The 288,358-nt window shown below is 48.6% G+C and overlaps 4 protein-coding genes and 1 pseudogene across 6 annotated transcripts; 1 reads left to right on the forward strand and 4 right to left on the reverse strand.

The window, feature by feature from the left end:
* Positions 1–8,243: 8,243 nt before the first annotated feature.
* On the reverse strand, positions 8,244–66,898 carry TAF4B (TATA-box binding protein associated factor 4b; the record flags this gene model as incomplete). Its single annotated transcript, XM_081097439.1, has 15 exons — positions 8,244–9,620; positions 20,729–20,839; positions 25,531–25,587; positions 27,624–27,749; positions 38,591–38,721; positions 43,596–43,765; positions 48,652–48,757; positions 49,647–49,755; positions 52,734–53,336; positions 54,230–54,319; positions 57,080–57,202; positions 57,291–57,452; positions 59,877–59,984; positions 61,460–61,605; positions 66,592–66,898. 15 exons carry the CDS (start codon positions 66,896–66,898, stop codon positions 9,453–9,455), a joined length of 2,517 nt encoding a protein of 838 aa, XP_080953565.1. The 3' UTR covers positions 8,244–9,452.
* Positions 66,899–75,772: 8,874 nt separating this feature from the next.
* PSMA8 (proteasome 20S subunit alpha 8) lies at positions 75,773–99,395 on the reverse strand. The gene is made up of 7 exons (XM_081097550.1): positions 99,077–99,395; positions 91,849–91,975; positions 88,669–88,793; positions 84,105–84,227; positions 79,137–79,256; positions 78,763–78,825; positions 75,773–76,292 (listed from the first exon to the last, which is right to left on the reverse strand). Exons 1-7 carry the CDS (start codon positions 99,176–99,178, stop codon positions 76,200–76,202), a joined length of 753 nt encoding a protein of 250 aa, XP_080953676.1. The 5' UTR covers positions 99,179–99,395; the 3' UTR covers positions 75,773–76,199.
* An 8,268-nt stretch (positions 99,396–107,663) lies between these two features.
* Positions 107,664–144,360, forward strand: SS18 (SS18 subunit of BAF chromatin remodeling complex). Of its 2 annotated transcripts, XM_081096763.1 has the most exons (11): positions 107,673–107,755; positions 110,713–110,789; positions 112,944–113,028; positions 125,510–125,663; positions 130,214–130,435; positions 132,747–132,914; positions 133,898–134,002; positions 136,878–136,970; positions 137,642–137,764; positions 140,216–140,349; positions 142,679–144,360. In XM_081096763.1, the coding sequence occupies exons 1-11, from the start codon at positions 107,687–107,689 to the stop codon at positions 142,703–142,705; spliced, it is 1,257 nt and encodes a 418-aa protein (XP_080952889.1). In that variant the 5' UTR covers positions 107,673–107,686; the 3' UTR covers positions 142,706–144,360. The 2 variants fall into 2 exon arrangements, with proteins under 2 accessions (XP_080952890.1, XP_080952889.1); XM_081096764.1 differs by lacking the exon at positions 136,878–136,970 and having other exon boundaries at positions 107,664–107,755.
* A 49,018-nt stretch (positions 144,361–193,378) lies between these two features.
* On the reverse strand, positions 193,379–194,497 carry LOC308523067 (transcription initiation factor IIA subunit 1-like; the record flags this gene model as incomplete). Its single annotated transcript, XM_081096728.1, has 1 exon — positions 193,379–194,497. The coding sequence occupies one exon, from the start codon at positions 194,495–194,497 to the stop codon at positions 193,379–193,381; it is 1,119 nt and encodes a 372-aa protein (XP_080952854.1).
* A 10,481-nt stretch (positions 194,498–204,978) lies between these two features.
* Positions 204,979–208,486, reverse strand: LOC308523634 (large ribosomal subunit protein uL14-like; annotated as a pseudogene). The gene is made up of 3 exons: positions 208,409–208,486; positions 206,487–206,543; positions 204,979–205,411 (listed from the first exon to the last, which is right to left on the reverse strand). The product of its transcript is annotated as a large ribosomal subunit protein uL14-like (transcript).
* Between the last annotated feature and the right edge of the window lie 79,872 nt (positions 208,487–288,358).

The raw sequence follows: 288,358 nt of genomic DNA on the forward strand, positions 1-288,358 counted from the left end.
TGGTCTAAACAAGCTTCCAAAGAACATGGCATCCACGAAAGACAAAAATAAAAGCACGCAAGGACAGTGGAAGTGCTGAGGAAGACATCACTAGAAGTTGTTTACAATAATAATAATGTGAAGTGATATGGAAAAATAGCAAAGTTTCAAAACATAATAGAGAACTGAAATGCGTAAATATGTCACAACATATATTTATATGCTGTATAGGAGGCCCCTAGAACCATAAGACATGCAAAAAGTTCACTGTTAATACTCATTCTCGAATCGCCCCCCTTAAAAGTCAAACTGCCCCCTGTGGGGCATGTGCCCACGTCAGGAGCCACTGGCCAAGAAAAGCAGATGCGAACATTCTGGGGGCCCCGTGTGACGTGCCTTTTGACGACCTCCCTGGTGCTTAGTAAGCAGGTTGGCTGCTGTGCTTTCCAAGGCCCGACTGGCTGTCGGATGGAGCCAGCGGGGATGGAGCAGTGCTTACGGGGAACTTAACCCAGTTAAGTCGCGTGCTTTCCTAGTGAGGGAGCGAGCCGCCCCGTCCTGGGGAGATAGGCCTCCAGCTGCAGAACCCTCCCACCTCCTCTCACAAAGCCGTCAGAGACACGAATGAACAAAGCTTCACAGAGAACCATCCTCACAGCAGCCTCTCCCGCCGCAGGAGCAGCTTAGACGGGTGCGCTGGGGTCCCCTGTGTCTTCATTTGTGAGAACCTTCGAAATGTCAGTGAATTTGAAGGTCTGAATCCCTAACCCCCACCTGTCACTCGATGCAGTGCTGTGCCTGTGCATGTGCCTGGATCCGTGTGCATGTGCCTGGATCCGTGTGCATGTGCCTGGATCCCTGTGCATGTGCCTGGATCCCTGTGCATGTGCCTGGATCCCTGTGCGTGTGCCTGGATCCCTGTGCGTGTGCCTGGATCCGTGTGCGTGTGCCTGGATCCCTGTGCGTGTGCCTGGATCCCTGAGACCAGGGAGCGCATCTGTTCCCACGGCCCCCTCCCGTGTCCCCCTCCCCCTCGCTCAGGTGAAACCCGTGTGCCATCGCCCCCCCAGCCCACCTCTCAGCTCACGCCTGTCAGAATGCGGAGCGGACGGCACGGATGTTAAGTCACGCTGCCCACTAGCAGGCCCGGGAGAGGCTCGCTGCGCAGCCATCCAGCTCGGGAACTGGACTCACAAGCCCGCTCTGGGGGCATTTCATGGTCATAAAGAGGCCGAGGGAACATACGCCTCGCCGCTTTTCTCTTTCGCACACAACTACAGAGCATTAGAATATGGAAACTAAAAATTGATGAAATTGTCAGGCGATACGGGCAGAGGACAATTATTGTCAGAGATTTCAACGCAGCTCTCTCAAGAATTAACCCAAAAAGTACACAGAGATCAGTAAGGGTACAGATGACTTGAACGACCCTAACGACATAAAAAAGAAACGAGCGAAGTCATACAAAGGCTGTTTTCTCACCACAAGGGTATGGCATGCGAAGTCAGTAACGAAAAGGTCTCTGCAAAATCCCCAAAGATTGCAAAACGAAATCATAGATTTTTTAAACAGCCCTGGGTCACAGGAGAAATCAAAAGGACAATCCGGAAGTACGCTGAGCTGATGGGGGATTCTGCTACAGGACACTCCACTTCTACACGAGAAAAGGTGGCAGCTCCCAACAGGAACCCCAGCTCCCACCTCAAGACACTAGAAAAGGAGCCAATGAAATCCCAAGTAAGCAGAATAAAAGCAGTGAAGATCAGAGCAGAAGCCAGCACAACAGAAACCAAAACACAAGAGAAAAGCACTGAAATCAAAGCCTGGTTCCCGGAGAAAGTCAGGGCAGTGATGACCCTGTGGGCAGCCCGATGGGGGAACGCAAGAGGACACAGTCGGATCTGGAACGCGCTGAACAGCGAATCACTGAAGGAGCCAGATTCTGAGCCCGGCCTGGCCAACGGCCACACCAGGCCCCATGGACTCATCGGGGTTCAGAGAGGCACCCAGACTGACAAACAGGTTGAGTGCTGCTCGTGTAAAGTTTTCCTAGATGCACAAACGTGTCTCTAACAAGTGTAATAACCTTCCAAATGACACATTTGCAACCCAAACACTGCCAGCAAGACGATATATATATATTTGTTACTCTCTAGGAATCTAGAGTCTAGATGAATTTGTAATGAATCTTTTAAATTACTTTTTTTATTTGACAAATTGTCTGACTTTAAACATTAAAATAATTTTTTTAGAAAAAGATTCTTAAATGCTGTACTTTGTAAAACAAAGAGTGTTTGCCAGAAAAACAAGAATAGTGATGGCTTATATTTCAAGGATGCTTCGTGCCTGGCCACACACCCGAGTCCTAGCGATGTTCGGGTTTGGGATGGGGCTGCCGGCATCGGGAAGGAACTACAGGGTTACTCAGAGCGGCCGATGGGGTGGAGGAAAGAAACTGAAACAGTCAGATCGCTCCCTCGGCCTCTCGGCCTCGCCTCTGAACGAGGCTGATGGATGAGTTCATCTTCCGTACAAAACAGCCTTTGTCTTTCTCTGCGCTCGCTGGCCGTCCGCTGCGGAGGAGAGGGAAGATGGGTGCCTCAACTTGCCCACTTACCGCTGGTTCACGATGCAGGTTCACGATGCAGGCAAAGTATTTCTTGAAATTTGCCTTTATTTCCATGTTAACCACTTTTGCCCAAACTTTCACGTGAATATAGTCAAGCCTCCAGAGAAGTTGAATTAATAGCACGAATCGCACCAGGTGCCCTTCGCTTGGATCCAGCGGCTACTAACATGTCCCCACATTTGCTCGCCTCCTGCTCTGTGTGTTTCTGCTGAACCATTTGAGAACACACTGCAGCCATCATGACAATCCACCCTGAGGACTTCGGCATGAAGTCGCCTAAGAAGATCATACTCTACGTAAGGTTCAAGAAATTAATCTGGCCCTGACCAGTTTGGCTCAGCGGATAGAGCGTCGGGCTGCGGACTGAAGGGTCCCAGGTTTGATTCCGGTCAAGGGCATGTACCTTAGTTGTGGGCACATCCCCAGTGGGGGGTGTGCAGGAGGCAGCTGATCAATGTTTCTCTCTCATCGATGCTTCCAGCTCTCTATCCCTCTCCCTTCCTCTCTGTAAAAAATCAATAAAATATATTTTAAAAAAATTAATCTGTTGTGACAATCTCTCTCTCACACACACACACACACGGTGTTGAGGTTCAGGCTTCCCTCCGTTCCAGTGATTGTTTTTAGAGCGTCTCGTTGGCTCACCTGGAGCCAGTCAGGGACCACACGCTGCGTTCAGCTGCCCTCCTGCTGAGCACTTTCTAACCCACACTAAGCACCTGTCTGACTTGCCACTCGCACTTAGTAGGGATCTCAGGTAAACAAGAGCTTGGTTGTGGAATTGATTCAGAAGCAATAACCCTTGACGTCAAGTCCCAGCACAGACGCACTTCCAAAGGCTGAAGGAGCCGTCTCATTAAATCATCCTTTTGCATAAAAGACATAACTTGCTGAGAAATGGCGCAGGGCAGTGCAGTCCGAGGAAATGCTGCCGGTCCTCACACACATCCCCCAGGAGCCATTGGTGGTGTGTGTGTGTGGGGGGGGGGGGGGTGGGCGGAGGGGGCCATTGGCACATCCGTCTGTCCAACCTCCCAGCATCTGCGCGAGTCAGAAACCCCGTTTTTGTGGCAGAATGGAGACGGAAGAGGAGCAGACAGGGGCCGAGAGAGAAAGCGGAGATTATGAGGAGGGAGAGGGGCAAACTCATGAGATATTCCCAGGTAGAAACAGCAGAGCTGGATGGCCATTAGCCGTGGGCGGTGAAGGAGGGAAAGGAGTCAAGGGGACGCCACAGCTTCTACCCCAGGCTCCTGGGCGGGTGTGTGTGTGTGTGTGTGGGGGGGGGGCGGGGGCGCTTAGAGAAAGGGAGTGGAGGCCAGAAGGAAGCAAAGGGCCCTCAACGGGGCTCGATTCCGGTCAAGGGCACATGCTCAGGATGCAGGCTCGATCCCCAGTGTGGGGCGTGCAGGAGGCAGCCGATCAGTGATTCTTTCTCATCATTGATGCTTCTATCTCTCTCTCCCTCTCCTTGCCTCTCTGAAATCAACAAAAATATATTAAAAAAAAAAATAAGAAGCCACTGCCCCTGTTCTCAGATGACTCAGCGTTGTTAGGGGAGACCCATGGGAACAGACACAGACCGCAGTATGGAGGGCAGGGGGTGAGGTCAGAGGTCAGGCCCAGTGCGAAGGTGGGGCTGAGAGGCCTTCCTGGAGAACAGGCTCGAGATCCCGAGAGGAGGGCGGCTGAGGTCAGGGACGGAGAAGAGTTTAAAAGTAAAACACCTGCATCAAAGGCACAGGACCCACATGTGCAGACCCGAGAAACTGCCCTCGCCCGTCCCCACCCAGACCCTGGGTCCCCAAGGCGCCCTCAGATCCCCGCGGAGACGGGCTCATCCCCTGAGGGTAAGTGCGACCGCGCTCCGCGCTCTGGCTCTGGCTCACAGCCCCCAGTGGAGGGGACCAGGACCGGGAGGGAAACAGGAGGCTCGGAGGTGTTGTAACCAGCGGCGATCGCAGACCTGCACCGAGACCAAGACCGGCTCCCAGGCAGCCCGGCCGCTCCCTGCCGCCCTCTCACCCATGTCTCCTGACTCCAGCGCAGGCCCCGGCTGGACGCAGGCGGCGCTGGGCCAGTGATGGATGGAGAGCAGCACAAGGCAGCTCTAATGGGAAACTAATGGAAACAGTTACTTCCCTGAGAAAAACGACCTGTTCTCGCCCACCGTCGTATTGATTTTGACCAGCCCTGGAATTGGCATTGAGTGATTTTATCCTACGGTGCAGACAGGCGGAGGCAAGGGGGGTCCGTGGTCAGGAGCAGGCTGTCGGCCACGCAGCAAAGCTTCCCCCGTGTAGGGCGAGCAGGAGGCAGTCAATCAATGATCCTCTCTCATCAGTGATGTTTCTCTCTCTCCCTCTTCCTTCCTCCCTGACCTCTGACCACTCCTCCCTGACCTCTGGCCACTCACTCCCTGACCTCTGGCCGCTCACTCCCTGACCTCTGGCCGCTCACTCCCTGACCTCTGGCTGCTCACTCTCTGACCTCTGGCCGCTCACTCCCTGACCTCTGGCCGCTCATTCCCTGACCTCTGGCCGCTCACTCCCTGACCTCTGGCTGCTCACTCTCTGACCTCTGGCTGCTCACTCCCTGACCTCTGGCCGCTCACTCCCTGACCTCTGGGCCCACTCTCTGACCTCTGGCTGCTCACTCCCTGACCTCTGGCCGCTCATTCCCTGACCTCTGGCCGCTCACTCCCTGACCTCTGGGCCCACTCCCTGACCTCTGGCTGCTAACTCTCTGACCTCTGACTGCTCACTCCCTGACCTCTGGCCGCTCATTCCCTGACCTCTGGCCACTCACTCCCTGACCTCTGGCTGCTCACTCTCTGACCTCTGGCTGCTCACTCCCTGACCTCTGGCCGCTCACTCCCTGACCTCTGGGCCCACTCTCTGACCTCTGGCTGCTCACTCCCTGACCTCTGGCCGCTCATTCCCTGACCTCTGGGCCCACTCCCTGACCTCTGGCTGCTCACTCTCTGACCTCTGGCTGCTCACTCCCTGACCTCTGGCCGCTCACTCCCTGACCTCTGGCCGCTCACTCTCTGACCTCTGGCCGCTCACTCCCTGACCTCTGGCCGCTCATTCCCTGACCTCTGGCCACTCACTCCCTGACCTCTGGCCGCTCACTCTCTGACCTCTGGCCGCTCACTCTCTGACCTCTGGCCGCTCACTCCCTGACCTCTGGCCGCTCACTCTCTGACCTCTGGCCGCTCACTCCCTGACCTCTGGCCGCTCACTCCCTGACCTCTGGCCGCTCACTCTCTGACCTCTGGCTGCTCACTCCCTGACCTCTGGCCGCTCACTCTCTGACCTCTGGCCGCTCACTCCCTGACCTCTGGCCGCTCACTCCCTGACCTCTGGCTGCTCACTCCCTGACCTCTGGCTGCTCACTCTCTGACCTCTGGCTGCTCACTTCCTGACCTCTGGCCGCTCATTCCCTGACCTCTGGGCCCACTCCCTGACCTCTGGCTGCTCACTCCCTGACCTCTGGCTGCTCACTCTCTGACCTCTGGCTGCTCACTCTCTGACCTCTGGCCGCTCACTCCCTGACCTCTGGCCGCTCATTCCCTGACCTCTGGCTGCTCACTCTCTGACCTCTGGCTGCTCACTCCCTGACCTCTGGCCACTCACTCTCTGACCTCTGGCTGCTCACTCCCTAAGTGGTCAAGAAAGGGAGGGAAGTCAGTTATGAGGAAAAACTCCTGCATGCATCAGGACTGCTGTCCCTCACATCGTTTCAATCCAGCCTCAGCCCAGGGCATGGATTTAAACAAAGCTGCCCTAGAAGCGTCTCCAAACCCAGCAGAGGAGACTGATCCCCACTGTCCCTGGGGCCCTGGCCACCTTGTGCTCGTCTCCCAGGGCTGCCAGCCGAGCAGGGCTGGTGGGAACAGCCTAGTCTAAGAGCTGGAGCGGCTCCGCCCCTTCATCGCTGGCTTAAAAACCTTGGGCTAATTAATACCTTGCATTCTTTTTTAATATATTTTTTTTTCTGTTGAAACTTTTTCTTTCCTTGTTTTTTTTTTGTTTTATTTTTAGAGCGAGAGAGCGAGAGCAAGAGAGAGAGAAACAACGATCAGTTGCCTCCCATATGTGCCTGATTGGGGATCGAACCCACGACCCGGGTATGTGTCCTGACCACGAACGAAGCCACCACCTTCCGGTGCACAGGACAACACTAGCCAATGAGCCACCCTCAGGCTAGAGACTTGCATTCCTCGGCCTCAGCTCCACATCTGAAAACCTAAGGGAAGTGCTGTCCCTTCGCCCACTTCCCAGGGGCTCGTAAAGGTCTCATGGAAAGGGACACAGGAGCCACACGGAGCCAGAGGCCACAGGGTGACCAGACATCAGCTGAGCTGGGTCCTCCCTGGGCAGGTCCGGCCTGGGCAGGGGCCATGCTCAGGACACACCATGGACCTGGGGCATGCGGTCCCCTGGGGGGATGGGCCAGGGCTGCAGTCAGGGGACAGCCCCTCCCTCTCTGATCGCAGGGCTCCCCCACGCAGCTCAGGACACACCATGGACCTGGGGCATGAGGTCCCCTGGGGGGGATGGGCCAGGGCTGCAGTCAGGGCACAGCCCCTCCCTCTCTGATCACAGGGCTCGCTCGCGCCTGCCCGTTGGCAGGGTCGGAGGAGTGACCTGCGGAGGCTCCACCCAGATGCGGGCTCCAGGGTGATTAAACAGATGGGTCTGCTCCCATGGGCTCTGGAGGCAGAACTGCCTCTGGCTCCCTGGGCCCAGGGCAAGGACGGGTGAAGCCCCTCCTCCTGCCACTCACTCCAGCCCCTGTGGGAGGTAGGGGTGATGTAGAGATGTAGAGAGCAGCTATAGGGTTAGGCCTCAGACTGACCTGTTGGCAAAGCCACAAACAAGTCCCAGCTTAGAGGGCACAGCCCTCTTAGGGTAATTAAGCTTGACCATCGGACAATCCCTAGATCCTTCCTGGGTAGCTAACGGGCTGTGGGAGATGCAGCAAGTGCTGCCAAAACAAGTAAAACTCACAAGAACATTGTAACTATGTTGACCACTACCTTGTTTTTCTCTAACTATAAAATAAAGCCTCAGCTTGCCAGCTCCATCTCTTTCTGTGTCCTCATCCAGCCACAGGAGTTCTACCAAGCCCCAGCTATATTCTGTCTGTCTTTTCTTTAATCCTTCACCACCTCTCCTCAGGCTCACCGAACCCTTGGCTGTGCTGGCATGGCACAGGGCGAGGGGTCCCAGGCTTAGCAAATGCACAACTATTTCAAAGAAAGGGATGCAGTCAAACTTGAGTCTGCAGGGAGGCTCTGGACCAAAGCTGGCACATGTTATCAGACAAGGACCATCACACACCCTGCCCCAGCTCCAGGGCTGACCACTTAAGATACTGGGGGTTTCTCTTTAGACATATTTTTATTGATTTCAAGGAAGGGAGAGGGAGAGATAGAAACATCAATGATTAGGATCATTGATCAGCCACCTCCTGCACACCCCCTACTGGGGATCAAGCCCATAACCCGGGCATGTGCCATGATAAGGAATCAAACTGTGACCTCCTGTTCATGGTGTGATGCTCAACCCATGAGACACACTGGCCAGGGTAATGATACTGATTTTCAAAGGTAGAGACTAAACAGAGTTACTCTTCTAATAAAATAATTATTTTAATGAAATATTTGAAATAATTTCAAACATCTGATCAATAAGATTATACACAAATATGAGAATATGCTGCACTTTACAAAAAATAAAGTTAAGCATTTAAATATACAAAAACAACTTTAGGTATAGATCTCTTCGTATAGTACTTTTAACATATACATAATTTATAACATTTACACAGTAACTTGTGGAACGAAAGAGATGGGGCCACTGTAAGCCGCACTGGAGCACAGTGTGGCCATGACAGCCCCACTGGGAGGAGGCCTACTTGAGGCACTTCCCATGGAATTCTTTGGTTCAGAAGCAGAGCTTTCCCACTTTTGTAAAACTTTCTTGGAGAATTTATTCTCTTTCTCTGACTGACTACAGCTACCATTTGTCACCAGCCACACAGGTGGCATTTAAAACAAAACAAAACAAAGCAGGGTTTGCTTTAGCAAACATCAGCCTACTCCTGGGTGAGTCTGTAGAACATGCTTCTCAGATACACGCAGAGCCGAGTGCAAGAGGTGCTAGCCCTGCCTTCTGAGTCCAGAACCCCCCCAGAGTCCCTATTAAAAATTTTAAATCACCAATTAGGATTTTTTTAATGCAACAAGACGCTTAAAACATAGGGCAACTAAAAGAGTTTACAAAACTGTCCTTGAGGTTAAAGCGATACACAGAACAAAGAAGAGCTTCGCTTTGGAGACTGCAGTCTGAAATGTTGCTAACATTCCTTTTGTCAGGCTGGTTGTTTTCCATCAACAAACCATGGCCCTTAGCTCTGGGCCTGGCCTGCCCTGCCGGGGGCACAAGTGCCACTTCCGGTTTATGCTCCGTCTTCCTTTTCCCTCCTCAGTGTGACGAGGGCGTCAGTCCTTCTGGTAGCCTCCGCCTTCACCATTTGCAATGAGGTATATGTATCAGCAGCTACACCTGTCAGATTTCCCCACAAGCTGGGACTCGCGTGGTGGCAGCCGCAGCACGTGGCGACGTGAACTGTGGTTCCTGCACAGGAGATGCCTGTGTCTGAGTGAACTACCTCCCGACCCGTTTCCAGGAGGAAAGCCGAGTCCGCCCCACGACGTGCCTGAGACACAACGGAAGCTCGTGACTGTAAACAAGGCCCCGAGCGGAGGCCCTGCAGGGCAGCTCCAGGCCGAGCCTTCGAGCCCTGGCTGGAGGGACAGCAGGCGGGAGGCGGGTCACTTCAGAAGCGCGAGGTAGAGTGCGCGCGAGTGCTTCATGTCCCGCTCCTGCTCCATGCAGAACACCAGGTCCCGCAGGCAGACCCGCGTGGCCCGCGGGCGAGGCAGCTGCCTGCTGCCTGCCAGGCTGCAGGTCCCGGGAGCCAGAAGGTTGTCTTTTAAGCCCTGAATGGAGGAAAGGGAGAAACACGTTAAAATAAGCACTGGTCAGTGCTGGAGACGACACAGCGATGCCGCTCGGCCCTGACTACAGGACGCACCCTCGTGGGGGCCAGCCGCTGCTCGCCCAGTTCAGAGCCCGCATTCTCGGCCTCCCCGGGCCACGCACAGCCTCCTACCGACTTCTCTATTCTGGCTCCACTTCGCGCCCTTCTTTGCTGCACAGACTGTCCTCTTTGAAGGGCTTGAACGCGACTTTTGGGAGTAACGGGGATGGTCAGCTGTTTTGAGTGCTGATTCCACAGGTGTGTGTGCATGTAGCCCTATCAGAGCATGCACTTCGAATGTGGGCAGTCTTCTGCATGTCATCCATATAATAAAAGCCTAAGCCACCATTACGGCAGAACGATCAGAATGACCGGTCACTATGGTGCGCACTGACCACCGGGGGCAGACACTCAACACAGGAGCTGCCCCCTGGTGGTCAGTGCACTCCCACAGGGGGAGCGCCATAGCCAGAAGCCGGGCTCCCGCTGGCGAGTGCCGCAGCAGGAGCCCCTCCCTCCTCCGCAGCCGTGCTAAGGAGCAGCGAGCAGGTGGGCAGTAAGAAGCGAGGGATCCCGGACTGCGAGGGCGCAGGCTGGGCTGAGGGGACCCCCACCCTCACCCCCAGTGCACAGCTCTCATGCACCGGGCCTCTAGTTACAGAAATAAAAGGGAAAGGCTTAAGCGGTTCAGATCCCACCACTCTGTTCCAAACACCTTCTGGTTCTGTCACTACCCTTTTAGAACCACAAATTCCAATCATCCCTCCACATTTTTGTTTTTCAGTTTGTTTTATTTTGATGGCGAGGAGGGAAGTCCCGCTTTACGGTCTCCAAAACACTGGGGTCAAAACAAGTCAGCTTCCATGGCACCCCTTGTCCTGAGAGCTACTTGAGCACCTGCTAAGCGCTCTCCACACAAAACCCACTTTCTTTTACATAAAACTACAGCATGTCACACGGGCAACGTTCCATTTATCAAATGAGGAAACTAAGCTTAGGTAGGTTAACGTCACACAGCAACATTCGCTGGGACTCGATTCCTCATGTGATCTAAAGGGAGGCTTGCCCTGGCTGGGTGGCTCAGGTGATTGGAGCACCGTCCCAGATCAAAAGGTGTCAGCTTCCATTCCCAGCCAGGCAACCGATTGATGTTTCTCTTTCTTGACCCCTCCCCCGCTTTTCCTCTCTTTCTAAAATCAATAAAAACACATCCTCAGGTAAGGATAAAAAATAACAAAAATAAGTAAATAAATGGCGTGTTCTCGGTCACTGCTATACTGCCCATCACATCAGGTACAAACCCATCCCTGGCTCCCCGCTCCCGACCTCATTTCCCATCGCTCCTTTACAAAGCACCTTAACTCCAGCCGAGGGCAGAGATCAGCCAAAGGCCACTCCAGGCCAATCTACTCATCTTCTAAGGGCCATTTCAAGTGGTCTATTCCCTCTCTTCCTGCAGGGAATTCTCACTGTGGCAAGCACCTTACACAGCACAGCGGGGCCTTGACTTACAAGTGTCTCGACTAACGAGTTTTTTGAGATACCAGCTGTCTCTCGGCAGGTTTTTTGCATTGAGTTGATAGAGTAATTTGAGTTAACGAGCTCCTTAACAAGCTCGGTCTCGGAACGAATGAAACTCGTAAGTCAAGGCCCCACTGTATGTCACAGCATTTGCTGCCATCACCACCCATGCCCACTGGACCACGAGTTCTCAGAGGACAGCGACTATCATCTCTATGACGTCTAGGACATAGTAGAGAACACAGACGAAGGTAGATGAATAGCAACACTTCCTGAACTGGATGCAGTGGTTTAAACAGAACCAATGTGAGTTCTAACTGTGCCTCAGTATGAGTGGATAAAGGAGGCGTGATACATATATACTATGGAGGACTGTGCAGCCTGAGAAAAGATGAAACACTGCCATTTGGGACAACATGGACCTTGGGAATATCATGCTTAGCAAAGTCAGTCAGACAGAAAAAGTGAAGAACTGTATGATTTCACTCACATGTGGGATATAAAGCTGAAAGCAACAAATGAACAGATAAGAAAAACAACCCAAAACTCATAGACACCGACCACAGCATGATGGTTACCAGAGGGGAGTGAGGAGTAGTGAAGGGTAAGGGGGTCAAATATAAGGTGACAGAAGAAGATCTGACTTTGGGTGGTGGGCACACAGTGCAAAATGCAGGTGATGTATCCTAGAAATGGACACTTGAGACCTATATAATTTCATTAACCAATGTCACCCCAATAAATTAAAAAAAAAATGAATGAAACCCAGTACACTTGTATTAAGACAGTTTTCAAAATATCAAAGTGTACATACCACTATTTTTTAAAAAATAAGATTGGAATAAAAAATACAGAATTCCTAGATAAAGGGTACTTTTATGAAAACGAAATCCTCGATCCTCTCATTCTTTTTTTGCTATACTTTGTAAATTCAAAAACATCTTGATCGGGTGGGAACCTCCTTTCTCCACCCAAGACTTTCACAAAAAAAGCTGCTTCCCTAACACAGGAAACAGACCTTCTGGTTCTGTGGCTATCCTTCTATAATCATCACATTATCATTATTCCCTCTACATTTTTTTTTTTAATGGAGGGGAGGAACGGCCTTCTTATGATCTCCAAAATCACTATGGTCAAAACAAGAGTCAATTTTTTTTAAAATTTTTACATCCTACCGGAGGACATTGTTTCCATTGATTCTTAGAGAGTGGAAGAAACACAGAGAGAGAAACAGCAACGTGCAAGGAACATATCGACTGGTTGCCTCCCACAGACCCCAACTCTGAGGTCCGTGCCCTTAACCGGAATCCACCCAGAGACCCTTCAGTCTGCGGGGTGAAGCTCCGTGAGCCAACCCGGTGAGGGCAAGTCAACATAATTTCAACTTAATTTACACATACTCACAGAATGACTGGGGGCATCTACCTAATGGTCACATAAAATCTCCTTCAAAGATACTATTCAGTTTGGGGGGATATGATGTCCCAACCACGCTTCTACGCTCAAGGTTAAACGTGGAACAGATGCTGGCTTGTCGCTCCTGCAGGCTCTTGGTCATGAGCAATCTGTACAGACACAGGTGCCTTCGGCCAGGTGTGGCGGCAGCACCAGCCGTCCCTCCTTCCTGCCGGCACTGCCACCGGGAGGTGGTGTCATCTGCACTACTACACGTGACCCCATCGAAATGTCTGCCTGACATCTTTGCAGAAGGGGCCCACGGCTTGGGATTAAAAAGTAAACATTAGGAAGAGAGTTAAGAAGGTGTGTCACGGGCAGTGAGTGGCAATGCTGTTGTATATTGGACTTATCTGTTTAGTTATACAGCGCACGTAAGGAGAGACACTTTTGAAATTGGCTACATTATGCTAAAGCTGAGTCTCTATACTTTTACAGATGTTTTCTACCAAGAGTTTGCCCAAAATCAGTTATACAGTGTTTTATACAAATTGTGAGATTAAACGGTCAGGTGGATGCGCTATGTCTGGGCAATTCTACCTCCATGTAAACACCCAGAAACATGTCCTCTGTTCACCCACAGACACACGCAGGGAAGTTTAGCACCGCATCTCCTGACAGCCCCAACTAGGAACAACCCGAAGCCCATTGAGAGGAGAAGAGATCGCGGGGGGCAGTCACACAAACGGAGCCGACAGCAGTAACCAGCTGGGCCCCCGGGGACACAGAAATGTTAGATGGAGGAGCAGACACAGGAATATACACCGTGTGCGTCCCTTTCTCTGTGGATGAAAACAGGCCTGGCTGCAGAGGTGAGGACGGTGACTGGGGGGGGGGGGGGGGGGGGTTGCTGGCGATGTTCTCATTGGCGCGTTGGTGCTCTGGAAAACCAGAGCCTGACCGGGTCCTTCTCTGGATCCATGTTACACACCTCAAATAAAAACACTTAAAAAACCTTGGTTAGGTAGGAAATAAAAAGGGGCGTAAAGAGGGAAAAAGAGAAAAGAAAACAAAGCAAAACTGTTACGCAGAAAACACGTACAAGGACCTAATGATCTGGGTGAGGAACAAAGGGGTCACAGGTCGTGTGTCACGTGACAAGCCCGAAGGGCCCGGGGCAGAGCCGCATGGCAGCTGCCGGCACAGGGTTGAAAAGCAGGTCAGCCGACAGGATGCGGCAGCGCCCGGGGCAAGGTTCCAAATGAAGCCACCCAAGGGGCAGGCGACCCAACAGAAGCGCCTTTCATGCTTCCCACGGGCCCAAGGTGACAGCAGCCTCGCCCCTGAAACAGTGACCGCCTAGAAAGCCAGCCCTCCTCGAACCCGGACACAAACGCATGCATTTTATTCCCGGGCTTGTGATCTGGGCGAGTCCAGTCAGACTTGTCATTTTCACAACGACTGGCAGGATCATCAGCCACCTCTCCACTGACCACAGAAGGGGGCCGGGGCGGGGCCATGCACAGTTAAGTGAAAGCCCTTTCATCATCGGTTCATTCTCTTCCACCCACGAGTCCTTTCCCGAAGCTCCTCAGCACTGACTTCTGGTCTCACCACACTGTCGATGCCAAAGAGCACTGATGTAGCTCAGAGACCAGACTTTGAAAGGAGGAAAAAAGAGCGTGTGCCCACAAGCTATTCATTTCTGAGAGCGGGTTTTCCCCATCGACGCTCTACACGAGGATATGCCTTAGCCGGACTCCTCCTCTGGATGAAGAGGGTCAAGGGAGGGCGGAGTCCAATGGAGAGGAGAAGCGATGCCTGAGCCGGGCACAGACGCTCCTGCAGCACAGCGAACGGGAAGCCCGCAGCTGCTACAGGCCGGTCACTGAGTGAGCCTTCACTGTGCAGCGACAGCACGCTGCGGATTTCTGTTTTATAACCGAACTTCTGAGGTGCTCTTCTGCTCTAGTAAGAAAATAACGGTCACGTGTTTCATCATGAAGGTGTCTGCTGGCTTCTTTCTCAAAGAGCTGATTCAATGCCCATCTTTGCAGGGACACGCATCATGGCCTCTCCCCTCACGCACTGCCCATCACGGGCCGGGCTGCGAAGAGTCAGCAGACGGGAGATTCACGAGAACTGCAGATGCCTCGGGATTGTCTCTGGTGTCATGTTTCTCATCGTCCATAACCTGACGCCATGTATGAGATACTGGCAGTCACAGGAAGCCACCACGATGCAGCTGGAATTAGCGAGGTGTCTCATTTACCAAGGGCCACACTGCTGCCTCACCAAAGGGGAGCCGACAGACACCACCTCGGGACGATCTTAAATCCAACCGGACCCTTGGGCTTCTGGGCCTTTTAAAGTCTCTTGAGCATTTTTAAATAGAAATAAATTCGAGCTTCACAAAGAAAAAAAAGCTGTCAGTCACCAATTTCAAAGAAAAAGCACCATTTTAAGAATGACACAGTAATTTCAAAAATGCACTTATCCAAACACTCATTCCCTTGGCCTCCTGGAGCAGGTTCCGTGGAAGAGCCCTTAGGAGCCTTTCTGCTGCTCCCCCGTCCTTACACGGCTGCCGCCCGACTGAAAGGCGCAGCCCGACTGAGAGGCAGAACCACCGGGACCGCCACAGCGCCCCTCTCCAGGGCAACTCAGCTCTGTGCGGCCCGTGTTCATCAGCTCAGAAGTTGCCTGGGCTGCTGGGCATGAGCTGGAGGCGCGGAGCAGTTTTGTGTTGGGAGTATAAGACAGGCAGGAGGCCCGAGAGTGGCGACCACTAGCTGTCCCCCGCAGGCACCCCACACAGCACTGAGCGTCTCAGTGCCTCCGTTTCTAACCTGCAAAGTGCAGGCAGTGTGGGTGACTGCGGGTGGCGCGTGGGGGGACCTGCTGGAGAGCTCCATGGGACCAGGGCCTGGCAGGGGCACACACTCAACAACAGGCGGCCCTCACTTAAGAAATTCATTCCTGCCCTAACCGGTTTGGTTCAGTGGATAGAGCGTTGGCCTGCGGACTCAAGGGTCCCAGGTTCGATTCCGATCAAGGGTATGTACCTTGGTTGCAGGCACATCCCCAGTGGGGAGTGTGCAGGAGGCAGCTGATCGATGTTTCTCTCTCATCGATGTTTCTAACTCTCTATACCTCTCCCTTCCTCTCTGTAAAAAATAAAATATATTAAAAATAAAAATAAAGAAATTCATTCCTCAGTCTGTTGGGAAGCAGGCGGCTCCCAGACAGAGATGCACATAACCCTCGATCCAGGCCTTTCCTTCCATCCCCTAGTTAACTGGACATTCCTGCCACCTTATTCTCTCAAATCCTGGCTACCTGAGAGCTCATCTGTCCTGCCACTCTCCCCTCGCCCGCCCCCCACACACCCTCGTCTGCCCGCCCCGCCTCGTCCGTCCCAGTGAAAGTCTTAAATGTAGTGGAGCTCTGAATGCCAGCAGTGGTTCTCAAGCTTCCTCACGCCGCGACCCTTTAATACAGCTCCTCATGTTGTGGTGACCCCCAACCATAACATTATTTTCGTTGCTACTTCATCACTGTAATGTTGCTACTGTTATGAATCGTCATGTAAATATCTGATATGCTATATGTGTTTCCCGATGGTCGCGACCCACAGGTGGAAAACCGCTGGCTAAAGCTAAACACTAGACTACGGGGCATTTCACACACATGGCAGCAAGCGAAGGGCCTGTCCTGGGACCGGGAGTTCCCATCAGCTCCTGCAATCACAGCGAGCAGCTCTCAGCTGGACAGAACCAACCACGCTCATCAACAGGGTCTCCGGATGCTCATGTCCACCTCTCCCATTCCACCCCCCGAATCGTAAGACCAAGGAAACAGACTGCGTTCCTGAACCCGAACAGTGAGCGAGGAACGAAAAGGCAATGCTCACTGGAGAGCGGGACAGCTACACCACATTCCTCAGGCCGCCCACCCGATGTTACTCTCAGCCCGTGCTACCTCGGCAGCTCTCAAGGGACAACTCAAGTCTCAGCCTTTCAGGGGAAAGAAAGCAAGAACTAGGCATGGGACCAGGGGGTGAAATGAAAGAAAAATGACACATCTTCTGAGTCTCGGAGGCAGGATCCCTAAAAAGCGCCTGGCTGCTTGGCTGTGTGACAAGAACTCGGACACCGACATCCCAAAGACCCGAGCTCCCAGGACTGAAGGACAGCGCGGAGGGAAAGGCCCGGCCGAGGCTGACTGCCCTCTGCTGGCCAACAAGCAGGACTTTTAAGCAACAGATTCGCATTTATTACCTTCATTTTATTCATTCTGAGTTATTTCAGAACACTGACAACCCTGCATGTTAACGCATAGAATCTTGTCACGTCTAAGTCTTCTATAAAAGTAACAGGTCCAACTAGACTGATGTGACATGCAGCCATGGGCTCTGAGTTCTAATGGCTGCGTAATTAGAGAGCAATAAGGATATACTGGTTGTCCTGTGTTAATGACCCCCATCTTTACCCAAAAGAACGCCTTCTGAAATTCCAGACCTCATTTTCAATTTCCTCGTGAGATCTCCAACGGAATGTCCCACACAGTCACCATGTTTCAAGTCCTATTCCTCCCTCCTTCTTTTCTTTCTTAAGGTCAGAACCTCCCTATGACCAGTATGAATATTACACTGCAATGAAAATATTTCTAAAATAACGAATAATCCGATAATACTGTTTTCCTGCTTAAAATACTCCAATGGCAAATATCTCCTTCATGACCAGGTCCAAGCATCCAAGTGTGACAACACGAGCGCCACGAGCAGACCAGAGCTCCCCCGCCGTCTCCTCTCTCTCACTCCTTTCTCCTCGCAGACTGTGACCATGCCCAGGACAGCTTCCTCTCTCCCCATAGCCATCCTCTCCCGGACTCCTCCTCCAGGCCTCCGTCCCATCCTTGGACCACATCACCTGAGTTCTTTAAGATCAACACAGGCAGCACTTCCCCAGTGCCACAGACACACTCACCAGGCGAGACGCGGTGCGGCTCCCGTGTGGGTAGCAGTGCGCTGTATCTGATCCACCACCACAGGCATCCAGTGAGGGCAAATACCTTGAACTTCCTCACTTGCCAGGAGGCAAGGATTTGTGCCTCTGAATATTTCAGTGTTTGGCACTTAGCTGGTATCCCATCAATGTTTCTGGTACAATCAGGTGTCTAGTGCCCAGTAACACCACTGAACAAACAGTGAAAATGAGCCACATTATGGGCTTTAGAGCATTTACATGAAGACCCTTCTGTCATCCTTAGCTTTAAGCCAAATACATTTGGGAGAAAAATATACCGTCTTTAGATGGCTTGTTCCCAAGCATTACTCAGCCCTCCAACAACTACCTCATCCACTCACTGCCATGAAGCTGCCACCACACGATATTGGAAATGAAAACATATGGGGACGGATACATTACAATATGCCAATGAAACGTGTAGAACATCTGAAGACATGGATCAGATGGACACATTATGTCATTATCTAAAAAAGCAGATTAACGGAAATATTACTGTACTATGAATTTTGTAAAAATATGATAGGATGTGGATAACTTTCTACAATAAACCTATTATTTTTGTGAAAATAAACATTTTAAATATAATAAAAGCCTAATATGCAAATCGACCAAATGGCAGAATGACCGGTTGCTATGATGTGCACTCACCACCAGGGGGCAGATGCTCAACGCAGTTGCTGCCCCCACCCCGCAGCCCCAGGCCAGTCAAGGTGGGTGCCAGCGGGAGGGCCCCCCCATCACCCCGCCAGTCGCCCCACAGAGGGAGGCGATGGGTGGTGGCGGAGGGGAGCGGCACCAGCGCCAGACTGGCCAAGGCCTGCCGGTGGCCCACAGATCGGCCCTGATTGCCAGCCAAGCCTAGGGACCCTACCCATGCACGAATTTCATGCATCGGGCCTCTAGTTTTAAATAGAAAATTTTCTATTACAGAACCAGGGGAGGAATGCTGACATAAATGCCTAAATAGAAACAGTTTGAGGAGCCAAATGGGTTATGTGCCAGGGAAGAGCTGACAGTGAAGGACCCGCTGGAAATACAGGAAGGAGACAGAAGGGACTCCAGACACGAGATGAGAAAGGCCAGGCTTCGGAATGCCTGTTAGGAGCCAGGCTTTGGAAGTGGGACAGTCCCCATTTCACATCACATGAGGCAAATGCTGCATCTAACCCTTTGAGTGCCAACCAATATCCTAGAAACTATGCTAAAACTGCCAAGGCATTTTTGCTGATTTTACAGCAGTTTAGGAAAAAAATTATGAATCTCAAGTAAATGAAGTTACATATTCAAAAACTTAAGGAAACCTTTACTACACTGACATATTTAGCAAAATCATCATCACTAATAAAAGCAGACTTAGAACTGGATGCCATTTTGAAGCTTTGATAGCGCTCCTGGCACTTTTGGCAAAAGACAGGAGGAGCGCAATTGCGTTCCCCGGCACTGTAGGGATTAACACCCAAACGTGTCCTTTCTCCGTGATGGCAGCAGACAGAAACGGCAAGCTGTCTCGTACCCTGGGAAGGTCAGCACAACATGCTCCAAACCACTGGACTCCTAGCAGGGCACGGAGACACCAGACCCTGCGCTTGTGGGGTGCTCCCCCCGGCATGCATGCATCTCACCAATGTCCAGACTGTTGTCTCTCGCTCACTAGTCCCAATAGCTTGGTATCAGCGTTTGCATTCGCATAATGCCCTGGAAGAAGAGGCTATCCAGGTCTTGAAGACTAGCTTATGACATCGGCCTGACTGGGAGATGGTTAGTGAAGGTATATTGCTGAGCCTGCCAGGCAAAAGCATCTAATTCTGAAGGTCTTTACTGGTAAGAAGAGAGGGAAAAGCACATGCCAGACCAATATGCACACCAAGAGCCAGGGGTTGCACTGACTTGCTCTAGCAGCAGCCACAGCTGAGCACTCACCGCAATGGAGGCCAAAGCCCGGGTAAGCTTATATGAGCTCTCACCATCCTCTGAGAGACACCTGTCGTCTTTCCTGCCCCACAGGCGAGCTGAAGGGCTGTGGTTGGAATCACCACTGCAGCACCTTTCCCACCCCCAATGCGGCTCTATAACCTCCTGGGGGAACAAGTTCTCATTTGGTGGCTAGGCCACATTCTAGTGGCTCTGCTGGGCTTTCTCTCACTCCCACTCAGGAGCCCACGGAGGGATGGCTCTAGTAGGCATCTATTTCAATCATGCATCCAGAAACATGGGAGCAAGCACCTCCGCCTACTGGGAGATGGGCCTCAGCCCAAACTCCATGGGCAGATGGCACACGGTGGTGCTTGGGTCCACGAGAACTCCTCAGGCCCAGTGTCCAGCAACCCCTAGTCTAGTAATTGTCCCTGCGATGCCCAGTCACTCCAGTAGCCGGCGTGCGTCTTGGGAAAGGCGAGGAGGAGATGCACGGCAGACATGTGGGTTGGACAGCCGGGTCTTTCCTCAAGAGGACCTGGCTTTCCCATCACTCAAGGTCTCTGGGTCCAGGAACTGGCTTAAGTCCATGGACGGGCTGAGGAGCTCTAACTCCGATATCTGCTGACCATTGCAGTAGCTATACCTAGTTAGGCTTTAGCAATTAAGAGCCACCTGTCTCTGCCACCAAGATTCTACCACTCCCACCGACTTTAGGATACTGGTTTGATGGCAACAATTTCTGTCATTAAAGAGAACAGCCACCAAAACCCCTAAGGACACGGAGGTGCCCCTCATGAAGGTGTCTCTCCAAGCTGTGGGAAAAACAGCTGAGGTTCGTGGGAAAATAAGCCGGCAGATTCGATCTTCGTAGACAAGTTGGACTCTGACACACAGGAGAGTGAGGGTTATGTGAGACTGCTACAAAGAACGCACAGAAATAAAAAGCTGAGAGCGAGCCTCAGTTTGACTAGAGATGGAATAGAGGGAGAAAGACAAAGTAAGTATTAAGTAGGAGTAAAGTTCAAGGAGATACATACCTTACAGCCGGACAGAAATTTAGGTTTTATAAAATAGGCAAAGGGCAATTTTCAGAAGCATTTGGCAGCAAATGCGTGCAAGGCAGGGTAAACTATCTGTGTGAATTGCTTCCCTTCGGCTGGCTCTGCTGACGTGAAAAATAAAGTAGCAGGCATTCCATCCCTACCTCATTCCCAGGCCCAGCCTCCAGGGGTCTCTTCCTCCGCGGCCCAATGGCAGCCAGGGCGGTGAGGTTCGCATCTCGCTGCTGGATCTGTGCAAGCTCCAACTGCTGCAGCTAGAAGATGGGAGGAAGAAAGACAACGTTTACACACAGTGCTCAGAGGGAGAGAAGCTGGTCGTGGCGCCTGCTTCTGTCTTCGTCACACATTTAAAAAGAGCAGATGGGAAATAGGAAAGAGTGCATGTGTCTGGTGAGACAGGCAGGCTCCGGGAGACACCAAGAGAGGTCACTTCAGATTAACGGAGAATAAACCACAGGGAACAGAGTCATAAGTAAAGCAGAAAACATTTAACTAAAGAAAACTAAGAACCATTTTCTATTTGTTCCACAAATGACAGGAGAGCAATCCTTCTTTTAAAATGTGTTTGCATACACACACACACACACGCGCGCGCGCACACACACACACACACACACACACACTGTAGAGGACCGGTGCATGAAATTCATGCACTGGGGGTGGGGGGGCGGTCCCCTCAGCCTGGCCTACCCCCTCTCATAGTCCAGGAGCCCTCAGGGGTGGGAGGTGACCCGGCATTCAGGGGAAGGTGACGCCCCATCACACCTCTGCTGCTGCCACAAGATGGCCGGCAGGGGAGGGCAGTTAGGAGCGACCAGGCCAGCAGAGGAGGGCAGTTGGGGGGGACCAGGCCTGCAGGAGAGGGCAGTTGGGGGCAATCAGGCCGACAGGGGAGCAGATAGGTGTCGATCAGGCTGGCAGGGGAGTGGTTAGGGGGTGATCAGGCTGGCAGGCAGAAGCGGTTAGGGGTAATCAGGCAGGCAGGCAGGCAGGCAAGCAAGCAAGCGTTTGGGAGACAGCAGTCCCAGATTGTGAGAGGGATGTCCGATGCCGGTTGAGGCCCAATCCCTGGGATCCCAGATTGGAGAGGGTGCAGGCTGGGCTGAGGGATACCACCCACCTCCCGTGCACGAATTTCATGCACCGAGCCTCTAGTCCTTTCTATAAACAAAAATCCAAAATTCTTCAAGGTACAGGTTTTCTAATCTCTTATGCGTTTTAATCATTCAATACTTATTCTTTTGCCCCATTTCTACAGGTTGCACTGTGACATGAACATGTCAGCAGGTATATGTCCTGCCTTCATTTTTCTTCCTTCTAGTCAATAACAAATGAAAATGGGAATGCTAGGACCTGTTAAAAAAGAAGTGAATTCTCTGCCTTACTCTGCACCGTTGCCCTGAAGTGACATTTCCCGATGGAGAAAGAAGACATTCCGGAGGAAAGAGGGCTGAAGTATAGATAAAAAATGCGCAAGAGGAGTCAGGACGTTTGGCTCCAAGGTCAGACGGCTGCCCTGACAACTCTGGACGGTGGGATGAGAAAGGGAAACATGAGGGCTGGATGGCCATCAAGGGCACCGCACACACTCGGACATGTCTGCAGCTGCATGTCACAAAGACGTGCCTGCTGTTTGAAACTGGAATTTGGCAATTAGGAATCTATTAGAAACCTTTCTCAAACAAGGAGGGAAATGGAAGAATGTCAGTGCTTGCATTTTAGGAAAGGTATCTAGGAAAAAGACTTTTAAGTCAAAATTTAAAAGTGTCAGTATTTAAAATATAATGTTACAACTGAGAGAATGCTTATATTTTTTCAGGCAGAAATGGAAAAAGGGAAGAAGCCCTAAAGTTGAAACAGGGATATCCAGCCGAGACCGGTTTGGCTCAGTGGATAGAGCGTTGGCCTGCGGACTGAAGGGTCCCAGGTTCGGTTCCGGTCGAGGGCATGTGCCTGGGTTGCGGGCGCATCCCAGTGGGGGATGTGCAGGAGGCAGCTGGTCGATGTTTCTCTCTCATCGATGTTTCTAACTCTCTCTCTCCCTTCCTCTCTGTAAAAAATAAATAAAATATATTTTAAAAAAAAAAGTTGAAACAGGGATATCCAGACATGTTAGCCCCACAACAATGAGGTTTCCAAGCAGACAGGTAACCCGCTGGGTCCCTGAGGACAGCAGGCAGGGAGCAGCGTCAGTGTACTGGGACAGCTGGAGGCAAACCCAGAGGCAGCGGTTTTCTTAAAGTGCCAGATGAGAATGCCCACACAGGGAGAAGTCACTAGGAGGATGAAAAACATTTGATAAGAATGTGCCAAATGTAAGTTTGCCCTGATGTCCAGAATGCAAAGAAGAAATGACAGCCTCTACAGCTGCATGAGAGGGAAGGGACCCACAGGGGAGAAGAGTCAGATCAAAACTCTCATTCTCACCAGGCGAAAGCACACATGGACCATGACATTATGCATGAGGGGATTCAAGCTGTGACTTAATATTTATGTGACAGACGTCATTGCTGACACACTTCCTGGCAACAATCAAGCTGCAACTTCTCTACACAGCTCTAGAGTTCTGTTTCAGAAAACGCATTATAAATCAAGGAACTCTAAGAAAGCCATGCTAATTTTCACAAATGAGCAAAGAAAATGTGTGCCCCCCCTCAAAAAAAATATCAGAAACTAAAGCTTTATGCTCCATACCACTGTGATAACCATGAGCACATCCCAAACGATAACCTGACAAATGGCCAATAAGAGAACAACTCAACCCCATTTTATTAAGGGAGGGTCAGTGATTTCTGCAACTAAACAAGTGTGGTATCCCTCTGTGCTGGACTCTGAATTAGGCCCCTCAGAACATTGAAGTCAGTAAGAGCTCTGGGGGTCAGAGGAAATGAAATAACAATATTTTACTTTATCAAACATTTGCAACTAACACAGAGTGGCTCTGTTCTTGGGATGGGGCCAGTGTATTTGATTTTTTTTTTTTCAATCAAATGGATCCAAGATAGAAAACTTTCAAAATATTTTGGAAAGAAATTATATTGAATCCATTTAATCTTGCTAGGAAAAGGAACTGAATGAAGGTGGCAAGGGAGAGGGGAAACACAGGCTTGGTACCACCTGCTCTCATTAAGAGACATCCTGTTTGTTCACATTTACTCTTACAAATTAAAAATAAATGCTGTCTACCAATTCATCTCTCAGGAAATAATTGTACACAATATAAAACCCAAACAAAGAAACAAACAAAACCATCCCACAGAAACCACAGGAAAAATTAATCTCAGATTCAGATGTTTATGAAGGAGGAACAGGCAGGTAAGATCTTTAAGGATAAAAGGGTGAGCTTTATGATACATTATTTTCCAAAACAGGGTTACAATGAAAAGAAAGTGCATAAGCATCTTATCAATTCTTAATTAAAACAAAGAGGGCTACCCATGGCTCAGAGCAGTAATAGCTGCCCATCCCCAGATAATCCATCACCCAGCCAGGCTTGCTGATAAAGGATTACAGGTATAGTTCTCATCATACTTTTTTCAGATACTATTTTTACATAAGTTTCCCACTGGAAAGACGTGAGCATGAGAAATGTTTTGCTGTTGAAATGAAATGTTTCTGGTTTCGATTCTCTTTACTGTTCTCCCTTCCAGGTCTCACCCCAATCCAGAAACCCTGCCACTCAGAGCTCATGTGTTTTCCTTCCCTACTTGAGTGTAAAAACCCACACTGACTGTAAGATTTTTACTAGATTTCCATTAGTTTTGCCTCAGCTCCGACATTAATCCCCACAATCAGGGCCTTTAAAACCTTCACGAATAGTCTGCTGCTGATGGCCCCTCGGAGCCGCGTGCAGTGATGTTAAGCAACAACAAATTTCATAGTTCAAGAGGCGCAGTTAAGGAAAAGGTGGCTCAGAAAGTCACTCTTATTTAGCACAAAGATCCTTAAAATTGCATGAAATCAGTCAAGTAACTATAGAAACCAATTTCTTCAGCTTCATATCACACGTCTCACACCTCAATTGTCTGTCTTATTGTCTGCTGTCAGATCCTTAATCAGAAATGTGAACGGGCTGGATGATTTATTCAGCAGGGAAAAGAATCTGTAGGTCAAGTGAAAAATTTCACACACACACACACACACACACACACACACACACGCCCCAGCTTCAACCTCAGGTACTTTCATTTCCTTCTGTTCTCTGCAGCTCTGGGGGCAACTCCAGTGAGATCCAATATTAAGGCTCAATTAAAATAAGCTCCAATTAGTGGAGCTTTTTTCTCTGGGGCTAGAAAAGTCAGGAAATGGATATTGGGAAATGTAAAAAGTCAGCTACTGAGAGGAGGCTGCAGACATAAATGAACTTATTTGTTGATTTCTACAGTTGCTATGCAGAGGCCTCTGGGAGTAAAAGCTTAACCAGTCTAAGCTATAAACTAAACCCCTGCAGCTAAACATGAACTGTGTGAAACAAGGGCTCCATTCCAGAACAGAAAACTGCTGGGCCCAGAAAATTAAAAGCCAGAGGCGTTTTCCATTTAAAACTAAATCCCAGTACCGCCTCCCAGCCAAAGAATTATAAGCAGTATCAGATTTACAAAACGAACAATTACCCTGGAAAAATGTAGCCTATTGTACAGTCCCAGATGCTAAATCTCAGAAGTTACTTTTCCCCCTTAATCCCACATTATTTCCCTCCGAGTGTGCTGCTGGAGTTCACAAAGAGCCCTTCTAGGCAGGCCTGTGCTGGAAGCAAATGTTAAAAGGAGAGCAAGCACATCCTCTCTGACCTCATTCGAAGCGCTGCCCTTGCCCCCGGCGGCTCCCGTCCTCCCAGGGCCTCTGCACATGGCATGCACGGCCAAGGCGGCCCTGACTCCATGCCAGGGGAGAGCTGCCAGCCGCCCCCAACACAAAGGCAAACGCGGGAACTCAGAAGTCCTACCTCCTTGGCTTTCTGCTTCAGTCTCAGCTGCTCTGGGTCTTCTTTATTGGCACGGCTCTATCAAAGGAAAAGAAAATTTAATAGAAATTACAAGCATCTAAACACCATAGCTGCCGTTAAATATTTAATAAATGACAATTTTCTCTTGTGATTGAAAACCTGAGCTCCAGGGGAAACGCCTCAGTCTAGCTCTGTGCACTCTCCCTCTCCCGCCCCTCCCACCCCCACATCGCCGGTGGCTGCTGCAGCTCCAGCCCGGAGCTCCGACCCAGCATGATGCTAACAATGCCAGGCAGGTCCCGAGGAGGCAGGATGCTGCTCCTGCCAGGACACTGGGAACTACAGCGCCATGGTATGGATGCAGGAAAAGAAAAGAAGGGTAACCGTTGGCTTAACGCAGCGGTTCTCAACCTGTGGGTCGCGGCCCCTTTGGGGTCGAATAACCCTTTCATAGGGGTCGCCTAAGACCATCGGAAAACACATATATAATGACATATTGTTTTTGTGATTAATCAGTATGCCTTAATTATGTTCAATTTGTTACAATGAAATTGGGGGTCACCACATGAGGAACTGTATTAAAGGGTCGCGGCATTAGGAAGGTTGAGAACCACTGGCTTAAAGGAATGAAAACCATCAACAATGGCGAATCTTTAGGTAAAACCATTTTGGGGGGGATGGGGGGCAAGGACTACTAAAATCAAGATTCTGACTAGCTTCGAACCAATTCTCTCTCTTAGAAAGTGTAATTAAAAAAAAAAATTTTAAGTAGAAGCCTGGCCAGGGTCGCCAGGTGGTTGAATATTGACCTATGAACCTGGAGGTCACGGTTTGATCCCAAGCAGGGCACACACCTGGGTTTCGGGCTTGACCCCCAGTAGGGCGTGTGCAGGAGGCAGCCAATCAATGATTCTCTGATTCTCTCTCATCACTTATGTTTCTATCTCTCTCCCTTCCTCTCTGAAATCAATAAAAAATATATATATTTTTAAAAGCGTAATGTGGAACATCATGTAGTAGAAGAGTAAGTGAGGGACATAGTACTGGCCTAGTGTTGTCTCATTGAACATAATTTACCACTGGCCAGCCTCCAAATTCTCACACAGAAAAAAAAAAGATCCAGAGACAGAGAAATACCGAACAGACCATCAAACCTCAGAGGGAAGCCGGGGTGGGGAGGCGGGGGTTAAGAGAGCAACCAAAAGACTTATACGCATGCATATTAGCATAACCATGGACATGGACACTGGGGCAGTGGGGGCTTGTCCTGGGGGTGGGAGTGGCTGGGGAGGGGTCGATGGGGCAAAAGGAGACTTATAATACTGCAAACAATAAAAATAAAAAGAATCTTAGTCAAGGAGATGAGCGTTCTTCACATAGTTCTGGCAACTTTTTGCCAAGCATGATATAATTTTTAAAAAATTGTTTCTGAAAAGCAATTCCAATGTAATTAGGAACAAATACTCTAAAAGGGGTGGCTGCCAAGAACACTAGAAACTAACACTAAGGTGTTTGAAACACAAAACAAAACCAGTGTCCACCTCGAAGGCTACACAAAGGCCCAGACCTGGAAAGAAAGGTGGGGCAACACGCGAACTGCAGGGGGATGAGCCTCCCTCCCCGGCACCTGCAGCCCGGGCGGATGGTACACAGGGAAGAGGAATACACAACAGCCTCCCTGCTCCCTCTTTACTCCCTCTCTAACCCATTTCTGGAATCCTACATTTTGTTCCATAAAATCCCAATTACTCTTAATTCTACCCATACCTTGCTGCCTGTCTACCTTCCCAATTTTCCTCTCTCAACTTCAACGTGCTTGGCACAGATCAATCATACAGCTGAAAACACCATGAAAGTTGTATGGAACATTTGTTGGGGTGACGCGAGGCACACAGAAATTGAGAAGGAGGCACCTCAATAAACTCAATTAAATGAAAGCCACGGTGCCCTCCCATCCTGGGTGTGAGAAACTTTATCAAAAGAAATCCTGGAGAGAAAGCGAAGCCCAGTAAAACCAGGACAGTCACCAACGAGGAAAGCAGTTCTGCCCTCCTTGCCAGGCGTGCTCTCTCAGGAGCCAGGCCGGGCCTCACCTTGGCTGCCTTCAGCAATATTTCTCTTTCTTCTAAGTCCTTTCTCTGCTTCTCCAGTTGATCCAGCTTTTCGAGAAATTTGAGCTGTGACCTGGTATCACTAGACAGGATGTAATTTTCACTTGTCTGGAAATAAAAAAAGTTTTATGATGGTCATAGGCAACACCTTCTACATTAGGTCTTGTTACAAACCAGCTAACAGCAGGAACAGCAATATAAACAGGGTCGCTAATTTTTCAGAAGTATTATTTTAATTTGTTAAACAAACATAACAAAAAAAGAACTTTAATCACCCTTAACATCTGAGAAATGATTAAGCATTTAAATTTCGAAGAGTTTTCCTAGTAAGCTTCATTGGGAAAGGGTGGGGGAATTCAGCCAAAGACCCTAACAAGAAATAGAAAGCATCAGAGTATAGCATTTAACTGTAATCTAAATCTTTTTAGTTAAATTACTGTCTGTCTGAGCAGACTTTAAAATGATTAATTAAATCTTAGGCTTGTGAAGGATAAAAACAAAACAACTGCTTCACTGAAAAATAGACCAAAGGTGGAAGTTATCACTCTTGTTTCCATTGTTGGATCGCTCTGACCTTCTCAAGTGAATACAATTTCCACCAGACTAACAGCATGAGATAAGATGGCGAACATTCAGATCGTAAACCGTTTTAAGGATTCCCTTAAGCCAAGCATGTCTAACTCGTGGCCCACTGGCCCCATGCACCCACTACAAATATTTTTGTGGCCCAGCCAATGTAATGGTACGTAAGAAACATTTTAATAAAAATTTAGTGACTTGATTTTTACAATATCCTGTTGTACATAATTATTAATAACGAACTACAATGCTCCCTAATGACTGATTACTACAATCCTGTTGCATTCATTTCACTTTCATGCCTGAGTCACAGGCGCACCATTTCTCTCCACTAATACTTGCAGCGAATGGCCACGTCATTAGTCTTGGACTGACTTGTTTGGTGTGCGCAACAGGAAATATTCCGCTTTCGGACAACAAGAAAAATTGGTTCCTATGCACTACGCTTATTAATATGTGCGGTTATCCAGTGTCTGGTAAGTAAATGTTCAAGAAAAAAATACTGGGGAGAAAACAAGATGGCGGCATAGGTAAACACCGGAGTTTGCTGCCTCGAATAACGACTTCAAAAATACAATTGAAAGACGGAACAGACATCATCCAGAACCACAGGAAGGCTGGCTGAGTGGAAATTCTATAACTAGAAGGAAAGAGAAAAGCATACCGAGACTCAGAGGAGGTGTGGTGCGGAAGTAAAATACTAAGGTACAGAGGCGCACACGGAGCAGGCTGGCGGCTGAGGGCACGGTTGTCATTTCCAATCGGGAGGGAGTCTCAGGCTCTGAGCTCCAGTTCCAGGGGACCCAGACTCATATGGGAGAAGCGGGACTGTATGGCATTGGTCGGAACTCGACAGCAGCTTTCTCTCGGAGGGGCTTGCAGCGATTGCCAGGACACTGAGAAGTGGAGCCTCTGAGAGCAGCCATAACTAATAGCCCCGCCCTGTTGATCCCGTGGGACCTGCCCCACCCAAGCCCTGCAGGGAGGCTCCTGCTGGGTAGCCTCAGGCAAAGGCTAGATTAGCACCTCCCTAGAGATCCAGGAGCCAATGTACCCAGAGGTCTGAGTGGGCCCATCCAGTTTGCAGCTCCGTGGAACCATAAAGGACACACTCAGCGGGCAGACTCAGTGAGCACCAAAGCCCCACTGAAGCAAGTCTTGGCCTGGAGGGGTGTCTCCAGCACAGAAGTTCTCCCACTGCAGACACAGCTGATTCTCACAGCCAATTGGCCTGGAGGTCAATTCCTCTCAGTGATACCTACAACAATCAAGACTTAACTACAACTAGACTGTGCACAAAGACCACAAAGGGGTGCACCAAGAGTGTCCACCTCAGGTAATTGGGGAGGCTGAGCCACTGTGCCTTAGTGGAAACTTAGCACAGAAAACCACTTTATCAACACAGGGAAGCATAAAAAATGCAGAGACAAAGAAACAGGACACAAATGACAGAAATGGAGGAAAGCAAACTACTGGATATAGAGTTCAAAACCACACTTTTAAGGTTTTTCAAGAATTTTCTAGAAACTGCAGATAAACTTAATGAGACCTACAAGAAATCTAATGAGACCCTCGAGGTTATGATAAAGGACCAATGAGAAATTAAGCATACACTGACTGAAATAAAGAATATTATACAGACTCCCAGCAGCAGACTACTGGATCGCAAGAATCAAGTCAATGATTTGAAATACGAAGAAGCAAAAAACACCCAACTGGAAAAGCAAAATGAAAAAAGAAGCCAAAAATACGAAGATAGTGTAATGAGCCTCTGGGACAGCTTCAAGCGTACCAACATCAGAATTATAGGGGTGCCAGAAGAAGAGAGAGAGCAAGATATTGAAAACCTATTTGAAGAAATAATGACAGAAAACTTCCCCTACCTGGTGAAAGAAATAGACTTACAAGTCCAAGAAGCGCAGAGAATCCCAAACAAAAGGAATCCAAAGGGGACCACACCAAGACACATCATCATTAAAATGCCAAGAGCAAAAGACAAAGAGAGATTCTTCAAAGCAGCAAGAGAAAGAAACTCAGTTACCTACAAGGGAATACCCATACGACTGTCAGCTGATTTCTCAACAGAAACTTTGCAGGCCAGAAGGGAGTGGCAAGAAATATTCAAAGTGATGAATAGCAACAACCTACAACCAAGATTACTTTATCCAGCAAAGCTATCATTCAGAATTGAAGGTCAGATAAAGAGCTTCACAGATAAGAAAAAGCTAAAGGAGTTCATCACCACCAAACCAGTATTAGATGAAATGCTGAAAGGTATCCTTTAAGAAGAGGAAGAAGAAAAAGGTAAAGATACAAATTATGAACAACAAATACACATCTATCAACAAGTGAATCTGAAAATCAAGTGAATAATCTGATGAACAGAATGAACTGGTGATTATAATAGAATCAGCGGCATAGAAAGAGAGTGGAATGACTATTCTTGGGGGGGGGGGGAGGGGGATGTGGGAAGAGACTGGACAAAAATCGTGCACCTATGGATGAAGACAGTGGGGAGTGAAGGCGGAGGGTGGGGTGGGAACTAGGTGGAGGGGAGTTATGGGGGAAAAAAAGAGGAACTAATGTAATAATCTGAACAATAAAGATTTAACTAATAAAAAAAAAACGGGGAAAAAAAAGAAAAAAATATTAATTTTTTACTAATATATTCTTTTATTTTGTTAACAATTACTCACTTATTTCATCCTTTTGTATTCAGCATGTCTCTATCGAAATAAACCTACGTTTCTATGGAAATTGAAGCTTTCGTGTGTTTTTTTTGCAGCCCACATAAACTTAAGCCTTGTTTATTTGACCCATTTTGCTTTTGAGTTTGACATGCTTGCCTTCAACTATGAACTTGGGCAGACCTACGTTAAAAGAAATTAAGTATCCTATATAATCCTAAATAATAAAAGCCTAATATGCAAATTGTTCAACTGGGAGTTCGACCGCTCGATATGATGCGTGCTGACCACCAGGGGGCGGCGTGGAACATGGCAGGCATTGGCGACGCAGTACTGGCAGTGGGCAGCAGTGGAGGTGCTGTCGGCCCCAATGGGCCCCAAGAGCGGGACCGTGGTTGGATGGTAGAGCAGGTGAGCGGCCGGTGCCAGTCCAAGGTGGTTGCAAGTGGGGACCCGATCGCCCTACCAATAGCCCCGCAGACAGCAACCATCAGGGGCAGGGGGCCCCCGACCAATTGCCCCGCAGGCAGGATGGTGGAGCAGGTGAGGGGGTGGCACCAGGCCACAGTGGGCTGCCAGGCAGGGCTGCAGGGCTGCAAGCTGGGGCTGGGAGCCTGGGGCCCGATCCCCACAGGCCACCCCGAGGGACCTCACCCTTGCACAAATTTGTGTACCATGCCTCTAGTACACTTTATAAATAAGATCCATAACAGAAGAATAATTATGTCTTAATTGATCCATAAAATGATAAAATTTACGATATTTTAGAGTATAAAACCGTGCTTTTCAATCTAAATACTTTGTTATTTTCTTCATCTGATCCGACGACCTACCCCTCCCCTCTAATGCATGGATGAGTGTGCATACTTGTGGTGGAGGGCAATTTCCCATCAATATGTGAGACACCTTGCCTCCATTCGCCTAATGATTCAGACATCAAGCTACAGGAGAGGGACCAAGGAGACTGTGCAACTGGAAAACATTCAGTCCAACAGCCAGTCTGGCTTGTAAACCATGGGTACAGCACCACTCCCAGCTTTTTTTACCCCATGCTTATGGCTGATCCAATAAACTGGCACTGAAAGATTTCCTATGTCCAAGATTCTTTTTTAAATATATTTTATTGATTTTTTACAGAGAGGAAGGTAGAGAGATAGTTAGAAACATCGATGAGAGAGAAACATCGATCAGCCGCCTCCTGCACATCTCCCACTGGGGATGTGCCCGCAACCCAGTTACATGCCCTTGACCGGAATCGAACCTGGGACCTTTCAATCCGCAGGCCGATGCTCTATCCACTGAGCGAAACCGGTTTCGGCCCAAGATTCTTTTTAAATTAAATTTTATTGTTGGTATTGCACTAGATCACAGAGTATTGCATAGTATAACGAACAAAGCTGTATTAGTGCTACTTATTTTACTTCACATATAATAACAAAAAGAATTCTCAATTGCTTTCTAAGTTAAATAATACAAGATAGAATATGGAATACATTATAGGCCAACCATAGAGATATAAACATAATAACCAGTGGTTTCTTAAATACTTCATCTTTACAATTTCTGTGTTCAGCTACACGAGATAGTTTACAAAGACAACAAACAGTAAATTAAAAAGGGACATAGACTTTCTAAACTTTAACCCAACCTCACTCCCACGCTGAGGTTCCTCTTCTCCCCCGACTTTATAAAGCCACCTCTGGCTTCATGAATGCACCCTTACTATTCTCTTCCACATACAAAACAAGTGAGTACGTTCTCCTCTCCTACTGAGTACCTGACCTTATTTCAGTGACAGTACCCCAATCTCATCCTGTTCCTTCCTGCCTACCCAGTGGCCTAACTGAAGATTTCATGCACCACAAGGTATGGTTTAACAATAAAAATACAAGGAACTAGACCAGTGGTTCCCAACGTGGGGCACATGCCCCACTGGGGGGCAATGTAATTTTTAAGGGGGGCAATCCAAGGATGAATTATTAACAGTGAATATTTTGTATTTCTTATGGTTCTAGGGGCCTCATATACAGTATATAAACATATCTATGCATTTCAGTTCTGTTTTGAAACTTTATTTGCTATTTTTCATATCAATTCATGTATTATTATTCTTTTAACCATTTCCTAGTGATGTCTTCCTCAGCACTTCAACTGTCCTTTTGTTCTTTTATTTTTCTCTTTCATGGATTCCATGTTCTTTGGAAAATTGTTTAGACCAAGTCAATGGCCTTTTAGGCTTCCTCCATGTGAATAGGAGCTCACTTTTTGAATAATAAGAATTTCATGTCACGGGGGGAGTGGGGGGGGGGGGCATCAGGGTTTTAGAGATGCTTAGGTGTGGCGTGGCCAAAAGAAGGTTGGGAACCACTGACCTAGACCAAATGCTAACATCGTCAGTGAATCCCAGGTAAGGGAAGACTACAGTTCCTTTCAACTGGAAGCACTGAAGCCCCCTTACAGCTGCGGACATGCGAGCTGTCATCTTTCTTCCTCAGGAAAACACCTGGCAGACAGATCAAAAGCTTTGTACTGGACGCCACTTTCTACTTCCTCACTGAAATCTCAGTCTATGGACTGTGATTGATTAGAGAATTATATCTCACCAGGTGAAAGGTTATCAAAAGCAGATGGATTTGAAATGGGGGGGGGGGAATTTTGCTTTTAATAAAAGTAGCTTGCCCTAACCGGTTTGGCTCAGTGGATAGAGCGGTGGCCTGCGGACTCAAGGGTCCCAGGTTCGATTCCGGTCAAGGGCATGTACCTTGGTTGTGGGCACATCTCCAGTGGGGAGTGTGCAGGAGGCAGCTGATCAGTGTTTCTCTCTCATCGATGTTTCTAAACTCTCTATCCCTCTCCCTTCCTCTCTGTAAAAAATCAATAAAACATTTTTTTTTTTTAAAAAAAGTAGCTAGCTTTTGTGAAATTCATGGAGTAAGGACATACAGAAGGTCAAGAGACATGAAAATATGCTCAAAGTCACTCATCATCCGAGAGGTGCAAATCAAAAGGACAATGAGGTACCTTCTCACACCTGTCAGAATGGCTGCAATCAACAAATAAACAAACGACAAGTGCTGGCAAGGATGCGGAGAAAAAGTAACACTCGTGCACTGCGGGTGGGAATGCAGATTGGTGCAGCCACTGTGGAGAACAGTATGGAGTTTTCTGAAATATTTCTTTTTAGATAAATAATGATTTGCATTAGAGTAAATGAGTCTCCACCATGTGCTATCAAATTCTATTTTATGCTCTTTTCAAATAAAGATATGAAAACTGCTGTGCTGAAAAAAAAATTCATGGAGTAAAATTTCCCACACTGTACAGATAAAAAAAATATATCCTTTCAGGGATGAACTGAAATATAAAGACAGGGCCAATGCTCTGACACAAAGATTATTACAATCAAAGTCTGAAAATAAGTATAAGTTTTGAAAATGTTTTTATTGATTTCAGAGAGGGAAAGAGATAGAAACATAGATGAGAGAGAAACATTGATTGATAGGCTGCCTCCTGCATGCCCCCTACTGGGGATCCAGCTCACAGCCCAGGCATGTGCCCTGACGAGAATCGAACTGTGACCTCCTAGGGCAGTGATGGAGAACCTTTTGAACTTGGCGCGTCAGCATTTTGAAAAACCCTAACTTAATTCTGGTGCCGTGTCACATATAGAAATTTTTTTTTATATTTGCAAACATAGTAAAACAAAGACTTATATTTTTTATATTTTATATACTTAAATGCCATTTAACAAAGAAAAATCAACCAAAACAATGAGTTCGCGTGTCAGCTCTGACATGCGTGTCATAGGTTCGCCATCACTGTCCTAGTGTGTGGGACGATGCTCAACCACTGAACCATCCCCGCCAGGCCAAAATAATCTTGCAGTAGACCCAAATATAACTAAATGATGATCATTTCTCGTTAAAGGATAATGTGGCTGCCTTTCCATGTGCACAAATTCAGACAGGGGCACTGACTGTATTAAGGAAGGAGCGAGTGTGGAGGAAGGTGGGGGGAAAATCACTCAGGACAGGCAGTAGACACAGAAGGCTAAGAAGGTATGAGCTTCACGCTAAGTTATTCAGGGAGTGTCCAGATGAGGCAGAAACTATCATTTTGTAAAGGGTAACCAAATCCGTGGAACACATGCTACTGACATACAACAGAAGAATTCCATCTGAAAGCTGTACACAATAGAGCTCTGCAGACAACTCAGAATAGTCAGCTCTACCTGGAAAATTCTATTCCACACTAAACTGTACATGTTACATTTTGTATAGAAACTGCCCATCGTAAGCAAAAGTGCACTATGTACCTCTCAACCAACAGGGTGATGGAGGCAGGAATAGGGGAGAATCCAAGTTTGAAAAGTTATGATTCTAAATATATGCAGCCCTGGCTCAGTGGTTAAGAGTGTCAGCCAGCCCCCTGGAGGGTCACTGGGTTCTATTCAGTCAAGGGTAGGGTTGCAACCTCAGCTGGGGCTCATGCAAGAGGCAACCAATGGATGTCTCTCTCACATGGATGTTTCTCTCTCCTCTTTCATACGCCCCCCTCCCTTCCACTCAAAAAAAAAAAATCAATGGGAAAAATATCCTCACTTCTTGAACGAGGATTTTTAAAAATATATCCACAGCCCTAACTGGTTTGGCTCAGTCCCAAGTTCGATTCCTGTCAAGGGCATGTACCCTGGTTGCAGGTACATACTCAGTAGGGGGTGTGCAGGAGGCAGCTGATCGATGTTTCTCTCTCATCAATGTTTCTAACTCTCTATCCCTCTCCCTTACTCTCTGTAAAAAAATAAAATAAAATAAAATAAAATAAAATATATTTATTAAAAAAATACACACACACACAAACACACACACACCCTCTAGTTGGTGTGGCTCAATGGTTTGGAACATTGTCCCATAAACTGAAAGGCTGTGGGTTCTATTCCTAGTCAGGTTTCAGTCAGCGCATGTGCAGGAGGCAGCTGGTCAATGTTTCTCTTTCTCATCAGTGTTCCTTTTCTCTCTCTCACTCTCTCTCCCTTCCTCTCACTCTAAAATCAAACATATCCTCAGGTGAGGATGAAAAAGAAAATTATAGTTATAAAATACACACACACACACACACACACACACACACACACAGGGAATGAGAAGTACACAAACAATAGATCAATTAAACACACAAAAAAGGCAGTAACAGAGGAAATGAGACAGAAAATAGTGAAATAGCAATTCTTCCTTATCAGTAATTACTTTAAATGTAAATGGATTAAACTAGCCAATCAAAAGGTAGAGACTGGCAGAATGGATAAAAAAACATAATCCAACTATATGCTGTCTATAAGAGATTCACTTTAGATGAAAGCACATAAAAGGTTGAAAGTGAAAGATGAAAAAAGATATTCCATGTGAAAAACAACCAAAAGAAAACAGGGGTGGTTATATTAATATCAGGCAAGATAGACTTTCAGTCAGAAATGGTTAAAAGAGATAAGCTACTACATATAATGACAAAAGAGTCCATTCATCAAGAAAACATACACACCAGGGCCTTTGCCCTGAAGGGTCATAGGTTCGATTCCGATCAAGGGCACATACCTGGATTGCAGGTTTGACCCCAGATCCCAGTCGGGGTGCATACAGGAGACAACCAATTGGGGTGGGTGTGTGTGTGTGTGTGTGTGTGTATGTGTCTTCTCTCTCCACCTCTTTTCCTTCCCTTCCACTATCTCAAAAAAAAAAGAAAATCAATGGAAAAAATATCTTCAGGTGAGGATTCAAAAAGAAGATATACAAATTAAAGTGGCCAAATATATGAAGCAAACATTGACAGAACTAAAAAGTGATATAGTTCAATAATAATACCTGAATTCTTCAATTGATCCCTTTGAATAATGGGTAGAATATCTAGACATAAGACAAATAAGGAAATGGAGAACATAGCACAATGAACTAGATCTAGCAGACACACACAAACACTCCACCCAGCAACAGCAGAATCTATATTTTTCTCAAGGGCACATGGAACGTTCTCCAAGAGAGACCATAAGCTAGGCCACAAAACAAATCTCAATAAATTTAAAATGATTAAATCAGACAAAGAATCTTCTCTGACCACAGAAAATGAAGCTGGAAATCAAGAATACGAAGGAAAATGGAAATTTCACAAAAATGTGGAAATTAAACAACAAACTCTAAAACACCTGTGAAAAATTGCCACTCTTAATCAACCAATGAATGAATCAAAGAAATCTCAAGGGAAATTAGAAAATAAAGAGGAATGAAAACAAAAACACAATGTATAAAAACTTATTTATGTAGTGAAAGCACTGCTCTGAGGGAAATTTAGAGCAGTAAATGCCTACATTTAAAAAGGAAAATCTTATATATCAGTAATTTGCTTTTACCGCTTAAAGAACTAAAATAAAAATTAAAGTAGGATCATTACTGATCTTTTCTTTTTAAAATATATTTTATTGATTTTTTATAGAGAAGAAGGGAGAGGGATAGAGAGTTAGAAACATCAATGAGAGAGAAACATCGATCAGCCGCCTCCTGCACACCCCCCACTGGGAATGTGCTTGCAACCAAGGTCCATGCCCTTGACCGGAATTGAACCTGGGTCCCTTCAGTCTGCAGGCCGACGCTCTATTCACTAAGCTAAACCAGTTAGGGCAGATCATTACTGATCTTACAGAAATAAAAAGGATGATAAGAGAATGCTATGAATAATTATATGCCCTAGAAGAAACAAAGTCTAGAAACATATCCAAGAAATACTGATATTGGGTTTTTTAAAGCTTTTTCTTCTTCTCATCACATATTTTTAAGTCAGTCCAACAAATTCTGACAAGGATTTATACAAGTGAGGACCTCAGCAACTACATAAATAGCCCTTCCAAGGTTCTAAATGAAGCAGAAAGGAGAGAAAATACGACGATTCCTCCAGGGATGTGCCAGGGGCCAATGCCGCCCTGGCGTCTTTGAACGTAAGGCGAGGACAGCATCACATGACCATTCTTGCAAACTCAAAACCACATGAGGCTACCCACACCCCATGTTGTATAAAACCGAGGTGTAAACATTCTGACATCAGGGGAAAGCGTGATCTTTATCCTTTTTCTTTTCACCCCTCACCTCTCCCCGAGTACCGTCATTCAAATCAATCAAGGGCTTTCATCTTGACGGTGGCCAGTGATGTGGTCCACACCATTAGGGCAGACAGGCTATCCTTGTCCTCAGCTGTTTTCGGTGTGAAAGCAGTCAAGACGAGAACGAGTGGCACCAGGATTAGCACCGAGGCAATGATGTGACTGACTGAGGGGGACGGGGTGTGAGCAGAGCACAGACCCCTGACGAGGGTGGAGCCACACAGTGCTCCATTCTAACCATCTCCTCCCCCTCACAAGCTGAGGAGGAGAAGCCTGGGCCAGAGCAGATGCGGATGCCAACTTACACGGGCACTGAAGCTCTGGACACCATTTTAAACTCCATTTTAAACTTTGTTTGTCACGTAAGCGAATTAAGGAAGGCAAATTAGGAATGTGATTTTAATTTTCTACCAACATAAAGTATGTCTCAATCATTTTCTTTACAAATATACTTAGAATACAAATCCATACCAAAAAAACGACTGTGAACATGACAAAGAGGCCAGAAGAGCCTCGGCTGCTCGAGCGATTTCCTTTACCTTGTAGGCTGTCATTCGATGCCGAGCAATGGTCGTCAGCTTTTCCAGGAGGCCGCGCAGTCGCTCCTGTGTTGCCTGGGAGATCAAACTCATGGCCTCGGAGCTCAGTTCCGTGATGTCGTGCTTTCTACCTGTGCAAGCAGAGGAACCCAGGATGTGTTTTGGTGGAGGCTGATAATGGAAATAATTAGCACAGCAGGTATTCTGTTCCCCCTGGAAGTCAGACCCATTATGAATAAAGGTTTGGAGATTATGATTTTCCTGGTAAAGTCACAACTTCAAAGATCTTAGACATTATATTAATAAAACCTAGCCTGAAGCCTCAGAAAATATAGACATTGTTTCGCTTAGCCTCTAGGATCACTCTCCTTGCAAGGTCATTTATAGGACAAAGTTAATAAGAACACAAATCAAGCCTAGCATTCAGGGAGAAAAATGGTAACTGCAGAAATCAGTGCTGTATTCTGTTAATTTTAGTAATGAAAAAAATAGAACATTACACTTAGTCCTATTTGACACTGCTAACAATTTCTGGCATTTCAATGAATTCAGATTGTGAATTTCTGTTAATGCCTTGTCTACAGACATACCTATACTCCTTTTGTCCATTACCAATCTGCTGACATTCAAAATGGGTTCAAAGTCTCCTCATTCCATCCATCCATTTGAATCACTTCTCTTTCACTGTCTCTCCTTCCTACTCTGAAACCAGACTTTCACTCTTCCTCTTACTAACTAGAAAGAAACTCTTAGGAAAACATACCCAAAGGCAGAAGTTCATTTACAAGTCAACCTTATCACTATTTAAATAGTAATTCTCCAGCTTGGTGAAACCACCTATCAACAGAGACCTAAATCTAAAGATATAAGTAATTAGGTAGTGGAATTTAAATGTGCTTTTAATAGTGTTGCTGTGTTTGTTTTTTAATCCTCACCCAAGGATATTTTTCCCTCATTGATTTTTAGAGAGAGTAGAAGGGAGGAGGAGGAGAGAGGGGAGAGAGAGAGAGAGAGAGAGAGAAAGAGAGAGAGAGAGAGAGAGACATCAATTGATTGCCTCCCGCACACACCCCAAACTAGGCTGGGGATGGAGCTTGCAACAGAGGTAGGACTCGAACCCACGGTCCTTCAGTCTAAGGGCAACACTCCAACCACTGAGCCAAACCAGCCAGGACTGTTGTGTTTGTTTTTAACATATGCCTATACACAGAAATTTTAAAATATTAATTTGATTTTGCACTCTATCTGAAATAGTGTGAATGAGTACAGTAAAAACAAACTTTAATTAAAAGCCAACAAATCTTAAATGCATTCTTTGACATTATTCCATAATCAGTGTTAAACTTTAATTCAAAATGTGGACTATAATAAACCAGATAGGAAGATTTAAAAAATTATCCAGCGGGAGCACCGAAGGCCACAAATTCCGTCTGGAGGCGCCTCTGAGCTCGCTTGGGCACCATGGGCAAAGCTCACCCTCCCGAGTTAAAGAAACTTATGGACGAGAAGTTACCATGGAAATTAAAGGGTCACAGACATGTCCAAGGAATATTGCGGGATTTGATGAATCTTGTGATGGATATGTGTGGAAAGGCAACTGGTGGGCAAAGAACAATACTGGAGTGGTGGTGATACGAGGAAATAGTGCCATCATGATAGAACCCTTGGAACGAGCATAAAGAATGGCTGTAAGGGAGCTATGGGAGGGGGGGAAAGAGAAACATCTGTAATAATCTGAACAATAAAGATTAAAAAAAAAAAAGAATGGCTGTAGTCACCAGAGAAATCAACTGCTTCCACATGTTCCCTCTTCACAGCACCTGCTTTACTACAACATAGAGTCCTGTCCATTTTCACATTCAACTTTTGTTAAATAAACTTTTGTACTGATCAAAAAAATTATTCAGCTTCTCCTACGCCAAACCTTCAAAATGTACGTTACTGCTTTCTAACACACTGAATTCATCACCAACTTTAGACTCAAGAGGGGAAACCACAGCACAAAGTCAAGTCCACCAACAGCATCAGCATTAACAGGCAGCGGGACATTCTGCAGAAGGGACGGGACTTCACACCCGTGACTGAGCTACAGCTCCACACGGAGGACAGGGAGTGACATGCCAGCTCAGGCTTAAACTAAGACGATGAACATTTTAAAATATTTAGTTTAGAAGGGGATCTTTGAAAATTTTACATGTATTTACAAAACAGTCAGTCATCCTATGGAAAGATACACTTTTCAAATATTAAAAATAAACAGGGCTGGATTTTTAAACAATATCAGGATTTCATGAACAATCAAATGTTTAAATATCTTCACTAAACCTATTTTAAAAATGACGAAGTTAATACTGTAAGAAAAATCCCCACTGTGAAATAAAACACTTTGTTAAAGTCCACATAACTGATTAGGAGATCTAGTTGGTGTCTGCAAGCTTGCTAGGTGATTTACAGAGGTCTGTGCGAGTTAGTTTACGTAGATACCAAGCAGAGAAAACACTGGCATGCTTACTCTAACATATTTAAGTAGAAAAATCTTCTTCCAAAATTTTAGGGGTAAATTTATATTTTCTGTTACTAAGGAATGATCTTAGAGTTTTTAACCTGTTCAGTAAAAAGGGAATTTTACTAGAAATGGAAAACATTCCCAAAAATAACATAACTCCATCCACTCTATGGTCAATTTTTTTCAAGCTTAGGAAAATTCAGAAGTAAGAAGTTAGCAATTTCTCATCGTGTTAAATGACAGTTTGTGTTTCATCAAGAACTGAAAATCCCAATAGTTGTCCCCAGAATTTTCCTTGAAAACAGAGGCTGCAAACTGAACGTGGTCTCTACTCAGTTAGTTTACACAATGTGACGGGAACACAACTGTGCCTATTGCTTATACACGGTGTGAGCTGCTTGTGCGGTAACAGCAGAGGGGAGCAGCTGGGACTCAGACCACATGGCTAACAAAGTGGCAAATATTTGTTATCTGGCCCTTGCAAAAAACAATCGCCCATCCCTGTCCAAAAAGATTAAAAAATGCTCTTCCAGTGCTAAAAATTTTCCTACCATATAATCAATGTTCAAATCAAGCTAGAAATAAAATATGTAAGAGGGGCAAGGAACTGACAAAATTACCTACTTACATGCTACCAAAGCTTGAGATAATTATACGGCTACAAATACCAGGAGTTCAAGTACCAGGAAATTTCCCAAGCTGTCACAGAAAAATATAGTGCTTGGGCTTGTTCCAAAATTAAAGAGCTGGCTCCTGTGCAATACAGAATGCATATGGACAGAAGGAAACTTGGAGAGAGAGAGGGAGAGAAGTCAAACAACACACAAGCAAACAGAAAACAAACAGTCAACGCTTCTGAACTTCTATCCTTCGGACTACTTGCAAATGCTAGCTTTGCATGATGAAAGAAAGATGATATGTACTCAACTTAAATCAGAGATAAAAAAGTAGTAATAGCATAGAGTAGGCGCTCAAACATGTCTTTATTGAGTATTTTGTAAAGTAAAATACGTGAGAGTGATGCACTTTGTAGTCCTTAAATATACCGGGGGGATATAAAAAAATCAGAAACCTTCCTATTTCTGTTCGACCTTCAATATAAAATGGGAAGATCCCTGCTCAAAGGCACTGGTACTGGCCCCAAATTCGACGCGGGTGAAGGAGACCTGCGCTCCAGCAAGCCCCAGGGTCAGCACACAAGGAACAGGTGCATCACTTGCACAATACCTCGCCAGTCTGTCTCTTTTCCCAGTTAATCTGAGGAGACTGCAGCCTTTCACATGAACGAACGCAAGTTTGTTATTAAACAACAGAAAAGCTTTTTCACTCCGGAAAAAAAAGCTACGTTCTCTTTAATTTCCTTTCAGGTAATGTAGCCACCTAACAACCTACTGGGCCTAGAAAGAACCCTAAGATTCTAAATTAGTTCTTTTAAAGCAAGGGAGGGTTTGCATTTCAGGGCTGAAGATAAGAAAAAGGGGAATCACTCTGAATAGCTATTTCTTTCATAAACACAAACTTGTAACCTAAGTGTACATGTGTACGCATATAGGCCTAAAGACCAATGAAGGAAGAAGGACAGAAAGAAAGTATATTATATGCACACTAGAGGCCCGGTGCACGGATTCGTGGCGGTGGGGTCCTTTGGCCTGGCCTGCACCCTCTCGCAACCCCGGGCCCTTCAGGGGATGTCGCAGAGACAGTTTTGGCACGATCCCTGTAGGGCACCGGGGGACTCCACCATGCACCGGGCCTCTAGCATGCATAGATCTTTGGTTAATCTCTTCCCGTCCTCCCCCATTCCCTCTGAGATTCATCAGTCTGTTTCATGTTTCCATGCCTGCGGTTTCCACTCCTGCGTTGAACGTCTGCCCCCTGGTGGTCAGCGTGTGTCACAGTTACCAGATGGTTGGCCAGTCGCTTAGGTTTCTATATCTATAAAAGCGTAATATGCAAATTGACTGAAGAGCCGAACAGTGGAATGGCTGTCTAGACAACCTTCCGGATGAAGCCAGGGCTGCGAGGGCCTACTCTTGCACAAATTTCATGCATCGGGCCTCTAGTATACAGATATTTATATAAAAATATTAAGAAATATGAATAAGCCGAAACCGGTTTGGCTCAGTGGATAGAGCGTCGGCCTGCGGACTGAAGGTCCCAGGTTCGATTCCGGTCAAGGGCGTGTATCTCAGTTGCGGGCACATCCCCAGTAGGAGATGTGCAGAAGGCAGCTGATCAATGTTTCTCTCTCATCGATGTTTCTAACTCTCTATCTCTCTCCCTTCCTCTCTGTAAAAAATCAATAAAATATATTTTAAAAAAAGAAGTATGAATAAAATATTAGCTTTCTATTTTTAAAATAAAATACTTCTTTCTATAGCACTTATGAAATCTATGTAAGCCTCAGAGTTCCAGGAAGACCAACCAAGGCCATTTCCTGGTATCACTGTCCCTGGAACAAGCAGTCCTATCAGGTCAACATCGTAAGCAGGCACTTACCAATGTCTAAAATTCTCCTCTGCAGAGCGCCAATGAAGAGAAATGGCTCATCTTCACACGACTGAATGAGCGTGCCAACCAGTTCAGAGTTTGTTGCTAAGATGCGGGCATTTTCCTCATTGAGGTTGACCCCGGCCATGAAAGTCACATCGTTGATGTCATCTTCATCCCTAATAAGAAAGAGGAAGATCCAGCTTTGAGGTAGAGGCAGTGGTGGTGTTTATATGTATGAATGATCTAAGAGACCTCAAAAGACACTTTCCTCAGTTCCCCAGAGCAAGAGAACTGAAGAATGGTGTCCTTCCCCGTAAGCCTTTCAAATTAATTGGTAACTCTACCCATTGTGTACATATACCATCAGGAAAATAAACCAGACACAACTTTGTCTTCTAGCGCCCATCTCCCCTGCTCTTGGTTTAGTAAAGGAGATGCATCAAGAGGAATTGGAATTTACACGACCTTATCCACAAACCCTCTACACAAGGAAAGACAGACTTGTTTTCACCCAAGATGATTAAAAGCCCACCACGTTCCCCAGTGCACTCCCCTGTCCACTGTGGGGCAGCAGAAATGACTCAGTCCTCAAAAGTCTGTACCTACATCAGACCCTGGAGAAGAGGCTTTCTTGACTAGCTATTCTGAAACCAAAAGGTTAAAACACACGACCAAACATACAACAGCAAAACAATGAATTCCATTTGAAGCAAGGTAGAACATATGGTTAGTCTACACTAGAGAATCTGATTCCTGCAGTATGAAAAAATGGACATTAAAGTTGGAGTAATACTATCTATGCAAATAACATGTAACCATCCTATATTATTTTCTCAAAGTGGCTTTTAAAGAAAAGTTTCAAAAATCACATTAAACTCCTAGCTGTTCAAAGACCTCCACTAACAGAAGTAATATATATGCATTATTCATCCACAAGCATTTTATTACTTTTCTCTAAAATATAAAGACTCTAAAAATACTTAACCATAAAGCATTATTACATTTTCCAAAAATCAACAATAATTCCTAATTATCATCCAATAGCCAGTCAGTTTAAACAGGCCTAACTGTACAAACATGCAGAGGACGTATAATGTTTGTCACTTCGAATGCTGAAGTAGTGAGTGAAACATGAATCTCTGGCACCCTCAGGTGTTTAAGAAGGATAGTGCTACCACTACTCATTCGGGTATACTGAGCAGAATAGAAAACAGGATTTTCTAAGTGGAAAAATCACAAACCAAAACATTGTCAGTTAAGCAAGTAGTTTTGAAAATGTAGGCAGATATCACTGTTATTACACCTCATCCAGTTAAGTCAAGACAAGAGTTAATGCCACAAGAATACTTCCTCCTTACTAACAAGAGTCAACATTTCAACAATAACTGAAGTGATATTGATGTTACATAGCCAAGGAAGCAAACTTAAATAAAAAGACATCACTCTAAGCCAGTGATGGCGACTTTTGAGCTCGGCGTGTCAGCATTTTGAAAAACCCTAACTTAACTCTGGTGCTGTGTCACATATAGAAATTTTTTGATATTTGCAACCATAGTAAAACAAAGACTTATATTTTTGATATTTATTTTATATATTTAAATGCCATTTAACAAAGAAAAATCAACCAAAAAAATGAGTTCGCGTGTCAGCTCCGACACACGTGTCATAGGTTCACCATCACTGCTCTAAGCTGTGTATACAACCACATGACTCAAATTACTGGAAAGCATTATATAATGGAAAACTGTAGCTGAGCGCAAAAAGCAAAGATATCAGCGTTAAAACTGTACTACGAAGGCCCAGGCCCATGAAGACGGGAGACAGAGTCCAGGACCTATCACATCTGACATGTGTGCGGGACACAACCAGTATGCTGAAGAACAGAGCGAATGCAAACTAGGATCCCCGGGCCATTACACACACAACGGTCTCCCTACCTCCCCCCTACCCGACTGAGAGACTATCTTCTGTCCTGCTTATGCCACTGCTTTTTAGTTTTTCTGTTATCTACAACCTCACTGGAGTCTAACATTTATAATTAGAATTCATAAAATAGTCAATTCTCCCCCAAATTAATGTAATCACATCATCTCAATACAAAATTTTCATAGAACTGTCATGTTTCTAAAATTCATGTGCAATAGAAAAATAACAAGGAAAATCAAGGTATCTTTGATTTAAGAAGGGATAAAGCGAAAAAACATGCTCTATCAGATATAAAAACAAATACTGAAGTGGTAATAATTGAAAATGCAAAAATATTAACATAGACATAAAACAAAAACATAGAACTAAAATGAAATTCTACAGTTTACATTTCAGAACATAAGCGGAAAAATGGCAAATGACTGAGTCAGTTACAAAGAATTTATAGCATGAGACATTTACAAAGATAAAAATCAAGAATTACTTAAGATAAAAGGGCATGTGTGCATATGTGAGGTGTGTGTGTGTGTGTGTACAGATATCTTGAAAAAGTTATAGGACCACATCACTATGAGCTGTGGATAGGGATGGATTTCTTAGAATAGATCAAATTCAAAAGCCATCGAGGAATCAAATACTGTGACAAAACCTTCATATAACAAAAGACACGAAAAACAGTGACAAGTTAAGCCAAAGAGTAAATATTTCCATGTACAACAAATAATTACACACTCACGGAAGTATATGAATCTAAAAAACAATAAGAACTCAGCAAAAGTAATAAGCTAGAAATTTCCCAATGAAAATACGAATGGTGACACTTTTGCCTCAGGCAGTAAGTGACTAGATTTACGAAGGAGAAATTACACATTACAACTAGACCAGCATAAGACATTTTCATTCCAGTGTTGCGTGTCAGTAAAAATAAGCAATGAGCACGCTATAAAGGCAGAACTGCCTCCGAGCGCATGCCTGCGGCAGCCCCAGCGCTGGGCCTGTCACAGTGGAGAAACTGGCTAAGTCAGGTTCCCTAGAAAAAGGCTCACGTGGTCCCAATCAACAGTCACCCCTGTTTGCTGCAAGAAACAGCCATCAGTCCTCCCTGCAGTAGAGCAAACTGGACTTGGGCCCTCAGGGTTCATCCAATTTACTAGCCAATAAGGTTTTAGATTCAACAATTCCATTTTTCACTTCTCAAGGTCTTATTTGGCTCTTTTTCAAATGTTTGTATTCATTTCTTAATAGGTAATTATTACTTGCTCATTTTTGTGATTCCACATTTTATTTTTAACCATTTCATAATAGTTTTTAATACTGAATACTTGATCATCCAATGTTTGAAGTCACTGGAGTTCCAAAGGTGTTGCTCTTTCCCTGTAGTTTAAAGCAGGGTAACGCCCTAGCCAGTTTAGCTCAATGGATAGAGCGTCGGCCTGCGGAATGAAAGGCCTCAGGTTTGATTCCGGCCAAGGGCACATGCCCGGGTTGCAGACTGGATTCTCCAGTAGGGGGCATGCAGGAGGCAGCCAATCAATGATTCCCTCTTATCACTGATGTTTCTCTCTCCCTGTCCCTTCCTCTCTGAAATCAATAAAGAAATACATATATTTTTTAAAAAAAGCAGGGTAACTTTTCTATACATGTTTTATCTGTGAAAGCGAACACATACATGGATAGCAGAAAACACCAGAAAGACATTTTTAAACTGCTGAAAAGAGAGAGAGAAAAGGCAACCCAAAATTCTAATCTTACTCCTGATCACATCATCTACACCAGTGGTTCTCAACCTTGGCTGCACATTAGGATCACCCAGGAATCTTTTTAAAATCCTGATCTCTGGGCCTCATCCTCTGGAAATTCTGTTTCTTTGTGATGGGGTGGGGCCACAACATTAGTAACAAAGAAACAGAATTTCCGGAGGATGAGGCCCAGAGATCAGTATTTCAAAAAGATTCCCAGGTGATCCTAATGTGCAGCCAAGGTTGAGAACCACTGCTCTACATAAATAACCTAAAATAATCTGACGTGGAGAGCGACTGGCCTCTCATTATTGCTGGTGGGAATATAAATGGGATGGTCCCTGTGGTAAACAGTTTGATAGTTTAAGTACAGGTGCTCCTGGACTTAAGCCCCAGGAATTTGAATATATTTTAAGTCGTAAATGCATTGAAAACAGCGAACCTATTGAACCTACAAGCTTGGCCTCAGCACCTTACTCGCTCGGAACACTTACAGTAGCCTGCAGCTGGGCGAAATCACCTCGCTGCTGCCACCCCGCTCCCTGCGAGAGGCGTAAAGCGCTAGCCCAGGAAACAGTAGCAATTCAAGATTCAAAGTACTGTTTCTAGTGAATGCATATCGTTTTCAAGCCACTAGAAAGTCAAAAAATCATGAAGATGAATTGTAGTAAATCCAGAAATCCAGGACCTTCTGTAGTTAAAGACACACATATGTAATGACCCAGCCATCATACTCCCACATATTTACTAGAGAGAAATGAGAAACTATGTTCATACAAAAATCTGTACGTAAATATTAATAGTGGCTTCATATATAATTGTTAAAAACTGAAAACAACCCAATGTTCATTAACAAGAAAAAGGATTTATTCATACAACAAATAGTTCTCCCCAATGCAAAGAACAATTTTCTAATATTCATAATGACATAGGATATGAACTTCAAAAACACACTGCATAAAAAAAATTCAGATGCAAAAGAGCAGATACTGTAATTTTTCATTTATGTGAAGTTTAAGAATAGACAAAAATGACCCATGGTGATAGATATAAAAATAGTGGCTGTAGGAGGCAGGGATTGGGATATTGATTTTAAAGGAGCATAAAAGCGATGGATATGTTCTGCATCTTGATCTGAATTATGATTACCCCAGTATATATGTTTGTCAAAATTCATTAAGATGTACACTTAAAATCTGTGCATTCCAGTGTCGCGTGCACAGACATTGTCGAAAAGGTATCAGCACTTTATTGTTTATAAATTATACTCAGTTCTGTTCCATTTTTTTAATGCATAAACATATTTATTATTAAAAGTATTATCTGTCATCTCTTTTCTTTTTTTTAAAAGTTACTTCCTTAATCCAAATCAAGTTTTAACTATTTATTTTCTTTACCTCAAGGACGTCGCTCCATTCTCCTTTATTTTATCTTTCCGAATAGAAGATACTTGAAGAGGCAGAATTTTATTTCCTGGCAGGGTAGTCTGCTTTAGGATGGAAGCTACAAAAACAAAGAAAGAAAGGATGCTTTTAAATAGGCAATCACGCTACATGATGAAAAATTCAGAACAGCTTTTAATAACAAAGAATAATCAAAGAAAACCTCAAACTGCCCTAAAATATGTTTAAATTCAAACATGGCAATGAATTTATTGCCTGCACGCGGAATCATTCACTAAAATCAAGACCTCCAGCCTTCAAATTATCTACAGAATTACCAGCACTATAAAAATAGTATGCAGAAAAAGTGACAGAAACATGTTAATGATATATCATTTCTATGGTAGATTTTAAAAAATAAAACCTCTAAATTTTATGCGCAAGACTAATTGACAAAGAAAGAAAGAAGCACATTTTAAAAAGAAAAGGCTACAGAAAATTTTCTAAGTCAAAAAAGTACTGCCCTAACCAGTTTGGCTCAGTGGATATAGCGTCGGCCTGCGGACTGAAGAGTCCCGGGTTCGATTCCGGTCAAGGGCATGTACCTTGGTTGCGGGCACATCCCCAAGAGGGGGTGTGCAAGAGGCAGCTGATCGATGTTTCTCTCTCATTGATGTTTCTAACTCTTTATCCCTCTCCTTTCCTCTCTGTAAAAAATCAATAAAATATATATATTTTAAAAAGAACTTATTTACTACTGGACTCATGTATCTGATTACAAATACTGTGAATAGCTGCTTCTTTTACTCTAAAACAACATATCCCCTTAGAAAGTGGCTCTGTAGGTACAGGGATGTACCACAGTTATCTTTCAGTCTTCTCTCTCCGGCCCCAGCATAAAAGACCACATCTCTCGTCTCTTAATGAACAGAACATTAAAAGAGAGTACAAAACCCCGTGCTGTTTCAAACCCAGTGTGATGGGTCAGAGTCTGGCTGGAGGTGGCTGACCGGAAGTTGCTGCAGTGCTCACTGGCATCTTCTTCTGAAGCGTCAGTGCTGAGGAAGGGGGGAGTGTACCCACTTGTCTGGAAATGCACCCTGAAGGCTGCTGGACTACCTGAAACAATGAGAACCGTCATTATAGTCATTCAAGCAAACCCGCTCCAGTTATAACAAGAGAACAGCCAACTGTGCTCACCCAGCGGTAAATACACCTGATCATAGCACAATAAGAATGCCTACTTAAACCTAAATCTGTATGTGGCAAAATTATCTTGTTCAAAACTGAAAAACATGACGATCTCACACATTATATTGCTTCTTAGAGTGGAGCTCAAATTTACATTACATATTGCCCAATTTAAACCTCCATATGTGCCATATTTTCATTTTTTAACTTTATCATGGAAAATTTCAAATATATACAAAGGCAGAAGAAATAAGATGAAACCACCTATGCCCGTGGTCAGCAAACTGCGGCTTGCGAGCCACATGCGGCTCTTTGATCCCTTGAGTGTGGCTCTTCCACAAAATACCACGTGCAGGCGCACGTACAGTGCGATTGAAACTTCGTGGCCCATGCGCAGAAGTTGGTTTTCGGCCTGGGCGAGTCTATTTTGAAGAAGTACTGTTGATATTTGGCTCTGTTGACTAATGAGTTTGCCAATCACTGACCTATGCCATTATTACCCAGCTTCAACGATGATTAATTCTTTACCAACACTGTTTCCTGTATATCTCCACCCACTTCGCTACCATCCCCAATGATTTTAAAGCACCCCTAGATATAATTGTTTATCTATCTACTAGAGGCCCAGTGCATGAATTCGTGCACCAGTGGGGGTTCCTCGGCCTGGCCTGCGGGATCGGGTTGAAACCGGCTCTCCGACATCCCCCGAGGTGTCCCGGATTAGGAGAGAGCAAAGGCCAGGCCGAGGGACCCCACCGGTGCATGATCGGGGCAGGGGAGAGATGCAGGGGAGGCTGGCTAGCTGCGGAGGGAACACGGAAGGGCTCCAGACTGTGTCTGGCCCATCTCGTTCAGTCCCAATTGGCTGGACCCTAGCAGCAACCTCACCTACCAGTCGGAGCGTCTGCTCCCCCTGGTGGTCAGTGCACATCATAGCAAGCAGTTGAGCAGCCTTGGCATATCATTAGCATATTACACTTTGATGCTTTAATTGATTGGACAGTCGACCAGTCGACCAGACACTTAGCATGTTAGGCTTTTATGGTATAGGACAGCCGTGGGCAAACTACGGCCCACAGGCCAGATCCGGCCCGTTTGAAATGAATAAAACTAAAAAAAAAAAAAATAGACTGTACCCTTTTATGTAATGATGTTTACTTTGAATTTATATTAGTTCACACAAACACTCCATCCATGCTTTTGTTCCGGCCCTCCGGTCCAGTTTAAGAACCCATTGTAGCCAAAACCGGTTTGGCTCAGTGGATGGAGCGTCGGCCTGCGGACTGAAAGGTCCCAGGTTCAATTCCGGTCAAGGGCATGTACCTGGGTTGCAGGCATATCCCCAGTGGGAGATGTGCAGGAGGCAGCTGATCGATGTTTCTCTCTCATCGATGTTTCTAACTCTCTATCTCTCTCCCTTCCTCTCTGTAAAAAATCAATAAAATATATTTAAAAAAAAAAACCATTGTGTCCCTTGAGTCAAAAAGTTTGCCCACCCCTGATATAGGATAAGTATTTCAAAAAACTAGTACATCTCCAAAAGATAGACTTTTAATGGGCCGGTTTAAAAAAAAATACCTGCAAAATGACAATACTAAAGGCATCCTCCAAAATAAACAGTTCAAGAAATCCAAAGGGTGAGTGTTGGGGACAAAGGAAGCAAAGTTAAGGTAATAATAGCAGGGCCTTATTTTTAGCTTCAAAGAAGGAAAAAAGTACAATAGAAGTTCCTTTTTTTTTCCCTACCTCAAAGAAGAAAAATAGTCAACATGTATTTGAGCCAGCTACTGACAATGAACTATTTTAAGTCCTTAAATTCATTTATGGCTAATATAAATGTGCCAGGAGACAGACTTCTGAACAGAATTTGGAAGTACAATTTATTCTGTATTTTAATTTTTATTGTAAATAAAATATAAAATCTAGTGTGTATCAATCACTAAATAAAAGTAACTCACAGGAAACTCCAAATAGGAACTAATGCCCCTAGAGAAAAAATACAAAATTGGAATAATTCAACTTCCATCATTCTGAGAATAGACTCCATGTCCCTTAGCCCATCCTGTGCTCTCTCGCAGTCTGGGACCCCTGGGGGGACCCGATGCTGATTGTAATACCTTGCACAGAACCAGCTTGGGAAGGTGAGCCTCAGTGGCAACCTGCATCTGGTGCTGTGCGTGGCCTGGCCCACAGACTAATCAGGGTCAAGTTCATGCCAATGGCAGGAGGCAAAGGTGTCAGTTCAAATACATGTGTGTGTGTGCACATGCACACACACACACACACACAGAATACATGATGATATGGGATATTTATATGTATCACCAAATTTGAGCTGGGACACACAATCTTGGGTCCCCATTATTGCTCATCATAACGACCATGACACTTGGGGCAGCATGTGCAGCATTCTCCTGCACATTTGTAAAAAAAGGAAAATAATGAGTGAAAATATGTAAGAGATTTATAGAGAGAGAGAGAGAGAGAGAGAGCGCAGGAGGAGCAGGAGGCAACCAATCAATGTGCCTCTCTCACATCGATGTCTCTCTCTTTCTCTCCCCGCCCCCACTCTCTCTAAAAATCAATGGAAAAAGTATCCTCAGGTGAGGATTAGAAAAAACAAAAAACAAAGAGACTTCTCCTTAAGGGATACACAGTGTAGAGGTGCAGTGTCATGATTCCCACCTCTCAAATGGTTCAGAAAAAAATGACGTGCACATGTGTGTGTGTTCTGTAGTTAGTGTGCCAGCAGAGCGAGGGAGCACAAAGCAAATGCGGTAAAACGTTAACAACTGGTCCAGCGTGGCCCAGGGATCACAGGGGCTCACTTTACTAGTCTTGCCAATTTTCTGAATGGTTGAAATTTACAAAGTAAGGAAGAGAGGAAGGAAGGAAATGGTACTCACCAGCTGCTTGACTCTCACTGCCTGTGGGAGAGCAGCAGGCTGGGAAAGGACGGGTCCCGGCTGTGCGAGTGTGATCTGGACCGGAGCGCCCATGACAGGGCTCTCAGAGGTGGTCCCAGCAGAAGTAACGACAGTTTTCACAGACGGAAGACAGATAGCTGGTGAAGGTTCTCCCAGAGTTACTGACGGGAGGGGCAGTGTCCCCCCTGCTCCGGAGACCACCGGCTTCTCGGGTGGAAGCGAGACTGCTGCCACTGTGCTCTGTACAGAGGTCACAAGCGGTCTTGGCGTCTGAAGCACGACAGCTCCAGCTGTTGCTCCTCCTGCTATAGCAGCTGGACCCACAGAATGAAGTGTCACCACTCCAGCGTTTGCTCCCCCAGGGCCAACAAAGGAACTCAGACTTTGCACGGACGCCGTTTGGGGTGTGGCTGCTCCAGAAACGACCAGGGCCCGTTCAGCCGGGACTGAGGAGTCGGCTGCTGTCACCACAGCGGTCACCGGAGTGGTAGCAACGACAGCCTCCCCGGAGGTCTGCTGAACACACTGCTGGATGAAGCTCTGCGTGCTGGGCAGGAGCTGGCGCAAGGCACTCACACTTTTCTAGAAGCAGGGAAGGGGAAAACACCAACCACTAAGGAGATCAGTGACTAGTAACATAAAAACACTTTGTATTTCATATCTTTACAACATAAAATAATCCAAAAGTACATCAACTTTTCAGTTGAGGAAATCTGAAATCACTTATTTATGTCTGTCAATATCCAAGATTTAATTTATTTCAAATGAAAAGTACTTTATTTTTCAAAATGAAATGATTATGTCAGTCTCAAACTTTTAAATACTGAACATCAATTTTTATTCTGCCAAACCAGGCTCTTATTGTCAAAGTTATTGTTCTCCATTAAAATTCTGTTTAATACATCTTAGAGAAGAATATGCTACTAACAAAATAAGTTAACTTTTTAAAATAGCCTTTCCAGCCCAGCCAGCATGGTTCAGTGGTTGAGCACTGACCTATGACCAAAGGGTCATTCATGGTACATGCCTGGGTTGCAGGCTCAAAAAGCAGTCGATCAATGGTTCTCTCTCATCACTGATGTTTCTCTCTCTCTCCCTCTCCCTTCCTCTCTGAAATTGAAAAAAAAAAAAAAAATTGGCATTCTGCTGTTAATTTCTAAGAGAATGTGAGTCATTAGGAAAGAGCAGAAGGCCCTACTTTTGTAAATGTCAAGAATTTTGCACATACAAGCATTAAATAACATAATCAAGTTATATTCATGACTCAGATGGTCCTTCAGTTTTCCCAGTGTGTTCCAAACCAAAGAATATGAACTAGCAACATGAGTTACAGGTTACAAACTGAGAGGCCTCTCCTACATTGCTAGTTACCTTCGCCTTAAGTTGGTAGCATGCTGAAATATTTGGGTTTTAAATTACATTAAAAGTAATCTAAAACCAAGGATTTTTTCAAAGTAATAAATAGGTAACTCTACCTTAAGAAAAGGGACTAGGTGAGGCTGGGGTGAAGACTTGAGCTCAACATACAGTTGTCTAGTAAATTCCTCTGCTTCGATTTTTGCATCCTGAGGACAAGGGAAAGAAAAACATGTTTAAGTCTACAAATATTTTAAAGCAGGAACAACATGTAATTCGTGATTGTAAACATAACAAGCTCTGAACAGTGGTAAGTCCATCATTCAATGGAGGCATTTTTTTCATGTCACTTGTGAAATGAGTAATCGTAAACAGTGGACATGTTTGTTCATGCAAGGATGGTCCCAGTAAGCAAAATCAGACTAGAGCAGTCTGAGTGGAGCTACTGCACCACAGGCTGTTCAGAGCCTGACGAAGTGGACAGGAGTCCTGCATTTCTTAGGGTGGAGAATAGGAAGTTATTTGGTTTGGGGGACTGGAGGTTTTTTGTTTTGGTTTTTCAATTTTGAAATTACCTTCATCAGGATACACTATTTTTAGAATACGGGGAGGCTGTAATAACAGATATACAATTGTTCCAAAGGACTTAGGAAGCCTTCCATACTGCCCTACATTCCAAGCATTTCAGGGGTCTATGAGGTCTAAATTATTTTCATATTAATACTAAAAAGGTTTTTTTTTTGGCCTGTTTCACTGTGCTGAGATTTGCACTGATGGTATAGAAGCATCAGTAGGTAAAATTGCTGGCAAGAAGACAATGGCAACAAATTGAAAGAGATGTCATCATATTCTATATCACCAGGCACTTGGGGTAAAAAAAAAAAATAGAGCCAGTTTCCTCTTTAAATGTCCTCAATGAAGCAGTAAAAATTCATTTGACTAAATATAAACCCTTCAGTAGACATCTTTTTAATATTGTGTGTTAAGTAATGTGAGCCACACAGAACATTTCTACTACAGACCAAATCAAGATGCTCAAGGAAGAACAGCCTGTGATGGAGATGCTGGTGAACCAGTATCAGGTAAGACCCTCTCAACATCACAGGGAACTCCCCAGGTACCTATCTGAGGGACATCTATTCCTGTTTACGGATATCAAAGACTCCTCGAGGGTGAGAAGCCACTGACACCAAAGAGAGACAGCTATCCCAAGACACCGACAAAGCTTTATCGTTATGGATTGATACTGGCCTCAGAACCCATTTTGTTTTACTGTTTTTACCTAAAATACTAATGATATGAGTCATAATAATTGTTATACTTGTTCTTTGGGTTTTTCTATATAGTCCAGCTATTTCTGACTATTGGACATGTATCACTGTTAATATTCTTCTCATGGTTTATGTAAATGTTATACTAGAAGCCATATACAGAAAAATAAAACAGAAGGTAAATAAAACCTCAAATCATGATAGTTCATAGGATAAAAATGATCTAAGACTATTTTCTCACAATGAAGGTCATAAGACCTGACTACCTTCCATTAACTTGCTCTTCCCTTTTTTGGGAAAAATACCCCCTCAACTCAGGCCCTATGGTTACAGCACTGCCCCACCCCAATGGTCAGCAGGCAACACTGATGCTGAGGCCTCCCAAAGCTGCGAGAGCACACTATCCGACTAAAATTTTGGTCTTCCAGGCATCCTTCCAATTGATTTATGATCAAAAAGGGCAAGTACGGACAAAAAGAAGGGGTGTTCTATGGGAAGGAACCTCACAGGGTGATCTGATCATAAAAGCCTAACTGGGCAGCTCATGGGCAGTCATGCCCAGGCCCGAGCTTTAGTGGAAAGTGTAAGCCAGCTCTGTCCAGTGCTCTGGGGCATGTATATAACAAACCTTCGAAACACCAGAGGTGGAACCCCGGAAGGGGTATTAACCCTCAAAAGAGCACACAATCTTGTCAACTCTCCTGTATCCAACTCCTGACTTGCTTTTCCCCACTCCCATGTCATCTTCCATGTCCCCTCCTTCATTTCAAACGCAGACACAGAGATGCAAAGCTGTTACTCTCAGAGCATTTGGGATCTTGCTTCTCAGTATACGTATGTCAGCAGTTTGGTTCAAATAAACTCTTATGAAAATAAAAATCCAAAATTATATTGTTATATTCTCCACATATTTCTTAAACAGTTAATAAGCTAATTTCCACATTCATCCACTTTGTAGCATATCTGAGCATTTTACCTGAAAGAGGATAGAAGAAACAATTTGGTGGCTAAAAGACACGGCATCTTGGCACTTAACATAAACCTCAAAGATCATCACATCTACTCTGCTCGTCTCAGAGAAGGAAGCTGAGGCATAAGGAAGTTAATTTATTCCCATAGGTCCCCAAGTTTGTTGTTTGGACATACAGAACTGAATTTTCCTCTTTATTTATTTATTTTTTTTAATATATTTTATTGATTTTTTTACAGAGAGGAAGGGAGAGAGATAGAGTTAGAAACATCGATGAGAGAGAAACATCGATCAGCTGCCTCCTGCACATCTCCTACTGGGGATATGCCCGCAACCCAGGTACATGCCCTTGACCAGAATCGAACCTGGGACCTTTCAGTCCGCAGGCCGACGCTCTATCCACTGAGCCAAACCGGTTTCGGCTGAATTTTCCTCTTTAATAGCCCGGCTTTTGGCATTTACAATTCTCACAACTTTTTATTTGACAAAGTCAACCTTCTCTCCAAGTCCCCTTCTGGCTAAGGGAAGAAGACTGACACAGATAAAGCAGTGTATACTACAATAGACTGGCCTGAGACTTACAATCACCACAAAGCTTTCAAGCAGCAAAAGCAAAGTTTATGTAAAAACCCATTTAAAAGAAACTTCATTTAAAAACAGTTATTTCCCATTTAAAAGACGTTCTATGGATCTTACAGAGCTTGCAAGGCTTCATTGCACTGACTTACCAAAAGTTGTCCCACCAGCTTCTTGACATTCTGCCCCATCTCTGGGGACTGTGATCCACTACATGCTAGTTTTATTAACATCGCCAGAAAGTTCTTACATTTCTTCACATTTTCTAGCATCGCCTAAACATGGAAATAGAAACAAGCACTCAGAAGAGAGTTCAAACTTTTCTGAAGAGCTGCACTGATGGAAGGTGCAGTGAGAGCTTACCGGAGTAAGGTTGACCAGAGCAGCTGCTGAGTTCCCTGCTTTGAGGGTGGGCTCACTAGAGGGTGCGTGTGATGCTCCCAAACTTGAAGGCTGCAGGGTAGTTACAGTATTCGACGGCTTCACAGGAGTGACTGTGACAACAGTGGCTGGCACAGCCACAGACTGAAATTAAAAGGAGCATATGTTTAGCTATGCATCACTATGATAGGCATCATAGTGGGTGCCACATTTCACTTACCAGACTATACAGATGGACTTGAAATCTTTGCTTTTATGCTATGTAACAGCTACAAAAGCTCTGGACTCTAGTAGATCTGGGATTCAGTCTCACCTACCTTCTTTTCATTGACACCTACTGAGCATTGACCTCAGGCAAGTTCTTTACTCCTGCTAACTCTCTGATTCTGTCTATAAAAAAAACAGGAATAGCAATGCTACCCACTACTTTAGGGTTCTTTTTGAAATACAGTGCCAAGCACAAAGTCCTCACAAAATATTAATACTTCTCTAAAAAGGATTGGAAATAGTAAGCCTTTATATAGAAATATACAATTTCCTGTTCTGTAATTCTCTGCTTTTTCATAAGCATAAAGCAGAGAGATTTACTGGCCATTTTATCCTATATAAAACCCTAATATGCAAATTGACCAAACAGCAGAATGACCAGCGGAATGACGGGTCACTATGACACGCACTGACCACCAGGGGGCAGACGTTCAGCACAGGAGTCTGCTCCCCCGAAAGGGAGGTGACCAGTGGCGTTGATGGGGGGGGGGGGGGCAGGGCCAGCTGGCCAGGGGCCCCACAGATGGTTCTGATGGCCAGCCAGGCCTAAGGACCCTACCCTATATATTGGGAACAGTCTCTTAGATTTAAAAATTAAAACCTGGCAAGGTTACTCTAACACTGAAAAAACAGGATGATACACTGATAACATTCATGGACTCTGGTTTGCACATGTTGTGGTCAGCCCTGATTCTGACACTTATAACTGTGTGACAAAGCCAATCACTTAACTTCTCTCTGCTTCAGTTTTTCCACCCATAAGATGGGGAAAATGATACTACTCCTCAGAAGGATCAGGTTATGTATTACTTTTTATAATCAGGGCAAAAAAATGTAGCTGCCCGTACAACAGCAAGATGCCTTTCACCTGTATGAAAAGTATGGTCACTGGTGCATGCAGCATCCCAGATTGCGAGAGAGACAGCTGACTGCCGGTTTAGGCCCGACACCCCCCAAGGGGTCCCAGATTGTGAGAGGATGCAGGCCAAGCTGAGGGGACGAATTTCGTGCACTGGGCCTCTAGTATTCAGGTAAGCTGCTTTTATGTAGACCATAAGAGTAAGAAGCATTACAAACATTATGAAAATGACATCTTATTTTCACACTGAAAAGAATTTCAGTTGCTTCTTCTACCCTCCACTGAAATGAGGTGTGATTATAGCACCATCTGCAGGATAAAAAGTTTCATACAAGAAATCAAAGTCAGGTTGTAATTTAGAAAACTATATTGAGATAAAGCAACAAACTTATTTTAAGGATAGTCACTAAAAGTTACAGAATATGAGTAAAGTTTGAGGGTAGAGAGAGAATAATATTTACAATTCACACATAAAACTGAACACTGAACCTTCATTCTAATTTAAATGCTTGTCTTCTATCTGCATACAGCACCCGCTTCTGGACACTTGGAGACACGGCAATTTGATGCATTTGTGTTAATTTAAAATATTCAAGTAAAGTTGATATTCTAAGAATCTACACCACTGATGGCGAACCTTTTGAGCTCGGCGTGTCAGCATTTTGAAAAACCCTAACTTAACTCTGGTGCCGTGTCACATATAGGAATTTTTTTATCTTTGCAACCATAGTAAAACAAAGACTTATATTTTTGATATTTATTTTATATATTTAAATGCCATTTAACAAAGAAAAATCAACCCAAAAAATGAGTTCGCGTGTCAGAGGTGTCATAGGTTCGCCATCACTGATCTACACCATGTTTATCTTGTGTTTCCCATACCTCCAACAGTTACCAGTTTGATACATGTCATCATACATCACTAAATTGCTCTCTTCAGTGTCACACAGTCAGCAACTTATACATCTGGCAGAAAATCCTATATAATAGCCCTGACCGGTTTGGCTCAGTGGATAGAGCATCAGCCTGCAGACTGAGGGATCCCAGGTTCGATTCCAGTCAAGGGCATGCACCTTGGTTGCGGGCACATACCCAGTAGGGAGTGTGCTGGAGGCAGCTGATCAATGTTTCTCTCTCATCAATGTTTCTCTCTATCCCTCTCCTTTCCTCTCTGTAAAAAATCAATAAAATATATATATATTTTAAAATCCTACATAATAAAAGGCTAATATGCAAATTGTCCCCTCAACCGGGAGTTCAACCAGGGGGCAGGGCCGGCTGGCCAACTGCCCATGGCCCCATCCCCCGGCCGGGCCGGCCCGGCCCTATGGGTCCTGACCCCACCCGTGCAGGAATTCATGCTCCGGGCCTCCAGCAGCTAAATAATAAAGAAATACGGAAGAATAACAGGGCACACATGGCCACCCGTCTGTCACACTTACTTGTACTAAGGAAGGCTTTGTAACAGTGGTTACCACAGTAGCTCCCATTTGTGCCAATGGTTTAACAGGTGCCACAGCCACTTTCTTGATTAACTGTGAATTAGAATTCTGGGGGTTGGAGAGATAATACAGAGTCATCAGCATTAGTAATTTAAAATTAATCAGGCCCTAGCTGGTTTGGCTCAATGGACAGAGCGTTAGTCTGCGGACTGAAGGGTCCCAGGTTCAATTCCAGTCAAGGGCACATGCCTGGGTTGCGGGCTTGATCCCCATTAGGGGACGTGCAAGAGGCAGCCAATCAATGATTCTCTCTCATCATTGATGTTTCTATCTCTCTTTCCCTCTCCCTTCTCTCTGAAATCAATAAAGATATCTTTTAAAAAAAAAATTTTAAAAAAAATCAATCAGTACTGGGGCAAATATAAAAACACTTTACCATAGCAGACTTCTTCGTTGCACTTAGCTTTCTAACTTTATAAATGCTATGCACATTCTCTACTATGAACTTAACTGGTCAATCAACCAGTTGATATTTCATATACCTAAGGAGGCAAGTGATTTAACAAATAAGTATCAAATTACTTCAGGATAAATTTCCAAACTCGACAGTATGGCGTATATAGAAAACGTGGATTCTTTTTTTTTTTTTTTTTTTTAATATATTTTATTGATTTTTTACAGAGAAGAAGGGAGAGGGACAGAAAGTCAGAAACATCGATGAGAGAGATCGATCAGCTGCCTCCTGCACGCCCCACAGTGGGGACGTGCCCGCAACCAAGGCACACGCCCCCGACCGGAATCGAACCCGGGACCCCTGAATCCGCAGGCCGACGCTCCGTCCACTGAGCCAAACCGGTTCGGCGTAAAACGTGGATTCTTATTTGCTATCATTGATAGAAAAAAATCTTGCTAATCTATCTTCTCAACCCACTGCAGTTAGATACAGCAAACTGGAAAGGGAAGGAGTAGCTATCACTGGCAGATACAGTTAACAGAGAAAAGGACTGGTTGAAAACCCAGAATCAAATTAGAAGAGTAAAAAAAATGGGGGTGGGGGAGATTTAAATTGGCAGAGAATAACATTACCACAGAAAACAGTGCAATCTTTCTTTAGCATGAACCTGACTCGTCAAGAAAATGCTCTACTATATTCAGCATTTTCTATTTAATCAAAGAAAGATGCCCATATGCATGTGTATATGTATATTTTAACTCAGGCACACAAAGTAAGCTGCAGGTACCCAGAAAGATCATCATGTATGTAAAATAAATCGGTTCTGTACAACGCCAAGGTGATAAAATACTGCATTAAATTTCTGAATTTCTTAAAGGTAATTTCTATAAGCTATGGATAAAAGTGAATACTAAACTGTAGTCTTAATATTTTGCTATAAATTAAAATTGAAGCAGAATGGCTTTCTTTCCTTTAAAGATACAAACAGCCCATTGAACAGTCCCTTAAGGACTACAAAATCTTTGAGTATGAAGACTGAATTTTTATTGTTTTAGCAATCAGCAAATGACAAAACCAAGATACCTGATAAAGAAAATGAAAAAAGAAAAAAAGAGTTAAGGTACGTTACCGGCATTGCACAGATTTTGACTGTTTGAGGATTCGTTGGTAGCGCCGGCCTTGAAATTATGGTACTTGTAGTCTCGGCTCTTGTTACAGGTTGCTGAGGAGATACCAACATCAACTGACCACTGTTACTTTTGATCAAAACTGTTCCTATATTGAAAAAGAAAAAAAAATTGATGTAGCTGATAAATGAAGCATAATCATCAGCTATTTCTTCTCCTATTTCTTTCAGTAATGTAAATGGTCTGAAAAAGTGATTAGTACATACTGAATTCCATATCTACTAGTCTCTATATATAAAAACCTAAGCTACCAGAATGCTGGAACAACAACCGGAACAACCAATCGCTATGACACGCACTGACCACCAGGGGGCAGATGCTCAACACAGGAGCTGCCCCCTGGTGGTCAGTGCACTCCCACAGCCAACCTCCTGCAGCTGGCCAACCTCCCCTGGTCCCTCCCCACAGCCAGTCAACCTCCTGTGGTCCCTCCCTCCTCCCCACCCTGCTGTCCGGCAGGACCAGGCCGGCGGCAGGAAGGCCCCAATTGGCCCTGGTCACTGGCCAGGCCTAGGGACCCAACCCGTGCACAAATTTTGTGCACCGGACCTCTAGTTATATAAAATATAAAAATGTTTTTACTCAAACCTACTTAAAAGTCTAAGTATATGGCTGAAACCTTTCTGGAGGAGGCAAATACTTTTTTCTTCATGACATGAAACTATAAAGCTACAGTGAGTAAGGTGCCATGAGTAAGAAGGCATGGTAAGACTATACAAACTGACTAATGGAACAAAACAGAGAAGCCCAGAATGGACTCATACAGTTATGTAATGTCGAATTTTCCTAAGAGGCCCTGCAGATCAGTGAGGAAAAGAGACTGACTATTCAATAAACAGGACCAGGTCCATGCGCTATCTACATGGAAAAGACGGAAAGCTTCACACCATCCACAAAAACCACTCAAGGGTAAAAAAGAAAAACTTTTTAAACTCTTAATGTAGAAAATTATCATTCTTAACTTGGACTAAGAATTTAATTATATAATGTTTGATACATCTGACTATATCAAAAGAGCTTTTGTTTAGCAAAAGGCCACCAGTAAAAAGACAAACCACAAGATGAGAGAAATTTTTAGTTCACATATATTAAAAGGACGAATGTCCAAAATAACAGGTGCCAATGACAGGGAAAGGTAAATTAAGACCACAGTGAGATATCAACTTATATTTACCAGATAGGCAAAAATTAAGAAGTCTAAAAGCATTTGCTCATTTCATGTCTCTGTCATATTTTGGTAATTCTCGTGATATTTCAAAAATTTTCATGATTGTATTTATTATGATGCTCTGTAATCAGGATTCTTTAATTTCCTGTAATTGTTTTGGGGTATCACAACAATGCCCATATAAGATAGCAAACTCAATAAATGCCGTATGCTCTAACTACTCCACTAACTGGCAAGCAATTTCCCCATCTCTATCCCTTTCCCCAAGACACAACAATATTGAAATTAATAGTTATTAATATTAACCCTACAATGGTCTCTCACTGTTCAAGTGAAAGGAAGAATCCCTCATCTCTCATTTTAAATCAAAAGCTAGAAATGATTAAGAGAAAGACAGGTCAAAGGCTGAGACGAGCTGAAAATTAGGCTTCGTGCACCAAACAGTTAATAATGCAAAGGAAAAACCCTTGAAGAAAATTAAAAATACTACTCCAGTGAACACATGAATCATAAGAAAGAAGAAAGTTTTAGTGGTCTGGGTATTAGGTCAAACCAGTCACACCATTCTCTTTAGCCGAAACCTAATCCAGAGTAAGGCCCTAACCCTTTTCAATTCTACAAAGGCCGACAGAAGTGAGGAAGCTGCAGACGAAAAGTCCGAAGCGAGCAGAGGTTGGTTCCTGAGGCTTAAAAAAAGGAGCGGTCTCCATAACAAACGGAGAAGAGATCTAGCTAAGACAATTAATGAAGGTGATTCAGGTGAAACAGGTGTGCAATGTCGACACAACGGCCTTACTTTGAAAGATGCCATGTAGGACTTTCACAGCTGGACAGAAGTTAATGCCTGGTTTCAACTCTTCAAAGGACAGCTTGTCTCCCTTCTTAGGGGCGAATGCAGCTAGTGACTTTATGATGAAGCCAATGCTACTCATTTACCATTCCAAACAACCTAGGGCCCTTAAGAATTACGCTAAATCTATTCTGCAGAACAAGAAGCCTGGATGACAGCACAAGTGTTTAAACACGCTTACTGAATACACTGAACCAACTCTTGAAACCTACTTCTCAGAAAAGACTCCTTTCAAAAGAATTACTGCTCATTGACAACACTCCTGGTCACCCAAGAGCCCTGGGGGAGATGCACAATGAGATTAATGTTGTTTTTGTGCCTGCTAACCCAACTTCCCTTCTGTAGCCCAGGGATCAAGGAGTAATTTCAACTTTCAAGTTTTATTATTTAGTAAAGAAATGTAGTTTGTAAGGCTATAGCTGCCATAGATAGTGATTCCTCCGACAGAGTAAATTGCAAATCTCCTGGAAAGGATTCCCCACCAACAACACTCTCCCCCACACCCTCACCAGAGCTGTCTGTCCATTCTCTCTGAGTCTGTCTCAATTTTGATTAAGTTCAATTAGATTCCACACGAGCAAAATCATATGGTATTTGTCGTTCTCCGACTAGCTGGTTTCACTTAGCATACTGTTCTCCATGTCCATCCATGCTTCCACAAAGGGTAAGATTGTCTTCCTTTTTATGGCGAGTAGGATCTACTCCATGTGTAAGTGGAGCACGGTTATGTTATCCACTCATGTACTGAGGGACTGTGGCTGCTTCAGTCCTGCTCTGGTAAATAACAGGCCCAGTGTGGCCCCCGCTGTCAGTCCTTGGTTACAAGGCTTCTCTCCAGCTGCTTATTCAGGATGGTTTTTCTAGACTTTAGTTGTAATTCAGGTTGGTCCTGGGAGGAGGTGAATGTAGCTTCCACCCAGTCTGCTGCCATCTTGGATCTTCCCATATTTACATATTATTTAAACCAGTTCTGATCATAGAGGAAATTCTAAAGAGAAATCAAATACTTAAAGTATACCATCAAATCTCATTTCTCCAACGTCGCCCTCTCCAACAATTCAGTTCTCAACCAAGTTGTTCACAGAAAAAATGTGTCAGTTGTCAACCAAAACTTCAGTTTTCGACCAGACAACCCTTTCATGCTTACACCTCAACATGATAAAAAGCATCTCTCAGGCAACAAAGGAGAAAATGCTTTTGTTGCTGGTGAAATCAGGATTAAAACATAAAGAGGCCATTACGAGTGCTAATGTTGCTTAGGCTGCGAAGATGCTCACCAAACAACCATCGCAGGGAACTGAACAGGTAGAAAACCTGTTGTTGACTGGCGTTGGATAAACTAAAAGCAATTCAGCCAATGCTGTCGGTGGTAGCATTTCAGAGGCAGTGAGATATGAAAATTTTGTTTAAGGCTAGTGGGGGTTAGTTTTTTACATTTAAGAAGTGTTTCTTTATAGATTAAACAGCACATTAGGCATGTGCATGTATATGAGAAAGGCTAAAACAGGGCAGTATTATGGGGGGGGAAATGATTCGGTCTTCAAACAAATCGCCTTCTGGAAGGAACGAATGAAGGTCGAAAACCCAGGTCCCACTATACTACCCCCTTAAAGTATAAGACTTCTATATAATTAAGGAAAGCATCCTTGAGTCATTAATTGCTAATGCTCAGTATGTAAAAGAAATGGTACAAGAATCATAACCTTGCAAAAACATTAGTGTCTCCATTTCACTCAGCTCTTGGTTACCTTCTTCTGCAGGGATGAGAACACAAGGTCAGCAAGAATCCCCACCAGCTGCCCCCAGAAGCCCCGCCCACCCGCTCTGGAGCTGACCACCACTAAAGGCAATTCATCTCCTCCCAGGAGCGCTTCTTCAGGCCACTGCATGCAGGTGTTGGGGCTACGTCCTTAGGCTGCGGCTCTGGCTTGCTGCTACCTAGCGCTGGCAAGTTCAGTGTATAAGAAGATTAGGCTCTAAAACTCTATAAATCACCTTTATCCCTGATACCAATGAGACATAACTGTACGCACACACCAAGTGGCAAGCACAGTGTTGTGGAGAGAGGACAGCAAAACAGATCTGGATTCAAAATCCCCCCCCCCCACCCCCCACACACACCTATGAGTTTTGCACGGGGCAAACTACCCTTAGGGAATGGTAACTTGCTACCTATTATGACCAACACACAAAAGAATATAAATAAATAATGCATAGAGAGTGCCTAGCCCTCCCTAGGTGACCAGTACACTCTCAATCAGTGATCAGTTCCCACTTAGCAAGTTTTCCCTCTTGAAAGTTCTCCCATTTCCATACTTTTTAAAATTGCTTCTAAACAAACTTCACTGACTACACGGCCGTTTAGCTTTGGGAGGCGATTTCATTCAAACACAGCCTGGCCTCTTCCTAAGAATGCATGCAGGATCATTGGAACTAGAAGGAGCTTAACGAGTGCACGTGGCCGCGCCCCGGACAAAACTGAAACAGAACCCGATCAGAAGTGAAGAGCATCATCTTTCCACAACGGTCACCACCAAGCAGAACCCTGGCGACAAAAGAGACCCCGTCGTTTCGCTGGGAGGTGCTGACACCCTTGAAATCAAATGCTTGGACTTCTTTGCCACCTTGGCCTGTCAGAGTCCCCATTCCGCTGAGCAAAATTCACAGAGGAGTTCACTGCAAAGAATGGGAAGTGAGCTGCCCCCACCCCGAAATTCCAAGAGCTTTTCCGCTGAGGAAAGCAGGTAAACGCTCAGGTACCCTTTGTCGGATTTATATGTAACTGATCAGAGCAAAACCTTTGCACAAACCATGGGAAGCAGCTCCACAGAGCAGCCTGGGGTGAAGGCACATCGCCTCTCCCGCAGCGCACGCTCCGCGGCCGGACCAGGCGCGGCTCTGAGGAAAAGCGGGGGAACCGCATGTCCCGGACCCGCACACCAGCGTCATCACCCCCGGCGCCCGGGAGCAGGACACTCAGTGCCCGGGAGCACGGCGCTCGGTGCCCGGGGCCCCGGAGTCCCCGCGGGACCCACCCACCCCGGGCCCCGACCTACCCGGGGGCAGCTGGAGGCTGGCGGGCAGCTGCAGGGTCGTGGTGGCCGGGGCTTTCACGGTGACCAGCTGAGCCGCGGGCAGCGCGCTGACAGGAGCCACCTTGGCCGCCAGGGTCCCCACGGAGTTCGGGGGCCGCGCGGGCTCCACGCGGACGTGGACGGGAACCTTCGTCACGGCGCCCGGGGCCACGGAAGTGCTCTCCGCCCGGACCGGCCGCGCCCCGGCCGGCGGCCCCGTCAAGGTCCCCGAGGAGTTCACGCCGGCGCGGGGCGCGGGGCCGGCCGGTTCCGAAAGGCCCGCGGGCATCGCGGGGGCTCAGCGGCCGCTGCGGCGCCGCCGGTCCGGGAGCGCGGGCGGGCGGAAGCGGGTCCCGCGGCGGCCGGCTCCGGGGAGGCTCCGGCGCCACAGCATCTCCCGGGAGCGGCGCGCGAGCCACTGACGGGCGCGGCTGGGACGCGGGGCACTCGCGCCGGGCGCTGCCTGCGGCCGCTCCCTCCTCGGCGTCCGCACGTGCGACGGCTCCGCCCGGCGCCTCCGCCTCGGTCCCGCCGCAGAGCCCGGCGGCGCGGCTCCCGAAGGGCGTCCGCGAGGCGCTCGCCGCCCGGCCTCACTCCCGCCACAAGTTTCAAACCCGCCTACGCGAGCGACCCCGGCCCCGCCGCACGCTCCGCGCAGCCCCCGCGCGCCCGCGCCGGCCCTGTTTATATAGCCACGCGGAGGCTCCGCGCACGCGCACTGTCCCCGCCCCGCCGCCCCGGGCTTTCCCGGAATCCGGACACATGATTGGCCGCGGACTGGAATCGCGCTCGTGACGTCACTAGGGGCGGCGCCAGGGGCGTTAGCATCTACCCCAGGATCCAGAGGGAGGCGGGGGGAGCGGGCGGAGGGCCAGCGCGTGGGCGGGGCCAGCGCGTGGGCGGGGCCTGCCGCGTTGGCAGCGGCGGCGCCTGCCTTCCCCTCGGCGCGGCCCCGCGGCGCGGTCCTTGGAGAGCCGGCGGGAGACCGCCCGCGCTGGTGCTTCCTCAGCCAGCGGGTGGAGGGCGGGCTGGAAAACGGGGGCTCAGCAGCGAAAACCGTCGCGCCTCCCCAGGGTTTTCCTGAGGGCTCGGCGCTGAGGCCGCAGCTGAAATTAACATTACAATCGGCGCTGAGAGCGTCTTAAACGTCCTTCCCTTTCTCATGTGTAAGAACGCCGTAGGCCCAGGACCCGCCCATTTTCAGGTAATTGTGCCGTCGGGCGGCCCCCCGGGAGGAGCGCTTCCCTCCGCGCGGCTCTGGAGGCCGCACCGCCTCCCGTCTCCAGGGAGCGGGGACGGTGTCGGGGGGCTGGGGCCTCAGTGCGACCCCAGGCCGGCCGGATGAGAGCGCTCGCCGCGGGCATCGATGGCACAGGCCGTGTGGACCTCCACGGAGCAGCGGGCTCGATTCCCGGCGCTCGGAGTAGTGCGCCGCGTTGACGGGAGCCGACCTGGACCGGACGGGTTTGCGCGGACAGGCCACCTGCGTCCGGCGTCCAGCTCTCCCGCCGGCACCGCCCGCCGGCCCAGGCGCACTCCGCCCGCGCGGGCCGCCTGTCCCCACGTCCGGTCCAAACCCGAACCGACCCCGCGAGCGGACCCACCGCACCCCTCCACCCGTGCAGCCTCCGACGAGCACGCACCTTCTGGGACACTCCTCGGTGGGGTGTTGGGGTGGGGGGAGGGGGGGAGGAAAACTAAATAAACCGAGCACCCGAGTGCTGGCCACTGAGTGATACATTCCTTGTTCCTCCCCCTCCCCCCCAGCCCCTCGCCTGACTGACGGGAAAACTGCGTTTAAAGAGTGGTTTATCCAACAAGTCGGATTCTAACCCGCCTGCACGTCCAAGGACACCTCTGGCCGCGGCTCCACAAACGTCTGCCTCATCACCGCGCAGACAGGTGTTCAATAACTGCGAGCTAATACGTGGATTGGTTAAACCGAGCCAGGCAGCATCTCAGCGAGTCGGATCGGAACCCCGGAATGCCCTTCGCTAGCTGGGCGAACCGGTTAGCGCTGGCAGCTCTCTCTCCGGGGAGCAGAGAGCGTTCCGTAAGCATTTGTGGGAAGAAGACCAAGTTTCCAGCTCCCGTTAGACCACCACCCCCCGCTCACCCATTTTACACAGGAGTGTAAACAACCTCAAGCAAGCTACGCGGCGCTTGTCAGAGAACGTACACTTTTTCTTTAAGGTGGCCTAGCATATTTTTCTTATACTAGCTGGTTGCTTTATAACTTTGATTCACTGATGGAATTTTAACTTTCCAGTTGCAAAGAATATGCTCCCTACTCGGCCCGGAAACGACTGTCCTGAATTTGGAGTTCAGTAATAATTATGTTTACCACATTTCCTTCCTATGGAAACATACTAATAAAGCAGGATGTGTAGGAAGGCAACATGCATTTTACCCCTCTATGTAAGAAAAGAAAAAATGGCCAAAACCGGTTTGGCTCAGTGGATAGAGCGTCGGCCTGCGGACTGAGGGGTCCCAGGTTTGATTCCGGGCAAGGGCATGTACCTGGGTTGCGGGCACATCCCCAGTAGGTGGTGTGCAGGAGGCGGCTGATCCATGTTTCTTGCCCATCGATGTTTCTAACTATCTCTCTCCCTTCCTCTCTGTAAAAAATCAATATATTTAAAAAAGAAAAAATGGAGATGATTACAACTTGATTTTACTGTTTATCTGTTAAAATATTGGTAAAATTAAAGATATTGGAAAAATACTTATCCATTTACCTTCTATCCTAGTCCACTGGAGCTGCTGTAACAAATACCATAGCCCGGGTGGCGTCTACACAGCAGAAACTAAAACTCACAGTTTTGGAGGCCGGGAGTCAGATCGGGGCGCGGCGTGGCCAGGTAAGGGTCTTGCAGGTGAGGACTTCTCCGGGGGAAGAGGGGGAGGGGTCTCTCTGGAGCCTTTTAAAAGGCACTGATTCTATTTACCAGAGCTCCTCCCTCGAGGTTTAAGCGCCTCCCAAAGGCCCCACCTACTAATACTATGGCCGTTGGGAATTGGGATTTGAATATTGAATGGGGGCGGGGAGACACAGGCATTCAGACAAAGCACCCTTAAAAGGAAGGAGTGCATCATTAATTGTCCAAGTATTCTGCTCTTCCATTCAGGTAATGAGGAAGCACTGTGAACAAGCACAAAAGTTACACTTCCAACATGTCACTATTTTACACACACACACACACACACACACACACACACACACACGAACACAATTTAACTTGGGCAAAACCAAAGGCTAAGAGTATCATTATGGGGTAGACAATGCAAATTATTTTTATTATCCTTACGATTTTTCAAGTGCCTACAGTCTCTTTGGAAAATAAATAAAAGCTTACTACTCTGCAGAATTGAAAGAGGAAGCCCTGTTTACCTGTGCAATGAGACTCGCTGAAGAATCTGCCTGAGAAGACATAACTATTTGGCTAAGATAGCCATGGCCTCCCCTTCAGAATAATCCAGAAGCAAATGCCTTCAAGGTTTGTGCCCGAATCTGTCCGCTGTCTGTGCTTTTGCATCAGAGCATCTAAGGTTTTCTGCAGCAGAACACACTCCCACGGCACCGCTCTGCCGTTTCTCTGCTCAGGGAATGCAGCTTAAACTTATAAAAAGTTTTGACTTTACTAATGAATTCCATTTTTAAATGTTAACATTTTTACCTTTTTTTAAAAAGAAATCTTCATCCAGGCATATGTCTTTTGATATTTAGAGAGAGGAAGGGACAGAGAGCGAGAGAAACATGGATCTGTTACCTCAGATACACGCCCCGCCCAGGGACCCAACCTGCAACCTATTTGTTTTTATTGTTGATAGTATTACAGAGACCCACCCCTGTCCCACCACCGCAGCCTTGGGGCCACAGTTCCTTTCAAGGTGCACAAATTTGTGCACTGGGCCCCTAGTTTTCAGAATAAAATATTATAAGTTTTTTCCTTAAAAATATGTATTCTTAAAAACATTTGCCGAAACCGGTTTGGCTCAGTGGATAGAGCATCGGCCTGCGGACTGAAGGGTCCCAGGTTCGGTTCCGGTCGGGGGCATGTGCCTGGGTTGCGGGCATATCCCCAGTGGGAGATGTGCAGGAGGCAGCTGATCGATGTTTCTCTCTCATCGATGTTTCTAACTCTCCATCTCTCTCCCTTCCTCTCTGTAAAAAATCAATAAAATATATTAAAAAAAAAAAATTTATGTAAGTACAGCTAGGTACTCCCTAATTCTTCCTCATAGCACCCCAGAAACCTCCCTGAACTTCATGAAGCTGGGCAAATACATTAGCCGGCTAAGCTAGGCCAAGAAGAAGCTTGCTACAAATGCTGCCTTAACCTAGGAAGATGGGTCATTTTCTAAATGTGCGGGCACGCACGTACAGCGCAATTGAAACTTCGTGGCCAATGCACAGAAGTCGGTATTTTGTGGAAGAGCCACACTCAAGGGGCCAAAGAGCCGCATGTGGCTCGCAAGCCACAGTTTGCCGACCATTGCACTAGGGGCCCAGTGCACAAATTCGTGCTCCTTGAAAGGAACTATAGTGCCCTAACCAGTTTGGTTCAGTGGATAGAACATCGGCCTGGGGACTGAAAGGTCCCAGGTTCGATCCCAGTCAAGGGCATGTACCTTGGTTGCAAGCACATCCCCAGTAGGAGGTGTGCAGGAGGCAGCTAATCGATGTTTCTCTCTCATTGATGTTTCTAACTCTCTATCCCTCTCACTTCCTCTCTGTAAAAAATCAATAAAATATATTTTTTTAAAAAAAGGAACTGTAGTAAGCTTCTTCTTGGACTAGCTTAGCTGGCTAATGTATTTGCCCCGTTAACGTATTTACCCATCCTCCGTGCCCCCGCCTGGCCCCTCCCACCGCTGCAGTTCCCATGCACTGAAGGCACCGACCCCGCTCACATCTGCTGACAGTGCAGAGCAATTGGGGCTGGGGCTGGCGCCAGCAGCGTGTGCAAGTGGGGCCGGCAGCATCAGTGGGTGCGAGCAGCGGCTGCTGCCCTGATCGCCCCTCAGGAGCAGGGGGAGGTGGAGAAGCTGTGAGGGGCGATCAGGGCCAGCAGCCGCCGCTCACACCAGCCGACGGTGCCAAGCAATCAGGGCTGTTGCCGGGCACCAGCAGCGGGTGTGAGTGGCAGCTCTGGCGCCAGCAGCAGGTGTGAGTGGGGCTGGCATTGGCAGCAGGTGCGAGTGCCGGGGGGACCGCGGTGCGCTGGAGCAAAGAATTTTTAGTAACCACCAGAGGCTCGCCCCGATGACCGTGACTGGTGCCCTGCCTTGGCCTGGCGCCCCTGCTCAACTGCTCCACCATCCCACCACGGCCAATGCCCACCATGTTCCATGTACTCCCCCTGGTCGTCAGCACACACAGCAACCGGTTATTCAGTTGTTAGGTTGTCCCGCCGTTCAGTATATTTGTACATTAGCCTTTTATTATATAGGATATGTACATATGCATATAGATGGTATTCACAGCATACAGATGGTATTTTTAATGCCTTTGGCCTCAATATGATCATGGAGAAAGGGAATTTAAATGGAGAAGAGGCCTGAGTCCTAATCTAACCCATATCCCTTACTGTTTCTAGATTGATCTTTCTAAAGTGCTATTTATGTAACTCTCCCACTTACAACTTTTTAACACCCTCCCATTATCCACCAGAAAAAAACTAAAATAGCTATTATGACATATAAAGTTCATTACAATTTGGTACCTGCTAATTTGCCCAAACAATCTTACTCAGGAGGCACCTTCCATTGGCATTATAGATAACTACAGGAATTTCACAAATATCCTATACTCTCAACTTCATCCTTTTCATACACTGTTTTACCTCCCTTCAAAGTCCTTTCCCATCTGAAACTCATGGTCTACCTGGTCAATTTCTTTTGGGCATTCAAAAGGCAATAACCTGCCCGACCAGCGTGGCTCAGTGGTTGAGCGTCAACCTATGAACCAGGAGGTCATGGTTCGATTCCCAGTCAGGGCACATGCCTGGGTTGTGGGCTCCATCCCCAGTAGGGGGTGTGCAGGAGGCAATCAATGATTCTCTCTCATCATTGATGTTTCTATCTCTTTCTCCCTTTCCCTTCCTCTCTAAAATCAATAAAAATATATATTAAAACAAAAAGCAACCCTAGCTGGCTTGGCTCAGTGGATAGAGCATGGCTCTCGGAGCATCCATTCCAGTCAAAGGCATGTACCTCAGTTGCAGGCTCCATCCTGGCCCTGGTCAGGGCCCATGCGGGAGGCAACCAATCGATGTGTTGCTCTCACTTTCACGTTCCTCCCTCTCTGTCTCTTCCACTCTCTCTAAAAATAAATGGGAAAATATCCTCGGGTGAGGATGAATAAAATGATGTTTTATGAAGACAGGGATTTTTTTGTTGTGGTTCAGTGCTATATCCCTACAGCCTGGAGCAGTGCCTGGCTCCTGGTGGGTGTTTAATAAATTGTTTGGACCGAATAAATGTGTAGAGCATGAGTTTTTGTAGTATTATTGTATTGATTAGATATAATTTCCATAAAAAATGTTGCATAAAAATGGTATGCTTCCTGGTCTTGTTCTTGTCTTTTAATATTTTTTTAAAAATATATTTTATTGATCTTTTACAGAGAGGAAGGGAGAGGGATAGAGAGTATGAAACATCGATGAGAGAGAAACATCGATCAGCTGCCTCCTGCACACTCCCCACTGGGGATGTGTCTGCAACCAAGGCACATGCCCTTGATGGGAATCGAACCTGGGACCCTTGAGTCTTCAGGCCGATGCTCTATCCACTGAGCCAAACCGGTCAGGGCGTCTTTTAATATTTTTAATTGATTTCAGAGAGGAAGGGGGAGAGAGAGAGAGAAACATTAATGATGAGAGAGGATCATTGGTCGGCTGCCTCCTGAACGGCCCACACTGGGGATCAAGCTGCAACCCGGGCCTGTGCCCTTGACCGGAATCGAACCCGGGACCCTTCAGTCCTCAGGCCGATGCTCTATCCACTGAGCCACACCAGCCAGGACTAGTCTTGCTCTTTATATATTTTAAACTTCATGTGGTTTAATTGCTCGATGCTTGCCTCTTTAAAACAAAAATATGAGGTTTCTTCTATACTTAAAACTTCCCATGGCTCCCCTCCCCCTCCCCCAATACCTCCAGAGTAAAACCCAAACGTGAAGTCATGACCCCTGTTTGGCATCACTTCTGGCTACTTCCCTCTTACCTCATCCATCGTGTCTTTCATGACTTCATTCGCTTTGTCATCTTCCTCAAGATGACCAGCAATGAGGGAAAGAGATTTTTAAAGGATTAAGTGCTAACCTTCGTAATGAAGCAAAGATGTCACTGGTGCTGTTAGATGAGGGAATATTACAGTGAATACCCATTCCCACCCACTCCTTAAGATGCATGTCTGTCATATGGGGTTGAAGCCCCCTCGCCTCCAACCATCTCGATTTTGCTCCCCCAGAAATGTTTTTTATAGATTTTTTAGAGAGGGAGGGCCGGTGAGGGATAGAGAGATAGAAACATGGATGGCCGAAACCGGTGTGGCTCAGTGGATAGAGCGTCGGCCTGCAGACTGAAGGGTCCCAGGTTCGATTCCGGTCAAGGGCATGTACCTTTGTTGCGGGCACATCCCCAGTAGGGAGTGTGCAGGAGACGGCTGATCGATGTTTCTCTCTCATCGATGTTTCTGACTCTCTATCCCTCTCCCTTCCTCTCTGTAAAAAATCAATAAAATATATATTTAAAAAAAAACACAAAACATGGATGGGCTGCGTCCTGCACGCACCCCACTGGGGATCGAGCCGCACTCTGTGCATGTGCGTGACTGGAAATCAAACCACGGCTTCTTCGTGAGTCAACGCTCAACCACTGAGCCACCACTCACTGAGCCACCCCGGCGGGCCTGCCTTTTCGTTTGACTACATGTGTGTGCCCCAGAGACAACACAGGCACTGCCCCTAGGCGTGCCCCCAGGTCTCACCCAGTGCTTCCTGAGGACAAGTGACAGCTCCGCGCAGGAACGTCTCGACAGGGTGGAAACTGATGGGAAGACAGGGTCCCAGCCCTGCTCCGGAGGAGCCAGTAACTGGGGGTGGGGGGAGGGGGGGGCAGCCAGAGCTCCCGAGTGTAGTGACAGTCACGTGACGAGCACGCTGACCCACCCCAATCCCATCCCTGGCAGCCAGCGCCACAGCACCCACACCCGCCAGCCAAGGTCAAGGTAACTGCAACACGGTGCGCTTGACGAGTGCCAGGAAGGCGCGGGCGATGCCAGGCCCGGGAGAGCACGCGCAGGCGTGTCGAGTGCTTCCGTGGGAGCTGATCTGCCTGCCAAGCGCTGGCATTTGGTTTCAGGAGCCAGGAGGTGACACCGAACAGGCGCTTGGCTTTAATTCTGTTTTAAAGAGGAGGGTACCGAGCGCGCCATGGCATTCAAGGCTCCGCGACACCAGGACACCAGAAAGGCAGGCGGGGCATGTCAGCGCGGGGTGGAATGCACACTCCCCTCCTCCCGTCTTTGTGGGACCCAGTGGAGGGCCAGGAGGAACCAGCGGGGGGCCCTGGAGGGTCTTCCATCCTGAAATTCTGCCTGCGCCCTTGCCCTGCCCAGCGCCCAGCGCTCAGGCTTAGCTGTCACAGCGGCGAACCCAGTCTCCTACCTTCTCCTTTGAGCTTTGCTCTCCTTTGCAAGAATTCAACCGCTCTCCTCCCTGTTTTCAAAAAGAACATTTAAAAAAAGAGGCAAAGCTCTGAAATAAGAAGGGAGATGGGCTTTGTTTTTATACCGTTTGCTATCCTTTGCTTTAAAAATGTAACTTCCCTGCAGGCATTAGGCACATTCTTTTCCTGGGCCCCGCGGATCAACCTCCCGCTGCGGGGAGGGGTCATTTTTCATTTCCTTGGTTCCTCTCCATAGCCGAGCACAAAGCACTTGAAACAAGCACCCATCTAACTGATGGAACATGTAACGAATCTATCACACTCGACATATTTAAGATAAAATACAAATCAAAACTAAGATTACATGTATTCATTTCTTCCTTATTTTCATAGAGTACCCTGTTCAGGTGATAGATATACTGCGACTTATAAAATGCAAAAGGTTAAATAAATATGAAATATTTAAAAATGAAGGAGGCTGACAAAATTTTGGCAATTCACCAACACAAGGGAGTTTTTATCATTCATTTAGAAATGCAACTCGATATTATATTCAGTCTATTTCCAAATAGGTATCTCTCTACCTGATGGTCAATACTCAAATGTCACCAAATTATTCATTTTTTTAAATTAAAATTTTTCTTAATTTTCATACATGAAGAAATATAACACACTGGACAAGTTCTAGAGTACAGTCTCAAGCTTATGTGGAATTATGACTGCTTTCAACAATTACTAAAATATTTTCAAAGAAAATCTACATATTCTTGTATGTCTGTCCCTGTAATAGACAAAGGAGAGTCACAAATCTGCAGTCTCAAACCAGCACATAACTACTAATGCAATGCCATAAACCAGCATATTTCCTTTAAAACTCACTAATTCTAAGCACATCAAAACATTAAAAGCTCTCAGGGTTCACAAAGTCTTCTTTGGTTTTTTCTTCTCTGCTTCTTCCTTTTCCTTTTCTATTGCAATGACTTGTAATTCAATTTCCTTGGCACTAAACATCTGAAAAGAAAATTTTTTTTTTTAATAAATTGCAATTATACCAAACATTTCTAAATATTGACAATATGAAAAACACCTATTATCTCTATATGTAAAAGCCCAACGACTGCAACGGCAGAACCACCAGAAGGACCTGTGGCTACGACATGCACTGCGGCAGCCAACCAGCCTGATCCGGCCCCAATCGGTGCCCCCCTCGCTGGCCCTGCCCCTGATCGGGGTGTTGGGGGCTGATGGGGGTGAGGCTGGCTGGCCAACCACCAGCAGCCCCTCCCCCTACCGGCCCTACCCCTGATTGGCCCCTCCACCCCAATCAGGAGCGGGGCCAGCCAGACCTCACCCATGCACAGATTTGTGCACTGGGCCTCTAGTATCTTATAAATTTCTATTATCTATTTATAACTTCAAATACATATGAAGTGTTTCAAAGAATCAAGAGCAACACACTTGTGACTATTATGAACAAAAACCAGAACTCTATGACATTTCCACTATCGTGCTAATAAAGAAAGTAGGGTAAAATATGTTATTCCATTACATATCCTACATCAAAATATAACTCTAAGACCATTTTAATGCAAGACTCTGTTCATGAGCAAATCACTCATTACTGAACTCCACCCCTCCTAACTGTGATTCTCTGAAAGGGATTCACTATTTTATCAGCTCATGGGCTGGCCATAAGCGATAAGGAAAAGATGATTCACACTGCTTATCTACAACTCCCTCACTGAATTCAAAGCAAAAATAATGTTTCTTTTATTTAAGTCATTTTTATTTTAAAGTCAAAAAATGGGAGCAAATTGCTCAAGGTCATACTGTTAAACAAACTGATTCGCTGGAACTTAGATCCAGGTCTGTCCAACTCCAAAGCATGTGTCCTAGTTGCCACGCAGCCTATCCTGAGAAACCATGTGGAAGGACACACACCAGCCTACCACTCAGAGGTAAAAACATATGTGTAAGTGTGTGTGTGTGCGCGCGCGCGCGTGCACATATGTGTGGGGCTGGAGAGGTGCCTCTGGTCTCTGGTTCTGTGTCCCTGCACTGTTGGCACATATGTCCTAGGCCAGTGATGGCGAACCTATGACACGCGTGTCAGAGGTGACACGTGAACTCATCTTTTTGGTTGATTTTTCTTTGTTGAATGGAATTTAAATATATAAAATAAATATCACAAATATAAGTCTTTGTTTTACTATGGTTGCAAAGATCAAAAAATGTCTCTATGTGACACGGCACCAGAGTTAAGTTAGGGTTTTTCAAACGCTGACACGCCGCGCTCACAAGGCTCTCCGTCACTGTCCTAGGCCCGTGGCAGCCGCGCTGATAACCCAGCCCCGTTCCCGTCTCCACACTCTGTGCTCAGCAGCTTGGTCACTAGGTGCGGCCATGGAGAGGAAGACCTGTCCCCATCCCTCTCTCTCTAATTAACTGAAACTCCGCTGCTGGCCTAGCCTCATATCCCCATCCATTGGTTAACTAATAAAATATGGGGATGTGGTAGCATTACAACAAGAATCCCCTCCACACACACACTCCAAAACAAAAACAAACCCCACTCTCCACACAGCGCTGATTTCAATACTATTTCCCCTTGAAATATCTTCCCCACAACAAAAGGAAAGGTGAACCTATAAGAAATTTTAGCATACTTTCCATGTTTCCCATGCTTTTGTATACTCTCAACTAAAGAGAGCAAACCACATTGTAAAGTTCTACCTAATGAACAACAGAGAACCATGTTTTGAATGCTCTTTGGCCAACGAATCCTCTACCATAAACTTCAGAACCATTCATCACATTGTTCTGAACAATTTATTTTGTGGTCCAGCAGTTATAACTCATAACGGCTAACAAAAGGTATACAGATAACAAGTTAGACTCATCACAAAGAAACAGGCAAAGGGCATCACACAAGTTATTAAAATTTAAGTCAACAGTGGCTCAAGGCACCTTTAAGTGGAAAGTGTAGAAAATAGATAAAAACCAGTAGGCAATCAAGAATAGGTGGAGGGTTTGTTAACATAATGAAGATCACATTATGTTCGAAGCCTGGAGGGCCAGCAATGATGTAATGGCAGCTGCATGACACTAGCTGGAAGCATAGCTTGCTGTCGGAAGATCTAAAAATCTAAGAAGAGTGGCTGCTCTCTACATGGTGGCAGGAAGGACTCTGCATGGGGAATGTGCTGTGCTGATCGCAGGACGTTCTGACTCAGCCGGGTCCCTCCCTCTAAGAACACACACACGCGGGGAGGTCTGTGCATGGGCATGGGCCTCAGCACCTCGTCTTCACAAAGGGCGAGGGAGAGGTGGCTGCTCGCAATAAGCACATCACATCAGCGAGCTTCGCCTCAGAAACAAGCAGAAGCTGTCATCATGTCCATGGTGCTCAGGGCATTCAGGCGTCACATCTTAAATTCTGTCCAGACACACTACCGACTCTTCCTGTTGGTTAGTGACTTACTTTCAAAGGCTGGTTTCTTCTCATGATAGCAAGGTCAATGTTTTTCCCACCGGACTGGACAACCTAATGCAGAACAAGCTGGTTTTAGAATGACTTCGGGAAATTCTGTGTTTTAATACGCAATTAAAGGACAAAACCTCTGCTTTCCTCATATCCTTCACTAGAGACCCAGTGCACAAAACTCGTGCACTGGCAGGGCTCCTAGCACTGCTGGCCAGGGCCTCCCTCTCCTTTCTTCCCCTGGCCACCTGCTGCTGCTGCCGCCTCCCTCCTTCCCCTGGCTGGCCCGCCCCCGGTCGAACTCCCAGATAAACTCCTGGTTGAGGGGACAATTTGCATACTACACTTTTATTATATAGGATTAGATCACTTACTTCTAGCAAAGCTCTTATTGCTAGTTTGATAGCTTCACTGTCATTAGCTATGGCGTCTTCTGTGTAATTCTTTTCTAGAAATTCTCGGACAGTTTTAGCACTTCGGCCTATTGCATTTGCCTTGAAAAATAGAAGATAACGCTTAGTAAAACTGCAATATGAAGGAATTTATGGTTACTAAGTGAAGTTTAAAGATTTACAGTTTACTCCAGTATTTCTTAGCGTAATTGCTAAATGAAAATTGTAGGTTTGAAAACGTAGCAAACATTTCAACAGCTCATTGGTCACTCCCATGAGTAATCTGTAGTGCCAGCAGGAGTAGTTTTCAGACACACCCATGCTTTCTACTGGCCAATGCGTCTGTCGCTCTAATATTGCCAAGTTCTTGACAGCAGGATAGATGGAGAGAGCTGAAACTCCATGAGGTGTGGGGAGGAGAGGAGGTGAGACTTTGGTGCAAAAGGGAGAAAAACGAGGGGAAAAAGAAAATCAACGTGAAGAAAGCTGTTTACACGAATGGGACTGCGCGTCATGTTCTGAGAATTTAGACTAACATACACTACTTATTACAGTCATTATCTCCTCTGACTTTATAAGCAAGAAGGGCTTCTTCTGTTCCAGTCCCCAGTTTTCTATTTCTTCAGAATTTTTCATCAAATGAAGGAAAAGGCAAGCACACTTCCCTCGCTGTTTGGCCACAGGTAGTTTACGCAGGTTCTTGTCATTCACTCTAAATTCCAGACTAGTGCTAGGACGGTGATGATGGAGATGACAGTAACTTACATGAGCAGAGCACGTATGTGCCAGGCACTACGTTGTTCATTTCACATGAATTAACTCATCCAGCCCAACCATCCCCCAAACAATTACATAGATAACGTTACTAACTCAGTTCACGCGTGGAGAAATGAAGGGCTGGGAAGGTTAACATGAGTTTTCTTCACCTCAACACCACTGACATGTGGGAACAGATAATTCTTTGCAAGGGAAGGGGGGGCTGTCCTGTGACTATAGGCTGTTGAGCAGCTCTGTCCGTTGATGCAGCAGTGACAACCAATGTCCCCGAAGGCCACAGACACCCCGATTTGTCACCTTTGGCTCACTAGTGAGCAATCATGCCTAATGTCGTCTCGGGGTAAAATGCAAACAGCCCCTACTGTTCTGGGCGCTTCCATGTGCAGTGACGGTCCAACTGTGGGAAGTGGTTTCCCGGAGGGAGCGGCGGTGGGAGGAGGGAGCGAGGTGGAGGCCACACAGGCAGCTCCGGCTGCGTGGAACCGGCTGGTGGCGCCTGAGTGTTGTGCCACCACCTTCCTCAGTCCCGCATTTCACTTAAAACATGAGCTGAAGCAAATATGGTAACATGTCAGCACCTGTTTCAACTTGGTGAATACACGCATGCACTGATATTATTTTTGTATTCTTAGGTATATGTTTGGAATGTTCCACTAAAAACAATCACTTCTTTCACTTAAAACTGTCCATGCTCCCACCTGCCCACTTTCACCCTGCGCTCCGTGCCAGTGTACCTAGTTAGAGCCTCTCCTTTTGTCTTCCTTTCCTCTACATCGTCAAAATCCCCCTTTCACTGTGTCATTTTCATAAACGCACATATTCCAAAACTTTTCAGCTACTCTTCCTTCTCGTTCACACCTTATACCCATTAAGCAAAGCCTCACACCATTCCTCATCTTGCAAAATAAAACCAACATCTAACCACTTTTCACCAAACTCAAATCACCTATTTTTTAAAATGTACTTTTTTATCGATTATTTTAGAGAGAGAAGAGGGGAAGGGAGAGAGAGAAACATCAATGACAGAGAATCCTTGATCAGCTGCCTTCTGCATGCCCCTACTGGGGATCGAGCCCGAAACCCAGGCATGTGCCTGGACTGGAATCGAACCCACGGCCTCTTGGTGCAGGGGCAATGCTCAGCCACTTATTCTTATTGTATCACCTGCATCCATCCTTGCTCTCTCCATACGGTTTTTACATAGATTGTTTTCATAGTAGCCAGAAGGATCCTTTTAAAAAGAGTCACTTTAATGGTTCTGTTTTGCTAAAACTCGCGTCGGTCCTGTTCAGAGTAAAATGCACAATTTTGCGAAGGAGTGTGAGGAGGGCCCTCTGCGATTCCCACCCCCTGCTGCGTAGACGCCTCTGCCATCTCATGTCCTGCCTCTGCCCCATCTCCTCCTCCCTCCCGCCCCCCCCCCCCCCCCCGCCCCACCACACACACCAGGAAGCCGCTCTTCAGAGCATCTGCACTGGCGCCTGTCCCGTCTGGGACCCCAACCCTGGCCACACCGTGCTCCCTCACCTCTCTCCGGCTCTGCTCACATCCTGCCTCCCAGGTCCCTCTTCAGATCGCACCCCCGCCCCCTCCTCAGCCCCCATCTGACTCTGCTTCTCCAGAGCAGGGCGGGACTTCTGAGGTCATCACGGGTAAGGATTCCATGGGGTCTTGGTAAGGCGGACAGCGCTCCGGACTAGAGGTCTGAGGGCTGCTGCCCTGCATATCCAGCTGCACCCGTGATGCCCATGCTGCGCTCTTGACCCCCACCCGGGGACCCCCACCTGGGGACCCACACCCGGGGAGGGGCCCCCACCCGGGGAGAGACCCCCATCCGGGGAGGGACCCACACCTGGAGACCCCCACCCGGGGACCCACACCCGGGGACCCCCACCCGGGGTGGCACGTGGCACCACCACAGGCCAACATGCTGCCCATCTGCTGGTCTCCCTGCCGCCGCTAGCATGCCCGTCCTCTGAGAGCAGACTGTCAGCTATGCTCAGTGTCCAGCACGTTCTGAGCTGAATGCTGTTGCTGACTAACCGGATCCTGTGTAGCGTCAAGTCTTGAAAAACACCTTCCTTGAACCCACATTCTCCGGTAGCTGCTGTTCCATCTCCCTGCTCCCCTTTACAGCTAAACTTCTTAAAGGAGCCATCGTCACTTCCTCCTTCTTACTATTCTCTTTCCTCAATTTTCTAACTTGGTCATTTCAAACCTGTGAAAAGCTGAGAGAACAATGAACTACTATGCACCTTTAACCTAGATTCATGTTATTAACATTTTGAGATATTTGTCTTATCTCTCCATTTACTTACACACACATTGCTGCTTTTTTAAGGTTGAAGATGTCATAACATTTTGCCCCTAAATACTTCTGTCAATTCCCTTAAAACAGGGATTTTTAAAATATAACACGGTAAGTCCACTCCCCAAAGCTACGGCTGACACACACCATTGCCGAGCACATTCAGTGTCGCTGGTTGTGACTGTCCCCATCGAGGGTCTAAGCAAACACCTTGGGCGTTGGTCCGTTTAGTCTCCTTTGAGCTGGGAGTCTCCTGGCTTTTTTTTTTTGTCTTTCAATGAACATTTTTTTCAGATCTTTTATTTTTTTGTTTTTATTGTCGATAGCATTACAGATATTTCCCATTCCCTCCCCCTGCCCCCTCCTCCCAACCCCTACCCCCACCTCCAGGTTTTCACTACCCTATTGCCCATGCCCATGGACTTTGAAATAAAAAATGCTTCTCTGTGTGACCTCAGGGAGTGACCACAAAATGGAAAACTACATAAACGTGGAAATTGTTATGAAACTGAAATGAAGAGTGATGACGTCACGATCAATGCAAACAGAAGACAGAGATTCAGGGTAACCATTCGTTTTGTGTAGGGCAGAGACCTGAAGGCACGTGAACAAGGTTTCTAAGCGGCAGGAACAAGCCTGGAACTTGCAGCAGGTACACTCACAGCCTCTGATAGCCATGAGACGTGCAGGCGGCTTAAAGGGTGTGCAGCTAACACCAGCACCCAGATCTCTGTGGTAAGAATACCAGCCACTGTTTTACTGGATTGGTTAACTGGTTTGTAAAGTAGTATGAGTATGGTCAGCTCAAACCAAATACGTTAGTTAATACAGGCTTACAAATCAAGGCAAGATTTCCCCATTAATTTATCTGGATGTTAATATAGTAACATAAACTCTTCATAACATTATTTTAAAACCTAAGTATTTAAACCTTTTAAGAATATATGTTTTATTGATTTCAGAGAGGAAAGGAGAGGAGAGACAGATAGAAACACCAATGATGAGAGAGAGTCATTGATCGGTTGCCTCCTGCATTCCCCACACTGGGGATGGAGCCCCGCAATCTGGGCGTGTGCCCTGACCGGGAATCGAACCATGAGCTCCTGGTTCGTAGGTCGACGCTCAACCCCTGAGCCACGCCGGCCGGGCAGTATTTAAACGTTTAATAGTCAAAATCACTTATCCTAGATTCTGGGGTATGGTCTTATTCTTCTGTATCAGAATGTACAAAATTCATCTCGGAACACCGCCACTGGTGTCTATGGCCTTCGATCTGGCCACCATGAGACTAAAGTGCGCCATTAAACAAAGCAGGTGGCTGGGTGCTGAAACACGAACAGCGACTCAAAAACCAGCCAGACAAATAAAAGCTGCATCCCAGGGATGGTGAGGCCGTCACTGCGATGTGCTGACACATGGGAATAAAGTCATGGTTTGGGGCTCCGGCTCCTAGAATAGAGGGTGCACTGAAGGGTTCAGTGTGGAGCTTATAGGCTCTCTCATCTTTATTAAAAGCAGAAAGACACGTGCCTCTCCTCGGAGCAGCAGCCATGTGACGTGGCAGTCAGTGGAAGGGTGGCGATGAGCAGGATCTGGGTATTTCTCACCTGCCCATTCGTATGCACTTAGGGTTGTCACATCTTTCCAAACGTAAAGGAAAAACCCGGTGATTAATAAGCCAAAGTGTTTCTCTATCCACCAGAAACCATCATAATTGCCAACTGGTTAAATGGTTACATAAAGTTCCTACCACCATCAATATTTTCATGTAACATAATTTTCATCATGCCCGGTAAAGTGATAAAGCATTTATGGTGAATACATCTTTTCAACTTCTTTTAATATATTAAAAATTCATGACTCACCTTCCAAGCGTGGTAAGTACCAGAGGGATCGGTCTGGTACAGTCTTGGGATACCATCATCATCGAAGCCTACAATTAGGGCAGAAATGCCAAAAGGTCTTCGTCCATTGCTCTGAGTGTATTTCTGAAAAATAAAATGTTTTGGTAATTACCTTATGTATAGGCCAGTGTTGGCGAACCTTTTGAGCTCGGCGTGTCAGCATTTTGAAAAACCCTAACCTGCCGAAACCGGTTTGGCTCAGTGGATAGAGCGTCGGCCTGGGGACTGAAGGGTCCCAGGTTCGATTCCGGTCAAGGGCGTGTGCCTGGGTTGCGGGCACATCCCCAGTGGGAGATGTGCAGGAGGCAGCTGATCGATGTTTCTCTCTCATCGATGTTTCTGACTTTCTATCTCTCTCCCTTTCTCTCTGTGAAAAATCAATAAAATATATTAAAAAAAAAAAAAAAAAGAAAAACCCTAACTTAACTCTGGTGCCGTGTCACATACAGAAATTTTTTGATCTTTGCAACCATAGTAAAACAAAGACTTATATTTTTGATATTTATTTTATATATTTAAATGCCATTTAACAAAGAAAAATCAACCAAAAAAATGAGTCCGCGTGTCACCTCTGACATGCGTCATAGGTTCGCCATCACTGGTATAGGCCATACAAAGGCCATTCTATTACTTATCAAGTAACACCTTCTTTATTCTGTATATCTTCCCGATTCTCTTCCCTCACTTTCTGAACTAACTTCAAATCCATAATGAAATTTTTAAAAATGTACAGTCTATAGAATGATATCCTGTTTACTTCTACATGGTCTTACTGCTGTTTTCCCATTGATTGATGCACATTTGGGTAAATAACAAGATTGAGCCTTTGTGACAGCAGAGAACGGTGTGCCTCACACCGCTGGGGCTCCCGGACGCTGGTTTTCATCAGCTGAGCTTTAGATCACTCCTCCGCTGCCTGTGAGAGACCTGACCATTGTTACTATCAGCGTTCTTACATGACGCTATTGTTATCAGATGTCTTTTCTTGGTACCATCATTGTCCAGTATATTCTGTCCACCGTACGCTGAGTTACTCTACATAAAACCCAACCGAGACATTCTGTCAGCTCCAAAACAAGGGACTCTCTGTTTCTCTAAAGAAAAAGCATGCTTTCCCCTCACAGTCCGCAGGGCACTGGGAACCAACTGTGTTTTTCACTCCAGTGCCAGGATCTGAGCTCCATCGGGAGTGGGGCCCACACTCACTCTGCGCCTGGAGCCCTAGAAGTGCAGACGGGTCCTGACCAGGAGCTGAGGCCGCCCGCAGGCAGCTCAGCCACGCGTGCACCTCGGCGGCTCGAACATCTTGACACCAGCTTCCTTCTGGACTCGTCTAGCACGGTATCTATTCTAAAATGTTTACATCCTATTAGGCATGTGTTTTAACAGCCAATTCAAATTATGGATGCAAATAACTGGCTACACAAACATAATGCACCTGTAAAGTAGGGTCTATATTTTAATTTCTCTGTATCTCCTAATGCTCCTAGATCTCACTAATGTAAGAAGATGTGTGGCAAACACACCTTAGAGGACAGACCCTTCTACTTTATGTGCTTAGTCAACGCTTTTTAAAACGGAAAAGTAATTTGTAAGTACCAGAGGTGTATCTAAAGCATCTCTCCTTTATCCCAGGACCCAGGACCCTTCTCAGTGGCAACTTACTCTTACAGACTTAAAATGTACCTATATATATAACACCCTAATATGAAATAGACCGAACGGTGGAACAACTGAACAACCGGTCACGATGTGTGCTGACCACCAGGGGGCGTGCACAGAACATGGCAGGCGTCGGCAGCAGGCGGCAGAGTGCTGAACGTGAACGGCATCGGCCACGGTGGGATGGTGGAGCAGGTGAGCGGGGGCGCCAGACCAAGGTGGGGCGCCGATCGCTGTCATTGGGGCGAGCCTCTGGTGGGTACTGAAAATTCTTTGCTCCCGCACACCACAATTCCACCGGTGCTCGCACCTGCTGCTGCTGCCGGCCTCACTAGTACCCGCTGCCAGCACCCAGCGCTGGCCCTGATCACCCCGAAGGTTTCTCCACCTCCCCCTGCTCCCGGGGGGTGACTGGGGCCGCTTGCACCTGCTGCTGGTGCCAGCCCTGCTCTCACCGCTGCTGGTGCTGGCCCCAATTGCTCCGCCCTGTCAGCGGCTGTGAGTGGGGCTGGCACTGTCAGCATGTGGCAGTGGTGGTGGCAGGAGCGGGGCTGCCAGCAGACAGGGGATGGGTGGGGCGTGGCGGGAGGATAGGCCGAGACCCGCTCCTGTGCCATCGCAGTCTCATGGCTCACAGTTTCTTCCAGGGTGCACGAATTCGTGCACTGAATCCCTAATGTTTCTATAATATTCTATACATAACCTTCATGTTTCTAGAAGAAGACCTAAAAATTACAATTGGGAATCTTGTATACACAATGTTCCACACCTTGTTTTTTGGGGGATGCCTTTATAAACTCTGGAAAAAGCAGAGCAAATAAAAAAAGCAAAAAAATACAAAATGTTGGACTTTCCTGCAACATATATTAAATCTTAAAAATAGGGCAATTTAAAATTAAGTATGTAATTTAAAACTTTAATATACAGAAAGTATGGTCTATAAAAATACCTCTATGTGGACAAATGGTAAAATCCATGCCAGAAAGTGTTCTAAATGTTTTAAAAGTATTAAATCATTTAATCCAACTCAACAGAGTAGGTATTACTGTAATGCTCATTATATAAATAAGAAAATTAAGGCAAAACAGGCTAAATAGTTGGCCCAGAGCACTATGTTATACTTCTTTGCAAAATAAAAGAAAAATGAAAAACCAGTGCTAATGATTCTTCAGGGGTACACTTATACATTGTTTATTGTATAATAAAAATTGGTTCAATTTTTTCAGAAAGTAATTTAGCTATATATAACAAAAGTCTTAAAACCAATTATAATTTTGCCCAGCCCAGGTGGCTCAGTGGTTGAGCACTGACCTATGAACCAGGAGGTCACAGTTTGATTCCCAGTCATGGCACATGCCTGGGTTGTAGGCTCCATCCCCAGTGTTGGGTGTGCAGGAGGCAGCTGATCAATGATTCTCTCTCATCATTGATGTTTCTATCTCTCTCTCCCTCTCCCTTCCTCTCTGAAATCAATAAAAATAAATTTTCAAAAAGACCAATTCTAATCTTAAAAAATAACCCAATATAATTTAAAAATAACAAAATCTGTTTCAAAGATAATGTTATTAAAGTAGCAATTTGAGAGCCAGCAAGTGAGAAAAGGAATGAGAAAATGAAATAAACTAGAAACATCCTAAGTAATTACGGATAGCAACTAAAATCAGTATTATAGGCAGACCTCTGAGCATCCAGACCACCATAAGAAAGAGAGTATCACAATAAAGCAAGTCTTAATTTTTTGTTGGTGAAGGGTCCTACTTTCAATTTATAATAAATGCAAATCTGTAAAGTGCAATAAAGTGAGGAACAATAAAAGGAGTTCTGCCTGGCCCTGCTGGCTTGGCTCTGTGGATAGAGCGTCAGCCTGTGGACTGAAGAGTCCCAGGTTCGATTCCAGCCAAGGGTACATGCCTGGGTTGCGGGCTCGATCCCCAGTAGGTGGCGTGCAGAAGGCAGCCGATCAATGATTCTCTCTCATCATTGATGTTTCTATCTCCCTCTGTCTCTCCTTCTCCCTTCCTGTCTGAAATCAATAAATAAATATATTAAATAAAAAAATAAAAAGAATCCAAGAAGGTGACCTAGGGTTTAAAAAAAAAAGAGTTCTGCCTGTATAGAGTTATATAAGGACTTTGTTGACATATATAAAAGCACATAAAATAATAAGTGAAAAGCATATTTGTCCACATCATGATTAGACTTAATATTAATGTACTTACTACGGATTCAGAAGTTATACCTGAACACTATCAGTTGTGTGTAGGTTTGTAGGTGAAAGAATCATGGGTATTACTTTGGTAAACTCTAAAAATTGGTTCTCTTTACTCTATCTTCAGAAGTGAAGAAAGATTAGATTGCTTGCTCTTTTTAATCCTATATAATAAAAGGCTAATATGCAAATTGACCAAACGGCAGAATGACTGGTCGCTATGATGCGCACTGACCACCAGGGGGCAGATGCTCAACACAGGAGCTGCCCCTGGTGGTCAGTGTGTTCCCACAGGGAAAGCACCGCTCAGCCAGAAGCTGGGCTCATGGGGAGTGGGCCTAAGCTGGCAGTTGGACATCCCTGAGGGCTCCTGGACTGCGAGAGGGCGCAGGCCGGGCTGAGGGACCGCCCCCTCCTGAGTGCGCGAATTTCGTGCACCAAGCCTCTAGTTTTAATATAATCTCCACAACTGACACTGACTGAGATTCCCAGTGATCAAATCAATCCGTTCCACCGCAGTGACAGTGTGAGTGTGACGTGTGAGGAAGAATAGAGAACTTAGATTTCACAGACTAAATGCCTGAAGTATTTGCATGGCCTGACCCATACCGGTAAAGGAGAAGCGTGAAGCAGCTGGTTGCTCTCTTGGCTTACCTGTTTTAAGGATGCTATGAAGCGAGTTATATACTCGACAGTGACTGGGTCCTCAACGGTAAGCTTATGGCTCTGGCACTCCACACGGGCTCTGGTTATCACCACTCGAGCATCCGCAGTCAGTCCTATAAAAGGAGTTGAACCATTACAAGAAAGGAGGACTTTTTCAATGTCAAAAGGGTTTTAGCTAACACAAAATCTTTCTTATAATGTCCTTTGTTTTTCTCAGTATATGTCCATTATAAAGACTTTGTAAAATTCTTTGCAAATCGCTTATCTGACATTCTGATTTATTTCCTTCAGGGCTTAACTTGATGCATTCTTACTTACCTTTTAAAGAAAATGATTTTAAAGAGTAATGGTTAAACACTAATGTTAAGTAAACTATTTCCAAAAGATTAAAATGGTTTCATTCATAGTAGATGGGCTGGTGGTTAGGGTTTATTAAAAATAGTTTTTTAAAATCTCTGTAGTCATATTTTTAAAAACTTTTTCAGGGGGAGATATCAATGGCAGCCTGTTCAAAGGTTGATGGTCTATCCTGATTCCAAAACTAATATACTTATTTCCTAACCATGAAGTAAGCTGGATTTCTTCTTATGAAAACAATGAACATTACATTTCATTATCAAACACATATCCACTGAATTCAAACTTCATTCAATATAACTTTGAAATATGTCTCAGTATTTTGTCTAAGATTAAGGATTGAAAAATAAAAAATGTGAAACCAGAAAAAGAAAACATGCCTTACCTTCATCCTACCAAACATCATGTAATTAATTCCTAACACTTCTATAAGGAAATAAAGTAAGTGCCCCAACAGATGCAATGCATGTAACCGCTTCTATTATATCAAAGACTTCTTTGGCATTCGACCTTTCCGTGGCCAGTTTGTTTCCTTCCCCCGCTCTCTTAAAGCCACATTGCCACAGCCACTCACAGTCTTTGAAACAGCCCTTGCTCATCTAACATCAGTGCTTTGTAGTCACAGACTCGGTTCCCCTTCCACATCATCTCCAGTCAGGTTTCCAGGAGCCAGAAGAATCGCTGTCCCTGAAGACAGTTAATACTCGTCAACAATAAGACGCTGTCAGAATACGCCACGGCTAGGGATCACACTCACACTCGTGGGCCGGGTGCGAATCACAAGCAGAGAGTGAAGGGAAGAGAAACTGATTCTCTTCTCCTGGCAGATGTTATCTGAGAGAAAGAGATGGAAAGAGCCCTGGGTGGTGTGGCTCAGGGGAGAGAGTGCTGGCCTGTGGACCGCAGGTCTCCAGTTTGATTCCTGGTCAAGGGCATGCACGTCAGTCGCAGGTTCCCTAGCTCTGGCCGGGGCACCTGCAGGAGGCAACCAATCCATGTGTCTTCTGCATGTGGAAGTTTCTGTCTCTCCCCACCCACTTTCTCTGGAAATCAATGGGAAAAATATCCTCAGGTGAGGATTAAAACAAAAAAAAGAAATGGAAAAAGACTGATTTAGCTTATCCTATGAATTAAAAGCTTCACTCATTTAGAAAATGTGATCAGAAAGGAGATTTCTAAGTATTTTCCATTTACAACATATATGATCCAAAAGTAGAGAAACATAAAAGTAGCATACTTAGAAAGTTGTACTAAACTGAGTCAGTGACAAATTTGCCAAACCACGAGTATCATAGTTGTGTGTGTGTGTGTGTATGTGTGTGTGTGTGTGTGTGTGTGTTTAACATAATAAGCAACAATTATACTAATAAATACTAAATGGATAGGAAAAAAGACAAATTCCATTTAAAGACAGTATTGAGCCCTAGCTGGTTTGGCTCAGTGGATAGAGCATCAGTCTGCGGACTTAAGGGTCCCAGGTTCGATTCTGATCAAGGGCACATGCCTGGGTTGCGGGCTTGATCCCCAGTAGTGGGTGTGCAAGAGGCAGCCGATCAATGATTCTCTCTCATCATTGATGTTTCTATCTCTCTTTCCCTCTCTCTTCCTCTCTGAAATCAATAAAAATATATTAAAAAAAGATAGTATTGCAATTTCACTGTTTATAAATAAGCAATTATAGAATAAATGAGCCCTTAGTCCAGTGCCACAAACTTACCTTGAAGCTACTATCATATCGTAAAATTTCTACTATTAAATGGAATTCCACATGGTACATGAAATCATTTTTTTCAAACACTTTGATTTATTTCCCTAAGGATTGTTTTTCAAACATTAAAAATATAGTAACATCAATAAAAGAATGTGATTTTTTTCAAAATGGAACCGTATTTCTTTTTGATATGTGCTTGGATATGTACCTCGTATTCCCCACCAGAGGGAATAAGAGCTACCATATAATTCTATAGTTTAGAAACAGAACTGTATCATACATATTCTTTTGTAACTTACTATTTTTAATATATGTGATGGGTATTTCTCATGTCAATACATACAGATCCTACCACCTCCTTTTTTAACTGCCACTAAATACTATTACTACTAATAATAATGTTGTAGTTTATGCTGAATGAAAACAAGCCTGTAGTAAAAGGTTTTATGCATATGATTCTATTCAGACAGCATTCTCAACAATGACAGAATTATAGAGATGGAGAAGAGAACAGCTTACTGACCCCAGAGGTCAGTGATACGGAGGAGGGATAGCATGGGTAGCCTTGTGTAAGGTAAGAGTTGTGTGTCGTGATTGTGGTGATGGCTACAGGAATCTATACGTGTGGGAAGCCTAATAACACTACACACACATGCAAATGAGTGCATGTAAACCTGGTGAAATCTGAAAAAAAATCTCTGGCTTGTAACCATGTCCACTTACTGGTCTGAAGATGTCACCCTTGGGGAAAACTGGGAAAGGAGACAGGGGACTACTCTGTTGTTGTTTTTTATCATTTCCTGATCTAAAGTTATTTCAAAATAAAAAAATTAAAAAGAAAACAGCTACCTACAATTACAATTAAGATAATACAATGTATACCTTCTGACATTTATGTTTTATCAAAACCAACTCTCAGAAATCCTGGTTACAGAGCTGTGATTGTCCCAGAAAAGACAGGGTGCACTGTTTGTGTCGAATGAGACATGGAGCGAGCTCCCTGTGTTGTATACGTACAGCACCACGGCAGCGGTGGTGGGCCCACCGGTGTGACCGACTGCACCACATGCTCGGTGTCACCCCTGGAGGCCCACAGGTACCTGCAAAAGCCATGCAGACGTGGTCATCCAGGGCACAGATCTTCCTCACAGTCCGCTCGTCCTGCAGCTTGGCGACTGACTTCTTTTCTACCCCAAGTACAACGATATTGGTACCACGAATTCCAACCTGTCAAACCGTTAAAAAGTATAGTTAGTTGTCAGTTTTACATTATATCAAGTTATTCTAACACATGCCTTAGAGGAAAATGCTCTTCCTTAAACAGTCAGTAAAACTGAGAAAACAGACTTCTAAGAAAACAGCTGCGTAGATCCTGGTTTAGATCCTCAGCCCTTTGCAGAGCTCCCTGTGGAAGGGCGGAGTGACAAGCAGCCCATCCATCCTAGGGATGCGGGGGGGGGGGTGGGGGGGGGGGATGGCCGGGAGGGAGGATAGCCGGGAGGGGATGCCGGGGGGGGGGGGGGGCGGGGGGTGGGGTGGGGAGGGAAGGAGGTGGTGGAAGGCGGTAGATCTGTGAGGCTCAGCAGGAGGCACAGAAGTGCAAGCTGAACATGCGTGTGGTGAAAGCCCTTGGGGCCCGACGCCCCCCGAAACAACCCCCCCCTCAGTCCCTGCCCCCAGTGCGCTGTCCCCAAGGGCTACCCCTCTCCCTCTTCATCCCCGACCCACTACTTACAGGGCTGACCCAAACCCAAAGCATTTTGTAAATACATTTTTTTCTTTCCAAAGAACAAAATAAAACAAACCTGCCAACACACACTATCTAGAAAATGTTTGCAATGGAAGTCCCAATATCAAAGGCTTTAGGATGTGGACAAAATTATGCTCAGAAGAAAATTCATAATCTCACTTTACAAAATCAAATTAAAAATTAATAAAAATTAATTCAAGAAGTTAAAAAAGGGATAAAAACATTTAAGCTAAGCTCAAGGGGAGAAATAAGGAAAAAGCAGAAATTAATGACTAGAGAGAAAACAACAAATTGGTCATACCAAAAGACAGTTTTTTAAAGAAATAATTTTTAAAATGTCTTAGTTAAAATAGCCAAAAGGCAGAAAGAGTAAAGGAAACATATCCAAGTGGGAAAAAGTAGGAATTTAAAAATTATGCACCCTAAAAATTTGAAAATCTGACTGAAAGGATAACAGTAGAAAAACAAAAAAACTGCCCATACTGACTCAAAAACAGAAAGACAGACAAGCTCATTACAACCAACGGATAATTTCATTGCCGGCGGGAACGTGCGATGGCGCAGCCACTGCGAGCAGCACTGTGGCAACTCCTCACAAAACCAACCGCGCGGTGCCCGTGCCGCCCGGTAACGGCACACTTACGATCTACACCAGAGAAACAAAAGCTCATGTCCACGCAAAAGCCCGCTACGCACGTTCACAGCATCTCTCTGCAGAACACGCCACGCTGCAAACCCACACGCCCTGCAACAGGGGCACCGCCGAACGGTGACGCATCCACACCATGGGCACTGCCCAGCCATCAAACACGGTGCGAGCGGCAACCAGGTGGGTCTCAGGGCAGCAGGCAAGTCCCCAAAGGTTCAGCCTGTAGTGTGGCCCCACGCCTATGACGTCTGAGATGGCAAAACATGAGAAACAGGAGACAGAGGAGGACAGCCAGAGAGCAGGCCAGGGCTCCGAGAGGCGGGTGAGGGGGCGTGGGTGCTCACAGAGGAGCAGCAGGAGGGACTCCCTTGGAGCTGGACGCTGTCCAGGTCCTGCCTGTGGACACACGAATATACACAGGCAATAAGACATGGCAGAACTCGATGTTCACACAACGGAGTACAAGTAGAATGGAGAAATCTGGATAAAACAGGTGGCTTTTATCAATATCAATATTCTGATTGAACCACAGTTTCGCAAAATGTTACCATTGGCAGAGAATGGGCAACACATACAAGTTTCTCACAGCTGCGTGTGACCTGCAGCGATCGCAGTAACATTCCAATTGGAAGTATTCCACTGGGGCCCTGGCCGGCGTGGCTCAGCTGGTTGGAGCATCGACCCGCCCACCAAAGGTGGCAGGATGGATCCCAGTCACTGCACACACCCGAGCTGTGGGGTTCTGGGTGCATGTGGAAGGCAACCGATTGATGTTTCTCTGTTTCTCTCTCTCTCTCTCTCTCTCTCTCTCTCTCTCTCTCTCTCTCTCTTTCTCTCTCTCTCCCTCTCTCCCTCCCTCCCTCCCTCCCTCCCGCTCAAATCAATTTAAAAAAAGTATTCCATCAGGAAGGAGGAAAAGTTGGGAAAGATAAAAAAAAAGAGCAGTAAAATGTTGACAACTATTGGAGCTGGTGTACAGAAGTTCATTATACTATACCCTTTATATCTCTTTTTGTTTAGAATATCTATATATATAAAGCCCTAATATGCAAATAAACGAATCGGCAGAACAACCAAACAGCCCAATAACCAGTTGCTATGACGCGCACTGACCACCAGGGGGCACACGCAGAACATGGCGGGTGTCGGCTGCGGCAGGGTGGTGGAGCAGGTGAGCGGGGACACCAGACCAAGGAGGGGGGCGTCTCAGGTGGTTATTGGAAATTCTTCACTCTCACGCACCGCAGTCCCGCCCGGTGCTCGCACCGCTGCCAGCGCTGGCCCCGCTTTCATCTGCTGCTGGCGCCGGCGCCAGGAGCAGGGCTGCCAGCAGGCAGGACCAGGCCCGCGGTGGGCCGAGACCCGCCCCTGTGCCCTCCACAGCCTCGCTGCCCACAGTTCCTTTCAAGGTGCACAGATTCATGCAGTGGGCCCCTAGTTATATAATAAAAAGTTAAAAATAAATCAAATTAACCTAAAAAAGAAATAAACCTCAACTTTATCTGCTGGTTTTCTCTCACCAACATTGAAACATACGCTAAAGTCTCTCTCATATTAAACAAAATCTTCAAGACCACATCCCTTCAGTCCTGCCTCTTTCACCCAATTCTTTAAAAGCCAAATATCCCCACCCCGCAGCGCACAGCACTGGGCTTTACTGACCTCCTCCCAGAGTTCAGCCAAAGCAGGCTCTACATGGGTCACTGAGCCCGCCAGGTTGTGTGCGCTCTCGCACAGAGTCTGTGCAGTCTACAGTCTATTTATTCCTTCTGGGGTGAAGAAGGGTATCCAAGAATACTCACGTACTTGACCGTCAACACAGGTTTTAAGAAGGGGTGTGGGGTTGGGGGGGGAAGGACACACTAGTGCAGCGGTTCTCAGCCTTCCTGATGCCGCGGCCCTTTAATACAGTCCCTCATGTGGTGGGGACCCCCAATGTCATTGTTACAAATTGAATATCATTAAAGCATAGTGATTATCACAAAAACAATATGTAATCATAGATGTGTTTTCCGATGGTCTTAGGCGACCCCTGTGAAAGGGTCGTTCGATCCCCAAAGGGGCCGCGACCCACAGGTTGAGAACCGCCGCACTAGATAGCAAGCTCCCCATGGACAGAAATGGAGTCTAACTTACTAGGAAACACGAGGGCCCAAAACCGCACTTGGCAGATGCAAGTATTCACCAAAAATGTCCTGAAATGAATGTGCTGGGAAAACCATAGACGACATTGAAGGAGAAAGAGAAAACAAAGGGATCATCAATGATAAGCGCTGCCATTTATTTGCTGTGAACCAGACACTGTGCAAGATCCTTAACACGTATTATTACTTCATTCAGCTGTCACGGAGCCCCATGGAGGAGGTGCTGTCTCGGTGCCTATTTTACTGTTAAAGGAACTGAAGCTTGAAGAAGTTAATTGCCGTCCATGATGCATGTCTGACTCCACATGCATGATGACAGCTAACTAACACATTTTTACTGTATAAACCACATGATGCAATGCAAAAAGCAGAGGCTTTGGAACGAGAAAAAGCTAAGTGTGAACACGGGCTACATCAGCGTTTACCTGGACACCTTCATCCAACGATGAAAGCTCTGAATTATAGATCCCACATCTATAAAAAGGGATTAAACACTCTCCTTAACATTAGATAATGTACAAAAAATACCTGATGCAAAATAAATGTCACTGAAATGTCCGTTACTTCCTGCCCAGCCTCTGCACTGCACACTGTGCAGCAGAAAAACGAAACACACCACCTACATTCTCCCGGACCGTCCTGCCCGCGGGTGTGAGGGGTCTGTTACAGACCTGACCCGAGAGAACGTGAGGCCAAGGAGCAATACTGCCCGGTGCTCTGTGTTACAGGTTATGAATTCCCAAGAAAACGACCCCCGATGCGGGGAGGGGGTCAGAGACGGCTTCAGGAGGGAGGAGTAAAGGGAGAGCGGCAGGAGGAAGTGTTTTCTCCCCTCCCCTCCCCTCCCCTCCCATGGGGGGGGGGGGCAGAGCGTGTGCCAGTGAGACCACGAAGCCGCCCGACAGTAAAGCGGTGGTAAGGGTGATGGAAGACTGATGGTCAGACGGGGAGCTGAGCTCTGATAAAGTCGGAAATACGGGACTGATAGCAGGTTTGGGGTCAAGGAGAGGACAGAATGAGGAGTGACAATAAGTCCTATCTTTTCCAGGAGAATATTAGGAAAGATTCATATTTTTCCCAAGAAGAAAGGTATTACCTCTCCAAAATGTTATTCAAAGATGGTTTTCATTTACAGAAAAGGGAAGGAAGCAGGCCTCTTGTCTCACTTCGGCTGTAAAATAATCGCCAAGAAGGCAAACCCACGCTTGTCACTGTGGCCCATGCAACTTGTCTAAGTGACGGCACCTTCACATAGCGGGCAGAACGGGTGACTTCGGCTCATTTATAGTCATCGCATCAAATGCCATTTGTAGACCCATTATTTTGTGACACATTTTAATCAACAAGTGTCAGTGCAGACTTCACCCCATGCAAAGGTCACGGCACCCACAGGGAAACACAGGAACTCCATACAAAGATGCAAACTGTAATTTGGGAATCCCGAAACAAAACCTCTTCTCCTTCCGGTGTATCCTTAAAAACGCCCACTCCAGGTACTTTTATATCCGCGCCCTTTACAGCTCATTGCACAGGAGCCGTCCATCACTTCTGCTGCCTTCTAACGCATTTCAAGGAGCCCAGGCAGTTTCTCCCATCTCTCCCTTCACTGCAGGCTCGGAGCTCGGGCATCACTTTCTCTCCATCTGCTTCATGCCATGCTGGGGGCTGTAGAACTTCTTGTTCTTATCAAGATGGCACCCTTTCGGTTTAAGCTGCATCCGGCTTTTCTCAAATTTACAATTCTAAAAAAAATTACTTACAAAAAAGAAGCAAACTAGTGGGCCCCATTGAATAGAAAAATACTTTAAAAAATGTAAGATTCTTTCCAGTGGGCTTTTTTTTTTTTTTTTTTTTTTTTACCACTTTACCTCTGATAGGTTTATAGTAAAACCGAAGGACTCCCTCCCATCACTAAGTCTGCATGGAAAGCGAGACAAGATACAGCCACGCTACACGTGGAAACGAGCTGTGCACCTCAGAGCCGGGTCTCCAAGCCCAAAACGCACACCCATCGGCCCCACGAAACCCGAGAGGCTAGAAAACGATCCCTCGGAACTGAAGGCGAGGACGTGGAAGGGCTGGGATGATCGGTCTTGGGTCGCCAGAGCATTTTTGTCCTTTTTGATTTTTATAAGCCGCAAAGCCATTAAACATAAACTAAAGCTTGGCAGGAGCACTACAACTACCCTGAGAATTTAGAAGTTTTCCAGAATGTGGATCGGTAAATTTAAGGGCATCACCTCTCAAAGGCTTTCAGAATTATTTAAAAATCTCACCGAAAAATAAATGGACACCCCCCCCCCCCACACACACACACACACCGGCCAACGACAGGAGGTGGTGGGGGCTGAGCACCGATATTGCGGTGCAAATGTCAGGACGATCCTTCTTAACGAGTGAGAGCCGAACCCCTGCCAACCAGCATCCTTTGCGTGACCGAGTCTGCATTCAGGGCTGCGATCCTCTTTAACCTGTTATTATAATCATCACAGGGAGACCCGCTCTGGGGGAGGGCTCCTTCCCAGGTCACTGCACCGCCAGGTCAGTGCGCCCCCAGGTCAGAGCACCCCCAGGTCACTGCACCTCGAGGTCAGTGCACCCCCAGGTCAGTGCATCCCCCGGGTCAGTGCACCCCCAGGTCAGTGCACCCCCAGGTCAGTGCGCCCCCAGGTCACTGCACCTCGAGGTCAGTGCGCCCCCAGGTCAGTGCACCCCCAGGTCAGTGCATCCCCCAGGTCAGTGCACCCCCAGGTCAGTGCACCCCCAGGTCACTGCACCTCGAGGTCAGTGCACCCCCAGGTCAGTTCACCCCCAGGTCAGTGCACCCCCAGGTCAGTGCGCCCCCAGGTCACTGCACCTCGAGGTCAGTGCACCCCCAGGTCAGTTCACCCCCAGGTCAGTGCGCCCCCAGGTCAGTGCGCCCCCAGGTCACTGCACCTCGAGGTCAGTGCATCCCCCAGGTCAGTGCGCCCCCAGGTCACTGCACCTCGAGGTCAGTGCATCCCCCAGGTCAGTGCAACCCCAGGTCAGTGCAGCCCCCAGGTCAGTGCGCCCCCAGGTCAGTGCACCCCCAGGTCAGTGCGCCCCCAAGTCACTGCACCTCGAGGTCAGTGCACCCCCAGGTCAGTGCACCCCCAGGTCAGTGCACCTCGAGGTCAGTGCATCCCCAGGTCAGTGCGCCCCAGGTCAGTGCAGCCCCCAGGTCAGTGCATCCCCCAGGTCACTGCACCTCAAGGTCAGTGCGCCCCCAGGTCAGTGCATCCGCAGGGGCGCGCCCCGGGCTCCTTCCAATGCTCAGCACAGCCTGAGTCCTTCTACAGCTCCGAGGTCCCGGAACGCACACGCACGTGCACACAAGCATGTACGCACGCATAGGCAGCACGCGCACACAATACGCAGCACACACATACGCAGCACGCACGGACCCTACGCAGCACACGCACACGCATAGGCAGCACGCAAACATACGCAGCAGCACGCATGCACGCACACTACGCAGCACGCACACTATGCAGCACGCACACTACGCAGCATGTACACATGCTCAAACGCTCACGCACGCGCACACACGCACACGCGCCCGTGGCCTCGGTAAGCCCAGGCCGGTGCACACAGCGGCCCTGAGACCCACCAGCGTGGGCGCCATCACTCGCAGCCGAGCCGTCCTCTCCCTCAAGGGCAGTCACGGCCCGCTCATGGGGCCCGTCCCCCAGCCGCGCGGCGCCGGGACAAGCTCACGGGGCACCCCCGTCTCCCGGCCCCGTGGCCCCGCGGGCGCTGCTCACCGCCGTGGAGCCCTTCTTCACCGCCTCCTGGGCGTACTCCACCTGGAACAGGTGCCCGTCCGGGGAGAAGACGGTGATGGCCCGGTCGTACCGCGACGCCATCGCGCAGGGCTCGGTGATCTCCTGGAGCTTCGGGAACCCACAGCGCCGGCCTCGAGCAACCGCTCCGCCACGTGAGAGCCCCAGCCGGAAGTGCGTGGGGGGCTGGGGCGGAAGTGCCTGCGCGGCTTCCCGTGGGGGAGGGGAGGGGGGGGAAGAGGGGTACGGTGGGGGAGGGGAGAGCCCTGGTGCCCACCCCCGGTGCCAGGCTGTGCCGCCGGCAGGATTCGGGCACCCTCAGTGGCTGGCCGCTGCCCCTGGGGCGGCGTCTGATCATCGGGTATAAACACAACAGCGAGATGGGGTGCAGCCCGCCTGTGGCCGGTGCGACCTAAGCACCCGGGCGTCCGGTTCTGTTCCCAGCGGGCACAGGCCCGGTTCCGGGCCCCCAGCGTGGGGCGTGCAGGAGGCAGCCCATCCGCGATTCTCCCTCATCATTGATGTGTCTTTATTTTTTTTTTTAAACATGTTCTTGCTGATTTCAAGGAGGAAGAGGGAAAGAGACTAGTAGGAACATCAGCGATGGGAGAGGCATGGATGGGCGGCCTCCTGCTCCGCCCAGTGGCGCGGGCAGCCTGTGCGGGTGCCCTGACCATGGAATCCCACCCTGGCCTCCGGGTGCACAGGCCCAGGCCTCACCCCGAGCCACAGGGCTGGGCTGGGCCCGGCTTCTGCACCCCCTCACCTGGGATGGGCACTGGGCTGTTTCCAGATCTTGGGGTGCCGACCGGCCGTGGCACACTCAGCCCCAGGCTGGTACCCCATGTGCCGCAGCAGCTCAGCCCGGTTCGGTGAGCCTGAGGGGGGGGTGAAGGATGGACAAGACAGATGAGAAGGAAGCTGGGTCCGGGTGGGACGCTGTCCTCTCTGATGGAGAGGCAGCCACAGCCTGAAAGCTGAGTATTTTATGGCAGATCCCACGAGGCAAAGCAAGGGCGTGGTCAGATGTTTACAACGTTCTTTTTTTAAAAATATATTTTATTGATTTTTTTACAGCGAGGAAAGGAGAGGGATAGAGAGTTAGAAACATCGATGAGAGAGAAACATCGATCAGCTGCCTCCTGCGCACCCCCTACTGGGCATGTGCCCGAAACTAAGGTACATGTCCTTGGCGGGAATTGAACCTGGGACCGTTTTGTCCGCAGGCCGATGCTCTATCCACTGAGCCAAACCAGCCAGGGCTACAACATTCTTGTGAGTTTCCAATCTACTCAATCACATGCACCTGAACTCTATCAAGCCCACATCACTCAGGCACGTGGGGCCACAGGTTCCGACCATGGGGTCAAGCTCACAGCCACAGCCTTTGGCTGTCATTGTGCTGGGAGGGCTCCGCCCTCCACGCTGGGACTTGCACGTGGCTATGCCGTGAGAGGACTGTGCCCTCTCATCAGTCCGAGGCTTGAACCTGTCCGAACGCTGTGGCCGCTCTCCACATCTTGGCTATTGTAAATAATGCTGCTAATGAACATTGGGTGCACATCTTCCTGATGGGTGTTTAAAAAAAAAAAATTATCGATTTTTTTAGAGAGGAAGGGAGAGGGAGAGCTAGAAACATCGATCAGCCGCCTCCTGCACACCCTCCACCGGGGATGTGCCCACAACCAAGGTACATGCCCTGACTGGAATCGAACCCGGGACCCTTCAGTCCACAGGCCGACACTCTATCCACTGAGCCAGACCGGCCAGGGCCCTGATGGGTGTTTTGGGATCCTTAGGATATGTACCCGGAAGTGGAATTGCTGGGTCAGGAGGCAGTTCCATTTTTAATTTTTTTGAGGAAACTACACTTTTGTCCAGCAGTGCAGGCAGGTTTCCTTTTCTCCACACCCTCACCAGCACTTGTTGTTTGTTGAGTTGTTGATCGTAGTCAACTTTATTGTGTATGTGAAGAAAAGGTCAAAGTTCATCTTAAAAAAATGTATATCTAGCTCTTCCAAAAAAATCCTTTCTCCATTGGATTATGTTGGCCTTTGTATTAGTTTTCTATGAATGGCTGTGGTAATCCATCACTACAAGCTTGGTGGCTTAAAAATAGTAGGCGTTTGTTTTCCCACAATTCTGGAGGTCGCAGTCTGAAATCATGGTTTCTACGGGACTGCGCTGTGCTATTATGCTCTTATTTTTCTTTTCAGAAAATACGTAACAAATGTGCTTGGTTCATTTAATATGTATTAGGACAGTAGTTTGTAGCATATTGAGCGACTTGACAGTGTTTTAGTGCACATCGCTAATTCAGCCGTACGTGTTAGATGGGCAAAAACGCTATTGCAGCTGCGACAAATTGTCACAAACTTCATGGCTTAGAACAGCGGTTCTCAACCTGTGGGTCGCGACCCCTTTGGGGGTCGAAAGACCTTTTCACAGGGGTCGCCTAAGGCCATCGGAAAACACATATATAATTACATATTGTTTTTGTGATTAATCACTGTGCTTTAATTATGTTCAATTTGTAACAATGAAAATACATCCTGCATATCAGATATTTACATTACGATTCATAACAGTAGCAAAATTACAGTTATGAAGTAGCAACGAAAATAATTTTATGATTGGGGGGTCACCACAACATGAGGAGCTGTATTAAAGGGTCGCGGCATTAGGAAGGTTCAGAACCATTGGCTTACAACAACACGAATTGATTATCTTTCCGTTTGGGAGGTCAGATGTCCAGAGTGGGCCTCCTTGGCTGTAATGAAGGATTTAGCAGGATGGTGTTCCTTGTGGGGGCCTTAGGGCAGAACCCACTCCCTGACTCTTCTCACTTCTAGGAGCTCCCCACATGCCTTGCCGCAGCACCCGCTTCTATCGTCACAGCCAGGCAAGTCTCCCTCCAGCTGCCACCTCTCTGATTAGGACCCTTCAGTCTCAGCTGTTCCTCATTTAAGGATGGTCTGCGACTGCTTTGTGCTCATTCGGACAACCCATGTCAATCTCCCTATGTCAAGGTCAACCCATGTACCTCCTTAATTCTGTCTGGCATCCGAATTCCAACTTTGCCATGTGACCTGTCATATTCACAGGTTCTGTGGGTTGGGAGGTGGTTATCTTTGTGAGAATGAAATTAATCTGCCTACCGTACCCATTCATAGAGAAATTAGCTCATTCATAACAATTCAAAGGGAAGTTACTATTATTACCATCCTCTCTATAAATTGTGAAGCAGTTCAAGACGAGTCATTAAATTCTCTTACTGGAGTGACTGCACATCGTGCACAAAGGTCAGAGAACGTTCTAAACTGGAAAAAGATCACTTGATCTCTAAATTTCAGCCGGAAACTTTCGCAAGGGTGGACTGCACTACCAAGTCCAAGTGGATATTTTTCTCCTTTCTAGATTACTAAGAACATATCTTATCCGTGTTTCGTAAGTTACAATGACCCATGTGTTTTTACATATTTTACCTGTTAGAAAATTGGGGTCAATCTTAAGAATCTAATGTGAGATAATCACTTAGTACATTGCTGTGCATAATAAATGCTAAATAAACACTATTTCTGGCAGCCTGTTCGACAGGGTGGGGGTTCTCAGTGAGGGAGTGAAGGGCGGAAATGCCCTGTCCCTTGTCAGGCCGTTGGTGGAAGAAGTGGCAGCTCCAAACCCGTGCGTTCATCACAGGGAGTCAAGGCTGCAGAGAGTTCACATAAAAACTAATTTTTAAAGCAGTATTTTCTTATATCCCCAACATACAATTGAGTCAGCTCCTGCTTAACTCAGTGAATGTTTGACACCATAAGAAGAGACGGAGAGGCCCTAAATAGGCTTGGTTATCGTCCACTTTGAATGACATCTTCTGGAATATTGGAAATAAAGTATTCTATGGAGGATTGGGAAAGGTGATTTGTTCTTCCCTAGAATAATGACTATATATATAGATGTACGCTGTTCTTATAGTCTTGACATCCGTGGAAGCCACAACTCAAAATGACTCAGCAAATGCCGTGGAGACAGCAGAAGTATTTTGAAAGGTATTGCCTGAGGGGTTTCGCTCTGAGACCAATTACACACAGACAGGCTTGGTCTGTGCCTTCCCGATGTATTCTAAGAATTTATGGCAGCACAGGGGCTTGAAATATCAGAAAATTTGATAGTATGTATATTCCATTATTATAAAGCAGTACGTGTTAAATGCTTGTCTCTGCACATGCATCTTTTTGTGTGTGGATTAAGACAATTTTAATGCCATCATTATCTAGTTTCACTAAATATTGAGCATACTCCTAGAGCACTGCAGCAGTTCAGTGAAATGCATCTAAAGAATACAAACAAATTCACGTAAGACAAATTAAAAATGGAAACGTTTGAATATCAAACCTGGAATTTCTGATTTCCTTTTTTTTTAGGTTAAGTGCGTCTAAATTCATTGGTGTCAATATCAGGATTTAATTGTTCACGCAGAGATTTTACTTAGTCTGAGCCATTGTATGCTCTTCTGCTAGGTCATTCTAAAACCCTTGCACCTCTTCTATGTGATCAAAATTCCTTCTTCAGATGCCTCAGTCCAGAACAGTCGAAATAATGGACTGACTTTTCTGATAGGGGAGATGGTTGCCTGGGCAGCTTTTCTTTCTTTTTTTAATATATTTTATTGATTTTTCACAGAGAGTAAGGGAGAGGGACAGAGAGCTAGAAACATCGATGAGAGAGAAACATCTATCAGCTGCCTCCTGCACACCTCCTACTGGGGATGTGCCCGCAACCAAGGTACATGCCCTTGACCGGAATCGAACCTGGGACCCTTCAGTCCACAGGCCGATGTTCTATCCACTGAGCCAAACCGGTTAGGGCTGGGGAGCTCATTTTTTTTTTCCAATCCTCACCAGAGGATATTTTCCCATTGCTTTTCAGAGAGGGCGGAAGAGAGGGAAGGAAGGGGGAGAGAGAGAAACATCAATGCTAGAGAGACACGTGGATGTGGTTGCTTCCTGCATGTGCCCTGACCTGGGGTGGGGAGGGAACCCACAACCCAGATGCGTGCCCACGTCCTGGAATCAGACCTGGGAGCCTCAGTGCCCGGGCTGATGCTCTAACTACTGAACACACTGGCCAGGGCTAGGTAACTCATTGTTAAGTTCTGAGTAATTTCTCAGGCCTGGGGCAACATTCCATTTTATTCTCCACTTCCTCTGTTACTGCATGCCAGGGCCTCTTTTTCCCTTTCCCTTTTCCTTTCCCTTCCAACTCCACTGCCACTCAGTCTTTGAAGAGATTTCTTTCTCTTCGAAACGAGTGGTGAAGCAAGTGAGGCCGGGTTTACCTGGTATCAGGTCCCGCGACTAGTTTCCTTCACGCAGGGCTCTTACAGGTGATGAAGGCTCCAAAATCCCAGGGAAGTTCCTGTAGGCTGCAGTCTGCCCTGTCTTTGGACTTTATGCTTTTCCAAGTTCAGCTGACTTGTTTACCAAGGAAGCTTGAGGGTAGGACAGGGTCCCTTTAAAGCACTGGTTCTCAACCTTCTGGCCCTTTAAATACAGTTCCGCATGTTGTGACCCAACCAGAAAATTACTTTTGTTGAGCCAAAACCGGTTTGGCTCAGTGGATGGAGCGTCGGTCTGCGGACTGAAAGGTCCCAGGTTCGATTCTGGTCAAGGGCATGTACCTGGGTTGCGGGCACATCCCCAGTAGGAGATGTGCAGGAGGCAGCTGATCGATGTTTCTCTCATTGATGTTTCTGACTATCTCTCTCCCTCCCTCTCTGTAGGAAAATCAATAAAATATATTAAAAAAAATTACTTTTGTTGCTACTTCATCACTGTAATGTTGCTACTGCTATGAATCGTCATGTAAATATCTGATATGCAGGATGGTCTTAGGCGACCCCTGTGAAAGGGTCATTCGACCGCCAAAGGGGTCGCGACCCGCAGGTTGAGAACCGCTGCTTTAGAGGGTCTTCTCTCAGGGAGATGACCTGTGTTTGCGGCTGGACCTTTACTCCAGCGCTGCCCGCCACACTGCCTGTGAGGGGCCCGTGGGAGATACTCCTGTAATTGTATGGCACGCGTGGGGTCACAGGCCTGGGGTCTGCCAGGGGCTGGCCTGGTGCTGCCTCTTTCAGTTTCTTTCCTCTCCTGTGGTTGGGGGGCAGTCATTTAAGCAGAGAAGGCACCTCCTGGGGAAACAAATCCCCTTGGCACTTTTTAAAAACTGGGAGACAGACATTCAGACTATTCCTACAGTTCATGTTGCTCTTTACCATTCCGTCGCTATCTGCTCAGCGTCATTTTCCCTACTGAAGTACTGTTCTACTTAGTACTTTTATGCACCTAGATGATAAATGATAAGAGGGTGAGCTATAATAGCGTAATATGTTAATTAGACCGGACATCCTTCCGGACGAAGCTGGGGCTTCGAGGGAAGTCCCAGTCCTGGGTGCCAGAGGGAAGCAGGTGCTGGCAGCCGGGGGAAAGAAAGCCTACGCTAAAAAAAAGAAAAGAAAAATAAGCCTACGCTTGCTCGAATTTTGTACATCGGGCCTCTAGTCTATGTATATAAAAGGCTAATATGATAAGTGTCTGACCATTCAACTGGTAGCTATGATGCACACTGACCGTAAGGGGGCAGACCCTCAGTGCACAGGCATGGAAACATGGAACAGACTGATGAACCTCAGTAGGAAGGGGGACAGGGCAGGGTGGGAAGAGATTAACCAAAGATCTTATATGCATACTAGAGGCCTCTCGCAATCTGGGACCCCTTGGGGAGCCCTGTCCCTGCAGGCCAGGCCAAGGGACCCCACAGGTGCATGAATCTGTGCACCAGGCTGGTTTCGGCCCGATCCCTGTGACATGCCCCAAAGGGTCCCAGATGGCAAGAGGGCATAGGCCAGGCCAAAGAACCCCACCAGTGCATGAATTCGTGCACTGGGCCTCTAGTAAGATAAAAAGCCAGGTGTTGGACACACCATGTTAGTGGTGGACAAGACTTAGTGTTGGTTCTGAGTTCAGTACAAGTTTTTCCAAGTTGATCTCATTACGTTAAATCGAGATCTATCAGACTTTTTGCCCAAGGCTTAGGACAGTGAAAGCCACTTAAATTCCTAAGAATAACTACTATTAGTGGGAGTATAAATTGCCTTCCCTTTCTCCATGAGGATGGCGTGTTTTCATCCTCTAGGTCTTGTTTAACTATAAGGAAGACCTCCTGTCCTGACTCATGGGCCCTTCCCTCTGACCTGAGGGTCCTGAGGATGTCAGCTCCGTGGGAGCAGGCGGTCCAGCCGGCTCCCTGCGCCCTCGGTGCTGCCACAGAGAACACACCCAGACGTGCTGAACAAATGAAACTCATGACTCTTTTGGGCGAAGATTTATTTTTAAAGATCATATTATTTTATTTTATTATTTTTTAAAATATAAAATATTTTTATTGATTTCAGAGAGGAAGGGAGAGTGAAAGAGAGCCAGAACCACCACTGATGAGAGAGAATCAGGGATCGGCTGCCTCCTGCACTCCCCCCATTGGGGATCAAGCTGCAACCCGGGCAGGTGCCCTTGACCGGAATCGAACCCGGGACCCTTCAGTCTCAGGCTGACGCCGTATCCAGAGCCGAACCAGCCAGGGCGCGAAGACTTACTTGAAACAGAAAACTTTAAAGTACATATTCCCGCCTCCTCACCCCCCCATTTATTTTACATATAAACGGAGACATTGATTTTGAGCCGCATTAATGTTGGGGGGCATTTTATGTAAACGTTTCGTGTTCTATAGAAATTAAAACTTTAGAATTAAAAACCAACACCCACCGACACGTTAATTTCACCGCGTTCCTTCCACACGCTGAGAACTGGGGTTTCCCGCGTTCTGGCCGGAGCCCGAGTTAGGGGGAGCGGTGGGGGCCGGGGCGCCTGGCTCCCTCCGCCCTCCAGGCCCAGCGGGCTGCGGACCGGTCCCCCGGGGTCCGCGGGGCGCCGGCCCAGGTGCGCGCTCGGGGCGGGCCGAGCCGTTTGAACCGGCGAATCCGCGCTCGCCCGGCCTCCCCCGCCTCCGGGCAGGTGCCCCGGTGGGCTCGGGTCCCGGTGCCACCTCCTCCCTCCCGCCCGGCGGCCGCCCCCCGGGGGACGAGGCTCAAGTTGGGGACCCGCGCGGAACCCCAGCCGGCGCCGCGGAGGGAGGCGCCCCGGGAGGAGGGGGGAGGGAGGAGGCGCCGGGCGGAGGGCGGGCCGGCCGCTCGCACTTCCTGCGCTGGGCGCACGGCTCCCCCCGCGGCGGCACCATTTCCTGGACGGGAGGGGGGGCGGGCCGCACCACGCGCGCCACGGGGCGGGGGGGGGGGCGCGGAGAGCCCGGGCCGAGGGGCGGGCGGCTGCCGGGCGGGGGGCCGGGCCGCGGGGTTCCGGGCGCCCGGGTCCCGCGCAGGAGGCCGTCGGCGGGCGGAGCCCCCGAGGCTGAGCCGGGCCGGCGCCCGTGGCCTCGCCGCCCGCGCCCGCCCCCCCCGCGCCCCGCGGTGGTTCGGCCCGGAGGCCGCGCCTCCCCGCCCGCCTGCCCCGAGCGCGGCCGGGCGGAGCGGCGGGCAGCATGTCGGTGGCGTTCGCGGCCCCGCGGCAGCGCGGCAAGGGCGAGATCACGCCCGCCGCCATCCAGAAGGTGACCGGGCCGGGCCGGCGGAGGGCACCGCGGGGAGCGGGCGGAGGGGCCGGGTCCGCCGAGACCTCGCGTCGGGCTCCTCGGGCGCCGGAGCCCATGACCGGCCCCTCGGGGCGCGGGGAGGCGGGACCGGAGGCCGAGTTACTTCGGGTCGCCCCGCCCATCGCGCCGCGGCCGCTCCGCGCAGACCCGATGGATGCGGAGGGAGGCCGAGGGGAGGCCGCGCTGCGCGCTCTGGCGGAGTTGGGGGGCTCCCAGGAGAACTTGGGGGATCCCTGGAGAACTTGAGGGAGCTCCCTGGAGAACTTGGGGGGCTCCCTGGAGAACTTGGGGGCACTGCAGGAGAACTTGGGGGGCACTGTGGAAGAATTTGGGGAGCTCTCTGGAGAACTTGGGGGACTCCCTGGAGAAGTAGGGGGGCCCTGCAGGAGAACTTGGGGGGCACTGCAGGAGAACTTGGGGAGCTCCCTGGAGAACTTGCGGGGCTCCCAGGAGAACTTGGGGGCACTGCAGGAGAACTTGGGGGACTCCATGGAGAACTTGGGGAGTACTGCAGGAGGACTTGGGGGGCTCCCAGGAGAACTTGGGGGCTCCATGGAGAACTTTGGGGGCACTGCAGAACTTGGGGGGCTCCCAAGAGGACGTGGGGCGCTGCAGGAGGACTTGGGGGCTCCCTGGAGAACTTGGGGGGCACTGCAGAACTTGGGGCGCTGGAGGAGAACTTGGGGCGCTGCAGGAGTCTTAGTAAAGTGAGGGGGCGGTGAGGGAGAGCCTCGGGGCTTTGGGGTTACCGAGTCCCCTTCTCCATCCGGAGCCACCCCTTACGCGGCACATCCGCAGCAGCCCTGCGTGGAGCGCCCCGCCCAGGCTCTGGGCACAGGGAGCCCGGGCCCTGCCTCGCAGAGCTGGCAGCGGGGGTCCCAGTCACCCCACAGGGAGCTACGGCCCCCGGGGAGGGAACGGGGGGGGGGCTGGGGGGGGCGCTGTGAGCAGGGCGGCTGGCATCTCCTGCCACCCTGCAGGAGCCCGCAGCCTCCGTTCGCCTGGAGGGTTTGGGTGTTGTCCTGTGCACTGGGGCGGGGATGAGCAGGAAAGAAAAGTCCGCTTTTAGTACTACTTGTCTTACGGCACCATCCTATGCTAAGGAGATTTAAATAGATTTACACATTTTTTTATTGAATTTCCTGGGTGACATTGGTTAATACAGTTATACAGATTTCAGGTGTACAATTGCAGAACTCACCGTCTGACATGGACTGTGTGTTCACCACCCAAAGTCAGGGCCCCTGTGCCCCTACCACACCCCATCCCGCTCCCTCTGCTCTTGTCCGCCTGAGTTTGTCTGTATTTTTTGCTTAATCCCTTCACCTTTTTCTCCAAGTCCCAGGACCTTCCTCTCCTGCTCGCAGCTTCTGTTGACTGTCAGTTCTCTGTCGTTGGCATCGGACGGCTCCCTGGCTGTTGCTGTATCTTGTGGCTCGGGGTGGCTGTAGGCAGTGTTTTCATACAGTGAGCGGGGCTGTTTGCAGCCTGGCCCACAGCTCTGAGTACGCGCACGCGGGCACACACTCACACACACACACACACACACACACAACATGTTTGGGGGCGGGGCGAGAATTTCTATGTTTGGACTGTATCGAAGTCCTGAGTGCGCCTCTCTTTTTCCTACAGTTATTCTTACATACATCTGAAGGTATTTCTCTTGGGTGATTAATTCGGGAGATGCTGGTCCATTACTTTTCATCCTCAGCTGAGAAGGAAGAAATGGGTTCCAGATTAAGTGCCCCAGTTCTGTAGGGTGAGAGATTGATTTTAAATATGAGACAGACATTCCAACGAAGTTTGTTAGTGGAGGAATCTGCTGAGAAGATAATGTTGTGAAATTGTTCGGTTGGACTAGTGCATTGTGAGGGTATATTTTTGCCATTCAATGGTTCTATGTAAGAAATAACTGCACTTTTCAGAGAGGAATGTCAAAATATATATATATATTTTTTCCAGCAAGTGAAGATTATGGTTCACATTCAGAAAGAAAAGTCACAGTTAGTGTTAAATGGATCTCGTTTTTCATGAAAAGAGTTGCACTAACTACATTACGGCATTTTCTCCTTGGAGCTTTCGTGGACGGGTGGGGCAGGTGCCGGAGAAGCAGTTACTCCTGCCCCGGATCTTACAGATAAATCTGAGATGCTGACAGCTGCAGTGGTTTGCACAGGATAGCAGAGGACACTTGACTGGTGGGGGACACACAGTACAGTGTCCACACGGCGAAGTGCGGAATTGTGCGCTGGAATTAACTGGCCTTTTGCTGCACCACGACCCTTTCCTCAGGACCAGTTTGCTGGGATGAATTATTTAACCCTTAAAGCCAGAATTGCCTTAATTGTTATAGGATGATAGAAAGATATAAATTGGTATGCTTTTGTTTTTAAACTTTTGGGACAACTTCATTGTAAGGTAAGCTCACAAAGTCAGATACATGTTACACATACACAGAAATTGTATTGGATTCCATCTTTGGAGAATCACAAAACCATGATGTGTGAAGCTTAGAAGCTAGCAGCTCCTCAGGCCTCTTGGGCTGAGGTTTCCTGTGTTTGCTTCATTCTGGATAAGGAAACTTTTATAACTACTGAAAAGCGTTGGAATGATACAGAGCCAACGTGGACTCAGCTTGTAGTCTGAACAGGCTAAAGCTGCCATGACATTTAGCAGAGGTAGTTAAGTATTCCCTTCTCAGCTGCAGGTAATAACTCAGGGAGAATAATTGGAATAGAGTTATTAAAAATTGTTGGTGAAGCATGACATTATGCCCGAGGTATGAAATAAGGTTTAAAAGACCCGAGTGGATTTGGCTCCTGTGTAGATAGACATTTCTAGAAATCTGAAGGATTTAAAAATTTTTTTACTTGATACACGAGATGTACAATAAACGTTTTCTGATTTTATTTCAGATGTTGGATGAAAATAACCATCTCATTCAGTGTATAATGGACTATCAGAATAAAGGAAAGACCTCAGAGTGTTCACAGTAAGATGGATCTGAAATTTAAAAAATTTGTATTTTTCTGCGTTGGTTTACTTTTCTTTTTAATAACACTTTATTGAGATCTAATTCACATACCATACAATTCACCCATTTTAAAGTGTGTAATTTAAGGTTCTTAGAATATTCATAGAGTTGTACTACTATCACTTTAATCAATTTCAGAACATTTTCATTATCCCCAACAGAACCCTTCTACACTGTAGCAGTCACTCCTGTTTCCAACCCCTAATTTCTTACCCCCTGACAACCACTAACCGTTCTGTCTGTGTAGATCTGCCTGGTGTGGCCATTTCATTTAAATGGATTCATATATTGTGGGGTATTTTTGACGGACTTACTTCACTTAGCACGTTTCCCAGATTCATCCTGTAGAACCATGAATCAGCACTTCCTTTCCATTGCTGACAGTCTTCCCTTGTCAAGAGCTAGGGATGGACGTTCGGGTTGTTTTCACTTCTTGGCTACTATGAGTAATGCTACGATGAGCATCATTGCACACAGTTTGTGTGACTCTCTGTGATTTTGCCATAAGGAAAATTTGTTCTCGGGAATGGACTGGGTGCTAATTTTTCTTACGCTTCTTATCCTGCATCATAACATAAGGACTTCACATTTGTGTGTGGTCTGATTTGTGGAAAAGTTAGGCCTTCACGGACATAGGACCCTTAGTTATAGCCATATATGTGATGGAGGAAGCAGAGGTCAGGTCTAATACATAGAGAACTGGTCATTACCAGTTCTAAGAACCCAGTTGGAAGTGTTATGTCGGAAGTAAACAGTATTCCTTAGGAGAGTGCTGGAGTGGAACAAGTTGAATATGTTATCAAACGTCTAGAACAGTGATGGCGAACCTTTCGAGCTCGGCGTGTCAGCATTTTGAAAATCCCTAACTTAACTCTGGTGCCGTGTCACATAAAGAAATTTTTTGATATTTGCAACCATAGTAAAACAAAGATTTATATTTTTGATATTTATTTTATATATTTAAATGCCATTTAACAAAGAAAAATCAACCCAAAAAATGAGTTCGCGTGTCACCTCTGACACGTGTCATAGGTTCGCCATCACTGGCCTGGAGCAACACCATCCGGTAGAAATGCATTGTGAGCCACATATGCACTTTTACATCTGCTAGTAGACACATTAAACAAGAAGGAACAGGAGAAATTAACTTAAATAATGTATTTTATTTAACTCCTTATTTCAAAAATGTAACTTCAATATATAATCAATATAAAAATATTAATGAGATAATGTTTTTTCTTAAAAAAAACATATTTTTATTGATTTCAGAGAGGAAGGGAAAAGACAGAGATAGAAATATCAATGATGAGAGAGAACCAATGACCAGCTGCCTCCTACATGCCCCCTACTGGGGATCAAACCCGCAACCCAGGCACATGCCCTTGACCGGAATCGAACCCAGGCTGCAAATGCTCCATCCGCTGAGCCAAACCGGCTAGGGCTAGTTCACATTCCTTCGCTTCATATTAAGTCTTTGAAGTCCGTTGTGCATTTATTCTAAAATAGCATCATTTTGGATGGTCACGTTTCAGTGTGTGCCTGGGAACGCCTAGCCGTGGCCTGGGGAGGCGGGCAGTAGCCGCAGCGGCGAACGCCCGGTCGCTGCCGCTGCGGGGGAAGGAAGAGCGGTCCCGCCTCCTCTGCACCTGCGCAGAGCGTGGGGGCTGCCCGTGGGGTTGCGGTTCTGACAACATGGAGCTGACGGGAGGGACTAGCACACAGTTCCCGTGACCTTCATTCCGGACCTCAGAAGAGCGTGTGCGCCGAGGGAGGCAGCACGGCCTCGCTGCTTCATGCCTCCCTGCGCCCCTGTTTCCTCTGTGAAAGGCCAGAAGAACTTTTACTTGGTACAGTTGGTTTGAGGAGTAAGTGAGATAGGGAACTATATAAAATTCACTGTAACAACATAGAGCACAAGGGAACCTCTGAATTTCTCATCATCTGTAAGGGTAGTTAGCGGGATTATTTTGCAGAGGAACTAGGAAAAAATGAAATGCTATTGATGTTCAGGTAATACGTCTCTTATTAGCCTTGAGAAATGCTTTCGATGCTCTTCGTATCCAGGCAGGTAGGGAGAATTAGTGTATACTGATACTTGTCTTGTTTTAATAGGTACCAGCAGATGCTGCATACGAACTTGGTCTACCTGGCCACGATCGCAGACTCGAACCAAAACATGCAGTCTCTGCTGCCCGCGGTGAGTCCCTCCGACAGGGCACAGGCGTCCGCACAGGCCCCGTGCGGCACAGTTTGTGCAGTGACTTCTGAGGTTTGTTTAAACCCGGCCCCGCCCCCCAGAAGAGGAAGCTGTGCACCTCGGTGACCTAAGGGTTGGATGTTTGCCTTCGGGTTGGATTTAATTCACCTGGAATTGATAAGTCTGTAGTATTTGAGAGCAAACCCAGGTGTCTCATAAGTTTACCTGTAAATCCTTCAGTCTGCCTCCTTATCAGATAAGGACTATTTCCCACCAACGAAAGTAACCAACGGTTCTTAACGTCCTGTAATGCCCGCACTGTCTATGATTTTCACCAGTTATTTGAAAAATCCACTGAAGTCGTCATGATTGTTCGCCACAGAATCCAAACAAAGTTCACATGTCGCATCGATGGATGTGTCTTAAGTCTCCCTCCTTCTGTATCAGGTGTCTTTTCTGTTCTCCATTTATTTGTTGAACAAACTGGGTCATACATTGTGTAGAATTGCTCACATTCTGGACTTGGCTGATTTGACCTTCATGGTCCTAGCACATGTTCTGTCCATGGCATCTTCTTTCCTATAAACTAATAATGAGAGCTTCGTGAGAGGTAGGTTAGTTCTGTAGTTCATTGGTGGTGCTGTGGTTTGTCTGCATCAGGAGGAACGTGGTTGGCTGTTCCATTTTTGGTAACGGGAAGTCTGAACTTACAGGGTTTTGTATTTTTAATGTGTTTAAATCCATTGCAGTCATTCTCTGATCCTCAGGGTCTGGCGTCTGTGGTGGTGGGAGCCCCTTCAGTGGCTCCCGTGTCCTGCGGTGGTTGCAGTATCTTGTGGCGACTCTGCTTTGAGGATTTGAGGGAGAGATTAGATTGATTATATGTTTGTCCCAGAACTGTTCTGTCTATGCTGTTTTCCGAGTCCTTTTTAAGTGGGAATTGATATTTAGAGACCACAATTTGTATGTTTGGGACATTCATTATTACTGCGTTTTCATTGTTTCTTAGGTGTTTTCAGTGGACAGAACTAGGAAACACATTTTTTTTTTTAGAAAAAGAAATAAAATACTGGATTAGTGATATTTCCCCTTCAGAGAAGGTTTTTTACTTAGCTTTGGTATTATGTGTTAGTATCTCTTTCGTCTTACTCTAAAAATCTTGGTACCTTATGACATTATTGTAGTTATTTATTAGCTATATACTACTATCAGTAAAAAATAACTTTAATATAACACTACCAAGTTTACCACTAATAGTAAGATGCTTCTCCTTAAGATGTATCCTACTAAGGTTATATAATTAGTAAATTTTGTTTTGAATCTGAAATAATTCTTTGTGTGATGATTGACATGAATTTGACCAGCTGAGTAGAATTTGTTTTTGTTAATAACTGTGTGAGGAATAGGTGCCACTTTGTTTCCACATGGATAGTTCTCTGACCCAGCATTATCTACTGGACAAACGAAAGTATCTTTCCTTCATTTGTCATGCCATCTGTATCGTGAATAGCTGGCGTCCACATACGTCTGTCTGATCTCTCTCTCCTGTTTCATTGGTCTGTTTTTATAAATTCCACAGTCTTAGCACACTTGGCAAGTCTAGCAAGTCTTCATGTATTAGAGAAGTTCTTTACTCATTCCTTATTTTTTTCAGAATAACTTGGCTATTACTGCTTTGTGCTTCCACGCACACTTACATTTCAGCGTGTCCAACATAATCCTCAAAGTGACCCAGACATTCCCTGGCCGCTAAGTCAGGTGGGGGAGAATGGATATTTTTACAATAGCGAGTCTTTCAAATCACGATCATTGTCTATATTTTCATTTATTTAGTCCTTTGATATCCACCAATGGAGTTTTATGATTTTCCTGCAGAGGATTTGCGCATCTCTCTCAGGTACTTCATGTTTTTTTTTTTTGAGGCAATTCTATAGTCTTTGCGTTTTAAGTTTTATTTTCTCTGATTGCTGTTTACATGGAAATGCAGTTGATTTGAATTTCACAGTCTTGTTCAACCCTTATTTCTAATAATTTTTCTGTAGATACTTTCAGTTTTCTGTATTCACGACCATATTATTTATGAATAATTGGTTTTGTTTCTTTCTTCCAATCCTTACACCTTTTATTTCTCTCTCTTGCCGTGCTCCTCTGGCTAGGACCGCCACACCTTCCGAGTAGCCGAGGTGAGGGAGGACTCCTTGTCCGTGGCTGACCACAGGGGAAGCTGCCCCTGGTTGACAGGAAGTGCGATGCGAGCTGTAGTGTTCTGTAGATAATGTTTCATCAGGCTAAGGAAGTTCCCTTTTGTTTCTGTTAAGAGTTAATATCTTGAATGAATGTTAAATTATGTTTAAATACTTTCTATTGCATCTAATGAGATAATAAGTTTTTCTTTAATCTGTTAATGAGGTGAACTACATTAATTTACTTTTTAATGGCCAATCTTGATTTCTTATAATTAACATACTTTTTCTCTGGTTTTGGTCTTAAAAATTTGCAGTATTCACTTAACAGTTTGATCAAAATTTTTATGTCTTTGTTCATTAGTGCAATTGACCCTTAATTTTTTTTTCTTAAAAAGCCTTTGGTCTTTTTTGTGAGGTTATGCTAGCTTCATAAACTGAGCTGGAGAATTTTCCTAATCTGGAATAATTTGCATAATAGAGCTGCGGTTTCTTAAATGATCGTGTAATTCTTTGAGAAGCCATCTGGCTTTTCTTTGTGACAAGGCTTTTACTTAATTTCCTTCATTGTTTTAGGATAATTTATATACTTCTGTGTTTTATAAGTTGCCTATTTTTATAAATTGTGCTTTTGAACATTTTATCTAACTTTTCAACTTTGTTGGCATAAAGTTTATGAAATAATGATATTTAATGTCCTCAGCATATATAGCGATATTTTCCTTTTTTGTTTCCACAGTTCATTTGTACCTTCTCTTTTAAAATATATTTTTTATCTCTGTTGCCTGGTGTTTATCACATTTTTTTTCAAGTCTTTTTAAAGGATCTTTTTGTTTTGATATTTCTCTATTGCAGCATTTCTCAGGACTTTTTGTTTTCAGAACCCCTTCACATTTAAAAATTATTGAGGATAACAGAGCTTTACGTAGACTATATATATATTGAGATATTTGTTGAAAAAATATTCACTTAAAATGGACAATAAAAAATGAACAATAATAAACCTATTGCGTGTTAATATAAAATTCTTTAAAGGAAAAGTGAACTATATCTTGAGAACAAATTTAGTGAAATGTGAATGACATTGTTTATAGTAATCTTGCAAATTTCCTTTAAATGTTTGGCTTAATAGAAAACAGCTGTATTGTTATGTCTACTTCTGGATTTAATCTAGCTTAATATGTTTAAGTTGAAGTAGAGTAAGATCTAGTCTTACACGGATGGAGTTAGGAAAGGGAAGAATGTTTTAATAGCCTTTCAGATTGTTGTGAATAATCTGATAGTATAGCAGATCCCAACAGATGTGTTTTTTAAGGTTAATTGAAGTATGAAATCTAAAATCATATCTTACTGATACATTCAAGTTCATTGGTCTGTCTTGCATTTTGGATGGGTCTTTTACTCATGCATGATTTTGTAACATCATGCTTTGGTCATTCAGAAAATATAAGGTCACTGAGTATGCACTTCTTCTAAACATGGACATATTTCATTATATGATACCCAAAACCACATTTGGTAAATCACCATGTTACCGCCGTCTCATCAGAAAAGTCTCTAATGTTAGGGAACTTGAGCGCAAGACAGTAGCTAATAAGTTTGCCAGATTCCCGGTTCTTGCTTGAAAAGTCAGCTGGTCCTTGGCTGCAGATGCTGGGAAGGTGCTGGTCCATGAAAACGACTTGGATTGGCAGGCCACGCTCATTGCGCTCTCACCTCACTCTGATGTGCAACACATGTGGCTGTTACTTCGTCACTTGTCACACAGAATGTTTAATTGACATGGAGCACTAAATAAATGAGTAATTTTTACTGCTTCCTCAAGTACATTCTTAAGTAAAAATGACCTTTTCTTCTTTTAACTGCTGTCTGTGGCAGTCAGTAATACAGTGATTTCCAGTCACTGAGTACGTCTGGAGGGTCAGTTTTGAAACTTGACTGATGTAATGCCATTCACTGAGGTTGAGTGTATAAACATGTCTCTTCATCGTGAAACAAGGCTGAAAGCTGATTGGATTTGCTTATCTGGCTTTCACGTAATTCATTATGAGTATAAGTTTTAAAAATCCCTAATTTAACCAGATATACGCACTTATTAAAATTTAAATTTATTAAAGATAGTTTTGTTCAGTAGATGTTCTGTACAACAAATTAAAGTCTGTGCTATTCATAAAATTGATGTAGAGTAAGCTGTATATTTTTATTTTCTAAATGCATTTTTGGCGACGCTGCCTACACTGGACGTTCTGAGCACTGGCCAGCACCTGGCCGCCTGGTGTTGCACAGGCTTCAGCGGGAGCGGGGCTAGTCAGTCCTCGGGCGGACCGTGCGGGGCGCGTCGGGGAGGTGCGTCAGTGGCTGAAGTTTGGTGCAGAGTTCGCTGCTCACAGGGGCGATCCCAGTGCGGGGAAGGAAGGCACCGCTTCCTGTGCCGCGCCTTGAAGAGGAGCACAATGTATTGCAGTCGTCATTTTTTTTCATTTATAAATTTTAACTTAACTTTTAGCATACTTAATATTTTGATTCAGTTAGAACTTCAAAATCTACAAAAAGGTCTTACAGATTTCTACTGTCATCTCTATCTTCTACCTGCTTTTTAAGCATATCAAAGCCAATATAGATACAGCAATGGGCAAAAGTAGGTTTGCAGTTGTGAAGACATGAAACACAGTGTATTCTATCATTACTTATTAGTTATTGTGTTATTTACCGTAGAAACACCTATATGCCTACTTCGGCCCCACCCTGTCGTATAAATTACCACATCAACTGTCTTATATTGAGATAAGGAAGGCTTTGTTGAGAAAAAGGAGAAAACTAAAGAAGATACTGATTTGATTCTTTCAAAAATGTAAAATAAAATCTGATATGCCTGTAAGGTTTATAAATGAGATTAAAGACAACACGGTGTAATACATGGTATTTTAGAATACTGTATATGTGAGTACATTTGAAACACAGACGAAGTGGTCAGGTCTGCGAATGGTGGGAACTTTTACAGGGCGGTAGACCTGTGTTTTGTAGAGAATTGATTTATGGGGCACACTTCTCTGATTCATATATTACAGGTAGTGTTTTGCCAGTATTGTAGCCTGTCTGATCTTGTCACAGTTCTATAAAAAGTCATGTTAACTATTTGCTGGGCAGTACATATGAAATCCAGAAGACTGTCTAGTTGAGTCCAGAGGTGTAAGGAGATCGGATACCTCTTCCTATGCGGAGTGTAACTGTTAGTGTGTATGTTTGCACGCGTGTGTCTGTGTGTGATTGTGAACTTGTGCTTGCAGACTGTATGAGATGAGTGAAAGCAGCCTCTGCCCAGGGAGCCTAAGGATCGCCTCTCGTTTCTGGAAATCACGCATCTGCTCCCCTCCAGCGCAGCAGCACTTCTTGCTGTGGAGCAGGAAAATGGACCTAATGTTGGAAGTGAAGGAATTCACTCTGATTTGCATAGGATGAGTACAGAAAAGTATTTGTACAGGCTGTTAATTTAAACATTGTTTATAGTAGGGAAAAACAGACCAGGACCAAGTTTTGAGGGTGGGTTAAAACTGTTACAGCTTATACCAGCTGTGGGCAAACTACGGCCCGTGGGCCGGATCCGGCCCGTTTGAAATGAATAAAACTAAAAAAAAAAAAAGACCGTACCCTTTTATGTAATGATGTTTACTTTGAATTTATATTAGTTCACACAAACACTCCATCCATGCTTTGTTCCGGCCTCCGGTCCAGTTTAAGAACCCATTGTGGCCCTCGAGTCAAAAAGTTTGCCCACCCCTGGCTTATACAGTTGAATTCTATATATTTTCCCCCACCCCCCTGAATTCTGTACTTTTGAATGAAGTTGAATTATGTACAGATGAAGAGTAATGCCTACAGTAGAATAAAGGAGATCACAGCGGAGTGTGACCATACTGTCAACAACTAAACACACACACACACACACACACACACACGCACACGCACACACGCGCACTCATGAGTTGTCAGGCCTTCCTGGAGGTGTGCATACGAAGCTTTTAGCAGTGGCTCCCATTTTCATTTTTTTCTGTTTTTTTTAATGGCTACACATTACTTTCGTAATTTAGCCAGATTGATGTAAATGTAAAAATAATATAAAAATACATTCAAGATTAACCATTACCTCTTCCTGTTTTTAACGGATGGTTGCAGCGCTATCTTTAGGGAGGCTTACTGTCTATCTCCCCTTGCTTCAGGAGTGGGTTTGTTGTTGGTTTTATTTTTTATGTTCCGGAAGCATAGTCCAGAGAATTCTCCTGGTCTGGGAAGAAGGCACTTACTTTTCTTTAAGATTATATGGATCTGGAGCGACTGTTTGGTGATTAGCATCATCATAGTATTTCAGAGCCAAGGAAGTGTTTTTGAATCCATCACCTGAGGATGTGTTTTTATTGATTTTCAGAGAGAGGAAGGGTGGGGGGGAGACAGACAGACATCTATCTGTGAGAGAGAAACACGGACCGGTGGCCTCGCATATGCTCCCCGCCTGGGGATCGGCGCTGCAGTCTAGTGATGTGCCTGCCTGGGATCGAACCTGCCACCTCTGTGGGTTTGCGGGACCATGCTCCAGCCGACTGAGCCACCCAGCCAGGGCCGGAGCTGGGTAGTTCAGTGCTGACTTGTTATCGTGGCAATGTTTGCTGTTCATAAAAGAAAGGTTGGATTTATGGGGAACCTGTCACTAAACCCTGGAAAGTGTTAGTAGGTGAATCATCTTGGACCCTAGTTTCTTAGGAAATCTGGAAAATCACGCTGTGAAAACAAGGGGGTGATGATCAGTTAGGGAAGTTCAGCTTGTCAGGCGTACAGCGGGCCTGGCTGCTGTCTCAGCGCTGTGGGGAGGAGGGGCAGGAAGACAGGGCGTGGATGAGATGGTGACCTGAGGAAGTGAGCTGGTTGAAAGCCTGAGTAGATGCAAGGCCACCCATGGCGCCCCTGACATTTCGGTGGGGATGCGGGAGCAGTCTGGGAGATGGTCCCCAGTGCGTCACCGACGCAGAGCGCTCATCTTTGGGAGGCTGGCCTTGGACCGGCAAGTGAGGCAGAGGGAACGCTGATGGGCTTTTGCAGCTGTTCTTGGTTGACTAATCCAGGCTTCCATTTGTGTAAAATACTTGGTAGTATTGTGTCTATACCTCTCCTATTTTGATGCTTTTTAAGTTTATGTGTCATTTTGGTGCCTCCTTGTGGGGAACTTCATTAATGACACCTGTATTAACGATAGCTATACAGATAATGATTATTAAACTAAAAGTTGTATTTTGCAGTGTGATATTTTATATTTTAAAGAAACATTTAAAATAATTTTATTGTGAGAATAATTTTTAGTTTCATGGTAAATCATTTAAATTGTGAGTTTTTCATTTATTTACTAAATATTAAGTTTCTGCTGTGACAGGCAGCAGTCGGTAGGTACTTTTTGAAACATCAGTGAACAAACCAGACGCTATTCCTGCTCCCTTTGGTTTTCTGTCCTAACAAGCAGGCAGGCATAACAGTAACCGCACCGCGTGCCTTGTCAGATGGTAGGAGCTACCGAGACGGGAAGCAGGGCAGGGAGGTGGGGGGGTGCTGCAGGTGGGATGGCGTTGCAGCGGGAAGTAGGGGTCAGGCGGGCCTCCCTGAGGAGGGGCATTCGGGCAGAGCCCGGAGGCGGAGTGTCTGGAGCAGGAACGGGGCTGGGAAGGTCCTGAGGCCCAGGGCCTGGGGTTCGAGAACATGGAGGTTCCTGTGACTGAACATGATGGTAAGGAAGTTGTGTGGACAGGCCCTATCTTTTTTTTTAATCCTCACCCGAGGGTATGGTTTACTGATTATAGGGAGAGGGAGGGAGAGAGAAAATCGATGAGAGAGAAACATCAGTTGTTGCCCCCTGCGTGTGCCCGGACCAGGAATCCAACCCATGACCCTTGGGTGCCCGGGATGATGCTCCAACCAGCTGGACCCGGGCCAGGCGACAGGTTCCACCTTGTAGGCTTTTCCTCCAATCTGGTGAGGGCTTTGGTTTTACTCTGAAGTTGGAAACTCTTGGAGGATTTTGAGCAGAAGAGCGAATGGTAGATGTTAATGCCTATCCTGGCTGCCGTGCGCAGCATTCGCTGGAGGGGCTAGGAGTCCAGTGGGGAGGCCATGGCAGCGGTCAGCGCGAGAGACGTGCCGGCGGTAGCTGTGCCGCGGGGTGGCCGAGGAGGCGGTGGCCGAGGAGGCGGTGGCCGACGTGGGCAAATTTCACACTTCGAGAAATACAGAAGACTTGTAACAGTTTAACTTCATTTTCTCTGTTTTCTGTGTTGGTCTTGCATGTGTTTTATATTTATATGAATGGTTAAGCCATACAGGTCATTGCTACGGTTGCTTTGAAAATCCATATTCACTTACACTCACCTCTACATTCCTTTTTTTTTTTTTTTTTTTTTTTTTTTTTTTTTTTAAATATATTTCATTGATTTTTTACAGAGAGGAAGGGAGAGAGATAGAGAGCTAGAAACATCGATGAGAGAGAAACATCGATCAGCCGCCTCCTGCACACCCCCTACTGGGGATGTGCCCGCAACCCAGGTACATGCCCTTGACCGGAATCGAACCTGGGACCTTTCAGTCCGCAGGCCGACGCTCTATCCACTGAGCCAAACCGGTTTCGGCTACATTCCTTTCTATCACTTCCTCTCGCCTGTGCTTCCGTCCGGGGTCCCCTTCCTTTAGCGGATGCGCTCCCTGCAGTTGCAGGGGGTTCGCAGCTTTTGTCTGAAGCTCGTATTTCATCTTCGGGTTTGGAGGCTTTCCTCGGTGGAACTCTAGGTGGGTGGGTGTGTTTTCTTTAAAGATGTCACGTTATTCTTTTGTGTCTGTTGTTCCTGATAAAAATGGATTGTTAGTTGCACTGCTGTCACCCTTAGATAATGTGTTGTATTTCCCGGCTGCTTTTACGGTTTCTCGTTGACTTTGGTTGTTTAGGGCTTTGCTCTGATGTTTTAGATTTTTTTATCACGCTGAAGCTTGTAGAGCTCCCCACGTTGGCCAGGGACTCATGTGTTGTTAGCTTTGGAAAATTCGTTACCATTCTTCACACATTATGGACGCTTCATTTTCTCTGCTTCTCTAACTCCAGTTGGATGTACGTTATTAGACCCTTTCACCATCTTTTACGTGTCCTTACACTTTTTTTGTGTTTTCTCTACTTTCTCTGGGCATGTCATGTGCTTCTGTACGTATGTTTTCAGTTCACCAATCCTCACTTTTGCTCAAACTAAACTGTGTTCTTAATCTCAGTGATACTTTTCGGGTCTGGAATTTCTGTTGGGTTCTGAAGAATCCTAGGACTTTGCTGAAATTCTCCATCGCTCGTGTTTGTTTTCTTGAACATACCAGTCACGGTTATTTTGAAGTCTCTCCGATAACTCCAACATGTAATAGCCAGTGTGTCTTTTTCTAGTTTTTATTTCTCATGGTTGTCCATTTACTCACTTTTTTAAAAACTCAAATTAAATTTGTCATTTTAACCCTGTAAAGTATATAATTCAGTGGATTTTGGTATATTTACAGTTCTGTGCAACGGTCATCCCTACCCCAAATTCCAAAATATTTCCATCACCCCAGACTGGAGTTGGCTGTCAGTGGCTGCTCGTGGCCCAGCATCGCATCTGCAGCCTGTGTTCTGTCTCTGGCTTTGCCCTGTCCTGGACATTTCATATCGATGGGGCTGTACAGCGTGTGGCCCTGTGAGCCCGACTCCTCCGCTGAGCAGAGTGTTTCCGAGGTTTGTGTTGTAATGTGTCAGCTCTTCATTCGGTTTGTGACTGAATACTGTCCCGTTGTATGGGCGTGTGCAGCACATTCTGTGGTCCGTCATCAGTGGGTGGACATTTATTTCCCCCCTACTTTTTGGCCATTATGGATAATGCTGCCATAGCGTTGTGTACAAGTTTTATGCGAATGTATTTCTTCAATTCTCTTGGATCTATACCTGGAGTAGAATTGCCAAATCACGTGGTAACTGTTTAACTTTGTGAGGAATTGCCAAATGGTTTCCCACCGCTCTGTCCCTGGGTACAATCCCAATAGCATTTATGAGAGTTTCGTTTTCTCTGCAGTTGCCCATACGTGTTACTTCCTGTAGTTTTTTAAATTGCTATAAGCATCCTAATCGGCGCTGGCCACTTAGTCTTGTTGTTAGTGTGCCTTGTAATTTTTAATTGAATGCCAGGCATTACGAATGAACAGTTGTAGGGATTCCGTTGGCTATTTTCCTCTGAGATTAGGTTTCTTTGGTAGGCGAAGCACTAGGGGATCCCCTGGAGCCTTTTGCGAGTTCCCTCTACGATGTTTAGGGTTGATCTACTTCCGTTTTGACCTTAATCTGTGGCGAAGGCTTTTTGGACGTCTCAGGAGAGAGCGTGGGTTGTTTATGGAGGCTCTTCTACCTTGTTGGGGCCTCAACCGCAATCTCTGCCCCCCTCGTCCTGGGCAGACCCTCGCGCTCACCAATTGCTGTTTTCTTGAACCCCCGCTCTGGTTCTTTAGTCTCCAGCTCTCTGGTCCCCAGACTGATGTTTTCCACTCAGTGCAGTGGGCCTGCCCCTTCCCATGGTGCTCCATACTTTCCCGCTACACAGCTGGGCCGGGAGAGCTGAGTGGGGAGAGCCGAGTGGGGAGAGCCAGGCCAGGAGAGCGGGCGGGGAGAGCTGAGTGGGGAGAGCCAGGCCAGGAGAGCGGGCGGGGAGAGCTGGGCCCGGGAGATCCTGCAGCTGAGCTGGCTCCCCGCTTTGCAGGCCCAGCCCCCCTGCCTCTGCGGGCCTTGTTGTCACGTGTGTCTGGATAACCTCTGTTAGCAGGAGGGCTAGAGAGAAGCTCTCTTACTATGATGGGAACTGCAATCCTTACGTTGTATGAGTTGAGTCACAGGAAAGTGAAAAACTGATACCTATTGAGAGTGAGAACATGAATTTTCAATAGGAAATTGGATATGACAATAGGAGGAAGGACGTTTATTTTCACGCGAGGGTCCAGGTCAGCCATATTTGAAGGATGATAAAGGATACTTCAAAATTAGGAATATGTGACACTGAGTTGATATTTGGTAATTTTTTTGAAAATGGAACAAGATCACTAAGTGTTTTTTAAGAATTAAGTTGAGAATTAAAGAGAAAATACTGAATGAAGCGCACTTCTACCTGGATTCGGTAGTGAAGAGGCTGAGATGGTGAGTGTTGAGTGAGTGCTGTTGGAGCAGCACCTGGCTGTGTTCGGCACGTTGGTGACGGTCACTGAAGGTGGAGGGCTCCCGTGTGAGGGCTGAACAAAAGCGTTCTGGGGGGGGGGGGGGCTGTGGGCAAGTGTCTGGTGTGCAGACCGTCACTCACTGGCTCTCGGAAACTGGAGCCGTGGGATGCCTGGTGATAGGAGTAGAGGCTGTGCCTCGAGCACAGAGGAGGGGAGGAAGGCCGCCATCGGTCTGAAAAGGCACTGCCCTGTCCTCCTGCTTACAAAGCGGGGTTTGGAGAGAAACTGACCATTTGCTTTCCCATCACACTGTCCCCAGAGGGGCGGCAGGTGGTCTCTGTGCTCCCTGCGCCCTTGGTGAACTCTCAAGGTCAGGCAGTGATTTCTTCACACTTTCATTAGGACGGTTGCCAGAGGCCTTCGGCGGCAGCTGCCTCTCCCCGCGGAGGCCATCAGTAATGCTCTGAGCTGGGAGCAGGGGCACAGCCTGCGGGCTGAATGCTGAACGCAGCCTGGCCGGTTGAAAGCATTTCCCCGCCAAAACCACTTCCCCTCCAAACACCGGAAAGTATATTACGTTTTGGGTCTTCTAGTTCTTTAATAATTTTTTGTTACTGGTTTTTTTTTCCCCCAGGTAAAATTCATCATTAATAGTAAACACATCTAAATATATTTATAATGAAAGGATACTTAATTTTTAAAACAATTTAAATAACAGCAATGGACACATTAGAGATCCTTACACATAACAAATGGAAATTCTTTTTGTATAGAATGTTAGAATGTTTATTTTCATCGTTGAGATTTTATAAACTAAAATATACTTGTATTGTGTTCTTGTGGTCTGAGGTGGACAGGTGATATATTCATGCTAATGATATTGTGAAATTTGGGGAGTATATTAAATATTTTACTAAGCCTATGACTAAAGTGCATTTAAACAAATTGAAATGCATTTGTTTTTGCTCCTATTAACAATATAGGCAACTGCTATCCCACATGCACCTTGACTGTGTCGAGTCTGACTTCCTCCTGTTTCCTACCCTGTCTTCTCGCAGCCACCCACCCAGAATCTGCCGCTGGGTCCCGGCGGGCTGAACCCGAGCGGCGCCCCGCCCCCTCCGCGCGCTCACAACATGCCTTCAGATGGGATGGTCGGCGGGGGGCCCCCTGCGCCCCACATGCAGAACCAGATGAACGGCCAGATGCCGGGTAAGGTTTTCTCCTCGAAGACATTAACACCAGGGTTGCTTAGCAACTGAAACGACATGGGGGCCCCCGGGATCCTAGATTGTTGATGACAAAACTGCTCCGAATGCCCCCGAGTCCGGGCTCTGAGAGTTTGTTAGCTGCCGAGCTACGTGACCTGTATTCAGTGTTTACCAGGCCGCCCTGGGGCTCGGCTGGCGCTGACACGCAGCTGCCTCTGATGAACAGAGCTGCTAAATTTAGTCCTGGAACCGGGCGGGAGGGCTGCTGGCGGAGCTTTCTGGAAGAACAAGGCATGGTGCCGTGGCTAAAGCACTGAGGTCTGTTTATGCAAAGGTGTCCTAGCATTTGCCTGAGTTTTGTATTAAAAATGTCTTGGTCTCAGAAACAGTGATCCTGGAGCCACATGGGGAAAGAAACAAAGCCGTCTACAGGCTAAGGCAGCTCTCCTCACTGCTGGGGAAGCTGTACAGATAGATGTGTGTGTTTATAACACGATACAGACACGGACAGTCATGTTACAGCCAAATTAAAGGCTGAGAAATATGTCAGCTTTCTTATGTCATGAGCTGTTTCCTTTACCATTTGCTCATTTTAAGTTCAGAGGCACTTAGGAGATATTTCCGGCCATTGGTGCTTATTTAATTCCCTTTTGCTGGTTTGAATTTTTCATCTGAACGGTATCTTTAAACTGTTTTGTTTTTTAACAGCCACAGCCCATGACCATAATTTTTGGTGGGGTGTTTTCTGCAGTTAATATGAGAATATTTTTACTTTCTAACGACAAAGGTTATTTTCATTAACAAAGGAAAGTATCATACAAATAGCAGTAATGAAAGTAAATGAAAATAACAGAACACTTTATTTTTAAAATTAATAATTAACATCCTTAGGAGCATGTCCTCTTAGTGGTTGTGTTGGTTGGCAGCTTTGGTGAGTGGGGTGAGGGGCAGACAATGAAGTAAAAGGGCAGCGAGCGGAAGAGGACGGTCCATAGAGGGTTGATGGGGATTGGGGGGTAGGTGGCCATGGCACCTTCTTCTATTTCCTGCCACAGCCAGTGCCCACACGCCCACACTGATCAGGAGGTAGGAATAAAGATGTGACTGCTTCTCAGGTTGTAGTCGGGAAGAATACTTTTGCTGAATTCACATTTAGTTCATCAGGACCCAGTATGTTTAAAACTGGGAGAGGTAGCAAGTTAGAAGTTTTGTGTTTATTTTATTTTTAATTTTGGATACCTTTAGGTAGGATTTTGACTTTTCCGTATAACATTCAGGCCTTAAATCCGAAGAAGCAGGTGAGCGGCCGTTTAGTTACTGTTAACATGACGTTTTGGTTTGTGTGTAAGGCCACCTGGAGGAGTGACTGTCTTTACAAGCCAGAGAGTCTCAGCTGGCTATGACCTGGGCCGGCAGAATACTGCGCATCTTCCAAAACAGCGTATTGATAGAGAGCTGGATTAGGTGTAGGAGGAGTTAGAAGTCCAATTACTCGTATTTTCTTTATTTAAGAAGTTCTTTAGTGCATTTAGCCAACTATTCTGTTCACACAGATTTCTATCTAGGCTTTTACTATTTTAGTTTTGTTTTTAATATTTTATCTAAGTTGCAGAACTATTTATATGCTGCTTGTTCTTGGTCAAATAAGCTCAGTCTCAGGTTTCTTTGGGAAAATTAACTGGTTTTTTAAAAAAGGATAGTCCAGGCCTATAGTACCCAGATCAGAAGGTATCAGAAGGCACAGTCTCTGCTTCAGCAGACACTGTGTGCTGGGTTACTGGTGTCTGGTTGTCCTTCACCAGGTGCCCTCTGTGTATAAAACCTCCTATTATTCCAGAAACAGTAGCATGCATTAGGTAGTTACATGTCATTTTTCCCCTCTTAATGGTGTATCTTAGAGATCATCCTATCTAATAATAGACAAACATGGTAATTAACCGTACCTCCGACATGCTTCCCATTGGCTAATCAGGGTGATATGCAAATTAACTGCCAACCAAGATGGCGGCCGGCAGCCAGGCAGCTGAAGTGAACAGGAGGCTTGCTTGCTCCAGTGATGAAGGAAGCCAAGGTTCCCTGCCTGCCGCTGCTGGCCTCTGAGCTGCACTCTAAGAAACAATGTTGCAATTATAGAAGCTAAACAAACCCCAGAAACCTGCTTTCAGCCAGCCGGGCCTCAGAGCTGGAGCTGCAACAGTGTTTCAATTATAGAAGCCAAACAAACTCCGATACCTTCTTTCAGCAGCCGAGGTCTCAAAGCTGGAGCCGAGCCTCAGAGCTAAAGTCGGCTCTCAGTTCCAGTGACAGCCATAGAAGGTAAATAAATCCCAGAATAAAAAAAAAAAAGAAAAAAAGGAGAGGTTGGGAGCTTCAGTCACCCGCCAGCCTGAAAACGGCCCTCAGCCCCTCACCCAGACTGGCCAGGCACCCAAGCGGGATTCCCACCCTGATCCAGGACAACCTTCAGGGCAAACCAGCCGGCCCCCATCCATGCACCAGGCCTCTATCCTATATAGTAAAAGGGTAATATGCAAACTGACCCTAACAGCAGAAGGACTGGGAATGACTGGTCACTATGACACACACTGACCACCAGGGGGCAGATGCTCAATGCAGGAGCTGCCCTCTGGTGGTCAGGGCGCTCTCACATGGGAGGAGCTCTGCTCAGCCACAAGTCAGGCTGATTGCCAGTACAGCAGTGGTGGTGGGAGCCTCTCCTGCCTCCTCAGCAGTGCTAAGGATGTCCGACTGCAGTTTAGGCCTGCTCCCCGCTGGCAAGTGGACATCCCTCGAGGGCAGCCGGGCTGCCAGAGGGATGTCTGATTGCCATGTTAGGCCCAATCCCCCGGGGAGCGGGCCTAAGCCAACAGGTGGTCATCCCCTGAGGGGTCCCAGACTGCGAGAGGGCACAGGCCGGGCTGAGGGACCCCCCCTCTCTCCCCACCAAGTGCACAAATTTTTGTGCACCAGGCCTCTAGTGAGAATATAAAGGTCTCTTTTAGAGACCACTCAGCATATAGGCTTGCCTCATTCTTCTTGGTGATGCATTGCACTCTTTTTTATGGATGCCTCTAAATTACGTGAGCAGATCCCTTCTGGTAGAAATATAGGTTATTCTTTATTATTAAAGTTACGCTGCTGCAAACATGTCTAAAATATAAGAAGACAAATAAGTAAACACACTATTTTGTGTGTGTACACACAGGCACACAAAACAGCTTGTATATTTGTAAGATAAATTCCTAGAACTGAAATTGCTGAGTTAAAGTTACATGCATTTTCATGTATACATTCCCTGAACAATGTATGAAGGAACTTCTTCATAATAGTTGGCTCAAAACTTTTATCTTTGCTAGTCTGCAAGTTGGAAAATGGGTCCCCTCGTTTTAACGTCCCTTTTTACAGTATAATCAAAGCAAACAGTCTGCTGTGTTTATGGCTCCTGTGGTTTTTGTGTGAGCTGGTCATTCATGTCCTTTGCCCTTTCATTTGCTGCTGGTGGTGTTTTACTAGTTTAGTCTGTGATAGGACTTACTAAAAATCTTCCCCAGTTTATATTTCTATTATTTAATTTTGGTTTTGGTTGTTTTGGTCTTGTTCAATTTTTTTATTTTCATGTAGTCTAATTTATCGATCTGTATGACTGGATTTCCTGGCAAACTTAAGAAGGCCTTTCTATTTCATTATTTTAAAAATTTTCCTCTCTAAAATTTTCTTTCATGGTTTCTTTTCTTTTCCTTTCTTCTTTCTTAACGTTGAATTTTTTTAGTCATCTGGAATTAGTCTTCATGGAAGTAATGTGGTAGGAATCAACTTGGTTTTTTCCAGGTGGCTGCTCAATTGTCACAACATCATTTATTGAATTACCTGCCTTTTGTCCACCGATACTTAGTGTCACCATTGTCATTATTTACTGAATTAGCATTTGGGCCTCTTTTTAGACTCTGCTCTGGGCTCATTGATCTTTTAGTTTATTTATGTGCTAATGCTACAATTTTTTTTCTTAATGAAATTTAACTTTCATTTTTTTTCTTTTTAAAAAAATATTTTTATTGGTTTCAGAGAGGAAGGGAGAGGGAGAGAGAGATAGAAACATCAGTGATGAGAATCATTGATCAGCTGCCTTCTGCACGCCTCTTACTGGGGATCGAGCCCACAACACGGGCCCTTGACTAGAATTGAACCTGGGACCCTTCAATGAGCCAAATCTACTAGGGCGAATGCTACACACTTTTAATTCCACCAATTTTATTTTTTGTTCTCTTATAAAATTAGTCCTCCCTTATTTCTCTTTTTTCAGGATGTTTTTGGCTTTTCAAAAGAATTAGTTTCTTAATCTGTAAATTGGGAATAATAACATTCACCTCACAGTATCTGCTATCATTCATGTAAAGTATTTTCTTAGTTTACTATTGATTAAATACTAAAGTTATTGCTTGGTATTATTACTATGGTAATGCAAAAAAAAAAAAACAAAAAAAATTTTAAGGTCCTTTTATGCAGACCCTCTGTCTAACTTTCGTATTTTGGTTTTGACCCCTTTCTTCAAAGGGCCCAACCATATGCCTCTGCAGGGGCCTGGGCCCAGCCAGCTCAACCTGACCAGCAGCTCCATGAGCATGCCCGCCAGCAGCCACGGCTCCATGGGCGGCTACAGCCACGCCGTGCCGTCCTCCCAGAGCGTGCCCGTGCAGAGCCAGATGACCATGAGCCAGGGCCAGCCCATGGGGAACTACGGCCCCCGACCAAACATGAACATGCAGCCCAACCAAGGTAACGAGCTGTGTGTCCCTCTCACCCGCGTGCGGCATCAGCCAAGTTGTTAGCTGATGTATAAAAATGTAAGTTGGATGTCAGTAGCAATTAAAAGGAATGTTGAGTTTGACATCAGCTTAAAATGATTTTATTTTTTACATTTAGAAGTTAAGTTGCTTAATTTAACTTTTTATGTAAGCTTATTTATTTTTATGTCTTTGATATTTATTTGAGATGCTGTATTTTTGGATTTTTTTTTAAAAAGTTAATCAATGAATAACTTGAACGCTAATCAATGAAAGCTTTAGAGCTAGAAAATTGAGAAAATAGAATTTTATTGTTGTAAGTACAACCCTGAACAATTTACCTACTCTTTGGTTCATTTTACCTGTGAAGGATATATTAATTTCTATGGATTTCCCTTGATTTACATGGATGTTTTCTGATGCCGAGTTTCAGTATGTAAAGGTAATTGTCACATAATTTGTTACTACAGCGTTTAGTGGAGGTGCTGCTCTCTTCTTGCATTAGACTGGTGTGAAGTCTGTTAGCGTTTATTACAGTCTCAGAGAATGGAATTGTTACCATGTTTCTCTTTTAAGTATTCCTGTGAATAATAGCTAGAAACCCGTAAGTGGCGCTCTGTTCTGCTACTTGCCTGTTAAACAGGTGGCATGTTGCCAGCCTAAAGCTTTCTCAATTACGAAATGCGGTGAGGTTACGAGTATAAGATAGATTTCATGTATTTGCAATAAAATTTTCTAGATTTTGATTATGATAAGTCACTAAAGTGAATTCAGATAAAGGAAGTCAGTGTTAATCTTTGGTAATTCTTTGTGATGAAATAATATATTCTAAATTTTAAATGTTAATACAAGATATTTTATGTAATTTTGATGCGGTACACTGAAAACAAAGGGAGACAAAGGTAAATTGTCAGCCAGTGAGAGCACTGGTGCTGGCTTCATCCCTCTCCCAAGTGCAGTGCCCGGACGGAGTGGCTCCTCTTGGGCCAGGCGGGCCAGGTGGAGCTCCGCGGTCTCTCCGTCCAGCTGCAGCCAGGAGACGCACACAGTTGATAGCGATTCTGACAGCAGCCACAGCCAGGTTGACACGCTTCTTGGAAACTAGCTGAGAAAAGTCAGAGTGTACTCACAGACGGAGGCTGCTGCAGTGTAGGTTGCTATGATAAAAGGTTTGAAGAAGAAGAAAACAATGCTTGCAGGAAGATGGGTGTAGGAGAATAGTTACTGTTTTCGGAGAAAGGAGTTGTATTCATAGGAATTATTCATTTCAAACTTAAGGACCGACTATTCTTTTTAAAAAATGTCATCTTTTGTGCTAATGTGTAGTTTTTTCTTTTACTATAATTGTTAACATTATTTTTTGCTTTGTTCCCATAATTTATGAATTTTGTAATAGAAAGAAGACTTCAGAAAATGACTATCTAGGGATCTGATTTAAGGAAATATAAGTTACTTTTCAAAAGGGAGATTAGGATGGAAATAAGTGAAGAAATTTTCAATGTATTAAAAAATCTCTTCAGGAAAAATAAAATACTTTCAGTTAAGATTTGATATTTTAGAATCAAAGAAAATTATAATTACAATAAAAAAATTATACTAGGTTTTAGCAATGTGTACTCTCAATCATGAAGAAATAAGTGTCAGTAACTAAAGTTCTTGATACTTATGTTTTAATACTTTTTAATACATTCGTGAGAATATTTCTAAAACTTTCATGTTATAAAAATTTCTCTTTTAATGAACTGCCCCTATTTTTACTCTGGAAAATCTATCGTGGGTATAAGTTTCATTGGTTGCTTTGAAATTCAGCTAAGTTGTACTAGTTGTAGTGACTTTACTAAGCTTTTAAGAGTTTTCTTAGTTACTTGGCTCTTGTTTTTTATTTTTGTTTTTGTATTTGTAAATGTCTTATTATAATTGTGTGTTTGGGGGGTTATCCTATATAATAAAAGCCCAATATGCTAAGTGTCCGACTGTTCGTTCGACCAGTCGCTATGACATGCACTGACCACCAGGGGGCAGGTGCTCCGACCAGTAGGTTAGCTTGCTGCTGGGGTCTGGCCAATCAGGACTGGGCGAGACAGGCTGGACACGCCCTGGAGCCAACCTCCCGTGGTCCTTCCTAGCTGGCTCATCTCCCGCAGTCTCTTCCCGGCCTCTAAAATATTACTTCTAATTAATTTCCTTTCAATGTGCATGAATCCGTTCACCGGGCCTCTAGTATGACAAAAAGATTTTTGTATTTCTCCTAAGATGTTAATATTATATGAACAAGATCATGTGCATGTTTTGTGTTTCTCCAGGTCCAATGATGCACCAGCAGCCTCCTTCCCAGCAGTACAACATGCCCCAGGGTGGTGGGCAGCACTACCAGGGCCAGCAGCCGCCCATGGGGATGATGGGCCAGGTCAGCCAAGGCAGTCACATGATGGGCCAGAGGCAGATGCCGCCCTACAGACCGCCCCAGCAGGGTAAGGGCCCCGCTGGGAATGGCCGCGTCATAGAAATAACAGTTGGGAGGCTTTCCATTTAGTGAACTTTTCATCCAGGCAAGGTTAGGGCTTGTATTTCTAGACCGGAGGCCCGGTGCACACATTTGTGCACGGGTGGGGTTCCTTGGCCTGGCCAGTGATCGGGGCTGTCTCGCCCAGTCCCACTCAGGGCCGATCGGGGCCGGCCAGCCTCGGGGAGGGACCATGGGAGGTTGGCTGTGGGAGCACACTGACCACCAGGGGGCAGCTCCTGCATTGAGCGTCTGCCTCCTGGTGGTCAGTGCACATCATAGCCACTGGTTGACCGGTTGTTCGGTCGACTGGTCATAATGGTCACTTAGGCTTTTTTTATATATATATATATAAAATATATATAATTTTTTATATATATATATATATATATATATATATATATAAATTAAAAAAAACACCACTGTATATTTTTTTCCTGAGAGGTAGTGGATACAGTAGGTACAAAGGGTTACAAATTGGGTAGGAACTTCCTGGTATTCAGCTTTCCTTTAATCTTTTCTGGGAAAAGATTACATCATAAAATTTTGTATCAAAAGCTCATTTACAGCAGAAAATACTATTTTATTGTTGAGAATGTACTAAATTATATGGTCAGAAACAAACCCTAATTTATTTTAAATGCTGTAATATCAAAATAAAAAGGAAATTAATTTTCTACTAGTTTGACACTTTTTAAGAAGTTAGTGTTGGTGTTTTTGAGTTGGTATTGCTTGATACTGCATGCATGGCCTGAGCATTAGTTGTTGTGCAGTGTGTGGTGTTGGCTGTGTGTCTGTGTGTGTGTGCATAGAATAGTTAGAAGTATACGAACGCCAAAGCTTGGGAGGGGACTCGACAGCGGAGGAGCGGACTCCCGTGACATGAGGTCAGGAAGAGGCCGTTGGTGCCCGAGAGCCGATGCTGACGTCTCGCCCTGTTGTGGTTTGCAGGCCCGCCCCAGCAGTACTCGGGCCAGGAGGACTATTACGCGGACCAGTACAGCCACGGCGGACAGGGTCCTCCGGAAGGCATGAGCCAGCAGTATTACCCTGATGGTAATCCCCCCGACGCGCACTCCCCATGTCTGTCCCTGCCCATGTCACTGTAGGAGGCCGTCCGACCTGGTGTGTGGCTGAAGAAACGAGCGGTGTGCCGCGTCCACACTCAGCGCCAGTAGACTCGGCAGCAGCGACGCGCTGGCCTCTCCTGTCTCAGAGCCTCTCGTGCGCATGTCCCGCAGCAGCGCCGTCGGGCCTGCTCTGTTAGTGCCGTCCTTTCGTGAAGGAGGATCCTTTTATGTTTGAGTTGTTCCTTTGAACCCAAACTGACGTTATCGATTTACCTTTTTAAGTAACAGCTTTATTGAGATAGTTCATAGACCAGAAAGTGCACCTATTGGTTTACTTTTGTGCATTGTATACTATAAGTGCATAGACTTCCTCAAGTTTTTTTCTGTTTCATCATTTTAGTTGATTTTGCGAGCTTCTTAAAGAACTATGGTTTGTATACAGTAGCATTTGCATTGAGGAACCATTTGGAGGCTAAATTATACGCAGAACATGGTTGTATATAGAGTTAGTGGAAAAGGAAAGGTAGAAAACAAGTTCGTTTTAGGTATTTAGTTTAATGGAGTACTTTTCAGTTGGAGGCGGCGTTGCGAGTGGCTGGTAGAGGTGGCCGCACTCGGTGGCCCGCCCGGGGCCTGTCGCTGTCCCGCGCCGCCTTCCCGGCTCGCAGGCGGCGAAGGGGAGGGAGCCCACACACAGGCGCCCACATCAGAGCCATGGGTCTTGTCAGCCAAGGGTTTGCGAAGTCCTCACTGACGTCTGCTCCGGGGTGGATGCGAGGAAAACGCTTCAGAAGAGAAGCTAGGGAAGCTGAGGGTTACAGCTGACGGGCTGGCTCCATGAACTGGAAGCCGATGCGAACGAGCAAGAAGATACAACCTGGTGTCTAAGAAATCATTTTGCCGCCAGGTTTTATCAGAGTGAACCCTGAAGGCACGTGGTGGCAGGACGTGGGCTCCCGGAGGCTGTGCGTGCGGCCAGGCCCCGCAGCGCCCACCTGCACAGCTGCACGCAGCGCCTGTGGGTGCGGATATGTGTGGTGATTCTGGTTAGAAAGTGACTTTTTTTTTCCCCCCTCAGGGTTTCTTGCCCCGAATTATTCAGAGTGTTGTGGTTTTTAGTTTTACACGTAGACATTGTATTAAGTAATTTCTTAGACGATCGATATTTTAAAAAGGTGAAATCTAGGTTCTTAAATTTTATTAGGAAGTTTGCTGAATATTGATTGGTTTGTTTAACTTTTAAAATATATTTTAAGTAATTGAGTTGAATTTGGTACTGTTAGTTTGGTTGGCCCTGAGTATGTCCTGAAATATGAAATTTGTATTGTTATAAATAGGATCTTCCTATACAAAATAGATGTTATTTTTGTAAATATCAGAACTTTAAAGTTCTGTAAATAACACATCTTATTTCATTGGGATTTAAAATGTTATCTGGTATCATTTTGCATAGGTGTGTATTAATGTTTGTCTGACATTTACATAGATTCTTTGTTCTATTTACAATGACTAATTCTCTTAGACATCATTAGATATTTTCTTACTCTGTTTATTTTTTATTTTTAAAAAATATTTTTATTGATTTCATAGAGGAAGGGAGAAGGAGAGATAGAAACATCAATGGTGAGAGAGAATCATTGATTGGCTGCCTCCTGCACACCCCCTACTGGGGATCAAGCCTGCAACCCAGGCATGTGCCCTGACGGGAATCGAACCGTGACCCCCTGGTTCATAGATAGATGTTTACCCACGGAGCCACCACGGCCGGCTCTGACTCTGTTTAGATATGTGTGCCGTAAACATGTCGATGGGAGCTGGCAGACGTTCTCTGTAAAGAGCCAGAGAGAAAGTCTTTTCGTCTTTGTTTGCCACATGCTATTGATCTCAGCCACTGGACTCTTGTCACAGCAGGAGAACAGCTATGACTATAAGCAGGCAGGTGGGGTTAGGCTGCAGGCCTGGCTTGCTGGCCCGCAGTTCAGATATTGATGAGATGGTGAAGGGACATTGGAGCCTAGAGCCCTGAGTCTCACACTTACTCATAGCTGTGCTCCTCCTCCCTTAGTTAGGGAGTCCACTGAATTGTAGCTCAGACCTTCGCCAGCTGAAAGGTTATTCCCTGCATTGCTTGGCAATTTGATTCAAAGGACTGGAGTATCGATCTTCGCTGAACTCCAGTCATCTTACAGGCGAAACTTATCGTGTCTTAAAAGGAAAGGTGTACTCCACTTGATACAGTATTAACTTCATCGAGGTGTATGTTTACGTTACCCTAGAAATATTTCCCGTGGGTTTCTAGAATGGCAGCATTAAGCATTATATTTTTGCATCTAGAAATATTTTGAGATACTGTATTTTATTTAAGTAAATAGAGTGTGAAAAATTTGTTTCAGTTTTTTTCAGGGGAAGAAATTTATGGAGCTCTTTTGTATTTTACATTATTTAGCATATGCTGTGGCATTGGCACCCAGAACTGGTGTTTGACAAAATATGATAATTGTTTCCTTTGTTTATTGGAATTTAATTCAAGTTATTTACATATGAAAAGCCTAAATGCTTTCATTCTCTTTAAAAAAATGGAAGATAAAGTTTTTCTCTCTTCAAATGAGGATTATCAGAGTTAAGACTAAGGGTAATGTTTTTAAAATTACTGTTTTTTGCTTTTAAGAAAACTTGCAAGTTATCTCGATCTGAAAACAATCACGTTGGTAAATATTTGGCTAATGCAATTGAAATTATTTTTTATGTATTTCCATTTCTTTCTCTCTTTTTTTCAGTTTTATCTGAAAGTTTAAATATATTTAGGGTTTTCACTCAGTGGCCATTAACGTTTCTCCCTGTCTCTTGTCGAATTGATGTAGGTCATAATGATCACGGTTATCAGCAACCGTCGTATCCTGAGCAAGGCTACGATAGGCCTTACGAGGATTCCTCACAACATTACTACGAAGGAGGTATCGCTATACCTTCACACGCGCACACACACGCCCTCCCACAGGACCCGCAGCCTTGCCCAGGCCTCCCGTGCACAGCTCCCGCAGAGCAGTAGCTGCTGCCTGTCCGGAGCGTTACAGGGCGCCCAGGCCCCCGAGCCACCTCCGTGCAGATCCTCACAATGTGTAACCGCGACCCACTGTTTCTAACGACAGTGAAAGGACTGAAACGGTTACAAGTAGTCGCTCCCCCAGTGGAAGTTTTCTCCCTGCACACAAAGCCAGCTCTCCAGTGTCGTGTGTGTCCCACATGTATGGTCTCCCCACCAGTGTAGTGCCGTAGGAAGCAGCTTGCTGACCTCGTGTAGCTAGCGTGTGCTCTCGTAGTGTCTTTAATTTTGTCTTTTTATTTTATTTAGCTTAGTCATGATCTATGACTGTGATGTTCCAGTCAGTGTCATGCTCGTATGGCAGAGGCGCTGGAATGCTGCAGTTGAACCTTGCAAATTGGCTTTAACTGCAGTGTGTTTGGCCGAAACCCTTCTGTTTGGTTTGAGTTTTTTCTTTGTTTTGTTAACTTTAAGAGATCAGTATGGCGTTTTATTTTGTTCTTGTGTTGTTGGCTCTGCATCTGGGAGGAAAGAGCTCGTCTAGCCCACTTCTCAGCCTCCCCTCTTCTCCCCTCCCTGCAGGAGGCTCGCAGTACGGCCAGCAGCAGGAGGCCTACCAGGGCCCGCCGCCCCCGCAGGGCTACGCGCCGCCGCAGCAGCAGTACCCGGGCCAGCAGGGCTACGCCGGCCAGCAGCAGGCCTACGGTGAGCTGCCTCCGCGCTCAGCTCCAGAGCATGGGTGCTTGCCATTTCTGAAAAGTCACCATTCTGCCTCAGCCTAGCGGTGTCCAGATAAAGTGCTCTCGGATAAACTGCTAATCTATTTAAAAAGAAACAAACTAGAGATGATTCAGTTCCCACAGGCATGCCCTGGAGCCATGCACAGGGCAAGACACAGGGACCCGGACCCACTGTGCTCACGGCCACCGCCAGCTCTGCACGGGCCTGGACACCCGATGGCGTGGTTGTTCACTGCCCTTGTCTGCATAGTCCAGTGAGCAAGTCTGTTTCTACAACTGGTGGCTGTTGTAACTGCTCTTAATTTTTGGAGGACCCGCCAGACTGCTTTCCAGAGCGCTGTACCGGTTCCCAGCAGCAGGGAGGGAGGGTCCCTCTCTCCACAGCCTCGCCACCGCGGGTATCGCTTGCCTTGTTGGTAACAGCCCTCCAGCAGGCAGGAGGTGGTATCTCATTGTAGTTTTGATTTGCATTTTCCTGGTGGCTAGTGGATCATGCATCATAGAAATGTACACTTGAAACCTATATGATCCTGTTAACTAATGTCACTCCAATAAGTGTAATGAAAAAAACTAGTGACCGTGACTGTGGAAGGTAATGCTGATTTTTAAAGTGCAGATGCGGTCTGCTCAGAATGCATACAGACGTGCTCTCTCATTCGCTCCCGGCGGCACCCACCTCCACAGGGCGCAGTGGCTGCCGCTGTGTGTCCTGCGAGGCAGCTGATGGCGGCCTGTGAGGAACTGGGCTCGATACGGAGTGGCAGTGACGAGGAGCCGAGACCTCAGCCTTCAGTCTCAGGCGACTGTAACAGTGTTGGAAATAGGAGACGACAGTTTCAGGGAAAGCAGTAGCTGTTGTTAATTTGACATCATCTAGCTAATGTGGCCTCTTTCTTACATCAGTGATGTCTTCTTTTCGTTGATGGATGTAAGCGCTGCTGTCACTGCCGCACCTCCACTGTGACAGCAGACCTAGGAGCCAGGGTCGCTGGCAGCCCTCTGGCTGCCTTCAGATGGCACTGAAGCTCAGGCAGGTGTCGGGAGGCAGGCGTTTCCCCAACATGCCAAGTTCTGGTCTCTCCGGTTCACACGTGACTTTAGAATGTCCCAGGGATTTCCTGGTTTTACAGAGAGACGTTCTTACTCTTCTCAAATGGAAACATTGAATGGCCATTGAGTATTTGTACTTTGAATAAATAGAGTGTTCTGGCTTTACTATATTTGCATGAAACAAATACGTAGCTAAATCAGATACATGTATTGATTTAAGAGCAATAATTGTTTTCAATGGGAAGAGAGGGTAAAGAAAGTTAAATGTTTTTGGTTCAAGTAGCTAACCACGGTTTTGTTAGATGTCAGGAACCCTAAAGAAGTTCCCATTTTGCTTATCCAGAGATTTCAGTTATCAGACTTTCTTCTAATAGAAAATTTAGAGTTTTAGTAAGTGAATGTATAGCGACATAAGTAAAATAATAGGCTGATGTCATTTATTTAAGCCTGAAAATGTATTGTTCTCTTTGGCACTTTCCTCTGCAATTGATGTTCTCATGGCAGGTGTTGAAAGGCTGTGGTAGAAACATGTGTAAGTACCAGACCTTTTTAGCTTCTGCTTTAGAAAGCATGCTTTGCAACAGATAATGGTAGAGTTTACGAAATAGACTTATTTGTTTGGTCAGCCTAATTAGTCCCTTGTCATCTTTGACATTTGAAATCATGCATTTTTGTGGGTTAGGTGTTAAAGGTGGTGGGCACACAGAGTATGATATTGGAGTCAGGCTTCCCACATGCAGCTTGTAGCCTCCTAGCCTTCTTTACTTGGCTGGGAACGCTGTGACAGTGAGCGCGTCAGAGCAGAGCAGAGCTCTCCTTTGGTGATTGCCAATATAAATCCAGATTCTGCATGTAAGATCATTCCTTTTGATTCTCCTGGTTATTGCACGTACACATTAGAGCTATACAGCTGTAAATATCACGATTCCCAAACTGTTCAGAAACTGTTCCAGTATTTTAGTTTGAATCTGCTTCTCGCCTTTTCTTTTATCTCTTGCTTATACTGGTTAACTTTCTCATAAAACAGGTGCTTTTATGAGCACTTCGAACACATCCAGGTGAACATTCTTAGCCTAGAATGAACTGCCTTCCGACTCCTGAATCTCTTACTCATCTTGACATGCACATTTTTAACGGCTGATGCAGAACACAATAGTTACCCTAAATCAAAGCCCCTGGTACGGAGTGGCATCCTTAAATGGCTTTCACTCTTATTATAACCTTTGGAATTTATTTCAAAAAGCATTTGAGAAAATCAAGATCCCAAACTACCCTTTTCAGCTTAGATATAAAGTACAGCCCCTTGTTCTAAACGCTTCTGGAGTTCTGTTCACCTGTGCTCTTGTTTATGCTGATTATTTTGCAGGTCCTTCCCAGGGCGGGCCAGGCCCTCAGTATCCGAACTACCCGCAGGGTCAAGGGCAGCAGTACGGGGGGTACAGGCCGACGCAGCCCGGACCACCTCAGCCCCCGCAGCAGAGGCCTTACGGATACGACCAGGTGGGTTGCTGGCCAGCGTGTGACCGCCTCATTGCTGCGCGTCCTTGATTAGTTAAACATTTTTACTTGAAGCTCATTTTTCCTTCTCCTGTTCATAACACATGAGTTGACCAACAAAACCCACTTTCTTTTAACTCTATTTCCTAGACTGCTGGACAGGGGACGGAATACCGCTGACATGGAACAGCCTTCTAGGCGCCAGCGTTCGTTCAGCTTCTCCTTCCCCTTCCCATTCTCACTGCTCTCCCACCACACTCTTAACACCCATGGTCTCCCTCCTGTTCACGTTCCTGCTTCCTGCCTGCCCCTGCCTCCGTCCCTGCACGTGTCCCTGGTCTCAGGGCACGATGAGCTGTCTTCCCTGTTGCCTCTCCTCCCGTCAGGTGGGTAGAGGCGTGGCTCTCACCGTCAGCCGCTCTCCTGGGCCGGCGTCCGTCCGTAGGTCCCTCCTCCCCGCAGGGAGCTGCTCGGCCGCCGTCTGTGCCGGGCTGACTTTGTGAACCGTCTCAGACAGACTCCGAATTACAATAGCGAGGGCTTGTGATGCCGGCCGCTTCTTGAGGTGGAGTTCAGGTTCGCTAGTGACTCTGGTCAGGACCATCGGGCTGTTCCCCACGTCCGCCCTGGAGCAGGCGCTGTTGGCGGGTCTGGGTTTCAGGGCTGCTGGGGGGTGAGGAACAGCTCGCACGGCGCCCGTCAGAAACGGAGGCGGGAGCCTTCCTCCCTCCCTCCTGCTCCGGCCCTTGGCTGACACTTCCCGCTGAAGTGATGGAGCAGAGGCCAGGAGGCTGCACTGAGGGCGAGGGCGGAGGCTGCACTGAGGGCGAGGGCGGAGGCTGGCACTGAGGGCGAGGGCGGAGGCTGCACTGAGGGCGAGGGCGGAGGCTGGCACTGAGGGCGAGGGCGGAGGCTGGCACTGAGGGCGAGGACGGAGGCTGCACTGAGGGTGAGGGCGGAGGCTGGCACTGAGGGCGAGGGCGGAGGCTGCACTGAGGGTGAGGGCGAAGGCTGGCACTGAGGGCGAGGGCGGAGGCTGCACTGAGGGTGAGGGCGGAGGCTGGCACTGAGGGCGAGGGTGGAGGCTGGCACTGAGGGCGAGGACGGAGGCTGCACTGAGGGTGAGGGCGGAGGCTGGCACTGAGGGCGAGGGTGGAGGCTGGCACTGAGGGCGAGGACGGAGGCTGCACTGAGGGCGAGGGCGGAGGCTGCACTGAGGAAGGACACTAGAGTCACCCTTCCCCTCACCTGTGTTCCAGGATGAGCGTTGGCTAAATGTTGCTGAACATTACGTAAAGTACATTGGTGTTCTAAGTACTTGAATTCTGTTCAGAGTACAATAATCCACTAGATAGCTAGTGGCGTGGGACAGCTGTTCAAGTAAGTCCGCGTCTGTGGAAATGTAAACTTTTGGGGTACGAGGTCCTATGGGGCTCAGGCATTTCAACTCTAGATACTTTGTTGGTTTAAGTAGTTACTGGGAGTTGGAGGGGAATTTAAGCAGGGGAAGCGAGCAGCTGATTATGTTCTTTCCAGTGAGTTCTGTTTTTGGAAAACAGGTGCTTTTATGAGCACTTTAAACAAATCTAAGAAGTTTTTGTTGAAATACTAGTACATACTTTCTGGTATGTTTCTCTTTTTTTTTTTTTTTTTTTTTTACCTTTTTTCTTCTGTTTTACTTTCTCTCTAAAATCTAAACTCGGCAGTTGTATCCTGGACTCACCTGCCGGCCTGGGGGACGTGGCCGCATCACCTGCTGGATGTCTGTACTCTTTCTCGCCGGTCAGCCACCTGGCTTCCAAGTCCACTTTGCTAAACGCAGCAAAACAAATCAAACTTCCCTGGATTTTATGCACCGGCTGCCTCTCTGAGGCTTGGCCTCGGGGAAAGGCCACGTCTTCAGAAGGCTTTTTCCTTGACTTCCAGATCCCTCTCACGCTTGCACTTGTCCCACGTATCTTCGCTGTTAATTCTTAATAGTAATGATAAGCTCAATAGTCACACGGTTGTCCCCCTGGCATCACATTTGTCTCTCAAATAGATGACACCAGAATTTAGATCCAGAACTTCTCCCTCGTCCAAATCTGTCCAGCAGAATTCACCACACATTGAAACTTCCACTGTGTGATAGGTACTGTTCTGTGGTCAGGGGCTCTGAAATTCATTTGCAAGTGAATGTAATATCAGAAGAAATTACAGAGGTGCTATGTACCGAAATACTAGCAATTTTTGTTATAAATGCAATAGCTTTTATCGTATGGCAATGTTAAGATTTATTGGTGATTTTCTTGCCCAACTATTATCTAATTGTATTTTAAAATTTATCTTTTAGGGACAGTATGGAAATTACCAGCAGTGAAAGTTCTCACATTCCCGTGGCCAGCGCCTGCCAGCAGCCACACCCACGCAGCCCCGTGGACCCTCCGGGAAGAGCCCCTTCCATTGCACCCCGTTTTTGGAGAAGCCTTGGGCTCAGGGGCTGTGTCACCAGTTGGCGGCCGTGTGGCTTAGTTGCGTAAAAGCCTTTAGTAGCTCAAAAATACTCTTTAATTCCCCATTTCTACTCTAGATGGCAACATTGGACAGAAAATAGGCCGCAACCAATTGCAGTGGTTCCGGGACTGTTTCAGATGGACTGTTACAGGCTGGGGGTGCGAGCAGCTTTGTATGTTTTGCAGGTTAAGGGAATTTAATACTTTTCCACAGACGCTTTTGTAAGGGGGAGGGAAATGTACACTTTCTACAGTTAGCAATATTTTGTATATTATGTTTATTTCATGTGGTGAACATGCCGGCGGTACACTACGCGTGGGGCAGAGTCCGCAGTCCTGCTCCTGAGGGCGGGGCGTGTGGGCGCTTCATCGTGTCGGTCTCAGTGCTGAGGCTGCAGGTCCCAGAGGGAAGGCCGGCCTGCCCGCCCGCCGTGCGTGTCCTCGAGGAAGTCGGACCCCTTACCTGCTAGCTAATCAAGGGATGCAGTTTTGAGTAAAAAGACGTTTTTTAAAGCTTTCCAGTTTTGTGGATTAAAACCTTTTTATAAAGATCACTTATAATACAGTTTTAAAATGTGAGGTAATAAGAATTCATGTGGGACCTGAAGAATCTTGGTAATAGTTTCAAGTAAATGGAATGGAATCCTCTCCTAAACCAGCAGTGAGTGGGAGTGGAGTGTTAGTTACCTTGTCAATCAGGGAAGTTAGTGAAAGCAAAGCATTTTATAAACGAGATCAGAGAAGGGTCAGTATTGATTCGGTCATTTTAACATCAGGTCAGTTGGTTTATATACTAGAATAGTTCAGGAGACTTACAAACCTTTATTTCAGCTTTTTTAAACTGGAAATAATACCATTTATAAAGGGACACTTGATTTTCCCCTTTCTTGTGTTGGTTAATATAACACAGAAAGGTGTGTAGGAAAGTGCTTGCTGGTGAGGCTGGTTAGGATCTGGATCGGAAGCATAGAGGGTGCGTCTAGCTCACGTTGCCCGCTCGCCTGGCATAGTTAGCAGATGGAGACGCCGGTGCCTGGTTGTTGAGCTCAGTGCAGGGATATCGCATTAGGCAGGAGTCACGCATCGAGAGGTTTATAACCAGTTATTTCAGCAAATCTGAACGCATCCAGCCCAAAGGTAAGTTGCTATTTCCATCACTGTTGCCCGTGCCCAGGGAACAAGATGTATTCTTTACCACGGAATTGGGTTTCCCACTTCCAACGGGAAGCGAAACGCAGGGAGTGCCGTTCATTTGACTGAAGCGGAACCTACTGTGCCGCACACTGTAGTCGGAGAAGGGACGCCAGTGTCTCCGAGTACGGGAGTGCGTGTGGGTTCAGGTCGGGCAGGTCTCATTCTCAGCGAGGTCAGTAGGAAGTGGACATCGAGTCCGAGCGAGACGGCGCGGACGGCCTGACGGGTTGGGATGCGCGCGGTTCTGTGCCGGGTTCCACCACTGTGTACTTGGTTGCTATTTAAAACTGTACCAGCTCTAACGGAGGAATAAATTATTTGTGATTTTAATTTTCTCATTTGTTTCTTTAAATTAGATCTCTCTGACTGTTGTTTTGTCTGGAGACTCTGCTGTGGGTATTTTATAGAAGTGCGTCCAGTAGAAGCGGACTAGATTTGTATTCTAGGACTTGATCAAAATTCTCTTGCCATGCCCAAGTTAATTAGAATTAACTGTTCAGTAATCAGCATGTTGTGTGGGCTGTTTGTTACAGAATGCTTTCTCTGAAAATGAAGTCCATGAGGCTATCATCAGGATGACTGAATGAGATAAATGAGTTGAGGAGGCAAAATTGTACTAACCCAACCTGGTGTAGATACGTTATCGCATCTGAAGGAAGCTCAACTGACATTAAGAAATAATTTGTCTTGCCAGCCCATCTTCTGTTGTCTTATTCTCCTTTTAATGGAAACTAAAATTGCAATTTTAATAAGCAGAATTTCCTCCAGGACTTTCTTCCTGGAGACTAGTGCATTTGCAAGCTTTAATTGTTTTATAACAGTCTTATTCCGTAGAAGTTTTTAATTGGCGGTGACAAAAATTACCTTACTCCTTGGGTGCCTGGGCGGAAGAGCTGTACCAGTAGCTTTCTACCACATTTGACATTCCCGTACAGACAATACATTTTAAAACTGAAATTTGTATTTTATCAAAATGTGCATTATTATAATGAAGAGATTATTAGAACAGCCCATAACATTCCAGAAGCAAAATATCACTAAGAAATGCAGGGTGATTATTGATCAACATTTAAAAATACTTCACTGTGTTAGTGTAGTTGTTTGAGAATACGTTAGTATTTTTTTGTAGAATTGTGGTGACACATTGTTTGTGGTTTTGTTTTTAATTTCTTAATGGGAGTTTCAAAGAAAAAGCTAAGTGGAGAGAATGGTATAATGAGCCCATGTGCCAGTAACCCGACTTACCCACTTAGCAACTCTTGGCCAGTCTTGTGCTGCCTCTTCACCGACCCACCGATTGAAGAACACACTGTGTCCTTTAGTTATTTCTGTAAGTATCTTTAAAAGACAAGGACTCTTATAAAACACCTTGGTACTTAAGGACTCTTCCTGTGTCTGAAATTTTGTATTTTCAGTGTTCACACTGAATTAGAAACCATCTCAAAAATTGTATGAATCACCGTCTTTTCTTTCAATTTAAAGTCTTCATAGTTAAGACATTAGCAAAAATAGATAATACAGAAAGCGAACATTCTCCGTCATTTCATATCTCAAAGGTAATTACATTTCTTTCAAATTCATTTTACACATAGGAGCCAACATATATTATTGCTTTGTCTTTTAAAATAAAAACAGCATTATACTATCCATACTACTTCGCAACTTCCTTTTTTTTTAAAGTTAGAAATATCTTGAATGTTCTTTATTCCTGTATTGTTGTTCCTAATTTTTTTACTGCTGCAAAAACAAAGCTTTCCTAAGCTACCCGGGTAGGGTTTATTTTTCTTTACTTACTTATTTCATTTGGTATGCTTGTTGCAGTATTTCTGTATGATACATTTCTGTTGTGTTAGGAGTAGCGCTATATACATTTTTAAGCGTTCCTCTAGAACAGTGGTTCTCAACCTTCCTAATGCCTCGACCCTTTAATACAGTTCCTCATGTTGTGGTGACCCCCAACCATAAAATTATTTTCGTTGCTAATTCATAACTATAATTTTGCTACTGTTATGAATCATAATGTAAATACCTGATATGCAGGATGTATTTTCATTGTTACAAATTGAACATAATTAAAGCATAGTGATTAATCACAAAAACAATATGTAATTATATATGCATTTTCCGATGGTCTTAGGCGACCCCTGTGAAAGGGTCATTCAACCCCCAAAGGGGTGGCGACCCACAGGTTGAGAACCGCTGCTCTGAAAGCTACATCCTTGCCAACACCGTCGGGTTAGTCCTGTTAGTTTTTCAGCTCTTGGAGGCTTTAAAAAACGCTATTTCGGAATTTCATTTGAATTACATTTGGTTTATTTGTAAGTTTGAGCATCTTTTCAAATGCTTAATGACACTTTATTATTTTTTGCCCTGAAATACATTCAGTTTTTCTATTGGAATGTTTATTGTCTAGGAGAGAGGGGAGACAATAGAAGCACAATACACAAATACACATATAGTTACATGGGGTTTTCTCTGTATATGCATCAATCCCTTACCTCTTCTGTGTATTGCACATCTCTTTAGTCTGTTCATTATTTTTTAACTTTGGCTGTAATGTTTATCACTGTGTTAAAGTTTTAAGATTTTATGGAGCCAATTTCTTGTTGCAACCTCCCTAGTTGCAAATTTATAAAAATATTTCCATATTTGCTTATACTTAAAAAAAAATTATTGTACATGGTATGATTTAGAGCACTAACTTTTTCCCTAAATGGATAGAGATGTTTCATAGCATTTATTGAATAAACCAGTGATTAGGGATGCCACCTTATTTATTTAAAACATCAACTACAGTTCAGGCATGTCTGATTGATACCATTTTAAAGACTAGCTGGGTTCATTTCAGTGTAACTTCATTTAATTGGCACAAAGGTGTGAGTCCCCCCCCCCCCAACAAGGTGTTTTTTATTAGATAAGAGTTAATTGCAAAAAGCATAAACAGTGACCAGCTTCTTAATAGAGAAGGATTGAAACGTAATTTTATGTAGAACGCCTAGAGCACCGTGGCACTTTTTGTTTGTTGAAGATGTCAAGCTCTTTAATTTTTTGTACCCTACTAATTATCTCCGCATCTGCCCCAATATCTCAATGTGGTTACTGTCAAATAGTTAAGAAATCAATACCAAATCAGTTGATTGTTTAACACTTGAAGTTTCAGAAATAAACAATGCAACAGTTTTTAGTAATTTAATAAAGACCTACAAATGGAGTGATCATGTAATTTACTGCTCAATCTGGGAAACTTGAGAATCAAAGGGGGATAGGACACACATGTTATATGTGTGCATGTGTGTGAGATACTTTTCTGTATATGTGGTTAAATGTGTATGCTTTTATTTTTTTCTTGATAGAAAGCTATAGTTTAAGAACTTGGATATTTGTGGGTGTATATGTGGCTAAATGTGTATGTACTCTTTTATTTCTTCCTGATAGGAAGCCATAGTTTAGGAACTTCGATATGTGAGTGATGCATTTATGTTTGCAGAGGCTGTAATCTTTTACTGGGATAACATACTGAGGGGTTTCTCACGAAACAGTGCGTTAAACATAATCATTTCAAGTTAAAATAGGTGGTAATACAATCCTGAATATTCTAAGAGGTTTTTGTTATTTTGACCTCTGATTATTCCCTGATATTATTCTCTTTTAAAAATAATCCCCAAGGCCCTGGCTGGTTTGCTCAGTGGATAGAGCTTCAGCCTGTGGACTGAAGGGTCCTGGTCAAGGGCACATGCCCAGGTTGTGAGCTCAGTCCCGGTCTGGGGCGTGCAGGAGGCAGCCAATCAATGATTCTCTCTCACTGATGTGTTTTTGTCTCTCTCCCTTCCTCTCTGAAAAAAACTCAAAAACAAACAATAAAAATATATTAACAAAAAATAAAAACAATCCCCCAGTTTTGGGCGGGCACATGGCTGACTGCCTAGTGACCGCATTTTATAGGCCTTTGCTGTGAAACGGTGGTCATGGGACTGGAAGGTCAGCCAGTGAGAGGCAGCGTGTGTGGGCTCCTCGGTGGGTGGCACCACGAGTGGCTCCCACGTTGGCTCCTTCCCCGGGGGCTGCTCCTTCCCCGGGGCTGCTCCTTCCCTGGGGGCTGCACCTTCCCTGGGGGCGGTTCCTTCCCCGGGGGCTGCACCTTGGGGGGGGGGCTGCTCCTTCCCTGGGGGCTGCTCCTTCCCTGGGGGCGGTTCCTTCCCCGGGGGCGCTCCTTCCCCAGGGCTGCTCCTTCGGGGGGGGGGGGGGTTTGCTCCTTCCCCGGGGCTGCACCAGGGCCCTGAGCTCGGCCTTCGACGGGAAAGGGCTCCGAGCAGTTGGTGCAGCAGGTGGAGCGGCCTCTCCTGCCGCACCTCCGCTTGGACACGGAACCAGCCGGGCTCGGCTGCCACAGCCGCACAGCCTGCGTTCAGGGCCCGCACGGCCCGGGGTGACATGTGCGCCAGGCCGCGCCCTCGCCCAGCGCTCACCCTGACCCAGTGGGACGAGCGTCCCGCAGGCGCCCGGCCCCTCTGCAGGGAGCGGCTGCTGTTGGTAAGAGGAGGGGATGGGGCTCGTTTAGGACCTGGGAGCTGCCTCCCCATCACCCTGTCGTCCACGTAGACATTGGAGCCTGGACATTGGAGCCGCGGTGACAGCCGTCGGGCAGGGCTCTGCCAGCCACAGGTCTGTAACCAGGCGCTGTCACTTGTCGGAGGAGTTTGTCACCACCGCTTTCTGCTGTTTCCTGTGACTTGCACTTGGTTCTATTTTCCCTGCCAACTTTTTTGGTTAAGAGAGAGAGAGAGAGGGAGACGGAGGGAGGGAGGGAGGGGGGACGGGGGGGGAGAGAGAGAGAGAGAGAGAGAGAGAGAGAGAGAAGAGAATGTGCCTTACAGCATGTGGTTCTGCTCCTGTGGCAGCTCGGCCCCGGCTGCGGGCCGTGGAGCGTGTGCCCGCTGGGAGGGTGCTGGCATCGTGACCGTTGTCCACACGTGTTTCACCCGCATCTCTCTCTAGCCCTGACCCCAGTGGCTCAGCACGATCACAGCGGCCGAGGGCTGAGGGCCGCAGCGCGACTCCAGGGGTAAACGCGGGGTAAACGCAGAGCGAGGTGCGGCTTCCCTCACCCACTGCCCGTCCGTGGGCCCAGCCTCTGTGACCTGCCGTCCCCTCTTCCCGGGACCTCGCGTGCGGCTTCCCTCACCCACTGCCCGTCCGTGGGCCCGGCCTCTGTCCGTGACCTGCCGTCCCCTCTTCCTGGGACCTCGCGTGCGGCTTCCCTCACCCACTGGCCATGGGCCCGGCCTCTGTCCGTGACCTGCCGTCCCCTCTTCCTGGGACCTCGCGTGCGGCTTCCCTCACCCACTGCCCGTCCGTGGGCCCGGCCTCTGTCCGTGACCTGCTGTCCCCTCTTCCTGGGACCTCGCGTGCGGCTTCCCTCACCCACTGCCCGTCTGTGGGCCCGGCCTCTGTGACCTGCTGTCCCCTCTTCCTGGGACCTCGCTTCTCAGCCCGCGGCGTCCTCCCAGCTCGACGTGGCGCACAGCCCTCGCTTGCACGTGGACACGGCCGTGGAGGAAACACGCACTGAGGTTCATCCCCCCCACCCCCCCAGCACCCGGAGCCTGGCCCCTGATGCGGCGGCCCAAGGGGGGACCCCCTAACTACACCAGCGAGGCTTCCCTCACTCAGGCTCCCAGCCTGTTCTGAACAACATGCATCCTCCACGCCCCTCAAAACGCATTTGGAAGTGGAGTAGTTACAACTGGGTTTTCATAAGAAGGAAATGGATTCCAAGCTGCAAATCAGTGCCACTTAGCTCTTGGTTCTTTGAAGTAAAATCTACCTGTGATTACATGGCTTTGCACCATAATTTGTCTGTTGGAAGATAACAGTCCACGTTTAATCATTGATATCACTAAAGGTGTATCTTTCTGACTTAAAATTTTCTTTGGAAATAGGAACTGGGCAAGGAGGTGGTCACTGAAGGCCAGAAAGAATGTATGTTTGTTTGTTTTTGGTTTGTTTTGGTGTGTGTGTGTGTGTGTGAACGTTCCATGTAGACCTCTGGTCAGAAGGCATCTCATGCTTTGATGTGCCCTCTCCACACACATGCTGCCGCTGTAGATGAAGCAGAAGAGGCCCGAGCCACAGGGACAGCCTCAGACACGGTGAGCATCCCAGTGGGCCAAATGGAGCAAACGTGAACTGGTGAGTGAGGCTGTCACCGAGGCCATCTGGGCCCTCAGTCCAGAGGCTGGTGGTGGTACTTGAGAGAGCGGCTTCTACGAAGCAGTCGAAACAAAAAGCATTCCACAGGGTGGGGTGCTGGAGGCAGGGGTATGCTTGGCATCCGAGGCTAGATGGACACCCCCCCCCCCCCGGTCCCCACTCGCGGAAGGCGGCTAAGCTTGCTCCTGCTGCCCACCCCCGGGATGTGAGGACGCTGCGGGTCACGGGGTGGAAGGTGCCTCGCCATCTGGAGGTGCCTGCAGCTTGGTGACAACGAGATCCAGGAGTTCCGAATGCCACGGAGGGGCTTGGTTCTGGGTGTGACGTAAGGGCCCAGGGGGCAAGAGGAAAGGGAAGGATGGGGAGGAGAAGACAAAGGAAAAGACCAGTAAAACCTGTAAGCCCATGAATTAAAATGTCAAAATATGTCAACAAAGTTATATGACAGAACATGTATTTCTACCACATAAAATTCTACAGGATAGTCTGACATTTAAAATTGTGAATGTTGCCGAAACCGGTCTGGCTCAGTGGATAGAGCGTCGGCCTGCGGACTGAAAGGTCCCAGGTTCGATTCTGGTCAAGGGCATGTACCTGGGTTGCGGGCACATCCCCAGTAGGAGATGTGCAGGAGGCAGCTGATCGATGTTTCTCTCTCATCGATGTTTCTAACTCTCTATCTCCCTTCCTCTCTGTAAAAAATCAATAAAATATATTAAAAAATAAAATTGTGAATGTTTAGATGCTCAAGGAAATAAGTTCATTAGTGTACATAGATCCTCAGATATCCAATAAAAACATGAAGTAAAACAAGTACAAAAGTGTTTGAGAAACCTTAACTAGTGAAAAGTAGAGTCACTTACTTGGCATAAACTAGGCCGGGCACAGGAAGAAATGTGTGAATGAGATGGTCGTCTGGAAAACTGTCTTATACTGAAGTACAAAGAAACAAAATGACTTTCAAAAATAGGAACATTTAAGAGAGAAGAAAAGCTCCAGAAGAAGGAAAAGGAGGGATTGGCAGAAAAGCAACGAGAGAGAGCGAGAAGAGAAGAGAAGCTGACAGTTTTCTACAGTTGAATCTATGAATACTCAGACTGTAAATTCACCCTAAATCCAGTCGATGCAAAGAAAAGTGAATCTACATCAGAGACATTGTGATGGTTCGAAAGAAGCAACCTAAAAACTACCTGGGAATAAGGCACATCACCTGTAAAATACAGCATAGACAGGCGGCTTTTCTGCAGCAAGGGGAAGATACAGGACGAAGTACTGAGGGAAAGTGAGTCCCTCTAAATGCTACACCAGCCGGGCTATTTCTGTAGTGAGGGCAAAAGAAAACATTTTCAGACAGAGGAAGACCAGCAGAGCTTCTCACCCATAGATGTATGTCAGAAAATAAAAATCCAAGCAGGAGGTGCAGGGTGCATAAAAGAGTAGAAATTACATCCCAGTTGGCCTGCCTTAGTGGTTGAGCATTGACCCATGAACCAGGAGGTCACGGTTCGGTTCCCGGTCAGGGCACATGCCCAGGTTGCAGGCTCCATCCCCAGTGTGGGGCGTGCAGGAGGCAGGCGAGCAATGATTCTCTCTCATCATTGATGTTTCTGTCTCTCCCCCTCTCTTCTCTGAAATCAATAAAAACATAAAAAAGAATACATAAGATCCTATATAATAAAAGCCTAATATGCTAAGTGTCATCTGGTCATCCGTTCAATCAAAGTGTAATTTGCTAGTGATATGTTAAGGCCACTCAACCACTCGCTATGCCGTGCGCTGACCACCCTGGAGCAGATGCTCTGACCAGGTTAGCTTGCTGCTGGCGTCCGGCTGATTGGGACTGAGCAAGACAGGCCGGACACACCCTGGAGCCCTCCTGCGGTCCCTCCCTGGCCCCGATCATGCACTGGTGGGGTCCCTTGGCCTGGCATGTGCCTTCTTGCAATCCAGGACTTCTTGGGGGATGTCGGAGAGTCGGTTTTGGCCCGATCCTGCAGCCCAGGCCGAGGGGCCCCCCAGGTGCACAAATTCGTGCACTGTGCCTCTAGTTAGCACATAAAATTCACAGGAAACCTCCCTTATTTGGTGCATTAACCAGCTCAGGTCGACGTGACAGCTGATTGCATCCATGACCTCACTTTACCCCTCTCTGAGCTCACTGAAGAGGCAGTTTTCCTGTCCTTGAATCTGACCTTGGCTGTGATTTGCATTGGCCAGTGGCACGTAGCTGATGTGATTCAGACAGAACCTCGTAAGACCGTAGGTGCCATTCCGCCTCCACTCAGCCTCTGCCTCTGCCACTGCCTCTGGTGGAGACCTGCCCGGCTGACCTGCTGAAGGAACGGGACACGCGGAGGCTGAGCCAAAGCAGTGCAATCGGCACCAGCCTTCCTCTGTGGGGTGAGAGGGACCAGCTACCTCCGTGGGGTGAAGAGAGGGACCAGCCACCTCTGTGGGGTGAAGAGAGGGACCAGCCACCTCTGTGGGCACATGCCCTGACCAGGAACCGAACCGTGACCTCCTGGTTCATGGGTCAATGCTCAACCACTAAGGCAGGCCGGCTGGGCTGTAATTTCTACTCTTTTATGCACCCTGCACCTCCTGCTTGGATTTTTATTTTCTGACATACATCTATGGGTGAGAAGCTCTGCTGGTCTTCCACTGACACAGTGGGGTGGTGGAGGCCTGGGGTGGAGGATGGCAATGGGGAGAAGAGAGGGGGACATGTGTAATACTCTCACCAATAAACAATAAAGATTAAAAAAAGAAAATAGATACATTATATTAATACCAAAGTAGAATGTAAAGTGAAAGTGATAATAGGAATATAGAAAAATCCTAAATAATAAATAAAAAACCATTTAAGATATAATAACTTTGGAACATAGGAACAAAAATTGAAAATTTACAAGCAGAAATGTTAAACTCTAAAACCATAGTTTCAAGCACCTTCTAGCAGAACGCGGCTCAGACGACGGTCAGAGTCTAGAACTGTTCTCTCTGATAGAAACATGCCCACCTCATATGCGATTTGAAATTTATTAGCAGGTACATTACAAACAGAAACGGGAACTATTTTAATAATATATTTTACTTAACCCACATAAAATGCTCTTTCAATATTTAGAAAATTCATGAGATAGTTTACATTTTTCTTCTAGTAAGTCTTAGAAATCTAGTTGTTATTTCACACTGTATATCCCTAGTCACATTTCAAGTGCTCAGTAGCCACATCTGGTCAGTGGCTACCACATTGGATAGCCTTGGTGCAAAAAATCGAATAGATAGAAATGAAATCCTGTACCTGGCAGGTTTTTTTGTTTGTTTGTTTGTTTGTTTTTATGTTCTCAGTGCTTCCAATAATGTTTCCACTGATGTTAAGTTTGCATACTTACTCTAATAGGTTTTGTATTTGATAGTTACGTCTTTACTTTGTACAAAGTTTTCTTAGTCAAATCACAGTCCAAGAGAAAATCCATCCAACTCTGTTTCCTCACATATAGGTAAAAATAAAAGCAAACTCAATTTTATTTTCCTCAAACCTCTACTTAACAGTAAATAAACTTTGCCCGTCCTTTCCCATCGTATCCTAGGGTCACGACAATGAGGAATGACGACTGAAATTCTTAAAATGTTTCCTTTTTGCATTCAGTTTTCAAAATTCCCTTTAAGTCCTGCAGGTCTGAAAGGTTAAGAATAACCACAGCTCCGGAGAGGACGTCTTGGCTGTGTTCTTCCTTGGGGTCTTCTCAGCGCTTCCGCCCACACCGGGTCCTCATCCTCGTCTAATTAAAAAACCTCCCGATCCCAAGCTCTACAGAAATCAATGCGCTCTCTCCCACCAGGTAATCCCGCAGCCGCGCACTGCAGTCTCCGGTCTGATGCTGCATGAGTTTGATTTTATATACTCTATTGTCATAATTTATTAACTTGATAAAATCTGCTGACTCCTCCTGGAAAATACCCTGTTTGTATGTTATTTTCCTGTAGCTTTCTCTTTACAGCCGCTGTTACTGAGCATTTACATGAGAATAGGCCTTTTGTTTTTTCTAGAAGTTCATCTGTGCCCGCTGTTTATTTTCTCCCCTGAAGCCACAGCTCGGTTTCTGATCTGCTTCGTGCTTTTCATATTGAAAGCCCTCCATGAACCCCGCGTAATTCTTCCTGGCCTCCTGCCTGCGAGTTATCTGGGTGAGCGGAGTTGCCCCCCTTTCCTGGCAGGGCAGCCCCGAGAGACCAGAAGGCGATCCCCGGGGATGTGGGAGTTCAAGCGGAAGCCCGTACTCCTGGAAGCGCTTGTCCTGGTTAGTTACCCTGCTGGGGATGATCGTGTCCACGACATCAGGCCTGTTTTTGTCTCAGCAGCATTTCCGAAGGAAGGCTGCGTCGCCGGGAAACGAGAGATGAACGCTGGGTGGTGAAACTTCACTAGTAAGTACGCGCTCCGTGTGTGTCTCCGCGGAATGGTTGCGGGGTCCTCTGTGGGCAGAGCGGGGCAGTGGCCGCAGGTACCAGGGTATTTGCGTGGGCGGAGGAGCAAGTCCTCCCTACGCAGGCCTCCTTACATGCTGTTTGTTTCTCAACCACAGCTTTGGGGTCAGTTGGCAAACAACAGAGAGAATCATAAATAGAAGTTCCAGGACGTTCTCATTGGCCACTCAACCAGCTTGATTTATTCAGGGTCTTTGGATTGTTATGCCCGAATGACCTGAAGAATTTGCTTACTGATTAGGGATCAGCAGCTGTGATGATTAAAACGTAAAATTTAGAACATCTGTGGAGCTGTTCTTAATGCTCCATTTGGTTTCTCGGAGAAGGGTGGTTCCCGCAGCTCCTACAGATGAGTGTTCAGGCCCGTGGCGTGGGGCGAGGGGTTCCGGGCTCCCTGCCCTCTGAGGTGCCCCACAGCGTCCAGTCCTCTTCCCTCCATCGACACAGTCCCGTGAAAACCCTCCCAGAACCTGCTCGCCTGCAGCCACCGCTACCCTCCACCAACCCTTTTCTTTGGATCCATGTGATATTTTGTTTGAAGCTCTCTTACCTAAGTTATCATCGCCTACTGTCTTTTCCTCTTGTTAGATTAGACACTTCTTGGGGCAAAGACTGTAATGAATTCATCTTCACCTTCTCTGAAGGCCTAGGATTCCAGTGGTATTCTTCTGTTCTTCCTGTTGGAATCGTGCTCCATGCAATGCTGAAGTCACTCATGAAAAGAAACACTTTAAAAAACACCCCCCGCCCCCCGGTTTGACTCGGTGAGAATCGATCTCATAGTGAGCCGCCTGAGGAAAAGCAGACATGAACACGCAGTGTCTTACCATCCCCTGGGGGAGGGCACCCGCCAAGTCCAGGGTCGCCGTTTTGGTGAATTGCAAAGTGTTCGTAGTTCATGTCCTAGAAACTCCAAAACGTGTTGGTATCAGTTTCCAAAAGAATCCGGCCCCTTAGCGAGACGTCGGGAGCAGGGAGGAAGCTCTGCGAGGCCAGGCTGAGAAGAACCGTGATGGAGGTGGCGGGCGTCTCAGGTGTGAGGAGTCAGCCCTGCTTCACCTTGGCCTCGGGCCCAGGCCGCCGGCTGTGGGGAGCAGCTGTGAACTCGCCGCCTCGCTCAAAAACAGACCGGGCTGCTTGGCGGGAAAGTTTCCATGGTTGTCCCCCCACGGGAACCGGGACAGAGGCCTCACCTCACCCAGCAGCCAGCTCAGACGTGTGGTCGTGACTGTGAACTCCTGCGTCTCTTCTCGCGCATCACTTTCACCTTCTTCCAGGAGCTCAGCTCACTTCCCCACACCTCGCCCCTCCTGGAAGGCAGTTTGCCCACCGCATCCGGGCCTTCTCAAGGCTGGGAAGTTAGAACAGTGCGTCCCACCCGAGGGCTAGCTCTGCTGCTCTTCCCGGGGAGGGGCCTCTGTCCCTGGCAGGACCGGCAGCAGGGGTGGCCCGGCAGGGGTGGGTGGCCCAATAGGGGTGGGTGGCCTGGCAGGGATGACCCAGCAGGGGTGGGTGGCCCGGCAGGGGTGGGTGGCCCAATAGGGGTGGGTGGCCCAGCAGGGATGACCCAGCAGGGGTGGCCCAGCAGGGGTGGCCCAGCAGGGGTGGGTGGCCCAGCAGAGATGGCCCAATAGGGGTGGGTGGCCCAGCAGGATGACCCAGCATGGGGGGTGGCCCGGAGAACCATGTGGCTGTAGGATTGTGTGGGAAGAGCTGCAGTGCTGTGGGGCATGGAGAGGGAGCCTGTTGAGGAAATAAAGGCACAGACTAGTCACAGGAGAAGCCGGACTTCCGGGAAAGTGGGGAGTTCAGGAAATGCATGTCCTCCCACCTAAAACTCTCTGTAGAGATGAAGACAGGTTAAAGGAATATTCAGTCCAGGCTCAGCCTCCGAGGCAAAGTCTATGGGAAAGTGAGTGTGGGAGGGCAGACTTCCCACAGAGAGTGTGGCGTGAGAGAGCTCACATGTGTGTTCATGGATTTGTATTCATTTGTTCACCAAACATCTGCTGAGTGTCTCTACTGGGTCAGAGCTGGCCTAGGAGCAGGGCCACAGGAGTGAGCAGAAACAACAGAACTCCTTTGCCTCGAGGCACCTGCATCCTAGTGGTGTTTGTGTGTGTGGTTTTGATTGTGTGTGGTGTATGGTGTGAGTGTGTTGTGAGTGTGTGGTGTGCATGTGTGTGGTGTGTGAGTGTGTGGTGTGTATGTGTGTAGTGTGTGTGGTGTGAGTGTGTAGTGTGAGTGTGTGGTGTGAGTGTGGTGTGAGTGTGTGGTGTGAGTGTGTGCTGTGAGTGTGGTGTGAGTGGTGTGAGTGTGTGGTGTGCATGTGTGTAGTGTGAGTGTGTGGTGTGAGTGTGCGGTGTGCATGTGTGTGGTGTGTGAGTGGTGAGTGTGTGGTGTGTGAGTGGTGAGTATGTGTGTGGAGAGAAGGAAAGCAGAGAAGGAGGATGAGGTTTGGGGTAGAGGGGTTGTAATTTAAAAAAATAATTATTTTTGAAAGTATTACAGATGTCCCCTTTTTCCCGCATTGACCCCCTCCAGCCCCGCCCCACCCCCGCCCCAGGCCTTCAGCACCCATTGTCTGTGTCCATGGGTTGTGCATATCTGCATACAAGCTCTTTGGTTGATTACCTCCCACCCACCTCCCCTCTGAGATTCCACACTCTGTTCCATGCTCCCATGTCTCTGGATCCACTCAGTTCATCAGTTTGTTCATTAGATTTCACATATGAGTGAGATCATGTGATACTTGTCTTTCTCTGACTGGAGTATTTCACTTAGCATGATACTCTTCAGGTCGCTCCATGCTGTCTCAAAGGGTAAGAGATGCTTCTTTTCTACTGCTGCGTAGTATCCCATGGTGTGAATGGATCACAGCTTTTTACCCACTCGTCTGCTGATGGGCACGTGGGCTGTTTCCAGATCTTAGCTATTGTCAGTTGTGCTGCTATGAACATAGGGGTGCATCCATTCTTTCTGATTGTTGCTTCGGGTTTCTTAGGATATATTCCTGGAAGTGGGATCACTGGGTCAAATGGCAGTTCCATATTTAATTTTTTGAGGAAACTCCATACTGTTTTCCAGGGTGGTTGTACCAGTCTGCATTCCCACCAGCAATTGAAGAGGGTTCCTTTTTCTCCGCATCCTCGCCAACACTTGTCATTTGTTGATTTGTTGAAGATAGCCATTCTGACAGGTGTGAGATGGTACCTCATTGTCGTTTTAATTTGCATCTCTCTGCTGATCAGTGACTTGGAGCATTTTTTCATATGTCTCTTGGTCTTCTGAATGTCCTCTTTGGAAAAGTGTCTATTTAGGTCCTTTGCCCATTTTTTAATTGGATTGTTTGTCTTCCTTTTGTTAAGTTATATGAGTTCCTTGCATATTTTGGTTATTAACCCTTTATCAGATGTATCATTGCCAAATATGTTCTCCCAGACAGTGGCTCTCTTGTTGTTTTGTTGATGGTTTCTTCTGCTGTGCAGAAGCTTTTTATTTTGATGTAGTCCCACCTATTTTCTCCTCAGTTTTCTTTGCCGTAGGAGATGTATTGGTAAAGATATTACTAGGAGAGATGTCTGAGATTTTGCTGCCTGTGGATTCTTCTAAGATTTTTATGGTTTCACAACTTACAGTAAGTCTTTTGTCCATTTTGAATTTATTCTTGTGTATGGTGTAAGTTGGTGGTCTAGTTTCATTTTTTTGCAAGTATCCAATTTTCCCAGCACCATTTATTGAAGAGACTGTCTTGATACCATTGTATGCTCTTGCCTCCTTTGTCAAATATTAATTGAGTGTAATGCCTTGGGTTGATTTCCGGGTTTTCTGTTCTGTTCCATTGATCTGTATGCCTGTTCTCGTGCCAGTACCAGGCTGTTTTGATTCCGTTGGCTTTGTAGTATAACTTAAAATCGGTATTGTGATTCCTCCAACTTTGTTCTTTCTCAAAATTGCTGCATCTATTCGGGGTCTTTTTTGATTCCATATAAATTTTTGGAGTATTTGTTCTAGATCTGTGACATATGCCATTGGTATTTTAATAGGGATTGCATTGAATCTGTAGATTGCTTTGGATAGTATGGACATCTTAATGATGTTGATTCTACCAATCCATGAACATGGTATATTCTTCCACTTGTTTATGTCTTCCTCTACCTCTTTTTTTCAATGTCCTGTAGTTTTCCGAGTACAGGTCTTTTGCCTCCTTTGTTAAGTTTATTATCTTAGTTTTTTTTGTTGCAATGGTAAATGGGATTGTTCGTTTAGTTTCTCTTTCTGAGAATTCATCACTGGTGTATCTGAAAGCCGTCCATTTTTGGTTGTTGGTTTTGTATCCTGCTCCATTGCGGAATTCATTTATTAAATCCAGTGGTTTTGAATAGGCAGCTGGGCAAGTCCTCTGAGAAGGTGACAGCTGAGTGACCTGGAAGAGGGGAGCAGGGGAGCCATCATGACTTCCGCTGGAGGAGGACTTTAAGGGCAGAGGAAACGTCACTATGTGAGTAGCTCACATTTGTAATTTCACATCAGCTGAGCCACTTCCTGTCCCTGGAGGCTCTGCAGAACCAGCGCTGGGTGGTGAGTCTGAAGCCTCTGAGAGAAATAGTTCTATCGGAGAAACTTGTCATTGGGGCCACTTAGTCACTGCTTCCTCCTGTCACGGACACGGGCCCGTGGGGTTCTGGGCATGACTGACCAGCAGATAGGGGCCTCGTCACCCTGAAAAGGTTAGGGTAGGAACTGGAGAGACTGGCAAAAGTTAAAATATCAACTTTCCCCTCAACTTTTATGTGTAAATTTACAATTATGCTTCACTAAGTATAAGTGAGTTCATTTTGCCTTTGCACAGAGCCAGTGTATGTGGGAAATGTTACAAATCATCTTTTCGTATTTGCTAAATCTGGCCCTAATTCCATTTTCAAGAAGTCGTGTTTGCAGAAATAAGGCGCATGGAAATGAACAAATAATGAAAAATAGAATGTAACACAGCCCTGCAGTCCTAGAGAATTAAAACTTTGTCAGGATTATTTATAAAATGTGCGCCAGGATCCAAAAGTATTTACAGTCTGCTCCATGGCTTATAAAATCTGGCGCAACCCAAACATACTTGGTAGTTTCAGGAGACCCAGAACATGTTTCTGAAATCCTGTGACCAACTCCACAAAGCAAAGATGCCCAGATGGCGGCTCATCATCTTGACATGCGAAATCCCAGCTACCGTTAGGGTTATTCTGTGGGAAGCCGCCTATTGTCTTCTCTAGCAGAGAGGTATGGACAAGGAGCCCGGAAGGCTAGTGACCCTTGAGCCCTGGCAAAGGTCAGGGCTGTGCACCCACTGTTTAGTCCAGACAATGGTAGCTGAAGCAGCTTCCCCACCTATAGTCATGTCAATCCTTACTGATAAGATAGTCTGACTGTTACTGGATCTTGCCTGCCTAAGGGCTATGGATGGATCCCAAACTGAATAAAAGAATGACAAGGCCTGAGCACAAGCAGAATCTATCCTCTTGGTATGGGCTCTCGCCTGGTCCCCCAATTTCCAAATTATCTCTTGTCTCGTCTCTTTCATTTGTGTGCGGCCCCTCTTCCAGATCCTGAACCCTGAACCACGCGGGATGTGGGGGAACATACATGTTATTCCGAAGAGAAGTTGGGTCCTGGATGGAACCGGGCTACGCTCTAGTTCAGGGTCTGAGTGTAGCTGACGATCCGATTTCTGATGACTCAGGGAAATCGGAACAAGGTGGGGAGTCAGGATCCAGAACTCGGGGCTGGGGGTGAGGGAGGCGGAAGAGGCTGGGCATGCCCCCTTCTTTGGGGAAGAAAAGTGAACGAAGGTCATAAGACCCTTTGAAATACAAGGCAGCTCAACAATGGACCGCCAAGTGGTGTATTAGGCTTGAGCGATGGAGAATCAGCTCCAGCTTCAGAGGTGGTCCAGTAGACGGTGCGGGAGGGATGCTGCAGAGGGATGCTGCAGAGGGATCTCCGTGTGCGTCCCCCATCCCGCACCCTCGCTCCCACAACCATTCAGAGGGTGGGCCACGACGCCATCCATCCGGGCCTCTGTGAGACAAGAATCTCACATGGCAGCATCCCTTTCCATGGGGCCACAGAGCCAACTCCTGCTGCTCGCCCAGGCCTCCCCAGGCCGCTCATCAAGCGCTGAGCGCTGCTGCTCCGCGGGATGAATACCAATTCGAGAGCCGGCCCCCGAGGGGGGAGAGGAGAGGCAGGGGCACTGGCTCTGCTGTTCTGGGGAGGGGCCGCCAGGAAAACATTCCCCGGGCACCCGCCGTACTCTCCTCGCCAGCCCTGGGGGGCGACCCCGCGAACCGCAGGCTCATTTGTCAAGTAGAAAGTGGGGGTGCATCAGAGGCTTCATGTAGCTAGTAATAGGGTTTGTTTTTCTAGGCAATGATGGCTGAGTCTTATTTGTTTTTCATTTTAGAATCAGGCTGCAGTTGTCTGAACTTTTTCTGTTTGCAGTTTTCTCTGACGGTATCTCCTAAAAGAGGTCGCCTGAAGCTCAGGGAAGCTTAGAAGGTTCTGGAAACAAAAAAACTTATCACCTACAAGAGAGAAAAATGTATCGGGGGAACATTCAGGAACATAGGATGATGAGTGCTTTCAAGTTAAAAACAATCTCAATAGGAAAATCACCCGAATTGGAGCAGGTAGCTCAAACCAGCAGGGCTTTCGTCAGCTGCAATATTTGTTCCCTCACGTACCTCTCTCTACTCAGCCAGTGATGTGCAAACCCAGCGTTCTGGGCAGGGGGGTGGCCTCGTGTGTGCCCCTTCTTTGCCCCTCTCCCTTGTCCTGTGCACGTCCCCGTCTGGTACCAGGCGTCTCTCAGCTGCGTCTTGGGGCCAGTGGTTCCTAATGTGATCCTAGGGCTTTATGACCGGCCACTCTATCGGAAGCAAACTTGTTGAGAACCAACTACATGCGTGGGAATAGGGGCGGGAAGCATATTTCCCCCAGCTTATCCCAGAGCCGCCTTCTGCGGTCCCCGAGAGCGAGCGCACGGCGCGGAGACGCTCAGAAAACCCGATTGGGTCCCGAGTGCTCAGCACACAGAGTTCCCGGAGGCTGGGAAGCTGTTGCGGCGGGAAGTAGTCTGAACGATGGGCCATGTGGGGGAGGACAAAAATTAAACTGAGATGACTGAGAAACATATTAACTAAAATTATATTTGATTTGCCATCAAGAGCTCCCTCTCCTAGATGCTGGGGAGAGGGCCTCTGTGGGAGCCGGGAAGTGTAGCTGCCTCTTCTGAATTGATGGGCTCCCAGGGCTGATGGGAAGAGCTTAGGAGGAGGGAGGGCCACGGGGACCTTGCGGTTGGCGGCCTCGTGATGGACGGGGAAGAAGGGCTGGAAGACATGAGACAGCAACCCTTCGGCTCTGAGAGCTGTCGCCTTGTTCTTTCGTCCTTGCAGCGGGCAGACACGGGGTAGGTACTGACTGAGGAAAGGAGAGCTTATTTTCACGGATGAAAATAGGAGGCAGCTGCAAAGCAAGGGGCGGGTCTGGCAGATGCCCCTCAGGTGACTAGGGGCGCTTCCCTCCGCGTGAGAGCCGTCCAAAGACGGCGTCGCGGAAACTGCCCCCGGACTGGAGCTTATTGGCTCCTTATTCGAGGGACTCATGGCCCCGAGACTGTGGACGCTGCCACGCAGAGTGAAAGCGGACCCTCTGCAGCGCGGTCTGGGATGGAGAGTGACCACAGGGGCAGCTGCCGAGCAAGTGTATCTCAGGGAGGAGGAGCGCTGCAGAGGCCGCGTTCGGTACAGAACAGACCGTGGCCTTTGGGTTGGAGTACTGGTTACCATAGTGATTGATGGGCCGTTGCCGTTAAATCTTTTTTTGTATCTGTATGAACTCGAGGCAATGGACCTCCAGCAGCCAGGCTGGTGTTTTGTTTTTTCTTAAAGATCATTAGACGGCACATGCCCTCATGTACTGATGTCCTTTGCGACCTTCAGCAGAATCCTGGGGGACGGGAAGCCCTGTTCCACGTTGTTGACGGGGCGGGGTGACGGGTGGGGGCCCGCAGGCCACGGGAGAAGGCCTTCGGGATCATTCCAGGGAGGACCATTTCTATAAGAGACAAATGTCAGTTGACGAAGAGTTTCCTTTGGCATAAAGCCGATCGGATCAAAAGCAATGGAACCCAGGCCGTGAGGAGGGAAGGCCGCGTGCTCCCTGGAGGAGGAGCTGGGGGAGGGGTGGGCACGTCACACGTGGGGAGGACGGGGCAGGCTGTGCGCTCAGGGAGGACGGGGCAGGCCTGGGGGGAGCACCGTCCGCAGGCCTCAGGCGCAGGAGGTCAGTGTGGGGGCTGCCCTGAGACGCACGGGGCCAGAGCCGGTCAGCTTCTGGGCGGAGCTCGGGGAGAGCGGCTCTCTGAAAACCGGAGGGGTGCGACCCGCCAGGCCAGGGCACTTGGGGAGGACTCTTGGAAGCTGTCAAAATGGAGGTGCCTTTGGGAGGTCAGCCACATCGTGACAGTCAAGAGGCTGACGGACAGGCGGGAACGTAGGGAAAGGGTGGCGCTGTCCTGTGACTGAGAAGCTTTGTGAGCTGAGGTGCCTGAGGAAAGGCAGGATGCAAAGGCTCTGGGTCAGAGCTGCTCAGACTTACTAGCGAACACAGGACGGAGTCGCCAGGCGGGTAGTTGGAACGTGGATTCCGATTCAGCAGGTCCCGCTGGGCTAAGGTTCTGCGTTTCCAGCCAGTTCCCAGACGGTGCTGAGCACACTTTCCAGAGATCAGACCTGGATAGCAAGGAGCTAGGTCCAAAGGCCAGCCTTTGAGTGGCCCATGGGCTGGACCATTAAGTCTCAGTTTGGTCACCATGAATTGTTGTTAAAGAAGAGTTTAACATGACCGGCCGGTGTGCTCAGCGGTTGAGTGTTGACCTATGAACCAGGAGGTCACAGTTGAATTCCCGGTCAGGGCACATGCCCGGGTTGTGGGCTCCATCCCCAGTTGGTGGCGTGCAGGAGGCAGCGATCAATGATTCTCTCTCATCATTGATGTTTCTCCCTCTCTCTCCCTCTCCTTTCCTCTCTGAAATCAATAAAAATATATGAAAAAAAAAAGTTTAGCATGGTGCCATGTTAATGAGTATATGTTTTAATTTTATTAGGTAATTAATTAACATTGTAATTGTTAATATTTTAAGTATATTGGATTATAGGTGGTTTAAACTGCCTTTGATGACAACTATTGTATCAATGTCCCACTCAGATTATGGATAATGTGGACTTCCAGTTGTCGGGGTTTGACCATCTCTCTCCGATGGCGTCATGCCAGGAGACTCGGGGACATGTCGTTACCTTTACTGTTCTAACTGCAGCAGCACGTGCTAGGACTCCGCTCTTTCTCTTGATTTTTATTTTTTTCACCACGACTGAGGCCATGGATCCCAGCCAACTCCCTGGAAAGAATCCAGACCTATACATTTCTCCTGCCCATTACCACTGAAGCAGGGGAAGCAAAGTAGAAAAGCTCTATTTACTACAACATCCCCCCCCTACAATTTAAGATCTCCACTGGTATGCCAAGTCAATATTAGAGACATGTTTAATACACTGAGGTATTTTGAGGGTGGGGAATAGAAATAACACCTTTTATTTCAGCATCAATTTGAAGGGAGCTGACTTTGTACTGAATAGAGATCTCAGCCCATAATCTTGGGTTCCCGAGCACACAGCACCAGTTTAGCTTCTAATTTACTCTCGGGTGACTGAATGGTATTGCTTAATTATAACAGTTGCAAATTCCAGCCCCTGAGATCTATCACAGGCAGCCACACGTCTGCGGGGCTTTGCAGCAGAGAGGGTGCCAAGACGAAATGCTCATTTTTTGTATTATTTTGCTTTTATTAGTTTTTAATACATATATGTAATAAACAAGATGAGCAAGACAACGCTTAAATATGCGCCGATGGTAGTCGAACGTAAGATATTAAGTTGCAGCCGTGCCCATTCGTGGAGCAGCCTATGCGCCCCGGGAGCGCGGGCGGCGCGGGGATGCTTCGAAGGAACTCGGGCTCAGTGAGCGGGGAGGGGGCTCTCACCCGGGAGCGGGAGCGGCGCTGGCGGGACCGCAGAAGGGACCGCACCAGCAGCACGGCTCAGTTCTCTGTGCAGAGGAGGCTCGGTGTTGCCTCCAGGACTCAGTCCCGGCTCCATCACAGGTCACAGACACGCAAGCTGGAGTCAGCAGACTCAGACAGTCAGGGTGAGAGGAGCTTCGGTTGTCTCAAGCTTGTCAGTGACACATCGCAATGAAGAAAATTTGCTTTTTCCCAACAAGAGAAAAGCTGTTCTCAAGATAAGCAGAGTGCGTAGCTATCATTTCCAGGAATTAACATTAGACCTTATTTGGGAAAGTAATGAATGATATCATTTTACACAGACAATAGTTTTGGAACCTATTTTAGAAGTGGTTTTTCTTGATGTTTTTGTACAAAGATACCCGCCATGTTACAAACTATGTGATGTTTCCGAATTGTCTAGGTTTAAAAGGGGAAGAGGATTCTTCCTATATCGCCTGAAAAATGTCCTAGCAAATACAACCTCAGATTTCACCAATGACTCATCTCCCTTGGGCCGTAGTGTTTGAGTAAATGTAAGAAGAGAAAAAGAGAGAAAAGTACAAAATATAAAAAAAAAAAATATAGCCAATTAAAAAAAATTGCCTCTGAGTCTGCCCAGCAGGGAGCCGGTAAAAATTAAGCTGGGCTGATGCAGCTCCGAGCCGCGCAGGGCCGCAGCGGGAGGAAGGCCGGGGTTGGCTGCCAAGAGGCAGGCTGCGTAAGGAGCCCGAGAAGGCGCCCTGAGAGCAGCTTCCAAACCCTCCTGGCCCAGCCTCGAGGATCCTCTCCCACCAGGAACACGGCCGCCGCCTCGGGGCCAGGTGCGCCTCGGGTGTCGCTGGGTGAGATGCTACCCGGAGGGTGCAGGGAGCCTGGGAAGCGGGTCTCATTAGCCAAGCCGAGCGCCAGGCTCTCGCCGTGCCTGCCCAGGTGGGTGCTGAGCAGCTCGATGGCTCATTAGAAGACTCCCCCATTCCCTTGGCTGAACCCAGCTTTGCACAGTTGTGTTTTTTTTCAAACCAGGCAGCTTCCAGCAAAACAGTTTTGGGGCCCTGCCTTTTCGGTGCCTCATGCCCACACCAGGCTCTGGCCAGCGGGTTTCCAGACCCCCCCAGAGTGGAAGTCCCCAGGCCTGGCCTTCTTGAATCTGGAGCCCCTGCTCAAGCCTCGTCGACACAGATCCAGGCCCGCGTCAGCCTCTAGGTCTTGTCTGCAGACTCGCGTGCTAATTTCAGATTGACCACTCAGAGCGTGGTCCTCGGGCCAAAGCGTGGTCCCTGGGTCAGCATCGCAGCCTGAGAGCTTGTCTGACCTGCACCGACACAGCCCCCCCAGAGCCACTGGGTCGGAGGCTGCTCTGTACGAAGAGCCCGGGACGAAGGCTCCTCGAAGGCCGCTTTCTGCAGCACCGTGGTGGAAATGACCGAATGAAGGCCCACGCAGGCGCTGGCATCAGAAAAGGGACTTCCCCAGGGCAAGTTTTGTGCTAAAAGAACAATAGTATGTGATAAACAGGAATCTACGTCAAAAGCCTTTGGGCTTTGGGTCTTAGGTGTTGCCACAGCCACTCCTCGCCAAGTCCCGCCTCCTAGAGGACCCTCTGCCCCATCGCAATGCAAGGCCGAGGCTTGGGGAAAGCCATGGCCAACTGTAATGATGGAATCCTATACAGTAAAAGCCCAATATGCTAAGTGTCTAATTGCCCGGTCAACTGTTCAACCAAAGAGTAATATGCTAATAATATGCTAAGGCCGCTCAACTGCTTGCTATGGTATGCACTCCATGGGTAGACACTCCAACTGATGGGTTAGCTTGCTGCTGGGATCTGGCCAATTGGGACTGAGTGAGATAAGCCAGACATGCCCTGGAGCCCTCCTGCGGTCCCTCCCTGACTGGCTAACCTCCTGCTTCCCTCCCTGGCCCCGATTGTGCACCAATGGGGGCCCCTCGTCCTGGCCTGCGCCCTCTCACAATCCAGGACCCCTTGGGAGATGTTGGAGAGCGGGTTTTAGCCCAATCCCGCAGGCCAGGCCGAGGGACCCCACTGGTGCATGAAGTAGGCACCAGGCCTCTAGTTGAATATATTTTCCTAGAAGCATGCATCTGTTTTTCCATGGAGCAGGAGATGAATGCAGTCATCCAGCAAATATTTATTAAACTTCAGGGCATAAGAGCTGCAAGCAATGTGACAGAGCCAGGAATAGCACCGTGTCGGGCCAGGGGACAGTCCATGCCATAGAGCTCTTGCCCCTTCTCCTCGCCCACCCCCTGCAGCCCTGAGGCCGGAGATCTTAGCTGGAGCTGAGCTGGGTGTGTGTGGGAGGAAGGGCTAGTGCTGGAGAGTAAATGAAGATGGCAATCCGCTTGTTTCTGCCACCGCTGACACCAGCCCGAACCAGGCCTCGCTGCCGAAGGGCAGGACACTTACCTTCAAGCAGTTGGAAACTGGACAAGGAGCAAGGGGTGAGCACCCCAGCAATGGACTGAGACAGTCTGGGGGACTAGACTCACCACAGGGACTTCTGTTACCTCAGTGTGTCCTGAACACCTGTGGGACCTGCACCAATCTTCATCCAAAGAAGCAGGATGAACGGGCTGCAGACAGCGCTGACTTAAAGGAGGGGGGGAAGATGAAGGAGAGTTGGGGGCAAGTACAGTTGCTCCATGACTAATGGTCATAGTTGTTCAAATGAACAGTTTTCCTTAAAACATCCATTTATTAATACATTAATAGATTCCTTTTTTATTAAGTTTAGAAAGGGTATTGTAAAATCAAGCAATAATTGTATTAAATTCTTAAACTTTGTGAGTTGAAGACTCCGGCTTTAGCAAACGCTTGCATATGTTACCACAGAACAGGTAGTCTCGTTTTAGGTTATAGATTCCATTTTCTCAGGTTAAAACTTTCCAACCACCTGGTGGGTGAGTCTTTTTAAAGCTCCGGCTGGGTCACGTTAGCCATATTTGAATCATGTGAGGGTGAAAACACACACTTTTTGTCTCTAAAAAAAGTGCTCTGACCTTCTTGGGCTTTTATAACTCAAAGAGTTGAAGCCATAAACTTTCAGCCGAATGTGAGCAGGGTTCTCCTTGAGCAAGGAAAATGAAGGCAGATCGGAAGGAAAGCGTTTCATGTTCCTTAGGTGGGAATACTAGAACTCGAGCCCGTGTCCAGGCATCCAGACAATTCATGGCGATTCCCAGGGCCGTGTAGAGACCCTCAGCGAGACTAACCCGGAGACCATGTGAGTTAACGTTTAACGTTGCTTTGTTCTCTGCTGAGGAGTTTTTGTTCTCATAAAATTAAATGCAAATATTTACGTTAATAAAATGTTTAGATTAGAAAATGAAGCACTTTGGGATTTTACTAAAATAGAAAAAATATATAGACTTGGTAATGTGGCCATATTATTCACATTTTATGATGAGTTCTTATTTTAGTCTGGAGAACTTTATCTAAGGGGGTGAGGAGACCAGCCCATTCTTCTAGACATTAATGTGACAACTGGGACAATTAAAGAAACCGTATGACCCAGCAACCCCTCTTCTGGGTATCTACCTGAAAAATTCGAAAACATTTATTTGCAAAGACATATTCATTCCTGTGTTCATTGTAACATTATTCATGGTGGCCAAGACATGGGAACAACCAAAGTGGCCTTCAGTAGAGGACTGGCTAGAGAGGATGTGGTCCAGACACACCATGGGGCACCACTCAGCCGTGAGAAGGGATGCAATACGGCCATTGTGACAACGAGCAGCACGGAGACTGTCTGCTAAGTGAAGTAAGTCAGTCAGAAAAAGTTAACTCCGATGTGGGATATAAAACTGAAAGTGACGAATGAGCCAACAAGAACAAACAAAAGCTCATAGACCAGGGGTGGGCAAACTTTTTGACTCGAGGGCCACAATGGGTTCTTAAACTGGACCGGAGGGCCGGAACAAAAGCATGGATGGAGTGTTTGTGTGAACTAATATAAATTCAAAGTAAACATCATTACATAAAAGGGTACGGTCTTCTTTTTTTTAGTTTTATTCATTTCAAACGGGCCGGATCCGGCCCGCGGGCCGTAGTTTGCCCACGGCTGTCATAGACACTAGTATGGCCGTTACCAGAAGGAGCAGGGGTAGTGAAGGGTGAAGGGGTCTAACATATGGTGACAGGAGACGATTTGGCTTTGGGTGGTGGGCACAGGGTGCCATATCCAGGTCACGTGTCATCGAATTGTACAGTTGAAACCTGTATAATCCTATTGTCCAATGTCATCCTAGTCCATTTAATAAGAAAATAAAGAAGTCATAACGTTTCTGACCAAATCACTAAGATTAAAGACATGAAACAGCCAAGGAGATGCATGCTCTTCTATGTTTTGCCACTGGATTTACAGAAAGTCTATGGCCATTACTTGACTTTTTGTCCCAAATATATTCATCCGCACGGTTATTTTTCTCTGTTCTGTGGTTTGGAGTTGAAAGAAAGGAGAGTGAACCTCATCTTTCAGGAGGGACCTACTGATGGCTACAAAGGAGGTTAAAGAACTCGTATGTGCGCCTGGAAACCCATTTGTGAAAGCCATTCCCCAATGAGCCCTCATCTAGGACCCGGTGGAAGCCTGTCTGTGCATGAGCTTCTATCAGTGATGGGCACTGCTGCTCCCATTCCCACCAATTCACTCTCCACAGACTTCCTCTCTGTTTAGCACAGGAGGGAGTGGGCAGACAGCTTGCTCTTTTCAGAGGTACTGATATTGGGGTGGGTGGGGTGGATAATTCTTTCCTTTGATAATAACTTTTTTCCCCTTTTCCGAAATAAGTAATCCTCGGCTTTTATAGTAACTTATTGCTAGCCCAGTGGAAACCTGTCCATATTCTAGAATCTCTTCCCACATATCAAGCTGTGAATGTAATGATCCGGCTTTTCTACAACTTCTCACTGTCAGATATTTCCTTCTTGAAAAATAGTGCTCCCTCATCCATATTTTTATAGTAAAACACCCTAGTGAGGCCTCGGCCCTTTTCTATGTTCCTGTAATTAAACAATGCTAAAGGCCATGTAGGAGTGTGTATAATAAAAGTTTAATTTTATATCTTTTTACTTAAAAATATTTTTAATTATTTTTTTATTTTGACATAGTTTCAGTAGTGTCAGATTTACGGAGACCTTGCAAGCATAGAACAAAGAATTCCCGTACGCCCTGCTGTTGCCTTCTCCAGATTTTTACACTGTACCATGTTTGCTTTATACTTCCCCTGCTCTGTGTGTACGTGTGCATGATGCATATAAGCATTATGTTAGTTTATCTGAACTGTATTTTGAAGAGTAAGCTACAGACATGATGCCCCTATACCAGTGATGGCGAACCTTTTGAGCTCGGCGTGTCAGCATTTTGAAAAACCCTAACTTAACTCTGGTGCCGTGTCACATATAGAAATTTTTTTGATATTTGCAACCATAGTAAAACAAAGACTTATATTTTTGATATTTATTTTATATATTTAAATGCCATTTAACAAAGAAAAATCAACCAAAAAAATGAGTTCGCGTGTCACCTCTGACACGCGTGTCATAGGTTCGCCATCACTGCCTTATACCCTTAAATACTTCAATGTATATTTCCTAAAGCAAGGACATTCTTTTACATAACCCTAATGTGATCACCAAACTCAGAAAATTAACATTGATATAATAATATTATCTACATTATTTAAGTTGCTGATTTTACGAATAATTTGTTTTATGGTAAAAGTTGATGCATTGAGTTCAATTGTCAAGTCTCCTTCAATCTGGAACACTCTCCAGTCTGTCTTTGTCACAACCTTGACATTCTGGAAGAGGATAAGCCCGTTGTTTGGTAGAATATCTCTCCATTTGGGTTTGCTTATATATCTTTAAAAGTACAAACTATTCATTCTGGAGGAGCTGGAAAATGCTTGTTGCTCTAGAAACCTGTAAGTTCAAGATTTGTTGGCTTATGTGAGCTTTGAATATGTGAAACGCTGAAGAGGTTGAATCTATGAATTTAAACAGACGGTTTCTGAGCCACGTGCGCATTCTTCAGATTCTCTACACTTTGTCCTTAAATAAAAATAGTAAATGACCCAAGTCACGAGTTGAAAACTGTGAGACTCATTTTTAAGAGACAAGCGCTAAGTCCTTAGTTTTAGTACGTGTTACTGTAGATTGTTTTCTCCTGTTGGGCTATTTGTCCCGCTTTGTCTTAAGTAGCAGACAGGAGTGAGAAGTCGCGCGGGAGAGGTTCGGGAGAGGTTCGTAGGTAGTTGAACCCGTTCACCAAAAAGGTCCAGCAGCTGTGCCGCCAACGGGAAGCCTCGGTGAGGACAGCTGGCCCATTGCTGTCGGGGACGCTTCGTCTCTTAACGCCAAGACTGCTCTTCCCCAGGGTGTCTGTTCTGGGGAGTCCGTACGTTCAGCTCTGTCAGATTACCTTTCCACACACAGCTGCGTAGGGTTTTAAAAATCAGCCACCACATTTTTGGAATCTCTTTTCCCCCTTTTATTTCATTAGGTTTGTTGGGCTGACATTGGTTAATGAAGTTATACCGTTTCAAGTGTCCATTTCTATGACGCATCATCTGTGTAGCATCGTGTGCTCAGCCCAGTCTAGTCTTCTCGGACCCCATTTACTTGATCCCCTTCACCCTCTTCTACGCCCCCTGGCCCCCCAGAAGCTCAGCGAGGTCTTGGGAATCAACTTTCTTTCTCCTCTGCTGCCGTGAAAACTGAAACAGAACTGTTGTTTCAGGAATCAGGTCTCTTCTTGAACAATAGGTTTTCATTGTAGAGCTGAGGAGGGAGCCGCGTGGACAATACAGATGCTGTTACTATTATACTAGAGGCCCAGTGCACCGAATTTGTACAAGGGGCTTGGCCCTCGCAGCCCCGGCTTCGTCCAGAAGTTTGTCTGGAAGGACATCCGGAAGGTTGTTCAGCTGTCCGGTCTAATTAGCACATTACACTTTTATTATTATAGATTATTAGGATAACATATCACATACAGCCCTTTCCCACTGAGATTAAAATTTACTTCCCAGGACACTAAATTTATTTATTTTTAAAGAAAAGCAAAAGGAAATGATGAGAAATAATTTTAAAAACAAATAGCCAGTGACATTCGAGCCCCGAGCAGCTGTTGACCCTGGAGAGCTGTCACCTGGACAGAAGGCGACTGTTGTGCGGGGCCGGCTGCGGTGGCGCCTCTGCAGCTGTCGGCCCCTCCCTCCAGGCGGGAGCAGCGGAGGAGCCACCGGGCAGCCGCCTGAGAACAGCCATCCTCTCCGCACTGTCACGTGGACTGGGCACTCAGCGGCCGCCCTTCTGGTGAAAGCAGCCACCGCAGCCTGCGGCACTCACCGTCCTGCTGGATTTATCGTCCTTGCAAGCGAAGCGATTAATAACAGAATTCTCTTAACTGAGCTCAAGCACTGCCGAGCTTCTCTTCCAGAAAAGTCGATGCAAAGCCCCCTTCTGTTCTCTGTTCATTGCTCCCACCTGCCGTCCGGGGGGCCTGGGTTAGTGCTATTTCGGGGTCTCACTACTTCCCCGGCTCCCAGCAGCAGCAGCCAGTGGCCACTCACCCCTCGCCACCTCCCGCACCCAGAACCTTCCCGAACCGGCATCCTTGTCAGCCCTCTCCCTGTCCCCGGCCTGGGACTCGGCTCTGATGCACCGACACGCACTTCAAAGGCAGCTCAGAATTCACACTTCAAAATTAAAACACGTCTTCTTCCCGGTGCCTGAGCCAGGAAACAGAATCGCCTGGGATGGGAAGTGGTGGAGGAGAACAGACAGCACGACACCGCGCCCGCCTCCCGGGATGGCCTCCTGCCACACGTGTCCCCGCTCGCGTGGCGCCCGTGCTGCGGGGGCTGCTGCTTGTTCTGCGCTGCCACTTCCCTGTCCCCCACATTCCTCCTCACGCCTCAGCCGCCGCGAAGACAGTGTGTGCTTTGGGGCGGGCTTGAGCTTCGAGCGCATTTTTGAAGGGAGCCCCCAGCCCGGAAATGTACTACTCGGGGTGGCAGCTGGGGGATGGGACCGGAGGGCTCCCACAGTCAGAAAAGAAGGGCACAGGCATCGCCCGGAGACGGGCCCAGGCCTTCTTCCAGCCGCGATCGCTCACCTAGAGTCCTGCCGGCCCTGGGCCTCGCCCATTGCCTGGCGTGGGGCGCGGGAGGCCCCGCACTTCAGAGCGCACAGCATGGGCCGCTGTGAGGGGCGCTGTCCTGGCTGTGCTGTGGGGGGATGGGGGGGCTGGTTGCAAGTGATTCCACATGTCCTGCCTCTGGGCTTCCCTCCCCGCCGCCTGCCTGCAGGTGATGGGTCCGCGCTCCACTGAAGGGGCCCACCCATGGCCTGGCCGTCGTGGGGTGGGGGCTGAGGAAGGGGGTGGTGGCAAGAGGAGGGTCGGCACAACTCTGGTGCCTACGAGGGTCCCTCCACCCAGAGAATGCCCAGGCGATCGATCGGCTGGCTGCTGTCGGGGGACCTTGGATATAGGGGTGAGAGGGGGGCGCAGGGGTGAGAGGGGGGCACAGGGTGAGAGGGGGGCGCAGGGTGAGAGGGGGCACAGGGTGAGAGGGGGGCGCAGGGTGAGAGGGGGCACAGGGTGAGAGGGGGGCGCAGGGTGAGAGAGCGGGCACGGGTGAGGGAGGGCTTGGGCTCTGGGGTTCTCTTCTGGAGAACAACACTCCTGGTGTGATCGCTTTCCTCTCTTTTCCCATTTGGAGCCGAGAGGACATGTCTGTCGAAGGAGGAAACCGCTTGGCCAGCGGCGTCTGCCCCTTTCTGCTCGGCCTGGGCTGCGGGCTGGCAGGTTCCCTTCTCCCCCCCCCCGTGGTGACGGGCCTGAGGCTTGACTTGTTCCCAGGTTCTGAGGCGTTAACAACGCGCTTGTGCTTGTGCTGAGGAGAAAGGGCTCCAGAAAGCAAACTCATTACAACCTGAGCAATAGCAGGTGTGTGTGTGTGTGTGTGTGTGTGTGTGTGTGTTAGTGTAATGCCTCGTATATTAATCTTTTAAAAGAGCTGGTCATTATAACCAGCCAGATCCTACAAAAAATGTAAAAATCGATGTTTCTTATCGGTCAGTTTCTAATTGGACAACATTGCCCACTGTCCTCCCGGTTCTATTATCGATAAAACCAGTGATGGAGGGCGCCCGTGAAGATGGGGCGGCCGACTGGTCAGGACCCTGCAATGGATGGTACAGGCTGGGGGTGGGGGTCGGGGGGATCGCACGCAGCTCCAAGCACAGCCTGAGCAGCGGGAATTCATAACCACCAGCAGGTGGGGGTGCTCAATGGATGGAAAGGGCTGAGGTGTGTGTGTGTGTGTGTGTGGGGGGGGGTATGTGTTCTGGCTAACCCGACCTGGTGGATTCTGACTGAAGACAGGACAGGGCCATCAGACGCCCCCGGTGTGTGTGTGTGTGTTTTGGGGGGGGGAGAGGGGGGCCGGGGGTGGAGGCTGAGGAGCCTAGTCAGATATCAGATGACAAGATCTGGGAGTCCAGCACGAGAAATAAATGCACGGAAACTAAAGTCTACACAAGGTAAAGGACAGCCTGAGCTGGGCGTGATGTGTTCCCGTGGCAGGAGGACACTTAGGGAAGTGTTTCCGGGGTGAGGAGGCCTGCCCTGGCTTTGAAGGAGGCATGGGTGCTGGCAGATGAACAGGAGCGGCCCATCCAGCTGGAAGGAGTGTGTGTGCAGGCCAAGCCCCGGCCAGCCTTCCGCCTGCATCGCCTGCCGGCTGCGCTGGTGGCTGAGCCCTGCTCTCTGAGCAGCCCTGGGGCCTGAGCGCTGTCGCTCTTCCCTAGGGAGCAGCCAGGTGGACCCGGGCAGACCAGCATGGGGCCAAGGCGGAGATATTGAGGGACAAATCAGCCTCTGCTCCGGGAAGTGGAGGACTTCTCGCCCTTGAACTTTTGGAGCGAGAAGGAGCGTCAGCAGCCGGGCTGTGGTCTGGCCTGTGGGGATGGGCTGGCCCCCGGAAGGGCGCCCGGTGCTGCAGTGGCTGTTGGTGGCGTTCAGGACAAGCCCACTGGGTAGGGACACTGTTTCCTTCCGAGAACCCTTTGGGATCCTGTGTGCCAGGACCTGGTGGACCGGCGTGCCTGACCTTGTCCAGTGGTCATCACGTGTTGACTGAGAATTCAGAGAACCCCTCCCGGTCCCGTTGCCAAGTTCCAGGCCGCACAGAAGGACATCTGTGCGAAAGGACAGCTTCGCTGGTGGGCAGCTGAGCTTAGCATGTCCAGTTTTCCAGGATAGTCTCTGGGGCAGGGTCTTCATTCCTTCTAGAAATAGGTTGCTGTTGTTAGCAGCCACGTTATATTAGATGGTCCTACGCCGACTATAATTTGATTATCTGCTTTGGTGTTTTATTACGTATTGATTTAAGGTACTTATAAATCTGCCCTTCAATATCTTCTCCTCTAATTGCTCAATGTCCCTCTCAAAGATCTACACAATGAGCTCTCCTCAAAAACTATAAAGAAATCTTGATAAACGGATCGCCTTCCTTTTACCAGTTAACGAGAACTGGTGTTTTACATGTTGCCTTGGCCAACAGGCAGCTCAGAGATAAATACGGTTAAGTCCTCACCGTAGTGGCTTGGTGGGTTGTTGGAAGTGTGGTGAGACTGAAGCCAGTTTGACCACCGGCCAATGGACACACGCAAGAGTTCAGTCCCCACAGCGTCTCATCAACTTAATGGACGATGTTGAAGGAAGCCCATTGTGGGAGGACCTGCTCTGGTCTCAGTTATTCTAGTTTTCCGTGCGTCTCATGCTCTCTTGTCCTTCACAGAGTCCTCCTGTTGCATAGACGTGTTTCATTACGAGCCATTTCAAATCCATTTTGAGAAACAGGAGGTGTAGGAAGTAAACGTGTGCGATGAAACCGTAGCATCTTACTAAATGGCGTCGCCGTGTTTTCTAATGACGTGACCTGTGTGAACTCTGTATGGAGCACAAGTTTGGGTTCCGAGCTGCCATTAGCTGGGGAGCGTTGCTGACGGGCAAGCACCCTCCCTCCTGGGCGCCTAGGCGGGCGTCCTCCGCTCACCGCCTGGAGGGACCCGCTCGTCTCCAGACAGGCCTGTCTCTCCCAGGGCCCCGGGGCTCTCCGTACGTGTCTGGGAGCCATAGCTGTCATCAGTGATGTATTCCGCGGGACATAGAGACTTGGAGCCAGAAGGACTGTAATCACCCGAATCCCATTTAGCTGAAGGGCTGGACGGGCGTTCCGCAGCCACGGAGAGATGCCAGCAGACGCCAGCGCGTTCCAGTTCCTGCCTGGGCTCCGGGGCCTCGCTTCCGAAGGTGTAGCCGGGCCCAGAGACCAGGGTGCTCGCATTGTCCTTCCCGAAGGGCAGACAGAGATGTGGCCCTGGGGCTTCCTTCTTGAGAACAAATTTCCATCTAGTTCTTTGTTTCTGGTCTCCATTGGCACATGGCTCTCTTCCTTCTGGCAGGAGCCGCCCTCCAGGGCAGGGCCTGTCTCAGCCATCTCTCTGCCTGTGGCACCAGCTCAGGTCCTGGCAGAAACAAACATAATCACTCCCTCCCAGAACACCCCCCGCCCCCCTCCAGCCTACATCCTACCTCCCATTGAGAAGCGGAGTCTAGAATCTGGGCTGGGCTGGTGTGACCCACTGAATAAGGCAGAAGAATGTTCATTTTCCTGAACATTTTCTCACACACACACACACACACACACACACACACACACACACTCGTTTGTTTGTCTTTAATGTAGACGGGATTCGGTCGCCCTGTAATTTGATTTATTCACGTGGTGTCTCCATTCCATCTGCTATAACAGGGTGACTGTTCAGCACAGTGCTTAGCAGTCAGCCCTGGAGAACTGTGGGCGCACCAGCACCCCGAGTGTGCGGGGCTCTCATCAGAAACAGCCCCGTATGACGTCCTGACCATGTAAACTCTCTCCAGTGGGGGATGCTTCAGCCTGGTTCCCCGAGGGAAGTGCCCGGAGCCCCACTCCTCTTATTTTATTTTATTTTTAATTGTTATTGATTTCAGAGAGGAAGGGAGAGGGAGAGAGAGATAGAAACATCCATGATGAGAGAGAATCACCGATAAGCTGCCTCCTGCCTGCCCCCTACTGGGGATCGAGCCCGCAACCCGGGCATGTGCCCTTGACCAGAATCGAACCAGGACCCTTCAGCCTGCAGGCCGATGCTCCATCCACGGAGCCAAACCTGCCAGAGCCCCACACCTCTCTGAGCATCAGAAAGGGAACAGTCCTGAAGTCACGTTAGGTTGTAAACACAGTGCCAGCGCAGAAGCTACAAGTCCAGAACCACGCGAGGAACAACTCCGAGCCTGGTCACAATCCACCCTCCCGCCTCTCCCCGGTCTGCTGGGACCTGTGGGCAGCCTCCTTCTGGGGAAGGGGCCGGGGGCAGGTCTGTCTCCACGTTCCTTCCCCACCTTCTCCTTCTCCCTCCGTGGTCCCTGCCGTCCAGGCCTGAGACAGGAGAGCCAGCTGCCGGAGGCGCAGGAAAGGCATTCCACGGGTGGTGGCTCCCGCTCTGACCCAGGCAGCCTCCAACAATGGGCTCTTTCTTACAAGGGTTTGCATGGGCTCCGGGAGGCTCTCCCTGGCCACGAGGGACCTCCCACCTGTATTTCTCTTGAAAAGAATGATGGGCGGGCTTCCAGCTGGCTGCCCTCCAGCGCGCATTCTCTAGAAACACATGGCTCCCTCCTGCTTCCCTCTGCGGAGTGAGGCCTGTCCCCCTCGCAGCTGCCCCCACTGGACAGGCCCTCAGGAGACACCAGGCTGGTTGATTCTCCCCGCGGCCCACACCTGGCCCTGGAATCACCCCCATCTTTTTGCTCCATAAGCTCTGGCAGCGCGGCCACCCCCACAGCCAGCTCGCCTCCAGTTCCTCCATCGGAGCCCGGCAGCCTGCCTTTCCCTTCCTGTTCTCACGTGGGACCAGACATGGCGGTCACTGCAGCCCTGGTCCCCTCAGCTGCAGGGATGTTCCTTCTTTCTCCGAGCAGTGTCTCTGGGGTTCCTTCTTCTAAGTTGAGGGATCAGGGAGCACCCCAAGCCTCTCCTCCGTGGCGATGCTCATCGGACAGCAGCAGCTTTCAGCCGGGAAGTGTCCCTCACCTGCTCCTAAGCCCTCGGAGTTGGTCTTCGTGTGTCTGAACAGGCGAGATGTGTCAGCACTCAGTAGCAGCCTGTTTCCTGCCTCCTGGTGCTCAGTGAAAGCCTCTAACTTGGGCTGATGACTGTGATTGTTGTTGCTGTTATTGACCAGTTAAAAACGATTTCACAGGGTTCCATAGTAGGACTGTTATCATTTATTTACATTTTCCTCTGATAGCCATTGAGGCAGCTTCCGATTTCTCTTTATTAAAGAATAATGCACGAAGATATGTTCAAGGATGTTTATCTTCATGCACGTCTGGAGTTTCTGTAGAGTAGGTTCTGAGAAGTAAGTAATATTTCTGCGTCCAAGGACAAATACAATTTAAAATGGGAGTTGCTGCTCAATTTTCACTTCCCTACCAGGGCTTTCTCACCTTCTTGAAAACATCAATATTTGCATTTTATGCATGTGATGGGTGAAGTCTTTTGCCTTACTGTTTCAACTTACACTTTCCTGATTAACAGAGACGCTCCTCATCTTTCCATATCGTTATTGGCCATTAGGATATCTTCTTCAATTACATACTTCTTTTTCTATTGGCTAATTTGTCATTTTTCTCATTGGTTTCCAGATGCTTTTAATATATTGTAGATATTAATCCAGTCCCGTGGTTTTCAAAGTGCCACCGATAGAGTCCCAAGTTTCTGAGGAACTGGGTGAGGTGTGTGGGGGTGCCCTGCCTTGCGAACCAGAGGCAGAACAGACAGGGCTCCGGCTCCCTCCTCCTGCGCTTCAGCCAGAGCAGCTCTCCTCTGCCGCACTTGGAGATGAGAGCCTTTACAAGGTTGCGTTTTGGAAAATTAAATAGAAGAATGTTGCTAAAGGTAAGTGTTTGAGCCAGATCATCTTTAGGTATCACTATGGCTCTGAAAGACTGTGATCTTGGATTCTATAAATTCTAAAGTAAAGCTGTAGTATGTCAGGAAGAGGTGATAGAAATAGGATTGCTAGGTGACCACATTCTCAGAGCTTGATGTGTTTATTCATTTATGAAGGATTCCTGCTTAGTGCTAGCGAGTTTACCAAAGGCTGGCATGGGTGTATAGAAGACAGCCGTGGCTGCTAACGCGCTAGTTCACAACCCCTGGTTGGTGGGGGAGACAGATAGTGAATAATTGGGGATTATACGTCACTTATGGCATGTGATCCTAACCCAGTGGGCGGTGATGGGAATCTGTAACCCAGAAGTGACTGAACTAGGTGGGTGGAGAGAGAGGGGCTCCAGGTTGGGCGTGGATGGGCAGGACACAAGGCAATAAACAATGCAAATGCATTTTAATTTTCTTTGATTATTGTCTTGTTTAATGGCAAGTCTTCAAATGAACAAATCTACAGAGATTTTTATTTTATAAATACATATACAATTTCTGTAGAATAGATTCTGAGAAGCGAGTAATATTTCTCCATCAAGGACAAATACAATTTAAAATTGGAGTTGCTGCTCAATTTTCACTTCCCTACCAGGGCTTTCTCACCTTCTTGAAAACATCAATATTTGCATTTTCCCCTTGTGATGGCTGAAGTTTTTTTCCTTGCTGTTTCAACTTACACTTTCCTGATTAATAGAGAAGCTCGTCATCTTTCCATACCTTGGTTGGCCATTAGAATATTTTCTTCAGTTAATTTTCTTGGACTGGGAATAAAGGGATGGAGAATAAACTGGGTGAGGTGACCGAGAGAGGAAGGAGAAAGACGGGAGGGAAGATAGAATAGTGAGGTGACATTCCTTTCTGTTTTCTTCCCATGTCCTCTCCCTTTCCCGCTCTCCACCTTTTTAAGGTGAAAGTAAACCTTGACTTGGGTAACTTACAAGTTAAAGTTGCATTTCTAAGGTGGAACACACCTAAGTAGACAGTCTTTTAAATAACAACACGATGCAAATGTGAATGAAAAATGAGATTTTTGACCCACTTCCAATAACACAAAGATCCGCTTGACTTGAATTCAACCAAAAGGAGGACCCAGCATTTACAAGTACTGAGGGACGTGACACGGAAGGTCACGAGCTGTCGGCTATTGCATGGGCGGTGCTGGGCGCTCTCCCAGCCAATGGACTCGGCCCCAGAGAATCAGCTCGTTTTCAGACGGTGCTGACCCGGGTAGAGGGCCCGATTCAGCGTTAGGATTTGGCTGTTGGAAATATGCTTTCTGCTGGGGCTGGAGCCTCCAGCACGGCTCGTCCTTCCCTCCCTGCACTGTCACCCTCGCCCAGTTCCCACCGCCCCTTTCCTCCCAGGCCCAGCAACGCCAGGCGTTGTTTCTGAGGCCTCTGCCCAGGGGAGTCTGCCCTGGTGGGGAGAGGCCCCAGGGGTCACCTCACGCCCACAGCCCGGTTCCTCGGTTCCTCGCAGCCCAGGCCCGCGCCTCCACCCGTGGAGATGCTCCGGCCCCCTGGCCGCTGCTCAGAGGCTGCCCGTTAGTTCTCTGATGGAGACGCGGCCCCGGGAGCAAGTGTAGTTTCAGCACCGGGACGCCTCTGCCCTCTGCGGAGCGTGCTCTTCCGCATCCTGAGTGGGGCCTTTGTGCAGAGGAAAAACCGTTTTTAATACTTGAGTGTTAAATGAATAATTTATAGGAATGTAAAAATATTAAATCTGTTTTATTAAGTTTTTAATTTTGACTTATAAATCTTGTGTTCTATGTGAAAAGCTATTAAAATAAGAGCGAATAATTACACTTTTTTTTTTTTAGAATAGTTCTTTAATTAACCCAACTTGGAAAAACCAGACGTCCTCAAACAAGCAGTCCTGTTTACACATCTAATTTAATTAAATTCCTTGAACATTTATAAATACACCCATGTATTTAATAGATTGCATGTTCTTTTATAGAACTTTGACTGCCTTGACAGGGCAAGTTGAGAACACAGCAAATCTTATAAACCTACTCCATCGAGTTTGCAAACGTAGTAAAGCAGGCGATTAAACATGAACAAGTTCTCTGAAAAATTCCAACAATATTTACAAGTTTTCAAAAAATTTCTCTAAAATTTTCTAAAATTAATCGGACATTCAGGTTGGAATTACAAAGCTTAATAACCCGTCACAATCCCTAATATGCTAAATTCTCTTAAAATTAAAATACTTTAGTACCTGATACAGACCAATTGTCCCAATGGTATAAAAGCTTTTTCCTAAATTTGACACAAAATTGTGAATGCTATGGGTCTTATTTATTTTACTATGCTTATAATTTAGTCTAGTCTTTTCAGGTCTGAAGACTCACTGCAGTGGGCAGGCTGAGGTTGGTTAGTGGGATGACAAGTCATGGCCAGGGTGAGGTCAGAGGAAGGAGGCGGGACATGGGCTTGAGGGCCGTATGCTCCTGTGACAATTCTGTGTCACCAACTGACAGCTAATCTTCCCAAGTTTCTAGGTCAAGGGGAGAACTCCAAATCCATGATTTGACCCAATACTGGTATCTGATGTGAGTCTTCACCTTTGTCCAAATTGTAATGAGCTTCATTCAATTAATTTCTCTACTGCTCTGTTTAAATCAGCATCCCTGTCATTCAGGTTGGAAAGTATGTGGGGCAATACTACCCAATAGAAATGTGATGTGAGCCCCAATGTGAGCCATGTGTTACATTTTTTCAGATAACAACATTAATGACATGAAAAGAAAGTGAAATTAGTTGTGTTTGTAGCACATTGTAGCACAGCCTTCCATCATATATTTCATTTAACTCAATATATCCACGATGTTATCATTTCAACATGTAATCCATATACAGAGCATTGTGTTCTAAATCACGTTCACTTTGCTACCGAAACCCAGAGCAATGACATTCGGATGAATGGAGGGGCTGGGTGGCGGTCAGCAGAGCAGGTGTCAGGATGCGTTTAACAGGAAGCCTTGACATTGCGGCCAGGGTCTGTGTGGCTGCACGTTTCCTCTCTCCTCCGGAGGAGAGAGCCTCCTGCAGGCAGACACCGTTTCCTCCTGCCTCCCACTCCTGCTGCATCAGCTGTTCCACTCCAAGGAAACACGCTCTGAGTGGATGAGTCTAGTCAGAGAACGGCTTCCGCCAGAGTGGCTCTCATTAGGCCTGACGGTAGGATGGCCAGTCCAGTACCTGCCACAGTGTGTGTGGGGCCCGGGCCACCCGTCTCCACCAGGGTGGGAGGTCCAGATTCTGAGTCTCCAGGGTTCTCCTGGTCAGGGGTCCTCCCTCAGCCCATCGGCATCTCCAAGCCCTCATTCCGATCCCTGAAGAGAAGTCTTGGAAGAGGTAGGAACCGCTCCCAGTGGCCAATCCACTCGGGGCTGGGGAATGCTAAGGTAGACTGTTTACCAGGACACGCGGTCATCGCTAGGTGTGAACTGAAGAATCGTCAGTGTGCTTGCCCTTCGACCTATGAAATTCACTTCTGGGAAAGTAGCTCAAGGGAATAGAGAAAAGGTGTGTATTAGTCAGCTTTTGTTGTCTGACAAACGCCCCCAAATCACAGTGGCTTGAACTAATAGCCACGTATTTAGCTCATGACTCTGTGGTCACCGGGTGTGTCTTCTTGTCTGGGCCAGCGCTGCCCATTTCAGCCAGGCTCCCTGAAGACCTTGCTCGGGGGTGAGGGCTGGTGCTGGGGGACCTGGGCTGTCTGGTGGTGGCCAGGCCTGCAGAAGGGATGGTAGTCACTGGCCGTGTGCCTCCTCACCCAGCAGGCTAGCCCCGCCTGTGGCTATGGAGACAGAGTTCCCCGGAGAGCACGGGCAAAGGGCCAATGTGCAGGCACCCGTGTGCGTCAGGGTTGCTAATGTCCTATTTGCCAAGCAAGTCACATGGCTGAGCTCCGCGTCAGCGTGGGAGGGCACTCAGTTACATGCCAAGAGGGCAGGAGGCAGGAGGCAGGAGGCAGGAGGGCAGGAGGCCGTGGCCACCCGAAGGAGAAGAACTGCTGGCATTTCTGCAAAATCCATCTACAAAGGGAGTCAGACCTCCGCGGGTGGAGGCTCATCGCAGTGGTGTTTGCAGCACAACCTTCCATCATGCAACTCAAATGCCCAACGAAGACAATAAAAATGCTGACACACAAGAATATATTTGGTAGCTGTCCTCTAGTAACAGAAAAGAAAATGCCTCTGTTATGCTGTTAAATGAAAAAGAGATACCCAATTTTATGTAACTATTTACTAAACTATAACTATTTAATAAACATTAATTCAAATAAAAATGGTAGAAAGGAATACACACAAATTTTAATAATCGTGTGTATTGAGGAATGATATCATGAGCCAGTCTTTTTGTCATTAATCAAAACGTCTGAACTATGACACCACACGTATATTTATGAAATTTTACTTGAAATTTTGTTCAAGACCCACTTTCAACTTTCCATGTTTTTTAGGAAGAAATAATTTTGTACATCTCCAAGTGATTAGTACGTTGTATTATAGACACTCAGAAAATGTGTTTCAGCAACATTTTCTTAGTATAAAGAAAAATTTTTACAATTTCTTCTTATGAAAGAATAATATAAGACTACAAGACCAAGAAGTAATTTAAGTATGTTCAGGGACCATTTTCATCTTCAGAATTAAGGATTATTTTAATTTCACATCATTGCGTTTTCTCTTTACTTTTCCTTTCAGTTTTAGCACTTAGGATTCCCTATTTTTAATTTTCATACACAGATTTCCTTAATCGATCATTATAATTAAGCATAAAGTCATAAGTTTCAAAGTCATACTTTGCCGGATCCTAGCGTTTTAAATTATTCATTCCACTTACTGTTTTTAGATTAGCTTTTCTTAAAAGTTCCAGTTTATTGTTGCTGTGTTTTATTTTGCGCAGATGAAAAGGCAGAAGAAAGGGAGGGCACTGCCCAGTGAATCCCCCAGTTTGCTGATCGTACAGTTCATGTTGTGTGATGCTCTTGTGTCCTGACCGGACATCAATTTCTCCCAGAAGCTCTTGATTTTATTTCCTATAAACCTTGATGCACCCAGCGGATCCCAGCCAACCCTCGCCGTTTCTTCTCGGACCTTCACTCCTTAACTAAAGCCATGTATTGACACACAACCTGTTTCCCAGGGAGCCGGCTGATCAGGAAAGTAAAGATCAGTGCCGCGTGCCGGCCTCGCTGGAGCGTTCCGGGCTCGTTTCCCCCGCGGTCGACGCGGAGGCCAGGTGGCAGCCTCCACACGAGTAATGGTTCTCTTCAGGCATTTCTAGAAGTTGCCCTTTCTACTCATTATCCAAGTCCAACTGTTTCAGGTGAGAAATTGGGCGTAGATCACATCGTCGTCTGTGCTAGCATCGCCAGGAAAGCAGTTGTGTTCAGTGCCTCTCATTGTCTAGACCCGCCAGGCTCCAACCCGGCTGCGGGGGACTCTTTAGGGAGGGAGCTGTTCATTACACAGAACCAGACCCTGCCACGGCCACACAGCCTGTATTTCCCTCCTCCCTCCCTCCCTCCCTCCCTCCTTCTTTTCCTCCATCCCTCTTTCATCCCTCCTTCCCTCCCTCCACTCCTTCCCTTCCTTCCTTCCTTCCTTCCTTCCTTCCTTCCTTCCTGGGCACACATTTCCATACGCTCTCTTCCAAGCCCTATCTATAAAACCACGTGGCTGGGATATTGAGTGCTACACTGGATTTCATCAGTCTTATCTCTTGGAACCTGTGCAGTCTGCAGTCTATTTACCCTAATATTGTTTTGTTCCCTCCATATATATATATACAAATCAATACAAATATATATATATATATTTGTATTGATTTCAGAGAGGAAGGGAGAGGGAGAGAGATGGAGACATCAATGTTGAGAGGGAATCATTGATCAGCTGCCTCCTGCACGCCCTCACTGGAGACTGAACCCCGCAACCCAGGCCTGTGCCCTTGACGAGGACCCTTCAGCCCACAGGCCGACACCCTATCCATTGAGCCACACCGGCCAGGGCGCCCCCCTTGCTCTTGCTCGCTTTCCCCGGCGTTCAGGCCTCAGAGGGCCGTTCAGGAGCCTGAGCTGTTGACTCTTTGGATCTTCCTGTTTGTGTCACCGTCATGGCCGAGAGCTCTCCCTCCTCTGCGTGTTCCACAGCTCAAAACGCCGGCAGGCTTCGTAGAACCATATTTGGAATTTCCCTCCCTCACGGCTTGAATGGCCTTTGCTTTTACATCAGAGCATTTAGATATCTGATCAGAAGCATTTTGTGTGGATGGAAAGGAACGGACCAGCCACAGAAAGCCAGGGTCTGGGAGACACGTCAGCACAGGGCTCCGTGATCAAACCGGACACGCCAACGGCCGGTTTGACATAGTGGGGACACGTTTTGCTGTAATCTGCGGTTCACGCGCTGGTTTAAAGATAATCGTCAGAACAAGTTCTGTCCAAAAAGCAGAAGGTCAGAGTGGTGGGAAACCTAGTGTTGGGGGTGGGGGAAATGCGCTCGGATAGTGGTAGGGATGTAAATTGGTATAATCTTTCTGAAAAGCAATTTTACAATATATGGAAAGCCTTAATAATGGCCTAATCCCAATGACTCAGCAACTCAATTTACAAGATTTTACCCTAAGGAAATAATTCTGGATTTAAGCGAGGATAAAAGGATGTTCAACACAATCTGGCTAATGGTAACAAAATATTAGCAACAACTTGAACACCCAACAACAGTAGGTGGTTGAGTAATATGCATTGTATAGCATAATCTGTATCTTTATGAAGTTATGCTTGGAAGAATATTTAATGATATAGAAAATGTATAATATAGTAAGTGATAAAAAGCTGTTTATAATCCTATGTAATAAAGGCTAATATGCAAATTGACCGAATGGCAGAATGACCAATCACTATGATGTGCACTGACCACCAGGGGGCAGATGCTCAATGCAGGAGCTGCCCTCTGGTGGTCAGTGTGCTCCCACGGGGGAGCGCCACTCAGCCAAAAGCTGGGCTCATGGCTGGTGAGTGCAGCAGTGGTGGCGGGAGCCTCTCCCACCTCCACTGCAGGTGGGTGGTAAGGAATGAGGGGTCCCAGACTGTGAGAGCTCTGGACTGCGAGAGGGATGTCTGCCTGCCGGCTTAGGCCCTCTAAGCCGGCAGGCGAACATCCCCTGAGGGATCCCGGACTGCAAGAGGGGGCAGGCCGGGCTGAGGAGACCCCCTCCTCCCCCCCAGTGCATAAATCTTGTGCACTGGGCCTCTAGTATATTATAAGACAGGTATCAAATTATAATGTTGTATACTCAAAAAGTAAGTATACATAGCATACTTCTATTTTGGAGGAAAAAGTGTATTTATGCATAGACAACCAAAAAAAGAATGTTTGTTTCTGGGTAGGGGCTTATGCATCATTTTTATATTCTTCATGCCTTCCTTTCCTTTCTAAATTTTCCACGATAAACAAGTATTCGTTTTGTGAGTAGGGAAAGTGTTATTTTAGAAAATGGTGGGAACTGGGAGGGCAAGGATCACTCAGAAACTGTTTATAAAGCATATATTTACACTCACTGCAAGCGTTCCCATTAACAGAGGGACATTAACACTTGCACAGGAGCTCTTGCAGGCTGTGTTGTGTGGATGTGTGTGCAGAACCCAGTGGTCTTTATGCAAAAGGCATACACAGAATTAATAATCCGTACAGGTTTCCCTTTCCATAGATTGATTGACTTCAACAGTCTTTAAAAGCAGGATTTGGGGATGGTGAAATAACGCAATGCAACGTTGTTTAGACCTCCCAGATTATGGTTTATTCCATCCATGTCCTTCACCCCCGGACTCTGGTGCAGAAGAGCTGTGGGGGTTTCTGGGTGTCCCTGTTCATCTGTGTTCTGTGGGGGACGGGGGTCCAGGCAGGAGAGATCTGAGCAGCCGACGCTCCCTGCAGTGTTTCGGGTTCAGCAGCACAGCCCGGGTCCTAGCAGTGGAGACGGGGCAGGAGACCTTGCCCAGCACTGACCCGCTTCCAGGCATCAACGTCACACAAGCAGCACAGCTGCCAGCTGTTCGGAAACATTTTCTTCTTTTCTGACTTAGTTCTGTAAGGAGGACGGTCAGCTCAGATGGGGCACGCCCCCCTTTCCCTCCTCTCTGCTCTGCTCCCTCCAGGACACCCTGGGTGACCTTCCTAACAGGTCACATGGGGTAAAACGTGCTCCCCTCTCCCCAGTGAGGCCTTCAGTTTGCTCGGGGGACCCATTGTCATTGCCCGTGGGCTGAGCACGCTCCTTGCCCGGCTGCTCTGTGAGCCGCGCTGGGCCGCCCCTGGCCCTAAACACCTGTTTCTGACTCTGGCTTATTCGCAGGAATCAGGGCTCACCTTCTAGAGGTCTGGGGGTGACGGGAGAGCCCCAGCCCCCTCTGAGAGTCTCCAGCGGCTCTTTCGCAGGATGACCCTGAGGGGTGCCCGTGGGGAGACGCCCCGCGGAAAGTGGTGGCAATGGGGATTTTCTGGGGGCCGGTGCTCTCCTCACCGCAGCTCACCTGGAAGCTTCACGGAGAGATCTGGTCTCTCTCAGGAAATATTGGGGCGGGGGGGGGTGTTTTGAGAAAGTCACTGGAAGTCATTGCATCACGTGCTAAGGGTGACAGTCTCCCCTCACGTGAGTGAAAGGCCAGCAGGAATCACACGCTTTGGCTGGTGGAGGGCAGCCTCCCCTCCATTGCTTTCTGGGTCTCCCCCCCTTCCTCCTCCTTCCTGGGATCCCATCAAACCCACGGCCGGGCAGGGCTGAGGGGCACCTCGGCGGGCGCCCAGGGATGGTCGGCAGCCTGTGCAGGGCGTGGCACCGAGACATGGGTGATCCGAGACCCCACCCTGGGCTGTGTCCAGGCCCCCCCAGGGGACGCCATGACACGCTGCACAGCTGGCTTCATTCCTACCCGCCGGGCCCTGCCTGGAGTTCTGTTTGTTTCCTGCGCCTTCTCCCCCAACCTGTGGGTGGGGTGCCGACGCTGCGGCTGGATTGAGGATCGCTTCTTAGAAGTCCTTCTTAGATCGTGCGTTCTCACTGTAGCAGTTGGTTTTTGTTTTTTTCTCTCTGTATCTTCCATTTTTCCTTTCTCTGGCTCCTTCCCTAAAATATAGACATGTTCCCAGATCTCCGCGGTCTTAAATGGCCCCCACTTGGCCATAATGCAGCCATTCCTCCCCATGGCCCATTAGAGAGCCCTTTCTTTCTTTCTTTCTATCTATCTTTCTTTCTTTCTTTCTTTCTTTCTTTCTTTCTTTCTTTCTTTCTTTCTTTCTTCTTTCTTTCTTTCTTTCTTTCTTCTTTCTCTCTCTTTTTAAAAAAATATTTTTATTGACTTCAGAGAGGAAGGGAGAGGGAGAGAGATAGAAACGTCAGTGAGAGAATCATGGATCGGCTGCCTCCTGCACGCTCCCTACTGGGGGTCGAGCCCACAACCCGGGCCTGTGCCCTGACCAGGAATTGAACCCTGACCTCCTGGTTCACAGGTCGACGCTCAGCCCCTGAGCCACGGTGGCCGGGTCAGAGCCCTATTTCTGGAAAGAGCACCTGCCTGGTCGCCATCCTGCCTCCCGTGCGCTCACTCTTCACAGTTCTCGATGCTCCGCCTTCTGCGCCCACACAACTGCCGCTGCTCACGTTTCCGCCCCTGTGACCTCTCCGTGGCCTCTCCGTGGCCTCTCCGTGGCCTCTCTGTGGCTGACGCGGCGTCACTGTGTCGTAGAGCTCTGCTCTGGGTGTGGGAGACACCATTCCCCGTCTTCCTCTGCCTGGTGGGCCACGGCTTCCATTTCTTCTCCAGTGGATGCCCTTTGACCTTATCCTCCTGTCACTGGTGGTGTGATTTCCTCTCTCGAGAGCCCCTGGCAAGTGGCGGCTGCACGCCCCGTCTGTGCACGGCTTCCACATGGGTGTCCGGGCAAAGCCACTGTCGGCAGCGTTTCTTTCTGCTCCAGGTCCATCGGCTGCTGAGCGGGTCCTGCTGCCCACGGGGAGCCAGATCCCGGGCGGCACTCAGGGCCCTGCCTGGGCCACCCACGCCGGGCCAGGACTCTCACCACAGCCTCCACCACGTCGCAGTCACTGCGGCCACGCTCCCGGCGGCCATGGACACCCCTGTGCGTCTCCCTCTGCCCCGCGCCCGGGGCGGTTCCAGCGCAGGCCCTGCCCAGCGGGTGCCCACGCAGTTCGTGGAGGGCGTGCTCCGCTGTGGAGACACGTTTTCTCCTGCCGCTCAGCAGGTCCGGTCCCGTCACCGCCAGTGTCCTGCCCGGTCTCTCCCGGAAGCCAGATGCCCTTCGAGCTCCCGCGGCCCTGGCTTTACTGTGTTAGCCCCGTGCCCGCCCTGTGCAGTGCCCATCACAGGACCTCCTACCACCACGTGCTTAGGAAACATGGAAGACTGAATGCGGGCTTTCTAAGACTGTGTACCCAAATGAACATGTTAAAAAACCCCACTTAAGAAATCATTTAATAATGAGCAAGCTGAAATAAGCATGGAGAGCTGTTTCTATTTTTCCACACTGGAGATGTGCTCCTAGAATCTACCAGCGCAGGTTAGGATCTGGATCTGACCCCAAAATTGTAAGGTATCGAAGTAAAACCAAATCAGGTTGAGAGATCGGGGTAGTCATCTGCATATTAACAGTTGGCAATTTTCCACTTAATCTGCCATTCCAACCCTGTTGGCTGTAACTGTATTTCTAACCGAACACCAGGTTGCTTTAAGGTATTAGGCCAATGGAGGCCTAACACAGTTAATGGTTTTATGGCCAGATTAACTTAAGTATTAAAAAATCATATCTGACTGCGGCGTAATGAGCATGGTTATGAAAAGGTGTTACGAATGTAGAATGATCTCCTCCCGCGTTCATCTGTGGTAACCGCGGCCTATGCTGCCTTCGTCACCTGTCACCTGAGCACGGCGGCGGTTGAGTGGAGATCTTTGCTGCGTAGCAAGGCGATGTGTTTCTGAAAGTCTCCGGGCTTCCTGTGTTTTCCGTGCACGTGTAATTGGTGTGCATGTCCGTGGAAACGTGGCATGAAGCCAAGGGAAGCTGTCATACATCACGCGCAAAGCGAGGCCCTCTGCCTGCGCCGCAGACGGAGATGAACACGGGGCGCGTGGGGCGTGCGCTGTGGAGGGCGGGGAAGATGGTTTTTAATCTGCACGTGAGCTAGATTCCCGATGGCAAGTCGCACAGGAAACCCTGCTAATGAGTAGGCTGCGTGCGCAATCTTTTCCTTCTTCCTCCTTAAAGTGAAATGTAAAATGTCAGGCAACTACCCGGGGCTGACTCCAGGGATGGGGAAGAGCTAATGATTAGTCTTGTGTTTACAATTAAAGTCTGATTTCTTTTCCTAATTTTGGTTGACTGGCCAGTGGTCCTCTGGACTCCTCAGAGGCCTTGTGGATCCTAAATAGATTCTGCTTCGACTCCCAATGACCACGCAATTAAAGGACCTCCGAATGCTACCCTTTAATCGTGTTTATGTTCATTTTCTCTAGGCCTTTGTTCTATAATCTACTTCTAGTACCGTCAGAAATTTATAATTTTGTGTTTGTTCTTTGGTGATATACCACCCCAATTTCCCAATATAGCCCTTCTTTATTACAGACATAACAACAACTAAGGAAATTACCAAGATGCCTGCATGAACTTGGGTGGAAACATGCGGTGGGAGAATGGACCTAACCAGGAGAGGATATGGGTTTGGTAACCAGCTCCGGCCCTGGCCTGATGGGATTAATGCCTTGATCCCTTTGCACTTAACCTCCTAGGTTTAGTTAAAGACAGACATTTTGTTTGTCTTCCAAAGTAAGGCTCTCTTTGTATTTTCTCTGGGAGTCTGTGCGTGAACTTGAATGGTCAGGTGGCTGGATAATGGAGAGCCAACCCTGTCCTTTCTGCCACGGAGGGTCCACTCTTGGGATGATTTCCCATCCCCCCATTCTCCCTTCAGGCCCGATTCCCTGAGCCTTCCTGGGTGATGGTTAGTTAAGCTGATGATGGAAGAGAGTTAAGGGGGAGGCCCCATGGCAGGCAGGCCACGAATGTACATTCTAACAGTGACCTCTAACAGGTTCCAAGCCCCCGAAGAATCACTCTGTTAGTGACTAATTAAGGCTTTTTCTGAGAGCAGCCAGGAAAGCAACTTCATTGTTGGGGATTTCAGGCGCACAGGCGCCCGGTGTCTGGCGGGGCCTCTCACAGCCCGCCTGGCCCTCCGGCTCCGGAGAGAAGTGGCCCTCGAGGGAGGGAAAAGGGGAAAAGGCACTGATAGGGGTCCCCCCAACCCCTAAGTAAAGGAAAGAATCTGTCATGCAAACCCAAACTCATTTGATTTCCTAACAGCCCTGCTTCCTAGTAAACCCCCCCTCAGAGGCGTGGGCCAGGACGTGGGGTGGGGTGGGAGGGGTTCGCCTGACTGTGCAGGGCGGCCTCTGGGGCAAACAGGAATCAGCACAGTGAGCCCCCCTCTTCCCCCCTCTCCCTCACAGGAGGCACCTAATGAATGTGAGCGCCCAGGGGCTGGAGGCGGGAGAGCTGAAGTGGAATAGCGGGAGAGGGGTGGTCGCTGTAAAAATGGGCGAAGGTGTAAAACACACTTGTAGGCGGGAGATAAGCAGAGAACAGGCTCATGATCAGAGCAGGTAGGAAAACAGCCCGCAGGGACGCATCTGCCAACCGCGGAGGCCTTTGGAGATTTCAGAACCAGGCAGTTCCAAGTCAGGCAATAGCAGCGCGTTTAACAATATCCACCAGCGTTCTCTCTCCCCTGACATTGCTCTCCCTCCCTCTGCTGCCCCACCGACCAGTGAGCCCTCACGGAGGGCGGGACAGGTGCCACAGAGGTTTTGGAGGCGTGGCCTCGGGGGAATGAGAAGATTTGGGGCACAGGTGGCGTTTGGTGGGAGGTTCGAGGAGAGAGGGCTTTCTCTTGCACGGGGAGAAGGTCCCTCGGCCAGGGGTGGCGGGAGGGACATGTGTGCAGACCTGGGGCGCAGAGGGTTCTGGTCCTGCTCCCTGTGTCCCAGGGACAGGTGGCCCAGTGCCATCCCCAGAGGCTTGCACAGCTTTGCAGAGACCCCTGCGCCACAGCGGCCCCACACAGAGCAGAGGGTTCCCGTGTCCCCCGAGGCCCGCGGCTGCTGCGGGGGGCCAGGGGGCCCAGGGCAGAAAGGGGTGCAGAGCCCACATTTGGAGCTTCCTGTGGCACCACCCGGGGGCAGAGGGCACATTCCAAAGGGGCTGGGCCGAGGCCGTCCTGGAGGAAGGCGCCATCGATGAGGACATTGAGTTAATATAAGAAACGTTTATGATGGGGCGTGGTTGGGGGTTATTGGGGGGGTGAGGACACATTTGTAATACCTTAACCAATAAAGAAATTAAAGATAAAAAAAGAGAAAAGTTTATGAGATAAAGTTGTGGACCGTTTTTTGTGCCGGCCGCGAGTGGAGCCAGGATTTCCAGGCCCGAGAGCGTGCACCGGAGGCAGTTATGGTCCCTCAGACGAGAGGAGAGCCACTGGAGGCGGAGGCCAGGGCCGGGCGGGGAGCTGGTGGGCAGAGAGGAAGCGGACACGTGGAAGTGAGTGGCGTTCGGAAAGCCGGGTGGGCTGTCCAGAAACCAGGTCTCAAAGGGCGTCACCGACTCCTCAACCCCCAGTGAGACCCAGAGAAAGTAGCAGAGGGAGGAAGGAGAGGAGAGGTTGTGGTGGGCGGACAGCGGAGGGAGGGTGCCTTATTGGGAGCCAAAGAAGAGATTAAATTCCGGAGAATTTTCTAGGAGAAAAGGAAGATGTAACCTTAAGGGCTCTAGCTCCGCTCCTGAGAGTTGGGGCTGGCAGGACATTCTCAGGCTCTTTGGGAAGACAGGCCGAACCCCCTTCCTCAGAGCTGGCCCCCCATGACACACAGGCCCAGACTGTGTGGAGGGGCTGGAGCCTGGTTTCTTGCCCTCTTGTAAAAAGCGCACACGCAGTTTTTACAGAATATAATCCCATACAATAGCGCTTTCATTTCAGTCTATCAAAAGGGAAGTTTCTTTCGTTCATTCTCACAAGTATTTTCTGATTGAACCCAAGGTGGCGGAAGGAATACAGACACAGCTTTACATGCTAATTACCAGTGGCAGGTCCCTGTATTTCAAATTGACAATTAGGGTTTTCCTACACAAAACCCAATGCCCCCTCCCCCAACAACCCTGGGTGCTACAGTTCCATGGCTGGCCAGTTAGAAGCCGTGTCACTGTTGTCAAGGTATCCTTGTTCCGGTAGCTTTGCTTCTACTGCACCTTTTCTGACACGCAGAAGTTAAGTTTTGGTTGGAGTATGTCCCAAGTTTCAAACTGTCACTTTAAATTTTTTTAAAGTTTCTTTCATTTTATTTATAAAAGAAAAGAACTAATTCTTCACCATTCTGCATCTCCAAAGGCTCTGGCAAATATATAATCTCTTCCATTAAGATTCATAATGCCATCCTTGAGTAGAAATCTCCATTTGTTTTTACTTCTGAGTACCTTCTCAAATTGGCATACAACCACATGTTCAGTATCCAGGACTTCCTGTCCTTCCTCATCACTCAGATCATCTTCACTATTGAGGGGCTCCTCTGCTACCTGCCCACCTTCAGCTCCATCTTTCTCTTTGTCTTCCTCCTCATCGTCATCATCGTCTCCTTCCTCATCTTCATCTTCTTCCGATGATGTATCCCCAGTTCCATCAACTTGCAATGCCAGTGGGGCCTGTTGTTGGGCAGGCTGGGCCTGTGGTCGCTGTTGGCCAGTTGCCGTTACCTGCACTGGTGCTGGTGTAGGTGCCGCCGCTGTTGTAGGTATGACTTGAGCCTTATTTCCTGTAAGTAAGATTTGCTGAGGCTGGATGCTGACACCCGTCGGTGGTGAAATCCCGCCAGGAAGAGGGGCCAAAACCTGTTTTATGACAAGAGCCTGTCCTCCACCAGGCTGCATTTGTAGTCTAACCTGTTGTTGTAGAACCACGGACTGCTGAGGCTGAACAATATACCGAGCGCCATTGGCGGCTCTGACCACTTGAAGAAGCTGGCCTGAATTTGTTAATATCTGTTGGACAGGAGTCACACCTGCAGGGCGTGCTAAGGGGGCCGCGGTAGCAGCAGCAGCACTCCTGTTTGATGCCTTCATACGCTGTGTCAGCTGAGAACCAGGAGCAATGACTTGTGGTGCTGCGGCCTGTGGCGCTGCAGGAAGAAGGGCCCGCGGAGTCTGCGCTCGCTGAGGCACCGTAGGCTGTGGCTGAGCTTGCTGCTGCTGTTGCTGGTGGTGATGGTGATGCTGCTGTTGAACTTGCAATAAAAGCTGCTGCTCTTCTGAAGGAAATCCATCGACTGCCCTAGACTGCATCAGTTTATTCTCCCATAGAGTTTTTAGTTCCATCAGAACTTGTTCATCGACTCCATCATCCAAAAAGATGTCTCTCACATCATTAATAACATCTTCGATCACAGATCTGTATAACTTAGGCACGGTGTTTGTATTTGCCGAGTTCGCCATTTCCACACACAACACAAACAAGAGGGGGCAACCCGAGAAAACAAGCTAAAAAACAAAGCCAAAGGGGGAAAAAAAGAAAACAAAATACCGGAAAGTGACCCAAGCAAGCCGGGGATGGGGGGGGGGGGGGATGGTAAAACAAAATCGGATCCTGAAGTAGAGGGGAGCAGTGAGAGGAGGGAGTGGGCAGTCCTCCCGTGTTGTGGTCCAGCCCCAGCAGGTCCAGGGGTTCCCAAAGGTGTGGACGGAGTCGGCGAAGAATGAATGACACGGAGACAGTGTTCAGTTGATCCGCAGAGCCAGCTTCTCTTGCCAGGTTCTCCAGCCAGGTTCTGTCTTTCTTGTCCTGTTACATCTGTATTTATACCAGTTGATTTTAATCCTATCCATTCTATTCCAAAGGTTAGGGCGTGTGTTAATCTAGTTCTGTTGGGTTTAATCCTATCCATTCTATTCCAAAGGTTAGGGCGTGTGTTAATCTAGTTCTGTTGAGTTTAATCCTGTCTAGGTTAATCTCTGTGTTCCATTATAAGGACTATTCCAAGGTCTACTGCTAAGCTACAAGGAAGTGACTGAAGGAGATTATCCTACCCAGTAAAGTTATGTCTTCCCAGCCCCACTGCTTGCCTTCCCTGGGACTGCCCTGTGTTGGTGAGTCTCCAAGGGTATAGGCTTTTGTGCTTTCCCAGGCGGGCAGACCCCTGGGGATGTGGGCCCAACAAGTCCCAAATTTATTGCCAACAGTCTTAGTCCAAGTTCTTCATAAGTAGTATATGGTATTTCTGTAACACTAGGGGGTTTCACTGATTTATTCTCTTCCTTAGTCCTGTTAATCCCTAACTCCAGGGAAAAATCCCTTCTTGGGGAAACAACCTTTCTCGGGGTGGTGGCCTTGGTTGGAACACATAGCGCTAAGGAGGGGAGCAAACATATTAAGAACAGTATGCGAGGTCCCTTGAAACATATGCTGTGCAGATGTTTCTTCCCTGCAGCGACTGTTGGACCGGCTTCCGGCAGAGCCCTTGAGCTGGGGACATGGGCCTTGTCCTCAGAACGCTGCCCAGCCTCAGAGGGGCAATGTGTGAAAGGTAGTTCCAAGAACTTGGGGAACTACAGATTCCCCTTTTTCCTTTTGTTGTAGAAAGCGTGAACTTTACATGGTAGACTACAGAGAGCCATCGCCGGTCAGGGCCCAAGGGAGGCGGGACTGAGGGGTCTCAGGGAAGGACTGGCATGTGCTGATCTTGACTCTTGGCTTCTTGACTCCTGAGACATGGGAATCAGGTGAGACTTGCTTGCACCAGGCGGCCACCCAGGAGAAGGGAGTGGACTGAGCTGGGGGACCCGCCACCCACAGGCCCGCCGACTTGGAGCTGAACACGGATGGAAACAGGCTCGCCCTGGCGTACAAGTGCTGCCTGTGGCCAGACTGCCCTGGGGACGGGGCTGTGAGCGAAGGAGAGAGGCTCCTGGACTAAGTGGCCCCAGACGAGGGAAGCAAGACATTTGCTCCAGGAAAGGGCTCACGGCTGAGTCTGGGGCGGCCGGCGCCCACTCTGCCCGGACCTGGTGTGGGAGAGACCCACGCGTGTGGAACACCAGCGCCGGGACAGGGACCCCGCGGCTGGGCCCTGAGGAGAGCGCATGGTTCCTTTGTAGGAAGGGACGACCGGCTAAGAGCGGTTCTCAACCTGTGGGTCGCGACCCCTTTGGCGGTCGAACGACCCTTTCACAGGGGTCGCCTAAGACCATCCTGCATATCAGATGTTTACATGACGATTCATCACAGTAGCAACATGACAGTGATGAAGTAGCCACGAACATAATTTTATGGTTGGGGGTCACCACATGAGGAAGTGTATTTAAAGGGCCAGAAGGTTGAGGACCACTGGGTAGAACCAAACATGCGGTGAGAAAGTGATCGGGGCCAGTGTGGTGTCTCCCACGGCCACGGCCGCTCTCTGCTGGAGACTCTGGTCTCCGGTGTGTGTTTCCCGCCTGCATCTGCGTCCCACCCGTCGGGAGCGAGTTCTCATTAGAGAGGCGACGCTCTGCTTCAGATGGGGAGGCTTTCCTCCTGGGGGGCCAGCCAGGAAGGCCCCTCCCCACCCCCTGGGCTGGTGAGGAAGGAAGAGGGGGTGGAAATAAGAGAGCACCTCGTTTTGGGGGAGGGTAGGCCTGGGAGGCCCAGTGGGGGCAGGAGGGCTGCCCTGGTGCTTCACAGTCTCGGGGTGTGTGGGGTGGTGCTGGCGACAGACAACTTGGAGCTCCGCTCTGCCGTCTCGTGGGGTGTGGGCTCCAGCTGCTGACCTGAAGGGCCCCCATGCCCTCGGCTGGGGACGCCAGCATCCCCTTAGGGCAGTGGTTCTCAACCTTCTGGCCCTTTAAACACAGCTCCTCATGCTGTGACCCAACCATAAAATTATTCTCGTTGCTACTTCATCACTCATGTCGCTACTGTGATGAATCGCCATGTAAACATCTGATATGCAGGATGGCCTTAGGCGACCCCTGTGAAAGGGTCGTTCGACCGCCAAAGGGGTCACGACCCACAGGTTGAGAACCGCTGCCTGAGTGTGAGAGGGAGGCGTTCCCTCTCGCTTTGTCCACTTGGTGACAAGTGTCCAGGCAGCATCGACGACGGGAGGAGGAAAGGCGCCGGCCCCCCCAGTGCCTTCCGCCTGCTGAGAGGGTGTCTCTGCAGCCCCATCACCCAGAGAGGTGCTGCCGAGGCCTCCCGGGCACGGGCACCGCTTGGTGCTGGGAGCCGGACGGCCCCTACCCGCCCGGAGGACAGACGGCGGTGCGCACCAAGGGTCGCGGTCCAGCCAGACACGCAGAGAGATGTGTGCACGGGGGGTGGGGGTGGGGGTCCAGCCGTTAGGGGTCTGCAGGGGCTTCCCAGCTGCAGTCGCTCCCCAGCTGTGTTGGATTTTTTTTTTTTTTTTTTCGGATGAGGTGATTTTTGCAAGAGAACCACAGAGATATGGACTTGACAGGTTGATTTCAGCGAGAGCCTGAACCAGTGCCTAGACTTTCCTATCGCGGACTCCTTGTCCTATGAAGTAATTGAAATGTTTATTGCTTAGGACCGTGGTCGGCAAACCATGGCTCGCGAGCCACATGCGGCTCTCTGGCCCCTAGAGTGTGGCTCTTCCACAAAATACCACGTGTGGGTGCGCACGTACAGTGCGATTGAAACTTCGTGGCCCGTGCGCAGAAGTTGTATTTTGTGGAGGAGCCACACTCAGGGGGCCAAAGAGCCGCATGTGGCTCGAGAGCCGCGGTTTGCCGAGCCGCAGTTTGCCGACCACTGGCTTAGGCAATGTCAGTTTTCGGTAGCTTTCCACCACGTTCTTTGCCAGTTTTTGCATTAAAGCACGCCAAGGAAAAAGCTAAAATTCTGCATTGTTTTGGCTGTGATTGCCATTCTTTTTCACTTAATTTATGTAAAGAGAAAAAGAGATGGTTTTCTAACTCCAGAAAAATGTCCTTTTTTTTTTCTTTTTCTTCCCTCCCTCCCTCCATTTCTTCTTTGCTCTTTGAATTATTTAACATAATGTCAATAAAGTAAAAGCCAGTGGGTTTAATATTACCTTGTTGAATTAATTTATATTCATTTTCAGCTAACAAATGAACAGTGAGTAAAGTTTCCTATAATAAGCAAATAAGCATAGTTATTAACCTCAAGGTTATGAAATGAAATATCACTTATAAACCAGAACCTCGCAGGAGAACTCCTTGAATGTGGCCGACCCAGGGTTCAAGTTTGCAGCGATGAGACGGGGCTTACGCAGAAAGACGATAAGAAAGAGCCGTCACTTCAACTCTGGTGATATTTACGTCCTTGGTGTGAGTTGCGAATACCCTGCATTCCTTATCTTCATCTGAGCCTTCACCGTGGGCACCTGAGTTTTAAATATCCTGCCGCCCCCTTCATCGTAAACGGTGCAAGGCTCGGGCAGCGATTTGTGTTTGCAATATTCTCTCGGTCTCCTGCTGCCGGAAGCTGGCATCTCTATTTTAACTTGAGTGGGATTGAGACTCCGGTTAGGAAGTTGGGCTTATACATTCTACGGGTCACAGGTCGTCATCTTTTTCTCAGCGATTTGCAAGGGAACGTCATGTGTGAACACATTAGCCCTTTGTCATGTGTGCTGCAAGCATTTTGCTCTATGAGCTGTGTGTATGTTGAGCCTGCAATAATTTTTGCTTTAGAGAATTTTTATGTTGTCAGATGTACAATCGTCTGATGTTATCGTTTCTGGCTTTTTCCTAGTAGATATGGTTAAAGAGACTTCCTTCCCACCAGGATTATAAAAGCAATGAGCACATTTTCTTCTATTATTGTCATGGCTTCAGAGGTAACTTTATAATCTTTGATTCATCTGGAACTTATTGTGGCATAAAAATAAGTTAGGAGTATAGGCATATTTATTTGGGAAATAGGTAGTCTACTATTTCGAGAAAATTTACTGGGTTTATCTTTCTCTACTTCTTTGGTGCCACCGTAACCCCACACTCATTTTCACATCTCCTGGCTCCACCCACGGAATTTACATTCGATGTCACGCATCTGTCCAGCTGGGTACTGGCGCCACGCTCTCCTTTAATGGCGACTACGGCTTTAAGGGCATATGATAATTGGTAGGACAAGCTCTCCCATGTAATCCTACCCTTCAACGGATGTCTTGGCCCTTCTCGCATCATGTTCTTTCAGGTTGTATGAACAGCGCTTACCTAGAGAAGAGGCATAAAACAAATAAAAATAAAAGAGAGAAAAATAGCGCGTACTACAGCAGGCATTAAAAAGTTAGTTAATCGATAATTTCCAGGGAAACAAACTGCAAAATCCCACGTGCTTGCATAACCAAGTCAAACCTCAGGCTGAGGCTGGGCAAGCTCCCGCCTTCCACCTCACCGCACGCGGAGGCCGCCCTGGTGCCGGGCCAGTGCCCACCGTCCAGCCTGTCCCCTTCGTGACGAAGCGCCCCAGACTGTCAGTGACGTTTTCATGGCTGTGGCTCATGACGTAGTGGGGAGACATGCTTTCTTTCCCGTCTCTGGCTCCCACCTCACGCAGTGCTTTGCTGTATGTGCCCTGGTTCACACCGCCCTTCCATGTCGCGGGTCCTGCCCGGGACAGTCCATGATGCGAAGGCCCACGCCACCTACAGCTCAGCCCCTTCTCAAAGCGGGTTCCAGCACAGAGACCCTGCGGGCTGCTCTGCAAAAAAAAAAAAAAAAAAAAAAAAAGGTTCCCTGGGCAAAGGAGTTTGGGAAACAAGAGGTGAGATGGACATGTGCATTCAGACATATCTATTTGCAGTGCGAGGTGACTTAGAAAACTGCCAAGTCCTCTAATAAAGGCCTCCCTAGACCTGCCCCCGTGTTTTCCAAACTTATTTGACCAGGGAAGGTATGTTCCCCCTGGACAGCGTACTCACAGGACACAACTGGGACGTGCTGAGCTACCAGAGTGGCCCAGGGACCGGCTGGGGGTGGGGGGTGCAGAGCCCCGAACAGCTCCCAGGCCCCTGGCTTTGATGAGTGCGGCGTTAGTGTTGTCACTGAGTGAGGTCGAGAACAGGCGCGGGGGCCGTTCCAGACCCAGTGCGTGCGGGTGCCTCTGGCGGGTTGCGTGGAGATGGTCAGCGAGGGGCGCGCCGGCCGGGCCCAGGCGGGAGGCCAGCCCCGAGGAGCGGTGGCGCCACGCGTGCTCTGGGTTCCAGAGTGCTGTCTGAAAGGCCCCCGGGGAAGCGCACGATGTTCCCTGAAGGGTAAGCAGTACGTCGCTGACACTCGCCATGGAGCCTCAGTTGCTTGCTTTCTGGTAAAGCACAGAGCAGGCCCCTCAGGGATGGAAAGGAGGACTGATGGGTTTTGAGGGGAGGGCCAGTGAAGAAACAGCCTGAAGTGGTGATTTCCAACCTTTAGAGTCTGGGCCTCTTTTACTTACTCCTGTTAATCCTCACCCGCGGATATTTTTCCATTGATTTTAGGGAGAGTGGAAGAGAGAAGGAAAACAGACAGAAACGTCGATGTGAGAGGAACACATCGATGGGTTGCCTCCTGCACGTGCCTCCACCAGGGCCTGGGCTTGGGAGGAGCCTGCAACCCAGGTACGTGCCCTTGACCGGAATCAAACCCGGGACCCTTCCGTCCACAGGCCGACGCTCTGTCCACGGAGCCTAATCAGCCAGGGCTGGGCCTCTCTTTAATGCTAATTTTTTTCAAACCTTTCCACTGTCCGCACAGTCTAGGCTTACTATTCTTTGATTGAGAAACTATGTCCCGACCAAAACTCGAGTGAATGACCTCGGAGAGGAAGGAGTGCGCCCTGAGGGAGCAGTGAGTGTGCTCAGCTCGCTGCCCGCAGCGCTCACAGGGACTCTGAGCCCGGACCCCTGCTTCCAGCCCCAGGGACTCGGGCAGACACCGTGCTCCCACTCTACAGGCTCTTGACAAAGTGGAACCAGAAGCCGCGGGGTGGGGTGGGGGCGGGGGGAGAGGCGGGCACGATTTGTAGGTCCAGCTTCTGGCATCTTTCCAGCCTGGGACCATTTTAACCAAAACTGCGCTCTCTGCCTGGCTCCCCGTCACTAACCAGGCGGCTTCCCAGGAGCTCCCTGCCTCTGTGGCCTTAACTATCACAACGGGTGACAGCAGTAGCTCTTCTCGCCTCCTGGGCCCAGGAGCAGGTCAGGAAGAGAAATGGCTGTGAAGCCAGAGGAGGGGAAGTGCTCTGAGATGCGGGTTTCATGGCTGCATTTTAATGCGGCTCTCCGCTGGGGCCCCTGAAGGGAGCAGCCCCCCGGGAAGGGGAGCAGTCATCAGGCTCGCCCTCGGGTGGCTCCATTTAACCTGGCGCTCAAGTTGATTAGCGTATTGTCTGGAGATTGCAGGAACTTCAAGCTCTGCTCCAGCTTTCCCCTTTTGATATAATTTTAATGAGATTTCCCCCTTTCTTCTATTGCATGGCAGGCGACCGCGAGAATAAATATAAAGAAGTTTTTAAAAATGCAGGAAACAGGAGGGCCGGGGAGATGGAAATCGCAGGGGGTCCGGTGGGGGACAGGCGGAAGGCTGTTCTCAGATCCGCACGGGTCTCCTGATGGCTTTGCAATTCCTGGGGGCACGTCCTCATGTGCCAGGCGCTCAGCAAGATAAGAGAGGACGCCGACCAAGGCTGCTGCGAGAAACGTCTCTTTAAAGAGTTTAAAAAGTGCCACATTCCCTACAAGAAGCTCCCTCTCTGGCCCAGGCCTCCAGGAGTTTCCTCTGTGTTGTACAAGCCAGGCGAGTCCAGCCTCTCCCCAAAGGGCCTCTAGCATGTTTCTCTCGTGTGCGATGATTGGAGGGGCATGGTTTCCATGTTCCTGAATTGAGGTTGTTATTCTGAATTAATCGAGTCGACCTTCGCCGAATGCTAGTAACTGTCACTGACCAGCATGTCACTAGCTGGGGAGGGTTGGTTCGTTTTCCTTTCCTGGGAAGGAGTGTGTGTGTGTGTGTGTGTGTGTGTGTGTGAGAGAGAGAGAGAGAGAGAGAGAGAGAGAGAGAGAGAGAGAGAATGTGCACGTGCACACATGTGTGCATGTGTGTATGTTGACGTGGGGAGGAAGAGTGGGGTCACTCGTTAAGGCCAGTAGCTTGGAGGAGTTAGGCTAGAATTTGAACCCCAGTCTGAGTCTTGGTCAAGCTCCCCCCTGTACCAAGTTGACTCAGAAGTGGGACAAGTTCCTACTCGTGTTTCCACTCCGAAGGGGCTGCCTGGGGCTGGGCGCAGGGAGCCGATCGCTGAGAGTCGAGGCAGGAGAGGCTGGGCGAGCGCGTCTCATAGGCAGTGCGTGTGCCTTCCCTCGGTGAGGAGCCCTCCTGCACTGCTTCCCCATTCACTGTCCGAGGCTTCTTTGTGGGCAAGTCCTGGGGCTCGGGGGGAAGGAGGAGAAGCAGAACGTGTGTGAGCACAGAGAGAACGCCCTCGGGCCTGGACATCCGAGATGGGAAGGTAGGGTCCCCAGTGACCTGGGAACCCCCTGAACCCCCTCCAACGTTCCATAAATTCTCTCATCGCCTGCCGGTTAGCGGTTTATTTCTGCACAGGAGTGAGTCTATTTGGGGCAGAACCTTCTGGGAACTGAGTGGAGTCCCTTTTGCTGAAGCAGGACAGCCTGTCCCTGGGAGGAAGGCGCTGTGTTCCCGTGAACTGGAGAGCTGCCTCTGCTGTAAGGACAGCCGCTGGCCCTACCAGGACAGGAACAGCCTGGGTAGAGTGTGACCAAAGGAGTGGGCAAAGGCTGCCCCTGCAGATGCCATCGGGACACCAGGGGGCACATCCCTGGCGTGGGGGAGTCAGATCACGGACGACTCGTGGCCAGGGGTGTGGGCACGACGTTCACCAGGTCACTGTCTGCTTTTCTCATTATTTAGGAAGAACTGTAGGCTTTCTCTCCGGAAAGAAATGACTCTGACGTGACTAACTCTGCTCTGCCGAGTTTTCTCACTGTTCACTGAGCCGCTCACGGCTGCCAGCACCGGCCCGTCGTCAGCTCACATCCTCAGCGTGTTCGGTACAACGAGGCCGGCTCCCCTGGCTCCCGGCGCCAGCCCAGCGGCTCGGTCCTGACTGTACATGAGAACCCCCGGAGGGACTATTAGCAGCGCCGACGGCTGGGCTCTGCCCGCAGGGAAGCTGGTTTAATTGGTCGAGCTGGGACCCTCGCCCTGGAATTTTCCAACGGCTCCCGAGGGCCGTCAGGAGCAGCCGGGACGGAAGGGCTGCTCGGGTGGTTGACTCATCCTGCACGCCCGCCAGCTCCCCCGGCTCCGGGCTGTGCCAGCGCTCGGGTGGCGCCGTGTGCATTCGAGGGAGCTGCCCTCTGCCGCACGGCAGCTCAATGTGTGCCACTCGGGCGGGCACAGCCCCGTGGGCACACGGCTCGGGGAGCAGGGCCCAGTCCCCCCCGCTCGGCAGGTCAGTCCTGGTGGCTTCTGGTCTCAGGTCCCCGGAGCCTCCTGGTTTGGCTCCGTTGCTCCTCAGGGTGTCTCCTGGCCTTGGCCTTGGGCAATGGCACCCGGTAAAGACAGACGTTCAGGAGAAACCTCTGCAACGGGAGTCTGGAAGCTCGACTGATCTCCTCAACTCAAACTCATGAAAAGGTTTTAAACCACTTGACGTCTCTGAAACTGTCCCAAGGGCACCCAGCCCACAGAGACACGTTGATTTTAGAAAAGCTACGTCTCTGTCAGAACGAGGAGTTGTGGCATTTGAGCCCCAGCCCAGACGTCCCTTTCGCACTCAGCTCAGTGTGATGGACGCCTGGCTCCGTCCTGCTGGGAGCTGGGTGCCCCCTGGCAGCGTCGCCCTGAGCACCTGCGGGCTCCCTGCTCTCCCGCTGTCCTTGCTGGCAGGCGAGCCTCGGACACTGGCTCCTGGAGCCTGGACCCCGGGCTGTAAAGCGTAGGGACCGATGGGAGAGGCCTGGTGGCCGGCTGGCCGACGCCACCGCTGGGACCCGGGGAGCCCCGCACCCACCCCAGGTGGTCAGTGAGGGCGCCGTTCCCTGGTCTGCCCAGCTGGCCAGTCACCCGCAGGGGCCGAGCCTTCCCAGCTGAGGCCGAGACCCGCGGAGCAGAGACAGAGCCTCTGCTGCGTGCGTACAGCGGATGGTCTTGGTTTGACCCGGAGTCGGAGGGGCTGCTACGCGGTAGGTCACCCGAGTGGCTCCGGTGGCGATGGGACTGTTTTCCATAAGCGAGTGGCACCTTCCTGGCCTCCTGGATGAGGAGAGCAGGTCCCGGGCCTGGTCACGCAGAGCGGCCTGGTCCACAGAACTCCCTGGCGGGCTTCTCCATGGTTCCGTTCCCCTCTGCAGCATGTGAGTCACAGCGCAAGCCCTGGGCTCCTCAGTGCGACCGAAGATCTGAAGGAAGAAAACGTGCTTTTAATTATTTGCAAAACATCGCTATTTGGCTGGAAAGCATTACTCCAGAACTCGTCTCATTTTTGTCCCTGTAAGAGGTGCATCGCATACAGTACCAGCTGGCAAACCAGGAAACCTGGGCTGGAATCTGGCTGCAGGACTCTGGACCCGCCATTTCATTCCCGCAGCCTCGGGAATGTTCTAAAACCCCAAGGTTCCTGACTGGGCAGTTGTCAGAACCCTCCCAGGGCTAACATTCGAGATGACTCCTGAAGGCCTGGTAGCTTCTAAGTTCTCCTGCCTTTTGGACAGAATTTGGCACCGTCTTCCCATGCTTAGTATTAGCACACCCTTGGGCCCAGGAGTCTCCCTGGTACACACCTAGCCAAGAGGAGGCTTGCGTATGTTCACGAGGTAGTGCAAGGTGGTTGTGATTGTTGTTAGAAGCAACCTAAATCCATAGGGCAGCGATTCAGTAAGCGAGGACACATCTTGTTGTTTGTTTTCATGTCACCAGTTTTTATTGGGCTTTTCCTTTACAAAAACACCAGACCATCATGCCACGCGGCCAGCACGGGATGCAATCCTGGGCCACAGCCTGCACACTCCTCTGCAGCTGGTCCTGTGGTGGCAGAGCCTTTCATTTCCCTTTATTGTTTACTAGGACCCCCGCATTATCTTCGAAATAAAGAAACACGCCATCTTTTCTCTGGTGTGACTTTCGTCGTCGAATTGCCGGCGCTGGATGCACCTTCTTTCTGAGCTCTGGTTTGCCTTCTTTGACTGTGGCATCACCATGTCACCCACACCGGCAGCCGTCGTCCCTTCATCCCCAAATATACAGATTTTTGGCTCCTGTGTTGTCAGCACAGGTGATCACGGCTCCGACCGGAAGACCCAGGGAAATCCAGAATTTCGTCCTGGAGGACCTGCCACGTCCTCTCTTCGCGACATCTTGGGCGCCCGAAAAGGATCGAGATGACGCGTCCTATTGTCAATGGCACATGATGGTGAAACCAGGACGAGAGAGGCCTGTAGGCCCCAGTGAGGAAATGTTGTCAACACCGAACGTTAAGCGAAGGAGCCAGGGGCAGAGCGGCTCACATAGGAGGATCCTGTTTTTGTGCAAAACCCCAGGCTGCTGCTTTTGTCCTTACAAAGGCTTGGGAGACGGCACAGCGCAGGTTGCAAGCTGGTTTCTTGGCCTTTGATCATGTTCTAGGGAACCTGAAATGCTCGTTTTCAGAAAAGTGCTCCAGTTTCATCCTTATTTCAGAGGAGGGGATGCTCACGGCCTCTTTGTGTTTCGGGGGACAGTGGGGTAGACGGGGAGGTGGAATAGAAGCGTGCCCTCAGTTTAGGCATTTCGGTGCCATTTAAAATGTTTACGGAGTGTATTCATGTATAATTAAATACATACAAGTTTGTCATCTGCTGTGAATTTGACTGCTACTTTCTGAAACCAACGTTTTGGGTTCAGAAAAAAAGAATTTCTAAACATCTGTGAAGTCCCTGTTTTTTTTAAAACATATTTTTATTGATTTCAGAGAGGAAGGGAGAGGGAGAAAGAATTAGAAACATCAACGATGAGAGAGAATCATTGATCGGCTGCCTCCTGCATGCCCCCTACTGGGGATCAAGCCCGCAACCAGGCATGTGCCCTGGGAAATGGAACCCAGGACCTCCTGGTTCACAGGTCGATGCTCGATCACTGAGCCACGCCGGCCGGGCTCTATATATTTTAAAAGTAAGTTGGGAGATGGGGAACTCATCTACATTGTCTGTGGGTGATAAGAAGGAAATAAACATGACACACAGTTTGCACTTCCCCTGCCTGCCACTGGCTGTAAGCCTTCAAGGTGTGAGCCCTAAGAGTTGCCGGCCAGGTAGAAGGCAGGAGCAATCGGGGTGACGCTCTGTCTGCTGTTTAATTAAACTGTAATATGAAGCAAAACAAATTAAACATCGGCGCTACTGCAAGTGCCACCGAGTGTGGACAGGGATGCTTTAACATGATGGCTTCCCGAGGACATTTTAAGTGGACAAAGGGAAAATGTGCCAACCTCGCCGTTCACGTCCTTCCCTGAAAGCACTCCTGTGCGGCGCCCGTGGAAGCAGTGCTGTCGGAGGCGGAGAGGGTTTAATCAAGAGCAGAGAAGCCAGAGGTGGCAAAGGGAGGAAACGTAAAGGCCGCTCTCAGCGGGCTCCCGGGCCTTATATTTCAGTCCGTCATAAAAGTGTCTGTAATGCGTTATATTCATGTGTTAAACGTTTAAAGTAGAGAATTTATTTTGTTACCTTTCCTTGGTTTCAGTCAACAAAAACACGTGGCCTTATGAATGAATGTAACTGTCCGTACAACGCCTTGACTTACTTTCCTCTCCGCCTGCTGACAAGGACCCATTGGGCTGGTGTTTGTCTTGGTTCTGAAATCCAGGCACTTGCCCCTGGTACCCACTAGGGGTCATGCTGTCTCCACGGGGAAGTGCCGAGTGGGCGGGGGTGCTGCTACTGTGGTGGGTGCAGGAAGGTGCCTTTGTACTGTGTTCCTCCACGTTACTGTCTAGAGCAGTTCCCAACCATTTTCGGCCACGCCCCCCCAAGCATCTCTAACATCCTGATGCCCACCCCCCTGTAACATACAATTCTTATTCAAAAAGTGAGCTCTTATTCACACGGAGGGAGCCGAAAAGGCCATGAACTTGGTCTAAACAAGCTTCCAGAGAACATGGCATCCACAAAAGAGAAAAATAAAAGAACGAAAGGATAGTTGAAATACTGAGGACGACATCACTAAGAAAGGGTTAAAAAATAATCTATAATTATAAAAGCCTAAGTGACCGACCAGTCGACTGAACAACTGGTTGACCAGTCGCTATGACGTGCACTGACCACCAGGGGGCAGACGTTCAATGCCTGGTGATCAGTGTGCTCCCACAGCCAACCTCCCGCTAACCTCCCGTGGTTCCTTCCCCCGGCTGGCCGGCCCTGATTGGCCTTGATTGGGACTGGGCGAGATGGGCCCCCATTGGCCCCGATCACTGGCTGGGCACCCCATGGGGCACTTCCCACGTGGTGACCACCACTCAGCCGGTTGATACGAATATGGACCCGGCGCTGTGTGTGCGGCTGACTTACAGGAGGCGAAGCTGGTTGACAGGCTTGCACGGTCCCTAAATGTGTGGCAACTCTTGCCCGAAATCGGGTGGCATTCAGAATGGAGGACACTGTGAAACAGGAATAGCAGCAGCGATGGGCACAATATTTACGTCTCGTTACAGTTTACAAACTCCTTTCGCAGGCAGTGTTTTAACAGCTGGCCCTTCAGTGGCGTTCACTGAGCGGGAACCCGGTGTGAAGACACCTTGCAAGGGACCCGATGAACCCCAGGGTCCACTTGGGGTCCCCGACCGACCTGGTCACAATAGTGGAAGCAGTTCTCCAGCTTTGATAGGAGCAAAAGGGTGCGGAGACCAGCAGGACCCGTTCTCTGGACGCACAGCTTACAGTTTACCGAACAGTTCACTTAAAATTAAGTGCATGGAGCACACACGCCAGTTACAGTAAAGTGACGGGTGGGGGTGGGGGTCAACGCCAATCTCTCTCCACAAGGACCCAGCAAGCCCGCTAGGAGACGAGCTCTGGCCAGCTTGCCCCTGCGCTGGCCCCGCCCTCCCTGCTTGCTGATCCTCTGTGTCTACCCTGGTCCTGCGTCCCCGGCAAGTCCCCCGCGTGGATCGGGGAGACGCAGAGAAGACAGAGGGACCTTGGAGGCTCTGGTGGGAGCTGCTCAGAGTCCAGGGCAGGCGCTCAGCCTTCACGGTCAGGTCGTTACGGCGCCAGGGGGGGCTCTTCCTCACTGGCCTGGGCACATGTTCATGCAGGACGACAGGCCACTCCACAGACTCTCTCTGCTGGAAACCTGGTGACCAAGGCTTCACAGCTCAATGCCCCCCCAACCCACGTCACGGAGACTGCTTCCTACCGCACACACGGCACCCCCCACCGCCAGGCGCTGCCACAGGAACGTCAACAGGCCCCAAGCCAGGGCCTTCTGCGCCATCACTGCGACTGGCTGAAGCCTGAGCGTTTCCTGGTCACACAAGAGTCCCATTTTGTTTTCCTACAAAAATAGCCTGTATGCGTGGGCCCCTGGCCACAGCGGGCCCCTGACCACTCAGTGTCTTCAGGGAATTTCTTTTTAATTGAGGAAGACCTGGCCCATGCTGGCATTGCCCTTCAATAAAAACAGTAGCAAGGGGCTGGGACTTGTCGCTTTATGCATTTAGGAAACTTGCTCGAATAATCTGATTTTTTGGAAGAGAGAGTTTTAGGTCATCGCGTCTTAGTTGCTTTATTTTTCAGTCAAAGTGCAGAGGCAAGTCTTGTGTTTGAGAGCGAAGAGCATTGTTGAGAGCAAGGATGCCGCCGGACGCCATGGGTTTACTATGTTGGGGTCTCCTCCGCCTGTGGGCAGGGCTGGCCCTGAGCGGCTCTCAGCGTTCTCGGGGTCCCAGCTCAGGATGAGATCGGGCGAGTGTGCCTGCTGCTGGGACGAGCTTAGCTCTTGACCGGAAACCCGGAGATGAGGGTTCTGATGTTCAGTCTTCCGTTAACCCACCTGGACACGCACATCTTTCATGTGACAAAACATGCGTCTGTGCGTGAAACGGTGCTAACCTCCGAGCCGTCAGCCTGACAGCCACGGGCGCGATCTCCCTCCGTCGCGTTTCTCGGTTTAGTTACAACGTGAGCCAGGTCTAGACTGTGCTTTGCTGTGGTCAACGGGCTGTTTCCAACTACTCTTTGGTGTGATGATGGTAGTAGTATATGCTTATTAGAGGATACTGGGGGAAGAAAACATTAAGAAAATATCAAATATTACCTGTAATCGCACCATAAGATACAACTATTATGAACATTTCAGTGTATTTCATTCTATCTCTCTCTCTCTCTAGCTATCTCTATACCTATATCTATCTCTACATCTGTATTTGGATAGATCATCCTGTATAAACAGTTTCGTGTTCTTTTTTCACTTAACATATTAGGAACATTTTCCTGTATACTAACCGTTCTGCAAGATCATGATTTTTATGGAGGGCATAATATATGTTGATGCCATTATTTATTTAACCACCTCGATTGCCATAAATGCAGTCTCTGATTTTTGCCGTTACAAATAGTGCTGACGTGAAATTCTTGATTCACCACCAAATGCGCCCCCCGTCCAGCCTCCCCCACCAGCAAACACCACCATCATTACACAGCTGCTCAGACCAGAGCCACTGAGAGCGCCTCCCTAAGAGCCAGCCCCGCTTCCCGCCCGCACAGCCACCTCTGGTTCCAGCTCCCAGCCCCACTTCCCGCCCGCGCAGCCACCGCTGGTCCTAGCTCCCAGCCCCACTTCCCGCCAGCACATCCACGGCTGGTCCTAGCTCCCAGCCCCACTTCCCGCCAGCACAGCCACCGCTGGTCCTAGCTCCCAAGGTGTCCGGAGCCACCCTCTTCCCCATCTGCATGGATCAGTCCTGGCCTGTGGCCAGTCCCTGCGGCAATCGCTTGACGGCTGTCCCACGCCCCCTCCTGCCCACTCCCCAGGGACCCTTTCAAACACATAAGCTCGGTCACGTCAGCCCCCGCTCTGGTGGTTTCTTACTGCACTTGCATAAAATTCAAAGCCCTCCGAGCCCTGCAGGCCCCATGTGACCTGCGGCCTGGCCCCCTTCTCAACCTGATGGCATGCTGTTCTCTTCCTTTTTTTAAAAAAACCTTTTATTTATTTTTAGAGAGAGAGGAAGGGAGGGAGAGAGAAAGAGAGAATCACTGATCGGCTGCCTCTTGCACCCCACCCCCATTGGGGATAGAGCCCGCAATCCGGGCATGTGGCCTGGCGCGACCTGGTGGTGCATGGGATGATGCTCAACCAACCGGGCACACCGGCCGGGGCCATTCTGCTCCTTTTTATGGTTTCCTTGCCACAGAGCCAAGGTCACGTTCCGGGCCCGCCACGGGCTGCCCTGCGTTCTTCAAGGACATTGCACCTGCCGTCCCCACCCCTGAAGGCCCTTGGCCTTGCTCTCTCCTTAGCTGGTTCCTCTTTCCCCGCCAGGTCTGTCGTCAGTGCCATGTTCTCGGCGGCCTCTCCGAGTGTCTGCAGGCGCTACACTTCACCACAGCCCAGTGCGTCCTTCCTCCCAGACCTCCGTGCGGCCGAGATTTATTTATTTATTTTACCTTGTATCATCTGTGTCTCCATTAGGATTAGGGAACTGGTCAAGGACAAGGTCACGTCTGTGTTAGACACTCTGATGCCCCCAAATGCAAACCCCCATCAGGAAGCCCCCATCTGGAAACGAAGACACATTTTTTGATAACATACCCAGTGGTCGGCAAACTCATTTGTCAACAGAGCCAAATATCAACAGTACAACGGTTGAAATTTCTTTTGGGAGCCAAATTTTGTAAACTGAAACTATATAGGTAGGTACATTGTTATTAACTTAAGTAGGGTACTCCTAAAGCTTAGGAAGAGCCACACTCAAGGGGCCAAAGAGCCGCATGTGGCTCGCGAGCCGCAGTTTGCCGACCACGGTTAGACCACTTGCTGATGGTGCTCCCAGGGTTAGTAAGGGCATTTTAATAAGTTGCCAAGAAGCAAACGTTGCTACGACATTTCTGGAGGGGACTTGGCAATGTGTACCGAAATTTTAACAATCACAATGAAGATATTTCTGACAATATTGTTTATGGTGACGAAGAAAGGGAATGACCGGAAGCTCCAGGAAAGAGCTGAGGCCCAATCCATGACGGTAACTTCATGGAGGAGAACCTAGTGGCGCTTCCTTAACGATGTGCATCTGACTCGCCCGCCCGCAAGGCGTCCCCGCCCCCCGCCCCCCGCCCCCCGCCGTGTCCTTAAGGGGAAAGAGAAGAGGGAGCCGATCCCATTGGGCACAAGGCGAGGGCGGCTTATGGGCGGGAACGGCCAGTCTCCTGCGACGTCTCACTCAATCCTGAGCGTGGCATCGACGGCTGGGGACTCCTGAGTAGTGCTGGTCTTTTTCTTTCAACTTTCCTTCCTCTTTGTCGCCTTTGTCCTCCTCAACTGTGAGAATGTGCGGTAATAAGTGTGTCCACAGTGAGAGCAAGACAGAGCCACTTCTGTCTGGAGGGAGAAAAAACCAGCCTTTCCTGCCAACCTCCTCCACTTCCCTCCTGAACAAGGCGCCGAGGACACAGAGACGCCCATGGGCTAGAGCAGCTGCCAGTGTCCAGAGCGCACATCCCCCGCCCAGTGAATGCCCAGGCCTCCCTCGATCCATCGCTCTGGGCACCTGAGACCAAAACCATAGCTGCCACTCTCAGCGCCTCCTCCCTGCCCTGGGGGAGGGAGAGAGATGGACAGAGGGAACAATTGGGGGGAGGGAGGAGGGGCCCCATGGCTTCCCTTCCTGCCTGGGAATGCGTTCCGAGCAGCCTAGGGGGTACCGGTGTGAGCGTGCTGGCTGAGACAGACCCGGCGGCGCAGGCTTCGCCAGCCAGGCTGTACGAAAGCTGTGAGATAATTGCAAGACCCAGGGTGCTTGGGATCTAATGGGACGTCCGTGCAATTGAACTCCCAGACAGCTGTCATTCATTTTTGGGTAAATTTTGTGAATTAATCCCTGGCTGTCTTTTTTTTTTTTTTAACTCAGTTTCCTTTTGCACTAGACTGCAGTGGTTGGCAAACTGCGGCTCGCGAGCCACATGCGGCTCTTTGGCCCCTTGAGTGTGGCTCTTCCACAAAATACCACGTGCGGGCGCGCATGTACAGTGCGATTGAAACTTCATGGCCCATGCACAGAAGTCGGTATTTTGTGCAAGAGCCACACTCAAGGGGCCAAAGAGCCGCATGTGGCTCGGGAGCCGCAGTTTGCCGACCACTGCGCTAGAGGAAGTTTGCCTCCGTGAGAGGTTAAACTTTTAAAACTAGTCAGGAGGCAAATCCTTTCAAAACATTGCATGGAAAATATTCTTTTAATTCAAGTTTGGTGAGTGTTGCCCGGGTAGCAAATTAAAGATTTATTGTCAGGGACTTTCTGGCTCACAACCGAACACGGGTCCGCTGGTTTATTCTGTCCTGTTGGAGGGAGTCCAGCCCCCGAGCTTTCTGCGCGGGCCAGCTATCGGCGGTGCGGCCCGGGCCTGACTGACGGATCAAAGCACGCATGTCGGGACCCGCCTGGCAGGGAGGCATGAAAAGGAGAGGGAGCTGTAGCTATTTGATGATATTTTCCTGCGGTAGCATTGCACGTCGGCAATGGCTCTGTAGCACGGTAACCAAACAAAGGTGCCCCCGAGTGAGGCCGGTAGCCTGGGGATCCGTAGTTCTGCAGGAGTAGGAACTCATCACACAACGGCAGGCCCAACATCACAAGCAAAACCAGCCCCGAGGGCCGGGTGGCGGCGCCATGGCGGTTCTCAGCCCAGACCCAGCGCCATGACGCGCACAGGCGTGAGGCTCCGGAAACCGCAGGATGAATGGGCTGTTGCTGGTCTGAACTCCCTTAAGCTCCCAAACGGATGCCCGTCTCCTCTGCTTTCAGATGAACTCCCAGCGGGGGAGTGGGCCACAATGTCTGCCGCGATTCCAGGGCGAACCGCAGGGAAGCGAAACCCTGAGTGTGGCTGAGATGTCGCATGACAGGGACTGCGGACTGTGTGCCCCAGCAAGCACCACGCAGCGGCCTGAGGCTGTGAGCGGAGCAAACACTCCAGGGCCAATCTCAGTCCCCGGGGGGCGTGACCGGATGTCCGATCAGCGCGCGGAAGGGGTCCTCCCAGCCGGGCCTGGTCCAGCTCCTCCAGCGGCCCTGGCGCTCTCCTTCCGGGGGGCGGGGGGACGGGGGCAGGCGGGGGGACGGGGGAAGGTGCATGGCGCAGGTGTAAGGCCTCTTTCAGTAGAAATGAAGATTAAAAAAAACTATTCCCTCCTTTCCGCCCATTGCCACTGTTCCGTTCTGCTCCAGCTCACCGCCCCGCCCCCCCCCCCCCCCCCCCGTCTCTCTCTCTCCCTCTTTTTCTCTCTCCCTCTCTCTCCTTCCCTCACTCGCTCTCTCCCCCTTCCTCTCTCCCTCCCTCTCTCCATCATTTTCTCTCTCTCTCTCTCTCTCTCTCTCTGTCTCTCTCTCTACCCCCCCACCCCCCGTACAAAGAATTTCTCTTTCTGAAAATGCTGTTACAGAACAGAGAAGGCGGTCATTGCAGCTCGCCAGCTGAGATGCGCACCCCTTGTCCGCCGGCTTCGTCGTGGTGACTATAGGGCTGACAGGTGGCTCATTCTCTGTTTAAACTCTGACTGCTCTGTGCCTAAGGTCCCTGTGGCTGTGGCATCTCGGACCAAACGCCCAGGTTGAGCGACACCCACAGGCGGCCTGCAGTCGCACTGAGCGCTGAGCTTCGGGGGGCAGAGACCACGAGGTCCCTGGTGGGTGAGACGTTTCCAGCTTCCACGGTGCCTCTGGGGGCCGACGGTCACTCAGGCCTTGAACAGAGCACCCCCGCCTCCCCCCGTGAGCTAACTGGGCGGCTGGTGTGCGGCTCAGGGTAATAAAAAGCCATTCCAGGCCCAGGCGGCACCTGGCCGGGTCCCCCGACGGCCGTGCTCATGCGGAGCCGTTCGTTCAGGGGCTGAGCCTGGGGCGCGTCCGGGTCCGACAGCCCCTCACTGTGGCCGCTGCTGGACAGCCTGCGGTCGGCCGCACAGGCCACCAGGCACTGGGCGAGGGTGGCCCCCGAGTCACACAGACACTCGAGGCTGACGGCCGGCTCCCACCTGGGCACAGCGCGCGTGGAGTCTGCGGGACCCCACACCGGCCTGGCGTGGGAGAGCCTTTCTGCGGCCGTGAGGGGAGCCAGGGGCCTTCGGTGACAGGACGCCGGGCTGGGCTGCCTCTTAGGGAGGCGGTGGCTGTGTCCAGCTCTTTCTTTATGAAAAAATAGGTTTTTATTGGTTTCAGAGAGGAAGGGAGAGGGAGAGAAAGAAACATCGATGATGAGAGAGAACCAGGGACCCGCTGCCTCCTGCACGCCCCGCCCTGGGGATCGAGCCCGCAACCCGGGCAGGCGATGCTCAAGCCCGAGCCGCGCCGGCCGGGCGCGTGGCCAGCTCTGCCCTCGGCTGCGGCTCCTGCGCTCGGTGTGAAGGTCCTTCCCTTTCCGGCCCCGAGTCCCCAGGCACCGGCCGCCGGGACCTGCGGTCCGACAGCGAAGTGCAATCACGCTGCACGGCCGCGTGCGTTTTCCAGGGATGACAGCGTGGAGGTGGGGACCCCTTTAAACTACGCAGAGGGCACCCGGAGCTAAACCCAAAGCCCGTCAGACAGCAACCTGCTGTCCACGCGGGAGGGGGTGTCCCCTTCTTGCTGCTCTGCCCGCGGCGAGGAAGGGTCCTTTCTGCCTTCCCAGCGCCACCGCCCTGAACGTGACCCCGGGGGCCCTGCACGTGAACATGACCCTGGGGCTCGCAGGCCCAGAGGAGGCGCCTTGCCCCACCCGGGCCTTTCCCAGGCGCCTGCACCTCGCCTCCTGCCACGGCCTGTCTCCTGCCCGTCAGCATCGCCAGGCGCTCTCCCTCCCGGGACAGGCGGGATGTTTCCTCAGCTGCCGTTAGCCCTGGCTCTGGCGGGAGGAGGGGCGGTGCTGGGAAAAGGCTTCAGGAAAACAAGCTCCAGGGCTGCCTGGGAACCAGTGGCTGGAAACCATGGCTCCCCTCGGAGATAAGATCCTCCAGCACCTCTTCCTCGTCATTGGACACGTCGCTGGGACACGGAGCGTCTGACCTCGGTGCCTGGCAGATCAGTCTTCCCCCTTGTCCTTGGCCTTCAAGGAGCATCCGCACCTGGACACACTTGCTGTGGCGGACACTCCGCGGGGGGAGCGCGGCCGAGCAGCTGAGCGGTGCGGGCGGGACTCAAGCTGTAGCCAGGGGGAAGGGTCAGCGCGCGTTAAATGTAAATATTCACACGTACCCTCACACTCCGAGGAGATTTCCTCAGAGGGGGCTTGCTCAGGAGCTCACTGTTGGGACTTTTCTCCTGGGACATGAAGGGTTTCCATGGCTACCCTTTGTGCCTGCCTCTCAGCACCTGTCCTGAGCCTTAGTTCAGCTGGCCTATCAGGCTTGGCTCATATTCTTTTTAAAAAAATAATTATTGTTGAGAGTATTATAGACGTCATCCCATTGGCCCCCTCCACCCTGTTCCCGCCCAGCGTTAGGCCCTCACCACCCTATTGTCTGTGTCCACAGGCAATGCACAGCTATATATATAAAAGCCTAAGTGACCAGCCGACCAGCAAACTGACCGGTAGCTATGACGCACAATGACCACCACGGGGCAGACGCTCAATGCAGGAGCGGAAACCACAGGCACGGAAACATGGAACAGACTGATGAATCTCAGAGGGAAGGGGAGAGGGGGAGGGCGGGAAGAGATTAACCAAAGATCATATATGCATACTAGAGGCCTGGTGCATGGCCCGATCCCTGCAGGCCAGGCCGAGGGACCCCACTGGTGCATGAATCTGTGCACCGGGCCTCTAGTATGCATCTATAAGTTCTTTGGTTAATCTCTTCCCACCCTTTCTCCCTACTTCCCTCTGAGATCTGTCAGTCTGTTCCATGTTTTCATGCCTCTGGTTCTATTTTATTCATCCATTTATTTTGTTCATTAGATTCCTTGTTCGTTTATTTTGATTTTAGCATCAATTGTTGATAGATATGCATTTGTTGCCATTTTGTTGTTTATATTTCCTCTTCCTCCTCCTCTTCCTCCTCCTCCTCCTCCTCCTCCTCCTCCTCCTCCTCCTCCTCCTTCTTCTTCTTCTTCTTCTTCACCTTCTCCTCCATCTTCTTCCTCTTCCTCTTCTTAAAGAACCAGGCATGGTTAATGTTCATCCCACTTTTCCACAATAAGGATCAAGAGCCAGAGCTCCTCAGGGCGCGTCCACCTCACACCAGACCAGAACATTCGCCTTAAGGACAAGTGAAAGCAAAGGCTTCGCTTGGACTCAAAGGGAAGGGCCTCAAAGGGAAGGGCCGAGGCCAGGTCCCTAGAGCTGTAATTTCCTGGGTCCCTTGCCATTTATGTATTTAATGGGCCAAGTGACATTAGGGCATGAGCAGCTCCTTTGCGGAAATGAGCCTCAGCGACCCCGAGCCAACAGCGAACGGACCCTTTTTCATTCGCAGGACGCGTTCCCTGCAAAGGCTTCCAAGGTCAGGTGTGGAACCATGTGGACGCGTAACCATAACGACAGCCGCCTTCCGGGTTCTGGAGAGCACCCAGCAGAACCGGTAAAGGCACATGTGGATGCTGGACGGACGTTTGAGTCATTACTTAGACACCAGTGTTCGGTGACGCTGATCCCCGAGCGAGTGTGTGGGTAGAGGAACAGGAGCTAGACACGCCCAGGCCCCCCTCACTCTCTGCCTCTACGTCACCGCAGCAGAATGGAACCTCCTGCGGGTCAACGAGGAACCAGGATGGGCTGACATCAGACGCCGTAGCACAGACGCTTTATCGAAATGTCCCTTGTGTCCTCCTGCAATAACGCGGAGTCGCCACTAACAGACAACTATCGGCTTCTCTTGCATCCACGAGTGGCCGCGTGACTGGTTCTCTCCAATCAAACATGAATGGGGGGTGTAGCCACTGTCAGGCCGAGGTCTTCAGGTGGGTGGGGGTCTCTGCTCCCCCTCTATGCCCCACCCCCTGGCTGGAAGCAGACTCAGGGGTTGGTGGCAGCCCAGAAGGAAGGACCTGATCCCTTCCTCACCTGGTGGAGGGAAAGCACCACCATGACCAAGAAAACCTTCACGCGGCTTATTTGTCGCAATAGCCAGCGTGACCCGAATACCCGAGTGAGATGGTGTTTGATGTTTGTATCTTAAGAGAATGAGCAGTTCATCCAGGAAGAAAGCTTAGGGATGTTGTTACTGTGAACATTCGTCGCACGTGATAGCGGAGAAGCTGCTAGAGAGCCAGGGAGACCTCCAGACCCCAATTCCACAGCAACGGTCGGACGTTTGCATTTCCAGGCCCATCTGCCTTTGCTCTGAAATGCTAGCTTCCTCTTGCCCCAACAATGGCGCCTATAGCCTGGCCAACGGATGCCTCCTTTCTAGTCTGACTCTGTGTCTGAGAACGTGGGCGCATCTGCCTTTGCTCTGATGTCTGTGTGGTTAGAGGGAGGTGTGGTGAGTGCATGTGCAGGGAGCCTGGGAATCAGGATTGTGAGCTCACTCTTTGTGAGTTGAGATGTTTGTTTTTGTCTTATGAAAGGATGCTACCCATTCCTGCTAATTTGGGTCTTTTATGCCTCCTAGACGTAGCCAGTGCCCGTGGAAGAACCACATAGGGACCTGATGTTATGGGACTTTGTTTCGGCGAGGAAAATCTGAACCTAGGTATGAGACAATAAAAATAACAGTTAAATTCAGCCACGTGGCTTATTAATAGAAACCCATGCATGGTCACTGGTGTGGTCTCAACAACAACGCTCATTTCCAGGAGCACAGATGTTAAATTGCTTTGCTTCTCCAGATGTGCTCGCTCGGGGGCCTGTCCCCATGGAGCCATTGCAGCCTCCAGCACGCTGCCCTCTCGGCGGACAGAGAGGCACTTACTTATTCCAGTTGCCCAACATCTTTTCTTTTCCTCCAACAAAGGCCGAAACAGAGCTCTTGCTATGCGTCTGGTTTCACTGGAGTGACCTGCAGCGTTCACTCCATCGGCACGTCCTCTCGCCTATGGAGAGGGGCTGCATGTTCTCATACGAACCCATGCGGTTTCCATCTCCGTCTGGCCGGCCCTGGTGTAATACCTGTTTACTGCGGAATGCTCACCAGGCCCTGCGAGCACTTCCCGCAGCGTGGTAACAGACTGAATTTATCTTTGCTCTTTCCTGTTTGGCCTGTGCTGGCGCCATCTTAAAGTCACCACAGGTCCATGGAGCAATCACGTTGACCAGACCGAGCCTTCAGTATGGCGAAGTCAGCTGACACTGGAAAGTCTCATGAAATTCTGTCATCATACAGACTCTCAGGTTCCCCCCCTTTTTATGCCGTGTTATCAGCATAAGCGCTAATGTAAAAACTGTGTTTTTCTCAGGAAATCGCTCTACCTTTCATGCCCACTATTCTGAGTGCTCTCCTTTTTGGTCTAGGAGGGGTAATAATTCTTGTGATGGAGACTTTATGGCACGATGGGCTCAGATTCCCTTGCGTGAGAGAAAAGGAAGAGGACTCATCGTTCATTCATTGATTTAATTCAATTCATAGATGCTTGTTGGGCACATTGAAGGTGCCAAACAGAATGTGAGGAGGCCCTATACCTCTAGGAGTAGATAAAACTGACCTGGTACGAGCTATGACAGGAATTAACAGGTACAGGAACAAATAACTTTAAATGTGATGAGTGTTGCAAAAGGGAAAGTAACAGGACTCCAGAGGCTGGTGGGGTATCAATTGCTTTATGTAGAGACTAGTGGCCCAGTGCACAAATTTGTGCACATTGAAAGGAAATTAATTAGAAGAAACATTTTAATATCGCTATTCACCCTTTCTCTATAATAGAAGTGTCAGAGATGAAAGCAAATTAGTAAAATGTATATGAAAATAATATATAAATTGATTAATAAACAATAACAACAACAAAGACATGTTATAAAAACAAAAACATGATATAAAAACAACACTGATAAAAACAATGACTGATAAATTGATTAAACTTATTCTAACACTGAGGCCAGGGTCAGACGGGGACAAATCAATTCTTGGAATCAGAACAACCTCTCCTCCACAGATCCTGTTAATACTTCAGCTTTGATAATGTTAGGTCACAATCTTTTGATAATAAATCTACTACCATTACAAAGACCTCATTTACTATTAAGATTTCTCAGTAGCATGATGATTGCACCTACTTTCAATTCTAATTTACGATACAGCATCCCTGAAGGAGTAATACTTTTAAGAAATTCGATGGGAAAATTTTCCTTTTCGGCATCATCCACTGAATCTAGTGTTATTGTTGATTACACTGTCGTCTCTGAGTCTTAATGCAATATCCGTCCCCAACCTTTTCCATCATGTGGGAAAAGAATAGGATACGTCATTGCATCTAATGTAGGAAACAGAATACTGACTTGTTTCATTTTAGTGGCATTCGAATTATTGGGATCTGGTTTACAATGAATGAGCAAGTCCCTTTCAAAAGGAGGTTCTCCATCTTTGTTTCTGAATATGAGGGCAACTTCCTTTACACGGGGATAATTATATCTACCCAGATCACTATTATAATCATATTTAATCGCCATCGTTACTTTCGTGTGACGCTGCCGCTTTCTTTCAGCTTCAGAATGTCAACAAAAACAACCAAATTCACGATTGACAATGACAGATAGAAACACACATGTGCCATTGGCGCCAAGAAGAGCTTTATATGTACCACGCATGCACGAGCCAACTTAGCCTTTTATAGGTAGAGAACAAACTTGCTTAATTAGACCTACTTTCTGATGTAGCTAAACTTTTTTCAGCCCAGTGAAGCACCCCAACTTCTCTTTCAGGTCATTGTCAGCAACACAGCAGTAAATATCAACACGAAGCAGATTATTATTGTAGATCACACAGGGAGAACAAAGGGTGAAGTATTTAACTGCAGCAGTGTTTGACTATATTCTGCGCAGTGAGAAAACCTGAAGTCATTTTCAAGGTCCACCATTTCTTACTTCTTTTCAGTTGGGTCAAGTTTCTAAGCTTTCTAAATCTCCGTTTTCTGACTAATGAAAAGAAAACAGGATTCCACCGAGTCTCCTATCTACCTACTCCGGGACTTCCGTGAGAATCAAATGAGATGAGGCACGGGAAAACGGTTCACAGACATTTGGTCACAGTGTAAAGTGTTTCCACCTGAGACTAGTCGTTGCTAGGGAGAGGAAGCCAGGGGTTGCTACTTGATGCCATTACCTGGACGGTTGGACACTTAGCATATTGGCCTTTTATGTAAATAGATATTTCCTTAAGTTGGCACAACTCAGGGATGTCATGAAATTAACACACCATTAGTAGAGTATTTTTACGGCATACTGAGTTATAAACCAAATGTAATATGCAGACTAAATTGGCTTTCAGACATTAAAAAATCTCAAATTCAGATAAAGATGGATTCTCTTTCTGACTTGGTGGACTGTGGAAAAATGGGCAACATAAGTGGTACAACACAACAAAAATACTGACAATTCCATGAGCAAAAGCTTGCTAGGGCTTAATGCATTTTACTCGTTATACACACCCGCCCCCCCCCCCCCCCACCACACACACACACACACACACTTTGCGTATAAGGTAACAGTACTTAGAAATGGAATTCTATTTGTAATACCTTAACTAAAAAAAAGAAATGGAATTCTAAGTTTAATTATGCTCCCACCAACAAAGCAAAAGAAAGAAAACCAAAGGAAGGGCCACTTACTTTCTATGATCATTTTAAACTGGACAACACAGATGGTGATTATTTGATTGTGAAAATTGGGTTGTAAAATGAATATCTTCAAAAATGTCAAGAGTAAATGCCCTTTTACAGGCAAACAAGGGGCTGAATGAATTCCAACAGCACGCTGCCCAAGGCTCTTCATTCTGGGTAAATTGAGCTTAAAGGGAAATTTGTCTCTGAGAGAGTGTGGGGCAGTGCCAAGGAACACTTGACTGAGAAGAGGAGATTAGGGGCTCTTGAATGCTTTGTGGTTTACAGTTGAGAAAAAGATTTCGGATTCTGCGTCTTGAGGTGTAAAGAATCTGTACACCTATGTTGTGGGAAAAGAATGAAACACAATTATTGGGACCGGGTAGTTCAATAGCCAAGCTGATCTCCTCCGTCTTTACTTTCTGAATGAGACTGGGAGAGGTAAAAAACTGCTAAGAAACATGGATTCATCTTTAACAATCCAACTACCCCCTTTAAAACAGGCATATAATCTGATCATGAGATATAAGCTTTAAGAATACATCTGTGGGAGAGAAACCAAGATGGCGGCATAGATAAACACCGGGAAATAGTCGCCCCACACAACAATTGAAAATTATCCCAAAGGACGGAGCAAACATCGTCCAGAACAACAGGAAGGCTGGCTGAGTGTAATTTCTACAACTAGAAGGAAAGAAAAGCACGCTGAGAGCCAGAGGAGCTGCGGAGGCTGAGTGCAGAGGTACGGCGGCGGCTCGCGTGCGCGGAAAGGGGGTGGCACCTGAGGACGCGGCTGTCTTTTTGAATCACAAGCTCCCGACTGCTCTGATCTCCGGTTCCGGGAAGTCTCTGGGGACCCAGGTCTCATACGGGGAGAGGCTGGTCTGTCAGGCGGCAGCGGGCAAACTTGAGGGCGGATTTCCCTCAGAGGTGCTTGCAGCCGTTACCGGGACACTGAGACACGCGACTCCGGGCGCAGAGAATCAGCCATAGCGTCTTTCTCCGCCCCTTTTGACTCCCTGAGACCCCGCCCCACCCAGGCTGCAGCAGAGGCTTTTGCATGTGAATGTACCTAACTACAGCCCAGCCAAGCAGACCCGGAACTTCCAAGAGAAGGCCCAAGGCCCCGCAGCTCCAAGAGAAAGCCCAAGGCCCCGCAGCTCCAAGAGAAGGCCCAAGGCCCCGAAGCGGCTTGCATTGCTTCACAGCTGAGCCTCTTCGTGGTTCCTGCTCTGTGGCCTCAGGCAGGGGCTGACTTAGCACCTCCTTAGATCCAGGAGCCACTGTACCCAGTGGTCAGAGGGGGACCATTCTCCCACTTCAGACACAGCTGCTTCCCACAGCCAATTGGCCTGGAGGTCAATTCTTCCCAGTGATCCTACATCAACCAAGGCACCAAGAGTGCACCAAGAGTGTCCACCCCAGGTAACTGGGGAGGCTGAGCCACTGGGCCCTACAGGACACCTGGCACGCAGGCCACTCTATCAACACAGGGAAGCAGCCAAAATGCGGAGACAAAGAAACAGGTCACAATTGGCAGAAACGGAGGAGGGCAGATGACTGGATATAGAGTTCAAGGCCACGTTTATAAGGTTTTTCAAGAATTTTATGGAAACCGCCGATAAATTTAATAAATCCCTCAAGGAGTATAGTGAGACCATGGAGGTCATGAAAAAGGACCAACTAGAAATTAAGCATACACTGACTGAAATAAAGAATAATTTACAGAGATCCAACAGCAGACAAGAGGATCCCAAGAATCAAGTCAAAGATTTGAAATACAAAGAAACAAAAAATACCCAACCGAAAAAGAAAAAAGAAAAGAGATTCAAAAAATACGAAGATAGTGTAAGGAACCTCTGGGACAACTTCAAGCGTACCAACATCAGAATTATAGGGGTACCAGAAGGAGAGAGAGGGCAAGATATTGAAAACCTTTTCGAAGAAATAATGACAGAAAACTTCCCCACCTGGTGAAAGAAATGGACTTACAAGTCCAGGAAGCGCAGAGAACCCCAAACAAAAGGAATCCAAAGAGGACCACACCAAGACACATCATAATTAAAATGCCAAGAGCAAAAGATAAAGAGAGAATCTTAAAAGCAGCAAGAGAAAGACAGTCAGTTACCTACAAGGGAGTACCCATCCGACTGTCAGCTGATTTCTCAACAGAAACCATGCAGGCCAGAAGAGAGTGGCAAGAAATATTCAAAGAGATGAATAGCAAGAACCTGCAACCAAGATTACTTTATCCAGCAAAGCTATCATTCAGAATGGAAGGTCAGATAAAGAGCTTCACGGATAAGAAAAAGCTAAAGGAGTTCATCACCACCAAACCAGCATTATATGAAATGCTGAAAGGTATTCTTTAAGAAGAGGAAGAAGAAAAAGGAACTCTTACCATTTGCCACAGCATGGATGGAACTGGAGAGCGGATAAATACCACAAGATCTCACTTATTTGTAGAATATAATGAACAACATAAACTGATGAACAAGGACTGATCCAGAGACGGAGAGGCTTTGATTGGACTGTCGGGCCTTGGAGGGAAGGTAGGGGAGGGTGGGGGCAAGGGGGAAAGATCAACCAAAGGACTTATATGCAAGCATATAGGCCTAACCAATGGACACGGACAACGGGGAGGTGAGAGGATGAGCGGGGGGAGGGGGGGTAGAGGGTACACATATGTAATATCTTAATCAATAAAAAATATTTAAAAAAACCCAAAAAAAACCACAAAAAACCCAAAAAACAAACAAACAAAAAAAAGAATACATCTGTGAATGGTACACAGCTCCCTTAGCTACATAGGGATGGAAGGGGATGCAAATAATGCAACTTCACTATGAAATACTGCACCCATTCCACTCCACGCTCTCCTTTCTGTGTGTGCTGGAGAGAGCTCTGAACACTATGTGGATGCGAGGAAGCACACGAGTGGGAAGGACAGGAGAAGGAAAGGTTTGGGTTGAAATCTACATGAGGAAAAGTTTCTTCCTCAAATGGCCGTTTCTCCCTCTGACGCAATGGAGGACATTCGGAGACATAAGCAAGGGCTAAGGAATACTCGCTTCTTCTTGTTGGCATTCCAGGCTGGTTCACTGGAGTTGGACAAGTCTTATGGTCGTTAGGGTCACTGAACAGATTTCTCCCCTTAAATGGTGCAACATTTGCACCCGTTGGCCACGTGGAAGTGGATGAGAGGGGGAAGAGGTCAGGGAAACATGCCTGGGCCACGGGGCCAATCCCGTTTTCCTCCCAGGCAGGGCTGGCTGTCCAGGACGCTGGAATCCGACGGGAGGGACATGCTCAAGCAGTTGTAGTATCTCCCTTCCGCCAGATCTCAGCAGGTTCTGAAGGATGGGTGTTCTGCCGCTCAGTTGTCATTTTGATGTGTTTGTGGGAGGATGCATTTACCTGCGCTGCCATCTTCCATGGAAATTTCAAAGAAAGAAAGACTCTTCTTTGAAAGAAAGACTTCCTCACCGATACTATCTGAAGCACTAGTTGAATTTTCCAGGAAAGAAAGTCCACTGGCCGAATTTCACAGGCAGAGACGATTAGAAGTGGTCACTTCCGGCCACACGTGTAGTCATAGTGGAAATTGTTGTGAAATGTGGTATCCCACATTTGCTTTTATATATGACCTGTGTTTATTACGCATTAAAATACTTCATCCAATGTAGTCATCCATCTGTAGCTATTCTAAGAGTCTGCTGTGAAAAAATATCCTAAATGCTTCATGATTCTGAGAAATGCTTTGGTGGACAGCCTTCACCGGAATTTCTCATCGGTAGCTCTGTACCAGATTACTGCTTCACACAGCCCGATGTTGAAGAACAGCGCTTTTCTTTTAAATACTCAGTTATTCTTTCATTTCTGTTAGGCACAGGGAAGGAAATACTTAGGTTACAAGGGTTGACTCTTATGTTGCAATTGACGTTGCTTCTTTCTCTGATTTGTTCAGCCCATTAGAGTTTATTTCTGAGAGTTCTGCGGAAAACAAACAACACACTGATACGGCTCCCCCCTCCACATCCCCCCTCCACCCCAAAGAAAACAACAAGCAAAGAAGGCAAAGGCTCAGGGAGATGAAGACAGCCTCACTAATGAGTCCCCAACTGATTAAAAATAAATACGTTTCTGTTCCTAGAACAGTGTAAGGAGCATTTGTTGCCACAAACAGTTTAACTTTAGCAAAAATAAAGAGTTGCCCTCAAATCTGTGGTGGGAGAGCAGCAGCACTGCAGCTAATGATTTCCCAGGTGCCTCTCGTCTGAATGGAGAAATGAACGACCACTGGCAACGGGTGGAAAGGGCCCGCCGGGCCCAGCGGCCAGAGGAGCCGCCGTGACGGCTGCCGTGACAAGGACCCCGTGTCGCTGCGGAGCCGGGCTGCACCCAGCGGCACTGACCGCACTTACGGGGCCCACAGTGTAACCGGGGGCCAAGCGCGTGGCTCTGAAGTCAGGACCGTCCAGGGTTGAATCTCTGTCCGGCCTGCCTGTGTGACTTTGGGCGAGTGACTGGTGTCGGTTCGCTCTGTCTGTGTGACAAACTACCCCCCGATTGAGCAGCTTAAACGATCGTGCGTTTGCTCGAGGTCTGGTGGGCTGACAGTTCAGCGGGCTCAGCCGGACGGTGTTTGTGCTCCTCAGAGGAACTGGGCCTTTGGCGGGGGCTCTTCTCCAGGTGCTCTCTCTTCATCTAATGAGCTAGCCCGGGTCCTCTACACCAGCAGTTCTCAACCTGTGGGTCGCGACCCCTCTGGGGGTGGAACGACCCTTTCACAGGGGTCGCCTAAGACCATCGGAAAACACATATATAATTACACATTGTTTTTCTGATTAATCACTATGCTTTAATGATGCTCAATTTGTAACAATGAAAATACATCCTGCAAATCAGATATTTACGTGACGATTCATAACAGTAGCAACATTACAGTGATGAAGTAGCCACGAAAATAATTATGGTTGGGGGTCACCACAACATGAGGAACTGTATTAAGGGTCGCAGCATTGGGAAGGTTGAGAACTGCTGCTCTGTGTGGTGGCCCAAAGTCCCCAGCAGCAAGAGAGGGTCAGTCCCAACAAGCAAGCACCCTTCAAACCTTGGCTTGTATCCCACGCGCTATTGTCTCATTGACTGGAGCGGGTCACGTGGCCAAGCCCAGATGTAAGGCGAGAGCCATAGGCTCCACCTCTCGAAGGGGCGTGCACAGAGGGAGCTGTGACCACATTTGGGAGCCTCGTAGCCACCGTCTGCCACCCACTTCTCTAAGCTCCCGGTGCCCACTGGAGCGCGAGGGTATCATGGCATCTACTTCCCAGGTTCTTTGAAGGGTAAATGACGCTATTCCTGTAAAGGGCTCTCGGGAGAGTGTGTGGATGACTTTGTGAGGGATTACTGCTTAGCTGGTCTTAGCTACTTGTTAGAACTGACGTTCAAAGGTTCTCATTAGCGTGACAACAATTTAGAAACAGCTACTCCCCTCCCCGAAACAAAGATTGCTTCTTATTTTAAATTTGGAGAGTTTTCTCTTTTTAGTAACAATGACTGGGTTTGATGGTGGGACTATAGGCAGATTTCTTTTCTCTATTTTATGCATTTTCCATAATGGGGTTATAGAGCTTTTATAATAAAAAGGAAACACTAAGACCACCTCAGTTTTAGGACAAAGGTCTTTTAAAAAATACTTCTGGGATTCTGAACAATTTTGCGCTGGTTTGTAAAGCTGACAGTTCTCAACATTTCCTTCGTTACCTTAGGCTTAGCGGTACAGTTTTCTCACTACGCCCTGAAAATTCCCTTGACAGGTGCAAGCTACCTGCCCATCTGCTTTTGTTGAGAGATTAGAACTTCCTAATTTCAAAATGCCTGAAGGTTACATTGGAACAAGTGTTGTTTATATGAATGTACAGTTAAAACTCTGTTTAGCTCTCTGGCCCGCTGGAAGTTGGGGTTCTGTCCATTTAAAGTGACCTTCACGAGATGGCATTGTGGTATTCGTATAAATTTAAAGGCGAATGTTAAAGGAACAATCCCACTTTCTGGGATAAATGAGTTAAACGTCCCTGGAAGTTTAAATTTATCTTCCATATTTGTTAGAAAGTGTAAAAATGATAGCGGCAATTGGGGGGGGGGCGCGCTAGACAGATATGTATTTGGTGAACCTTCATAGCATGACAGGCACATGCTCTGCCTTCGTGAATGAATGGCAGGTCACCCCCACTGCTCCAGGGGCGGTCTGAGGACTAGTTTGTGCACATGGACCAGAGTGGCCTTTCACAAGTGCAGCTGTTTTGGGGCCCTGCCCTGTCCCTCGATTAGGCCTGGGGCGCAGGCACCAGGACCCTGTCCACGCTTTCTCAGCGGAGCCTCCTCTGCTGTGTCCATGCTCCTCCCAAGCTACGACACACCCTCCCCTCTTGCTCTGAGCTCCCACTCCAGTGTGGGCGGATCATGTACCGAGGCCGCTGATAAAGGAGAGTAAATATTTACGTTTTGTAGATCAAATGATCTCTGTCATAATTCCTCTCCTAACCCTAATCCTATCCATAAACTAACCCTAACTCTAAACCTAACCCTAAACTATAACCCCTAACCCTAACCCCAACCCCAACCCTAACCCCTAACCCTAACCCTAACCCTAACCCTTTAGGGTGAAAGTAGCCCAGGACATTATGTGATGAGTGGGCATGGTTGTGCTCCAGTAAATCTTCATTTACAAAAATAGGGGCCAGCCAGCTTTGGATCTAGAAGAATTCTGGCCTGGAATCTTTTAGTCTTTTCTCTCTTCAAGCCCAACACAAATTTTTTTAATTTGACTTACGTTTTGCTCAGGTCCTCAGAGGACCTAGATTTATGCAAATTGAGGTCAGAGGACTTGGCAGCCCAGACCCATTTGCAGAAGAGGCTGAGAAGCTCCGAGCCTCGCCAGGGCATGAGGGAGGCGGCAGGTTTGGGCCGCAGGTGCAAATAACTAATGGTTTCTGGATGGATGCATGGAGGACAGCAAGGTCAGGGGACTTCCACCAGGTGGTCAGCTGGGCCGGTGGCTGGGTTAGAGGCTGAGCGAGAAGATCCCCTGGGTCCCCCAGAGCGAAGGTTCTCTGACCTCAGCTGGTATCAGGATCGCCCAGCACAGACGCTGGGCCCTCCTGCCGGAGGTTCTGCAGAAGAGGGCCCAGGCCGGGGCCGGGGAGTCTGCATTTCTTTTTAAAAAATGTATTTTTTTTAATTTTATTGATTTTTTACAGAGAGGAAGGGAGAGAGATAGAGAGTTAGAAACATCGATGAGAGAGAAACATCGATCAGCTGCCTCCTTCACACCCCCAACTGGGGATGTGCCCGCAACCCAGGTACATGCCCTTGACCAGAATCGAACCTGGGACCCCTCAGTCCGCAGGCCGACACTCTATCCACTGAGCCAGACCGGTTCCGGCTAAAAATGTATTTTTATTGATTTTTAGAGAGAGAGGAAGGGAGAGGTACAGAGAGATAGGAGCAGCAATGATGCCAGAGGGAGCCATCCATCGGCTGCCTCCTGCACGCCCCCCTGGGGACCGAGCCGTCCCCAGGCGTGTGCCCTGATGGGGAATCGGCCGCTGACCTCTTGGTTCCTGGGTCGCTGCTCCGGCGCTGAGCCACGCGGCCGGGCAGAACCCGCGTTTCTCACGCGTTGGGGTGCAGTGATGCTGCGGCCTGGGGACCACAGCGGGGAACGCGCGCCTCCTCTCTGGCTGCAGGTGAGCTGCTTTCCCTTCATGGAGCTTTCCAGCAGCTTCCGTGTCTCCTCCTGACCCGTGGGTCTACAGGGCCTTCAGGTTCAAGGCTACGGACTCTCTCGTTTCCTCTGGGCAGCGAGCTGCGGCACACGCAGGGCACTCAGCATTCGTGTGCCTGAGTCTCATGAAGTCCGTCTGCACGCGGCAAACACACCAACGTGTTCAACAGCCTGATGTCACGAGGTTCTGGCACCGATGCTTCTTGTCCCCGAGAATGAATGCACGTCGCCGCCAGTCCTTCCCCAGCTCCGCATGGCCCCCCTCAGCTCTGCCCCCCTGCGCTCCTGCACGGCACCTGCAATGGCCGAGGGGCCTGCAGCTGCCCCGGGGCCACGGCGCCCCCTCAGCACAGCAGCTGCTGCCCATCGCAGGGACTGACTGCCGCAGCGAGTTCGCACACGAGTCCAGGCGGAACTGTGTTTGTATTCACTTAATTATTTTCCTGCAAAAAGCTTTATTGTGCCATTCGGCCCGATGCATGGAGAGGCCCAGGTGCCTGAAGGACGCCTCGTGGTTTGGGGGGAGGCTCAGCAGAAGCCAGACCCCAGGGGGTGCAGGGCCCTCGGGCCTCTGGGCTCCCCAGGCTCCTGGTGGCGCGGGAGGGGAGCCTCTGGGGGAGACACGGCCCCGCGCGCCTGGGGGCGGCCTGCGGAGGGGCAGGTGTGGCCCATCTTCCCCAGGAGCCTCCCCTCCTCACCCGGAAGTGGTTCTGCTGGGTCACGGGGAGGAGGCGGGGGCAGCACCAGGGCCTGCAGGTCCGCCTGGGCCTGGGTCCCGTCCTCTCCGGGGCCTGGGGGCCTCCAGGTCCTGAGTGTCACCCGCTCCCCTGGGAGCTGCTCGTCCCGGAGAGAAGGGGCCGCGCTGGGTTTGCACCTTTAAGACGCTCAGCGCCTCGGCTTCTTCTCCATCAGCTCGCGGAAGAGGGGCCCCCGCCCCCCAGGCCGTCCTCGGTGGAAACAGACGCCCAGAGCGAGGTGGGTGTGGGGCCGCGGGCAGGTGGCGGTGCCGCAGCCTCCACCTCGGGGATCGCTCTGCCGGGTTTGGGAGCTCAGGGCGTTGGCCACAAGGAGGGAAGGGGAACCCTGGTCGGCTGGTCTCGGAGGAGGTTCTGAAGGGGGAGGAGGTGCTGCAGGGGGAGGGGGTGCTGCAGGGGGAGGGGGTGCTGAAGGGGAAGGAGGTTCTGAAGGGGGAGGGGATGCTGCAGGGGGAGGGGGTGCTGAAGGGGAAGGAGGTGCTGAAGGGGGAGGAGGTGCTGAAGGGGGAGGGGGTGCTGAAGGGGGAGGAGGTGCTGAAGGGGGAGGGGGTGCTGAAGGGGAAGGAGGTGCTGAAGGGGGAGGGGGTGCTGAAGGTGGAGACGGGATGAGGTGCTGGAGAGGGCCGGGGCTGGAGGGAGGGTCCCTGGTCTGCTCCGTCCAAGCACTGGGCAGGAGGCAGGCCGGGTGCAGAGGGCACTGCCAATGTGCTTGGACCTGCATCCTAGTGGCGGTGGCCTCGCGCAGAAAAGGGCTTGTGGTGGGGGTTTCCGATGCACCTCGCTTTCCAAACTCGCAGGGCCGGGGCCGAGGGCGGGTTTGTCAGCGGGAGACCTGTCCACAGCTGGTCAGTTGGTCGGGATTTTTGGTGCTAATGGCAGGGGTGCATTGAGAGACGTGTTTAGCAGAGTCACAGCTACTGGGATTCTAGATCCTTCCAGGAAAACGGCGAGTCTCTAAGCCACAGGACAGCGATAGGAAGGCAGCTGTTCTACATCAGCCAAACATGCTCGACCCCGATTCCTTGATGAATTCTTTGGGGCAGGAGGGATACAAGCCAGTGAGACCAAATGGTTCAACTGAAATATCATCTTAAACAGTCCTTGCCTTCCGAACGTCACGTGCATCAGGGTGGGTGCTGCTGTGGATTGTAACCTGACAGACACAGCCTACCCCGTGGCTGGGCCCCGGGCAGACTTGCCACTGGAGGCATTGGGTTTGCTGTTCGTTCCGTTACCCACCCACAGTCAGAGGCAGCGGCTGTAGCTCTGGGTACCCAACCTCATCAGGATGCGGGCGCTACCCAAGGGGAGCAGCGCCTCGCAGGCCCTCCCACTGCTCTGCTCTGGAAACATGAGTGTGGAGTTGGACGCCACTGACTTCTTCTGAATTTGGTCTTTGTGTTAAATGGATAGGAAAGGTGTGACTAGACCTGGGAGGGGATGACTGTCAGCTTGAGAGAAGGACCGCGTGGCTCAGGACAGCCACACGGGCGTGGGTTGCTGACTTGGCCGCCACCTGGGAATATGGACGGCACCCGCCTGCCCCCCACGTTCTCAGCAAAGCCCCGGACGGTGCGTTTCAGCAGAGCTCCTGCTCCCAGCTGGAATCTCTTCACGTTCCCGCCCCCGAATCAGAATACTCGCTAGAACAGGGGTGGGCAAACTACGGCCCACGGGCTGGATCCGGCCCGTTTGAAATGAATAACTATTGAAAAAAAAGACCATACCCTTTTATGTAATGATGTTTACTCTGAATTTATATTAGTTCACACAAACACTCCATCCATGCTTTTGTTCCGGCCTCCGGTCCAGTTTAAGAACCCATTGTGGCCCTCGAGTCAAAAAGTTTGCCCATCCCTGTGCTAGAATCATGTGAGTCTCAGGTGTTTTCAACTTGGACAAATTTGGCCCAGGAATTGCCCTTACTGAGAGCTCATGGCCCACAGGCAGCTTCCTCCTTAACTGGTAACTCAGATCCATGAGAAGGTCTCTGAGAAGGTCAACTCCTGTGTCTTTTGTTTCTGTGGCGGATCTGCCTTTGGCCCATCTTGGTAGTTCACTCATTCATTCATACATTCATTCACTCATTCACATGTCAAGTATGTGTTGTGTGTTTCTAGGTGCCTGGCACAGAGCCGGGAAGTGAGGAGCCACTGATGGGAAAGGCATTCTTTCTGTCTTCTGAGTCGGCGTTAGATACACAGATAAGTCATTGTGAAGTGGGAGGAACCAGGCCCAGCAGAGATTTATATGTAAAGGGCGGGGGACAAGGGAGGGGAAACCATGTGGGGAGAAGGCAGGAAGGTGGCGCTGGACCAGGGTCTGGAAGATGAGCGGGCGTTTGCCACGCAAGGAAGAAGTGGGAAGATATTTGAAGCAGAGGCCACAATGTGTGTGAGAGACAACCTGTGCTCATTATTCGTCCGCGTGCGTCCCTATTGTTCTAGGCCAGGGGTGGGCAAACTTTTTGACTCGAGGGCCACAATGGGTTCTTAAACTGGACCGGAGGGCCGGGACAAAAGCATGGATGGAGTGTTTGTGTGAACTAATATAAATTCAAAGTAAACATCATTACATAAAAGGGTACGGTCTTTTTTTTTTTTTTTTTTTAGTTTTATTCATTTCAAACGGGCCGGATCCAGCCCGCGGGCCGTAGTTTGCCCACGGCTGTTCTAGATTCTTGCAGTTGGATTGGATCCATGTGACTGACTCTTAGTGAATGAGGTTGCGAGCAGGAAGGAAGCACTGCTTGGCATCTAGGCACGTCAGCACTGGTGCGCCCGGCCATTTCTCCTGCTGCCATGCACTTACTTGGTGGGAATGTATTGAAATGGCCGAGTCACATGATGAAGGGACCCGCATCCCCGAGTCACTGGATGAAGGGCAGCCTCCTCTGCATCAGGCTTCCTGGGGGAGGGAAGTGGCTGGTGCAGTGTTAAGGGGCCTGTTGTGGTTGTTGGCGTTCGTGACTCTGATTGGTACGGCGTGTGGAAAGGCTTGGAGGAGATGGGAACTCTGGCATCTTTGGAGAATGGCCAACGTTTCAGTAGAACTGGGGGGGAAATATGGAGGAAGGCTTCGCCAGCAGGCTGCCATCAGCTAGGGATTGTCACACGATGAAGAGATCGAAATCCATTCTTGAAGCAGCTGGAGGCCTGGGAAGTTGTCGTCTTTGGGGTGTTTTGTTGGTACTGATATTCCACAGTTTATGAAACTGTTTCCTAATATTTGACACTTTTTATTGTTTGTACATGGGAAGTTTTTAGGCAGGTAGTCACGTAATCGAGATTGAATTTTGGAGGTCAGCTATGGTGGGAGATGAATTGGAGTGGAGAGAAGCTAAGGCCAGAGATCAGAAGTCACAATGATGGTCTGCGTAAGAGATGGCGCAGGTCCTGGCTATGGATACATTCCATGCACTTTTTGCACCAAATTCCTTAGGTCAGTGGTTCTCAACCTTCTGGCCTTTAAATGCAGCTCCTCATGTTGTGACCCAACCATAAAAATTATTTTCGTTGCTACTTCATAACTGTAATGTTGCTACTGTTATGAATCATAATGTAAATATCTGATATGCAGGATGGTCTTAGGCGACCCCTGTGAAAGGGTCGTTCGACCGCCAAAGGGGTCGCGACCCACCGGTTGAGAACTGCTGCCATAGGTGAAGAAGGGGCATTACCCTGGTCATTTAGACTATCGATCGGCAAACTACTATTCACCAGCTTTTGTAAATTAGGTTCAGTTGGAAGGGACCACACCCATTCGTGTAAATACTGTCTCCACACGGATTGAGTAGTTGTGTCAGGGACTATATGGCCTGAAAAGCCACAATATTTACTGTCTGGCCCTTTAAGAAAAAGTTCAGTGATCCCTGGGTTAGGCTGTATGGATAGGCATCGTTTGAACCACTGTACTTGTTCAGCGACACCTGTACCCTGGCTACTGTGTTATGGACTAGTTTGTACCAACTAAGTTAAAATATGTCATTACACACCTGTTTCGCTCCCCTGTGTAGCAACAAGGCAGTATCGGGAAGTGATCTCTCTCTTGGCCCCCCTCACTGTGGGTTTCATGGGAGTAGGCGATACATGCGAATGGCGAGGTAGTGAGGGTATTAAATCCGTTCTTTCTCTAGTGAAAGGGGTTAATGGCGTACAGGTGGCTACATATGTATGGCTTTTCTTTTTTCAGTACTCTGTGCTCAACGGGGTGATTTGAGCTGTAACCCTTAAGTGATGGCCTAGTGAATTACCTACTCTGCTGTCTCCCCACATCCAGACTTGATGGAGTGGTGTGGTCTCTGGTCAGGTATATAGACACGCACGCGTAAAGATGATGTACATCACACATACTGATGCCCCCGGCTTTTAAAATGTAGCTGTACCTTGGAGCGTTCTCCTTTTCACTAAATATTGAGTGGCCTCACTCTTTGTACTGGTAATAAAATTGGCATTTTTTAAAAATCTTTATTTGACTCTGAAATTGATTCGGAACTCAAAATGAAGATGGTGTCCAGTTTAGTAGCTTCCTCATACCCTTATTTATGTCATAAAGTCTGAAACCCCAAGCCTGGATGCTGGACATGCACTGGGGGACCTCGGCATTGTGAGGGGAGATGCAGGCTGCTGGTGGTGCGGTTTGGAAGAAGGCTCTGGAAAGGGTGGGTCTCCCAGGCTTTTCTTCACAAGCTGTGACATCTTTATTGCTGGTAGTCACAGGTGTTCGGCTGTTTTTTCCAGGCGCAGGCTATGGAAGCGGGGTTGCTGTGTTTGACCTTAGCAGGTGCACTGGGTATAAAATAAAAGTATCTTTTGGTTGCACAGGTTTTTTGGCATTGATAAGTGGAAACATCTTTGTTCTCTTTACATATTTCTCTGCAGGCCAGGACTTAGGAACACTGTGTGTATGGCTCCAGCCTTTAAATTATGAAAGGATTGGCTGGTATTTAATGGTTGGCTGCCTCAAGTCCTGTTTTTTAACTTGTTTTGACCTACAACTAGTTTTAGGGTCAAAGAGGGGACAGTAGCAAGACCACTTTCTTGGTATGATGTGGCTTGTTCGTGGGCTATTGAAGCGAATGACCTTCCTTACCTAACATGGTCTCAAAGTTACTTTCCCTCGCCCTGGCTGGTGTGGCTCAGTTGGTTGAGCATCGTTGCACACACTGAAGGTTGCTGGTTCAAATCCAGGTCAGGGCAAATACCTGGTTTGGGGATTCAGTCCCCAGTTGGGCACGTGTGGGAGGCAACTGACCAATATTTCCCTCTCTCCCTCTCCCTTCCTCTCTCTCTAAAGTCAATAAAAAATGGACTTTACCTGGTTAATTATGTAACCTCCTATCATGGTTGTAGATTTCAAGGACCCAGCCTGGAGTTCAGACTCAGGCAGAATTTTGTTAGTGAATCTATAAGGAGGGGTGGGTCCTTACAGTACAGGGCTGTCAGCCTCTTTTGGTCGGTGGGAATAAAATACAACAAAGTTATTGCAATCTCATCTTTTTAATAAAAGGAAATGAAAAAGTCTTAGGTGGGTCTCTGGGAATCAGCGTGCCTGAGATTCTCCAGGAGGAGCCGGGGAGGTTTAAAAGCAGAATTTCATCTGGAAGTAGGAACAGGAGCAGTGGGAGATTAAGAGCAAAACAAAGTCATTTTGATTAGACTCGCGGAAGGGAAGAATTTCCTTAAAAAAAGATGCAGATCGCGTAGCTTCAGCTAGACAGATGAGCAGAGGGAAATGAGAGCTACCAGAGCATAAAGGAAGATTGGGGTCTTGGAAGCCAGGCAAGACAGATCTCAGAGGAGGAAAGAGGTTGAGACCCCGGAGGCCAGGTGTTGTAGGAGACTCGTGGGCAAGTTCTCCTCTGTGTGCCTGATGCCCCCTGACCTCCATCATATACTCGATGATCCGGTCAGCCCTCCTCTGTGGAGAAAGGTGGGAGCAATACATTGGGACAATTAGCTGTTGTCCTCACGTTAAGTCCCATCGAATTGTGTGTGTGTTACTTGGAAGATAACCTTAGATCATATAGCGTGTGGACAGTATACCAGTATACTGCTGGCCAAGGATTAAGAAAGTGTGGTAGCTTGATCTTTGAGGTCTATTGGGTACTATCGATCATGGCTAGCCCAGGAAACTTTATAGAGGACCAGAGCCCATCTGCCTGCCGCCCCGCTTTACAGCAGTGGTCTGGTTGTCGACAGCCCTCCCTGCCCGCCCCCCTCAAAACGCCAGGAGTGCAAGCTGTGTGTGTGCTGGGAAGCATTCACTTCACAAAACAAAGGTTGCCACCCATGAGGGGGACGTGAGTGCGGAGTAGTCTGTGCGGAGTCCCGGACAAAGTGGTGGTCACAAATCACGTATCGACTGGCCTCCAGGCCGCTCAGGGCTGCGGGCCAGCGGAGGCTGCGTGCGTCTCTCCGTCTCTCAGCTCTGCAAAGGCTGCCTCCTTCACTGCTTTAAAGGAACTGTAATCCGGGCTGTTCCAAAGAAGCTGGCAAGCACCGGAAATACTGCTGGGAGTGGGAGGAGGCAGCATGGCCAGGTGTACTGCTTGTCGAGGACTAAGAGAGCGACTAGATCAGGGGAGTGCCCAGGATGCACTGGGGTTCCAGAGGAGGACGGACCAGATCTCGGGGGGTCCCAGGGGGGTCAAGAGGCCCCTATTGCGAGGGCTCCTCATGCTGTGGATAGTGAGTCACAGGAAGAGCTTGCAGATTGCTATGGTGACGTTGGGCCTTCGGGTGGGTTTGAGAGGGGAGGACTAGGGAGAGGAACGTTGAAAATTGTAATAGGATTAAGATGAGTTTGGGGGAGCACAGAAATTGTAGGTGGGGATCTGTTGTTACCCGCCCCCCACCCCAGGAAGTTTCCTGGGAAATTGAAGGAAGGAGAAGAGAGGAGAGGAGGAGGGGAGGCACATTAATTGGGAATAAGCGGGGAAGCGACGTCGTCCTGGGGTAGTACTTGTCGGGGGGAAGGCATCTCCTGATGCGGGGTATCCAGTTTCGGGATGAGGGGTGGACAGGTTAGTGTGAGCAGTGGGTGCTTTTTTTCAGACAAACAAGTAATCTTTGACTTTAATACTTTCATTATGCGGGGGAGGGGCTCAAGAGAATATCCCAGAACAGGTAAGGCAGGCAGCTATCTGGGCTTGCAGGAGAAGGGGAGGCGGAAGGCAGGCAGGCTCTGGGACCCAGTCCTACACGCGGAGGAAGAATAACGGACTCAGCTTAAGAATTAGGAAAAAATCAGCCGCCGCAGTGCAGCAAGTTACCACCAAGCTGTGGCTTAAAGAAGTAAACTCACCATCTTACAGTTCAGTAAAAAGAAAAAAGAATTGGGTAAAATCAGGAAGCCTGGGCTCCACGGCCTGCTGCACAGAGTAGGATGCAGAGGGAACGGACCTGGGGCGGGGGTACTGGGGCGGGGGCGGGGGGGGGCCTGCCCTTGAGTACACGGAGGAGGAGAAAGGGGCGTTTCTGTGTTGCTGAAACAGGAGATGCTACTCTCCCCGTGAGGGTTTTGGGGGTGGGGGGGTGTTGGTTAGCTGGGAGCTCAGAGGAGCAGAAAGCCCATTGGCCTCGAGGGAAGAAGCAGTTCATGGATCCGGCTTCACCGTCTGCAAAACTCACATTCGGATCCATTCGGCAGCCTGTCTGCTCCTCCGTTTGTGCAGGATTCAGTGTGGAAAGGAAGCCGTCAGCTAAACCACACTCCTGTGTGACAGGCTGCGTGCTGTATTCTCCACACCAGTGATGGCGCACCTATGACACGCGTGTCAGAGGTGACACGCGAACTCATTTTTTTGGTTGATTTTTCTTTGTTAAATGGCATTTAAATATATAAAATAAATATCAAAAATGTAAGTCTTTGTTTTACTATGGTGGCAAATATCAAAAAATTTCTATATGTGACACGGTACCAGAGTTAAGTTAGGGTTTTTCAAAATGCTGACACGCCGAGCTCAAAAGGTTCGCCATCACTGCTCTACACGCATCCTTTTGCGTACACCGCCCGAAGCCCTGCACAATGGATTGAAGGACAGTGCCCCCCCCCCCCGCAATTATATATAGAGATCCTAACTCCCAGATGGATGGTATTAGGGGGGTGGCCTTTGGGAGGTGAGTAGGGCATGAGGGTGGCACCGTTGTAGTTGGAATTAGCCACCTTCTGGAAGAGACACCAGAGAGCGAGGGACGCGAGGGACAGTGAGAAGCTGGCAGGCTGCAACCCAGAGAGGGTGCTCCCCAGGACCCGAGCACGCGGCACCCTGGTCTTGGGTTCCCAGATGCCAGACCTGCCGGAAGGAAATGTCTCTTGTTCATAAGCCGCCCACGCCGGTGGTCATGGGTATGGCAGCCTGACCTGCCTGAGCACCTGTGAGGTCATCACCCCACTTCACAGATGCGCACTGAGAGGCGCAGAGAGCTTCCGTTCTGTCCGCGGTTCGGGTGTCAGGTCGGACCTGGACTGCAGATGGCATAGCTTTAGAGCTGCCATCTTATGCCGACACTGACTCCCGCTGCAGAGCCTCACTAAGCTCAGGGGCCTCTCCTGAGGGGAGACCTTCTGTGTGGACGTCCACCTTCCTGTTGGTTTCTTTCCTTTGCGTGGTTCTGGGGGGAGCCGTAGGCAGTGCTGGTCACAGACGCTCCCGCTGCCCAGCCCTCCGTCCCAACTCGCGCGTCTGGAACGCGTCCGCCCTCGGGAGCTACTCAGCCGAGTTCTTTGCGAATTTGCAGGCTCATTATTGTGGACAGCAAGAGACTCACAAACCAAAAGCAAACTCCCATCACCACCTGCTTCTGTTCGGGTGTTTGGCAGGTGACCTTGAGGCTCAGGAAGTGCAGAGTGGAGCGGGTGAGAGGATGCAGCCAGGACGCCCTCCTTCCTGTCCCGGGAGAGAAGCTGGGACAGGGCGCGGGAGGGAACCTGCTGCCCCGCGGCTGCGTGTGCTGAGCCCACGGCCAGTGTCATTCTGGCCGAGGCAGGGCGAGGGCAGCCTTCGCATCCGGTGAAAACGGGTGGGAACCTCCGTGATCCTTGAGAAATTCCTAAAGTGTAGGTTAACGTGTAAACCGTTACAATGAACGAGTGTATTTTTGGAAATAAGTAGGATGGAAAGACTAGGAAAATATGAAGTCCTTGATGTCTACCACCCACAGGGCTTGCCAAGCGCCAGCAGGCCGGGCCCCTCTCAGACGCTGTAGGAGAAGCCTCCTTTCTCCAGGAGATTTTATTATTTTATTTATCTATCTATCTATCTATTTATTTATTTATTTAAATATATTTTTATTGATTTCAGAGAGGAAGGGGAGGGAGAGAGATAGAATCATCAGTGATGAGAGAGAATCATGGACTGTCTGCCTCCTGCACGCCCCACACTGGGGATGGAGCCCGCAACCGGGCCTGTGCCCTGATGGGACGGATCCGGGACCTCCTGGCTCATCGGTCGCCCTCAGCCACTGACCCCGAGGCGGCGCTGAGCGCGGTCCTGCAGCCATGGCGCCGCTCCTTCAGCGCAGTTTTGCTCCTGGTGGCTTCGCCCTATGGTCAGGCCGCCTGACCTCCCAGCAGAGGAGAGGGGTGTGGGAACGGAAGGCTCCCTCCCTCTCCCAGGGGGGCCTGTTTGCTCTCCGAGGGGCCTCCCGTTCAGAGTGGGTGGCCTCTCCGATGGTATCGGTGCCCAGGAGACAGCGCGGAGCCTGCAGTGGGCTCTCTGCCCGTCGCTGTGCCCAGGGTGAGGCTGGCACGCGCAGGCGAGTGTGTGGGAGCTTTCCTCTTGGAGACGCCAGTTCCAGGCAAGGGGCCCTCAGCCCTGACACAGCCTCCTCCCGCTGCCTGGGCCCCACGTTGTGTCCTGGCACAGCCAGCGCCGTGGCGCCTTCTCCGCGGCTGAGCAGAGTGGCCAGCGGGTCTTGGGGGGAGGGAGTCCTTCCTAGTGTAGCCTGGAGGGCTCCGGGCTCCATCGCCATCGACTATGGCAGTGGTCCGCAAACTCATTAGTCAACACAGCCAAATACCAACAGTACGACGATTGAAATTGCTTTTGAGAGCCAAATTTTTTAAACTTACACTATATAGGTAGGTACATGGTTATTAACTTAATTAGGGTCCTCCTAAGGCTTAGGGAGAGCCACACTCAGGGGCCAAAGAGCCGCATGTGGCTTGCGAGCCGCAGTTTGCCGACCACGGGGCTGGTGACCAGGGTGCCCGCTGTGCTGGGGCGCGTGGTGCTTATTAGCCACGTCTGTCAGTATTAGTGCTCCGCTCCTGGTGACTCATATTTACAAAAGGCTCCCGTGTTGGGGGGCCTGGCCCAGCACACCCGTCTGCGCTGCCCCCGTGACTGTCAGGGGCCGGGCGCCGCCGTGCGTGTTCAGAGATGAAGCGTCCGTCCTGGGACATCACGCAGCAAAGTCCTGAGAGCAGGTGCTCAGGGTGCAAGCCCGGGCTGCGGTTTGGAACGTTTTGGGAAATTCTGGGGCAAAAAAACCCCAAAACCCAACAGACAAGCTGAGAGAGAGAGGGAGAGAGAGCGGGAACCAGAAGGTGAAATGCGAAGGAGACGCTGACCTGGAACCACGCAGGGGACCTGGAAGCCTGCGCCCCCTTATGCGGCGGTGGGAGGCGCTGGGGTGTCAGGGTGCGACCCCTCGGGTGCTAGCTGGGGCAGGGGGCTCGATAGCCCCAGGAGGACACTCAGAACATTTCGCTTTGTAATGAATAGAGAAATATCCCCTGTGTAATCACGGAAGGCAACACTTCTGTGGCAAGACTGTAGGCCAGCAGTTCTCAACCTGTGGGTCGCGACCCCTTTGGCGGTTGAACGACCCTTTCACAGGGGTCGCCTAAGACCATCCTGCATATCAGATATTTACATGACGATTCATCACAGTAGCAACATGACAGTGATGAAGTAGCAACGAAAATAATCTTATGGTTGCGTCACAACATGAAGAAGTGTATTTAAAGGGCCGGAAGGTTGAGAGCCACTGCTGTAGGCAGAGAGATTTTGCATCGATATGAAAAGGACTTCCCACTCGCTGGTGGGTTAATGGGACCAGGACGCTCCTCTTATGGAGGCCACAGTGCCACACAGGCGGGCGGCTCCCGGCAGCCGCAGGAGCGGTCACTCAGGTGCCTGCCTCCTTCCTCTTGTGTTGCTGCCGCCTCGACGTGCCCGTGACGCCAGCAAAGGGGGAGAGAGTGCCGGAGGGTCCTGCAGAGAGTGTTGTGTCCAGGCCAGGGGGTGGTGGCCATCAGTCCTTCCAGCACTAGATGGGCTCCGTCCCAATCCTGCGACCCCCAGTGTCACTGCAAGGGAGGCTGGGAAATGCAGTCTTCCTGGGTGGCCGGGAAGAGAGAAAGGACACGGGGTTCGCTCACAGGCATCGCCTCTGCTAGAGATGTTAAAGCAGGAGGAAGGGAAAAGGTAGGGATTTTATTTTATTTATTTTATTTTTACAAGGTCCTCTTATTCCCGTCCCTCAGGGGGAAGATAATATCAGCTCTAAATTGCTTCCTGGAATAAGTTCCAGGTGTAACAGGAGGATAGGAGGCCACAGGGACGGCAGTTAGAAAACGTAGAAAAACCTAATATGTTCCAGTCAGCAGGCGCTGATGGCTGGCCCCGTGGGATGCTGAGTGCATTTTCAACTTTCATCTCAGGACGATTACACACACAGAGGAGTGGACAGGGCCCAAGGACAGCAGGGGGGAAATGAGGTGCCATCTCGGAGAGAGAGGATGGTGGCCTGGGAATTTCCGACCTGTGAGCTCAACATCAATATCTGGGAAGATCTTGGAATCAATCATCAAAGAATCAATTGCGTAACACCCGGAAGAACGTAATATACTAAGTTGCCATCAGGAAAGCTTTGCAAAGAGCAAATGGCGCCGGGACCATTTAATTCCCCCCGTGATTGTGAGAGGCTACATCCACCAGGGGAACCGAGAGAGGAGGTCTGGCTCCATTTTAGTAAAGATTGGGACTTTTTAAACCAGGCGTTGTCTTTGACATGTTAGAAGAGCGTGCTCCCATCTGCCCTTCCGCAGGGAGTTATCCAGGGTCCGGTGTCAGCCTGGGGGCGTACTGAGTGCTGTCCCAGGGGTACTGGGGCCACAGTCTATCCGACTCAAGAACCGTATCGATGGCCGGATGAAGGAAGGAGACCACGCTCCTTACATGTGCCGCTGGCCCTAAGGGGTGTGTGTGTGTGGGGGGGGGGGGGGAGGGGTGTTGCTCTGCGGGACAGAAATAGCTGTAACCTGGCCTCGACTCGTTTAGAAAATCGGTCCAATTTCAACAGGGACAAGTGTGAAATGGCACCGGGCCCCCCAGCCCCTGAACAGCGCCTCGGGCATACGTGATTCTCAGTAAATATCTCAGGACCCCCCCCCCCCCCCCCCGGCCCCCCGTGAGGATCAGAGTGTGATAATGACGCGGAAGTGCCCTGTAAATCACACAGTGCCTGGCAAATGGTCAAGGTCTGCATCCATGCAAGGGACGTTATGATTAGAAGCAAGGAAATACGTCCTGGGAGGCAGTGTTAAAGGAATCGGAGCTGTTTAATCAAGAAAAGAGAAGAATAAGGGATGATTTCACAGTGAACATTTTATAAAGCTTTTAACAAGAGATGATTATCTCTTCTCTATTTGTGTCAAGGAAAAACGGGTTTGACCGCTACAAGATGGATTTTAGCTAGACGCGAGGAAGAAACTCCTTATCGAGGGCGGGCCCGCCTAAGGGATGACGGCCTTTTCAGTTCAATGGGGCTCCCGAGACTAGGGGCTCTGCAGGTCCTGTCATCTCCCTAGTGTCCGGCGCAGGATGGGACACTGTCTGCACATGCATATATTTACTGTATATGCACAGTAAGTATTTGTTGGATGAGTCAATGTCAGGGGCATAGAATATTTGCTCAGAACTCAGGGAGTCATTATTCTCAGAGACCTTAATAAATAAGGGTGACTTATTCTAGGAGATAAAATGATCTTTCCAACATTGAGCTCATGATTCTATTTATGTAAAAAAAGTAAAAATATTTATGCTATGGTCTTACTCTAGTCCTGGCCTTGGCTCTGTCAATGCCGATGGACGAGACTGTTGGTGAGAGGAGAAAGAAAACGGAATCTTACCGATTTCACTCCCATGCGCACCGCTTACGAGTCCCAGAATCTTAGAAAGAAGAGGCGAGGAGGTGCTCCTCAGGTGTCCCGCTCACATAGGATCTGCCTGCATCTCAGCTGGTAGCTGGCGCACCTGCTTGTCTAGACCCAGGCCACGAGCGCATCGCCAGCGGCTTGACGCTGGGACATTACCTTCTGGGCCCTGCACTAAGGCTCGGGAGGGGCCAGTCGGTCCTCGGCCCCATTGCTCGGGTGTTTATTCCTGACGGTCCCAGTTGAGATTCTAGACTAATTTTTCCGCCACTGAAGGCCATTTTTCCTTTCAAATTATTACAAAGTTAATATATATCTTGTTCAAATGACATGCACTATTTCGTTTTTAAGTAAAGCCCTGCATGTTACACAGTGTTGTAGAAGGATGCCCAGAGAGTCATTCTTAGGGGCAGTCAGGCCGGAGGCTTCCTTGCAGCATCTGACATTATCATCAGTGGCTTGGAGTGGGTGGTGCTCATAGCTTTTCTTAGCAGCTGGACAAGAGGATGAACTGAGCCTGCATTGAACCATATAATCGAAGGCAGGGGTTCGAACTGGGGCCCCTGCACTGGCCTTCGACGGGTCAGTGAAGCCCATGGGGTCAGAACACATTTCCCGTGTATATAGGTAGGCGCTCCTTCCCGGGGAGTGTCCACTGGTTGAGGAAGACTATCCGAGGGTTTTAGGAGAAAGTCAAGTGCAAGAGTGTTGGAATATTTCCACACAGATGGAGGGCATAGCAGAGAAAGTGCATTGGGACGATTTGTGTTCTAGGGAGTAGCTATGCAGATGGCTGTTCCAACATGGGAGTCAGACGGGTAGTCACTTGTCATGTGAGAGTTCTCTCCATTGGCAGAAAGCCAGCCAGCGAAGCCGGTGGAAGTGTAGGCTGGTCCCAGGAGGATGGATGCTGGCAAAAAGGTGGGGAGAATGTACGTCAGCCCCAAACCCAGAGGTCCACGCAAAATTATTTTATTTTCCAAAATGGTGTAATTCTATTAGAACCCCTATCCCACTGGACTCATTGGAAACAATCTCAATTATTTCAAAGTCTCGCTCCATTTTAAGCTGTGATGAGGTTCTCAAGAACTGATACAATGTCAAGGCATAGAGAGAACCTTTGGAGGTTGATCATGTCTTCACAAGTCACTGATGACATGTCTATTGTTCAGTCTATGTCTGGGCAAATGGGCACAGTAACCGGTTAGAATTATGGGGCTGACGAGTTGTTTCCATGTGTGATGGGCACGGGGTCTTGATGGGAGAGCTGTAATTCAGAAAATCCGACACCAAGGAGTTTTGGGGAATCTAGGAGGTGGGTCTGACTAATCAGCAGCAAAGGGATTGAGGGAGACTCTAACCCCAGCAGCCCCGGGCCGGGGCTAGGTCAGGGCGCTACTGGAGCAGCAGGATGTGCTGAGACATTTGACATCGTCTGGCCCTTATGCAGAACTGGCTTGGGAACTGGGGTGGAACTGAGTCTGGAAATGAGGAACACAATACACCTCCCTGTGAAGGGCTGGGGAGGCTGAGGCCAGAGACATGACCACAGACACCAGGAAGAGCCTGTGCAAGCTTGGTAGCCACCAATAAGTCTATATCTGCCTTGAACTGTGATGCCTCCATTTAAGAACAAAATCGTGTGTCAACTTGCTTCAACCTTCAGTTCTTGCTGTTCTCCAACTATTGGATAGAAATATTTTACTTTGCAACATTTTAAAATAGCCTTGTAAACTTCAAAGTTTCTGTTTAAAGTGGAAAGGCTTTTTGACTGTAAGTACATTGGGGCCAACCGGTCTGGCAATGGTGGCAAACTGTGGAGAAAAAACAGCAAAAGCATCGAGAGAGACGATGGTGTCCGTAATGCACCGTGATTCCTTGGATGTTCCGTTAGTACTGGTGCTGCTACCTTCATCATTAGTATCTGAAGAGAATGGAAACCTGATGAATGAAAATGGTGTCTTTGCTCAAGTTGCCCATCGCTTAACGAACCTGGGGGACCAGACAGTGGGGAAGCTCACAGTATCCAGGGTAAACTAAGGCAGGAAAAGAGCAAGCAGTTTGTTCCACTCATGGAACAACTCCATTCATGGCTCCTTCGTGGAGAAGAGATGAAGACCAGCGCCCCTCTTCCCCGGTTCTTCCTCGCGTTAAGTATTAGATGCCGCCATCCCCCCAACCTAATAATGTGTAATAGTTTCCAAATATGTGTTCTCCTTTTTCTTCATTTACTCCTCCTCCCTTGTTCCTTTTTCCTCAAATGAGAACAATTCCTATCAGAGTAATACTATACTTATATTTTTAGCTTCACTTTGCAGTTGGGGAAATGGTGATGAGCGCTTCGGCAATGCCCTTGTCTCAGGCAGGATAAGGGGCAAATGTTCCTGGGATTTGTTTTCATCCTTAGATGCCCCGGTTATGTAATATTCAGAGCAATGTCCTCTGAAAAGTGTCTCTCTTGGAGGCTTCTGCATTTAGAACGATGCTTCTCTACTTAAAAAAAAAGATTTAACAATCCCCTTTCAACCTGTAAGTATCCCAAATGAAGTTTCATTTCCATTTAAAGAATGTAGGGTTGGAAATTTTAGGGTGGGTCTACTAGGAGGCCTGGACACATGAAGGTAGCTGGGGAAATATCATATTAGGAGGGCAGGGGAGATAAAAGGGGAACTTCATGCCCTAAAGGTAGATACGACTTACCATTTACTGGTAAAAATGATGTGCAGTAACATATTCCCATTCCAAGTTATTTCTCCGTTCTCACCAGAGCCAGTTCTGCAGGGACTTAGTTTTATCCCAGCTGTTATTAGTCTAGATTTCTCCCTAACAACAACAGCACTAACAGCAGAACCTAAACTTACCACTGTTTTCTGAGCACAGAAAAGCTAAGTTCTCCTAATTTAAAAAGCTAATTTCCTTAGAGCCACGCAGCTCGTGCGAGAGAGAAGCCAAACCCAGGCTGCTGGCCCCGGGTCTTTCATCTTCTCTCTGGACAAGCTGTCCTCTCGGCTACTTTGCAAGTCACCTGGTCTCTTCTCCTCCTCCACCCGCCTCGTGCCCCAGGCCTGTCCGCTTCCCCTTGCCGGCATTTTCTCCCACCGCCCTTCTCCCTTTAGGAGCTGCTGTTAACACATTTCGTACCGCTCAGGAGTTTTCTGTGTTTCGCGCGCCATCTGTTAAGGACCGCTCACGAGGGTTCCCGTTTTTCACGCCCATGGAAAAAGGAGCGAATCTAGATACTTATGTAAATTTTGTTGGTCCCTCTTCATAGAGGAAAATGTTTACGCAGCACCATACGTTAAAGAAGTACTAGGAACTTCAATTGTTTGTTTTTGTAAATAAAAATGTTATAATTGTTGAAAAACAACACCTAAAGTGCATTATGATGATTTACATAACGTGCAGTTTGCCCCAAAACGCGCGGTCCCTGGCGTATGTCTTGGAGATTTCTATGCGGTGCGCAGTGTGTTAAGATAAAGTCTCTCCTACCTGCCTCCGGTCTCCGTGGTCCTCGCTAACCTAGGCGGCGCACTCCTGCTTTCTGAGACGGCGCGCCAACACAGCCTTCCTCTGAGCACAGGCCATGAGCGGTCCCATCCGGACACTGACAGAGCCGCCTCCCTGGCCTGGCACTGCAGGCGGTCACCAAGGCCACCCACCTGCCTAACCTCCTCTCCCGTCGCCCTGCCTGCAGCCCTGCTCCAGCGAGTCCAGGAATACATGGAACCCGCCATTGCCTTTGCCCCGCCTGCCTGAATATCTTCTCTCCTTCTCATCTCTGTTGTGAACCCGCGTGCTCTTCACAGCTAAGCTGAAGTCTCAGCTTCCCTTCGAACTCCCCTTCTCCCAACTCCTACAGCACTTACCTATCACAGCTGTAGAGTATTTTTATTTATTTATTTATTTATTTTTAATTGCTTAAAGTATTACAAAGGGTATTACATATGTGTCCATTTTATCACCCCGCCCTAGACAGTCCCTGTAGAGTATTTTTAAAAAACTCTCTTTGGGAAGAACTATTGGAATTTGTGCCTGAGATGAGAGGAGGCTTGTACAGGAAAAGCTCCCCTTGCAGATGTGTTCTCTTCCTCAAGGTGGAACAGACAGACGTCAGCGTCCCGATGATATTGAGGATTCACACAGTGATTGTGTTGGTGGAAAAGTTTTCATGAGCCGGAAGATAACCCAGCAAAGGTGGGTGGGATTGACTCAACTGGGCAGACCCAACTAGAAGCTGGTTCTGATTTGTTCAACTTTCCCCTCCTACTAGTAAGTTAGATAGGTGGTTGAACACATAGTCACCAGTCACCCTCTCCACTGCCTACATCCTGAGAAGAAATCGGCCGTCTGAGAAAAGACCCCTGTTTCTGAGGCAACAGGCAAGGACCGGAGTGGGAGGCCAGTGTTCCGATGGCCAGACTGAGCTCTCAGCCCTGGTCACAGGCAGCAGCTACTGTCGTTTGCTTCCTCCCCTCTGTCACAGTGGTGCTGGGGTTTACCTCACTGTCTGGCATCTCCCCTGGGAAGGGGGAGAGGGCACCACGCTCTGTATGTGTGCACTGGGGACTCGATAGATAAATTTGTTGCTACAAGTCGTATCAACAAGTCTTCTCTTCCGTCCAACCTGTACTTCATGATCCTCCCCCTGGGAGAACCCTTGTTTAACGTTAGCTACTGTCCTTGTGTGGTTAACCCGCCTGGGGAAGCACAGCTCCCATCATTTCTGAAGGCAGCACGTGAACAAGAGCACAGAAAGCCACCTGCATCGATACTCACACTAGAAATTCCTACAGTTAATGACGGTGTGTCACGGTGTTCTCCCTGAAATTCTCGCACTGCAAGAAGGAATAGAGAATTCATAAAGATCCCAGCTAAATTTTGGCAGATTAAAAATCCCCGTGAGAAGTTTGGTGAGAGACGCCGGAGAAGAGGAATTTTGACTCGAGAGCATGTAGGGAGAACGCGGTTGCCGTGGGAGAATTTTGAAAGGTATATAAGTTCAGGGTACAGATGGGACTGAAATAAAGGCTGGGCATCTAAGGGTGGTCCAGAGTGGCTCTGGGTGGGGCTTTTGACCTTGAGCTGAGTGAGTACCTGGGAATGAGAAGGTTCCAGAAGGGGCTCCAGGAGGCCGGCTCACGTGTGGCAGGCCGTGGCTCTCCACCACGACACCCGCTGGCTTCAAGATGTGTTTAGAATGGACGGTTTTATTCTTACAAAGCATTTTGAAATTTTGAGTGAAATTTTTCTTGAAATGTGTGCATAGCTGACATTTGTCATTTCTAGCCCATAGATTTTTAGTGTGGATTTGTTCATTACTCATTAATGAATTAATTTGTTAACTCATTAATTCTTTCAATATGTATAAAGCATGTGTTAAACTCCGAGGCTATGAAATATGAATAAGGTCAGGCTTCCCTTAAGAATTTTATTACCTAGAAGAGGAAGATATAGTCATTTAAAGAAATGCACTAACATGTTATAGATGCTTATAAAAGTAGGTATGGGATTCCTGGTGTCAACGAGAGAGAAAGAGAGAGAGAGAAAGCCTGGCCCCTGGGGTGTGGGAATGCCCAGAAAGAAAATTCATTGAGGAAAAAATTCTTGGACTGAACTTTGAAAAGATAATTATCAGAGAAACACATGAGTAGGCACGAGGAGCAGAGGGGAGAAGGCATTCTAGGCAGAGGGCTAAGTAGGACTACTTGGTTCTTCATCCTAAGTATCGATTGAGTTGCCCTACTTTCATTGCTGTGCTAGAAATAGCTCACAGATGCCAGACGTTCATTTGATAGATGGTAGAATGTCATTCTCCACTACTTTTTCTTCCTATGACCGCATAGGGAGTCAATCTGTTTGACGTTTTGGTCATACTTAGGCGATACCAGACTTTGCGCTTGTCATAAGCTGAAGACTCACCTTTGTACAGAAGAACCAGAGGTTTGAGATCTGTACATTGTACAAATCTAAGCTCTCAGCTACCTGTTTCTGTACCACAAACCAAAACCGAACGTACTGGCTTAAAGACAACCTTATATCATCTCTCCGCGGTCCGCGGGTTGACCAGCTCGCCTGAGGGCTCTTGCCTGGTGTCTCATCTGATCGGAGTTAGACACAGAGGCAGGTGGAGACACTTGAAGACTCGACTGGGTTGGACACCCAGTGGCTTCGTCACTGCCGGGCCGGCCACCTCAGCTGGCAGGGCTGGTGCGGGGGGCCAGCAGGCACCCTCTCTTCGCTGGGACCTCCCCTTAGCACGGCCAGAGCGGGTCGTTTGCCTTTTTACAGAGGAGACGGCTTCTCTCAGAGCAAAAGCTGTATGGTTCCTCATGACATAACATCCTTGGAAGTCGCGCTGAGTGACTTCTGCCATGTTCTGCTGCCACACATTCACGTGGAAGAGGACTATGTCCCAGGCCGTGGACACCAGGAGGCATGGTTTTCTGGGTGCGGGGGGATCTTTGTAGAGCAGTCACCTTAGTCTGCGTTTCACCTCTAAAAAATCATGTCATTCCACATGGAACACACACCCGCCTTTCTCTGAAAGCCACCCCTCCCCCCCCCCCCCCCACGTTCTGCCTCTCTCGGGCATTAGGTTCAGTGTTCTGGTTACCTATTGCCATATAACAAAACCCTTTAAAACCCAGTGGCTTCAAACAACCGTCATTTTCTTGTTATAATTGTGTGGGGTGTGGGCTTCTCTGGGAGGGCCTCCTACCCCCTGTGACGTTGGCGCAGGTCGTGTCATGCGTGGCTGGGCGGCGAGTTCAGCATCGCTCACGGTGTGGCCCTCGGCACCGAGCGAGAGACCTGTGGACTGCCTGCTCCTGGGGGGCTCAGGGCCGATTCAGCCTCCACCCGGACCAGCGTCCAGCCGGTCTCAGCCCGTGCACATAGGGGACCCACGGGGTTTCGTTTCAGTTGACACCATGTCTGCCATGGGAGTTTAGGGCTAACGGGGCCCAGGGACGGAACGGCGCGTGCTTCTGGAAGCCTCCTCACGCCCACACATGGTGGAGAGACCAGGTTTCCCCCTCGGGCTCCGCCTCACTTACCACCCCCACCCACCAGCTCTTAGTCGCCGTAACTGGGGGGATGCTCTCTTTCGTGCATGTGCTCTCTGGCCTCCATTCATGACGAAGCAGTAAACAGACGTGCGCACAATAAAAGGAAGCCGTTCACGCCCAGCCATTGCCCCCTTTGCAGCCTCTGTGGCCAGAGCCGCCAGGACCCATTCACCGTCTCCATTGGCATCCTGTTTACCCTCTTCTTCCCACCCACACACGGGGCGGGGCATGTGGTGGTGAGAACGTGAGAACAAACCAGGAGTTGCCCTTCACCCTGAGCAGCTGATTGTCCCAGCGGGAGAGGGGAGGGTTGACAAATAACCAGGTCACAGCTCGGAAGCTAACGCCGGCCCGGAGGAAGGTGCAAACTGCGTGTTACAGGAGCCCGGGCCGGGAGGCCCGCGTCTGCTTTCTGTCTGTACTCCCCTGTTGGCCCTGGACCAACGACTAAGTTCACACTTCAACTTCCCCACGTCGGATGAGGAAAACACACCTTTTACACGTCACAGGCTCCGGGGTAACATAGTCACAGATTCCGAACTGCCCTGGACACTACAGCGTGTGGAATGTGGAGGGCAGGTGAGGCGGTTTAGATCCGCACGTGTGTGCGTGTGCATGTATGTACGTGTGCATGTGTGTGCACGCGTGTGTGCGCACGTGTGTGTGCGTGTGCGTGCTATGGCGTTCTGAACGAGGCCGCGGGGGTAATGCACCGAGGCCCGGGACCACCGATTTCCTTTCCACCCGCGATGGCCGGGCTGTGCTCGCTGCAGGGGCATCAGCGGCCTCCTCGGTCCCGTGGTGCCTCTGCTCTGAGTCACATTGTGTGTCCTGAGACCAGCGGCAGCGGAACCGCCGGAAGTGGAGCTCGCGAGGACGTGGGGGAGTGAACTCGTGGCTTAACGAGCGCCGGCGGGAGAAGGCCACAGGTGAACCCTCGGAGACCGAGCGTGAGCCACGGCAGCCCATTGCTTTCCTCGCACACCTCGCTGGGGCGTCGTTGCGTTCTTGGAAAATTTACCAGCACGACGAGTTCTTCCTAGAAGAGCATCCCGAACGTAATGCTGTGCTCAGTAAGCCTGTTGAGCTCAATGTTGTGCTCAGTAAGCCTGTTGCATAAAAGGTTATCATGTAATTTTTATCGTTATCAGTCTCCGGTGCTTCTGGAACTTACCCTCAAAATCATATTTTGAAGCATTGTGTTTCAAAATAAGTTCCAAAAAGCTGTGGTTTCAAACCCCATACCTCAGTTTATCCTTCGGAACGAGGCTTGCTGATTTCCCCAGAAGTTCTTTTTATAAACCAACGTTCTAAAAGGACGTGGTGGTATTCTCCCTGTAGCGTTTGATCTTTGACTAATGTTTTGTTTCTTTTTCCTATTGTTGTCTGTGTGATACGCTGGACTATGCGTAGGCTTTGGAAGTAGAAAAATTAGAGTCTGAATTCCAACTGTTGCCAGTACTAGCTGTGATCATGGACAAATCACATAGAGTTTCTAAGCAATGATTTTTTTTTGTGCTGTTGACATGATTTGCGATAAGGTAGTTACAAAGGACTTAACACAGCGTCTGTCACGTAGTAGGAACTCAATAATCAACTCCAGCTATTACTATTGTCATCACGAGAATGGCCAAGTCCCTGGTTTAGACTCTCTACCCTAACTTGAGGTCTGTGTGACAATTTCACCTGACCTTGTTTCATCCGTGTCTGTGGTTGCTCTTCTTATCTGAAGGCCCATTGTGAAGAGCTAATTTCAGGCTGGTGAGTTCTGCCTGGTGGGAAACTAACAAATGAACTGAGCATATGTTTCACAAGAGATTCCATATGTATGTGTCTACAAAAGCGTAATTGTTACCAAGGAAAGGAGCTTGTCACGAACAGTTCATTTCATGAGATATAACAGGAAGACAACAAGCGATACTTCACCATTCAATTCCATGGAGCACAAATCCTCAAGAAATGACACAAGATCTTATGATTGTCTGTGTTACACTAAAAAAAAGGATTTGACTGTGAAACAGCCATTCACAACATGGGATATTGCATGGGAGCAAACTGGGGGAAGGAAGCAGCTTTCTAGGAATTCCTAATCGCGAGAATTTAAACACTATGGCTGGAGGAGTTGGCCGTGGTGCAACCTGACGAAGCCTGGAATGTTCCATTGGATTAAAACATTGGTTCAGGGAGGGAGGGATCCTCAGAAGGAAGCTTTTCCGGGCTCCCTCTTGCTCTGTCTGTGCCGGGAGCGTTGTGTTTTGTTTGCCAAGACCAGCTGCCTCCTCGCTGGCCAGGATTCCCGTCAGCCGCCCGGGGCTGCGTCTCTGATGGGGGTGGAATTGGTCCCTCAGGTGCACAGGCAGCTGTGGGGCCCCAGGCTGGGCAGGAGGCTGAGGCTGAGCTGCCTGGAGGCCTGGATGGCTGCGTCTCCCGCTGTCCCTTCCCCGGATCTCTTCTTGGATCTTCCACAGACGTGACCTGTGCCAGCTGCGCCCGAGCTCCCCGCTCTGCGGCCCCCAGGATCCGGGCTGGGGACAGAGGGCTGACTCGGGGGGAGATGCCAGCCAGCCTTGTCCACAGGGACTCCCGGAGCAGCTCCTCATCAGACCAGACCCGAGACGGGTTAAGACTTTATCTGCTAAGCGTGAGATCTGTTGCTGGCACACGAGCAAATCCCACGCTGCCTCAGCACAGCGCCACACACATTCTTAAATTTTAGTGTAAAATGTGCTGTTAATTAAGCACCAGCAGCATTCCTCCATCCGCGCCGTGCGGTGCTGGGCGATGGGAGACGGAGCAGGAAGCTCAGACCTGCTCGAAAAGCCTGGGTCAGGTCATCATGGCGAATCTTGTCCCCCGCCCACCTGAGTGGACCCCTTTATTACAGAGACGTGGTTTGGCTTGAACTGTGCCACCCGAACGTTGTATGCTGAAGGCTCAGTGCCCAGCATCCAGCTTGTGGATTTCCTTGGAAGGGGAGTGATGGCGGAGGAAGTAGTTAACAGGAGGTCATCCTCAAGCACGGTGGCCCCTCGCCAGTCTGACCGGTGTCTTTACAGACAGGAATCTCAGGTGCGGCCTTGCGCAGGGGAGAAAGCTGCTAGGAGAGGAGCTTTGTTGCCACCAGCCAGCGCTGCTGGCGTGGGGGACGGGGGTGGGGGGGGTGGGGTGGGGTGGGGGGGTGGGGGGGGGTGGAGGAGGAGAGGGGAAGGAGCCAGGGATTGCTCCTTCCTGGCGCCTTCATCAGAGGGGCATGGCCCTGCTGGCACCTTGACCCCAGACTTCTGACCCCCAGACCTGGGGACGATGCATTCATTGCTAAGTCTTGTGACACTGTGATGGCAGCCTCAGTGAGCCAGTGCGCGCAGCACGCGACCACCGCTGTGATGGGGCAGCGGTCAGTCCACCTCCCGCACGGCTCAGATGCCACCTCTCAGGCCTTCATCTACAGCAGCGGTTCTCAACCTGTGGGTCGCGACCCCTTTGGGGGTCGAACGACCCTTTCACAGGGTTTACCTAAGACCATCAGAAAACACATCTATAATTACATATTGTTTTTGTGATGAATCACTATGCTTTAATTATGTTCAATTTGTAACCATGAAATTGGGGGTCACCACAACATGAGGAACTGTATTAAAGGGTCACGGCATTAGGAAGGTTGAGAACCACTGCTCTACAGGGACCCTGCACCCTCTCTCCTCGTTCCCTATTTTATTTCTGCGTAGACTTGTTACTGCCTGACATGGCTTTGCTTAGTTCTGTCATCTTTTTAAAAAAATTATTATTGCCCAGACTGGTTTGGCTCAGTGGATAGCGCATCGGCCTGCGGACTGAAGGGTCCTGGGTTCGATTCCGCTCAAGGGCTTGCACCTTGGTTGCGGGCGCGATCCCCAGTAGGGGGTGTGCAGGAGGCAGCTGATCCTGTTTCTCTCTTGTCGATGTTTCTAACTCTCTATCCCTCTCCCTTCCTCTCTGTAAAAAATCAATAAAAGTATATTAAAAAAATTATTATTCATTTCCCAAACCAGAACTTCAGCTCCTAGAGGCCAGTGCTTTATCTGTTTTGTTCAGTGCTTAGCATGCGGAAGGTGCTTCAAAAGCACTTGTTGCAAGAAGACATAAGTGAGAAAGTCAGGCTTAACTTGGGGCTATAAATGTCTGCGTAGTCAGAACTGTGCTTCTGGACACTACCAATTTCCTCCCTCCCTCTTTCCCTCCCTCCCTCCCCTCCCCCCTCCCTCCCCCCTCTACCTCGTTCTCTCTCTCAGAGGTGAGAGGAAGTAGTAGAACTCACTGCATGAACATAGACAACACGGGCTTGAGTTGCTCTGGCCCCGCTGTGCTGAGCCTGGTTTTGTTTGGTTTCACGCTTCCCCGTGTCTCCGAGCTGCGAGGATGGAGGCTCAGCTCTCAGCCCTGCTTGGCCAGCGCTCCGGGGCAGAGAGGCAGGGGGAGGGAGCTAGGTCTTTGCATGGAGCTGAGCGTGACAGCCCGGAGCCCAGGCAGCCGCCCTGGAGGAGGCGGTTTCTCCTACCTGCTGCCTCCGGAGCAGAGCAGAGATGAGGACTGACCTCTGGCCGCATCTGGGAGTGATACACTGTGAAGGACTTGCCTCCTGCCTTTGAAGCCCAGCAAACCTGAAAGGCTCTCAGCTCTCAGCACCAGATGGGTGGGTCTCGGGGTGATAAGGAGTCTGTGCTGGTGCTCCCCTCCCTGTCCCCCCACTGGGAAAGCCCGGAAGCCTGGCCTGAGGTGATGGGCGGGGAGGGGAGGCTGCCCAGGAAGCGCTGTGATAAAGGGGCCTGGGAACCCGCCTCCAGGGAGCCGGCGGTGGGAACGGGAGGAGCGGCTGGGGTCCTTGTTGGTGACGTGGTTGGTGGCTATGAAATGCGTTTTATTTAAGTCTGGAGTATCCCTCCCCTATTTCCAAAGAGGATTTGCAGGGGACGCCTCGCTGAGGTGGGGATGAGCTGGGAATGACCCTGACTTCTGGAGCCTGAGCGATGGGGCAGGAGGGCGCCCCCCTCTGGGGCAGGAAGGGCTGGGGGGGAGTGTTTGTGAGCAGGCGGTGCTGTCACAGTTTTGGGGTTATCTCTCGAGGTGATGAAGGGACGGCTAATGGAAAGTCTGCTGGACTCTTATGGACGAGTTACTCAGAGAATGTCTGTCTGTGATGGGCGGGTGTCTGAGAAAACAAATGTGATTCACACGCGAACGCGGACGCCTTCATTTGTAGCTGTGGCGACTGCGTGCTTCTTACTGCTTTCCAACTGAGCTGCAGTTCTGATCGTCACGTATGTGCGCGTGCACACACTGACATACACACACACACACACACACTTACCCCCCCCCCCCATCCCTCAAGAAGGCTGTTTTCTGCAGTTGCATCTCAGAGCCTTGAAACCACTGAATGGCTGGCGGCGTTGCTCTCCTGGTCCTGGGAGAGCCCCGCGCTCCTGCCTCCTCTCCGCCGGCTGCCCCGACAGCCCGGACCGGCCTCCAGGTGTCCTCTGTCCCCTGTCCCCTGACCTGCCCTCATCGCACCGTGAGTAGCAGGAGGCTCCGGGCGGCCTCCCTTTGCTGGCACAGATGGCTCCACCGCAGAGCCCCAGGGTGACCCCTCCTGCCCACCTCCCCTCAGAGAAGCTTCTAGTGTTCTTCTCGGAAAAAACATGAAACAGTGGGCGATAGCGCGGTGAGATCTCGGCAACCGAGCACCACATGAGGACTAGAAGCAGAATAAAGAGGTCAGAGCCACGAGCGTTGCCAAGGTGCTGACGTGTGAAAACGTCCACTTGACAAGTGACCCCTCCTTCCAGGCTCAGGAGTGGAAGGGCGCCGACTGTGACCCCCTTTTAGCTGGGATTCTGTCACAGACGCCAGTGTTTGTTTTCTGTGTGTGGGTTTGCCAAAATCCCTGTACGCTTGACGGCCGCCAGTACCTACATCTTCAACTCTCTCTGCGTCGCCTGGGCCCAGAACAAAGACACATTGCTTTCTTTGGTTTCTAAGTCTTTAAAACCATAAATAATTTTTAAAAATTACACAAGTGAAACATTCAAACAAAGGAAGAGTGGAGATCAGTGAGTGAAACCTGCTGTCTCCCTTCACGCTCCGGTTCCGCTCCTCACGGAGGCAGGTGTGACCAGGTCAGTATCCCGGCTTCCGGGCCCTTTTCTGTAGATTTAAACGTGCACTCGGATGCTCCGCCCCAGGTGGTCAGGGCCGTCTGGTCCAGTTCAGTTGCCATCGCTTCAGGGAGGCCTTCTCTGATGACACAACCTAAACTAACCTCCCCATCGCATCCCACCCCACCTCTGCATCGCGTCCTTTGGTTTGCCTCAGAGCATTTATTACCAAGTTCCAGTCGTTTGTATGGAAAACAATACAATACTAAATCAATATTAAGATAAGATAAACTCTGTGGTTTGAGTACTCACAACTGTAGACCTACTTTTGCCCCACCCTGTCTGTTTCCTTCCATGGGAAAGGGGACCTAAATGCGCTGAGATGGAAGGTGACAGACCTTGGAGGCAGGGAGATTATCCTGGGAGCTTAATCGAATTCCACGAGTCTTCAAAGTGGAAAACCTTTCCTGGAGAAGAAGAAAGACAAGAAATTCATAGTGTGAGAGAGACTTGCCCCACATTTCTTGGCTTTAAAGATAGAGGAAGCAGGCCACCAGCAGGCCACTCGGTGGCTTAGAAGCTGGGAGGGACCCTCAGATAACAGCCAGTAAGGAAATGGGGACCTCAGTCCTACACCCACAAGGAACTGGATTCTGCCGACTCTCATGGGCAAGGAAACAGATCCTTGCCTAGAGCCCCCAGAAGGAATGCAGGCTTTTTGGGGTGAATCTGGGCTGGGCTTCTCACGTACAGAACTGTGAGATAATAAATGTGTGTTCTTTAAGCCTCTAAGTGTGCAGTGATTTGTTATAGCAACAATGAAAAACTAACACACCATCAAAATTACTCTTATTTCTATTGGTTTGCTTGTTTACCGTCTGCCCGCTCACCAGCATGTGAGTTTTAGGAGAGACTGTCTTGCCGGGGTCCAACCCCAGCAGGTCCAGGGGTTCCCAAAGGTGTAGATGGAGTCGGCGAAGAAGGAAGGACACGGCGACAGCGTTCAGTTGATCAGCAGCCTAGCCAGGATCTCTAGCCCGGATCTCCAGCCAAGTTCTGGTCTGGATCTCCAGAGAGGTTCTGCTTAGGATCTCCAGCCAGGTTCTGTGTCCATGTTGTCTTGCTAGGTTCTCCAGCCAGGTTCTCCAGGTTCTGTAGCCAAGTTCCCTCGCTAGATTCTCCAGCCAGGTTCAGTCACCAGGTTCTAGTCAGGTTCTCTTGCCAATTTCTGTAGTCAGGTTCAGTCCAGGATCTTTTGCCATGTTCTCTCGCTAGGTTCTGTCTCTAGGTTCTGAGGCCAGTTTCTGTCCAGGATCTTTTGCCATGTTCTCTCCAGCGAAGTTCTTCTGTCTCTAGAGAACGTTCTGTGTAGGTTCTGTGCCTAGGTTCTGTCTCTCTTGGTTCTGTGTTGTTACATCTGTATTTATACCAGTTGATTCAATCCTATCAATCTCTATTCCAAAGGTTAGGGCGTTTCTTATCTCCATTCCAGGGAGTAAAGATTATGTAGCTTAAGCATGATTGTTCATAGTTAAAGTGATTAATTACCCGCCTGGCACTTAGTTAAGAGGTTTTATTCCCTCCCTAACTTCAGGGGAAAATCCCTACCTGGGGATTCAACCTTTCTCAGAGACCTTGGTTAAAACACATAGTGCCAAGAAGGTGAGCAAACATTTTAAGAACAGTATGCCATATATACCAGGTCCTTTGAAACAGCAAGGATGGACCGGCTCCCAGCACTGTCTGTTTGGCCTACCACTTTATCTCTACGACTAGAATAGCTCCTGGCATGTGGGAGGTGCTAACTTTGTTGTTGTGGTTAAGTGAATAAACAAGTGCATAATGTATACATACTGCACATTACATCGAGTCCTCTGTATATTATTTGATAACTTTTTTTAAACTTAATGATATGTCTCAGAGATCTTTCCACCTCATTCATGTAGATATTACTCATTACTTTTGTTCACTGTCCTACATTTCATTCATGATTGGATAGATAATCATTTTGATAACCATTCCCTTTGATGGACATATTGGCTATTTTCAGTTTTTCACTTTGGCTATCTCTGGGCACGTGTGCAAGCATTTCTATGGGACAGAGTAGAATTGTGGCGTCAAATGGCATGTCCTTGTAAGTTGGGTGGACCCTGCTAAATTGCCTCTAAAAATGCCAGATGAAGGGACATCCCCAGTAACTGAGCCTGGGAGTAACTGCTTCCCTACACTTTGTGCAATGCTGGGCTTTTTCATGAATTTGATTCTTTTTAAACTGACTGGTAGGTAAGAATTTCTCATTGTGTGTTAGTATTCGCCTTTCCATGACCGTTATTAATATTAAACAACTCTTCTTAAGTTTATCCGTTAATTGTATTTTTTTTTCTGGCTCTGGTGTCAGAATTTAAAGATTTAAATCCTGACTCTAGCAGTTACTAACGGTATGACTCTAAGTTCCTAACTTTCTCTCTGTTTCAGCTTTCTTGCCTGAAGAATGGAGATGCTAATAGTATTTGATCAAAAGAGTTATTATGCAAATCAGTTCATTTTTTGCACATGTAAGATGCTTAGGCTATTGCCTGGCAAGTAGGACCTCTCAATCAGTGCTGGCTATGTCCTTGGCCAGCTTTTATTCCGAGGTTGCTTTATTTTGATTTGCAAGAGCTCTTTACACTTTATATCATTTGTTGTGTGAAGAACACTTAATGCAAATATTTTCTCCTAGTTGTTTGCCTTTTAGCTTTGTTTGTGGTGTATTGTATCTTAGAGAACTCAATTATTTTCCTAATTTATCTATATTGTTCTTTATAGAATTTTAATTAGAAAATACATAGCATTAGATTCTTGCTCAGATATTCCTAATCACAAGATTATAAAAGCATTCTCCCATATTTTCTTCCACTATATTTACATTTTTGTGTGTCTGACTCTTGAATTGCTTTGGAATTTGTATAAGGAACGATGTAGAACTCCGAGTTTTCTTCCAAAGTATATACGTGACTTTCCCAGGGCAATTTACCACATATATGCGGCCCTTTCTCCCTGGTTTAAACGCCTGATTAACTTTATGTCTAAAATTCACATACATGTGAGACTTTTCTATTTATTCCCATCTCTTTATTCTTTTCTGTTGTCAGGAGGCACAATTACTACACTATAGTAATTTACATAACTACATACTATATTTAATATTTGATCATGCAAGCTCACATTTTATTTAATTCTTTAAAAAAAATCTTTATTGTTGAAATTATTACATGTGTCCCTTTATCCCCTCTGCCCCCATTGACCTCTCCCAGCTCCCCCCGGCCTTCACCACCCTATTGTCTGTGCCCATGGCTTAGGCATCTATGCCTGCCAGGCAGGATGAGTGGGAGAGAGTGTTTGTGAAGTCGGCCTTGTAGCCTTAAAGATCGAATTTAGAGCCATAAAATCGAGGCCTCAGAAGGTGCCTTCTAAAGACACTGGCTTCATCCCTAATGTCACAAAGGGGAAAAGTGATCCTCGAGGCCACGCAGGGTGGAAGCAGGGCTTAGGCTCGGACTCCCTGGTCCGGGGCACATTTGGTGAGACAGTGCCTGGAGCTAACTGCTCATTGTCATTGAGGTCATGTGATTGTGAAGATGTCCTCAGACCTCCCAGGGCGGGCGGGAGAGCTCCGTGCCTGACCGGGAGTGAAGCACCACGTCCTCAAGCCGTGGCTGTGCCGTGTCTGCTGCCCTTGTCCCTTGATTATACATTAGGTGTGCTCTCTCCAGAAGCCGTAGGGAACCAAGTCCAAGCGTAGAACCGGCTTGTTTCTGAGCATTCCATTTCCGGACAGAGGGGCAGCAGGGAGCAGAGCGCCGAGGCCAGACCGTGGCCGCGCTGGGTTCCGTCCGGCTCTGCGCCCAGCTCCGTGGGCGCCCACAGTCTCCGCTCGGGAGCTCCCCTGGAACTCGGTCCCTGCCCTGCAGGACGCCGAGGACTCCCGCCCACGGGCCAGGAGCTGGCACAGTGCTCCGCAGCACCCTCCCTGGCACGGGCAGTGCGCCCCGATTCTGCTCAGCTGCAGAGCCATGGGCTTACCACCGGCCACAGGCTGCCTTCTCTACACACTTTCCCCACGAAGCGGGGGCTTTGCCGTTGGCGTGAACTCGGGAGGGAGCGGGATGAGGACGAGGGAGCACAAGGCTGCGGGTTCCTCCCCTTCCCTGGCTCTCCCGTCTCACACCTGCCCTGTGCCGGGGCGGCAGGTGAGAGCAAAAGTGAACCCTCAGCGCCCTGAGAGCCAGCGTCCTCCTCTCCTTCCCCCCAAAGCGCCACGCTGTCAAGTATTGGAAATCTCTCCATCGACGTGTCAGTGGTGACTCAGGTGCTTGAAGAGTCCTGACGTTTTTAATCTTATCTCACCTTTGAGGTTGTGGCGGGAGCATGGGCCTGTTTGAAGCACCCGAAACGTGGAGGGTGCTCTGTGGGTGAGCGAGTCTGTTGTGTCCGCCAGGTGTTACTGTGTGTGACAGTGCGGGGGGCGGGGGGGGGCAGAGGGAGAGGGGGGCTGAAGGGAAGGCGAGGGAGGAGGAGAGGGGCTGGGAGCCCTCAGCCCCCCTGGCCTGGCCTCGTCGCTGGGTCCGCCGCTCAGACCTGCGCCGGGAGCCTGCTGCCCCTCATCCTAACCGGGAAGGGGTCCCGAGACCCAGTGGCTGGTCCACGACTCCCGTCTCACGTGCTGTCATCCACGCAGGTGGCCCTTTCCGTGCCTGCCCCAGCGACATCCAGGCCCCTGTGCTTAGCTTTGGCGACAGGTCGCCCCTCAGAGGCCCCGGCCAGGTGGCGGGAGTCGGGGGATGGTCCGAGCTGCCCGCACAGCGCTCCCTCTTTGCTTGGAGCGGCTTCTAGCTTTGACCGGGGCGGCCAGGCGGCCGGTCGCGCTGGAGCAGGGAAGGCCCGTCCTGGTCTGTGGAGCCGCTTCTGTGGCCGCATCCCCGCTGCTCACCCTCCTCATTGCTGCCCCGGAGCCCGATGTCTGCGTGAAACGCGGGGAAAGCGCACTGCGCTGTCCTCTCTAAGACCGCGGTTCGCTTCCGAAAATCACACTCCGCCCGACAGGTCACGTCATCCCCGCAAGCGAAGGCTTTCATTTCTCGGGCCATTTCCTGGGCCGCCTTCAGCTCTCAGCTCCAGGATGGACACACGGATTGTTTGAGCAAGCGTCCCGGGCTCGTGCAGGTCACGTGGGCCTGGAGTTCCTCGCGCGGAGCCCAGTTCTGCGCTCACACCGACGCCGGCGCGGCCCCAGGGAGGCCTCCCTCTTTCTCGGGCCTCGGCCTCCTCGCGTGTGACGTCGCCCGTTCCCCGTGTCCAGGGCTGACTCAGTGCCTGGGACAGAGGACTGACCCCTCCATGGGGCCCAGGACTGCCACGTAGCCCTGACGCTCCGATGTTCACTTTCAGGTTGAGAACATACTGCTTCTCCGCCTTCTTCTCAGATCAGGTGCAAGCCGAGGACTGGTCCCCTGTCCTTTAGAGGGAAGCTCTGAGGATTTGGGAATTCAAGATGATCTACAAGATAAAGTCTGAAGAGTGACAAGTGGGTGGTCACAGACAGTCACGGGTGTGGAGTGCAGCCTGGGGGTGTGGTCCATGCTGTGGTGTCGGGGGACCACCCTGTAAAGTATGTGATCACCCAGCCCCCAGGCGGCACACCTGACACGGATACAAAGTAATACTGAACGTGAACCGCACTTGAAAACGAACATTTAAAATAAGGAAATAAAGAAAGAAGGTTTTAGAGGGCTGTCCCCAAAGGACTTTGGCTCCAACACGAATGACTTCTTTCCAGAGCAAAGAGCTGAGAGAGAGACGAAGGCTGCTGTCTCCTACGAACCAAAAGAAGCAACACGCTGCCATGGGCGGAGAGCACCCTGACCCCCTGCTCTGCAGCCCAGGAAGCCCCTAGTGATTCTTGTCCAGCTGAACCGGTGAGCAAGGCAGTTCTGGTTCCACGCGCCATTCCTTCTTTTTAAAAGCACGTCCTCTCCTCATGGCTCCCCAGCCACGGGGCAGCCGATGCCCTCCGGGTGCAGCCCCATCTCCCGAGTGGCCCGCCTGCTCCTGTGACCCCAAGGGGTGCCTCAGACTCTGGATTGAGTCCACGCCTATTTCCCACCAACTCTGACCCCCCGACCCCATCACTCTCCCCCATGACCATGGCAAGGAGCCTCAGCGACCGCGGCCATGGCTGAGAGCGTCCTCCTGTGGCGAGGGGACCTTGATGTCCGGGGCCATCGATGCTGTGACGGGGCAGCTCTCCTGGCCTGCCCCCCAGGGTTCCTCGCAGCTGACAGGGCGTCTGGCTGGTGGCAGGTCTGCTTCCAGGGCCCGGGAGGACACAGGACCCAGCGTCGCCCCTGCGTCTCCCAACAGAAGAGAGAAGCTGGAGCTTCGCAGCTGAGGAGCAGTTGCCGCTCGCTTGCTCCCAGGCCTCCGGGCAGCAGCCAGGCCGAGGCCGTGAGGCCCAGCCCGCCCCCGTTTCCAGGAAGTGACTGCCAGAAGCCACCCGTGCGTCCAGAAGCCCTGGCACGAGAGGGCAATGAGCTCATAGACGGCTGAGGGCGCGTTAGCCTGCAAGCGACCCATCTCCATGGAGACAGGCTCCTGCCCTGTGTGGTCCCCGGGCTTCTATGGGGAGCGAGAGCTCCACGCCGGGTCGGCCGTCTGCCTTACTCGCTGAGTTTCATCAGGTTCCGAATGCGATGTAGACGGACCCCAGAGTGGCCCCTGGGGAGGCTCCTCAGGGCCCCCGGTCCCAGGCCTGGCCTGGCTGGGGCCCGGGAAGTGGCTGTGAGAACGTCAGGTTGTGGGGCAGGCCAGGATGAGGTGGGGACATCTTTTATTCCACAACCAAGGCCTAAGAAAGGGGGTGGCTGCCACCTCTGAGAGCGGCTCCCTGGGAGAAAGAAGACCTGGGCTGTGAGGGCCTGGCCGGCTGCTCGCTCCAGCAGATGGGGTTCCCGCTCGCCCCAGGCAGCCCCCCGGCTGGCTTTGGAATCAGCGCCGTTCACACGTGCTCTCCAGGCTGTGGGGGATGGAGAACACGAGGCGGTCTGGGGGACGGCGACAGGAAGCGGGAAGCAGCCACTTTGGAGCGTTCCCTCCAGCAATGATTAAAGTAGACGCAGGTAGTCAGTCATGTGACGGGGCTGACTGTACGAACGGGGTACCACACTGCTCTGAGGATCGTTGCCATGGTAACCCAGACAGAGATGGAGCAGCAGTAAAGGAGACTGCCCTGAAAGAAAATGTTATTGATTAGATGAGGGTTTGGGAGAGGGAGGGGCGTGAGGGGTTGACAGTGGTGAGAATGAGGGCAGGGACCAGTGCACCCCGTGTCATGACCACATGCAGAGTGGGGGGGCGGGTTGGATATTGACAAGTCTCATCAGGAGTCCTCAGACACCGGAAGTTAAATGGTCGTCGGCACATGTTTCTGTGTCTGGGCTGAACTCTCTGATTTCGGCGCCACGGAGAACATTGATTGTTTCTTAAGAAAAATCTAAGCCCGCCTGGCATGGCTCAGTGCTGAGCGTCCACCTAGGAACCAGGAGGTCATGGTCCGACTCCTGGTCAGGGCACACGCCCGGGTTGCAGGCTCCATCCCCAGTGTGGGGCGTGCAGGAGGCAGCCGATCCATGATTCTCCCTCATCATTGATGTTTCTCTCTCTCTCTCCCTCTCCCTTTCCGAATCAATAAAAATATATTTAGAAAAAGAAGAAAGAGCCAATCTAAGATGGTGGAGCCGGTGGTGTTCTCTGAGCCCACACCCGCACCTCGGGGCAGGGCGATATGCCGGTGGAGTGTCCGGCTGTGCCCACTGTCACTGGTTCTCGCTCAGTGGCCCATGTGCCGCCTTCATTGTTCCCGTCACCGTTCAGAGGCATCTGTTTGGTGCAGGAGAGGGGGCGGCCCTGGTATGTCCTTCATTCCCCCGTGGAGAGCACGCTCTCTGTGGGCTCTGGCATGGTGACCTAGCAACACTGATTTTTTTTCAATCCATGGGCCCACGCTCTATTCACTGAGCCAAACCGGCCAGGGCTACACTGATTTTTCCTTCACTGTTAACACTGAGAGAAGACCACTGTCCTTCTGGCCAGGATCATTGTGAGAAATAACTTATTAGGACTAGAGGCCCAGTACACAACATTTGTGCACTCTAGGGGGGTCCCCTCAGCCCAGCCTGCGCCCTTTAGCAGTCCGGGAGCCCTCAGGGGATGTCCGACTGACAGCTTATGCAGGGAGCAGGCCTAAGCCGGCAATCAGACATCCTTAGTGCTGCCACGGAGGCGGGAGAGGCTCCCGCCACCTTCACCACCACTGCGCTCCCCAGCCGTCAGGCCTGCATTGAGCACCTGCCCCCTGGTGGTCAGTGTGCATCATAGCAACCGGTCATTCTGCTGCCCGGTTGATTTGCATATTACCCTTTTATTATATAGGGTTAGAAAGCAGCTTGAAAATACAGGCTCGTGATGAGTGCAAGATGATACAACATTCACAGGAGTTAGTGCTAACCACCGTCCTGGCGAGGCCACCGCGAGTGGCTGGAGTGTGCCCCGGAGGCCGGGGGGACGGGGGCGGGCTGTGAGTGGCAGTTTCCCCTGATGTGGACCCAGTGCGGTGTGAGCCGCCAGCCCCTGCCCTCTGTGCAGGCACCTCACTGTCCCTCGGGGACCAGCGGCAGATTTGGCAATAGCAGAGTTGCTTCGTAAAGAGAAATCTTTGGTCTAATATTCAGAGTCCTCAGCATGCCCTGAGCACGAGCTGGTGAGGTGATGTCTCCAAGCTCCAGTTCCACTCGGTTCCGAGGCCAGCGACCTGCCCTTGCCCCCTCCCTTCCCGGTTCTCAGCGGAGCCGGTGGATGCAGCACAGGCCTCTGCCCGCGGCTCTGCCCCCGAAGGAGCTCCTGCATCTTGCATCCTGAAGAGGCGTTATTACTGCCGGACACGTCTCATCGGTGAGATGCAGCACGTCCCTGGCGCTGGAAGGAGGAGCAGAGGCTGGTTCGACATGTGAGCGATGGAGGAGAAGATGCGGGCACGGGGCGGCGTTCCTCGTAGGTAGAGATGCCGCAGCCGCGCAGACAGAGCCCCCGTCTTCGTGGCAGAGCAGGTGGCACGTGGAGCGGGACCAGAGCCCTCGCCCTGCGGCTGCGCTCACCTGGCGCCGCTCCTGGAAACCCCCACAAAGGGGCCGGTCGGCTGCTGACCGACGGCTTCCAGGCGCAGAGGGACCAGGCCGGGTGGGTGTTCCCAGGGGGGCCGGGCGTCAGCTCTGGCTGCACAGGGAACGGGAATGTGGCCTGGAGAGTCCCGCAGGGAACTCGGGAGCGGAGGCTGTGGGGGTAGGGGGGGCCTGTCACCCCAGCGAGGTGGTGACGCCCGGACAGGCTTCGAGGCCACCGTTCGCTGGTGGGTGATCCATCCTCCGGGTGAGCAGGTGCAGATCCTTCCACTTCCAAGCTGGGTGGTTGGAGCTAAATAAATACCAGGTTTATTGCAGATGGATTAGGAGAGGCCGCGAGGGCACCATCCTTCAGCTGTGTGGGTCCAGGACTGTCCCTCCCCCACTCCCTCCTGTCCAGGCTGGGGCGGGGCGGCGGGGGCGGGGGGCAGGGGGTTCGTTTAAACTGCAGCAACAGCTACAGTTCACGAGGACAGCAAAGGGAGGCATTCGTCAAACCTATTTCTAGGCAATCGGTTTATTAAATCCCATTTCTTTTGACATCTTGAAAGCGATGATATTCTCCTTACGTCTGAGGCTGCTGAGATGCTGGCGGAAGGGGCTGAGGTTCCCGTGTGCGTGTGCGCCCGTGCACGCGTGTGCGTGCCTGTGCCTCCTGCACGTTGCTCTCTTGCGGTTTCTGTGTAATGTTTCCCGCACTTTCTATTTGGAGACTCACTTTCCCCTACACATAGTCAACAACAAACATGAAACCACCTAATTATATTTTCATAATCATGATTAGAAACCATCTAAACGACCCTGCCTGATGGACTCCAGGAGTTTGTTGATTGCTTCTTGATGTGCATGAGAGCTTTATGCAGAGCCACATCAAATGATTGGCTTCACAATAAAATAAGGGGAAAAAACCCCCTTTAATATGTGTACACACTTACTTAAAATATGCATACATAATTCATAGGACCCGGCTAATTAGCCAGCATCGGCACAACGTTCCTGACCAGGAAATAACTGGAGAGGCTGATTGCCTTCAAGCAGTCCATTAACTTCACAAGTGTCTATGTATTTATTTTACTTTATTTTTTGCACAATATAGATCCTACCTTTTCTAGAAACGGTCAGTCTTTTGGGTCATCAGGGCCTCAAAGTGTCTCCACGTTCTGAGAAAGAGCCAGGAGATTAAGGTTTGAACTTCAGAGTTAACGTGTGACGGGAATCACATGAGATGCTCCTTCTTCGTGAGCATCTGGTCCTCTAGGTGACGGAGGGCCCAGGGCCCAGGGAGCCTGAAGGGACAGGGATGGCCGGAGGCTCTGGTGTGGCTCCTCCTGATGCCTGTCCACCCGTGAGCGCGTGCCCCGCCCTCCTCCTGGGAGCAGCGTGTGAGGCGCCGTGGCCTCCGGCTCACACATCAGTCATCCCGCCACAGGGCTCCCGGGGGGCCTGTGCCCTCTTTTGCGTTTGTGGTAACATCGTGTGATGTGCTTTCAAATGAGCAGCCTTCATTTTCACACTCAGATTTCATCAGGTGTTTAAAACACGCACAGGTTATTTCTCACACAGGCATTTATAACTGTTTTTTTTGTCTGTTTATATATTTTTATCGATTTCAGAGAGGGAGAGAGAGAAACATCAATGATGAGAGAGAATCATTGATTGGCTGCCTCCTACATGCCCCACACTGGGGATGGAGGCCGCACCCTGGGCATGTGCCTTGACCAGGAATCGAACCGTGACCTCCTGGTTCATAGGTCGACGCTCAACCACTGAGCCACTGTTGGATAAATCTTCTCTGTTGATTCTGGACCTGCGGACTGTTGCTATGGAGTGTAAAATTGCAGGAGGATTTGGCAAATTGATGGTGATTTAGGTTAATATAGACCAATAGGAAAAAGAAAGACCATCAAAATTTATTGTCAACCTGGATGCCATAAATACATATACAGGGCGGGGCAAAAGTAGGTTTACAGTTGTTCATATGGAAAATAATACAGTAATTAATCAATAATATTACAAGGATAAACTGTTTTGCATCCTCACACCTGTACACCCACTTTGCCACCCTGTGTATAAGTGTATTTCCCACCGGTCCTATGTGCTGTCTCTTCTGGTCTTGTCCAACGACCCTCTTGGAATGATTACAATGATAACTTGACCCCTTGGTTTTGACCATAGGGCGGTTACAGTGTCCTCAGATGGCCTCGGTGTCCTACAACGCAGGGTTTCTTGTCTTTGGTTGTTTCTGCAAAGAGTGTCAGGGTCACGTAGGGCGATGGAAAGAGCAGCAAACTGGTCAAGTCTTGGCTCTGCTGTAAGTAGTGTCGTGATGTTTGGGAAGTCCCATGTACCGTTAGGACTCCATTCTTTCTGTGAAACCAAGTATGGATTTACTGTCTTATTGTTCTTCTCACTTCAGAAACAATCTGTGTTTTCCGTGATCATTTCCTTGTTGAGATGTATCAATTCTCTGCTTGGGCACAGCCCTGCTCTAAGCCAAGTAGGCGTCACCAAAAGAACAGTACTACCCTTGGGAGCTCCTTGTTTGCCTCTGGAATTTGTGGGCTGAGGGTTTGAATTTTCTTGAGGACTGATTCCATCTCTCTATATAAAAGCCTAAGCGACCCTTACAACTGAATAACTAGAATGACTGGAACAACTGGAACAACTGGTCAACCAGTTGCTATGATGTGCACTGACCACCAGGGGGCAGATGCTTTGACCTGTAGGTTAGCTTACTGCTGGGGTCCAGGCAATTGGGACTGGGCAAGATGGGCCAGACACACCTTGGAGCCCTCCTGCGGCCCCTCTCCGGCCCTGATCGTGCACTGGTGAGGTCCCTCCACCTGGTCTGTGCCCTCTCGAAATCCAGGACCCCTCAGGGGATGTCAGAGAGCCAGTTTTGGCCTGATCCCCGCAGGCCCGATCTAGTTTTATAATAAAATAAAAGCTGAGATGTCTTTGAGTATCGAGTTAAAAAGGAGATTAGAGGTCAACTATTGGAACTTCCACTCCATTGTACAAAATACTGGATAAATGATTTTTTCAGGTTATTCTTGAACATTTTAATGATAAGGAATTTATGATTTTTGAAGGGAATTATAAAGATCCTTCATTATAAAAAATTTATTTTTTATATTGAGATGAAAACTATATCTCTGTGACATACAATATTTTTTATTCACTTATTTACTTATTCATTCCACTGGCAACTATTTATGGAACAGCCTCCATGCATCAGATACAGCAGCAGACCCTGGGGATAGGCAATGCAATGGACAGACTGGGTCCTTGCCCTTATGGATCTTATCTTCTGAATTCACTGGGGAGCTAGGCACTTAGGCAAGCAATCATAATGCACTCTGGCAAGGACTACGAGAATGGAAATACAATAATCTATAGGAGGGATGTACACCCTGAACTTGATCAGAGAGAACTTCCTCGAGCCATCTCAGCTCAGGGCTGAGGGGTGCGGTGACGCTCAGTGATTTAACCCTTTAGGACGGCGTCTGAAACACGGGGAGACAGCATCTCCTTCAAGACCTTTTCTCCCGCTAACCACGCGAGGATTCATTCCATTTTCATTCTGAGACCTCCTCTATTTCCTAATTTACCAGTTTAGTAACTTTGTTAGAAAATAACTGAGACTTGTTGGGCCTGATGTCTTCTCAGTGAACCTATTCTGGCTCCTCGTTATAATCATTTTCCTCTCGAAGTGCTTATAGACCCTCTACTTTGTTATCCATTAGAGAATTTAGTTGGGTACCAGTACCAAGATTTATTCCGAGGTGTTTATTACTTAAAAATTAAAATTTTTGCCTACTTGTAGTTTTGGGGCCTCTCTGGTTATTTGGTAATTTTTAAAAAATCACGGACAGTGGTTCTCCAATTGTTTTTGCAAACTCTTTGCCCCGGAAGCAAATTGTCTGAGCCAAGACAACTTCCCTGTCAATTCCACCTTCGTACTCTTTGGTCAAGTTTTACTTGTGTTTAGTTTCCAGTTTTCCGTTTGATGACCACCCTCATTGGTGCAGATGATTGCAAAGTGAGAGTAGTTTTATTTATACCACATGATAATATCATACCATCTTTCTCAAAGACACGATCCCTTTTATTTTTTATCTCTTTTTCAAACATAGCACAATAAATGCTTTTTTTTTTTTTGTCTTTGTACTTTATACCAAAGTTAACTTCTGGCCTGTGGACTTTGTGACATTCTTTGTAAGCTATCATTTTCTCCTCCTCTTTTCCTTTCTCTTCCAAATCAGGGATTATGTAATTCTCCCCTTTTTTCATTCACCTGCTTTATGGAAAATTGAACTTATTGAGAGATACACTATGCAGCTACCTTGAATCCATAGCATGTTTCCTCTTAGTGTTATTCCTAGTCATACAACCAGACTTTCATTTTCAGTGCGTCTAATACTTCTAGGGCCAACTTCCTCTGAGTGTTGTACTTTTCCTGATTAAAAGAATACATTCTCTTCTAGAATTTGGGATGCAAGAATCTCAGGGTATAAAGAAAGGGGAAGAGGATAGTATTTATTGAGTGCCTACTATTTTCCATCCCAATGCTATGTACCTTATTCATTTTCTCAGCACCAGTTGGGGTTGGTTTGATTATGTCAATTGTTCAGATGAGGCAATTGAGATTCAATAGATTGTCCAAGCTCGGAAACAGCAAAGATGGGATTTAAGCCTGAATCTGTCTGACCCCAAAGCTCCTTCTGATGTCCAATAGGCTAATTTCTCCCACTTGCAGGCAAAACGGGATTGTTACCATTTCTTGAGGAAATCAGGGCTCATCCGCTGTGGTGGGCAATGGAGACCCACAGAACTGCTTCTGTAGTTTCTTCCCCATCACACCGTTCCCTCCAGCGACATCTTGACACGCCGTTTGGTCCTCTGTGCCTTCCTGGCAATCTTTATTTTTTTGTAGCTCTGTGATTGGAGGTCACATGGTAAAAAGGAAAGGGTTTGTTCCTTAGGAATGACCGAACTTAGCCAGAGTCCTTGGTGTGTAGCTCAGTTATCCGTTGCTGCATAACAACAATGCCGAGAACTTAGCCACTTAGGACAGCCCAGACTCTGCCGCTGTTCCGATCGGCCAGGCGTATGGGCACCGCTTGGCGGGTCCTCTGCTTCAGGCCTCACGTGCTGCTCTCGCGGGGTCAGGTGACGGGGAGGAAGGCACCCCAGGACTCCGCTCCTGCCTGGCGGCCGGACTGAGGTGTCCGGGTTCCTGCCACCGGTCAGCTGGGGGCTGTTCCCAGGCCCCTCCCCGCGTGGCTTCCTGGCCTGGGAGAGACTCTCCTCTCGATGGGCATCCGCATCGCACGCAGGGAGCACCTTCCCCTGGTTAGAACCAATCACCGCCCCCCGCACTCAGCGGGAGGGTGACACAGGGCACGGGTACCAGGAGGTGGGACAATGGGGACATCTTAGTGTCCACCTGGAGTTCATCGTCCACTTGGACGTCATGATGGCTCTTACTGTTCCCTGAAGACTTTCCTTGTCAACACCTTAAACTACATGGAAACACGGGCTGGCTGTTTCTCTTTTTAACTTTTTGCCCATATTTTTCTAGTGTTAAATCGTCTGTCTTTCTGTGAACTTTCAGCATGTAATGAGACCTCTTAGTTAGAAATCTTTAATATCACTTTTAATATCATTATTTTACTCTCCCTTCCCCCCTCCTACACATAGCCCAGTACAGCATCTTACAGCATCTCCTCACAGTCCTTCCCCAAGACCAGGCGCCTGCCTGGTCCCCATGGTCACAGGCAACATCCTGCCCCTGACCTATTGCTAATGCTCCTCAGTCACTTCCCACATTTTCATGATTTTCTTCCCATAAATATTAGAGGAAGGAAATGTGCTTCTCTCACCAGGACCTTTCCAGTCTTCAAAGCTTGTTTAGGTGTTTTAAAGAATTCATGTCAACATTAGATCTCTTTCAGGCACTTTGGCCAATTTCTTAATTATTCCCTGCAAGAAATAGCCTGCGGTCAAGTTAATTCAAAGGAGGACGCTCGGAGTCTGCGCGCTCGCTGGCGGGGACGACAGTATTGACCCGCGTCTCTGCTGCTGTCAGCCAAGGAGACCACTCATGTCGTAAAGAAAAGCAGTGTGGCCGCAGCCTCAGCCGTTATGGCTCGAGTTGGAATTTGCCTCTTTGGAGTCGTGTTTCCCACCCAATACATTTTTTTTTTTTATTACAGGAACAATAATTTAGGGCTTGGGCAAAAACAATTAAATAATTCAGGGACTGGTGATTTTTATTTTTTCAAATTTGTAGCGGGATCAAATATTCATAAGGTGTAGGTACATTTCTCAGAGGGAAGTGCACAGGACTCCAGTCCCAACAGTGTGGCCTCCAGGGCTCGGAGGCAGGCAGCCCCGGCCTGGCGGGCGTGGAGGAACAAAGCATTCTGTGCGTCATCTTCAAACCCTCTCTCCTGAGCCTAGACCCCTGCGCGTGTCCCTTGATGTGGCGACCTTGACAATGGCCGAAGCTTCAGACGCACCTCCTGTCCTCTCTGCGTTGGCCGCCCTCCTTCCAGTAGATTCGTAATGACCCTTCAATTACGGTCCAAGCAGCATTTGGCAGAAAGTACCCCGCCTGATCCCAGCACTTAGGCGAGCGGTGTTTTTAGGCAGCAATTAGCATCCACAGCGCCTTCATGATGCTTGTGGACATACTTTGGGGTTGATCTTAATGATCCCATTACAATATGCTCTGCTTTTCCCCACAAACGTGATGCTCCTGCTTTTAGGATCTTATGGGGAAGCTCTGGATTTGGGTTGTGATTAGAAAGGACTCAGTGAGGGTGTTGCTCCCTTCTGGGCCCGTGATTTGCAGAATCCATAGCTGCTGAATGTTTCTGGTGGGACCCCAGACAGCTCTGCACCGCTCTGTGGGGAGCCATCTGGGGAAATCGCCAGGAGACGGAGATGCTCCCGCGATGTCCTTGTTAACCATTAGGTGCAACCAAAGGCCCCATGAAAGTGTTTCCAAAAACTGTAGGGCAAGACACAAAGCCTCAGACAACGTTTACTTTACCCACAAGCAATTTAGGATGCTCTCCATGTTGTGCCAATGCCTTCTAAATGCAGAACTGCTACCACCTTGGGCTTGAACGGGTAATATGTACATAGGCAAGTTGATCCTTGAGCAACAATTCCGAAAACATAACCCAAAGCACTCTTGGAAGTGAGAAGAAGGAGAAGGTTTGCTGCTGTTATTCCTAATTATTCGGGTGGACACTGTACCATTCTTGTCTTGGGTCTTGGTTTTTGTGGGTACGAAAAGGTGATAGTGTAGCTTACACGTGGGAGAGCCAGGCCCCTTGGAAAGTTCGGTGCTGGCAATGGCGAGAGGAGCCACAGGAGGCTGGAGGACCAAGGATGAATGAAACATGGAGTTTTTAAAAATTCCTGCACCTTGAGTGCTCCAAGGACATTGTGCCATTTAATGCTTATGAAAATAGACCTTGTCTGCTGTAGTGTGTTTACATTGCCATCCAGCTATGACCTTGAAGTCTGTCTCAGAGATTGATGTCTGACTTCCCTATCAGAAACACGCCTTTGCAAAGCTAAAGGGAGTTCAATGGCCTTCGATGAAGTTACTCTTGTATTGATATGTTTGGTTTACAGACCATCCTTGGGCTTTTCCTGTTCTTTATTTTTTCCCCATCAATCGGGGTTTTTAGTTTCTAAACAAGGGGCCTAAAATTCTAGATGGTGTGGCTCCTATAGTCTATATTATGACGGCATTTACTTAATATTTGTCCAAAGAAAGTACTCTGTATTTCAACTTAATAATGTGGAATATTTATGCATATTTTTGTTTGTTCCACCAACTTCCTTGTTTCATCATCTTTTTGGCCCAGGACCTTTGCACATGCTATTCCTTCTACCTGGAATGACTTTTCCACTCTTTGCCTAGTTAGTTCACCTTTAACACTTAGCTCAAGGTAGTTGTTCAGAGACTCTTACGTGAAACCCTCCACTTTGCCTTAAACTAGGTCTGTTTCTCCAGTTAAAAGTTCTGTATATCTTTTCAGTGGCCTAAATCCCAAACATAAATAAGTAGTATCCCATGTAACCAGCTGTTTAACATCTGAATTTCTAGGTAGAATATATATGTCTTGAAGTTGAACACTGTCTTATTTACAGTTCTTTTCCAAGCTCTTCACTTAGGTCCTTGGGCTAGATGTTTAGTTACTATTTACTGATGGAGTGAATGGCTATTGTTTGAAGAACTTGACTAATTTTGACCACGTCTGATCTACTACTAAGGAAGAGCAATGTAACTTTAGGTCTAGTTGTGACCTCAGCTATCACTGATTCTATATGTCTCATAAATCTCTACCTAGAAATCTCCTCTGAGCTCTAGATCCACTTAAACAACTTTGTATAGAACATCCTCCTCTGAACCTAAAAAGGCTTTTCGATCTCAAGTTGCCCAGACTGGAATTCCTGACACCCAGTGTCCCTTCTCTTCCAGGTCTACTCCTCCTAATGCATCATCTTGATTAATAACACTACCAACCACCCAGCTGATTTTAAGGGTGATGTGTCTTTATCTCTGTGCTCCTAGCTGTTCATGTGTCTTTTCACTCATGTTTGATTCCTCCAAAGTGATTGACTTAAAAACAGGAGCTTCCTAAGTGAATGGATATTTTCTCGTCGAGAATACTAAGTGACATCATTCCCCCGATGGAGCCTCTAAACAGAGCTCAGGGTCCATCAAGGAATCTGGGAGTCTCTCTCTCTCCTCTTTCTTTAGTTCCTTATCCGAGTCACTGAGTCTTGACAGTTCTACTTCCTGAGGCCCTATCAGGTGTCTTATGTCCACTGTAGTGATTGATTCACACTGTATTAACTCAGCTGGGACCACTACTGAGAGTAAGACCGTTACTCTCCATGAGGCTGGCCTTGCTCTCCTCCAGTCTAGTCTCCCAATTGCTATAGGAATACTTTCTAAAGTAAATATAAATCTAGTCCGGCCGGCATGCCTCAGTGGTTGAGCATTGACCTTTGAACCAAGAGGTCTCGGTTCGATTCCTGGTCAGGGCACATGCCCAGGTTGTGGGCTTGATTCCCACCGTGGGGCGTGCAGGAAGCAGCCGATCAATGATTCTCTCTCATCATTGATGGTCTATCTCTCTCCCTTCCTCTCTGAAATCCATAAAAATATAGTTTAAAAAGGGCATACAGGATTTGTGTCATCTGGTCAGACTGACCAATGATGGTGACTCTAGGAACCATCATGGCGGTAAATGCACTGAAATGTCCGGGTTATCACTGGCCACACACAGTTTCTTTTCTCTTTTCCCCGCTGAACAAATGCCACCAGCTTAGCCTGGGGGCCGGGGCTTACGGGAGCTGGTGACCGGGTGGCCTGTGGCTTCTAAATAAGGGGCCTAGGGTCCCCGAGACCGACGCTGCGCCTGCGGCAGGTGAATTCGCACACGCACACGCACATGCGAGATGCAGCCTGGACACTGTGCTGGGAGCCGCTCTTTCTGTACAAACTAACCCCACGGAACCATGGCAGCTGGCCCTTCAGCAGAGCTCCCCGCAGAACCAGGCCCACCTTCCAGGGCAGCCTTCCTCAAGGTCATTCTGGACGGAGAGCCCAGCCCAGTGCTCAGCGCGTTCAGAAAGTTCCTTCAGCCCCGGGACGGGGAGCGGTGCTGCGAGGCTGCCAGCCACGTCTCCCTCTTGGACCAGAGGAGCCGGCGCCCGGGCAGGCAGCCTGCTGCTGCTGCTGCTTCTGCAGACAGCGCGCCCCAGCCTGGCACAGTCCCTGGCTCCCCTGAAGTCCGAGGCCAGGGTGGGGGTGGGGGGTGAGGCAGTGGGAGCTCGAGTGGGCCCAACGGCCCCCGGAACTGCCAAAGGCCTCCCGGTCACCAGCTCCCGTAAGCCCCGGCCCCCAGGCTAAGCTGGTGGCATTTGTTCAGCGAGGAAAAGAGAAGAGAAACTTTGTGTGGCCAGTGATAACCCGGACATTTCAGTGCATTTACCGCCATGATGGTTCCTAGAGTCACAGAGTAAAACAAATGAGAATTATAAATACCATCCAATTTTCCTGGCAGCTCTTGTGCGCTGTTGCCTGGTAGTGGAAATCAAACCACCTTGGTCAGTCCGAGGCCGCTCCACTGCCTCGCCTCTCGGCGTCCGCCCGGAAGGTCCGGAGCACCCATCAGCCCCGTGAAGTGCTGCGCTCGCGGGGCGCGGAGACCAAGCCCTTCTGGGTAAATGTGAGAACCAAGTCACCGAGCTGCACGTCTACCAAGGATGCCCTCAGCCTGGGTAACTGCCGGGCATGGGCCTAAACGCCGGTGCCGTGCTCAAGGCTTCCAGGAGCTCTGGAGGGGATAAAAACAGATCATTATCCTTTCTTTCTTTCTTTCTTTCTTTTTTTTTTTTTTTGCTTAGAAAGTCATTGCATTAGTGTAAACCATCGCATGCAGAGAGGAATTTTTTAAAAAATATATTTTATTGATTTTTACAGAGAGGAAGGGAGAAGGATAGAGAGTTAGAAACATTGGTCAGCTGCCTCCTGCACACCCCCTACTGGGGATGTGCCCGCAACCAAGGTACGTGCCCTTGACTGGAATCGAACCTGGGACCCTTCAGTCCGCAGGCTGACGCTCTATCCACTGAGCCAAACCGGTTAGGGCTGGGATAATCGGTCTTTGGTCCTGTCCTTGTAATTGGAGCCCATAGAACAGTCATGAACCCCTCTCCATGCAGATGACTCTGCCTGCTGAGCCGCCCAGGAAATCAGTTACAGACCCAGGCCCGACTCGGCCTTGCCGGGCGCTCATCAGACATCCTCTCGGGCCTCCGACACAACCAAGGCCCCTAAACTGACTTCCCTCTGATTGAAATAGAGTGAAACTGTGTGAGCCTCTTTTCCAGCTGACGGGAGGTTAGTGCATAGATATTTTTAATGCTGTGCGGGTGGAAACATTGCATTGGAAGTAATATCGGCTGATTGACATTTTTAAAAACTGAGTTCCATTTTCGTGTGTTCATGTTCGTGGTGGGCTGTGCAGGAGCAGGAGGCGCTGAGAGGGGCAGGAGCATGAGCTGATTTAATGATCAATTTCCACTCCCAAGAGCTTTCCCATCTCCGTTCAACAATGAATTAAGTCACAGAGCGACACAATTTTTTTTTCTTTTCAAGACACTAAACTTACCATTAGAAATAATTAGATTAATTAACGAAATTATAAATGAAAGATAGAATATTCCAAGAAAGCATGACCTAATGACCCGCAGCAGCCATTTGAGGGAAAGATGCGATTGGTCCAGAGGAGGGAGACTGAGTGATTTTTTTAAGAGAATCAAATGGCTAGTTCCCATTATGAGTCGAGGAAATGACTCCCGCAAGAGGGCTCAGTAAACAACACGAAGTAGAAGAACATTAAATTACATGATTAACACGGTTACAATGTGAAGAACGGGGCATTTCTATCCACGTGTACAGGTTCTTGCATTTATGATCTCCCCGTTGGACCATAGTAAATAAAAGGAGTGTTTATCTGTTGCTCGCAGAACTTAGAAATGTTTACCAGGGACCTTGGGAAAAGACACGAGCAGGAGCGTGTGGCAACCGACAATGATACGTAGAGACCTACGCCATCTCGTTCGATGATAAAGTGTGGGAAAACCCACTCACTTATCCACTCAGTCATCCATCAATTCACACAATCACATATTGAGGGTCTCCTTGGTGACAGAAGTTCAGGGTTAAAATTAGATTTATATCAATTTTGTGGTTGTAGAAACGCCTGGGGATTTAGGTAGTACATACATGCGTGCGTGTTCATGTGTGCTCATTGGAATGTCCTGGAACACCTATCATATGTAAGGCACTGTGCCAGGCAGGGCGGAAGGACAGCGATGAGTTGGGAAAGGTCCTCCAGCCCTTTGTGAGGTGAAGTCGGCATCTGCCAGTCCTGGGCCGGGCAGAGCTCGCCTTCCAGAAAGCGCCACACTCTGTGAGCTGGACCGAGAAGGCGGGGCTGGGTGTCCCTGGGTGAGGAAGGGAAGGAGAAAGAAAGGGAACTTCCTCCGCAGCTGTTCAGAGGGGGAAAGGCAGGGAGAGTGTAGGAAGGACTGTGGCCGGGGCCCAGTGCCGGAGCTGAAGGATGGAAGGAGCCCAGAGAAGCGGCCACAGGTGCCGACCCGGGGCATAGCCGCTTGCTCTGACCTCGGGGGTGGAGAGCTTGAGCTCTTTTCCGTACGCTGGTGTACACTCGCGTTTTATAATAGTTGGTCCTTCCTGATTTTACATGTTTTTCACGTATTCCTTTGTGCGCTTGATATATATTATGTTTACGATATAATTGAACCCCAGTCTGGGGGGTAGATCTCTCATTTTGTTGATGGTATCTTCTGATGTAGAAAAGCTTTTCCTTTTAATGAGTGAACTAAGCCAGTCTAAGCCAGTCTTTCCTTCTATTTTTGCTTTGTTTGCATTTCTACCTTTTCTTCTACTATCTTTGCTCTCTTTGGGTCTGTGTGACAGGAATCTTATGAACTTAGCTTGCTTTTCCCACTTTTTATTTTCTGAAATAGTTTTTGTTTAAGATGGGGGCGATGCATGATGATGAAAGGAGACCTGACTTGCCGAGGGGGGGTGGGCGTGGGGCGGGTTGCACACACCATACAGTGTACAGGTGATGTGTTGTGGAACTGTGCACCTGAACCTGCAATCACTGTATTTCTGTTGACTGGTGTCACCCCAGTAACTTCAGGAAAAAGGAGAAGAAAGAGAAGGGGCAGTGGTTTGCATTCAGAGGTGAAGGCAGACGTGGGAGAGTTCGCGGTCTATTTCGGAAATAGGGCCCACGGGCTTGCCGGTGAACTGGCTGGCAGATAGACTAGCAAGAGAGGCGTCAGGGAGGGTTCCTAAGGCTGTTGCCTGAGCAGCTGGGTGAATGGCCCACCACCCACGGAGAGGGAAGAACTGGAGAGTCGGGTGAGAGGTGAAGGTGAGGGGCTGCTCTTTATGGTAATAACCTGGTGCTGCCGGTTAATGACCATGGCAGCTGTCTGTTTCCTCTCACGCCTGCTCCCTGCCCCCATCTCTCTCTCCCCCGTGTCACAGGGACCTGCAGGTATTCTGACCCCACACCCAGCCTCCTTGCAGCCGCTGCAGCTGTTCTGAGGAGACGGCCAGCACCCTCCCCACTGGGTGAAGTTTGGGGGAAGGCTGAGCAGGGTTGGGGGGCTGGTGACGGGTGGAAGGAGGGAAGAACATGGACTCGAGGGAGGGAAGTGAAGATGTGTGGGCTGAGGATTGATAACCGACCGTTGGTTTTTGATGACGTGAAGGTCTTTGGTAACACCGACAGGGGTGACTTTTTTTTGGAGGAGGAGGAACTGAAGCTTGGCTGCAGAAGGGTTGGGGGACAATGACTCTATGTCTTAGGGGACGGGCCTTTTTCAGGGCTGATGTTCCGCTGTAAGGCAATGAGTGTGTTTTGGCTTGAACTCTCTTGTAGCCTGTGTCAGCCTGTGTGCCGTCATAGAGCCACGGCAGTGGCTTTTGATCCGGGTAGTAGTTCTCAGGGCTGCGTAGCAAAGTCCCTCAGACTGGCGCTTCGACAACAGAATGTACCAGGGGTACCAGTTAATAATGCGGATTTTGTAATCGAAGAAAACATGGTAATTTCAAGAGAAACATCAAAAGTGTTTTATTCGAAGTAAGGTCCATCACTAGCTACACCTTTCCCCATCTTTCAGGTAATTTGTGGATATCGTCCAAATAGAACTTTTCTTGTTTTGAGGAAACCATTCAGAGACCCAATTTTCCACTTCCTCGTATGTTTTGAAGTGCTGCTCAGAAAGTGCGTGTTCCATCTGTCGGAACAAGTGATCATCTGAAGGAGCAAGGTCTGGTGAATACAGTGGGTGGGTTAATACTTCCCAGGCAAGATCTTTTAACGTGTCTTTAACTGGTTTTGAAGTGTGTGATGGTGTGTCATCATGAAGCAAAATTACTATGCCATGTCTTCTGGTCCATTCTGGTCATTTCACAATCAAAGCATGGTTCAAATTGATTATCTATTGTCGGTAATGATTAGTATTAACGGTTTCACCTGGTTTTAGAAGCTCATAATACACCACACCTTCCTGATCCCACCAAACGCAGAGCAGTGTCTTCTTTCCCAAGCGATTTGGCCTTGCATTCCATGTTGATGGTTGACCTGGATTAACCCATGATTATGTGCATTTGGGATTCTCAGAACAAATCCACTTTTCATCTCCAGTCATAATTTGATGCAAAAAAGACTTTCTTTCGTGCTGTTGAAGCAACGTTTTACTGATGACTTTTCAGTTTTCCATTTGTCTTTCATTCACTTGATGTGGCACCCATTTTCCTTCCTTTAAGATCTTTCCCATTGCTTGTAAACGATCAGCAAGTTGTTTTTGAGTTTGACACGCATCTTCACCCAGTAATGCTTGTCACTGTTGGTCCTCAAACTTTTTCGGTCGACCTGGACGTTCTCTGTCTTTCACACGGAAATCATCCCTTTTAAAGCGTTTAAACCAGCGCCCACAAGTATCTTGAGATGGAGCATGCTCACCATAAGCTTCCCCAAGTATACAATAACTTTTTCTTCAAAATAAAGTAATGAATTAAAACTTCCCACAAATGCTCCTTTTTGGGGCATGAAATTCGACATTTTTAAGCATAAAAGTATCTATGATGTTAACACCTTCAGCAAATTTGATATATGAAGTTTTGAAGCTTGCTGTCAATACAACACAATAGCATACACATCAAATCGCATATATATCAACATATGTGTAACTCCATCTATTGAAAAAAATCCGCATTAGTAACCGGTCCACCTGGTATTTTGTCACGTCTGGAGGCTTCATGGCAGAGAGGAGGTGCCAATGGGCGTGGTTTCTCCTGAGAGCAGCCCTGGCTCATCGGGGCTGCCTCTTCCCAAGCCCACACCATCTTTTCTCTGCTTGTGACGGTGCACATTCCTCTTCTTATCAGAACGTCGGCGATATGGGGTCAGGGCCCTCAACGACGCCAACTGCTTCTTTATAAGCCCCACGTCCAACTGTAGGTCCTGGGGCGGGACGTCCACATGTGGCTTTGGGGAGGAAGAGAGTGCAGCCCCATGAGTCCAGCGTCCTTTCTCAGCACCCTCTCTGTGTGGCTTTGCAGTAGGTGTGTTTTTTATACAGAAACAAATGCCTAAATTTTGAAATGCAATCTGATTAGGTGCACTTTTAAAGCAGCCTTTTAATGTGTAACTTTACTCCTTTTGTTTTATTGTCATTTCAATATTTGGACCTATTTCTGCCACATTCTTTTATGATTTCTGTTTGTCATCATCTCTTTTTGCCTCTTTCTTCCTCTTCTCCTAATTTCACATGAATTGGGTGAGTTTTCAGTCTTCCCCGTTCTCTGCCCAGGCATTTGAAAGCTTTTGATTGCCGTTCTTTTCTTCTGCTGAGTATCCTTAAATTACAAACATGTGTCCTTAAGACGTACTGTCCGTTTTTAATCAAAGCTTAAGATTATTCAGTATTTCTATTGTCTTCCAGGATATGCTGTAACTCTCCTTTGAACATATTTCTTATTCTTGTTGCCTAGAGATTTAGACGTTCATTAAAAATTAGCACCTTTATAATTGATTTTTAGTTAAAATTTCCAGCATATTTGATCAATGTTTGTAATCCTTCCAATTTTGTACAACTGTCCTTTGCATCAGTCATGATTCTGTGGTAATTAGCAACTTTTAAGCGGTAATGGCTTAAACAAGGTTTTATTCTCGCTTACGTTGCAGGTTGGCTAGGGGTTCAGCTCCTGCATCTGCAGCCCCCCCGAAGAGCACCCCCCATCCTGTGGGTGCTGGTGGCTGGGCAGAGGGAAGGGGACAGGGGGACATGGGCTGGCGCTTAAGGCTTCTATGCGAGGGAATTATACACCACCTCTGCTCACAGTTCCTTGGCCCAAGCAGGTGACATGGCCAAGCCTGGCTTCCAGAGGGCCAGGAAAATAGAATTCTCCTAGGGGTGATGGGAGTGAGGGTGGGGGTGGGGGTGATGGGGATGGGGGTAGATGTGGGGGTGGGGGTGGGCGTGGAGTCTCCGTGAGCTCTGCACCTCGCTCACATCCACCTTCGCTCTGGCTTCCTTTCTTTCCTGCTGAAACATACCCTTTAATAATTCCTTTAACGAGCATCCGTGGGTGGTAAACTCTTTCACTTTTATAAGAGTAAAACAGCCTTCATTTTGCCCTCACTCTTAATTAAATGTTTAGCTGTGTATTAAATTTGCAGCTTACTGTTTCTTTCCCTGAGCACTTTGAAGCTATCATTCCATTGTCTTTTGGCTCATATTACTGCTAATGAAAGTTTTGTTCCCAGCTTAATAGCCGTTATTTTGTAGGTCATCTGTCATTGGGGGCAGCTTTTAGACTTTTTTCCAATCTGGGCCTGGATTTATTCTTCCTCATCCTGCGCAGCGCTGAGTACACATTGGATCGAAGGCCTCCTGTCTGTCTTCAGCTCTGAAAGCTCTCCTGTTACTTCAACTCTCTTTGGAAGGCCTGTTGGATCCGTGTAAGAGCTGCTCAGATTTACGTCCGTTTCCTGTCCAGTCCAGAGCTTATCCTTTTACTTTTTTAAAAACTTAAAGAAACATATATTTTTATTGATTTCAGAGAGGAAGGGAGAGGGAGAGAGAGAACATCAATGATGAGAGAGAGTCACTGATCGGCTGCCTCCTGCACAGCCCCCACTGGGGACCAAGCCTGCACCTGGCATGTGCCCTGACCGCGAGTCGTGCCGTGACTTCCTGGGTCCTAGGTCGATGCTCAGTCGCTGAGCCACACCAGCTGGGCTCTGCCTCTCTTTGTTTTTTTTTGTTTTTTTTTATCTACAGCGGAGTTAGACTTGGCTTTGGGCCTTGATACATCTTCCTGGTTTGCTGTGATGTTCTCTTTCTCTCTCTTTAAACGATGCACCAGGTACACAATACTATAATTCAACAACTGCATAGATCACAAAGTGGTCACCCCCAATAGTCTAGTTACTATCCGTCACCACACAATTGACCCCCTTCACCCTTTTCACCCCCAGCTCCTTTCTCTTCTGGAACCACCTGTCAGTTCTCTCTGTCTTTATGAGTTTGTTCCTGTTTTATTTTGTTCGTTTTCTTTTTTAGATTCCACATAGGAGTAAAATCATGTGGTGCTTGTCTTTCTCCTTCTGACTTATTTTGCTGAGCATCAGGCCCTCAGCGTAGCTTCTCTTCCATTTCCGGTTTTATTCAGGTCAGCCCTCTCTCACTTTATCTTGGTTGGTCGCCCTAAAGGTTTGCCTATTTTGTTTATGTTTTCCACGAACCAGCCCTGAGCGTCCTTGATCTTTCCTATCATCCTTTTGGTTCCCATTCCTTTTACTTCTCTGACCTTCATTATTTCCTCCTGCTGCCTTTGCGTGTCATTTGTGCTTCTCTACCGCCCTCTTCCCCATCGATCACATGGTTAAGAACAGCCCATGCTCCCAGTCCGTCCTGATCCCAGGATGAGTGAGGAGGAGTTCTCTTGGGGCTTTTTAAAGGCAAGGACCATGGTCATCGCCACAAGGAGAGTCTGTCTCTTTGTCTCCCACCCTCAGTGGCTTCTCACTCGCCATCCAGTTCAGATAACAATGGCTCAAGGCCAGCCCGTGGGGAACGTTCCTTCCCGCTGCTGGTGACAGCACGCTGATTAGCTAGCTGTGCCTACCTGCCTTTCTTCCCTCAAGTTAGATACAGGCACTTGAACTTGAGATTTGTTTGCGATGAATGTAGTCTCAAATTCTAAACGAGTAATGCATGGTAGATGTGTGGGAGTATCAACAAGTAACCAAAAATATGATAGCTCTGTTGGTTCAATAGCCAAATTGCACACTGTTTCCATTCTGGCACCATTTCGGCTATTGTAGGAGCAGCTGCCAGTGGATGCGTGTGTGTGTGTGTGTGTGTGTGTGTGTGTGTGTACACTCGGTGTTCTTACTCAATAAAGACATTGGGAAAAGAAGTGTCTCTCCTATTAATCAATAGATACCCATGTTCTGTCTTCATGGAGGGAAGTGCCGGCCAGGCACAGGTCAGTGAAGCGCGGCTGTGCTGACACCCCCGGTCTTGTTGACCTGGGAAGGCGTTGCTCTCAGCGCCACCCCAACCACAGCCTTCCGGGGTCTGGGTGCTTCAAGCAGAGGGCCCTCTATTTTGAACATTTGGGGTCTAGAAAAGTCTAATTTACCCTGAACTCCCTTCTGCATTTTAAAAATTGTGTCTGAATGCTCAATGCAGTCAGAGTGACTGTTTGGTAGACAAAATGTATCCCCAAACTACCAAGGGATTTTTCTAAGTAGCTGGGATTACTCCAAAAATACCTTGCCGATTGGTATCAACCGTCATATTTAAATTCGCATTCCAGCGCTGAGAGCAATTTGTAGCGCATTATGCACCGCGGCTCCTCCCACAGTTCCAGGGCGCTCCTGCCTGTGACAAGCTCCCCGTGCGCTGCTGCGACAGCGGCAACATCAGAAATTGCCTAGAGATACCGCACAGGACCGAGTGACAGGAGGAAATTTCCTAATCATTTCATAGGCGCAGCCCTTCCCCACAGCCCCCTCTCCTCCAGCCGGAGAAAAAATGAGATGAGTTTGGGTTGGGAATGTTAATTGGAAGCTGATACGCTTGGCTTTCTGGCACAGCATTTAAATGTCGCCAGGGCTGTCTTCCTGTCCAAGAAAGCTACAAAAAGTGAACTCATCTTACCCTCCTACCCACCCCCCGCCCCCCGCCCCGCCGCCAAAAAAGAAACCTTAGGTTCTAGAGAGTACAAGCCAAATCCATAGAGAAAATCCTGAAATTGCCAACGCTATAGCTATGAATTGACCCTAATAATAGCTTTTATTATTTAGATGTCGTAAAAATTCCAATGATGTGCAGAACAGTAACATCTCCAGTTTAGCAGGAGATTGAAATGCTTTTTGGATTGTGCTCTATATGAAAGCCATCAGAGACAATAGAGTCTGGATAGATACCCCGTCTAACATTTGCAAGAGGCATTAACAATATATTACACTTCACTGCCAACCGCAAACCCATAATATTATTCACAAATTATGTATTGAAGGTTGGGGAGCTGGAGACATTTTTGTAATGCTAATATATTAAGATATCCCCTCCAGAGAGGTTCTGTGGACCCTCTGCCTGCATTTTTCATAGTCTCCTTACTGCTGGACCATGTGATGGCTGTGAAATTGTTGCCTGGCTACACCAGTCTGTTTCCTAGAATGTTATCTGCCAGAGTTCAGAGGGGTTATCATCAGAATTGTGACTCCCCCAAACTAGACTACCAGTTTTATAATTTATCTAAGGAAGTTTCTAAAACCATTAAAAATACTCTTCAAAACTGTGAGTTGATTCAATCTGAGGAAAGAGAAAAGGGTTCCTTTGAATAATGGAATGATAAAAAGACCAGAAAAATTAAACTTGAATATCATGCTAATAACATGGGCATGATGGGGATTACTACTTAAGATATACTTTTATTCTAACTATTTTGATTAACAGATGATATAAAAAAACTTGCAGAATAGAAAAAAATAAATACATTCATAGCAGATGCTTTTATAGAGACCTAAAACTTTTAAGTATCCCAGAGGAAATACAATTAAAGTATGATGAGATTGGAGTCTTTGATATCTCTATTAAGGCCTTAACAAGGAAGAGGCATATGGTGGGGAACTATCAGGAAGGTAGACGTGTCTGGCTAAACGGTGTAAAGTGGAAGCACTAATTAAGACACACGAACAATAATAATGACAATTACAACAGCAACAGTGATGCTAATAATAAAAGCGAAGGTGAAGGGGAAAAGGGAGTGAGGATGGATAAAGGTCATTCTACATGGCCATGATTTTATCCAATCAATAATTAATTACCAACTGTGACTCCATGGACTGGCCTTGCGAGCTGATGGGGTTAACCAAGTGCCTTCCATTAGACTCGATTGCTGGACAGGAAAGGATCAGATTAGGCCACGGGACTCTGAAAAGCAAGCAAGACCGTGGGGACAGAAGGGTTCTCTTGAAGAACAAAGATGGAGGCTCACTCTGCTGGACTGAAGACCTATTTTGAAGTCATAGTGAGTAAGGGAGTGTGATGCTGATGCAACGGCAGAGAAGAGAGCAATGCAACAGAGCAGAACATGCAGAACAGGCCCCCATGAGCAGCCAGGCTTCTAACGAGGTGCTGCTGCAGGGCGGGGGCAGGGCAGGGGCAGGGATTCCGCATAAACGATGCTGTTGGCTGGGAGGCCCATGGACAAGGAAGTGTCGTGGTCACGGCTGGAAACCGTATCAAGAAGTCATTCCAGATTGACTTCAATCCGAAATGTAAATACAAAACAAGAAAACTTAAACAATAGCACTAAACAGAGCATCACCAGGACCTTACGATAAGCAAAGATTTCTTCGACAAGACGTACGTGCTCTAAATAAAAACGGTTTTTGATAAATGGGATCAAACGAAAGGACTGCACTCCTTTTCGTCAGAAGACAGCATTGCGAGATGAAACGCAGGCCCTGCACAGTGCGAAAGGGCATTTTCCAGAACATAGATTACAGATCTGGTCCCTTTTACCACGGGGGATACGTTACAGGACGCCCAGTGCATGCCTGAGACCGCGGGTAGCACCGAACCCTACTTACATCATGCTTTCCTCTACACACACCTGCCATGAAGTTTAATTTATGAATCAGGCACAGCACGAGATTAACAAGATTCACTATGAATCGAATAGAACAAGCATAAGCAAAATAGGGTGATCCCTGGGGGTTGGGCTCTCGACTGAAACAGGCCTGGGAGGGACTCCGGTCTGGAGTTGTTCTGTGTCGCACGCGATCTGGTTGCTTTCATCTTGAGAAGTCACTGTGATTTCTGCAACTTGCGTCTATATTAAACCTCCATGAAAAACTAAAAGCAACGCGAAACAGAAACCAGTGCCCCCAAATGCAGATCTGGGATCCAAAAGTTTTGGGTACCCAGGGCCTCAGCGAGAAACAGTGTGAGCAAGAACTTACAGCGTGTGCATGTTTGCGCATGGGCTCATTATAAACACGGCGAACATATGTTAGGTATATCGTAGTGTTCTCTGTCACGCTTTGTACTTGAGTGCATGACCACAACAAAATACGAAGGAATAAGCGGTTCCTTTGCCCCTTTTAAAAGGAAGGGAGCATGAGAGGAATGCAGTCCAGTATGTCATGTAATTAGGTCATCGTTGCTTTTCCCTCATATTGTGTCAGATGATGAGCTGAGATGAGGAATAAAAGTATGCGTCTCAGCCATTTCCTTATCACTTGTGCTTGTATTATTTATGCTGCCTTCAGTCTGCAGTTTCTTTGAAAGAGTCTTTGAAAGCCATCTGCCCATTTTCTGAGGCGTAAATTATTTTGAATGTGATGATATGGACCATAAATTCATTTAGCCAGACACGTGGTGTGACCGTGGGTCATGGCAACACTTCAGAGCGTCTCCCTGGGACACGCCCGTCCTTCCCTTGGTGCCGCCAGATGCCTGACTGGGGCCAATCATGCATCTAAACGCATTTGTTTCTGACTTTAGGGTAAGGTGGGAATATGGAAATCCTAACATTCTTTCCCTGTTCTCAGTGGGTTTTGTCGAGGTCGCCTCGGAAGCACACCCGTCTCGATGGGTAAGTGAAGTCCACAGTGTGGCTCCTAACTCAAGACCGGAAGGCAGTGCCGTTCCTGGGACGGAGAGGAAGGGCCCAGCCTGAATGTGGACTCGGGGCCTCATCTGCAGACCAGCAGTGATCAAAGACTTCCAGAATGCTTTCCCCACCACAGCTCCACTGGATGGAGAGCAAGGTTTGCGTGGAGCAATCTTTTTCTCTCCAGATTTTCAGAGAAAGAGCAAGATCACTTAGGCTCCGGAAGTCCGCGAGGCTGCTGTGGTTTAGTTCTGTGTTTCCTTCATTCTATCCCCATGGCAAATCTTTCCCTCCAGATCAGTCTGCTCAACTATAAAATGAAGGATTTGTCACGGTGAACATGAAGGCTCCTTCTCATTATAAGAAGTATCACAGCCCACACGGTGTCCCCTGACACTCAGCGGCTGGAGTTCTAACCCCTCACCGTCAGAATGCAATTACTTCGGAGACAGGGCCTTCAGAGAGGCAAGGAGGCAGCGTGAGGTCGGGTGGACTGGCTCTGGTCCGGTGGGACTGCTGTCCCTTCAGGAGAAGAGGTCATGATGCACACACATGGAAGGAGACGTGTGAGGACACAGAGAGAAGACGCCGTCTTCAGGCCAAGGAGACGGGCCTCGGAGGAAACCAACTCTGGTGGCGTCAAGTTCCAGGCACCTGGCCCCCAGAGCTTCGAGAAAATGAATTCCTCTTGTTGAAGCACCCATCTGGTGCTTGGTTATGACAGCCCATCACACCATACAGCCAGCGCCCCCTCCAGCTTCCCTGCGGTCACATTGACATCTGGCATGGGGTAGGGTTAGAGGGTATCACATGATTCAACATGTACACATCCATAAACCACAATGTCTGATCATTTACGTAGGTTACACCCATCACCCCATAGAGTTACATTCTCTTGGTTTGTGCCGAGGCCTTTTAAAATCTACTCTCTTAACAACTTTCAAATATACATTACGGCATTGTTGCCTACAGTCACCTGCTGTACATTACATCCCCGGGACATGTTCATCTTATAATGAAGTTTTACCCTTTGACCCCGCCACAGCTCTCCCCATCCGATAGGTCAATGTGAAGGATGCACAGTACCTGTGCTTCTGATTGAACCTGCTTCAAGGCGAACTTCCGGAGCCTAAGTGATCCCTACTAAATAGCCGAGCATAGGAGTGACCCCACGTATGATTAGTATCTGGAAGTAAATACTTGAACTTGTAATCCTGCTTGGCAAGGATTACACTTCCCTGTTCTTCTAAATGTAGACGGAGACTATTAGTTTCAGAATTTTCCTGATGAACATTATACCACGAGACAGGTTAGACAGGTGGTGTTCAAAAGAAGTCAAGCGACCAGGGGTGTGGCAGGGCCTGGCCACGGGGGGTATTGTTCTGACTGACTCAGGGGGGCCCGAAGCTGGGTGGGCAGAGGACACAGGGCTGCCTCTCGTGCTGCCCAAGGTGCCTCTGATGAAACCCCTTTTCCCTGGCTCAGCCGCCCAAGATTTTCTCGGAAACAGCCACCTTACTCGAAT

The sequence above is a fragment of the Myotis nattereri genome, assembly GCF_964212035.1.
Source record: "Myotis nattereri genome assembly, chromosome: 8".
Taxonomy (NCBI): Eukaryota; Metazoa; Chordata; class Mammalia; order Chiroptera; family Vespertilionidae; genus Myotis; species Myotis nattereri.

What these genes read in the sequence shown, in the direction of transcription:
- SS18 (XM_081096763.1), top strand. Translation starts at nt 107,687, where the DNA reads ATGTCGGTGGCGTTCGCGGCCCCGCGGCAGCGCGGCAAGGGCGAGATC. An exon ending in CGCCCGCCGCCATCCAGAAG is followed by an intron (nt 107,756 to 110,712) that starts GTGACCGGGCCG and finishes ATTTTATTTCAG; the next exon opens with ATGTTGGATGAAAATAACCA. An exon ending in ACAACATTACTACGAAGGAG is followed by an intron (nt 136,971 to 137,641) that starts GTATCGCTATAC and finishes CCCTCCCTGCAG; the next exon opens with GAGGCTCGCAGTACGGCCAG.
- PSMA8 (XM_081097550.1), bottom strand. Translation starts at nt 99,178, where the DNA reads ATGGCGTCGCGGTACGACCGGGCCATCACCGTCTTCTCCCCGGACGGG. An exon ending in TGAAGAAGGGCTCCACGGCG is followed by an intron (nt 91,976 to 99,076) that starts GTGAGCAGCGCC and finishes ACGGTTTGACAG; the next exon opens with GTTGGAATTCGTGGTACCAA. An exon ending in TCATAGCATCCTTAAAACAG is followed by an intron (nt 84,228 to 88,668) that starts GTAAGCCAAGAG and finishes TTTATTTTTCAG; the next exon opens with AAATACACTCAGAGCAATGG.